Source organism: Trichosurus vulpecula, chromosome 4 (genome assembly GCF_011100635.1).
Source record: "Trichosurus vulpecula isolate mTriVul1 chromosome 4, mTriVul1.pri, whole genome shotgun sequence".
Lineage (NCBI taxonomy): Eukaryota > Metazoa > Chordata > Mammalia > Diprotodontia > Phalangeridae > Trichosurus > Trichosurus vulpecula.
In genome coordinates, this window is record NC_050576.1 from 339921279 (window position 1) to 340209636 (window position 288358).

At 38.0% G+C, this 288358-nt stretch overlaps 2 protein-coding genes and 2 pseudogenes across 7 annotated transcripts; all 4 read left to right on the forward strand.

Moving 5' to 3' along the window:
* Nucleotides 1-10497: 10497 nt before the first annotated feature.
* SCEL (sciellin) lies at nucleotides 10498-155653 on the forward strand. Its single transcript, XM_036755756.1, has 35 exons — nucleotides 10498-10534; nucleotides 13275-13392; nucleotides 18767-18826; nucleotides 29796-29864; nucleotides 41139-41207; nucleotides 41854-41892; nucleotides 43458-43565; nucleotides 46459-46524; nucleotides 63763-63843; nucleotides 65463-65516; nucleotides 70060-70107; nucleotides 71554-71613; nucleotides 72852-72911; nucleotides 73811-73870; nucleotides 74190-74249; nucleotides 74925-74984; nucleotides 77194-77253; nucleotides 79754-79813; nucleotides 81621-81680; nucleotides 84626-84685; nucleotides 85935-85994; nucleotides 86439-86498; nucleotides 89197-89256; nucleotides 90406-90465; nucleotides 93531-93590; nucleotides 93743-93805; nucleotides 94162-94221; nucleotides 103251-103313; nucleotides 105667-105720; nucleotides 111388-111483; nucleotides 113499-113570; nucleotides 116681-116755; nucleotides 118645-118753; nucleotides 123518-123620; nucleotides 155424-155653. Exons 1-35 carry the CDS (start codon nucleotides 10498-10500, stop codon nucleotides 155651-155653), a joined length of 2514 nt encoding a protein of 837 aa, XP_036611651.1.
* A 229-nt stretch (nucleotides 155654-155882) lies between these two features.
* SLAIN1 (SLAIN motif family member 1) lies at nucleotides 155883-231236 on the forward strand. Of its 6 annotated transcripts, XM_036753554.1 has the most exons (10): nucleotides 155919-156085; nucleotides 156173-156202; nucleotides 156254-156643; nucleotides 172327-172463; nucleotides 201068-201217; nucleotides 202446-202595; nucleotides 206097-206438; nucleotides 215566-215721; nucleotides 223412-223694; nucleotides 230070-231236. In XM_036753554.1, exons 1-10 carry the CDS (start codon nucleotides 155919-155921, stop codon nucleotides 230143-230145), a joined length of 1881 nt encoding a protein of 626 aa, XP_036609449.1. In that variant the 3' UTR covers nucleotides 230146-231236. The 6 variants fall into 6 exon arrangements, with proteins under 6 accessions (XP_036609448.1, XP_036609449.1, XP_036609451.1 ...); XM_036753556.1 differs by lacking the exon at nucleotides 201068-201217; XM_036753553.1 differs by having other exon boundaries at nucleotides 155883-156643.
* A 15564-nt stretch (nucleotides 231237-246800) lies between these two features.
* On the forward strand, nucleotides 246801-247508 carry LOC118847212 (annotated as a pseudogene).
* Nucleotides 247509-247596: 88 nt separating this feature from the next.
* LOC118847213 lies at nucleotides 247597-248959 on the forward strand (annotated as a pseudogene).
* Nucleotides 248960-288358: the final 39399 nt, after the last annotated feature.

Genomic DNA, 288358 nt, shown 5'->3' on the forward strand with positions numbered 1-288358 from the left:
TCATCATTTCTTATGGCACAATAGTATTCCATCACAACTTGTTTAGCTATCACCCTATGGATGGGCATCACCTCAATTTCTAATTCTTTGCCACCACAAAAAGACCTACTATAAAAATGTTTGTACAAATAGGTCATTTTTCCCTTTTCTTTCACCTTTTCCCTTCACCTACTAGTGATATTTCTGAATCAACTTTATAGCCCTTTGGGCATAGTTCCAAATTCTTCTCCAGAATGGTTGGATCACTTCACAACTCCACCAATAGTGCATGTGTCCCAATTTATCCACACCCCCTTCTAACATTTGTCATTTTCATTTTCTGTCATATTAGCTAATGTGATAGGTGTGAGGTGGTATCTCAGAATTGTTTTGATTTGCATTTTTTATGTGATTATAGATAGCTTTGATTTGTTCATCAGAAAACTTTCTTTTCATATCCTTTGTCCATTTATCAGCTGGGGAGTGGCTCTTATTTTAAAAAGTCTGGCTCTGTTCCCTATATATTTGAGAAATGAGACCTTTCTCAGAGAAACTTGATGTAAATTCCTCCCCCCCTCATTTTCCAATTTTCCTTCTCATTTTGATTATATTAGTTTTGTTTACGCAAAGGCTTTTTAATTCCATGTAATCAAAATGATCCATTTTACTTCCTGTGATCCCCTCTGTCACTCATTTGGTCATAACCTCTTCTCTTATGCATAGATCTGACAGCTAGATATCATTCTTTATGTCTAAATCACTTATCCTTTTTGACTATATCTTGGTATACAGTATGAGATGGTGGTTTATGCCTCGTTTCTTCCAAACTGCTTTCCAGTTTTCCCAGCAATTTTTGTCAAATGTTGAGCTCTTAGCCCAAAACCTGGATCTTTGGATTTATCAAACACTAGATTACTATGATCATTTATTACTGTGCATTGTGTACCTAATCTATTCCACTGACCCACTTTTCCATTTCTTAGACAGTACTAGATTGCTTTGTAATATAGTTTGAAATCTGGAATTGGTAGTCCACCTTCCTTAACATTTTTTCCCATTGATTCCCTTGATATTCTTGGTGTTTTGTTCTATCAGATGAATCTTGTTACTATTATTTTTTTCTAGCTCTCTAAAATTTCTCTAAAATAATTCTTTGGTAGTTTGGTTGGTATGACATTGAAAAAGTAAGTTAATTAGAAGTGTCATTTTTATTATATTGACTTGGTCTACCCATGAGCAATTAATGTTTCTCCAATTGTTTAGTTATGTGTTTATTTGTGTGAAAAGTATTTTGTAATTGCATTTATATAATCCCTGTGTTTGTCTTGGCAGTTAGACTCTCAAGTATTTTATATTGTCTGTAGTTATTTTAAATGGAATTTCTCTATCTCTTCCTGCTGAATCTTGTTGGTAGTATATAGAAATGTTGATGATTTATGTTGGTTTATTTTATATCCTGCAGCTTTGTTGAAGTTAATTGTTTTAAGTTGTTTTTTTTCAGTTGATTCTGTAGAGTTGTTTAAGTATACCATCATATCATCTGTAAAGAGTGATAGTTTTGTTTCCTCATTGCCTACTTTTATTACTTCAATTACTTTTTCTTTTCTTATTGACATAGCTAGCATTTCTAGTATAATATTGAATGATAGTGGTGATAATGGAAATCCTTGCTTCACTCCTGATCTTGGTGGGAAGGCTTCAAATTTATCACCATTACCGATAATGCTTGCTGATGGTTTTAGATAGATGCTACTTAACATTTCAAGAAAGGCTCCATTTATTCCTATGCTTTCAAGTGTTTTTTAATTGGAATGGGTTTGTCCCATTCCTATGTCCCATGTCCCAAATGTATTTTGTCAAAGGCTTTTTCTGTATCTGTTGTAGATAGTTTTCTCCATTCTCCTTCTTTCTTCTCTCTTCTCTCAGGGCATCCCTCTTTCTCACCTATCTATTTTTTTATGTCGTCCCTGTTGGGGACTAATTGACTCAATCCTGCACCCTCTTTTTTATTTAGAATATTTTAAAATGCCCAAACAATGATAAAGTTCTCAGATGATACATGTATCACTTTCCCTAATAAAAAGGTAAATAGTTTGATCTTATTGAGTACCTTATGATTTCTTTTTCATGTTTACCTCTTTATGTTTCTTTTAAGTCTTGTATTTCAAAGTTAAATTTTCTATTCAGCTCTGTTCTTTTCATCAGGAATGCTTGAAAGTTCTCTATTTCATTAAATATCAGTTTTTTCCCTTGAAGGATTATACTCAGTTTTGCTGGGTAGATTATTCTTAGTTGTAATCCTAAGAATTTTGCCTTCTAGAATATCATATTCTAAGCCCTCCACTCCTCTAATGTAGTAGCTACTAAATCTTGTGTGATCCCATGGTTCCACGGTGTTTGAATGGTTTTATCTGGCTTCTTGAAGTATTTTCTCTTTGATCTGGGTGTATGAGAATTTGGCTATAATATTTCTGGGAGTTTTCATTTTGGGATGTCTTTCAGGAGGTGATGGGTTAGATTCTTTTGACTTTTATTTAATTCTCTGGTTCTAAGATGTAGGGGCAGTTTTCCTTAATAATTTCTTGAAATATGATGTCGAGATTCTTTCCTTGATCATGGTTTTCAGGTAGTCCAATAGTCTTAAATAAGGGCTGTCCAAAATGTGGCCCACAGGTCATATTCCAGCCCACAGTGCAATTTATGTGGCCTCCCTACCAGCATAGAAATTTACATAAATGCTTTAGTAAATGACACCAAGCTATGGCAGAACTCTCACTAAAATGGAAAATCAAAATATATTGTGTATTGTTTCAATAAAAACCTAAGGTTGGAAAGCCCTGGTCTTAAATGATCTCTACTTGATCTATTTTCCAGGTCAGTAATTTTTCCTATGAGATTCTTCACAATTTCTTCTATTTTTTTAAATCATTCTTTTGACTTTGTTTTTTTTTTTGTTTTGTTTTGTTTCTTGATGTCTCATGGAGTCATCAGCTTCCACTTACATAATTCTAATTTTTAAGGAATCATTTTCTTCAGTGAACTTCTATGCCTCTTTTCCCCCCCATTTGACCAATTCTGTTTTTTAAGGTGTTATTTCTTCTGTATTTTTCTGCCTCTTTTATCAAGCTGTTAATTTTTTTTTCATAATTTTCTTCCTTTGCTTTCATTTCTTTACCTATTTTTCCTCTATCACTCTTATTTGATTTAGAAAATAATTTTCTAGCTCTTCTAGCAATTATTGTTAGGCTTGTCTTTAATTCACATTTTTCTTTGAAGCTTTGATTGTAACTGTTTTGACTTCATTGTCTTCTTCTGAGTTTGTGCCTTGATCTTCCTTGTCATCATAGTAGCTTTTTATGGCCAGGTTCTTTTTTCTTTTCTTTTGCTATTTGCTCATTTTCTCACCCTATTTCTTGATTTACTTTATGTTAACTTTATGTTAATGTTGGGTTCTGTTCCTGGCATGGGGGAAGGGAGGGCACTGTCTTGAGCTTTAGGCTTTTTCACACTGATGTTTTTAGAGCTAGTTCTGGGATTTGGGAAGTTTTTGCTGCCTCCAAAGTGGTGTGATCTGGGGAGAAGTGGGATCACTGCTGTCTTGCTTTCCACTCTGATTCTTACCCAGGAAGGGTTATTCATCCCTTGGGATTGAGATGAACACTGCTCCTCAGGTCCCTTTCTCCCTCGGGACCAGAAAAAATACCATTCTTCATGGTCTCTTATCCCTTGGGGTCCGAAAGGATACTGCCCTTCAGGGCTTCCACTCTCTCTTGACTGAAGGTCCTTCTCTTTGCCCTTGAACTCTGACCCAGAAATGGGTATAGGCAATGGAGTTACCAAACTGTTGCCCCTCAGGGCTCTGCTTCCCCCTTGAGCAAAAGCACTACTCCCTGTCCTTGAACTATGATGCAAAAGTTGGTGTAAGCAATGGAGTGGCCAAACAGCATCTGGTCCTGCATACAATGCTAGCACTGGGTTACTTTGTAATCTCTTTCTGACCAGTTGCCAGGTCCCCTTATCATCTCTGGATTGAGAGTTCCTAAAGCTGCTTCTGCTTCTGTCACCACCTCCTATTCTTACCACTGGTGTTTCATCCATGTGGGTTCTGGGTTAGCCTCTTCCCCTATGTCACTGATTTCTCTTTCTAACCTCTTACATTGTATTGGTTTGGAATAATGTCTCATTCTAAACATATGCTGGCCTTGCCACTCCAGAATTTTATTGGAGGTGTTATTTTAAAGTTGTTTGGAAGGGAATGTTGGGAGAACTCAGCTGAGTGTTCTCTCTATTCTGACATCTTGGCTCCTCCCCCAACACATATCTTTTTATTCAAAACCCAGTATTCTTTCCCTTTGAGTGGAGTTTGAATTTATTGTTGCCTCATATTTGGTTTTTTGACAAATAAGAATAGATAGAATATTAACTCAAATGATAGAAAGCATGTTACCCATTAGCTGACACATTTTTTTTTCTAGCATGATAAAATGTCTTCTTTTTTATTGTCAGGTAACTTTTCAGTATTCAGTACTCTGTGCACATATTTATGATTTGATTCACTTGATAGGATACCCTATTATGGTCCTAATTTCTTTGTCATCATTCTGGTTTCCTCTCTGTTCCTGCTCTTTTGAGCTTGCACTTGTGATCTGGATAAGAGTAAGCAGCTGCTTAGAGATTCTCAAGTGCCAGATATGGCATCTCATTTTTAGCATGCAGTATGGTGTTTTTCAATCAATGTCCTACATTTTTCTGAAGATATAGTTTAGCATCTTATACTGTACTATCTACTTAGTACTAGCTTGCTCTTCCCATCCAAGTGAGGGAAAGGGAGCAGCCAAGTTCAGCTGTCAATTGGAAGAAAAGCAAGAGAGTAGGTGTTCTACAGAAAGTGGGAAATGCATGAAACTTGGCAGCAAGGTTGGAGAGATGCCAGGATTGTAAGGCTTCTCCTTATCAAACATTGGGTCCACTTAATCCTGCTCCATAAGTGATAAGCTAGCTTTGATAAGAAGATATTGGAGGTCTCTACCAGCAACAGAACAGTTTGTGACTGAGAAAATTCTTGGCCATGAGAGTTTCTATTTTTTTTTTCTCTCAAGTTCACTGGTTCTTGAGTCTATGACCTTGTCCAGTGGGAAAGCTAGGAGTTCCAGGTTCAGAGTTTAGGTTTCTTCCCATAAGGACTGGCCCTACTGAAAGCGTGAGCCAAATGTGAAATGGAGAGTGTTGTCTACATTGTTTACACTCCTTTGCCTGTTCACAGGAGGAATTTGGTGATGAGCGAAACAAATTGTGTTTTCCCTAGAATTCTCAAGTTTGGAGTCATTTTTTATTGCTTGCAGACTGCCAAGGTCTGAGAGAGGCAGTGATTATGTAGCCATTAGGTAGATGTTTATTATTTAATGTACATTATTTTCATGGATTCTTCTTCAAGAATAAAAGTACTCCATGCAGTTAAGCATATTTGCTTCTGTGGTGAAAGACTCTTGCCCTCTTCCCTAGGAGACAGATGTCTAAAATTGCAATAGTTTTCCAGGTTTAAGGTTTCCACGCCTTCTGGCCCTTTAAAAGCAGTCCACTAATCACCTCTTATCACTCTTCAATTGGCCATGTTTTCTCTGGCTGACTTCCACTGGAGTCTGAAGCAAACAAGCCTGAGGAGGGAAATGGGGCACACTTAGGAAAATAAAAATAAACATGAAACACGGATAGAATACAAGGAGAGTATAATGAAGGAGAGATTAAATTGCAGAGAGTAAATGAATTGATGCAGCAAAACGAGGAGGGAAATTGCAGATTTTCAGGGAAGGCAAGCTGGTGTGGTAGGAAAAATGTTTGCCCTCAAGTCAAGAGACCAAGGTTCTGAGCTCTAATGCTAGCCCTGTGACTCTGTACAAGAAATTCTCAGTGGTCCTCATGTTCTTAGTTCCCCATCCTAGTGATGGGGAAGCAATTAGCCCATTCCAGAATACTGGAGTAGGGGGTCAGAAAGATTGGAGTTCTAATCCCACCTCAAACACTTACTAGCTATGTTGTCCTGGGAAATCCACTTAACTTTTCTGGGCCTCAATTTCCTCATCTGTAAAATTAGAGAGGTGTATTTAATAATCCACAGGGTTCCTTTCAACCTCAATCTATGATCCTATGATAATTCTACTTATCAGTAAGTTTTTCCTTATATCAGAAACAATCTGTCTCTCTTCAACTTCTAACTATTACTCTAAGTTCTGACCTCTGTGGCCTAAAAGTAGGATAAGTGGATGAAAGTCATTTCCCTCTTCCATTTGGCAGCCCTTCAGATACTTTGAAAGTAGCTATAATATTCAGACTAAATATCCTCAATTCTTTAAACCAGTCCTCAAATAACATGGTCTTCGATCTCTGGACCATGCTGGCCACTTCTCTAGACACTATCTACTTTGTTAATGTCCTTATTAGAAATGAAATTTGAATGTTAAAAAAATTAAAGCTTGAAAAATGCTGGCCTGACCAGGCAGCCAACAGAGGAATGATCTATCATGTTTTCCCCTTTTCTTATACTATCCTCCTCTCAAGAGAACCTTAGATCATGTTAGATTATTTGGTTATCATATACTGTTGACTCGTATTGACCCTTGCAGTCCAGACCTTTTTCATTTGAACTACTATCTAGCCACAGAATCTGCATTCTGTCTTACAAAGAGAAAAATTTGAACCCAACTGTAGAACTGTACTGAATGAGAGAAAAGTAACCGGGTAGCAGTTTACATAAAGAAGACCTAGGGTTTTGTTTTTTTAGACTGTGGATTCAATACGTGGTGATAGTGTGTATTATAACAAGAACGAGATGATCTAAGCTACAATAGTAGAAATAGAATGTCCAGAATAAAGATGGTTCTGTTGTCCTTGTGCTTTCCTCGGTTGGACTACATCTGGAATATTTCATTCCCTTCTGCACTTTAGGAGGGCACATTAACAAGCTAGTGAGCAACAAGAAGAGTAAGGGAGCTTATAACCATGTCACAATAGGACAGATTGAAGGAACTGGAACTGTTTAGCCTGGAGAAGACATGACTTATGCATCACACAATCACTTCAAATACATAAAGGAAGAAGATAGAAATAAAATTCGATTACAGTTATTCCTTCTACATCACAGGGGTTAGGGGCACAACACCCACATGATCTGGAAAATCCACGTAAAACTTTTTGGACCTCTCTTTGTATCAAAGGAGAAATCTAAATTATTATGGTATTAAAAGATAAAAATATATTGATATCATATAATGCTATACATATATTTTATGCATTTCTGCGTTTCTAAACTTTTTCTCTGTCATCCATGGCATTCACAGAACTCCCCCTAAGTTTCCATTTAATTTCTCATGCTGACCTGCAATATATCAAAACTGCAATGGGGAAAGTTGGGTGGGGAAGGGATAACTGTACTCTGCTTGTCCCTCAATGGCAGAAGAAAGATGAGGAGATGGAAGTTATAGGGAGACATGTTTCTGCTGAGAGTAAGGAAGCATTTCCTAGTTATTAGAACTCTTCCCAAATATGGAATATAGAATCTTGTTATTCCTGAGACTATACAAAATGAGTATGATCACTTGTTAATGGGGTCATTCATGCTTCAGAAAGGTTTTGGACTAGAGGGCTGGTAAGATCCCTTCTGACTCTATAATTCTATGAACTATTTATTTTTCTCTTCTAAATTTAATCTTACTAGATATGACCCATTATCCTAGCCTGCTGAGGTCTTTTTGGATACCTAATCTATTGTTCAATGTGTTGCATATCCAGGAATGTGCTGGTAGATGTTTAGCAACTGACTCAAAAAAAATTATTCTCCGTGATTAACATTTTCTCCCTCACTTTCTTAAGTCTAGATAATTACCAGAACAATAAATCAAATCCTGATCTGTAGCATTTGCTGATTTCTGAGATGTAAGATATGCTGAAAATTTAACCTTTGGCTTTCTCCAGTCGGCTCCAGCACATTCTTGTGATATCCCTTCCATTTTCATCTCTCTGAGCTTGGTTTTTCTCATCTACAAAATGGGAATACTGATCATAGGCTCATAGGATGATAGAGCTAAAACTAGAAAATAGCTCAGAGACCATCAACTTGAACCTGTTCATTTTACATATGAGGAAACTGAAACCCAGGGATATTAATCACCTTGCCAGTTACTACATTTTTCAGGGTCGCTGTGAGGAAAATACTTTGAAAGTCTGTTAGTACTATGTGGGTATGAGTTGGGGAAACAGGGACTGGTGTGGGAAAGGCAGCATAGTAACTACACTAGTCTCTATAAAACTTTTAGTCACTGTAACCTGAACACAGTTCTGTTGGACTATTTGGCAGTTGTTATTGGTCACTTCCTACAATTCCCCTAGCCCTCTTGGGGCTTGATTTCAAAGGTAGACGCCAATCCTAGCACGTCAATGTTTATAGTAGGACTTCACCATCTTGATTTGTGATATACTAAAGCCTGCCATACAAACTTCCCATCTTATATTGCAAATTATTCTCTCTAGTCTACTTACTTTCTGAGGGAGAAATCTTGGTTATGTTTCATCTAGTAAAGATGGCATGTGTTTGATAACTGTACCACTTCCTTGAGAACTAGCTTTTCTCTTTGGATTTAACTTTCAGCTTGATAGGCATCTTTTTATTAGTTGCATTGGCATGCACAGAGCATATCCTGGTTGAACATTCAAGGGTCAATGGGAATGTTCCTTCAGAGAGTGCAGACATTTATGTACTTTCTGGATTAGGCGGCAATTATCCCCCATCAAATATAAAGAAAGGCAGAATATTTGTCAATATTCTTAGTTAAAAGGATTATTTTTAACAGTTTTCTGATAGCTTGACTATTTAAAAGTTAACATTCCATGTATCCATTAATTGAGTTCAAATCCAGCCTCAGACACTTACTAGTTGTATGACCCTGGGCAAGTCACTTAACCCTGTTTGCCTCAGTTTCCTCATCTGTAAAATGAGCTGGAGAAGGAAATGGCAAAGCACACCAGTATCTTTGCCAAGAAAACCCCAAATGGAATGTCAACAACAGCAATTTCCATTCATCAGTCTTCTTGTAATAGAATAAGCTCCAGACCATAATTTCACTTGCAGAGGGAACTAGCTGGTGAGGAAACTCGCATTACCAGTGAAGGCTACCTGCTTTGCAATTTACAATCTTAGAAAGTTGCCTGGATAACGGAGAATTTATATGATTTGCCCAACATCGAACAGCCATCATGATGTTATTCAGGTTTTAGAAAGGAGTTGTACTAGATTGCTAAGTTAGAAGTGGTATCTGAACCCAGGTTTTCCTGGCTGCGAGAACAGGTCTCTACCTATTACGTTGCCTCTCCTTCTGGTCCTCTTTTAGATAAGAGGAAAACTTGGTGATTGCTGTAATTATCCAAGGAACCTCTTTAGCTTTTCTTCTTCTCAGTAATTTAGGTATGAGGTACAAATCAAGACTTAAAACCAGAAGATATACACCTTCCTGACTGGTGCAAGTTTTTGTACAGTTGAGTGAAGGGTGGGTGTATACATAGAATTCTTGACCTCAAGGAGATGACATTTCAATATAAGGTAGAGAATGATGAGGACAAAGGCAAGATCCAGACCTAGAAATATTCCAGGAAAAAAAGATGATTTTCCTCTGGGAAGATCAGGGGAGAGGTCTTATGGCAGAGGTGGCATTGGAGCTGAGTCTCAAAGAGGGAAGTTAAGGATTCATAAAGTCAGAAGTGCTTTCCAAGCATGGAATGTGAATGTTGTAGAGGAAGTGCTTGCAAAGTAAGTTGGGAGAAGAGCTTGTAGGCTAGTTCATCCAGAATAGAGAATGTTTAAGTGAATAATGGAGCAACGAGGTAGAGCAATGGATAGAGTACTAAGCCTGGAGTGAGGAAGACTCATCTTCCTGAGTTCAAATCTGGCCTCAGACACTCACTAGCTGTGTCACCCTGAGCAAGTCACTTAACCCTGTTTGCCTCAGTTTCCTCATCTGTCAAATGAGCTGGAGAAGGAAATGGCAAACCATTCTAGTATCTTTGTCCAAAAAACCCGAAAATGCCATCACAAAGAGTCGGACATGACTGAAAAGAAAAACAGCTGAACAACCACAGGGGAGTAATGGAAAGAAATATGACTGGTTGGGGCTGGACGGTAATGATATCAAAAATCGATCTAAAGATTTTGTATTTCATCCTAGAGGCAATGGGGAAAGAGGGAAATGGCAGGCTTTTCCTCTCTCTGAGCTTTTTCTCATCTGTAAAGTCAAAGTGTTAGACTAGGTACATTCCAAAGTACCTCTTAGGTCTTATACTCTCTGAAGCTAAATGTACTCATGCATTGCTTTCCAGTAGACTACAGTTTGTGTTTGACTTAAGATGTGTTGATGGAAATAAACACAAGGGCTTTAGGGAAGTGCTCAAATAGTCTGTAAATTAAATTCTTAGACTTAATGTTTGTTTGTTTGTTTTCTATTACTTTATTTCAGATCCTGACTGGACAACAACATGTCAAATATTGCCTTGAGAAAGTCTTCTGGAAATGGTAATATAGATGATTATCTTCCATAACTAGCATATTTATCCATTAGCAAACATATATCAAGTGCCTTCTGTGAGCCAGGCACTGTGCTAGGGCTGTGAATACAAGTACAAAAACTAAAATAATTCCTGTTCTCAAGGAGCTAATATTCTATTGGGGAAGAATATTTTATCCTTCGTTCTTTCTTTTGATCCTTAGATGACAAGTTTTGATCTTTAGATGACACAGTTTTGAGTTCTCTTGCTCCAGCTTGTTTGTATCAGTCATGAAATGTGGTAACCAGAAGTGAACAAAATACTCTAGATATAATCTGATTGGGGTAGAAAGTATAATGATACTTGGGCAGCTAGGTGGCACAATGGACAGAGTGCCAGGCCTGGAAGCCGGAAAACTCGTCTTCCTGAATTCAAACCTAGCCTCAGACCCTTACTAGCTATGTGACCCTGGGCAAATCACTTAACCCTGTTTGCTTCAGTTCCCTCATCTGTAAAATGAGCTGGAGAAGGAAATGGCAAACCACTCTAATATCTTTGCCAAGTAAACCTCAAATGGGGTCACAACGAATCAGACACAGCTGAAACAAATGAACAACAAAATAAGGACACTATCATTCCAATTATAGTGGTTATATAGAAATCATACCTAAGTATAATCGAATTTCATTCATTAGGAAATAAACAAACAAAAGGCAATGCAGTATAAGGAATGGCACTCCTACTTTTAAATCATACTCCCACATTTTAATAGGTACCAAACAATAAAATATTTAAATTGTTGTGAACTCTGGCTCCTGTGAAAACTGAGGATTTCAGGTATCTCGCAATAACAAAAATTTCTTAAATTAGGCAATGTAGTGGATAGAGTTTTGGATTTGGAATCAAAGGGACCTGAATTTAAATCCTGCCTCAGACATTTAGTAGCTGTATGGTAAAACCTCAGTTTCCTGACATCTGCAAAATAGGGGTAATGATAACACTTACTTTACAGGGATGTTTTAGGATAAAATGAGATACCTTTACAATCTTTAAAGCACTAGTTAGATATGCTAACTTTTATTAAGTCTTTTGCCAGGTACTATGTAAACTATTTTAAAAATAAATCCTGCATATACTTCCTTCCAAGTAATGAATTTAACATATAGAGCAGGAAAATGTGATGAGAGACAAAAACATGTTTTCCATAATGTAAGATATTGGTTTGGTAATTTAGTTAAAATAAATTCAAAAAGGATTTTTTAATATTCCTACTGTGTGCCAGACACTGGATTAGGCACTGGAGATACAAAAAACAAAAATGAAACTGGGCTCTCAAGGAACAAGAACTTTCTTACTAAGGAAATACATATGGGAGCTGGAGATGGGGAAGGAAATAAACATTTATATAGCACAAGGCACTATGCTAAGCACTTTATAATTATCACCTTATTTGACCCTTATAACAACCCTAGGAGGTCGGTGCTCTTTTTAATCTTCATTTTATGGTTGAGAAAACTGAGGCAAACAGAGGTTAAGTGACTTTCTCAGGATTATACAGCTACTAAGTGTCGATGGTCAAATTTGAACTCAGATCTTCCTGACTCTAGCTCCAGCACTCCATCCACTGTGCCACCTAGCAGCCTATAGATTCTCAGAGGAGCTGATTGGAACAGGAGCCAGGGGCTGTATTTGAACCAGCTCTAACTGGCTTGTGAGAGCCCATTGTTAAATCTTAAGTGTGGACATTAACACTTCTGAAATCAGCAAACGCTATACATCAAGGCTTAATTTATTGTTTTGTAGATTTCCTAGTAAACTGAGTGTTAAGAGAAAATGTTAAGAATGCAAATTAAACTTTGAAAGAGTGTGCTGTGTCCTTGCTCTAGTCTCAGGTCTGCTATTAATTAGTTGTATGACCTTAACTAAGTCCCTTAACCTCTCCTGAGCTAAGTTTTGTTTGTTTTGCAGTTCAACTTTTTCTTTTAATAAAATCAGGATGTGCTGATAAGCCCAAAGACCCCAGCTTCTGGGATAAGAACTCACTATTTGACAAAAACAGCTGGAAAAACTGGAAAACAGTATGGCAGAAAATAGGCATAGAACAACGTCTGACACCATATATACCAAAATAAAGTCCAAATGGGTACATGATTTAGACATAAAGTCTGATACTATAAACAAATTAGGGGAGCAAGGAACAGTTTATCTGTCAGATTTATGGAGGATGGAGGAATTTATGACCTAACAGGAGATAGAGAACATTTTGAAATAAAATCAGAATATGCACAGCACATACAGTGTAAACTAATACAATAAGCAGTTACTAAACCTACTGTGTACTGATCTACAAAGCAAAAGAGACAGACAGAGATCATTGCTAGGGCCATTCCAGGTCAAACTTTTATGACTCCTCCTGTGGGCTTTTAAAAGCCCAGCTTGGGGGAGAAAGGCAGAGTCAATAAACCATTGGTGTTTGTGCCAGGTTCACAGCTCTGTATTCCTGGCATTAGGATGATGCCTAGTGATTGGCATCTATAGTTTTAATTGGTATTTATGCAATATATTGTGTTATCTTTGATGATGGAGGTGTGGGATTTGTTCTTTCATGTCAGCATATCTTAAAGTTGGAACATTCTTGAGCTTGCCTGTCTCAGTATTTAACACTGGGAAATCTGATGCACCATTGCAAATTTGTCCATATTTTGAATCCTAGAACTCGATTTCAGTCCGTTGTCATGTAAAGCAAATTTTTATGTTTAAATGACTAGATGTGAAGAGTACTCCTCTGGGGACTGCATTGAGACAACAAGGTTTTCATGAAGTGAACAAGCGGAGGACCTTCTTACAGGATAGTAGCTGGATAAAGAAGCGCCCAGAAGAAGAAAAGTAAGGGGGAGGAACCAGGGGAGGGACGGGGATGGGGGGAAGAAACAGGATGTAAAGTCTTACAGATTATAGGATAACTTAAATAACTAGAATTTCTAGTCCAATACTTACATTTTAAGGGCAGCTAGGCGTCACAGTGGATACAGTGCCAAGCCTGGAGTCAGGAAGACTCATCTTCCTGAGTTCAAATCCATCCTCAGACACTTACTAGCTGTGTGACCCTGGGCAAGTCATTTAACCCCATAGGCCTCAATTTCCTCATCTATAAAATGAGCTGGAGAAGGAAGTGGCAAAACACTCCAGTACCTTAGCCAAGAAGACCCCACATGGGATCATGAAGAGTCAGATGCAACTGTAACAACTGAACAACAACAAATCTACATTTTAGAGATGAGGAAATTTCAGACGCATATACGTGAAGAGACGTGTCCAAGGCCATACAAGTTAAGTCAGGATATGAAATCATCTTCGAACTACAATTCCAGCGTTCTTTTTGTTGTATTGCACTGCCAGTGTGAATTGAGAAAAATGTGCCGTTTCTTTGTCATTGATTTTGTTATATATTCTATGCTTTGGTACAGTTTTGGAATTATCCTTGTGTACATATTCAGGTACATCAACTTTTTAAGGCAAATAGCAAGGAAATTTAAACCAAATTTTTAAAGCAAATACTTTTGAGGGTGGGCAATCCTTAGTTGTATGTGAATCATTAATCAGAAATAATAAGGTCCTGTTGTTATCTATTGGACAAAGCACTTAAATTTTCCTCACTAAGTTGAAATAAAAATTTTTTAAAAAAACCAACAACTTTATTTTCCAGATTCTAAACAAATAGCATGGTATTTAAACTAAGACAGTGCTTGGCATATAGTAGGAACTAATTAAATACTTGTTTGATTTAACCTGACTTGACAGGGAGCAAATGAACTACAATCTAAGGAAACTTCCACTGTTATATATTTACTTACCTAGAATAATTACCTAGAGTAATTTATCTAATACCGTTAAGTATCCAATCTGAACTGGTAAGGGCACATAGCTATTGTGCACTCTGTCTCAGAGTAACTATACAGAGTCTTCCACTGACTGGAGATACCCTTTTTTGGAATCCTCATTCTTTGATTTGTGAAAGAAATCAAGAATTATGGGAGTATCTGTAAACAGACTTCCTAAAGATGTGGTAGTATATTTCATAGAATTGCTAGAACATTCAAGCCGTTATAGCAGGGCTACTCTACTATGGGCCTTCCTTGGCTATACCCTAGAAGGGAGCCCTTTGGGGGAATTTTAATCTAACTTGACCCTAGTAGCCACAGGGTAGCAATGGAGGTAAAATTCCATGCCTTCCTTACCAAATAAGTGAGTAAGCAAGTAAGGCAGTTTAAATAGCTAGGGAATGAAGGAGATAAAGAGTCCTGAGCCTGCAATTGAGAAGACCTGAGTCTAAATCTGGCCTTGGACACTTATCAGCTGTGTGATCCTGGGCAAATCAATTAAACCTCTATTTGCCTCAGTTTCCTTAACTATACAATTATAAATTATTAGCACCTACCTCCCGGGGTTGTTGTGAGGGTCAAATGGGATAATATTTATAAAAAGCCCTTAGCACAATGCTTGGCACATAGCAGATGCTATATAAATGCCTAATCCCTTCTTTTTGCCTTTTTCAAGTATCCTCAACCCTTGCACTCTACAGCTCCCCATTTTATGGTCACTTCAGGCACCCCTGAGTGGTAGGTAGTTCTTTCCTCCAAGGCAATAGCTAGTGAGTAAATTCTCCCCTCACCCAACACCTCTCATTTTTCATTGGAAAAGAGTGAGTAACACAGAATGAACAAGCATGGATAGATTGACATTATATGATGTCCCTCCCCTGCCCCGCCCCGCCAAAACCTATCTTTTCTATTTCCATTTAGGGTACATCCAACCTTCTAACCTCCCAAGTTCTCAACTTCTTTGACATCCTTGACTCCTCACTCACCTAGAACTGATCTCTTTAAAGTTTCTAATCTCTTAATTGACAATTCTGATGGCCTTTTCCTCCTTGTTGACCTCTCTGAAGCATTTGAGGTTGTTAATCACTCTCTCCTCCTAAATATGTACTGTCTCCTCTCCAGGTTGTCATGATGATCCTTGGTTCTCCTCCTCTATATTGAACTATCCCCTCTCCTTCTCCTTTACTTCATCATCATCCGTATCCACAACCCCTGTTTTGGTCCCTCTTCTTTCTATACATTATTTTACTTAGTGACATTATTAATCTCCATGGGTTTAACTATCTATCATCTCGTAGATCTCTTCTGGATCTCTTTTAGGATCTCTATAATTTTTCTCCTGAGCTCCAGTCCCTTATCTCTAACTGACTATCGGACATGTTGACATTGATGCAGAATCAGCATCTCAGACTCAACCTGTACAAAACAGAATTCACTACCTGCCATCCCTCCTTGAACTTCCCGACTTCTGCTAAGGGCCCTACTGTCCTTCCAGTCATGCAAGGTCATAACTTTATTATCCTCAACTTCTTATTTTCTCTCATTGCACAGGTCAAAGCAATTACTAAGTCTTATCATTTCTGCCTCCATAACGTATCTCCCATTTTATTCACACACCACTTACCCCTAGTTTATTTTGTTATTATCTTTGGACTATTCAAATGGCTTTCTGGTTAATCTCCCTGCCTCAAATAGTATTTCCCTTCTCCAATCCATCCTACACACAGCTGCCAAAGGGATTTTCCTAAAGCATAGGCCTGGTTCTGTCACTTCCCTACTAAATAGACTACTAGCTCTCTGGGATCAAATACTATTTCATGTAATCTTATCCTTTAAGAATTTTTTTTTGTGTAAGCTTTAGCACATACATAATAACTAGCATAGTAATTCATATATATTATTTAGAAATTAGTAAATGATGTGTTGAGGGAGGTAAACACTCAAAGTATTTTTACTAACAGAGGTATGACATCAAAAAAGTTTGGAGACTCCTACTCAACCCCATATGGGGTTATGACCCACAATTTAAGAAGCACTGAAGGGCTTGTGAGTGGAAAAAGCTTAAGAAGCCTTGGTGTAGAGGATAGGCAACAGACCTCAGAGTTAGGAAAACCTAGGTTCCGATGTGATCTTAATTCTTACAGGCTATGTATCCTTTGGCAAACTCACTAAACCTCTTGGTGCACCAGGCAACTCTCTATGATTAAGTTTCAAAGCAGTGATTATCTACATGGTAAAAAAGGATTTCCTCATCAAGAGTTGGTCATATTAGTGAAATTACAAATTCTATTAAAAAAAAATTCAACCAACCAATCAATGAGCATTTGGTTACTGCCTACTCTGTGTTAGGTACCATGCCAGATGCTGGGGATAGAAAGTCAAAAATGAAATAATCCTTGCCCTCAAGCAGCTTTCAGTCTCTAAGAATGAAACCAAGCTTCTTCTTTCTCTTTAATCTTTCCATGAGTTTTCTGAATTTTCAGTTTTACTAATTACATACTTGGGAGCATGTATCAGTTTTGTTGTGGAACCATTGTTTTTCCCTATGGGACAATGATGAATAAGCACATGCTGGCCCAAAATTTACTGTATATTCTACATGCGTTGCTGAGATACCGATTCATGTGTTCATCAATACAATTGTACCTTAATTATTATCATTAAATCTTAGAATCATAGGGTCATCAACTTCTAGAAGAGACTTTAGAGATCATCTAGTCCCACCCCTCATTTTACAGGTGAGGAGTTAAGGCCCAGAGTAATTAAATGACTAATCCAGATTGTAAGTGACAGAGTCGGGATATCAACTGACTTCTTTGACTCTAAACCCAGAACTTTCTCATTGGTTAAAAGAAGTTAGGGACATGTGTGAAATATTTCTAATGCTTTAAGGTTAATGTCATGAGAGGGGGGCAACAACACCCAACTGAACACAACCCAGGATGGCACTGTAAAATCAAAATGTGAGATTATATGGACCATTGGTCTGATCTAATATGGCATTTTTAATGTTCTGACATAGTGGAATTTATGTAATATGTATCCACTCAGATGCCAATGATATTGAGGACCTTTATTCCGAGGCAATAGCAAGAGAGAATGGATGGTGGTTTTGTACCAAGTATACTTCCTTAACAAGGTACAGGACGGTAGACAGATATGGGCCACTGCAGGTCGAGGGGAAAATTGGTTTTGGCAACACCTTTCTTTTACTCCAGATGGCCAGCTTTTGGTCTGCTTGTGATTTTTCTCCTACAGGTGGAAGCCCTCCCTTCTTTCTGCTATTCCCTCTCAAATTCACGGCTTGGCATGGCATGGCACGAAAGACGAGTTAGGCATCAACAGGGCATGAGTCCAAGGTGACAAAGGCACAGAACCTCCAGAGTAGCTAGCAAGAGTAGCTATTCATATTATTTCAATCCCACTGCTCAGAATTTTTTTTAAAATGATAAATACAGTCCTTTTTCATGTTCATTAAATATAATTTCACAGAACTTTAGGGGAGCAAAGCTAGGAAAAAAATGTGGTATTTCAGGTTGGGTTGATATGATGCAGCTCCATGTACATACTTCCTGCCTTGGCTCATGTCCATAGACCGTACTACATGTCTTAACATTTCCTAAAATTGCCAAAGCTTTGTAGTTTCCTTTTCAGCTTATTGTACAAAGTAAAGCAGATACGGATTTTGGATAACAAACATGAGCGTCTATTCTAACTAGAGAGGCCAAAAATATACTTTCTGTTTTGAATGATTAGTCTTCTCTATTGCATTTATTGTTTATTTTTCCTAAGCTTTTTCCTGTTGTGGAAAAGAATGTTAGGCACATTGCTTACCCTCTCTGGGCCTCCTCTGCAAACTAAAGGGATTTGATTTGATAGCCTTTGAGGTCCTTTCTAGATCTACAATCCCATTATTCAATAATTTCAAATTAAAATGCCCAGATATCTGAAGTGAAATCTACCAGATTTTTCAAACAAGTACATACTAATCCTCATACAAGTTCAACTGTGTACCTAGATTGGGGAAGCCTTATGAATCTGTCTTTCTGCTTTAAAAAATGATTTAAAACACATTAAAAAGTAGGTGGTCCCATGTTCCCACACTCTGATGGCAAATTGACGCAATTGTTGAACTTCATGAAAATGTCATGGGGCACATTAGAAAAATTGCCCTTTGTACTGACAGACTATTTTCATGTCCTCATGAGCAGTCAAGTGGTGACTGGTTAAAATAAATAGATGCTTGTTTTCTTTTGCCTGCAGTGAAATGAAGGAACCTTTGCCAGAGAATTGTGAGCTCTTTTTTTCCCTTCTCCTTTGTTTTGTATTAACCAAATGCTGTAGTAACTATTTATATGAACTTTTTTTTTAATGTGCAGAGATGAAAACTATGGCAGAGTGGTGCTCAATCGACATGCTTCCCATGAGGACTTAGACAGGTGGGTATCTCAGTCAAGGGATATGAATGCTTTGGCAGAAATTTCAAATAATGAGAAACCAAGAGAAAGGTGCTGACTTGGTTAGAATTGCTCATCTAAGCACTGATTATTGGTGCCAAATGTAAGTAATTCCTTAACTCTTTGGGCATATAAGGCTTTAGGAGAGTCTTGCAACATAATTATGAATTTGGAAAGAGGAAGGAGGAGGGTAGTATAGTAGTCTTTCCAACTATAATTGCCCAGAGTACTCTGAAAAACAAAGTATGGGTAACAAGTAATTAACATGATGTATTGCTAGACCACCAGTTTGGGATGGATTACTTGGTGGGAGTAAAGGAAAACATTTGTTCTAAAAGATCAAAAAGTTATGTTGCTTTTTTTTAATCTCTTCTATAAAGAGGTCCTTTAGTCTCAGAGAAATGACCCCTGGAATATGGAAGGGACCATTCTTGGATCTTGTAAAATTGACCTTGGGTTCAATTGTAGCCCTGCCACTTACTAGCTGTATAACTTTGGGGAAGTCATTTAACTTTCCTTGGTCTTAGTTCCTTTATCTGTAAATTGAGGAGGTTGAACTAGATAGCCCCTAAAGTTGCTTCTAGTTCTCTGATATATAATTTAAGATCATAGTTTTTCTTACTCTTTGGAAAGATCCAACCTTGTCTTCTCTCCAGAAGCTGTTGTAAGTTTTTGTGAAAATATTTCAAATTATATGGAACTTCAAAGCAAATAAACATGACTGATAGATGTTAAATGACAGAATCAGAAGGAACTCAGAAGCTCCAAATGCCAACAAGAATCCAATACAGAAATCCAATAGAGAATTTATAGAAACTTTATATATATGATATATCTGTATCTGTATAGAATTTTATATTAATAATAACCTATACTTTAAGAGTTTTCCTCTCAACAAATAACCATGTGAAATAGGTAGTGAAAGTATGATTCCCAATTTATATGTGAAGAAACTGTGTTTCAGAGAAGTCTAATGATTTGGACAAGAGCTAGTAAGTTTCATCCAGGGAATGATGTCAGATCTGGGATTCTGAACATGTCCATCAGGAGAATATAATAATAAGGTTTTTTTTTAAATCAGAGAAATTCTCTAGCTATTCTATGAGAGGTCTCAATGGTAAGGCCAACCCTGGAAGGGGCCCTGTGAAAATATTAGCTTTTCCACCCTGAGATAGGTGAGGTAGCTGAAGTTGTAAAGCATGGTATAGAAAAAAAAACACAGAGGCCTAGGAGGAGGCTGAGCAGGTTCTTAATTGCAGTGAGAGTGAGAGATAAAGAAGTTCTAGCTTGGAGAGCTAAGTATTGCAATAGTCTGCATGCAGATGGGCAGGAGCTGAAAAGAAGACCAGTAAGGACAGGGAAGTTGTAAAGGCCAAATCCAAGACAAATGACCAAGAAATACACAGGTTTCTAATTCTAGGAAAGTTAGTCAGATTGGAAGGGTCAAGAATAGGCAGAGGGCACCTATGGAATCCCAGGTATCAGAGATGAAGCTTTGCTGGTTCTTTACCATATATACCCTAGGGTGGGATGATCACACCTTACTCCTTTTTCTTCCTGCTTAACCTGCTGTAGCTATATCCTGATCAAGCTCTGACAGCAACTTGCCCATTATTCTTTCTCTGACAGCGCCAAAGAGATATGTTGAGTAGGAGTAGATGTTTTCTTTTCAGGATATTAGTCTCAAAAGGTTAAGGAGGTGCTTCAAACACAACCTGGGAAGTTTTCTAAAACCTGATTTTTGATTTGATTTGAGCTGGTTTTTGTTTTCCCTTGGACCACCTCTTCAGATGGTGCTACCCTCTCTATAAAGTAGCATTTCTTTTATATATGTCCTGAAAACACTTCTTTACACATAAGTAACTATCCCAGTTTCTGCACTTCTAAGATTTGAAAACAAGTCAGTTTTTACTATATTCATAGACTTTATGATATGTGTCAAATGCAGCAGTCAAGAAGGACGAAGACTAAGAATTGATGATGAGGATTCTGTGAGTGCTGTATAAACTCTGGAAAGCATTACCAAGTTAGAAAGACAGTATAGATGGGCCTGACAAAGGATAGGGTAGTTGTTCTCCAAAAAACAACCTTGATAATGTTGGAGAAGCTCCTTGCCAACAATTGGCCAACAGGTGGTCAATTGATTTTTGTCCAAAAAGAGTTTGTAAAACCAACTATTAAAGTCATGGATTGGGAGAGGAGTGGGGAGAGCAAATTGCCAAACTGGTGCCATGGTTCATTTCACATCAATGAAATCACAGATCCTTAAAATATTGCTGTCATATTTTCTCTGCTTTTTGTGGGCTTCTGTGAATAGTTTATTATTATTCCTACATCAAAATCTCTCTCACAGAATTTGAGAATAATAAGGAACTTTCAGTGGCCATTAAGTCCAACCTAGATTCCTGAGTGGTAATTAACAGCCCAGAAGCTGTAATCCTCTAAACATAGTTGAGATCATTTTACACTCACCCACGTGAAATTTTAATTGTCACTTTTCTTCCCACTCAGGCAGGCTTTAGAGATTTTCTAGCAGCTTAGTTTTAACTTGACGTTTCCCTATCCAAAATAGTCCAGCCACCCCTTCGTAGCTGAAGAATTTATTGTGGACTTCTTCTTCCAGATCATTTATAAAACATGTAAGACTGGGAGACTCTAATATTAATGTTTTTATTCTTCACCCTCCTGCCTCTCTCCCCATGAGGATTTAATCCTTGTTTCCTGGATTTATTCAATCTCTATGGAACAATATTCCATGCTATTCTATGACAATCTTTATATGGGATTTTTAAAAATCAAAACTTCTCTCACAGAATCACAGAATTTGAGAGTTGGAAGAGAACTCAGAGATTATCTAGTTGAACTTATGAGAATTAATACTATAATATAATGGAGACAAGTGGTAAGCCAACTTCACTTGAAGACCTCCAAGGAGGAGGAAATCATTTGACTTTTGGCCAGCTCTAATCTTTAGGAAGTTTTTCCTGAAGTCAAGCCTAAATTTGCTTTGTAGCAATTTCCACCCACCTTGTTCTTGGTTCTGGCGTTGGTAGCCAAACAGAAGTTCAATTCCACTTTGATGTGACAACCTTTCACATATTTCCATATGTCTATCGTGTCCACCCTGGTTCTTTTCTCTAGACTGGACAAGTCTGTTTCCTTGGATCAGTCCTCATATACCATTAATTCAAGGCCCTTTACTGTCTTGGTTGACCTCCTTTGCATAGAGTAACAACACCAACAGCAACAACCACAACAACAACCACAATATAGTGCTTTATACATCATTTGTATAGTGCTTTAAGGTTTTCAAAGTGTTTTTTTTTTTAAATTAACTCATTTCGTCTTCACAACAACCCTAGAAGGTAGGTGCTATCATTATTCCCATTTTACAAATGAGGAAACTGAGGCTGAGAGGAAACCAAGAGAGATTAGGTCACAGAGTGACCAGAGTCACACAGCTATTGAGCATTTGTGGTGGAATTACTTAGTTCTTCCTGACTCCAGGTTCTGTACTTTCTCCACTTCACCACCTAACTGCCTGACCAGCTATTATTCAACTTTTTAATATTATTAAACTAGGCTGAATGCCATATTCTCCTTTGTCTATATGCTTACTCATCCCCACAAAGAATTCCTAGTGCCACATTGCTCTTTATAGTCTTTCCCAAAGTAGCTCTGTGCAGTGATCAGAGTGACTATTTGTAATGACAGGTCACACATTTTGGTTATCAGTCCCCCAATTTTACTCTCAATTATTTCAAAACTCTTGGAAAGGTGGAACATAATCAACAGCATTAATTTAAAGTTTTTCATTAGGTCTAGAACATCTTGTGTGCATACCTCATTTTCAGCTAATATCTTTAAGTAGCTTCTTCAAAAGGGGATTTGAAAAATAAGCTGATTACATTCTGAAATAATTTCCTAAATGGCTTTCTTTTCCTGTTACACTGAATTATCCATTAATTAAATGGATCTGTGATCTCATCTGTTGTGTACACCCACTACAAGTGCAAATATCAAAGCCACCATGCCTTCCCGTCCTTCTAGTGGAGTGTAAGATTCCTGAGGGCAGAGACTGTCTTGTTTTTGTCTTCCTGCTCTCAGCCCACAGCATAGTAGCTGGGCGAAAGGTTAGAGGCCTGTGATTTCATTAGAATAGAGAACTCCTATGTGATGTAATCCTCTCTGCCAATGCAAGTTAGCACCTTTTCCTCAACTTGTAGTCTTAAAGAGTTATCTAGAGAACTGAGAGGTTGAGTCACTTGTCCAGAGTAAAAAAATCCAAAATGTGTCAGATGCAGGATTTGAATTCGGGACTTCCTGGTTTCAGAGTCAGCTCTCCATCCATCTGTCTCTCATATTTGCAAATAGTGGATGCTTAATAAATGCTTATTGAATGAATGAAGATGCATTTTTCTGTCATATCCTCCTTTAAATCTTCCATAGAGGATTCATGCTTCTGACAAGGTGGAGGACTGACTTATAATACTTTTGCCACTTGGTGGACAACACTTGGACTATCTACTTATTGTCTGTTATTCTCACTACAGGATGACCCATCAACTTTCTGGTCATTCATATCTTGGATGATACCTTCTATGCCACTTCTCTTGCTCAAAGACTTCTTGATGGTAAAATGTTTCAGCCTGCTAACACCCACCATGCCTCTTTCCATTATCCACTAAGAACCACTAGTTATATACAATGAATTAATACTCAATCACCTATTATTTGCCATTTAGATTTTTCAGGCATACCAAGAGGCAATTATTTTGCCCTCAAACTATATTGTGATGTAGCTAAATGTCTTCCTGCACAAGATAGTTGATTACCAGGAAAAAAGATTTTATTACACAGTAATTAACGATACTGACAACAGTATATATTAGCTGTTGTCCAATTTACATATTGTGTTATATGATTTGCATATTCTGATTCCTAATGTGCACATGTCACGTTGTGGTTTGGATAATTGGGTACAGAAAGAATTCTTCTATTAGCATGGATAATTAGGTTGGCTGTCATTTTTTCTATTCTCAGATACTCAAATGGACTTATTATCTCACTGATATGGGTATTCCCTCCAGCAAGGCAGATAGAAATCTATCTATGTCTTCCTACTCTGTGTTGCTGTTGTTCTTGTCCTCTCAAAAGTTCAGCAAAGGAGGCCTACCCAAAATGCTGGGCATCTTCCTAACTTCTTCTTGACGTTATAAGGATATCACTGGAATGTGGGCTGCCTAACAATAATCACTTGCTCATGCCATATGACCAGTCACTCTTCTTTTTTGCCTGTCTATTTATTTTTTTACATTCTTTATACCCTTTCCTTTAAAATTTCTTATTTTTGATGTGTTGCAACCTACCCTAATCCACCATGCACCTTGACATAGCCCCTTCAGTGATCTTCAATTTCAATTCTTCGGATACTGTAGTATTCCATGACTTGCATCTGTACAACAACTCTCGTAAAATATTGGTATTAAAAATATGGATCTCTATTTTAGGGGGTATTATTTTCTTTTTTATTCTATTCAGTTAAACTTGACTCATTTAAATTCATTCATTTAATTAATTCTAATTCGTCAAATGGTAAACATTTATTAAGCACCTGCTATAAGCAGGGCCCCTTGCTAAATGCTGAGACATAGATTCTTGCCTTTAAAGAGTTGCCGATCTAGTATGGGAGGTAAGATATGTACAAAAATATCTATAACAGTAAGTAAAATGTGGGGGAAAAGCCACTGAAGAGGTTAAAAAAAAGACCAAAGTGCCAAGAGAGTTCAAAGGGAGAGATGCTTCTAGATATAGAAGTCAGAGGATTGAGGAAGGAAACAGTATTTGAGCTGGGCCTTAGAGGATGAGTAGGATGTTAAGAGGCAGACATGGAGACAAATAAATTTTCATGAATAAAAAACAGTAAAGGAAAAGGGATAGAAATAGGAATATGTGAACTGTGTTCAGAGAAAGATAAATAGTCCAACTTGGCTGAATTGTAGAATATGTAGAGAGAAGTGGAATGAGCTAAGTAAGGTTGGATAGGTGAGTTAATTGGGTAATAGAGTAAATTTGGACTTAATTCATTAGTCAATGAAAAGCCATTGAAAGACTTTAAGCAATGGAAAGAAAAGATTAGAACTATGATTTAGGAAGATTATTAATCTGGAAGTAGTAAGTAGGATGGTTTATGGGTAGAGAGAGAGACTAGAAGCAGAGAAACCAGTTAAGAAACTAATGAATTAGGCTAGGTGAGAAATAATGCATGCCTGAATTAAAGAAATTGCCGTGAGAACAGAATGAAAATCGGCATTGTACAGGGTGTTCCTAAAGTCTGGACACATAGGCAAAAATGCATATTTTCAAGAAATGAAATGAGTGAAATTTTCAGCAACTTTTTATTTAATTGGAATATTAACAAATAACATCTTCAATATGATTTCCATCATTTGTGATGCAAAGGTTGATGCGCTTTGCAAGATTCACGTAAACTCAATGCAGTAACTCCACATGGCCATCGGTTTTAGCACATTCACTCTTTATGCAGTCAATCAAGTGTGTTGCATCTGTGATTTTCATTTAATACACCTTCTCCTTTAGCATACCACAGAAAAAGAAGTCAAGGAGCGCTGAGGTCTGTTAATGTTCCAAATATTTTAAAATATGCATTTTTGCCTATGTGTCCAGACTTTAGGAACACCCTGTATAGTGGAATGTACATTGTATTGAGAATCATAAGAACTGGGATGGAATTCAGGCCCTGCCATTTACTGAGTCCCTTCAGATAAATCATTTGAACTTTCTGAACTAAGTTTTGTCACCTCTAAAATGGCAATGAGTTTACTATGGCTCCTGCTTCCAGAGCCAATCTGGCTACATTTCCTTTTGAGGGTTCAAGAGGACCCTGAGGAATTTGGACTTTCTTTTTTTTTCTATTGTCATCAGCTAAGTCCTTGCCAGCAGAGATCCCTCTGTTGTTAAGTGCCAATGACTAGTGCCTTAGTTCCGTTTTGAAAAGTTGTGTTTACTTTGAATACCTAGTATTCCAAGTATAAAGATTTCTTCCAGTACCTGGGGGAATACTCTCCTATACACCTTCCTTCTAGTAGGTTGAAGACTTAGCTCAGTCCTACATAGAATTAGTACCATCCATTTCAAGCCTAGATTTCATTGAGTTCTTATCTCCACTACTATTGACCTGAATCCAGAATATCACTCCCCACAGTTGCTCCTTGCTTCTTGGGACTTTGATGTTGGGTTGGCTGTACACCCATACATGCCAAGGTACTGTTGGACCTTTTAACATTCACAAGATTATGGAGATTATACTTCCTTCATCTAGAATAGAAAAGAACAAACAAAGAGGCCAAGGATCAAGGCCCTTTCATGGGACCCTATGGCCTCAGAGAGGTGAAAGCACTATGATATCTCTCCTTATAGTTATAATCTCTCATTGGATGCCTTGAGCAGAATCATTGAATGAGGCAAAGAGGTAGTAATTAAGCTGATAGGCCTTCTTGAATGCCTTCGTAGCCAACGAAGGAGCCACCTTTTCAACACATGGTTACCCATGGAACCAGTTATAGAATGTCTATGAATGTCCTCCATTCTCTCCAAGGCACTTGCATCCTATATTACAACGACTCTGTCAAGGGAGCAGGCTGTCAGCCTGTCCATATGGAGAATTACATCAGTCAATCAAACTGATGGGATCTGCACAAGTGTCAGTCCCTGGTTACCATGGAAATAATGATACTTATGCTACCTACCTGCCAGGGCTGTTGTGAAGAAAGCACTTTGTATACCTCAAACCATTATTAAGTGGGAATTACTGCTCTTAGAAAGGAGGGTATAAATGGAGATATTGAAGAGGTAAAACTGACAGGACTTGGCAAATGATTGAACTGAGGGATTAGTGAGAGGGAAGAGTCAAAAGTGACTCAAAGCTTTCAAGCCTGGGTGGCTGTGAAAATAATGGTATTATTCTTAGGGCTGGGGAAGTCAAGAGGAGAAACAGGTTTTGGGCAGGATGGTAGATGATGAGTTATGCTTTGGATATGCTGCATTTGAGGTGATTATGGGACATTCTGTTTAGAGTCATTTTTACAGGTGTTTGGAGGGATTTGGGGGAGAGCTTAAGCGAGTCCCTGTTTTCAAGCCGTCTTTCAATTACAGGACGTTCTGACTGAGGTATTTATTTGGTAAAGAGCTAGAAACATAGGTCTATGACTCAGGAGAGACTTCAGGACTGGAGATGCAGGTTTGATAGTTGTCTTCAGAGAGAGCATTATTAAAGTGATGGAAGTAGATCAGATTGCCAAGAAAGACAGCATAGAGAGAGGAGAGAAGAAGGCCAAGGAGAGAGCTTTGAGGAAGCTCCATCATGTAAGGGAATTGGAGGAAGAAGGTGAACTAATGAAAGAAAGAGAGAAGTGGTCAGAGAAGTAAGAGATTCAGGAGACTGCAGTGAAATGGAAACAAAAGAAAGAAGGAGTATGCAGAAAGATATAATAAACAGTGTCAGAAACTATAGAAATATCAAGGAAGATGAAGACTAAAGAGCCTAATTAATTTGGTGACCTTTGAGAAAACAATATCAAGTCCTGAAGCCTGGTTGCAAAGGGTTAGTGCGTAAGCAGATGGTTAGGAAGTATCAGTGCACATCTTAGAACATTCATCTTCGACCACTTCTGAAAGTTTGGCAATAAAGGGGATGAAAGAGATGGAGTGGTAGCTTGAAGGGATAATAACAAATAGAAGAAAGGTCAAATTTTTTTTTTCCTTTAGGAGGAAGAATTGAGTATAGTTTTATATGGATGAGGAGAAGCTAGAAGAAAGGGAGAATATGAGGATGCTAGAAAAAAAAGGGAATGCTTGATGAGTTGAGGCCTCAAAAGTGGTTGGAATCAAGGGTGCATGTGGAGAGGTTAACTTTGGGAAAGAGTCATGTTATCTTTTTATGGGAGAGAAAGAGAAAGGGATGGATAAAAATAGAGAAGTCCTGAGGCATGGAGAGAGAAGTTGAAAGTATTCATGCCTATGGAGACAGGAGAATATAGGAGAAAAACCTTTGGATTTGGACTAGAAGTTGAACCTACAGTTAACCATGTAACCACTCTGGAGCTCAGTTTCTTCATTTTTAAAGTAAGGAGTTTGGACTTGATTTCTTTCAATATCCCTTTCGCTCTCCTCAAAATCCTATCTGCCCTCCTACTACCCCAATAACCTTTTGTCCTACTTTGCCTAGACCATCATAGATCATAGAAGAGAGTTAAAAAATTTGGAACAGATATTATTTGTTAGAAAATGAGAGAGATAGAAGAATAGGAGATGGGATTGAGCTCAGGGGTGTGCTAGAGCCAGTTTGAAAGAATGGATAGATAGAATATGTGTATGATGATTTTTACACATATGTATGTATAGATGTATATATACACACACACACACACACACACTCACACACATATATAAACACACACACATTTGTGTCTAATGGTAGCCATCTCTAGGAGAGGAGGGAAGAAAAAAGGACAAAAAAGAAATTTACATGATAACTTTATTATATATTTACAAGGAATAGCAAGTTGTACATAATAGATTCTCAGTTTCATGTGCAAAAAAAAAAATTAAATTGCTAAATTTTAAGCGTGAGCATTTCCACCTCAGAAACCAGCAAGTGCTAGAAATCAGAGTTGATTTATTGCTTTGTTGATTGTTTAGACTTAAGAAAATGATGGAGAAAATATTAATAATGTAGATTAAATATAAAAGTATTTTTGGGGGGGAGAGCTGGTTATTAAACATTTACCAATATACTGCTGGTTCAGTCTTTTGAAGTTAGAACAGTTCTAAAGGATGATAAGATAGCATAAAGGATAGAACATTGAATTTGAATTTTGGTAAGTTGGAGATTTTCCAGAAGAGAGCAACAAAAAATGGTGACAGGCTTTGAATCCATGTCATAAGTTTGACTGAAGGCTCTGGGCATGTTTAGTTTGGAGAAGATTTGGGTGGGGAGGACATGATGGCTGTCTTCAAGTATTTGAAGGACTATTATGAAGGAGGGGTTAAATTTATTCTGATTGGCCTTACAGGTCGAACCAGGAGCAATCGGTAGAACTTTCAAAGAAGAAAATTTAGGCTTAACGTCAGGAAAAAACACTTAACAGAGTTGTCCAAAAGTGCAGTGGGCTGACTTGTGAGGATCCCACCCAGCAGAGGGTGAATGGACATTTGTCAAATATTTTATAGTGAAGTTTTCTTTTATAGCTAGGTTCCTTCCTACTCTCAAATTCTGAATCAGAGGATCTGGTTTGAAATTCCTACTGTCACTTCCCTAACTTTGTGTCTATGGACAAGTCAACCTCTATGAAACGCAGTTTCTTCATCTGTAAAATGGGTTACTAATACACCTATCTCATAGGATTATTGTGATGATCAAATGAGATAATCTACATAAAACACTTTGCAAACCTTTTAAGCATTATATAAACATGAACCAATATTGTTATTATTTGTTGATGGGTAGCTGAAATGGAAGTCTTTGGAGCTGAGGAGATAGACACTAAAGAGTTAAATGTGAGGAGGATTGTCAAAATGTAAATCAGTATGTATATTTCAATTCCTGAAAAATGAGGATGACAGCAAGGGAGCAACTGAAGGAAAAGAGGAGGAGCCAATTGCTAAAATTATCGAAGAAAAATTTGAATGTCTTTGAGGTCAGCATACAACAGTGAAAAGGATGAGGACAAAGTGATTTACAATTAATGGATGTTTGAGTTAACATCTAGGTAGGCTTGTGTGTCCCACGGCAGTTTTTGCGAAATCTAATTATGTTAATATGTGTATCTTTTTTCTCCCTTAATACAGCAGTTTTTTTCCCAAATGTATGACAGCTTTTGAATCGTTTTTGTTATTTTATCAATGTTTTTATGTACTCTTTTGGCAATAGGAGCAAAAATGAAAAGAATGAGGAGAAAGTCACAATTACTCGGTACAGATCTGATGATACCTTAGACAGGTAAGTTGCTTTACACCACATACGATATGTTTGAAATATAATACATTCTAGTTTTAGACTTGTAGTCAAGACCACCTGAGTTTAAAGTTTGCCTCAGACACTTTCTAGCTGTGGGATCCTGTGAAATCACTTAACCTCTCTCAGGCTCAGTTTTCTAATCTCTAAAATGGGGATAAAATAGTGCTTATAATAGATGGTTGTTGTGAACCTCAAATGGGATGATATATCTAAGGAAAGTGATTTTCCTGAATCACACTTCCTATCATGTCATCTCCCTGCTCTGCTCCAATAAACTCTAGGGGCTTCCTATTGCTTCTAGGAGCAAATGTATTTTAAAATTCTCTGGCATCCAAAGCCCTTTATATATCCTACCTTTTCAGTCTTCTTACACTCTACTTCCTGATACATACCCTTCAGTCTAATGACATTGGCCTCCTGGCTGTTCCATGAACAAGACTCTGGGCATTCTCTCTGTCTGTCTCCTGTGCCTGGAATGCTTTCTCTTCTCCATTCTGACCACTGACCTTCCTGGTTTCCTTTAAGTACCAACTAAAATCCCAACTACAAAAGAAAGCCTTTTTCAACCCCTCTTAATTCTAGTCTTTCTATTAATAATTTCCTATTTATCTTGCATATAGTTTGCTTTGTATATATTCATTTGCATATTGTTTCCCCTATTAGAATCTAAGCTCCTTGAGGGCAGGGACTATCTTTTGCTTCTTTTTGTATCTCTGGCCCTTAGCACAGTGCCTGGCACAGGAGAGGTGCTTAATAACTGATTATTGATGGATTGATTGCAGTGCTTAAAGTGCTATATCAATACTACTGATGTTGATGATTAAATTTATGGATTGCACATAAGCTATTGTTACATTTATTAATTTTATTTTTTCCTAAAGCTTTATTTCCAATAGTTAAAGTACACTGAACATGTGATGTTCTGTTTGAAAAAACTCATGATTTATCCATGAGACTGAATGTTACCTCTTATTTCATGCTGACATACATACAATTTGGAGGGAGAAAATGTAGCCTGAGTGTAGCTAGGGAAAACTACAGTGAGTCAGGAGTGATTAGTTCAGTTATAACTGATAAATTGTACATCTGAGAACTCCCTGTACCTCTTTCTCTATCTCTCCTTCCAGCTGCTCTTTCCTCTCCACCTATGTGGAGAGATATGCTTGTATCTCTCCTAACAACTTTACTGTTTCCATCTTGATTATGGGACAAACTGCAGTTTCTGCCCATCTATTTTATGGAGCCTCTACATTTAATAGTACAAAAGATCAATTCCATTCTGTAGGAAGGGTAAGAGATATTAATTTTAAAAATGCACCAACTCTCTTAACTATAAAGTTACCATGGAATTAAGGCATTAAAATAGTAGACATATGTTCTTTTTAAAGAACTTGGAGCAACAAGAATTAAAGGTGCAATGAAAGTTGTACAAATCCCAATTTAAAAAATAGGTTTAGGATGTAAATATATTTTGGATATTGCTTCTTCCTAAACAAGAAAGTTCACATTTTAATTGAAGTGTAGATATAGAGTCATTGTTTTTAAGTCATAAATGGAACTATGTAGGCTGATAACTGTCTTCGAACAAAAGGTCTACCAAGTTCTGTCACGTTAGCCCCAATTATAGATCGTACTGGCACCTGTCAGATTTTAATCTGGTCTTGCCTGTATTTGAAGTGTCCATTAGGTTCTGGGCTCAGCTTGCTTCATTTTTCAGGAAAATTTTAACAGCAACCATAAAGATGGCTATTGCTACGGCATTTCTATATTTTGAAGGCAATCTGGACTAAAAGAGGCAATGTATGCTACCGTCACTGCCAGGTCTGCCTCAATTGCTCATTTAAACTGACTTAAACAGTCAAGTGAATATGTAATCTTACTGATTAGGTATTCCCTCCAAAGATGCAGATTGCGGCCAATCCATGCTGGACCATTCTGTAAGAGTCTTGTCCATGTTCTCCCAAAAGTTTGACACGGAAGTTTCCCCAATATGCTGGAGGCTTTTCTTCCTCTCTCTTAACTTCACAAGATTACCAATGGAGCACTCTAGTTGTCCACCAGTCATCTCTTACTTTTGCCACTAATATTTGATGTAATTAAACATATGGAAGACAAAGTATGATGGAAATGACTGTTCATAGAAAAATGAGACTGATTTCTCCTATAGAAAGTTTCTTGTAGTAGGTCCAATTTAGGAGAGACTAGACCAACCTACTTACTCTTATCAATGAGGACTCTGAGGCTCAAACAGATTAATTAATTTCAGTTCCCTTCCCCAACATTTAAATGCCTTCTGTATGCTAGGCATTGTGATTTATCCAGGATCATTCAGCAAGTAAGTGGCAGAGCTGGGATAAGAACCCATCCCTCTTGGCTCCCAGTCCAGTGCTTTTTCCACTATACTATCCATTTGCCTTTACTTACCACCTGCCTTCCTACTTAAATGAAAGATGTCAGCATATTTCTAAGTAAGAAGGTTGAAGTAGGGTCTGGGACTAATGGTGAAAAGATTAGAGAGAGATTAAAATGTGCCTATGTTCTGGGCGACAGAGATCAATGAAATGCTGCCACATTTCACTATTTCAAGCTTTGACGTAAAAAGGACCTTAGATCTAATGATAAATGGAAATTGCTCTGGTGGTATATTCTGTGTTTTCAGTTATGAAACCCCAGTTGCTGACTTTTCAGTTTACATTGGTTTTTGTTTGTTTTTTGGTGAGGATGGTGGGGAGAGAGCAGTGGGAGAATGTAGTTTCATTGACGTAAGGAACCCCCAGTGAGGAAACCCTCTCTAGAAAAGCAGATTAGCAATTGTTCTTCTGCTTATGGTTGGAGAGAGTTGATCCAGACATGGGAAGGTTAAGTTAAAGGCAGGATGTGAACCTAGATGGTCCACACTTTTATGAAGAAACTCACTCTTGAGCTGTTATACCATACCACCTCTTCCATCCAACCGTTTGTAGCATTTGAACCTTAAAAGAGAAAAGCTTATTATTTATTGTTCTTCTGAAAAATTTTAAGAGCTGGACTCCTCGATCATTTCAAGAAATGGAGTCCTAGAATCACTGATTGGAATAGACCTCAGAGATCATGTACTTCAAACCCCATCATTTCATAGGAAAAAAAAAAAGAAGCTAGAGAGAGAGGATTAGTGGTTTGCCAAGGCTCACACAGCTAGTAAGGGTCACATTCAGTCTTAGAACCCAGGGACTTCTGGCTCTCGTTACAATGTTTCCCCACTATACTTCATTACAGTGTAAATAAAATGGGAATGAAGGGTAGGTAATACATGCTTGGGCCACATAGAACTGAAGTTGAGTAACTGTAACATAGGGCACAGAGACCCCTAGTGTTTGATAGAGAAAGTACAAGTAGCTCTTGATACTCCTTGTTCCTCTTTGGGGAGTCTTAGGACAAAGAAAGAAAGGTTAAGAGCCTGTGTACAGGTTATTTGTGATTATTTGTTGTAACTCCTATTCCAGACTATCAGTTCAAATTCCGAGAAAAGCTGGTTCTGCCATATTAGTGTTTAAATGCTTGAGGATGAAAAGTTCTTAACAATAATAATAAGGAACATTTATATAGCACTGTGTTAGGCATTATGCTAAGTGCTTCACAGTTATCTTATTTGATTCTGGCAACAACATTGTGAAGTAGGTTATTGTGAAGTAGGCTATTATTATCCCTATTTTACGGATAAGGAAACTGAGGCAAATAGAAGTTAAGTGACTTGCCTGACATCACACAACTAGTAAGTGTCCAAGGTCAGATTTGAACTGGGATCTTTCTAATTCCAGGGAGAGTGCTCTGTCCTCTGTACCCCCTAGCTTCAGAATAAAATTCCGAAGATAGAAATAAGCTAATTATGATGATAAAAAAGGAGTTGTTTAAAAAGTTTCATATGTTTGCTCAAGAAACTCATTGGCAAACTTAATTTTTTAAGAAGACATATATAAAAGGTGGAAGCAAGAGTGGTTAATGTTAATCTTTGAGCTGGGAAAAACTGGCTAACAGGGGTTTAAAACATAAAATGAGTAGGGAGTTCTGAGAGTACCTACATTCCTTTGGTGAATTCTAGTTATCAGGCCTAGATACATTATGTACCAGGGGAATATAAGAACTGGTAGATAAAGATTGTTGAGCCTTGGTCAGTGATCTTTGAAAGGTCATGGATGATTGGGTGGGGGGGGAGGATAGTGAGTAATCTATATTTAGAATTGAATGAGATTTAAAAGCAAAAAAACATCAACAAGACTTTTAAAAGTAAAAGAAAGTTCATAAAAAGTAGAAAAAGTGTCTTAGCACCAGAGAAAGGCAAATGTTCTAATTCTTTTTTTAAAAAAAGAAGAGATAGAAGCCTGGAAGCTATAGGGCAGTGAACTTGGATTACTGGCAGAATTCTAGAATTTATTATTTAAAGTTAATGATCTTACTGTTGCTACTGTTACTTGTCCTTTGTTCTTGAAGAAGACCATGACACCAGGAAGGTGATGGCATGACTTGCAAGTGAATTGGATTTAAGTGAGGGAGGGCTGTGCAAAGTCAACAGCCTCACTTTCTCCTCCGGAGCCATCTGGGTGCAGTGGCAAGACATAAATCAGGACAACTGGAGAAGGCCTCAAATGCAGTGGGAGACCTTGGCCTCTTTAAGCTAAAGTCTTTCCCGGGTCTCAGTTTCTCAGTTTGTCTGAGACAATGCCCATTCAGTGATTAAGGTTAGGTAGGAGATGAGGCAAAGAATGGCTTTTTACCCAGTCAAAAAAAAAAATCAATCTGGGAGAGGAAGACCTTCAGGGTTTCTGGCCAAAACAGAAATAATTGCCATTTACTCCGAGTAATCTGGGCCTAAACAAAGTTCCTGTGGGCTTCGGCTGGGACCTGTTGCTGGCTAATCAATGAGAGCCAGAGTGATTTGGGTTTAAGATGTGGTCCTTAAGAAAGAAATCTAGCTCCTAAACCTCAAGATACCTTAGAGGTTTCAGCGATTTACATTCTTTTGGGCAGGTAAGGTATGATACATTATGTGGACAGAGGGAGAAGAAGAAGGAAGTGGGAAAGGGAAGGGGGAAGCGGAAGGAGAATAACAAAAAAAAACCAACAAGGGACAATTAATACTTAAAGATACATACCAGGTGATGTGGACATAAATCTTCCTAAAGAGCTCTGTCTCTTAAATTATCTGGTAAATCCTGGAAGAATGGCCTAGAATTATTTTTCAAATAAAGGCTCAAAGATAACATAGAGGTACTAGTGGAGTTTTTTGGGGATTCTACAGGTGAAGTGCCAACTTAGATTTCAGAAGAGAGGGGAAATAAACTTCTAATGCACAAAAGATCCAACCAGAATTATTATAAGGGTCTTACTTAATATAGCTATGTGTGAATGTGTTCATTTACATATTTAAATATTCACTTATCTTCCTCCGAGTGAGGAAAGTCTTTTTAGTTGCAAAATTCTAACAATAATATTATGAAAAAAATTTTAATTTAAAGAAAGCAAAATATGACCTCATGCACATAACGAGAAGTGCGAATAGAAAACCAGCTGCAGAGCCAGGAAGACTTGTTTTCAAGTCCTGCCTCTGACACATACTGGCTGTGTGACCCTGGGCAAGTGCTAAAGAGTACAGAACTTCTTAGTGCTTTAGGAAACTCTCCAAGAGTATAAGTTGTGGAGAAGTTGCTAGCCTGCATTGGTAGAGGAAATTTCCCTACTAGGAGTACTCTATACCAATGAAATCATCATTCCAGTCCCTATTTCTATTCCTATACACATATTATGAAAGGTTCATAGAGACCACAAGTCAGACATTTTGAAATGAATCATGGTAGACACAGTGTGAGTAGACCCTATAGTGTACCCCCCAAAACATGTAAGTTCCGTGGAAGCAGGGACTATCTCATTTGTATTCGTATCCTTAGTATTAGCTCAGTGCTTGGCAGTAGATAGTGCTTAATATATGCTGATTAATTAATTGATTGATTTGGAACTTTATGATTGACTACACCTAATGAGTATCACAGAATGGCAGAATCACAGTATCTCGGATTTGGTAGCAACCTCAGATACCATTCAGTTCAACCCACAGAGGAACAAGAATTGTTCTCAACTTAAATGACAAATGACCTCTAGTGACCTTAAATGACAGATGACCTCTAGTGACTTTAAGTGACAGATGAGCTCTAGTAAGCATGAACCTATTGCTACTTAGGAAGGCATTTCAACTTTTGGGTATCTTTAATTGTTAAGGAGATTTTTTTTTATACTTTGAGCCAAAATCTGCATCTCTGCCACTTTCACTAATTATTCCTGCTTCTGCCGGGGGGCTGAACAGAACAATCTAAGCCCTCTTAGTAGTGCTTTGAAATTCTTGAAGATAGCTATCCTCTCCCACTCTTCACATCTATAGGATAAACATATATGCAGGGGCAGCTAGGGAGAGAGTGCTGGGTCTGGAGTCAGAAGATTCATCTTCCCAAGTTCCAATCTGGCCTCAGACACTTACTAGCTATCTGACCCTGGGCAAGTCACTTAATCCTGTTTGCCTCAGTTTCCTCATCTGTAAAATGAGCTGGAGGAGTAAATGGCAAACCACTCCAGCGTCTTTGCCAAGAAAACCCCAAATGGGGTCAGAAGAGTTGGACACAACTGAAAAAGACTCAACAACAACAATGACAAAAAACACATCCAATTAATTCTCATGCAACATTTTCTTTAGTCACTCTCCTCTGGGTAATCTCTACTTGACCTGATGTTCTTCCTAAAATTTGGTATCAAAATATGTCAGATGGAGTATGGTCAGGGCACAATACAGTGTGGCTTGCACTTCGTTAGTCCTGTACATTATGTATCCCTTAAGATAGTCTAAGATCACATTAGCCTTTCGGGGTTATACAATATGGCACTGTTGACTCACTGAACTTGTAGCACATTAAAACCTACAAATCTTTTGCATATTAATATGTCTCACTATGCCTCTGTCATCTTGTGGTTGCGAAAAGAATGTTCAAAATCTAAATTCAAAGCTTTTCATTTATCCTTATTAGGTTTCATTTTATTAGATTTGATCCAACATTCTAGCTGCAGTTAACCGGGCAGTGGTTCTCCTTGGAGAGTTGAATAAATGAGTTGGAGAAGTTGCCTTCATCATTTATCTGAAAACAAGAAAAAGTATTTGATGGGTCATTTGCTAATCTTGCCTTATAAGGCCCATGAACATGAGCAAACGGATCTTTACTAAGTAAGTTAGTCAAAGAAGATGGCCCCAGATTTCCCTTCCTACTCTAAATATGTGAAAACATCAGTTTTTTTTTTTTTTTTGCCAAAATGCCTTTGTAGGGGATGGTGATGGAGTTTATGGAGAACTTGAAAGGATACATTTAAACGGAGTCCTTACCCTTTTTGTTGCTAAGCAAATTTCTAATCATCCTGATTTCTAACTGGGCTGGCTTAGTCTCAGTTCTTCTACAAGAAACCTTACTTATTCACCCTTCATGCTAACGCCTTCTGTCTTTTAACTATCTCTAGTTTGTCCTGTGTATATTTGGTGTACACAATTGCTTTCATGTTGTCTTTCCCATTATACTGTGATCTCCATCATACTTGTGAGGGACAGTCTTTTGTCTTTATTTAAATCTCTAGTGCTTAGCATGGTGCTTGGTATACATTAGGCACTAGATAAGTGCTAATTAAGTGACTGAATGGTCTCAACGATAATTTTAATCACTCAAGCACCTATCAAGTGCTTACCATATATGAAACTTCTTTAGGTGCTGAGGATACAAAAATTAAATGTCATAATCTATGATCTCAAGGAATTTCCAGTCTCACAGGATAAAGATAAGAGGATACCATTATAATAAAGGAAAAATAATTAATGTCATATAAGAGTGAGAGTGTTCTTACCATTCAGAGGAGGAAGAGATTACTTCTGGTTGGGGAGATCAGAGAAAGCTTCATGAAGGCAATGACATGTGTTAATAAGACTCGTCTTTTTAAAAATCATATTTTCTACCAGAACTGTCCAAGATGCTCTTGTGAACATGAGCTTCTTTTAACCATGTTCCAAGTATTTCATGAACTTGTAATATTTTAGCTTGGCAGATCATACCCCATAATTTATATAATAATAGGTCATCCTTTGGAAGAAGGGAAACGAATGTATTAATATATAGAATGAAAACATGTTTTGATTACTTTGGGGGGAAAGTTTAGCTGAGGACAAATCTATAAATCATTGTCAATAGAAATGGGAATTAGCTCAATGAGATAATTACCTTGCATGAAGAAGTTAGCTTTACCAACTTCAAAAAGGCACACATGCCTTGGTCAAGAAGAGGAGGGAAAAGAAGAGGGCTTAAATTCATGAAAAGAAGAAAGCATATATACACATATAGAATATTAGGGACACAAGAAAAGGCTGCAATTTGTAGGGAAAGTATCTAGAGCAGATAGAACAAAACAATGTGACCTTGATCAGGGTCACATTGAACATTTTTTCTTTGCTTTTGGAAAATTTTATTGCAGTCATAGGATCATAGATTTAAAGGGGCTTCAGAGGTCATCTAGTCTAACCCTCTCATTTGACAGATGAGAAATTGAGGCACACATAAGTTAAGTGGCTTGCCCGTAGTCAAATAGGAATACTGGTAGATTTTGGTTTTTTATGCTATAGCAGAGATATTTTCCAATATGTACACTCATCCTCACTACCCTGCCTGACCCTTGCCATATAGAAACACTAAGAAAATCTTTTCTTGTAACAAAATAAAGTAAAAAATTAGCTGGCACAACAGCTAAGTCTAATAGTTCATGTAACATTCTACAGCAGCTAGGCGGCACATTGGATAGAGCGTAGGGCCTGGAGTCAGCAAGATGTGAGTTCAAATTCTGCCTCAGACACTTACTAGCTGTGTGACCCTGGGCAAATCACTTAACCCTGTTTACATCAGTAAAACAAGCCGGAGAAGGAAATGGCAAACCACTCCAGTAACTTTGCTGAGAAAACCCCAAATGGGGTCACAAAGAGTCAGATACGACTGAAATGACTGAACAAAAACTTTCTATACCTGGAGTCTCTCACCTCCCTACCAATAGGGGAGAGATGTGAAATCTATCCATTTGAGCCAATATTGGTCATTGATTTTAATCCTAGTTTGGTTGCCTGTTTCTAGTGTAATTTTCCTTGACATTATTGTGGTCATTTTGTATATTGTTTTCCTGGTTGTGCTTTCTTTGTTCTTTATCAGATTTTTCAGAATACTTCATGGTTGTTCTTTTTCGCTAAATAATGTTCCATTACATTAATATACTACAATTTGTTTAGTCATCCCCTAATCTATGGTCATCTACTATCTTTCCAGTTTAGTGCTACCACAAAAAGTATTGTGATGGATATTTTGGTTATATGTAGAACCAGTCTTTCTGTGTTTCACCTCCTTGGGGTATATGACCAATAGTGGTATTGCTGGGTCAAAGGATGTGATATGAAGAGCTTGGCAAATTTTCTTATTTAATTCCAAATTGTTTTCCATTGGATCAGTCTAACTGGAGTGCATGGATGTTTCTATTTAGGCAGATGGAGCAAGAGAGCCTTTTTAGATTGTAAGTCCTTAGAAATAATGAGAGCTCTGAGAAAAGAGATAACTTGCTCAGTTTCCCAATTTGTGAAATGGGGAAGTTAGTGCCCACAATACCTTCCTCGCAGGATTATTTTGAAGTTTAAATTAAAAAGTGTATTAAAGTGTTTTGCAAACTTTAAATCACTGTATAAATGTCAGTTATTATTATAATAGTCATTTCCATGATAAACTCAAACAGCATGAGCCCTGCTGAATCAACCTGAAATCCTGAAGTTAGAAAATCAGAGCATATGTATTCTGAATTTTGTAACTTTTCTCTCTAAGGGATAGGAGGGAAGGGAAGGGAATCAACCACAATGCCATCATTCTCCAAACAAGAAGAAAGAGGTAGAGTGCATAAGGGAGGGAAAAGATACACCTACATATACTGTTCAGTTTTATATATTTTTTCAAACTACAGAATACATAAATATCATTGTCCTCTGTTATTTTCTCATGATAGAAATGTATTAGAAGTATCCTGTGTTCTGTCACATTTATTCCTGTTTTAGCTTGGCTTTGGAAACATTTGTTTCTTTTCTACTTAGTACAAGTTAATTGCACAAAAGATCGTTATGGAACAAGTAGGTATGTTCTTTAAGGACCAGGAGACCTTACTTTAAGAGTGGAAGAGGGGCCCACTTTTTTGGGGATATTTTGTGGGATTGTGGTCTATCAGATACTGGTTCAGGAATTACAGACTGACCTTAAATTTTTTTTCTGGGCCTAGTTCCTTTTAATCCTGTTTTGGTCCGGGTAGAGTTTGGGTTTAGAATTATCCCTTACTGAAATATGTATTCATAAAATATGCAGGGTATAATGGGTAGGCATGTGGTCAGAAAGGTGGGGGCTGCTCCTTTTATGAGAGAACAATGGAAGAGTTCCATCACCACTTCCATGAAGCTACTTTTCCACGCATTGTCCCCACTATTACTGTTTTTATACCAGGACCTTTGTCACCAGTCAGATGTGACATTCAAGACACTTATGCTTTCATGCTGACTCTAGTATGTCATGGTAATGTATATAAATTGCACCTTAGAAAATATAAGGATTTCTACAAGTGAATAGAGGAGGAGGAGGGTGATTGTGCATTCCAGGCATGAAGGATGGCATTAGCAAAAGTGGGAAAACATTGAAGGTGTTCATTCAGCAGTGAATAGTTTAGATTGGCTGGTCCATAGATTACATGAAGGGAAATGGTGAGACATAAGTCTGAAAAGGCAAGTGGTAGTTAAGTTACAAACTAACCAACTAACTAAGGGTGCCTCCTCGGACCCCCTCGTACTCTGGGAAGAGGAAAGGCATTAGGTTCACAGCTTTGCTCAGTTCCTATAGAGCACAGTATCAAGTTTTTATGCAAGTCTAGAGAAAATGAAGGCCCGAGTTAGGTCCATGTCTCTGAAAGCAGAGAGGGATGTGAGTGAATCATCAGAGATAAAATTAAACCAGACCTGCAACTGGTTGGATGGGGCTGGGGGGAATAAAGGGAAAGGGACAGAGACTAAATTTTTAAAAATGATTCTCATTGGGGAAGAATTATGTTTTTAAGTGATTCTAGCTTAAAAGAGAATTTGAAAGGGGCACTGAAAACTGAATGCTTATCAAGACTTTTGTCTTATGTTTCTTCATAAAGGATTTCAGACAGAAATGATGCTGCTAAAACTTATAAGGCCAATACCTTGGATAACCGACTAACTAATAGGTACAAGTATTTACTAACTTTGGGAAAAGGTTCAAGTACATAACTCTTCTCAGACTCACCTATCAATTTGTAAAGCTTCATTCTCACTAAATGTATTTCATAAGCTCTCTTATATTCATGTTTCTGGTAGTAAGAAAATATGTAAAGGTTCAAGTGTGAATGGCCTTTATTTCAGGTCCATGACCAGAGAAAAATGAAAACTTTGTGGGGTTTTGGAAATCAAGCCCAGCTCTGGAGCTCATTACATTTACCACATGTATATTACTTTAGAAAACATTCTGGCAGCAAGAGTATTGACAAAAAATCATGTAAATGCAGATTTTACATTCTCATTACCAAGGAAAATGATTGAACACAGCTGCACAGCAAATAAAGACATTTGGTAAAAACAGAAGCAGCTTTTTTTGGGGAGTAAAAAAAAAAAAAGACCTCTTTGGAGATTCTCACAAGATGCAGCCAAGATAGGGAGGCCATCTATTGGTATTTATCTAAATACTTGTGCTTTCCTCTTTCCTCCACTCAAAGAATTTCTAACCTGTCATTATGTTGAACAATCAAAATATGAATGATTATAACACAGATGGCATTAATTATTCTTTGTTGCCACTTGTTTATTTCTCAAACTTTGATGTTTTTCCCCCATCAGAGGCTTGTCCACATTCAGAACACCAGAAGCAACAAAGCCGTATGTACATTTCTACTGAAACTATATTTTAGAGCACAATATCTTTGTTTCCTTGTATGTATATTCAAGGTACTGCCTATCTTCACCTTCTACATTAACTTCAGACTCACAGTATAATTTTTATATGCCTTTAAACAAACATGAAATCTGGGTTCTCTGTCTTCCTATTTGTTCTCTCTCTCTCTCTCTCTCTCTCTCTTTAAACTTATCATCTGTAAAAAGTAGTTAAGGAATAATATGAAAGTACATTTAACTAACTGTGTTCATATCTCTCTGTCTGTCTGTCTCTCCCCTCTCCCTCTTGTCCTTCTCTCTCTCCTCTCTCCCTCCCCTCCCTTTCCTTCTCCTCTTCTCCAATCTCCTCACCTTTCCTTCTCTGCCTTCTTCTCCTTTCTTTCCTTTCACTCTCCTCCCTAATTTTCTCCTTTTCTCCTTCCTCTCTCCTCCCGTCAAATCCTATGTCTAATACTTAACTACCTGTATGTTGGGCATGTTACTTAACCTCCCAGAAACCTCAGTTTCTTCACCTATAAGACTAGATCAGGGGTGGAGAACCTTCAGCCTCAAGGCCACATGTGGCCCTCTAAATCCTTAATAAAAGGATTTGTTCTGTAAAACTTGGACTCAGTCAAAAGATTGTACTCAAGGACTTAGAAGGCCATGTGTGGCCTCAAGGCCGCAGGTTCCCCACCCCGGAACTAGATGGTCTCTGAGGTCCTTTCCAATTCTCGATCTATGAGGCTATAAACTGATGATCCCTTCCCACTTCTTCTGTACCCTTTTCTACTGGTCGTTGACTGTTAATGTTTTTCAGTTTCATAGTGTTCCTGGCCACTACCACCTCCTTCCTGCTTGCCTTTACTTCCCTGTAATTCTTTTATTAATAGAAAGGGGACTCCAAAATCATGGTTCTCTATAAGACGTGCCCAAGATTGCATTTGGAAAAAATGGGTATTGCCCAGAATGTATGAATGGAAGATATGTAAGGATCTTGTCATGCCAAATTTTAATTCTCAGTATTAAATTTATTTTCCTTTTTTCCTTTAAAACAACAAAATTTTCAATGTTTAAAAAACATGAAGATTTTATAGGAAAATGTATACTTTTATGAATTTTACTTTTAAAGGAATTTTTATAATTAATGTATAAAAATTAACAACCTATTAAGATTATTTGGGTCTATCCCCTTGTTCACTACTTACTGTTTTTGTGCATTAATTTTTTGTTGTTGATGCTCATTTAGGGGGTCTTTCTACCACTATCCAATATCTTTTTCTCCCTGTCCCTCCCCAATCCACGACCTACCCTTGTGATGATTTCCAATCATATTTAATGTAAAAACAGAGTTTCTCAAGGAAGGTAGAGGCCAAGTGTAGGAGCTGGTGTTAATAGAGGTTGGGGGCATGGCATGGTGAGAGAGAGGGTGGGTTTAAAGACAAGAAATAAGGATGTCTTGCTTTATCTTGGCCTCCTCACTAACCCAATTGTTACCATCAGCCAAGACCTTTCTCTTGGAGTTCCTCAAAACAAACAAAAAAATGCAAGCCTTTTCTTTTTAAATACAGACCACCTGGAACTTCTTTGAAAACCAGCACCACTACAAGTACTGCTGCTGCTGCTGCCCCTCCCGCTGTGGCCGCCCCTCCCGTCCCAACTCCAGTAAAGAAAAAGAGGTATTCAGGGTTTGTTTATCATTGGGAAAATATTTTTCTGATAACTTAGTTTTACTTCTAAATCAGGTACTTCTCTACCTGGCTGTGTAAACTGGGTTTGTCTGGGATGGACGTTTAAAGTTTGTCTTTGCGTCTTCTCCCCTCCCTTTTTCATTCCCAATTTCTCTATTTTTGTAGTCTTCCATGTCTCCCAAATGCCCACCCATGCCCTGGTGATGACCCACCTATTGCCACCCTCCCCATGTCCTGCCCAATGGGAGAAAGTATGGTATCATTCGAGGAGTCCTATATTGTGAAGAAAAACCTGATTCTCCATCAGACTCTGTCTCTAGCTGTGTGAAATCGAAAGTTTCATTGAATCTTCTGGGCTTCGGTTTCCTCATTTGTAAAATCCAGAGTGTTGGACTTAGACTAGATCTCTGAAGAGCATGGTAAGGGGGATTGTAACAACAGGTGACTTGTGGCTACTGTGGCTGCGTAAGACCAACAGCAAAACAGCGGCTCCAGATTAGAATTCCTGGGGTTCAAAGCTTGCCTTTTATGTGCACCATATGAGTGACCTTAAGCAATCAGTAATTAATCAAGTCTTTATTGTCTATTAAGTGCTAGGAACTAAGGATATAAGTACCAAAGAATGAAAATATCTTTACTAGTATTCTCCCTATATTCTAATGGGACAATAAGTAAGTATAAAACTATGGACAGCATAATATAGAGTTAACATATGTATACATATAAATATATACACACAGAGTGATCAAACATAAGGTGGTTTGGGAGGGAGGACACTGGCAATTGTGGGAGATCAAGAAAGGCTACTATCAGAAAATAGTGCCTTAGATACATCTTAAAGGAAGAGAAAGACTTTATGAGACGCATGTAAGGAGAAGGGCATTTCAGGCCTGGAAAGAGACTGTCAGTGTAAAAGCACAGGGATGGGAGAGGGTCTGTGGGCATTGCATGACAAGTAGAGAAAAGGTCAGTTTTGAGGATAGTGGAATGTAAGTCACTTAACCTCCCCTAGTCTCAGTTTCATCATCTGTAAAATGTGGAAGAAGGTTGACCTAAATGGTCTCTGAGGTACCTGCTAGCTCTAGCTCTTTGATCTTATGATGCCTTCTATTCTGAGTTCAATTAAGTCTTTGATATGGCAAATTAATAGCTATGCTGGAACTAGAATCCACATCTTTTCTTTCCTAATGCATTGCTCTTTGCATTACAACATAAATCTTAGTAGGAACCTTCTAGAGACAGTGACCCAAACTTCAAAAATAACAGTGATAGTGGAAACATAGAGCATTATGTCATTCTAGGAGGACAGAAACTTTGGGTGCAAGTAAACCTTTTCCTCAGAGCCCTTAAATCATGCTGCCTAAGTAGCCCCCTTTTTTTTCCATGTATAGACTGGCTGGTTATAATTAAGGTACAATCAAAGGTTTTGATAACAACTAGATAGAGAGGAATCTTGGGCAAAAATGTCTATATGCCTGTGATCATTACCATTGTAATCTCTGACTAGGTCCTGCTTTTATGGTAAGATGAGGATAGGAGCTGGACCTGTAATTTCATTTTCATAAAAAATTTCCAGTGATGAACTCCCTCTAGCAATGCAGGTTTGAACCTTCTCTGTAACTGATAGTCTTAGAGAGTTGCCTAGGGGACCGAAAGGTCAATTGACTTGATGACGGTCATACAGCCAGTATGTGTCAGAAGTAAGAATTGAACATAGGTCTTCTTTACTATGATGTCAGCTCTCTATCCACATGCCTTTGCTACCTTTGATAAGACCCATTTATCTGACAGGTATAGAACAGTAAATAAACCTGTAATGCTAGAAAAGAAGAAAAGACTGAAGAATTCCATGCTATAAACACAGTATTAGTACAGTATTAGAGGGCCAGAAACCAAATGGTTTTAATAAAAGACACAATGCTGACTCATGCCTAGCTCCCATACTTGTGACTATTGTATTTCTTGGGGAGATTTTTTTCAAAAAACACTTTAGTCAGCCCAGCACCATAACTTAGTAACCTCTATCGTTTGACCCCTTAAGCTGAGAGTTACAAGGGCCTTAGAGGTCAATTAGTATAATCTGCCATCCATAGCAGGAGTCCCTTCAACAGTACCCCTCATATGCGGTCATCTAGCCTTTATTTCAACACTACCGTTGACTGGAAATTTACTACATTGTGAAGCATTACTGAATGGTTGAATGTTTAATATGTCAAAATATTGAGTTGAAATTTGAATCACTATAACTTTTTCACTATTTGTCCTACTCCTCTCCTTTGTTGTGATAAAAAATACATCTCCTACCACATGACAGCCTATCATATATTTGAAGATAGCTATTATGGTTGCCCCAATCTTCCTCTTCCACCAGATTAAACATCCTTAGTCCTTGCAATTGTTCTCCATATAGCATGTTTTCCAGACCCTTCATTTTCCTGTCTATCATCCTTTGGACACTCTTTATTGCTTTACCCTTTAATCTTTTTGCTGGACCTCTCAGATGCTCCTGTCAATCCAAACGGCAATTAAGTGAGGTTTAATTTTTTTTTATTGGCAAAAAGCTTTCTGCACTAAAGATGACACTATTTAGGTCTCTAAGTTTATTCTTTTTATTTTCACTCATTTTTTCGACACTATCATCACTACAATGTCTTATTATTTAGTGTCCAAAGGAAACTAGAAAACTTACTTCACTGTAGAAAGCATGAATGTATCATGGGTATCTTCCATTCTATTTACAAGAATTGGTACTAGTAAAAAAATAACATAAAATAATTTGTCTTGTTGGCTGCTGAACTTTGCAAGTTGATGCTAAAGAGACATAGCTTTAGGATTAGATCTTCTGAACATTCTGTTTATAACATGTGTTATTTCTTAACAGACAATCCTGGTTTCCTCCACCACCTCCAGGGTATAATGCCACCCAGAATGCAGTGGGAAGCAGAAGGTAAGGAAGAAAGGCAAAACTAATTTGTTGGGTAATTTTATAGGAGAATTGGTCCTGTTTTTTTTTAAAAAAAAAACCTGTTATTTGAGATACTTTGAAATATTATTGTTATTCAGTTGTTCAGTCATGTCCCCTTTGTGATCCCATTGATCATAGCTTGCCAGGCCCTTCTATCCTTCACTATCTCTTGAAGTCTGTCTGAGTTCACATTCTTTGTTTCCATGACACTATCTATCCATCTCATCTTCTGCCATCCCCTTTTTCCTTTTGCCTTCAATCTTTCCCAACATGATGGTCTTTTCCAAAAACTTCCAACTTTTCATTATGTGGCCAAAGTATTTAAGCTTTAGCTTCAGTATTTGACCTTCCAGTGAATAGCCTGATTTAATTTCTTTAAGTATCAACTGATTGATTTGACCTCCTTGCTGCCCAAGGGACTCTCAAAAGTCTTCTTTAGCACCATGATTTGAAGGTGTGGCACTCAGCTTTCCAACTCTCACAGCCATGCATTGCTATTGAAAAAACCATAGCTTTGACTATACAGATTTTTATCAGCAGGATAATGTCTCTGCTTTTTAGTACGTAATCCAGATTTGCCATAGCCTTCCTGACAAGGAGCAAGAGTCTTTTAATTCCATGGCTGCAGTTGCCATCTGCAGTGATCTTTGCACACAAGAATATAAAATCTGACACTGTTTCCATTTCTTCTCCCTCTAATTGCCAGGAAGTGATGGAACCAATTTCCAAGAACTTAGTTTTATTGATGCTGAGCTTCATGCCAGCTTTTACACACTCCTCTTTACTCTCATCAAGAGGCTTCTTAATTCTTTTTCAATTTATGCCATCAGAGTGATATCATCTGCATATCTGAGAGTATGAATATTTCTCTTGGCAATCTTAATTCTGGCTTTTGATTCATCCAGACTGGTATTCCATATGATGTACTCTGCATACAGATTAAATAAGGTGACAATACACAGTCTTATCTCATTCCTTTCCCAATCTTAAATCAATCAGTTGTTCCATGTTTGGTTTTAATTGTTGCTTTTTGACCTGCATACTGGTTCCTCAGACAAGTAAGATGATCTGATACTCCCATATCTTTGAGGACTTGACAGATTTTGTTGTGATCCACACAGTCAAAAGCTCTAGTGTAGTCAATGAAAAAGTAGATTGCTTTTTTTTTCTGGAACTCCGTTGCCTTCTCCATAATCCAGTAAATGTTGACAATTTGGTCTCTAGTTCCTCTGCCTCTTTGAAAATCAGCCTGTTCTGGTAATTCTCTGTTCACATATTGCTGAAGCCTAGCTTGCAGAATAGTAAGTATAATCTTGCTGGTGTGTGAGATGAGCACAACTTGTAAGATTGGTAATTTGAATATTCTTTGGCATTGGCCTTCTTTAGGGTTGGGATATAAACTGATCTTTTCCAATCCAATGGCCACAGTTGAGTTTTCCAAATTTGCTGGCATATTGAATGCAGCACTTTAACAGTACCATCTTTTTGGATTTTAAATAGCTCATCAGGATTTCTGTCACCTCCACTAGCCCTATAGTTAGCAATGCTTCCTAAGGCCCACGTGACATTGTTCTTCAGTATGTCTGGCTCTAGATTAGCAACCACATCATCATAGTTACCACTGATGTTAAGATCTTTCTTGTTTAGTTCTTCTTAATCTTTTCTACCTCTCTTAAGTCTCTGCCATTTTTTGTTTTTTATATCATGCCCATTTTTGCATGCAACATTAATTTGCTATCTCTAATTTTCTTTTTTCTTTTCTTTTTTTCAATTACATTTAAAAACAGTTTTTCCATTCATTTAAAAAAAAATTTGAGTTCCAAATTCTTTCCCTCCTTTCCCTTACTCCTCATTGAGAAGGCAAGCAGTTTGATGTAGATTATACATGTGCAGTCATGTAAAACATATTTTCATAGTAGTCATGTTGTGAAAGAAAACCTAGACAAAAAGAAAAAAAAAATAAGGAAAATAAAGAAAGTTTAGGGAAAAAATTATGCTTTAATCTGCATTCAGACCCTGTTGGTTCTTTCTTTGGAAGTAGATAGCATTTTTCTTCATAAGTCCTTCAGAATGATCTTAAATCATTGTATTACTGAGAATAGCTAAGTCAGGGGTAGGGCTTGAGGACCTAGAGGGCCCAGCCCCTGAGCTAAGTCATTCACTGTTGATCATTGTCCAATATTACTGTTACTATGTATAATGTGTGGTTCTGCTCACTTCATTTTGCATTAGTTCATGTAAGTCTTACCAGGCTTTCTGAAAGCATCCTACTCATCATTTTTTTAATTGTACAATCATTATCATATACCACAACTCATCCAGCCATTCACCAGATTATGAGTATCCTCTTGATTTCTAATTCTTTGCTACCAAAAAAAAAAAAGAGTCGCTATGAATATTTTTGTACACATAGGTCATTTTCCTTTTTAAAAAATTTCTTTGGAATACTGACCTGATGGTTGTATTTTCTGGGTCAAAGGGCATGCACAGTTTTATAGGCTTTTAGGCATAGTTTCAAATTCCTCTCCAGAATGGTTAGATCAGTTCACAACTGCACCAATAGTGTATTAGCGTCCCGGTTTTTCCATGTCCCCTCTAACATTTGGCATTTTTCTTTTCTGTTATATTAGCCAATATGATAGGTGTGAAGTGGTACCTCAGAGTTGTTTTAATTCATATTTCTCCAATCAATAGTGATTTAGAACATTTACTCAAAAGATTATGGATAAATTTGATTTCTTCAACTGAAAACTGCCTCTTTATATCCTTTGACCTTTTATCAATTGGGAAATGACACATATTATCATAAATTTGACTCAGCTCTCTATGTATTTGAGAAATGAGGCCTTTATCAGAGAAATTTGCTGTAAATCCCCCCTTCCCCAGTTTTCTACTTTCCTTCTTATCTTGGCTATGTTGGTTTTGTTTGTGCAAAATCTTTCTAACTTAATGTAATTAAAATTATCGATTTTACATCCCATAATACTTTCTCTTTTTTGTTTAGTCATAAATTCTTCCCTTATCCATAGATATGAAAGGTAAACTTTTTCATGTTTCCCTAATTTGCTTATGGCATCACCTTTTATGTCTAAATCATGTAATCCACTCTGCTGATTCCATTTTATGGGTGTTTATCCCATTCGCAGTTATGATTACTAACTATGTATTTCCCTCCATTCTACTATTTCCCCAATTTATCCATCTCTCTCTCTCTTCCCCCCTTTTGTCCCTTTCCCTTTTCAAAAGTGTTTTGCTTCTGACCACTTCTTCCACCAGTCCTCCCTCCCTTGTATCAGCCTGCCGCATTTTCTTATCGCCCTCCCCTCCTACTTCTCTGTAGGGTAAGATAGATTTCTATACCCAACTGATTGTGTATATTATTCTCTCTTTGAGCCAATTCCAATGAGAACAAGAGTCAAGCATTGCTCACCACTCCCACCCCACGCCCCATCTTTCCCTCTCTTGTAAAACCTCTTTTGCGCCCTTCTTATGTGAGATAATTTATCCCATTCTACTTCTCCCTTCTACCTTCTTCCACTACTTCCCCCTTTATCACTCCTTAATTTTAATTTTTGGATTCATCCCACCATAGTCAACTCATACGTGTGCCCTCTGTCTATCAATACTCCTTCTAACTGCCCTAATAATGGAAGCATTCTTAGGAGTTACAAGTATCATCTTCCCGTGTGGAAATGTAAACAGTATTGAATCCCTTAGGATTTCACTTTCCTGTTTATCTTCTTATACTTCTCTTAATTCTTGTATTTGAAAGTCAGATTTTCCATTCAGCTCTGGTCTTTTCATCAGGAATGCTTAAAAGTCCTCTATTTCATTGAATATCCATTTTTTCTCCTGAAGTATTATACTCAGCTTTGCTGGGTAGGTGATTCTTGGTTGTAATCCTACATTCATAAAGGATGTTATTTAGGTCATACCTATGTGGTCTGATGGTTTTCCCTACTTTTTCCAATTTAACTCTGAATTTAGTAATAAGAACCTCATGATCTGAGCCAGAGTCAGTTCCAGATCTTGTTTTAACTGACTATATAAGGTTTCTTTACCTTTGACTGCAAAGTATATAATCAGTCTGATTTTGATATTGATAATTTGGTGATGTCCATGTGTAGAGTTGCCTTTTGGGTTGTTGAAAAAGAGTATTTGTTATGACCACTGTGTTATCTTGACAAAACCTGCTTCATTTTATAGTTCAAGGCCAGACTTGCCTGTTATTCCAATTATCTTTTGATTTCCAACTTTAGTATTCCAATCTGCTATGATGGATGTGACATCTTTTTTTGGTGTTACTTCTAGGAGAAGCTGTAGGTCTTAAAAGAACTGATCAACTTTGGCCTCTTTGGCATCAGTAGTTGGATCACAGACTTGTATTACTGTGATGCCAAACACTTTACCTTGGATTCAAACAGATATAATTCTGTCATTTTTGAGATTATATTCTAGTACTACTTTTCTCACCCTTTTATTGACTATGAGGACTACTCCATTTCTTCTAAGGGATTCTTGACAACAGTAGTATATATAATGAATTATATTCACCCATTCCCATCTATATAAGTTCACTGACACCAATATGTTAGTGTTTAATCTTTCCATCTTTTATTTGACCATATTCAGCTTACCTTGGCTCATAGATGATACATTCTAGGTTCCTACACAGTATTGATCTTTACAGAATCATTCTTTCCTTTTGTCATCAGACTCATCTTCAGCTGAGCTTCCTTTCAGCTTTGGCCCAAGTGCTTCATTCTCTCTGAAGCTACTTGTAGTTGTCTCCACTCTTCCCCAGTAGTGTGTTGGATACCATCTGACCTGAGGGGTTCATCTTCCAGTGTCATCTCTTTTTTCATTTTAATACTGTCCATGGGGCTTTCTTGCAAAGACACTGGAATGGTTTGACATTTCCTTCTCCAGTAGATCACCTTTTTTCAGAACTCTGCTCTATGACCTGTCCATGTTGGGTATTACTCATAGTTTCATTGAACTATGCAAGTCTCTCTGCCACAATAAGGCAGTGATCCAAAAAGGGATTTTGGAATATATTGAAGGTAAAATACAAAATCCTAACTTGGCTAGTGTGTCATTCTTGGAAGTTGGGTGTGACATATGGTCATCCCAGTTACCCACTGACCTGGAAAAACACTGGGAAGCATATGGTAAAGACAGAAAGTGGAGTTCAACACCAGGCAGTGGTTAGATGCATCAAAAGTTTTGCAATTGCTCCTCTCATACAATGGGTAAAGCAGCATGAGCAATATGATATTATATAACAATTTAAAATATAAACCATGTAGAGGGCACTTTTGTTATGGAATTTCCATGACAATCATTTCAGCATCCATTCAACAAACATTTCTTAAATGCTATGGTCAAGACTATTTGTTAAATTGCCATTGTCAAGACACTGCATTGAACTTTGAAGTGATACAAATATAAAGAAGTCCTTTCCTTTAAGGAGTTTACAATCTGACTGGAAAGACACATACATACACATATACAACTTATATACAATTGAATAGGAAAAGTGAATTGCTGATCTATCAACAGATGTTATGAAAGTTTTTAGGAAGACAAGCTTACTTCTGGTTGGGGGGAACCAGGTAAGGTTGCAAGTAAGCTGGGCCTTCTTGAAAGGTGGGTCAAAATTTCAACAGTAGAGATGTGGAGAGGAGAGCATTTCAGATGTGTGCAAAGGCTCTTTGTTTGACTCTTCACCACCCCAGATACTCAGGTATTTTTATGTCCATTCTGTTTTCCTCCTTTCATCCTTATTACCACCATCCTAGTTTAGATTTTAATTATCTCACTCCTGGGCTACTTCAGTAGTTTTCTAATTGGTTCTATTATGTCTCATTCTTACTCAAAAGCCTTTCCTCTTATAATGTTGTTCAAAAACTAGTACTATCTTCTTAGCCTGCCTTTCAAGAACCTTTAGAATCTGGGCCCAACCTTCCTTCCTGGCTTTCTATCTTCCCCAACTTATTATATATACCATTGTCTTGCCAAATTGGGTCATTCCTTGTTGTCTAAATACAATTAATACTCTTTTGTCTCCTTTCTTTTGCTTTCCCTCTTCCATTCCTTTGTAATGTTCTTTTCCTCTGTCTCCATGTGTCGAAAAACTACCATCCTTCAAGACATCACTTGAACAAGAATTCAAGTGATTCTTGTCTGAACCATACTCCTCCCCTGCCATGTGATGAGATTATTTTCCCACCTCCTACAGTACCTTGTTCATTTGTTTGTTATGCCATGTATTACATTTTTACCTTATGTTACAGATGTGTGTAGATCATTTTCTCTATTAGCAAGATAGGGACTGTCTCCTGGTCATCTTTATCTTTCACAATGACTGGCATAGTGCCTTGCACACAATAGATACTCAGTAACCATTTGCTGAATGAGTGAATGGATGACTTCATTTGGGAGAAAAGGGAGAGCTGAGAGAGCAATTTCTGAGAAGTTGAGGGTGCAATGTCTAATATTGCCTTTGGAAAGGTCAATCTATTTCTTTTTTTATATGTAGTGTTTTGTCAATATGTTTTAAGATTGCCTAGATTATCTCCCCTGTAACTTTCTTCCAGTAGCCATTTCTTATAACATAGAATTTTTTTTTAAAGAAAAAAAGGAAGAACAGAAAAAAAGTTTAGCAACATCATTCCTCTCCTCTCCTTGCAAAGGAGTTGGGGGATATCTTTTCATACCTCTTCTTCAAGACCAAGCTTGTTCTTTATAATTTTTCAGTATTTTAAAATTGTTTTGTAGTTCTTTCCATTTACATCATTGTATTTATTGTATATAATGTTTTCCTAGCTCTGCTTAATTTACTTTGTGTCAGTTAATGTAAATCTTTCCACGCTTTTCCATCTTATTTATTCTTCTATGTGCAGTCAAATTTGTGTGGTATCAGTCACTGTTGTCCTTGACAACACAGATGCCATTTTTTCCTCATCTCATATACCCTTCCCTTTTGAAATGTTCTTAGAGTCAGTAGCAGCAGGTATCTGGGATGTTCAATGGTCACAATGAGAATTCCCATATTAATTATTTAACTACATAGGGCTTTAGTGGAAGAGATGAGATAAACCCTCCCCCTACCAGCTTACCCTGTGGAGCTCTTTGTTAATGCTATCTTTTTGGAGAAAGTGTGGAGTGGGAGTAGTAATGAGTACAAATAAACAATATTCTGATTTAAACATCTGATTGTTTAATGGGTTAGTAATTCCCAGCTTTATCTAACTGGGATAATTCCTAAATAAGTTAATATCTGCTATTATGATTTCAGTTGTCTGCATCATGGTATAAATATACAGTAGTCTATAAATGGAAAGAACTACACATCACAAATTTTTAAAAAATGTAACAAAATGACAAAGATCAAGCAGGACTCAAATGAAGAAATGTGAGGACAACTCCTTCCCATCCCCAACCCACCCCTCAATGGTGGCTATGTGAGTATAGAGAAGTGGATAAATGAGACATATTATAAAGGTAGAATTGACAAGACTTGGCAAGTGGTTGGATATAGGGAGGGCAAAGGAAGGAAGAGTCAAGAATGATGCTGAGGTTGCAAACCCAGATGACTGGAAGGATGATGGTACCCTCAACAGAAATAAAGAAGTTGGAAGGAGGAGCAGGTTGGAGCTAGGTAGGGAAGAATGATTTCTGTTTTGGACACATTTTGTCTGAGGTTATGGTGGGGTCTTTCTCAAGTGGAATAAAAAAAACATAAGGGAAGACAACCTAGGAATTCTGAGGTTCAGCTTTTTTTTTTATCCCGAGTATTTCTATATCCACCAAGTCTTAACCTGATAGAAAGAGCCAGCAATTATTATTCACAGTGTTATATTTCCAAAATCACTTCTTATTTTATTCCTCTATTCATTATTAATCTATAAATGCAAACCATTATAAGGAACTTATTTTATAACCTTACTGCATATGGAACTGAAGGGTTATTCACAAGCTCACTTCTCATGTTCCCAGTTCAATTGAGCTAGTTGAGATATGCCTGCAGAAAAAAGACATCATTTGGCTGTTTGCCCTGGCAATTTATGGTTTATTGGTTGTGATTCAACTGGGGAAAGGAGATGAATTGTAATCCTTCTTCTGCACACTGGCTGACATCCATAGCACTGAAGCTAAGGACAAAAGGTTACTATCAGAGCAGATCGATCAATTTAAACATTCATTCCTTTTTTAGAGTCATGGATGATACATTTAGTAGGTACTATAAACCATTTCTTTGTCAGGAGGGGCAACACTACTACAGACTTACCTGCTCGAAAGGAGAGAGTCATATTAATACAACAATAAAACTCTTGATTTTTAAAGTGCTTTTCCTTTGAGAAACTTGAAGCTACAACTTGTCTTTCTTACTTTTTAATGCTTCTTGTTATGTTGAAGGTTAAGAAATGGGTTTTTAGCAAACCCAACCAGATTTTTTAAATTAGTTTTCTGATTGACATAAAATTTTTTGTCTTCTCTGACTTCACACATGTGCAGGGTTTCACTATCTTTAAAAAACAAAAACCCAAACCTAGTACCTTCATATGGACCCCTGCTCTTTCTCACTATAATTCCATTTCCTTTCTTCTTTAGTATTAAGTCTTTAATAAGCAGTCTATAACTGCTACCTTTATTTCTTCTCTATCCAATTGTTCCTTCCTTTCTATTTCTGTCAATGGTCTAGCAATGGCCTACTTATTGATATTCATACTCTCCCCAATCAAATCCACTTTACAAACCATTGCCAGATTAATCTTCCTGAAAATTATGTCATGCATCATGTTACTCTCCTACTCAACAATCTTCAGTGCCTTTAGGAATTATCTCATGGTTCAAACTCTGTACCCTGGCATTTGAGATCCCAAATAACCATCCTTAGCTTTACATGCTATATATAAGCCCTCTAACCAGTAGTATACTGGTAAATGTTTAATAATTGTCTGGAGGGGGGGAAGGAAGTGCATGACACACTTTAAATTTAATTTGCATTATTAACATTTTCTCCATCACTTCCTTAAGTGGAAATCAACAAAATAATAAACCTATCCCTGATTTTTAGTGTCTGATATTTCTGATATGTGAATGCTTATGCTGAAAATTTAACAATTAGCTCCCAAGAACCATTATTAGGTGGCTCTAGCACATCCCAGCTTCTAACCTAGTCTAACTAGTCTACTTAAGTGATTGATATTCTTTTTCCCTCTTTAATTATGCTCCTTCTTTCTTTCCCACCTCTTCAAATCTTACCCATCCAAAGCTTTGGCTAATTTTCACTTTTTCTCCACATAGCTTTCCCAGCAAATTATAGTCTCTCCCTCTCCTGAAGTTACAGTGATTATTATCTCTATCATCTGTTTGGCAATCAATTTTCCTGAGGAGACTATACACCCTGTCTTCAGTCTTTCTTCCTTGGGTTGTGTGCTTAAGATATGATCCGTGATTATTGAGGCAGCTTTTTTTAAAATGCCTGCTTAGTCTCAATGTCCCTTTCTTTGCTGAGGTTCACTGGTGTTCATCTAACATTGTTGGCAATGGAACCATGGAGATGGGCTATTTCTAGCCTAATGCTATGAACGCTAAAACTCTTTATTGCAATACATTCTCTAGATAAACAAACATCCATGAGAGATTTAGATATTCTTTCAGGAAAATTCTCATTCTTATTTGAACAGGAGATAAGAATGCTAGAGCTAGAGTCAGGAAGATCTGGGTTCCATAAGTGGCTTCTGACAGTCATTAGTGTGACTATGTGTTGGAGCCACTCATTTTTCTGAGCCTCAGTCAATTCTCTAAGTCAGGGGTGGGGAAACCTGCAGCCTGGAGGCCACATGTGTCCCTTTGGGTCCTTTGGTCAAAGGGCTGCACTTGAGGACCTAGAGGGCCAGGCCGCAGGTTCCCCACCCCTGTTCTAGTTCTATCTACTGAGTCATAGACGCATTACAATGTACAATGCAGATATTTGGTTATTATCATTTAGAACTATAAATGAGTCAAAAAATAAAATCACCTAGTGTAATACATGAGTTAGTGAATGAAAAAGCAGTTATTAATTATTGTATCACCTAAACCTCCTTTGCACAAGGGACTGTTATTACATGCAGGGAATACAAACACAAAAAGCAAGCCTGCCCATGTTCTCATTCTAATTGAGAGAGATGATGTATAAGAAAATGAGAGCAAGGGAGGAGTGTTTTCATCTGAAAAATCACAGGGATAGTGGGTGAAGACACAAAGGAGCAGATTGATACATGTACCTTTTCTACTAGTAATGGCAGAATTGATCTGATTACGGTTCTAGAACTGTAGGAAGGGGGGACAATCAAGAGGGGTTGCCAGAGTATAAAGTGAAGTACATCTGGGGCCAGCTACATACAGCAGGACATATGAGGCATTTACCAACCAGGACAGTGCAGTCCAGTAAGGGAGTTCCAGAGCCCCAAGGGCGTGGTCTCTAGTCTCTGGTCCCTGGTCTGTCATCTCTAGGCTGGAGGATGCAAAAGCAGAACAGCAGGTAAGAATGTGTGTGGGGGTATATATGAGAAAGAAATATAGAACAGGAAAGAAATATAAAATTTGGTGAATAATGGAAATTATTGGATACTGCTGAAATTTACACTTAGGAAACATTCTCTTCATTCTCTCCTCCAACTCCCACTGTTTCCTCCACTCATATCTATTGCCTTTATGATACTTATGAGGAAGTTCTCCCTCCCTCCAGAGAAAATTTGCTGTCAGTAATCACTAGTGTACGTCTTTGTTTTTCTAGTTGTTCATCTCTTTTCAAACTTAGAGCCATTTTGGAAGATTAATAACATTCACTAGTCCTGAACTAAGAAAATATGAAATGTGTCTCAATGGCATAGAAAGTTTTTTTAAGGTTTTTTTTTTAGGAAGAATTATTTACTGATATAGTATAGGAAGAACAGTTGAAATTAAATGTTCTGCCCAAACATTCCCCACAAACTCTCCGCCATATTTTCCCCCAAGTATATAAAGAGTCCTGGAGCAAATGGATTCACATGCACACATGGCAAAAAAGGGTAACTCTTAGCTCCTAAAAGTCCTTTTACTTGATCTTCAAGATGTTCCTCTTAGAGGAAGGGATCCAGTTTCTTAGGAAGTTCAGAAAAACAAATGAAATATAGTTACTTTCTTTAGACAAGTTAATAATGTAGTCATTGTTTATATCAGAACATAGCATAAAGAAAGGCAGTGTAGCAAAATGGATAAGGAGCTGGCCTTGGAGACTAAAAGTTGGAGTCCTGGTCAGAAAGAAGTGTGTGGATGACCCTGGGCTAATCTCCTAAACTCCCAGTGCCCCAGGGAAATCTCTCAAGTACGCCCAGGTCAAGTCAACAAGCATTACCTAAGTACTATGTACCAGCCACTGTGTTAATTGCCAGAAATATAAATATAAGCAGAAAGAGACAGTCCCTGTCCTCAAGGGGCTTATGTTCTAGGCAATACATAAAAGTGGGGAATGAAGGTGCTTGGCATGGTAACAATTTTAGATCAAGTCCAGAAGGTGAGTCAGGATTATAGTCTGGACAGGAGTGAAGACATAAGTGTCTTCCTTAGATGTTCTAGGAGGGACCAGCCAATGGGGGTAGAGAGAGAAGTATTTCCAATGTGTTAAATACCCTTCCAGGGTGGAGGTAGAGAAAGTCTGAGAGGGAAACCAGGGGTACAACCTGGAGAGAGAGGTTGCCTGAGGGAACTTTCTAAAACTATAATTGCCAATTTTCATTCAAATCAACCTTGTCCCACTCTCCTGTACCTCCCCTCAAAAGCCCTGAGCACAAAAAAAAAAATGTTATGCAACCTTTTTTCTCCACACTCCTTCCTGTTAAATCAAAATAAGGCATATTACTCAGGCTTCTGACTGTGGATGGATGACTGATAACCAAAGGTCCTTTCAGAAATTTACTGAGAAGTGAATATACAGTACTTGTTTTCCAGTACATACTCAAAAAATGTTCTACTCTTCAATTAGTAACTAAAAAAAATAATAATAATAATAGGGGAAAGACATAGTGGTTTCTAGAATAATGGTAAAAATGCAAAGAAGAAATATTCCTGATAACCATGTTCACCCCAACATCCCAAGTATCTGACAACAAAATTACAATAATTCCTTAATTAAATTCTTTCTATACACCATCTTGTTTTTTTTCCTCACTTGTTTCCCATATTTTCCTCCTCCTTTCCTTTCCAGTTAGCTGATTGGTGGACAATTAAAAGAAAAATGCTTGATCGATTTATGAGTTGCCATGACAACCTTGCTCTGCAGCTATTTTTTGACTGTAAACCATAAATGATGCTTAAAAAACCCCACCACAAAACCAACTAACCATTTCCATATTACTTTAACGTTGTTAACCCTTCGAGTACAAGTACATTTACAAATTTAATAATATAAAAGTAAAAATACCTATATTTTATTTGTTCAATTGAAATCTGTTTTGCATTAACTTATAATGTTTTATGAATAAAAAGGTCCTGAGATAAAATCTGTTAGTAAAATTGGAGACTGTAATAGTGAATTTTGTATTCATGTTTTACTGTATTCATAGATTATTCATTAACTTTTGTAATAATTATTTTAGTGTTTATAAATATGTGTGCATTTTGGTTTTACATTTTAAAATAATTTTATGCATGGAAGATGACCCAGAATCATCAAATTAATATGCTAACACATGTTGGTATTGAGAACATCTCTCTTTAGTCCTGGAGGCATGATAAATTCAGTTCCCAGCTTACAAACAGAATCATTGAATTTAAGAGTTGGAAAGTATCTAGGGATGAACTACTTCATTTTTAGATTAGAAAAGTGAGAAGATAAGAGAAATAAGACAGCAAATTTGTTAAATAACTAAGTCTAAAACCCAGCTCTATTAACTATCAGTACTATTTTTGTTCAACTATACCATACTCTGATTTAAAAAAAAAAATCTGGTCTTTTTTTTTGTTTCCTTGAACTAAAATCTCTTGCAATACCTCAATAGCTCCTTCTTCATTTTTGTACACAAAAGCTGTCTCCTTCTGTGTACAGATGTATAGATCTTATATGTTTGAGCCCTCCATTATTTGACACTAGTGAGCAATGTCGATTTCTGATGTTTTGAACGTCAGTTTATTGGCCTTTCTGAGAGGAACTCAGGCAGATGGAAAGAGCTGAATTTCCCTGATTTTTGCGTGAACAAGGCAAAATAACAGTTGATCTGCATATTGAGAAAATTCTTAATATAGTTTTATTATAAAAAAAGAAATCCTGCCTCTGATGACAAGTGATTCTGCCTGATAGGTTTCCAAAAGGGCTTACAAGTATGAGATTGTTGAATAACAGATGACTTTTCTTGTTAACTTGTGAAAAAGCCTTAAAATAATTTAGCAGCCAATAACAATTTTTCCAATCTGAAAAGCCCCAAGTAATCCAACATGGAGTTTGGGAGTCCTTAATATTTACTATAAAGTCATTTTCTATTTAATGTCATTAACTGGTTCTGCAAAACCATGATGCCAATTGAAACATCATTATAGGGAATCCTATTTCCATGAGAATCAAATCATTATTAGGAGATAACATTGCTGGTTGGCCAAAAATCCTACTATAAAAGGTTAAATTAGTCATTTATGGAAAACTGAGAAAGGGTAATCTTTATTATGCCTTTCTTTAAAAACAATTTCTTCTTTCCTTATTCCAAGGACAGAGGTTTTTGGCCTAGCAGATGAGAGCAATGGAGATCCACTCTATACTTTCCCCTTCACATCTGGAGTTGGGGTGTGTGTGTGTGTGTGTGTGTGTGTGTGTGTGTGTGTGTGTGTATGTATGTGTGTGTGTGCGAGAGCTCCCTCTCTACTATGCTGATTTCCTCCCCCTATTCCTCATCCCAGATGCCAGGCAAAGAATTCAAGGAAAAGCAGTAGCTCATTGTTGTTAAGTTGTTTCAGTCATGTCTGATTCTCCGTGATGCCATTTGGGGTTTTCTTGGCAAAGATAGTAGAGTGGTTTGCCATTTCCTCCTGTAGCTCATTTTACAGATGAGGAAATTGAGACAAATAACATTAAGTAACTTGTCCAGAGTCACACAGCTAATAAATGTCTGAGGCAGGATTTGAACTCAGGACTTGACTCTAGGCCCAGGGCTCTATCCATTGCCTCACCTATCTGCCCTAGACATAGATGATGATCTATCAAAGGAGAACAAGGAGCATACCAATAGGTAGGAGGAAAACCAAGAGACAACACTGTCACAAAAACTCAGAAAAGGAAGGGTATCTAGGACAGAGTAGTCAATGCATATCAATCATTCCTTTGACTTCTATAGCATTTATATAACATTGGCACTTAGCTAGCTGGGCCTTATTATAGTTTATAATTATTTCTTGTACATTGTAATGTTTTGTCTCTCCAACCTTATTACAAACTCCTTGAAAGAACAAGACTATGCTTTTTTCTTCTTTTATATATCCCATAGTACTTGGTACAATGCTTGGATAATAGGTGCTATGCTCATTTTTTTTTTGTTATAAATAAATAGATTTTTAAAAAATATCCTGAAAATGTCTATTGACCAAACAAATGTTGCTAGGTACCTTATGTATTGATAGATAGGCAAACCTTTGAAATGATGTTAATCTGATGGGATTAGACATGAGTAGTTAGGTTGTGAAGTGGATAAAGCTCTAAATGGGGTCACGAAGAATTAGACATGACTGAACCAACTGAGCAACCACCTAAGAACTGAACACTGAAGGAGTAATTCATTAGTAGAGATCCAGTCATGTCTGGTTTAATCCAGCCCTCTGCTGTAGTAAATAGCAAAAGAAATTCCTTTATCAAATTCTCCATTTTTTATGGCCATACATCTCTTGACTTCATGGTCAAAGAAGTCACCAAGGCAAGGCAAGATCGTTCAGCGACTTAAGATAAATGAATAGGAAACATTTTCATCAAAACAGTCATGATTTTTGAGTTTATTTTCTGTCTGGTTTGAAAATCAAGCACAGCCTTCTGTTTCTGAACATTGTAAAAAGCTCAGGGTTAGACCGGTTCTCTTTATTTAGTTTTCTGCACAACTCTAGTCAACAAGCTGTAATTCTAGAGTACTCCCTGTGTCTGTCTTGGTGGGGAAGTTGATGTTCACAAAGGAGGCTTCCCAGAGTATTTGTCGGCAAGGAACCTTCTACATGAGTACCTCTCTCTTCCTGTCTCTCAAAAACATTCAGAGCGACAGCTTCCTCCTTTGCTTTTGCATTTAAATTGCCCGTGCTTGGCAGCATGTTGTGCTCTTGGCAGGGCATAAATGAGCCCTCGCCGTTGGCTCTGGACTTCCTCAGTTTTGTCATCTGTGCTTGTCAGCACATAGATGGAAATGAAGGCCCCTTTGAGGTGGGTTGAAATAAACCTGGCATTGACTGGCCTCTGTCCCAGCAGGGGTGAAAATGCATCCTAGTGCTGAATAAAATTTCACTTCTCCATCAGCCCTTCCTTTTCCCCCCTCTCAACTCTATATACCCGTTGTTTCTATCCTGGGCATTCTTGGATCCATCCCAGGGCCATTTTCCTAAGTCCCTCCCCATATTATCCTTTCCTCTGGGATTTTCTCTCTTCCTACATTTACCATCAGTGTTTAGATCACCTTGTGGATCACGTAGCCTGTTTAAAATGGTGAAAATTTAGCAGATGAAGATTTGGAATGAATCCTTTTCTATGTTGCATTAACTACACTGTGAAGGAGGCAAAGTAGGTCACCTTACTGTCTCCCCTTTGTGAACTCTTTTTGCCATGTTAGTTGCTCATCTTCTCCCCTTAGGAATTTGTGGCACTAGCAAATTACCCTTCCTACCCCCTACTCACCCTCCACATCCTCTTATCAGTTAGCTGAGAAACTCTGAACTTTTATTGATAAATTAATTCAATCAATAAATATGACTTTATTCCTATGTTCCAGACACACAGGGAATTGTTGAATTCACATCAAAGTGTTAAAGGTTGAAAATGGCTTTTTAAGTAAATACCCCTCTCCAAAGCACTTACATTTTTAAAAGAAGGTCAGGCTCTAACCCAAGGACATAAATCTTTAATGGTGGGATTTCAGATATTCTTCCCATGCCTGCTGGGAATGGTGATATGTAGGGGCAAGAAATCATCACCTAAGCACTTAAATACTATACAAGTCCTCAATAGGTAAAACCAACTTTATGTGTACAAATTTAAAAACTTCTAGTCTTTAGACTAATACCTGTGCCCTCTGTATCATATGTATTCATAGGCCCTTAATATGATCCAGTCTTCAATCACAGATAAAATATGCCCGTGACCATCTTCCGTAGTTATGTAACTATACTGTGCCAGTTCAGATAATAATAAGAATAGCTAATATATGGAACTTAATGTAGATGATCTCTTTTGATCCTCAGAACAGCCCTGTGTGAGGTAGGTATTATTTATTTTCCACATTTTCAGAGGAAGAAACTGATAGCACAGGGAAATTTGATGACTGGCCCAAAGTCACACAGTTAATATGTATCCAAGGAAGGCTTCAAACTCAAGGGTTTTCCTTATTCTACGGCTAGCGCTCTTATCCACTGCACCGTGCTAGTCTTAATACTATTCTAATACTTTATCCAAAGCTTCCACCTGGCAATATTTATTTGCATCCTGTATTGATAGTGTTTGGGCAGAAACTTAGTCAGGAATGTTAGTTCATCTTTACCTCGAGAGCCAGTGAATTGAGAACATTTGCTGCTGTTTTCCTAGCAGCCTGGAGGAGCTGACTTAATTACCAAAGAAGCTTATACATTGATGCCTGAGTGCTACTTATCATGCTCATGGGCTACTAGGCTGGTATGGCAAGGTTTTAGCAAAAAACCCTCATGAAATGTTAAGCTATTTAAAAGATGTGTTGTACCTCAAGTTGGAGTTGAAGTAGCTAAGAAGAAAAAGTCAAACGGCATTTTTTTTCACCTTCCATAATCTTAATATCTCATATCTTCCAAGCTCTGTCCATTATGGATTCTTATCTGTTTCCTCCTACACGTTATAATGGAATGATGTTCATATGTGCTGGTAAGCATCATTGGATTAGATTATGGGTTATATTTCTACCTAAGATTAAGTTTTATAGTTCATGGTCTTAGAAAATTATCATTTTTGCATAATGAAATGATTTTTTTTTGTTTGTCTTAAAGGGAACCAACTACTCTGCCCCTAACACTTCCAAGGCCTTATTCTCCAGTTCCATCACCTCCACAGGCACGACAGGATAACAGGTAAGCCAATGTGGACACCATACTAACTACGAAATACTACACTGCTTCATTCAAACCAGACTGTGATGTCTAGTGAAAGCATCCACTAATTTCCTACCAAAGCATATTCTGTTAGCTACTCTGCTGCCCCTAGAAACCCCACTTGGTAGCCTGGCATCCTGGGAATTTGGCCAGTCTATTTTGTAGGGAGTAACCTACTATATCCGTGGATCAGTGAATTTGCTTTCATATGGAAGGAATTACATTTCATATGACTTGTTCTGGCTTCATTGCCTATTTTAAGATATCCATTCCTAAACCAGTGTCCTTAAAATGAAATTAGAACAACTTGCATATTTGCAATTGCTTTAATCACAGCAAGATAATTTAAATGAAAGAACATGTAAAGGAAATGTTTCCTTTGTAATTAAGAAATGACCTCTGGAGCAAAAATAATTGTTGAAGATGGTTTCTGGAGAATCAATATGAAAGGATAAGGAGGCCGGGCAAACACGTAGGAAAAGACCAAAGATAATCTTTGATCATAAATTGTTAAGAGAAACCAGAAGTCTACATTTTAACTTTGCCAATTCCCATTTCATGCTTAATTTAGTAACTGTACTTGAAATATAAACCCATTTTGACTAAAACAAAACTTTTCTCAATGCTTTTCTGGTAGGATTTTATTGAATGATGATTGATACAGGTTCCTCCTTTTCCATTAGGAGACCCAGAAAGGCAAACGACACATTGTTTGTATATATAATTAAATGTTATTTAGCTCCAACATAAAATCCTGTGTCCACAATTCTATATTTGCTTGAACATGAAATCTGTTTTAATACCATTTTTTTTTTAATGTAAGTAATGTGAATAGTGGTGTTATTTCAGTGAGCACTAGGCGGCAATTCTAAAAACCTAGCTATAACTACTACTACAGGAGGTGTGGTATAGAATTCATAATTTGATGTTTCAAAAGAGCTATGATGTTATCAGTGATTTTCCTTCAAATGATATAAATTGCAACACCTTAATTCCTCCATACATACTCAAATATTCAAATGAATATAGGATTTCATCAATTTGAGAATTTCTTCCTGTTATATAGAATGCAGCCCATAAATGATTTTATGAATTACTGTGGCCAAAAGCACTTCCATTGACTTAAAATTAACATGCAAGGTAAGCAAAATTCAAGTCTCTTGGTAAGAGCTCTAAATGCTCATTTCAGTTGGCCCACCTCATGGCTTCTCTCTACTTCAGATGAAGTTGTTCCTCCATGATAAAACTTACCTTTTTCTGGTGGAGTTTTTAAGAACCTAAAGGTCACTGTGGGGCCACAGAGAAGCACCAGAGCTGCTCTTCATTGAAAGTATAGAATTGATGTGGTCATGGAATGTTAGACCTAAAAGGCACTTTTGAGATCATCTCACTCAATCCCCTTGTCATACAAAGACCCAGAAAATTGAAACTAAGATCCTAATAATTGAAATGATTTTCAATATAAGTAATTGTTTACTCTATTCACCTGAATCATTCATGAATTAAACCGTTTTAACTTGTTGAAAACAAATGAATGGTTTTAGTTCAATCATATGGTGACCTATTTCTGATCTATTCTGATTTTACATTATTTAAAGAAAACAAGATCTGGATGACATCAGCAGAGTGGATGCTGGGAAAAATGATAAAGGGTAAGATCCTCAGAATCCATTAGTTTTTTAATTTTCCCTAATGCTTAGTGAAAGCATGTTTAACCTGTTACTTTAAGAGTTTCTATTATGATCAAAATCCCAATGCTTCTCATTGTAATTTATTCTGAAGGAAAGCAATTCATCTCCCAATAAAAAGTCTCTATATTAGATGAAATTGGCATCTGACCTTAAATAGATGCTAATTATGCTTGTGTCACTTTCTCTAAACACTCTTTTTCATGTGACTTCAGACATTTCCACAGCTTCAACAATTTTTTGAAAGCCAATTCCACAACGTCAGATCCAAGCAGAAATCTCCATCTCTATATTCGACTTCAGTGTGTTGTCTCTGAACCAAGTTCCAAACAGAGTACAGAGATTGTACAAAGATCCAAAAAAGATTGGCCACTAACATAGAACTGAAATAAAATAAATGAAATGATCTGCTGAGACACAATATATGAATGGCCTATTCCTAAGACTTGGGTGACTCTCAAAACCCGCTTTTTGAATGTAAACTAAAGTGTAAATAATTTTATGAAAGGTGCAAATTATTTAATTTTATTGTATTTTTTCCCAGATAGTTTTGTCTTAATAGAAGGGTGATGGGTGGTTTGCATGGAATCTAGCAAAAGAAGAGCCAGAGGAAAAATTTGTTTTCAATGGCTACTCCAGTTTGGTCCCCTATCCAAAACTCTCATTGCCTGGCCTGCTGCAATCCACTTACAGATTACTTTCCCTAAAGTAAAACTTTAACCGCATCATTACCTTTCTTAGAATCCTTCCAAGGTCTCCATTGCCCATGGGAAAAAGTAGAGACTTATCGGCCAGGTCATCAACACTTCCCATGAGATAGGGCACTGGACTTGGAATAAGGAAGGTTTGGGGTCAAATCCTGTCCCAGACACTTATTTTCTGTGTGACCTGGGGCAAGTCACCTAACTTCTCTGTTTCGGTTTCCTCATCTATAAAATGAGGGCATTCTATGATTCTGTAATCTGGCCCCAACTTACCATTTAGGCCATAGGTCCAGCCACTCTGCTATATGTACTTTCTTTGCTTTCTTCTATTTCTTTACTCAGAGTACAATTAGCATTATGCTTAATTAACCACTAACGGCTCCATTATGATCTATGTTGTTCAGTTGTTTCAGTCGTGTCGTCCCATTTTTTTGTGATCCCATTTGGACTTTTCTTGGCAAAAATACTGGAGTGGTTTGCCATTTCCTTTTCCAGCTCATTTTACACATGAGGAAACTGAGACAAACCATGTTAAGTGACTTGTCCAGGGTCACATAGCTAGTATGTGTCTGAGACCAGATTTGAACTCAGGAAGATAAATTTTCTTGACTCTAGGACTGGCCCTTTATCCATCACACCACCTAGCTGCCCAATTTTATTTTGAGACAAAGAGAAAGAGAGAGAAAAAGATGGAGACAGAGACAGAGAGATGGAGAGAGAGCTCGTGGTAGTCTTGTCAGAATATATAGCAGCATAGTCATAAAGTACAAGGGGTATGATTCATAGAGCTTCTATGTTTCATCTTTCCCCAGCTGACACAGAAGGATTAAACAATTTAGAGGTTAGTGAGTAGAATTTAAAGTAAGAAATAACAATGGAGTAGTGTGTCAGGGGAATGGATATCATTTGTCCTGAACAAGCATACAGTGGCAATCAAATTTATGACAGGGCAGCAACTTTGTCTCTTCTTTTGTTTATTCTCAGTCATCAATCCCACCATTGAACAAATAATACACTTTAAAGAATTCAATTCTGTGGCAGTTTCTAAATTACCATATTGTCAAAGGCATGAAAGGATCTTGCTTAGACTGTTATACTATTGTACCAGGCACCTTTCTAGTGCAAGAACAATTGAGCAAGCATAGTGAAGGGGCTCAAGGAGCCCCTGGATATCTCCCCAGTCAAGGTCAACCCGGGGAGGCAGCTCTGATGAAACCTACTTCCCCCATTACATTTATATGCATCCAAATGGCAGTGCCTTGGTCTGAAAGAAAGACTTATGATAAGTGAATGCTACTTTATAAATATACATTTTTGTTACGTAAATGATCACCAGGGATTAGGAGGGATAAGGAAAAAGCAAACTAAAAAATGTGAGAGACAACTTGGTGTTGATATAGAGCTCTGGGGAATCAATTGTGAACCAAGGTTAGAGGATAGATGAGATGGGTGAGGAGAATAAGTATGAAGAGCCATAGAGGATGAGTTGTTGATAAAATAAAGGAAAAGGAAAAGAACACAAGTTTGCAGATTTTTTAACCTAGGCTGGATATCGAGTGAAAGGAAACTATTTCAAAACATTCTGGGTTTGGGATCCTACACAGTATAAAGCTATCTATTCCTGGTATCAAGAAGAAAGCAGCTTCAGCCTTAATTCAAGATTTACCTCTGGGGAAACGATCAGAAAGGATTTTATTTTCTATGAGAATTGGTTGCTCAGAGACAGAGTTTAAAGGGCTTGAAGTAGACCAGTAGAGAAGTCAAAGAGTGCTGGTAAATGTTTAACAACTGATTTTTCCCCTCCCCAGCCCCCATAATGTTCCCATAACACAGTTTCAGGTCTGCATTATTAAAATTTTCTCCATAACTTTTTAAAGTCTGGATGATCAACAAAACAATAAATCAAGCTCTGATTGTGCTGGCCTCTGAAGTGCTGGCCCGTTTCTGCATTGAAAATTTAACCATTGCCTTTTACAAGCAAGCTCAAGTTGGCTCCAGCACATCACTGGATGAAGCCACAGAGCAATCAAGAAATGTTCAAAATACTGCTCCCCATGAAAAAAGATGTTTCTCTATATAATTTGTCTATCTCAATGTAGCTTGTAGACAGGAAGTGTGACATAGTGGATAGAGGACTGGCCCAGGAGTCAGGATGACCTGGATTCGAGTCCTGTCTCTGAAATATGCCAGTGCTGTGATTCTGGACGAGTCACAACTAAATGCCCTAGGAAAATCTCTAAATCAAACAAGCAGTCAACAAGCATTTGTGAAGTGTGACAGGCACCTTACTAAAACTGCAAATGGCAGAATATTTGCCCATCTGAGTTAGTAAGGAGTCCACTACATGGATGAAACATCAGATTTAGTAAAAAAAAAAATGCAATTTGTTCCAAGATATCCTAATTTTTTATGTTTTAGTAAAGGAGTTTCTTGTGCTGTTACCTATAAATATAATGGTGATTCACTGAAGAGAAAAAGTATGAAACAGGAGTAAGGGGAAAAGCTTTGGGTCTAAAAGATCAAGGTTTAGAGGGAATAATCTGCTTTAGTCCCCTGAATGGTGACAGCAGACAAGAGCAGTGATGAAAATAAAAACCTACTGCTGCATTTTGCTATTGGATGTAATGGCCAGTGGTCATTCCCCATAGTTTAAATCATTTAGATCTCCCTTTCTTCTTCCCTCCCTCCTTCTTCTCTCCTTTTTTCCTCCCTTCCTCATTTTATCCCTTTTTCCTTCCTCCCTCTTCCCATCTTTCCTTTTCTCCTTCCTTTCTTCCCTCCTTTGTTCCTCCTTCCTTTTTTCTTCCTTCCTCTCTCTTTCCTTTCTTCCCTCTTTCCTCCATCCCTCCCTTCCTTTCTTCCTTCTTTCCTTCCTTCAACTTTGGAAGAGAGATTTAAGAAGGAGAGAGGAACAAAATGAGAAAAGGACAGAAAAGCAGGAAATTGAGGCAATTTTCTTTTTTAATACAGAAAAGAGAAAAGAAGGAAAGGCAGAAAGAAGTCTAGGCGAGCAGGACAGCTTTGAAAGCTACATATTGAACTTATATCCTTAAATAGAAAACCAAACTTGCATATGAGATGTGCAATTCCATGAACAAGTCTCGTTTTTTGTTTTGTTGTCTAAGAAAGTGATTGTTTTATTTAGTATTTGTCAAGTGTCAATTTATTGTCAAATAGTAATTTTTTAAAAAATAATTTAAATTCTTGGAGGTGCCCTTAAAATTAACTCATTGTTTCCTGCCTGAAGTTAGCTTGATTTCTGATTAGTCTTAATCACCTTGAATTGAATCTGTGACTCTCAGTTGAATTTTCTGGAGCCAATGCCAATTTTAAGAGAGATGACAGTGATTCAGCCTCCTTAGGCCAGAATTTTCCCAAGTACTTTTGGAAACTTCCTATAGTTAGTTCTCTAAAGTGTTCTCTATTAAAATGCTTTCCCAGTAAAGAAGTTAAAATATCAATTTACTTTCTCTCTGCTTCAGTTTACCTTCATAGAAAACCCTTAGGGGTGATGAGTGAAGGTAAAATAATCCTTCGTTGTTGTTACCTTATTATGAGAACCTTTCATATCCATAGAAAGAGGATCTTGATTTAGATAAGAGAGTGAAATACCACTGTTTACTTATTGTAATTATCTTTTCAAAGAGTCATCTGGAAAATCTAAAGCATTATGTTCTTTGTTGGAATTTTCCCTCTACAGATTATAAATTGATTGAATAGTTCCTACAAACTGAATTCACAATTAGACCTAGTTTGTTGTTGGGTAGATTTTCTCTGATGCTGGATTTCTTTTTTTTCCCAAGAAGTCAGGACCTGGATAATCTCATCAAAATGAACAAAAACATGAATAGGTAAGATTTAAAAGAGCTTCCTTTTAAAAAAGGAAACCTTTGTGGCTTTTTGTGAGATTTGTGTGTCAATATAATGGGAAATGCACTGAATCTGAGAAAAGCAACCTACAAGTATTTTAATAGAAGCCATGTATGTGAAAATCTAAAAGAACTATTGATTCTGAATATCAAAAGCATATGTAGCTTTAAAAATTCTAGGATTACTAAGTATGGATTTTTTTGTTTGTTATTGTGTCTGTTCATTTATTGTTATGGAGTTGAAAGTGAAGACTGAAAATATCTCTTCCCATTAACTTATATGTCCCATTAACTTGGTTTGGTAAATAGGCACTGTTGCCACCGTAGATCAGAGTCCGACAAAACATCACTCATTATTCCAAGTATAATCTGTCTGTTTTGTTTTTTAAATTTTAATTGAAGTTCAGTTTAAGCCATTTGCTTTTTATACCATGGGAATTTCCCATCATATGCTCTGCCTATGGAATCTTCCCTTATAACAAAGTAAAACAGGTAAGCAAATTGATCAACAAAACAGCTGAGATAGCATATGTAACATTCCGTACCTATGGTCTGCCAACCAACTCTGACATTTATCACCTTCGTGACCTTAGACAAATGATTTCCCCTTTTGGGGGCCCCTTTTCTTCATCTCTGTGATAAGAAGTTGAGCAAGATGATGTATAAGACCTTCAGGCACTAAATCTATCATCTGTGACCTAGTAATCTCCCTTCTAAGAAGAGGAAAATGGGTTTCCTCACCTGTCCACCGATATGAAGATTGGTTATTGCAATTAATCTGAGTTTAGCTGCCTTTTAGCTTATTATATTTATATTATTGCAACGATTTTGTGTATTATTTCTTGGTTCTGCATCTCTTACACTAAATGTTGTGTGACTTAAAAAGCTGATAAGAAGCAGTAGTGAATAATTTAACTTGTGTTCAATGTTAACGTACAAGTGTTTAGCACAAACAGACTAAAATAACTTTTAGGATACAGAATTAGAATGAATGAATGAAAAAAGTGCAAAGCAAACTTTAAAAATGTTAACCAAAACACAGAAGCAGTTATAGTAAAAGCAAAGCAAACAAATAAAGCATTGGGCTAGGGATTAACAATTAATTAATAGATTTGGATTCTAGTCTCAGTTCTGCTACTAATTAGCTATGGAACCTGGAATAAGTGACAACCTTCCTGGGCTTCAGTCTGAAACTCAATATATTCAAGGATTGCAGTACCATGGTCTTTAGAAATTGCCAGTTGGGCCATTTATTCCAAACTGGTTTTAATCTGTGTTCTTTTGAATTTAATGCTATTGCCAAATTAAGTGCCAAATTAAATACTACCATTGACTATAGTCTGATTTATTTTGTGTTTGTGTGTGTGTGTGTGTGTGTGTGTGTGTGTGTGTGCATGTGTCTTTATGTGGTTCTGCTTATGTTTAAAGGAACCAAGGCTTGGATGGCATTTTCAGAACAAATCCTAAGGCAGAACAAACTGATAAAAAGTAAGACTTGATTTATCTCTTAATTTGGATATATTGTTGTCCAGACAGGTTATTTCAGTCCTGTAGTCTTTAATTAAAGGGAAATTTTGTTTTCTGGCATTGATAACATAGATCTAAAAGAGTTATTAATTTATTTGATTTACTTACTGAATTATGTTTTTTTAGATACTTTCTTTCTCAGGTCTCATATGGCACTTTCTTTTTTTAACCCTCTTATGTGATAATGTTTATCATAAGCTATCTAGGTCAGTATTTTATCTCCTTAGACTACAAACTCCATGCAAACTAGGTATGTTATATATAACAAACACTAATGGGTCATTCCAGTGAACTAAATGTAGTTAGGACCCATTGGACATTTTTCTCTTGGGAACACCCCCTCCCCCCCAACACACACACTTACGCCACTTTTAATCACTCCTTTATTCTACATTCTATTTGTTGAATAATTTTTTTCTTGTATATTTGGATCCCTATGTATCATTTTTTTGGGTTATTTATGTTGTCTTTTGTTTATTTTTGAATCCCCAGCACTTAGCACAATGACTAGCACACAGTAGGTGCTTAACAAATGTTTATCAATTGATTGACTTTGTAATTGGTCCTTTCATTTCATATGTGTATCTTTTAGTTTTCCCAACCATATCTCTAAGCTCCTTAAGAGCAAAGAAAGAGAGGCAATGGGAAGAATACTACATTTGGGGTCTGAGGACCTGGGTTCAAATCTCATATTATTTATTTATTTATTTATTACCTATGTAGCCCTTGTGTAAGTCACTGGTTCTCAGGTGAAATGAAGTTTCATGTCTTTGGCCTGAAGTTTCTTATCTGAACAATTAAGGGGTTGAAGTATATAACCTCTGAGCTCTCTTCCAGCTCTAAATTGATGGTCTAATTAGCTCTGGGAAGGAGGTTAGGAAAGCTAGGCTCTATTCCTGGATCTCTAACATATTTGTAAGGCCTGAGGCATGCCACCCAACTTTCCAGGTTTCTGTTTTCTCATCCTTTAAGTGTCAAAGTTAGAAGAGATGTTCTTTAATTTAGAGTCCCTTCTAACTCTGAAGTTGCATATCTTTTTATCATTTTATACTCCCTGCCAGCCCGACCATAGCCCTGAATAAAGTGGTCAGTAAATGACTATTGCATAATCTGACATAATTTATATCCTAGACTGTTAATTGATACAATGGGCAGTGACCAGTAACATAATTTTTCATTAATTTTTTTCATGTTTAAAGAAATCAAGAGCTTGATAATCTCATTAAAGTGAATCCCAGAACTGACAAAAATGGCAAAGGGTAAGAATGGATGAGTTTTCTATTAATTTGGTTATAGCATTTTTCATATTGACTACTTATATTTTTACTGCTTACTAAGGAGTGGACAATTTTATCATCTTAGTTGTTGCTGTTATAACTATCTTTTAAAAACTCTTCTTAAGTGCCAACCTATGGATACCGCAATACTGTTTGTGTTCAAGTTGAGCATGCCAAACATAGCTTGTCTGCATCTCTAGGCGTTAAAGCCCTTAATGAGGATGTAGACAATGTGAAAACAAACAAACAAAAAAGCCCCATACAAACATGAATAAATGCATTTGTACAAAAGTAAAAAGGATCTATCACAATTACATTAAATAGAAGTACAAAGTGGGTTAAAGATAAAATTTGTCTGATGGAAAGAAAATAGACTGTTAAGGTAATTTTGTTTTCAGACAAGGTAGGGTTAACTTATTTTCTATTTACAATTCAGCAAAGTTTATGGGAGGGGTCAGATTGCAAGAATTCAAATGGCATAAATTCAAATGACATAAGGGAAAATATTTGGTGAGTTGAGAGAGGAAAGATATTGCTGGGATATGGTAAGAATAGAACAGGTACATAAAAAGGGAGATATATTAAATCTTAGGTGTAACGCAGTTGGTAGTATAGAGAGATGAGGGAAGTGAGGTAGTCTGAAATGACCTGATATTTAGTGGGACTTGAAATAGGAATTAGTCACTTTGGTAAGTTCCCATGTGACAACAAAAGACTTTATGAAGTTAAAAGAATGAAATATGACATGGACAAAGTAACAAGTGATAACTAATAGAAAATTTAATATATAGCTATTCATTAGTAAAGTTCCTCTTATATAGTTAATGCCTGATAAATGTTTGTTGAATGAATGAAATCACTTTTATTTTTTATATTTAAAGAAATGAAAATCTTGACGATATGATTAAAGTGAAGGCCAGGAATGATGAAAATGGAAAAGGGTAAAGATTAATCAATATTGGGACTTGGTGGGATTATCTTTCACATTGACTGTGTTTTTAAGCATTAGGCATATGAAGATTCTGTCATTTGGCATAAAAATGTACATGTAAATGTGATAGAGAAATATGAGGTTTTTTATTTATCAAAGTTCAGTCATGATGCACATAAAAACTTCAATTTCTATCTAGAGCCATTTAATATTGCTACACTTGAACTATTCATAAGAAATATCTTTCTGAATTTTTGAAAACATTAACTTAGAAAATCATAGATCTTTTCACATGCCATCGCTGATTTGAATTATTTTCATGTTTAAAGAAACCAAAACCTTGACACACTCATCAATGTGACCCCTCATAAGGACAAAGATGACAAAGGGTAAGGCTTGGTGGGGAGTTTGATTCTAAATTGATTCATTTGAATTGCTGGATATTAGTTGCTAGAGGAGATTTTCAGCACAGCACATTTAGACTGAAACCTGTTGCCAATTCTACACAGTGAACAGCAAAGACAATTCAATGAATTAATTATTTCAAAGGACAATAGGACTTTTTGGTTTTGGGAGCACTCATGGGCATTACCTGGTAATTCTGTCCACCAGAGCAACACTGCAGAAGAGGTTTAGGGAAAACAATGGGTGAGGGGTGGGGTAGAGAAAGCAAGGAGAAACCATAAAGTTGGAGAAAGACAGAGAATGCTGGACAGGGAGGGATATTGGCTTAAGGGTCAGTGACTAGTATACATGGAAGCCTCTGCTAGGGAGGCCCCTTCAGGACAGGGCCAAGGCAAGGATCATCTAGAGTATAGATACTGGGCAAAGTAAACATGTTATCTTGTTTGGTACTAAATTTAGTGGTTTCTACCAGCTAAAGGGTTACCGGTACTGTCACCACCCTGTAAATATTTACACCTCAAGGAAAAGTCCCAATTATCTCTGACTTATTGTGGCTCTGCAAACATCTGATCACTTAATGGGTCGAGATGCTACTGACAAAAGACAATAGATGTAACAACCCTAACTTGACTTATTTTTTTTTCTTCATATCTTTAAAGAAACCAAGGCCTTGAAAACCTAATTAAAGTGAATCACACAGCAGACAGAAATGGCCAAAAGTAAGATTCTTAATTTGTTGGGATTATTTCCTAGGTCAATTTTTTATTTTACTTTTTTTGCTTTATATCATCGTTGTGTGTCTTGGTTTTCTCAAACTAGTTACCTTACCTAATTGTTGTGGGGAAAGTGCTTATACCTGAAAGCATTATATCTGTCAATAAACCTTTATTAAGCACCTAATATGTGCCTAACACTGTGCTAAGCATGGGAGAAACAAAAAAAAAATCCTACTGTCAAGGAGCTCAAAAATCTAACAGGAGAGACAAGAAGCAAACACATATGTACAGATGAGCTATTTATAGTAAATAGGAAATAATTAAGAGAGGGAAGGCACCAGAATTAAAAGGGCTTGGGAAAAGCCTCCTATAGAAGATGGAATTTTAGTTGGGACTTGATGGAAGCCAGGGAAGCTACTAGGAAGAAATGAGGAAGGTAGAAATGGGCGTGGAGGACAGCTGAAAAAAATGTGCAGAGTCAAAAGATGGAGTGTAATCTTAAAGGAACAGCAAGGAGGCCAGTGTCACTAGATCTAAGAATTCATGATGAGGAATAAGATGTAAGAAAACTAGAGAAATAGGAGAGGGCTAAATACTTCATGTGAGTTATCATTTTATTGTTGTTTGCCCTACGTTCTCAAAGAGGACCATGACATCAGGAAGGAGATGTCATAACTTGCAAGTGAATTGGATTTAAGTGAGGGAAGGCTGTGTAAGGTCACCGACCTCCCTCTTTCCTCCAGAGCCATCTGGGTCCAGTGGCAAGATATAGATCAGGATGACTGGAGATAGACCTAGTTGTAATAGGAGGCCTTGACTATTTTGAGCTAAACTCTTTCCCAGATCTCAGTTTGTCTGAGGCAACACCCATTCAGTGATTAAGACTAGGTAAAAATGAGGCAAAAAATGGCCTCTTTTACTTAGTCAAAAAAATAAAATCAATCTGGGAGGGAAAGACCCTCAGGGTTTCTGGCCAAACCAGAAACAATTGCTATTTACATTCACTCTGAGCCATCAGAATCCAAACAAAGACCAAGTTGGCCAATCAATGAGAGCCAGAGTGATTTGGGTTTAAGGCATGGTCTATAAAAATAATCTAGCCCATAGACCCCAAGATATCTTGCTAGGTTTCATCAATCAAAATTTGTATTCCTTTGGGCAGAGCATCTGTAGGTAAAGGTATGTATAACTGTCCATGTGGACAGAGGGAGGGAGGAGGGAGAGAAAGGAAGAAAGGAAGGAAGGAAGGTAAGAAGGAAGGAAGAGAGGGAAGGAAGGAAGAGGAAGTATAATGGGGGAAAATCTGCCTCAGAGCAAGGAAAACTTGGGTTCAAGTCCCGCCAAATATTGAATGTATGACCCTTAAGGCACTTAACCCTTAAGGACCCCAGGCAAATTTTAAGACTCTTTAAGCAACAAAGAAAGGTGCCAACTTACATTGGTAGATGCACTTTTACTAATCAAGGAGTTCCTAATACTATTGATTTTCTTAGCCATGACTATTCTTTCTCCTGGTACATAAAGCTAGATAGACCTGCCAGGTATTGTACATATAATGTACATTAAATAACAGCAATTGAGGCAGTTAGGTGGCACAATGGATAGAGTGCCAGACCTGGAGACAGGAAGACCTGAGTTCAAATCTGGCCTCAGACACTTTCTGGCTGTGTGACCCTGGGCGAGTCACTTAATGCTGTTTGCCTCAGTTTCCTTATTTGTAAAATGGGCTGGAGAAGGAAATGGCAAACCATTCCAATATCTTTGCCAAAAAAACCCCAGATGAGGTCACAAAGAGTAGAACATGACTGAAACAACTGAACAACAAATTATTATGGTTATTATCGCTGTTGTTTAAAGATAGTATAGAAGATCTGGTTCTTGAAGCTTTTTAATAGCTTATGCTTAATAAAGAATCTAAGACCTTAGTAGTTTCATTTAGAGTAAGGCTTAATGGAAATTTTTTGTTTTTAAAGTGGATATCACCAAGTGTTAGTGTCAGACTGAGACTTATACAGTAGGAAGACTTTAACTGGATGTCATTATCGACAAAGGTTACCATAATCAAGTCAAAAGTCTTCACTGATCGTTTCTGTCCTAAGGACATCTAGTGTTACTACAGGGGTTGGGTTGATATTTGGAGTTAATGTTGATTTAAAAGGTTGTTATATGTAACATTACTAACATGAATTTTAAAAATAAATCTTTATTAAAGAAGCCAAGACTTTGACAGCATCATCAAAGTGAATGCCAAGATGGATAAAAATGGAAAAGGGTAAGAGCTGGTGGGATATAGCTTAACCTAGGGCAATTTTTCCCATATTTGTATGTGTCAGAATTTATCTTTTAATGGACCTTGGCTTTCCATGTCATATTCCTAAGAATTTTCATCCTCAATTTAATATCTGCAGTAGTCTATGGTCAATTTATGTACACCAAAGTTTTTGTTATAGAATCATTAGTTCTCATAGGTTCAACAATCATCTCTATGAAGATTTCCATATCCAGCCCTTACCTCTCTCTTGAGCTCCAGTCTTTTGTCACAACTGCCTTTTGGACATCTCTAGTTTGATGTTCCAAAGGCATCTCAAACTCAAAAAGTCCAATGTAGAACTCGTTCTCTTTCCCCCCAAAACCCTCCCTTCTGCCACACTTCCCTATTAATATCCAGGGTACCACCATTCTCCCAATCACTCAGACCTTCAGTGAGATAATATTTATAAAGCGCTTAGCAAAGTACCTGGCTCATACTAAAAGCTATATAAATACTAGCTCTTATTATACTTGTAATTATGATTGTCACTATTATGATCTTCATCCTAGACTCCTCACTTGCACTTACTGTACATACAGCATCTCTTGTACACATCCCATTCTCTCCACTCATACAGCCACTATCCTAATACAGGCCCTTGTCACTTCTCACCTGAGCTATTACAACAACATTCTTATTTGACTCCCTGCTCAAGCCTCTCCCCTCTTCAATCCATCTTTCATTTAGCCGCCAAATTGATTTTTCTAAAGTCTAGCTCTGATCATGTCACTTTCACTCACACACACACATGCACACACACATGCACATGTGCACGCAAGTGCACACACAATTCCATTGGCTCCTTATTGTTTAAATCCTCTGTTTACTTTGAAGCCTTTCAAAACTTGGCCCTTCTTATCTTTCCTTTTTTAAAATTTTTTTCTATTTTATTTTTAATTTATGGAATAAAACAAGCATTTCTATAACATAGTATAATAAAAAGATGATTACACATGATCTATTATGTACAACTTGCTATTCCTTTTAAATATATAATAATTATCATATCCATTTCTTTATTTTCCTTTCTCCCCCCTTTTTTCCTCTGCTTCCTGATGGCTAAACAGATTTATTTAATAGGATCCATCCTTCAGGCTTTTTCCTTTTTGTCAGCTTAGTATAAAGATAACTCTCTGAGTTCTAAAGAGTGTATAAGGGGGATTCCCTATCACCTACTAGGTTTCCAGCCATAAGCTCACGGTCTCCTAGGCAAGCCTGTATCTAGAATGGGCCACCTCCTGTTTGTGTTTTCTTTCTTTTTTGATACATGGCCTTTTAAAATTTTTCAAATTTTTAAAAATTTGTTTCATTTTTAATTTATGGAATAAAATAAGCATATCCATAACATAGTATGACAAAAATAATATTATTGCACAACAAACTGCAAATCTATTATGTACAACTTACTATTCCATTTAAATATATAATAAAATTATCATGTAAATTTCTTTTTTTCCTTCCCTGGGTCCCTCCCCTCCCCCATGGCTATCATTAGATACAATTAGGTGGGTGTGTGTATAGACACACATATATATGCACACCTATATATATGTAAAATTATTCTATACATATTTGTATTAATCATTTCTTTCTCTGGATACAGATAGCATCTTTCTCCATATGTCCTTTATTGTTAATTTGGGTATTTATAATAGTCAAAATGACTTATTCACTAAAAGTTGTTCTTAAAACAATATAGCTGTTACTATACACAGTGTTCCTTTGGTCTTTTGAGATCTTCAAAGGCAGCTCGAATCTTCCCCTTTCCTGGGCATTGGCCATAAGTAAATTAGATATAGACGTAAATATGTACATATATATGTGTGTGTGTGTGTGTGTATATATATATAACATATACATATAGTAAACATAAAATAATTTCTAGGGGTCGCTCCTAGGTGGGGGGCAGTGAGTCATGAAAGACATCATATAGGAAGTAGCACATATGAGGATCAGTTGAAGGACCTGAGAATGTGTAACCTAAAGAAGAGAAGGCTTTGGGATGATATGATGGCTGTATTCATGTATGTGAAGGGCTCTCACTCGAAAGAGGGATTTAGGCTTGTTGTACCTGGCCCCAGGAGGCAAAACTAAGAACAATGGAACAAAACTAAGAACAGCTAAGAAATTGAAAAAGAGGAAAATTTAGGTTCTTGGTAATGAAAAATTCCCTAACAGTTGGGACCATCTAAAGGGTGACAGACTGCTCTAGCAGGTAATGAGTTCCCCTTCACTACAGGTTTCACAACCAGGAAAGGCTAGTTGATCCCTTGCTGGGGATATCTTGCGTTCAGATCTGGTGGTTCTAGATGACTTCTGAATACGTTTCAATTTGGAGATTCTGTGATTATGAGTCCCAGGGTGATATTCCTTACACCATCTCTTTAAAAATAAAACAAAAAAACAAATACCAATTTAGTACTGGGTTGCTTAATTAAAATCATTTTTCTTTTTTTTAAAGAGATCAAGCTCTGGATAGTCTCATCAAAGTGAAACCCAATCAGAATGAAAATATCACTGGGTAAGACTTGCCTGTATAGGATGATCAAAGGAAAAATGAAATTGGCTTTTTAAGGGGCATTTCTGAACTTAAAAGCCTTATTTGTACTTATGGTTAATAGTATTAGCTGACTGTCTCTAACTGGAACCTAGTTTTGTCTAAGTGAGATAGAGTAACTCTAGGAGTCATAGTATCAGGTGAGATAATATTTGCAAAGCACTTCGTAAACCTTAAAGTATTATATAAATGTTAGCTATTAATATAAATCATGTGGCATATAATAACTGCCTTCTGTGAGTAGTATTGCTCAGATTTGGGAGCTGATTTCGTCTTCTCTAGAGGACTAGAGGCCAGACTTTTGATGCTCTTTTAGGGATGAGAATGGCCACTATAGTTAGGGTTTCATTTTCTAGGTAGCATAAATCTGGCTGTTATTCCAGAAAATCTACACTACCTATACCTTCTGCTGGTTTCTCTATTTATGCCTAGATTACATTCCTTATGGAGCTAAATAATACCTCTATGCATTGGGTTTCTGTGGCCTCCAGATACATGAGATGAATTAATTCTCTTACCTTCAGTGACAAATGAAATCATTTATCATATTGGCTTACTGTGTGCCGAATATGCTAAATGCTAGAAATAGAAACAAAACCTGAAAGAGCTCATATTCTAATGAGGGAAGACTCTGTCTGTCTGTCTATCTATCTATCTATCTATCTATCTATCTACACACAGATAGATGTATATGTATGTATATATGTATGTGTGTATATATACATATAGATATGGGTGTATATATACATATAGATATGGGTGTGTGTTTATATAGATATAGCTAGCTAACTAGATAGCAATGGTGGCCTGAGAAAGTTGGCTTAGAAAGCCATAGGGATGGTAAGTGGAGTCAGAGGGGAATTTTTGACATATCTTTTCCAGTAGAAATGGCAGATTTGATTAAAGTCCTAGAGCTAGAAAGTATGAGGGTAGGGTAAGGAAGGAGGAAGGAAGGTACCTGTGGTGATAGAACATATGGTAATAAGATATCTTGGAAGTGGAATACAATGCATTGTTGGAGCTGGCTAGATATAATGCACCTCATGAGCTCACCAATGAAGATCGTGCAGGACAGAACAGGACAGGGCAGGAATTCCAGAGATGACAGAGTTAAATCTCCCAAGGGAGACAGAGAGTGATCTTTGGAGGTTTTATGATCTGGGGAGTAATCCAGTAGGTTAGGACAGATGGCAAGAAGGTAATGGGGTACAATGTAAGTTCTCCTTTTCTTTTCCTTTGTCATTATAATAAGGACCTTGGCCCTATGGTGAATAGAATTGAGTGAGAATGAGGAGCATAACAAGACCAATCATCTTAAAAAAATCCTTCTTATTTAAAAATGGAATAGCTAATTGTATCTACTTTGTTGAATAGTGATTTGCTATATCTCCATACAGCAAAGAATGGTTATTTTTATGCCCATTTTGGACTCAGCAGAAGATATATATCTTTGAATAAGGTTGTTATAAGAAATTTTAAAATTGTTTAAGTAAATCATTACATAATAAACTAATAGGTAATTATCTTTATTTATCCTGAGGTTAAAACAGGAGATTATATTACTCATTTTTCTTAGGAGACAGTTTATTTGAAAAAGAATCCAGTTTTAGATGTTCTGGTATGATATTCCCTGACACTCAATATTTCCAAATTTATATAGTGTTTTAGAGAAAGTATATATTTACTAGTTCTTAAGTCAAGACATTGTTCATAGTTTTGAACAGTATTCCAGCTGACCATCACTAACTGGAACCTCTCTTTTTGTTTAAAGAAAACAAGATCTTGATAGTGTCATCAAAGTGAACACTGAAAGAAACCAAAATACCCAGAGGTAGGACATGTGGAGCTTTTTACTCTTTCTTGTACCTACATGAATGTATTAGAATTTGATTCTTTAATTTGGGAAGGTTGAAATAGAAGTGGGGAAGCTCAATCGCAAATTGAATACTTGCTTTTCAAAATGAAAACACACTGGAAATCTAAATGTGATCGATAAATTCAAATAGCATGGTGCAATTTGTGCTTTGGTGTGGCTTATGGCTATCTGGGATGGTGTTTGAGAAACACAAGTTAGTGGAGTGGAAAGAAGCCTGGCCTTGCAATCAGATGATATGAAGTTCAATTCTGTTTAACAAACTTATATTAAGTGTTTATGGGCAGCTAAGTGGTGCAGTGGATAGAGTGCTGGGACTACAGTCAGGAATACTCATCTTCTTGAGTTCAAATCTGGCCTCAAACACTTACTGGCTGTGTGACTCTGGGCAAGTCACTTAACCCTGTTTGCCTCAGTTTTCTCATCTGTAAAATGAGCTGGAGTAGGAAATAGCAAACCACTCCGATATCTTTGCCAAGAAAACTGCAAACGGGGTCATAAAGAATCTGACGCAGCTGAAACAATTGAACCAACAACAAAAAGCAAGTGTTTATTCAAGGCACTGTACTAAGAACTGGAAATACAAAAAAAACCAAAACACAAAAATGAGACAGTTCTCACTCTCAGGGACTTTATAATTCTACTCAGTTAGATCTACTTCCCACCATTAAATGGCTATTTTTGGTCAATTTCCTAACTCTCTCTAAGTTTAGATTCAGTTCCCTAATCAATAAAATAGTTGCATTACCCACCCCACAGGGTTGCACAGAGGGGAAAACACAACACAGCAACACAATACAACAACATTGTAAACAGAAAAGTGCAATACAAAGATGAGCTGTTATTTTTCTTACTATTTTGAAAAGTTAAGTAGGACTTTTGGTCTTAGTTGTTTGGTTTGTTTTTTTTTTTTGTCCAACTAAATGGAACATTTTATATATTTGTTTTTGAAGGACTTGAAGCTTTAACCCAAAGGTTTTCTTTCACGCTAGACAGGGGAATCCAACTTATTATCAGTCTTTAGTCTGGAGACTGTCAGAGTCAGAGCTGTGGATTGAGCACGATCTCTGAAATTTTGTTGCCACGTGATGCTGGGTAACTACTTAAACCCTCAGAGGCTTAGCTCCCTTATCTATAAGGTGGGTGAAATGACAGAAGCAGTAAAGGCAGCTCACATTTGTATAACGTTTGGAAGTTTGCAAAATGTTTACAGGTTAACAAAATATATACACTACCTCACTTGGACTTTGTAGTGTTTGCACAATTCTTGGAGCTGTTCCAAAGATCAAATGAAATTTATGTATCTGTGTATGTATGTACATATATATGTGTGAAGGTACATGTGTGTGTGTATTTATAAGGATATGTGCACATATCTATACACACATATACACAAATTTCGTATATACACATAGATACAAATTTCATTCATATGTACACACACACACATGTACATACGTACACACACACACATATATATGTACATACATACACATACAAAAATTGCATTTGATCTTTTTGAACAACCCGAAGAATTCTGCAAACATCACAAAGTCCAAATGAGGTAGCATATCTATTCTGTAAACTTTCTGTAAATCTTAACATTCTATGAATTTTAAAATAATATACGTATAGGGCAACTAGGTGGTATAATGGATAGAGTGCTGGGCCTGGAGGCAGGAAGACTCATTGTCCCGGGTTCAAATTTGGCCTCAGACGCTTAGTAGCTGTGTGACCCTGAGTAAGTCACTTAACCTGTTTGCCTCAGTTACCTCAAATATAAAATGAGCTGGAGAAGGAAATGGCAGACCACTCTAGTATCTTTGCCAAGAACGACAACACCAACAACAAAAATTAATGAAGGGCAGCATTTTGTTAGTATTTGGCAGTATTTGGAGCCCAGAAGACCTGGGTTCAAGTACCATTTCTGATATGTGCTTTCTGATTAATGTTAGGCAAGTCGCTTAACCTCTCTAAGCTCTAGGCAGCTCTCTAAGACTGTATTGCCAAGCAGGTGCTGGCCCCCTTTCACTGAGGAGGTTTCTTCCTCCAGAAGGTCCCTACATCAGTGAAGTTATAGCTCCAACCTCTATTCCTATCGCTAGCAGTGTGAACTGAAATGTTTCAGTGGAATGTTATGTCCAGAGCCACAGAGCCCTAGTCCCACAGTTATTCTGGTAAGCAAAGGAAACACATTTGTTCTTCAGGTGATTTTGGTAGAGTCTGTCTTTTCAATGATTCAAATATTTCTTAATCCACTGTTTTATTTTGGTTCAACAAGTGAACCCCACATATCTCTTCTCCAATTTTTATTAAGGTTTTTCTCAAAGTGTGAACTCTTACTCTTTGAAGGTTTTCATTAGAGGTGTTGTTTTGTTTTGTTTTTGAATGAAAGATAGTTGTACTTTATTCTGTCCACAAATATTTTTGCTTTGGTTGTAGATTCCTTGGTCTAGTAAGGATTTTTTAATATAATTTTTTTTGGAGGGGGGAGGGCAGGGCAATTGGAGTTAAGTGACTTGCCCAAGGTCACACAGCTAGTGTGTCAAGTGTCTGAGGCCAGATTTGAACTCCGGTCCTCCTGACTCCAAGGCCAATGCTCTATTCACTACGCCACCTAGCTGAACAAAAATCTATTTTCATGCACTTCTAACTTCTCCCGTGTCCACCGAGAAAGAAGAAAGAAAAAGAAAACCATTATAACAAACACATATTGTCAAAACAATTTCCTACATTAGTTTTGTCCAAAAGCTATGTCTCAATCTGCACCCTGAGAATTAAACTTTGAATGTAGCATGGGCAGCGAGTTCTCTTCAAGTTTACACACTGTTCATTTATTGATGCCATGAAGTATGTATTTGACATAAACTTGCTCTGATCAGAACTTCATTTTTCACTTGAAGGTGTCAAGAACTTGACAGTTACATCAAAGAGAATCCCTCAGCAAACAGAAATATTCCAGGGTAAGATTTATAGTTTCCTGCTTTATCCTTTTAAAATTCATGCTCAAAAACAAAAACTGAATTCAGTGAAAGTAGTAAAGCAACACTCAAATCCTATAGCTTTCAAAAAACAAAGAAACAAATGACATTCCATGCAGCACTACAGCTCAGGAACATGCCTGGCAAAGCAGAACAAATTTAGAGAGAGAGTGGGTGTTATGGTCTTTCCTGCCCCATTGGTTGTTCTCTTATTTCTTTGAGAAGGAAGAGTTGCAAATTTCCCTATATCAGGTCCAAAAGTGTTGTTTCTACTTTTAGGATATAGTTATACGCTTTTAGATATCCGTATGAGAACATAATGTCATTCAAAAACCTGAAGGTTTTCAAATATCTGGGTGTTCAATGTTTGGTAGTTACAGCCCCAGAGAGTCTTCAATCTAATCTTCACTAGGATCATAATGTGCAAAGAAGAGGGTATAAAAGGCAGGCCCACATATGGACTCATGTTCCACATCTGGGTGGCTCAGTACATCAGAGGAGGACTTGCTGATGCTGCAGTATGTGGGCAACATATGTAATTGTAATAAGAAACATAAAATTTCACTAAGATGGAAAGTAGGAGTGTGCCGAAGGCTGAATAGTGAAATAGTGATAGGTTTTTCAGTGATGTGATGTATTATTTTATATCACATTTAAAATTATTATTTGTCACATTTCTAGAGTCATAACTCCTTTTGCTCCTTCTGTTGTTTGTTGTTAACATAAGCAACCATTTGTAGCCTTAGCACAAAGTTATAAAACAACCAGAGGCAGAGGCTGAATAGATTAAAGCGAAATTGGTTATATATTTATGCAAGGAGCTCTGTGATTGATTAGCAAGCTTTTCATGGAACATTGCATGTTATAATTTCTCTGAAGTTGCTTTAAAGACACTTACTGTTTGCCCTTCCACATTGGGCTTGGTAGCAATAATTCCCCTTGGTATAGGATAGGTGGCAATGAATTTTGGTATTACCAAATAGATATTATGAGGAAAGCAGAGTTTCAGTATGGTATCTATGGTTGGGATTGGAATTCTGAAATTGAGTGCTTTTCTAGCTGACTTTCAGGTAAATTGAAAGCTCCTGCACACATATGAATATATTCATTGACAATGTTTGATCTTCCTGGGGTTATTTCTATGAACATTATGTATACTATTTCTCAGCTTTAGAAAATGTTTTATTTTCTTGATATGGGGTTGACTTGATGTCTTCTTCAATGTTTAAAGGGGCTCAAACCTGGACAATCTAATCAAAGTGAATCCTGCAACCCACAGTAATAACCAGGGGTAAGATTTATGGAAATCTTTTCTTTTGTAGTGGACAGTTTACTATGAAAAATAATTTGGTCCATCTGTTAGTGAAAAATGACATTATGACCAAGTATGCTTCAAGTTCAAATTTGACTTAATAAGGATTATTCAAATGGGTCAAGTGAGACTTTTTTGGCTGGCCACAACTATACTAATCAGTCAACTGATTTGTTTAATTTAAGCCTTAATTTTACAAAATTTAACTTCTGAGAATAAATGGGAATTCAAACAGGTATATCAATTTTAATGTTAGACATTTTGCTCTAATTAGGTCTAGACCATCAAATAAAAAGGGGTATTATATTAGTAATAAATTTCCTCCAAGCTTAAACTTCATATGAATTATTAATAATATCAATGTTAATGTTAAGCATTTATCATAATTTTACTTATTGTGAAATTGTTTTTAAATGTTTAAAGGACCCAAGATCTTGATAATCTCATCAAAGTAAATCCAAGAACAGGAAAAGGTGATCAGGGGTAAGATTTAATGAACTTCTCTAAATTTTATAAAATTTTGTGAAAATTAATAAAATGTCAATGACTTTATAATCCTGAGAAAATGTGAGCTTTCCTGTCAAATTATTACCAAAATATTGCTATTAGTTTTTGATTATATAGATAGATGATTGATTTTTCAAGGTTTACATCAATTTTTTTTATTTCTGCTTTGTTTTTTTAATAAGTAGAAGCAATGTGGTATAGTAGAATGAATAATGAAACAAGACCTAAGTGACCTGGGTTTTAACCCCGCATCTGCTGTTAATGAGCTGTGTAACTTTGGACAGGCCCTTTACCCTTTCTGTGACCTGGTTTTTCCATTTGTTAAATGATAAGGTTGGACAAGATAATCTCTAAATTCCCTTTTAGCTCTAAAATTGTATGATTCCATAATTGTCTTTTCCTGACCATTTATTTTGCCTTTTTTTACTCTGATGTTCCTTTGACTGTGCTTTTAGTCCATCGGAACATTGTACCTAAGAAATAAGACAAAGAGCTAACTTCACCTTCATTTGCTTGTATGAAGCACATGACCTAACCAGAGACTGGGGGGCCCTCCCTTCAATTCTCTATAGGTTTCTGAAAGGTACGTAAGTATATAGTCATGGGCAAGGTGAAGATTCGAAAGATGGGCCTCTAGGGTTCTGGAAGCTATAGAGAAGACCAAGCATATCGGTTAACTTCTTGAAAGAACTGGAGCAAGTTCAAGCAATCATTAGCAAGTGAGGGGCCATTTAATACCAGCCAGCACAGTCAAGAGACACTCTTCCTTAAACCACTATTCCTGCAAAGAATTAAGTTAAGTTTCTATGGACTTTAGTTTGAAGATTCTTCTCTCTTTTCTTTTATCATATTTGACTAACAATTTAGTCCCATGAAATCTCTCCTAATTTTTATGATATTTCAAATATCATTGATGGTAATGTTTATGACCTGTTCTTTTATGATACTGGGGTAGAGTTCATCTGGGTCTGTGGACTTAAACAAATTTAAGCAATCAATGCACTCTCTTTTACTATTGCTTTTTTTCTTTCTTTCCTTCCTTCTTCCCTCTCTCCCTTCCTTCCTTCTTTCCTTCCTTCCTTTTTTTTCTTTAGAAATTCTTGAATAGTAAATTATAAAGAGACTTCAATCCACACTGGTGGATGGAGAACCTACACCAACAAAATCATAAGCACTTCAAGTGATGAAATAAGATCACACAGAAATAAAATAAACTGCTGGGAAAGTCCAAAAGTGTAACGTTATTTTTCCTCATTCTGGTTCTTCTGTAACCATCATCATTTCAGAGCCACCTAGGATCATGGTTCAATGGATCTGTGATCTCATCGATGTGGCTACTCCCTCTAGTGGTACAGCTTATAACCCATCCATGTTTGCCCACCCTGTGTGGTTTTGTACACATCTGCTTATAAATTCTTCACAGTGGGATCTCCAAACTTCTTGTACCCTTCCTCTAGCCCTTCTTACATTATGTGGACACCAATGGAGCATGTGGGCTGTTCATTGGTTATTCCTACATTCTTAGCCCACCTCCATTTCTGATCATCTCTCTTTCTCATTGCATCCTTTATGCATTCCATCTACCCAATTTTCCATTGATACTTTCTTGCAGCCTGCTCACCCTTATACCATGCATCTATCCTTGGTCCTTTGAGTTCTTACCAGCTTTAATACTTTGGGGCTCATGGCATTCCAAGACCGGCAACCATACTGCATCACTAGAAGTGTATCATTAAATCGATGGGTCTTTGTTTCAGAGAGAGGCTTGGCTTACTCAAAAATACAATGTAATTGCCCAAAGGCAATCCAGACTGCTTCCATTCTCCCGTCTAACTCTGGACCCAGCTCCTTATTGATCTGTAGTATCTGTACAAGATTAATGGACCATCTTTCTATTAAAAAAAATCAAGAGCCATTTTTATGTTTTGGCAGCACAGTGTGGGGATGAGAGAACAGTATAAAATAAAAATTATCATGAAAGGAGGTGAATGTGACAGATGAAGTATGAGTTTAAAGCAATGAATGAAATAAATTTCGCTTGTGTGTTCAATTTCATTATCTTATAATATTTATATATAAATGTGTATATACTATATACACATATCACTATGTGCATAATATACCACTACATGCATTTACATAGATATATCATATATGAATAATTGTAAACATGCATATACATGTACACATACGTGTATCTGTTTATACACATACGTATACACATATATATGATATAGAATCAGAACATATTCATTTTATTTCCATAGCAAATCCCTAGATGCAACAAAAATGTTATATGTCATAATATCTTTTTTATCCTTTGCTGATACATGATATAATTTCCTAATATATTCTAGATGCCTTTTCCATCCTTACTCTTTGTGTAAATTTGGTAGAAGAGAGTATATAAGGAGAAATATTGCTCTGCAAGTAAGAGGCAGACTTACTGAGTTAACACCTCCTAAAATGCAATCGTTATATGTATTAAGAGTCAATAAAATCTTAATAGCTTTCTGTTTTTACATAGGGCTAAAGAGTGTCATTAAAGGCTAAAATGTCTAACAGCAAGCATTTAACCAAATCAGTGGTAAAGAGGTTGTGTTCAAGAGTTAAAATTTATTTTATGCCCTTCTGTGTGATTAATCTGGGCTTTTTTTTTTTTTAATGTTTTAAGAAACCAAGACTTGGATAATCTTATCAAGGTGAACCGAACTACAAACAAACCTACCCCAGGGTAAGAAAAGCACAGATTCCTGATCTGGTTTTCTCTAACATATGCTCAAAAATGGACCAAATTGGGTACAGTGATTCCTGCTTTACAAATCCACTTCAACAGTTACATCATAGCTCGGCCACAACTGTAAAAAGAGCACAGATATAGTCATTCGGTGAGCTCAAACAAACTGAAAGGAACTTTGGTCAGCAAACAGTTTAGGAAAGCTGATAAAGGAGTTGTAGGCTGATGACATTTTCATGCCTGCTTAGTGTATTTGAACACGAGACTATGTTTGCTTTCTCCTTTCTTAAATGTTAAGGCGGAGGTGGTTATATTAATTATTATCCAGAGAAAAATGGAGTAGAGAAACCACTACAGATGAACTCCTCTTGCTTGCCTCAAAAGATTCTCATCAGCATAAAGTTAATAGATGTGAAAGCATTTTAGAAAAGTGGAAAATATTATTGTCGCTGTTGTTTTCAATTCCCTTTTAATTTAGTGAGCCCTGGGATTGAAGAGGTTAAAGGTTGAGAGGTGCTGGACACCCCAAAATATTGACCCACTGGGTCCTGCCGAAAGAATTCAACTCAAGCCTTCTCAGCCAAGGGAAAAGACAAAGTTTATTAGGGATTCACCACAATGGGCTGTCTTCAGAAATCTCCCCCTCCCCCTTTGTGACACCTGTTACCACAAGTGGGCCAGATTCAACCTACTGAATTAGATTGAATCTGAGCACCTTCATGGAGGCAAGATGGAGATTATATACACAAAGATTGTAGGAGGGATTGAGGGGTGGTCAGGGGTGACTAGAGGAGGGCTTTAGGGAGGGTCTTGAGGAGGAGTCTAAGGAGGACGAGATGAGGTCAGACTCTAGGAACCAAGAGAATGGGATTAAGGGTAGGAAGTAGCTGGACAATGAAGGGCAAGGCTAGGTAGAGATTTGGGCCTAATGATAATGTGAGGCTTGTGGCCTTAGGGGAAGGCCAGATCCAGTTGGAAGATTCAAGGACAGTTCAAGGGGGCTCCCAGAGACTGTATTCCAGATTCAAGGGGGTTCCCAGAGACTGTGCCCTCATCAGGATCCAGGACAGCCCTGAATTTATTCAGGTGTTCACTGAATTTTTGTCCTTGATTCACTGATCTAATCATTATCTGTTGTGCTTTTAGGGGAGAAGGTCTTGATGATTTCATCAGTGTGAATCCCAAAGCTATCAAGAGGACCACAGGGTAAAAGATAGAGGCTTTCCTTTCTCTCCCTCCGTAATCTCATGTTTAGATAACAAAGAAACCTGAATCAGTTGGGAAAAGAATCCAATAATTGATTGGGTGGACTGGGTGTTTGCTCAGCAAAATTTTCGTATATCCATTCATTTATTAACCAAGCATTTATTCAAGTACCTAATATGTGTCAGGTACCGTTCTAGGAGCTAGGAATTAAAAAGCAAAACAAAAAACAAAAAACAAAGATCTGCCCTGAAGGAATTTATATTCCACTGGCTGGAAATAACAAGTACAGAGATAAGCAAATGCAAAATAAGTACAAAGTGATTTCCAGGTGGGGAGGGCACTAGCAATGGAGGAGATCAGCTGAAGCCTTGTGAAGGAGGCAGTTCTTGAACAGAACATTGAAGGAATAAGATGTCAGATGACATTCTAGGCATACGGCAAAGGCATGGAGACTAGAAATGGAATATTGAGTATAAGGAAAGTAGGCCAGTTTGGCTGGAACACAATGTGTGTGAAGTGGCATAATGTGCAATTAATATGTAAGGGTAGGCTGGAGCCAAATTATGAAGAGCTTTAAAGGCCAAGCAGAGATTATATTTTACCTTAAAGCTTATTGATGATAGCGGGGATGTTGTTAGACTTATTCTTTTGGAATATTGCTTTGGAAGCTATGTGGAGAATGGATTGAACACAGGAGAAGCTTGGGGCAGGGCAGCCTTTCCCTGTCTTCCTTAGTTGGGAAACCACTTATTTTCAATAATAAAGGTCTGGACTAGGGTGACAGTTATGTGGCTGGAAAGGAGAGGATGAATAAGGGAGACATTTGCAGATAGACTCAGTAAGGTCATTCCTTGGGTTTTCATGATATTATTCTATCCTGGTATACTCCTATATTATTAAGTTCAGGTTCAGATGTATAGGGTGTCCCTAAAGTCTGGACACATGAGAAAATTGATGGCAATGTGGAGTCATTGCATCGAGTTTACGTGAATCTTGCAAAGAGCATCAACTTTTGCATCACAAATGATGGAAATCATATTGAAGATGTTATGTATTAATATTCCAATTAAATAAAATGTGGTTGAAATTTCATTCATTTCATTTCTTGAAAATACACATTTTTGCCTATGTGTCCAGACTTTAGGAACAACACCCTGTATATAGTCGATGCTTAGATTATGGCCTCATCTCTTCTTTACTTGGTGAATCTTTATCCATTCTTTAAAGTTCAACTCAAGGACCACATCTTTCATCAAGTCTTCTACGACACCCCTGTTACTAATAGCCTTCTGCTTTGGGCCCCTCTTTATACTTTATTCACACTATTTTAGCATAATTACAGGTACCATAGCATAGTGTATTGAGAACCAGTTGCAGTATCAGGAAGACCTGAATTCATGCCCTGCTGGTGTGATTCTGGGCAAGTCCCTTAAACCCTCCGTGCCCTGGGCAAGCGTCTAAGATTAAGTTTTGAGGTATCGATCTGCATTGATAGAGGTAGTTTCCTAGCCACGAATTCCCTATGTCAACAAATTCATAGGTCTGATTTTTAAAAAATGCTTATATAATTGTATAGTTATCTGTGTTTGTTCCTTCTTTTCCTACTAGGCTAAAAATTCTGAGTAGAAGCTGAGTGATCTAAAATTTATGACTCCCCCAGCACCCAGTTGTTATTGTTGTTGAGTCATTTTCAGTTGTGTCAGATTCTTCATGTCTCCATTTGGGTTTGTTTTTTCAGTTTTTTGTTTTTGGCAAAGATATTGGAGTGGTTTGCCATTTCCTTCTTAGCTCATTTTACAGATGAGGAACTGAAACAAACAGGACTTGCCCAGGGTCACACAGCTAGTAAATATCTGAAACGGAATTTGAACTCAGAAAGATGAGTCTTCCTGACTCCAGGCCTGGCACTCTATCTACTGCGCCACCAGACTGCCCTCAAGCACTTAGTAGGTGTTTAATAAATGCCTGTTGAATTGAATTCTGTTGATCTTGGGTTTTCTCAGCCTTAGATAATGCAGGTAAATTAGAAAGTGAGAGACTATATTTTATTTGGAGTAGATCTGTGATTCTCACTGGATCTATCTTGGAATCTTTGCAATTCTAAAACTTTTATCTCTGATCTCTACCTTGCAACTTTATTTGTATATCAGTTAGTCTGTGAAGAACTGTGACACAGATACTGGGTTCCTGGTTCTGCACTAGGAACATATCATTCGTTACATATTCTGCCTTTTATGTGTCATTGTAGCCTCTGAGCACCAAACGGAGAAGCCAATAGACATATTCATTCTTTGTAACAGCTGGTAATTACCATACATTAAAGCTAATTAAGTGTTGAAAGTAGAAAGATATTATTCTGAGAAAATAGGCAGTACATATCATTTTAACAGCTTATACTTAAGAAAATACACAAAATACTTATTTCTTGAAGTACATTCTGGTTTAACTGAGTTTAGAATATATCTTTACTTGTACTTTAAAAAAATATGGAAGAAACAAAGACTTTAACTCAATGAAGAGAGAAATATAATAAATAAATATGACAAGCTACGAGATATACTATAAATTTCTAATCCATCCTTTAAATCTTATCCTTGAAGAAGGAGCATAGGCTAGAAGGTTGAGCAATAGGCCCTCTTAACAGAATTAACATCTTACAGGGTTGTTTTGAGGATTAACTAATATCTATAGAGCATCTGTGTAAATGTATGCAAAGCATTTTAAAGATCTGAAGCCACAGAGTGGTAAATATTCCTAAATATTCTGTTTGGGAGTTGTTTACAGACATAGACACACTTGACATTTTACTAATAGCAGAAGGATACTGGAAATAAAATATATGAAATCAGAGTTGTTTTCTATTCAAACAAGATAATTTAATCCTCATTCTGAGTGGCTAGGCAACTGTTTCCAAGACTTCTAATCAACTAATTTTTAAGAAAATAAGTCTTAGTGTAGTGATATCTAGATCCCTTTTGTTCCCCTGCCCTCCCCGCAAATATATTCTTTGCATTAAATCTTTGCCTATCACTAATCCAAACTGTTTTTATTTGTCCTCTTTAAAGAGACCAAGATCTTGACAATTTCATCAAAGTTAATCCTGAAACCCTCAAAAACAATCAGAGGTAAGAGGAAAGAATATTCATCATTCTCCCATCTGTTTCCAAGGCATTTGACAGACTTTCAGAAAATTGTTTGAACCACTCGTAACTTTAGCGTACTTACCTCCCCAACCATATCATTAATCTGTACTGTTTTTATTTTTTGCTATTTAAAGAAACCAAGATGATCTTGATAAATTCATCAAAGTGACTCCTGAAGTTCTCAGAAACAGTCAGAGGTAAATGAATAAAAAATATGCATACTTTCAACAAAATGGAAGGCAATGTGATTCAGTGAAAAGAACATTGTCTCTGGAATTAAGAGGACTTGGTTCAAGTCCCACATCCGACGTTGATTACTTACGTACCTTTGGGCAAGTCCCTTAAGTTCAGTATGCTTCTATTCCCTCATCTTTGTGGTAAATTAGGGGAGTTAGGCTCTGTGGCCTTGAAAATCACTTCCTGTTCTAGATCTATGATACTGTAACTTTCCTGAGTTTCATAGGCAGACACTTAAATGAAAAAAGATTTATAATAGGAATAATTTTTAAGTCTTATCAATGATCCAAACCATTTTTGTTTTCTACTACTAAAGGAGCCAAGACCTGGATAGATTTATTAAAGTGAATCCAACAACTTTCAGAAACAGCAAGAGGTAAGAAGAACATTTAATCTTGCTGCCCTCTCTGAATGATTTCCGAAGAACTGAGTAAGAATTTTTAAAGCTGCTGATGTATATTTTTTGTCAAGCTAGTAGTGCGTTCTTTTATTGGTGAGTGTTTTTTCTTAGTTGAGTTTATTTTTCTTTCAAATCAGTATATGGTTATAACACTAAATATTCCAAGGGCATACATTTGGCTTTTTAAGATAGTAATGGGGTTCTCCTTTTAAAATTATGGGCCTGCTACTGCTGGGTTTTTTTTAAATGGTCATGCATCATTTTCTTATTTGCTTATGTTTAATACCATCTAGGGTTTGTGCCCTTGTCACCAAGACAACATGCTGTCCCATTATGGGCTCAGCTTAGCTAGCCTTCCTCCCATTAGGGAGCCATTTTCAAAGTTGGGCTATATAGGAGGCGGTTATCAAGGCTGAAAAGCAAAATTAATTAAGACTCATTTGAAGAAAAGATTTTTGGAAGATGTTGCATCTAATCATGAGATAATTCAGAGCCCAGGGGTGCTACTGAAATAAATGATCTAAGCAAAAATTGTACATTTCATACAGTTGTCTGCCCTTTGTTGCTTTTCTGTGGTAGACTTCACTCCAAAGTGCTTTATTAACACAAGTAAAATGCATTAACATGAACTCTATAGCATTTCAAAATTGCTTTGTGGTAGTGGAAATGCTGTTATAACAAATCTCTTGCTGGAAATTGCATTCCCTGGATCAAGGGATGACACAAAATTGGCTGATGAGCAGTGATTTAGCGTTGAGTATCACATGTTCATAAAGCTAGAGCTAGAAGGGACCCTAAAGGGTTTCTACAACTCCCTTTTTTTATAGATAAGGAAACCAAGATTTAAAGGTTAAGTGACTTCCCAAAGGTGATGCAGGTAGTAAGGAGCAGAACCAGGATTTGAATACAGATCATTTGACTCCAAAGTCAGGCTTTGAACCCAGTTGGGGTTGGAAGGGGAAATCATAGATGTGCTGCCTGATCATAGAATATCAGATCTGGAAGAGATCTTAGAAAACAGCCAGTCCAACCTGCTTAAATTACAATTGGGGAATCTGAGGTCACACTGGTAATATGGGGCTTGACTGGACTTCAGTACAGGTCTAGGAAAGACCTTAGATTTAGAAAGGCCAAGGTTGTCCACTGCATCCCAGACCATCACCAATTACATTGACTTTTGTCTTGCTACTGGACCTCTGATGACTCTGGAGGAGAGAGGGAGGCTGACGACTTTGTGCAGCTCTGCCTCCTTAAATCCAGTTTACTGGCAAATCAAGACATCACCCTGGGATGTCATTCTCTTTGAGAATGAAGGACAAACAACAACAGCGACAGGCCTTGGATTCTGTCTTCAAGTCTGGTACTGTTTTTATTGTGAGACCAGCGAATATTAGAATGGTAATTGATCAATCAATCCATCAGTCAACATGTGCCTTTTAAGTGTCTGTTATGCAGCAGGCACAGTGCTAGGCACTGGGGATACAGGGAAAGAAATGAAATACAAATATTGAAGTTATCAAGGATGGTGGCAGGATATGAGATGGAATGGAAGAGTGTGACAAAAAAGGCAGAAGAAAAGTGAAAATGTTATCAGGGAAGGTGGACAAATGTTCTGGAGGCCTGTGTACGACAGCAGCAGTTAATCAGGAGAGGGTGATATAATCAGGGCATAAACTACAAAGGAGGAAATATAGCTGAGTGACAGGACAGAATAAATTTCTAGAAGTGGCTAAGGACGTGTGAAGAAAGATGTGATCTGCATCCAGAGAAAGAACTGATTAATAGAAATATGTATAGAATGATTATACGTATCTACATATATATTTTCATGTACATGTGTATATGTGTTTATTTGTGTGTATGTATGTGTTTATTTGTGTCTAATGGTAGCCATCTCTAGGGCGGGGAAGGGGGAAGGAAGAAAAAAGAGGGAAAAAAAGTAGAAATGGCAATTGAAAGAAAAGCGAATGCCAGTTCTTTGCTCTGTTTATCGGAGGGCGTGAAAGGAATGGCCAGCATTGTAGAGGGTGGGGAGGGATGTTCAGTTAGTATGAAAAGTAGAAAATGCAAAAGAAGTAGAAATTGAAGATTGGGAATGGCAGCAGGGCAGGGAGTTTGGTCACTAAACATGGGTTCTAAAGGCAGAATGGAAGAGTCTAATAGAAAAAGGCACTGTAGATTGACTCCTAGAAATTGAACTGAGTTGGATGTGGATGAAAGTAATAATTAATAGCAATAACTAACATTTATATAATACTTTTAGATTAGCAAAGCACTTTACAAACATCTCATTTTATCCTCATAATAACTACTCTGGGAGGTAGGTGCTATTATCATCATCATTTACAGATAAGGAAACTGAGGCAGACAGTGGTTAAGTGACTTGCCCAGGATCACACAGCTAGTGAGTATCTGAGGCTGAATTTGAATTCAGGTCTTTTTGACTCCAGATACAGTATTCTATCCAGTATTCCACCTAGCAACCTAAGAAAGATAACAGGAGGGAGGAAAGCATCTTTACCTGGGCTAGGAGTTCTGGATGACAGGAAGAGGAACTGAGACACATTTCCCAAAGATGGAGTTATGTATTGGAGAAACTTTTAAAATTAACTAGTCCAAAGTATCAAATTAGAATGTTGTGTTAATGGAGTGCTTTTAAAAACTCTATTCTCAGATACATCTCCTTCTGTTTGATGCAAGTCAAGCTCTCCCACTGAATTTCTTTAGTAAAGAATAATGCATTACTTTTTCAATATATAGTGGATTTCAGCAGTGCATTGTAAGATTTCTATAACAAGAAATGTTTTTTTGTATGAAGACGGCAGGATAAATGGCAGCTGTCAGCGCTGTAATTGAGTTATGTTTATTCGAAAGTTGGTGATTTTGTTTCAGAATGGTCCCAATTAAGCCTTATATCTGAATACCTTCAATAGTGTACCACATTCAGATAGAAACCAGTCAATTTCTTCAATAAATAATCACGGAATAAGTAGAAAAAAAAACATGAATTTTAGAGTGATTTATTTGGAAGAGAGATCGCTTCACTTTATTCTATTACTATTATTATTTAAAGTGGAGGTGCAGGAAAGGACAATATTGAAGAGTCATAGTCAGCTTAGTGACAATAGCATCCCCTTACAATCCTATTTAATGCGATGCATGGATTGATGACTGCATAGGAGTACTGCAGCAAAGCTGAGTTCTCTTGAGGAAACTGGTGACATTTTCGGCTGTAGTTCACTTAGGGACTGAATAAAATTCCAGTTGTCACTCTGCCTACAAGCAGACATTCCTGCACTCCTTCTAGGAACTCAGCAACCTGAACAAATGCATATTTATGGGGAAATTTCACTTATACAGTGAGAAAATGCTTCACTCTTAACAGGCATATTTTCCAATTTCCGTGAACCAACACTAAAAGGAGAAAGTCAATTACTGGTAGTTCATAAGCTATTGTTAGCCAGACTGTAGAAGCTATGTCTGAATCAAGACTTTAATTCCTCTGTTGACATTTTTACCTTTAGAATGATAAAAGATAACATTTGTCAGGAACAGAAAATGATGTCCTTGCCCAATTATAACATCATGTTTGTGTGATGAAAGACTGTACCCCAGCCCCCAACTACTTTAATCGTTAAAAAATGTTAAATGGATGTTATAATCATAGGAATATTGATTTAGAGCCAAAAGGAACAGTGGGACCATCCAGTTATCCCACTTTGTTTTCTAAGTAAGGAAATGAAGTCCAAGGAGGTTTTATGATGAGTGAGGCTATGACTTTGCACAGCACTGCCTCATTTAAATCCAATTCATGCGCAAATTAAGATATCATCTTCATGATTTCATTGGTCCCCTACAAGAGCAAATGACCAACACCAACAACAGTAACATGGCAGAGCAAGGATTTGAACATGCTAAATGCCCTCTGATCTGTTAGCATAGCCACCACCTTTATCCCAGCCCTCATTGCCTCTGGTCTCAATGAAATGTCCTCCCACCCTTCTGAAACCCTTTCCTCAACACAAACACATAAAAGAAACACTTTCCTTCTGAACCTACTGACACCAAAATATAGGGTTCTGCACTGGACCTTTGATTTCACTGATACAGGGAACTCCCAAATGAGGAAACATCCTTTACCAATCCACATCACACCTTTTCTGAAACTTATAGTCATAGAGAATTGCCTAGAGTACTTAAAATTCAATTACTTGCCCAGAGTCATGTAGCTAGAGTGTGTAAGAGGTGGGACTGTGAACCCAGGTTTTCCTGGTTTGAATGCCATACTGAGTAGAATTCTGGGAAAGCAAAACTTAGTATGAATATGTAGGTTCATAGATTTAGGTGCAGAAGGAGCCTTAGAGACCATCTAGTCTAACCCTATCATTTTATCCATAAGAGAACTGAGTTTGAGAAAATTAAAGATGGCTTGCCCAAGGTGACACAGGGAACAAGTGAAGAATGGGGATTTTAACCCAGATCCTCTGACTGTAAATCTGGCCCTCTTTCTACTATACCATGCTGCTTTCAAGTGTCATCAAGTCCTACCGTCTCATTTTACAAATGAGGAAACTGAGGCCCAATGGACCACAATGAATTGCTTAAGGTCATATAGGTATTAGGTGGAAGAGAGAGTTTGAACTAAGTCTTCTGATGTCCAGAACATGTAAAACTGAAATAAGTGTAACTATAAGAAGCTTTGGATTTGGTTTCCTGTGACAATTCTTCATGATTCTGCAAGCAGCAGCAACAATGAAAACCTGTTGCACCTGAGTTGGATTGAAATCTGAGGACTCAACATTGATAAAGTTGACTTGTTGTATCTTCTGTCCTCTGTGCTTGCCTAGGCCTATATCAATATGGAACACTAATTTCCTTAATGTCAAAGCCTTAATTCTCTCATGTTTTAAAAAGAAATGCCCTGAAAAATTAACATAAATGTTCCCCCTTTCTCACAACATAGCTGGAACAATTATACAAATGATCTCACTGTAGTTTCTATACCACTTTCAGAGTGACAAAGACTCCCATTCAATCAAAAGCTTCATGCCCAAGATTTTATTTTTGACATAAATTGAGGATGCATAGTAAATCCTTTGTACTGTCACTCTGTAATTTGGTAAATGTATTCCATGCTGAACAATGAGCAGTTAAAGTAAGTTATGTTGAGGCAAATATATTGCTGCTTTATAAATGTATTATGTCCCACACACGAAAACAAAGACAGAATATATGAGGTGCAGTATAGTGTAATGGAATCCTTAGCTCTGGACCGAAGGATTTGAGTTTGAATATAGGCTCTGCTCTCTTTCTACCCATGTGACCTTGGAAAAAAAGTCAATTAATTTCTCTGGCCTTCAATTTGTATTTCTATAAAATGAGGCAGGTTATGCTATGCTTTCTCTTTCTCCCTCCCTTTCCCTATCCCTCTCTCCTTTTCTTTCTCTCTCCCTCTCTCTTCTTCCCCTGGGATTCTATATTTCAACCAGGTAGAAATACAGCAGCCTCTCATGGAGCATCGTTCCTTACTGATTTGCTTCAGAGTTTAACTTGCTTTGTTTTTGCTTTTTGGTCCAGTGCTGGATTTAATGCAGCTACCTGATTGGCTTAGCCTACTGCCATTCAGAACTCCAGATCTAACGCAACCTAGTAATAGGGAGTATAGGTCTGTACCACCACACTTAGCTCTTTTCTCTATTTTTGGAAATTCCTTTTTCCAGCTGAAATATGTAGTGCTTATTTTTTCCAAAGTGTTTCTCATGATCTACAGAGGCCAAGGATGTGGCCATATCACTGAAATAAATTCCAAATGATTACAAGAAAAAGAAACAGTCAGTTCTACTGTAATCCTTCTTCTGTTATACAGCTTTACACACATGCTCTTGTTTGCTAGGCAACATTTGGATGGGCTTTTCTAAAAATCTATTTTGAGTGCTTTAAATCACAGCTCTTCCCATCTTATACCTTGGTGCAAAAGACATGATGTAAATTATGTAGACTTAATTAGACAAGGAAAATTTATTTTTACACCCCAAGTAACTTGGGAAGTTTCTGAGCAGTCTGGGCTGCCTGGGTTGGGTTGTCAAAGCTAGTTGTTGACATCAATCAGGCTGAAAAACAATAACGTCCTTGATTTGTTTTTTTCACTCGTGTCTTTTCTCCTTTGCTCTTACACTAGTCACACAGTTTTGTTTTGTTTCCTTTAGATTCAGGTCATAAAGTCCATTCTACTTGTTTGATGAGCTCCAAGTTTGGATAAAGCAAATGAAGTTCTATTAGACCACTGGTAAAAGGGTCTATTGACCCCTTTTAATGATTCCCAGTGCTATTTTTGTGATAATCTATTGGGAAGAAAAGGTATAATCCCATTTTCGTGTAGCTCCCTCTCGATTACTAAGGGATAGGTTGTCTCCATGTCTCTGGTAGGTTTCTCTTCCTTCTCACTCCAGTCCCTTTTGATGATTTATTTCACTATCTGTCAACATCTCTAATGGAGAGTGAGAAGGGAAAGAGAACAGAAAGGAAGGCTTGATTGTTTCATTGGAGAAACGTATGGCACTAAACTGTTCAGGCATTTTCCAAACTATTTAGAGGAACCTGAAGAGCGTCATTGTTTCATTGATTATGTTTTTTTCCTCTGGCACACTGCCTTAAAGATCACTTATAATGGTTTCTGTATATTCAAATGTATACAATTCAACTAAAAAGAGCACTGGATTTTGAGTCAAAAAAACAATTTTTATAATAGCTTTGATCCTTCGGGGGGGGGGGGCTGTGATTTTGGGCAATTCACCTCAACTCTCTGAACTTCAGTTTCCTCATCTGTAAGATGGGGTAATACATTAACTGCCTATGCCAATGGGTTGTTGTAAGCAAAACACTATAAAACTCGCAAAGTTATAGAACTGTGAATTGTTGTTATAACTCCTATGAATGGAAGCTTAATTTGGATGTTGGAGGCTTAAAATTAATACTACCAGATTTTTCCCTGATAAAAATTGAGATCCTAATTTTTCATTGTTTTTGTGTATGTGCATGTACATGTTAACTCCTATCAGCATAAGGAAAATTTCAGTAAAAACTCCCAATAGTGTTTAATAAAATAAATATACATAATTAATTAATCAATGCAACCTATATCAAGCATATCTAAACAAAGGATTCAAGCCTAGGACCATTAGAAGAAAGATAGTAGCCTTGGAAGAAATGGAATTTCTAAGGACTAAAGATAATTCCACAGATATTAGAGAATTCAGAGACAACAGTAGAGACTGGTCCTCCTGCACATGAGGATTTATTGTAGTCCTATAGCCTTGGATTCCTAGGATACATAAATTAATATTAATGATAGCTAAAATTGTACAGGACTTTAAGATCTGCAATATATTTTGCCTATATTTTCTAACTACAGATATATGAGGTGCTTATTAATGCAGCAGTTTATCTTGGTGCCTCATAGACTTTGTTTTTGCCCATCAAGATTGGTGTTAATAGTTGTCTGTCTATAGAATCATCCAATATTTTATGTAGAACAGTTGTTCAGTTTCTCCATTTATTCTCCATCAGACTTTGATTCAAATCTTAAATGGATTCTTCATGTTTCAGGTAATATGAATTCTGATGGAAACTTCTGATCTGATCCTTGAATATTGCTTTACCTGGCTATTTCCTTTATGCCCAGTTCCTCCTGATTAAATTGCAGTCTCTCCCTCTTCCCCAAATCATCATTATCCTCATGTCTGGTAATCTGAATTTTAAGGCCACATATATGTTATTTATTTTACTGCGAACTCTTATCTTTTGCCTCATAGAAAGTATCAGATGTACTCTACCTCCATCCCAACCCTGAATTGAACCTTCCCTTGTAACAAAGAAAAACAGTTAAGCAAAACCAACCAATTTCATGACCATTTCTGGCATTATATCTAACATCATCCACATGGTCTCTTGTCTTCATATGCAGAAGAGGGATATATATTGTATTATTGGTTCTTTAGTCATTATAATTACTCAGTGTTTGGTGTTCCTTTAATATTATTTTCAGTTACATTTTTGGTTTTTTTCCTATTTTTAATTTATGAAATAAAAGAAGCATTTCCATAACATACTATGTACAACTTGTTATTCCCTTCAAATGTACAACAAAATTACCATGTAAATTTCTTGATTTCTCCTCCCCTACCCTAGAGATGCCTACCATTAGACACAAATAGGCATATGTGTGTATGTATGTAAAATTATTCTATAAATACTTCTATTTGTCTGTTCTTTCTCTGGAGGCAGATAGCATCTTTCTTTATATGTCCTTTATAGTTAATTTGGGTATTTATAATAGACAAAACAACTTACTCAAAGTCATTCTTAAAACAATATTGCTGTTACTGTATACGGTGTTTGTCTTGCTCTGCTAAGTTCACTGTGAATTGATTCACGCAAATCTTCCCAAGTTTCTCTGAATTTCTCACATGCATAGTTTGTTTCAGTGCAATAATAGTCCATTATATCCATATATGAAAAGATCATTGTTGTGTAGTGGATAGAGAGCTGGCTACAAGTCCCTCATCTGACGCATTCTGGCAATGAAACCCTGGGCAGATCAGTTGTCCCCTGAATACTCTAGACAACTCTCTAAGGCTATAAGTGGCAGAGATGTTGACTTGTATTGATAGGAGAAGTTACCTCACCCAGGAATTTTTGATGAAAACAGAGTCCAGGTGCTAACCCTATATCTACATTCATAAAGAGTTTGTCCAATTACTCTTGCACTGGGGTGGAGGAAGGGATGGGGAGGAAAGGGTTAAAGAAGTTGGGAAGACATACGTATTTATGTGAAATAATCATTTAAAGCTAATTCTAACATTACATACTGTTTTATAAAGCTTTTTTTTTCTTCAGATCAGAGTAACAGTGCCAGTTACTCCCTGTGTGACCTTTGGTTCAAAAGACCATTTTCTTGTAATTCAAAGGTGAATCTAATATAGTGTGAACTTTTTTTTTTCCCATAGAGACCAGGACCTTGACAATCACATTGAAGTAAATTCTGATGGATATAACAAGAAGACTCAAGGGTAAGTATAATTTCTCCCTATTCTTTATAAATTCCACGTTTGAGTGTATTAAATCAAATTTATTTTGCTTTCCCTTTTATAAGAATTTCAGGAGATTTGAATTGGTATCATAGATTTAACGGTGGAAGGGATTTTATTCTAAGGATGAGAAAACTGAGTCTCAGAGGGGTTCAGTGCCCAACGTCATATAGTTCTGACATATAAGTTATCAGTTGGAATTTTAGACTTCAAGTTCAGTACTCTTTCAACTGTGCTGGGCTACAGCCAAGGTAACAAGAGTTAGAATTGGGTGTTTATGAAGGGATACTTCAAATTAGATCTTGAAGGAATGAAAAAAATATTATTATTAAGTGCCCAGTATGTGCCAAGCATTGTGCTAAGTGTGGGGGACGCAAGTAGAAAAAGCCCAGATAATTCCTGCTTTCAAGAAGTTCATACTCTAATTGGAGGAGATAGAACATAAATCATTCATCTAAGAGTTTGGAGAGGGAAGGGTAGATGGGATGGGAGGAAGCGATCCTTAATGGTTTGGAAACAGCTTAAAATAAAATTCCAATTTTGGTTGAATTTGTGACTCAGGACCCTTCTGCTTACTGTAAAAGGCATCATGCAAATTGAGTGTATTTGGGATACTAAACTCTTAGGCTGTGAAGGTTTATTTTTACATACTGCAGCTTGATGGGTTTGTAACAGTGGCAGAAAGCACTATAGGATCCACCTCTCAGATTCCTCACCCTAGTAAATGGCATGAATCCCTAACAGCAACAAAACAAGACACAGTTTCAGGTATTCTTTATGCCTCTGGGATATTGTTATTTTAAAATTCCTGCACCTTGTTTACCTCCACATGAAGGATTAGTGTAGATTATATAGTTGGTGGGTTCAACAGACAGTTTAAATTAGACAGGAATTAATTACTTGTCAGTGCCATAGCAACTGTGAGTGCCACCTGGTACTAAAAAAAAATAAAATAAGACATCCCAAAAAAACCCAACAACCTTCTAGCCCTCCCCCCACTCAATCTTCTTCCTAGTCTTTGAAATGATGTTTAGGCAAAGGATTTGTACAGTAGGGAACATGTATATATAACAAAAGAATGAAGAAAGGAGTAGAAACCTCTGTCTTCTAATGTTTACAAAACCTTCCTGGGCCCAATAGTCCTCCCCATCACCACAGTGCAGTGGGAAAAAACACACTGAACTTGAGGTCATGGAAGCTGAATTAAAATCCTGACCTCTGGCAAGTCATATAACCATTCTAGAACTCAGTTTCTTCATTTGTAAAATGAAGGAACTGTAGCTGATGACCTCTAAGGTATCTTACAGTTCCAGATTTATGATCGTATGTTTCTTCTTTTTCTGATTTCTGATTCCTTTTCCCCCAGACCCTCAGGAAGAACGTTCACTTAGTAGGAATTTTTTTTTTTATGACTGGAAGAGGAAAAACACGGTTTTATGAGTGCTTCCTCAGTAAGCTCTGTCTTGGGGACTCAGTAGAGGGATTGATAACAGGGGCAGCTTTACACATAGGTGGAACATATCTGTTTATATATTGCAATTTTTAATGGATTCTAGGATGACCCTTGCAGCTCCCAGCTTCCTTATTGGCTTGTCAGAGTGCCTGACATTTCACCATTGCAGGTTATTTCCTTTTGATGAAGCTTTGGGGTCTGAAAATTCACATGTTAAAATACAAATACCTAAAGAAGGATAACACAAGAACCCTTATTAGCCATTAACACCCCAATCTGTGGATTATTTTTTCATATCAATTTCTAATCAAAGCTAGACAGTAAAATATTTTGGGTATGAGACATGTTAACTTTAAGAGGACATTGGGCCCCAGGGTAGAGAAAGAAGTCCAAGACATAGAACCCAGTCTAGGAAAAACACATCAAGGTGGGGTACAGCTTTGAGTTAGCCTTGCATCAAAGGTTTACTCATTTCCACCTCTCCTTTTCCCCCTGTTTTAGTTTCTATCCCTGTGAAAAAGAATAACTATAGTTTATGTATATAGTGTGCTTTAGAGTTTGTAAAATATTATATATATATATATATATATAAACTCATTTGATCTAAATAAATGTCTATAAATAGTAGAATCACTATTCTTTACATTTTATAAATGAGGAAAGATGCTCAGAAATGGTAAGAGGTTTGTCCAAAGTCACACAGAAAGTCATAAGAAGCGGCAGGGCTGGAATATGAAACTACATCTTTTGACTCCAAATTCAGAGGTTCTACCTACCATAGCATCCAATGCTTTAAACAAAGAAATGAAAGGTAGATGGTTGAAAGGGATGAGATCACTTATGCATGGATGTTTCCCATTTAGTAATTTCTCATTCTTACAGAGACCTTACCGATCTCATAGATGTAAACCCCAACACATGCAATAGTGCAGAGTTGTGAGTTTTAAGGCAACCTTTGATTCCTCGTGCAAAAGAGAAAATTAAAAGATATGGATGCTTATCTATTGAACTTGCACTAGAGATTTCCTTCCAGTAAATAAGTGATCAGGAAATAAGCTAAGAGGATATGTCTTCAGTACTTCAGAAAAGCTATATGTATGTGTAGGCATATATGAGTACTATCTTCATTAATACAGATCACAACCTCTCCATGCCTTGGTAGATGGTCCACATGAGTCACTGTTTGAAAAAATTATCACTTTTGTGGCTAGCCAATAAGTAATTAGACTGGTCTTTGGACCATAGTCATAGAGACCACTGCCATGGCCATTTCTGAAGCCCTTCCAGCTTATAGCTGGGTCTGTTGGCCCAGTCTTTGACATGCTCATTGTCATGCCATTGTGAGTCATTGGAGTGGGACTTGAGTATATGAAATAAAAATGATTGTTGTTGTTCAGTCATTTCAGACATGTCTGACTCTTTGTGACCCCATTTGGGGTTTTCTTGGCAACGATACTGGAGTGGTTTGCCATTTCTTTCTCCAGCCCATTTTGTAGATGAGGACAACTGCAGCCAACAGGGTTAAGTGACCTGCCTAGGGTCACACAGCTACTAAGTGTATGAGGACAGATTCGAATTCAGGAAGACAAGTCTTCCAGGCACAACACACTATCCACTGTGCCACCTAGCTGCCCAAAATAGAAATAATAATATTTGTTTTACTTTAAGGGTATGAAGTGCTTTCCTCAGAACAACCCTCTGAGGTTGATAATGAATGTATCATTGTCCCCATTTTAAGGATTAAGAAACTGAGTCTTAACTGGTTAAATGACTTTCCTACAGTCACATAGCTACTAAATAGCAGAGGCTGATCCAAAGTCCAAGTCTTCTGGCTCTACTGCACCAAAATAAATCAAGCAGCTGCTTTAGACTAGGCTACTAAACTGAAATATTAATCTATGCTATAGGAGACAGTGCATTGTATTAGAAAGTGAATTCCAAATTAAAGTCAGTCTCTGATGCTCACTCACTATGGTGCTGTGAGCAAATCATTCGACCTCACTGTATCCAATTTTCCTCATCTCTAGAACAGAAACAATAATGTGCTCTCCATGTTGTATTTTGTATGCATGTGTATGTGTGATTGCTACAGGGATAGCTTTTTGTAACCTGGAGAAGTGCAATAACCCATGAAATGTTCTTAGATCGCGAATAATTATGTAATCTATCCGTAAGTCTGCTAGCACATATTAAGTGCCTTCTAGGTACAAAGCACTATGCTAAGAGCTGGGGATAAAAGAAAGTGGGGGGAAAAATCCCTGCTTTTAAGGAATCTAATGGGGGAGACAGTATGCAAATTATATACAACCATGTGCAAACAAGATATAACATGGCGGTGGAAGGGTGGGGAATGGTTGTCTCAAAAAGAAGGCACTAATATTAAGAGGTCTGGGAAAGGCTTCTGACAGAAGGTGAGATATGAAGGAAGCTAGAGAACCTCAGAGGCAGAGATGAGGAGGGAAACATTCCAGGCATGGAGGGCAACCAAGGAAAAGTTTCAGAGTTGGAAGATGGAGTATTGTGCTTGAGGAACAGCAAGGAGGCAAGTGTCTCTGGATCACAGACTAAGGGGAGCTGGTGTGAGAAGACTGGAAAGGTAGGAAGGGACCTGGTTCAAAAGTATGTACGACTGAATATCTGTCTTCAAATCTGATACATTAGGAATTATTTTAAGTCTACTTTCAGAAATAAAGAACCTCTTCTAAAGTGATATGATCACTGACCTATTTTGAATGATTAGAGAGAAAATATTCTATAGAGACATCAGCTTTAAAGGCTGAGGAAAGTAGTTCAGCCATATAAGGATTTCATTACAGTACAACTATGATGGAAACCTCTTACTTTTTGCAAAATTAATGAGATATATATTGTGGGAGATAAGGGAATCATTTTGACAACTCTTTCAGGGCCTGCCTGTATAATTTTCAAAGAGCGTTTACTTTGCCTAGGGACCACAGGGTATGACCACCCACCATGCATTCAAAGGCTTAATATTCAATAGAGTTCTGGAGATTTAAGGTACCATATTTGGATTTAAGCCACATAGGGTTACTATTTATGAAATCCAAATAACACCATTTAGTGGAATTTATAAAGAGGCAGGTTTTAGCTCAACCTAGCAAAGAAGGGAGGGAGGCACCATGTGAAAAGAGGGCTGGATTGAAGTCAGAGATATGGGATCTACCCTGACTCTGTCTCATTACTTGATTGACCTTGGACAAGTCTCTTAACCCCCTTGGAGCTCAACCCCTCATTGGCAAACTGAAGGGTTAGATTACATGGTTTCTAAATTCCATTTCAACTCCAAATACATCAACCTATAAGTCTATGAACTGAGTTCAAATCTCATCTCTGCTACTTACTACCTGGGTCACCTTGCCAAGCCACTTAAAGTTTTCAGTTTTCTCATATGCAAAAGGAATGGCTTTAACTTTTGTTTAGTTGTTTTTCATTTGTGTCTGACTCTTCATGACCCTATTTGGGGTTTTCTTGGCAAAGATATTGGAGTGGTTTGCCATTTCTTTCTCCAGCTCATTTTACAGATGAAGAAACTGAGGCAAAGTTAAGTGACTTGTCCAGGGTCACACAGCTAGGAAGTATCTAAGATCAGATTTGAACCCAGGAAGATAAATCTTCCTGATTCCACGCCCAGTGCTCTATCCACTGCACTGCCTAGCCACCATTATGGGTTGAACAAGACAACCTCCAGGGTCCCTTCTAACTCTAAATCTGTGACCCTGTGATTCCATGAATCTCCAACAAATAGAGCTTTCCAATAATGGAGTGGTCTAGTTCCCAGTCCCTAGAGGGATTCAAGTACATATTGGGTTATCACCCTTTAAAGATAGTGGTAGAGAATCTTATAACCTGGGGCAAATTAGACTAAATGAGGAACCGCTTCCCTTTTCTGATTCTCCTTTAATGCTGGTGCCTTCCCTTTGCTGATCATCTCCAGTACATCCTCTATTGTAGCTTGTTGGTATTTGTTGTTTAAGTTGCTTAATCCTGTTTGCCTCGGTTTCCTCATCTGTAAAATGAGCTGGAGAAGGAAATGGCAAACCACTCCAGTATCGTTGGCACAAAATCTCCAGAATGGGGTTGTGAAGAGTCAGACATGACTGAAATGACTGACATTAGTTTTTTTACATATTGTCTCTGCCTTTAGACTGAGTTCCTTGAGAGCACGGACTGTCTTTTGCCTTTCTACATATCCCCAGTGCTTAACACAGTGCCTAGGGCAGAGTAGATGCTTAATAAATGTTCGTTGACTGCCTGGTTCCCTCTCCATCATCTACACAGTTGCCAGATTGACATTCTTAAAACAGTGATTTGACCATGAGCTCCCACTATAACATAAACACATACCAAAAAAAAAATCTTCCATGTCTCCCCAGTACCACTAGGATAAAATGCAAAATCCTCAGCCTGGAATTTAAAGCCTCTTGCCATCTGGTTCCCACCCACTTTCACAGGCTTCTTATTTCATATTGCTACCCTTCAAACACTCCATTCCATTCAAATGGGTGTGCTGACTCTCCTCGAAGCAATTTTTCTGTGTCTATACAAGTAGTCCTCGGTGTCTGGAATCTGCTCCTTCCTCTCCACTGCTCTATAGAATTCCTACAGATCAGGCACATGATCTACATAAGCCCTTTCCTAGTCCACCCAGTTGTTATCACCCTCTCCCTCTTGAAATGATTTTGTATTATGTTGTATCTCTCCCTTTGTGTACTTTTTGTCTCCATTGAGTAGAAGATAAACTCCTTGAGGACAGAGAATGTGTTGATTTTTTTTTTTTGCCTGAAATTCATATCCATAGTGTCTTGCCAATAGTAAGGACTTAATAAATATCTGTGAAATTGAATTGAAAGAATACAATTATGCTTGTGTCCTCTGTCACACTCAAAACACATTGGGTGTTGGGGTTTGGGTAGAGAGGCCCATACAGAGGTTGTCCTTTCGTAGATTTAAAATTTAAAAAAAAAGATTGACTAGCATAGATTTTTAAAAATTGTTATGGAAATCACAATTTTTGTCACGCTATTGTAGGAAATCCCATTGTAGACATGACATTTAAATGATGTGGTTTAAAATAGGTTTCCCTGCTTTGAAATGTAATTCAAGACAGATTTAATAATTGGGTAATCTTTAGCAAAAAGCCAAATGTATCTTTAGACTGTGTTCTTTAAAGTGCTCTTTTAGGTTATAACTTATTTGGTATATATTTATTTAATAGTGGCAAGTATTCAGCCATTTATGGAAAATTCCTAACACTGTTGGATGAGTGAAATTCAATTTCCTGAAATGGAATGGATCTTGCAACTCTCTTAGACTAGTTTTATAAGCCCACTAATTTTACTTTTTTGGTCAGCTAGGTTGCACAGTGGTTAGAGAGTCAGGGAGAATCATCTTCCTGGGTTCAAATCTGGTCTCAGATACTTACTAGCTGTGTGACTCTGGGCAAGTCACTTAACCCTCTTTGCTTCTGTTTTCTCTTCTGTAAAATGGGCTGGAAAAAGAAATGGCAACCACGAAGAGTCAGATATGACTGAAAAATGCCTGAACAACAATTTTATTTTCTCATAATTTAAAGGTCATTCTTGGTTTGTTTGGTTGGTTTTTTTTTCCTTTGGAATGAGGAAATTGAGGCAAACAGGGTTAAGTGACTTGCTCAGGGTCATGCAGCTAGTCTGAGGCAGGATTTGAACATGGGAAGATAAATCTTTCTGACATCTGGCCTGGCACTCTATGCACAATGCCACCTAGCTGCCCCTAAAGGTCATTCTTATAGAGGTACATGCATATGTTTGTGTAGTAACTTTCTTAAGACAAAAAAAAACCCCACCTTAATTTCAGAGAAATCTTGACTATGGACAAGTATTTCTCTTCTTTTGGAGCCACACAGGAATTAAAGGAAAAGTCAATCTGGGAATGATAAATGCTGATAAAAATCTAAACTCTTTTCTGTGTTTTCTCCAATCTTATTTTATCAGAGTTTAGCTAGCCTTGAGAAGGAAGAGGAGCTAAGACTTTGAACTTTTCATAGGTTAATAATTTTCTGAGATACCCAGAAATAAAACTAAATGTTCCTAAACCCCCACTAAGCCTGCTGGTATTTTTAGAGAGATAAAAAATATAGGTCTGAGTTCTGCAGGCATAAAAATGTTGACCTTAATTTATAACAAGACAGAAGATAAAAATTCTCAAAAGAAGTCTTTGGATCATTTTCTTGAAACTGATTGACTGTTGTGAGACATCATACATTGGCAGCTTTCTAAAATGTCACAACTTGGGGGGTGAAGCAATCACAGAAACCAACCTCAGACTTTCCAACCTTGATAAAAGATAGAGTTATAGAATATAGTTAACACTTTCAGAATAGCCTATCTGGAAAGATAATGGTTATATCCAAGTACAGTAATATGTAACAAGGAGAAAAGAGTGCATGGTTTCTAGGAGTGTCTATCTGTGGTTACACAGCCAAGTCTAGCAAAGTTTCATTGTTTTGCTAATAACATTTTTGTTTGTATGATTAAGAAAAAAAAAACTAACCTTCAAGTGTGTTTGGTTTTTAAATGTGTCTTTGTGTCTGCTTTTTTTTAGGCTAGAGGAACATACCAATGTATCTACCAATGCCCAAAACAACCAGTCCAGCATAATAAACACAGCCTATTCTCATGAAACCAGGACATCTTCCAGGTACGCTAGGATTTTAAGTCAATAAATTAAACAGCTTCCCTCTCTTTTTTAAACCAACCTGAACATAGCTTTTTCCCTTCAGAAATTTCCTACTTTATCAGGTAATTCTAATGTGAGGGTTTTTTTGTGCATAAAATCTTTCAGAAAAGTAATAGGATTAATGGTTTGGATATTGCTGTGATGAGTCATAGTGGATAGAGGCCTCAGAATACAAAAGACCTGCCTCTGACATAGAGTAGATATATGTGACCATGAATAGGCCACTTACCTTCTCAATGTCCTAGTCAACTCTAAGACTTATAAGTTGCAAGTCAAGTGCTGATCTGCTGTGGTGGACAGAGTTTCTATACTGAAAGTTCTCTTTCTGGATGAAATTACCAACTGGTAAAAATCCTGTGCTATTATAATAGGAAAGTGTAAAAAGTTTCTGTGTTGCTATAAAAAGGTCATAATTATTTGATAATTGAAATATGAATATTTTGTTTGCATTACCTTGTCTAATATGAAAAGATAAAAGACAAAAGAAGAAAGGCAACTTTAGTGGATAAAGAGCTAGCCTTGAAGTCAGGAGGACCTTATTTCAAGTCTTGCCTCTTACATGTACTGGCTCTCTGCTGCTGTTGTTCAGTTGTGTCTAATTCTTTGTCGCCCCATTTGGGGTTTTTTTTGGCAAACATACTGGAGTGGTTTGCCATTTCCTTCTCCAGCCCATTTTACAGATGAGAAAACTGAGGCAAACAGGGTTAAGTGACTTGCTCAGAGTCACATAACTAGTAAGTGTCTAAAGCCAGATTTGAACTCAGGAAGATGACTCTTCCTGACTCCAGGCCTGGCACTCTATCTACTTCATCACCTAGCTGTGCTCTGTGGCCCTGAGCAAATCATTTAGCCTTTAAGTATCCTCCATACAACTGTTTAAGACTATTAGCTACAGAATAGTTGCTGATCTGTATTGGTGGAGGGAATTTCCTTATGGGAGGCTCACTACATTTTTGAAATCATAGATCCAGACCAAAACAAAAACAAACAAATAAAACACAAAAGAAACACAGAGAAGAAAGCTGAGCCCTCCAGTGTATGATCTTTCCATTTAACAAGAAAGACAGGGGTGATTATTCCTAATACTTTTATTATAAAAGCCAAGTTAATAATAGCTCAATTTTAAATAAAACTTTAAAATCTGTAAAGACCTTTTCTCATAACAGCTCTTGTGGTAGATAGAAACCGTGTCATTAGAGTACTTAAAAAATTAGGAACCCGAATTTAATATTTTATATAAAGTATGATTGTGATATTTATTCATTCAATCAACAGATTTAATGGAACACCTATAATAATGATAATAATAATGATAATAACTAGCTTTTACATGGTTCTTTAAGGTTTACCAAGTATTTTATATATATTATCACATTTGATTTGTAATAGATAAAGAACTGTGCTATGTGAACCATGAGAGTTACAAAGAAAAATGAGACAGAATTTTCTGTCTTCAAAGAGCTCACAGTCTAGTAAATGATAAAAATCTTCTTTTAATTATTCATAAAATCCCAGTAAATAGTACAATTTCATGTGAATTTAATTAGTATTTTCCTTTAGATTTAAAAATCTGTGGGGGGAAATATGATTAGGACAATAGAATAAAAAGGAATTTAAGAAGTAAAAGTAACTATTAATCAGATTCTCAGCATGTTTATTCACATGCGAGACAAAATATTCTTGAGAATAATGTAAATAATGCATAATTTTAAATGTGATATTTTAGAAATAGAACATACTGGGGGAAGTATAGAGTATCAGGAATAAAAATACTGATAATGAATTTTGGGAGTGGTCACTTAATATAACCTTTACATTTAAATTAAAAATAGTTTAGAAGAAGCAATACCTATAAATAAATTATATTTTGTATTAAATTTTACTAAATAATAACTCTAGTTATTCATTAGCCTATAATTATTACTTTTCTTGTAAATAAACTTTTAAAAATGAAGTTAAAAATGTTTGTATTTCAGCTATAATACTCGAACCAGGTACTCAAGTCCAAAGGACAGTGTTGTGTACACAAGGACATATGTGGATAATAGGTATTGGAAAGTCATCTCAAATATTTCCCTATTTTTAAAATAAATTTGAAATCATCTATGGTTAAGAGTAGAAGCTGTAATCTTCAGGTATGGTGCTCCTAGTATGAAAAATATTTACTGATATTTTGAATGCTGGATGCATAACTATATTTGATATTCCAAATGTTGAATTATCCTGGGAAAGGCTAATCTAGTTGAATTTTAATATCAGTACACACACACACACACACACACACACACACACACACACATATACACACACACACACAAGAAGGGCAACGTGACAACATTACATAGTAGCCAACCTTAGAGTCAGGAAGTCCTGGCTTCAGTTTTGACCTCTGACACATATAAGCTGTGTAACCGTGGGTGGTTCACCTAAAATTTTCTACAATTATGTAAATTACAAAAATGGGCAGTTCTCTGAAGTTTTTATATATATATATATATGTATATATGTATATATATGTATACATGCATATACATATTTTATGCGCACACACACACACACACACACACAGGTATATATTACAGCAAGCTGTTGATCTGCTTTGGTAGAGGAAGTTTCCACAACAAGAAGCTTTGTGCATCAATGAAATAACAGAACCAGAATGGAAAACAATTTAAAAAACCCTATCATATATATGTTTATTGCTTAAATATGTATTTAAATCTGTTTGTATGTATATGCATGTATACACATGCACATACCAGTTGTATATACACCTATATGGGGTAATAATTTTCATATATTTATTGGTAGTATAATATATTTTTGAAATTCTGAAGTCCCCAAGTATCCCTCTAAGAATAATTACACTTGGATTAAGAGTTTCCAGATGCTGTTAATTGCCTGCTGTGTTGGGTGCAACGGAAACTGCTTCCAACAGTTTCACCATTAAAGCTCCAGAGATTACTGGATGATGTAATGAGATGACAAATTGAAGAGACATATGTAGTACACATATTGATTACAGCCTGCTGTTTAAAAATAGTTTCAAAGAGGAAATTCTCTCTTTTTGGCTCTTGGCTGTGGATCACAAGAAAGACTGTGCTGTAAGGATGATCTAGGGTGACGCCCAGGAGGGCCAAAGGTCAGTGAAGTATGCCACAGGAAGATTTTCTAGTCAGTACTTTTTTCATATGTGACTATACTTAGTATATGCGCATATGCACATATACATACATATACATGTATGTATAAATATACACATATACATATATATGTGTATATATGTATACCCACATACATATAAAACAAGCTCACCTAAATGGTTACCTGAGTGATTCCAGCTACCTTTAATTGAAAAGATAAAAAATTCCAAGAGTAAATTTCAAAATAACAAGTAGCTAACTGTGCAAGAAATTAAAGGGCAGTTAAATAGGTGTACAGTAACCATGAAAAGCAAGCAAAAGGTCAAATAGCAGCAAAAAGAATAAAAACCTAATTTTGACATTTTCTGGTTAATCACACAATAATCTTACATGTAAGCTACATTCCAGTAGTCTCTCATGGTAAAACAGATGCTGGTTTAAAAGCATTTCTTATGAAATTCCATGTCAAACAAAATTAAGTTTGAGTTAAGTAAAAAGCTTTTATTTAGGATTCAGGAGTAGACCAATAAATAGGACACTGACAGATAATTGAAAAAAAAAAGTGTCAGCACGATTAGTACCTGAATGAGGTGAGTCTGGTGAATCTTTCATTTTACAAATACAGTCATCACCCTATGGAAAAGAACATATCATTGAAAAACTGAAAAGATCCAGCGTCCACACCCTTCCCCATCCCTGGCCCCCCCCGCCCCCGAAAGTTGAACTAAAGGAAGTTTTGTGAAGCAGCAGTTTGCCCTTCATTATGTTCATTCCAGCAAGTTACAGACACACTTCACACATCTTCAAATGTTGTAGTACATTATAGTGGCAAAAGCAAAGAATTGGTTAGAAAGGACTTGGCTTCAGCAACAGTTTTGTTTCTAACTAGATTTGTGATGAGGGAGGAGGGGGAATGAACTATTTCTAAAGGACTAGGATGCTGGTAGTCTATTATAAACTTGTCACTCATGAATATATCAGAAATTATCTTGAATCCTCTATTTTAGCCTGGGTTAACTATGGAGAGAGAGGTAATAAATTCCCATGAGTTTAGTTCTATTTCTAATAGCAGCCTTCTCATGGACAATTTAGGTGGTGGCAAAGAGGGGAATACTGTCCAATACCATCAAGGCATAAAATTGTACTGTGGCTTTACGGCCACTCTGAATTAACAAGTATTGCAAAGGTGTCACTGAATAAGAATGAAACTATTAGGTTTCTGTAATCGAATCTTCCTGAGTAAATTGGATATTTGGGAAGTAACTATAATCACAACTCACATTTATACAGAGATTAAGGTTCAAAAAACATGCCTCACAATAACCCTCTGAAGTAAGTAGTCTGGGTATTAGTGTGCCCATTTTATGGGTGGGAAAAATGTTCATAGATGTTGTGTGATTTGCCCGTGGTTACACAACTAGCAAATATCAAAGCTGGGATTGGATTGAAGGCGTCCTGATTCAAAGCCCAGTGATCTTCTTACTACAACATGACTGGGCAGAATATTTTGAATCTCTCTCATCTCCCAGTATTAAACGGATGTTCAAAAGTCAGTCAACAACCATTTATTAAGTAGTTATTAAGTGCCAGTCACTGTGCCAAGTGCTTGGGCTACAAAGAAAAGCAAATAATTAAAAGATCATCTTGATATAGCAATACATTTTTAAAAAGCACTAAAAGACTTCAAACATGATTCATTATTTCATTTTGTATCTATTTTAATTTTTTTCCTCAGGTGTTTGGCAAAAAATCCCAAAACATTGCTTATTGTTTTGTAACTTGGCTTTTGAACTCCAAATTGATTCTTCATCTCTGTCTCTTTACCTCTCTGTCTCTCTACCTCTTTGTCTCTGTCTGTCTCTGTCTCTCAATCCCTCACTGTGTGTGTGTGTGTGTGTGTGTGTGTGTGTGTGTGTAGATGTACAGACCATACTAGAGGTTCATGTACTTTCAATATTGCAGGATGCTTTGAAGGGTGAACATGTTTAATAGATCTATATTATGTTTGTTTATAGCAAATACCCAAAGGATGGCTATGAAGAAAGCGTCACTGGAAAATATATACAAACAGTTTATTCAACCTCTGATAGGTAAGCATGTATTATACTACACTATATCCATGTGCATCATGGCAAATCACAAGCAGTCAGACAAGTGACTAGCATTTATTTAGTGCCTACTATGTGCCAGGCACTGTAGTAAGCAGTGGGGATACCAAGAAAGGAGAGAAAAAAGTTCTTGTTCTCAAGGAATTCACAGTCTAATGGATAGCTAATAGTCCAGTTAGGTAAAAGCACAGAGTATGTGAAGAAGAGTATATAATAAGTCTAGAAAGGCAAGTTAGAAGAAGGTTGCAAGGGGCCTTTAACATCTAACTATAATTTTTTTCACTGAAGATTCTTGGTTCATGTAGGAGTCAGCAACTTTTGGCAAGGATGACCAAGGGCCAATCAATTTTCAGTGCCACACAGGCTGTATAGAACACACATTTCCCCTTCTCACCATTTTTATGAGTCTAATACTGCCCTACCGCTAAAAATTACCTTCTCTCATCATGGCACCATTTGAACAAATGAACGTCATCGTCGTCTCTGTCCTGAGAGACAGGGTGGTATAGAGAGCTAGTTTCCATACTTGGAATACCTGGGTTCAAATCTTTCTTCTGGCACATACTGTTTGGTTCTGGCTGAGTCATTTAACTTCTCACCACACTAACAAAATATCTAAGAATATAACTTTTAGGGGAAGGTGCTAACATTCATTAGTAGAGGGAATTTCTTCGGTCAGGTTCCATCCTCATCCCTCTCCCTTGCTGGCATGATATAAGGAGCCACTAATCATTTAATGAATCAAGTAATTACTATGCTCCAAATATTGTGTTAAAGACTCCTGGTTTATAGTGTGATACTGGTATTGGAGAAATTCCCAAATTAATGTCTCTTCCATGGTAGTATGCCTATTACTGACCTGGCTGAATATAGCCTCTGCCCATAAGAGTGTTCATATTAATATGCTAAGTAGCTTTCTCTTAATCCTACAGAGTAGTTGGTGATTCTCTTTATTTACCTATGCCCCGTGTGGATCTTTGACCTTTTGATCATTGAAGAATATGAGTGCTCACTCACTATGTGTCATAGATACTATGGAGGATTAAAAAAGAAATAATAAACCTGTTTCCCTACCTTTAAGTGCTTACAGTCTATTGGGGGATGACTGCATACATAAAACCAGAAAAATACATAAGTACACATACAAAATTAATATAGAGTTTCTGGCTGTGTGCCTGTATGCATAGAAGAATTGTATTCTCTCTGGGTGCATGAAAAGTGATTACCTGCCATGTTCATTCAGAAAAACAGTTCAGCCATTCCAGTATTCTTATTTGTATCATCAAAGAAAGTATATTGATAAGTCCTTGTTTCCCTCCCTGCCATATTCCTCAAAACTAAGAATTTCCCCCAAATCTCTGGTTTTCCTTTAAAATAGTCAATTAAGGACTTCGAGCCTTTTTATTTAAATCAAAATCCTCTTGAAAGTGTTTCTCTTTTTTGATTTGCTCCGTATCTCGAGAGTTACAGGTTTCCTAGTAATGTAGTATGTAGCCATTTGATTCGCTCCATACTAGCCCCCTTCAAGTAATTTCTCCTGGTGTTACTATCAAAAGGTGAACCTCTTGTTTCCTGTTCTAGGTGCCCTCTTCACCACTCATGAATTCTTAAGTTGTGTTTTCCTTCATGTTATTCCATTGCCATCATCTTTAAGTAATTAGCAAGTCAATGAGATAATATAATGGTAGCAGGTGGTCTGGAGCATTCATATTGGCAAATTCTGGACTGCAAAGTTTCTCAAAATAACATGGCTAACATTTCATTACATCATTACCATATATTTTTTAAAGGTGACTGTCAGTGCAATGTATGAATCTCTCATTTAAGAGATGGAGATACTCACATTTATGTAATTGTTTGTGTTTGCACAGGTCTATTATTGAAAAGGATATGTGTACCTATTGCCGAAAGCCCCTGGGCTCAAATACCAAAATGATCTTGGATGAGTTACAGATTTGCTGTCATTCTACTTGTTTCAAAGTAAGAAGAGGTTCATTTTTTTTTTTTTTTAGAATATGAGCTTACATAGCAATTTATAATCAAGGAGTGAATGAAAAAGCGCATGTTAAGTGATTACTGTATAAAATGACCAATGGGAATACCAATATAAAAATTAAACAATCCCTGCCTTCACAGAGCTTCTATTCTATGGCTGGTTGGGTGGGTGTGGAGAGAGACAACACATATAGATGAAGGGTAGTGAGGGAGAGTTTGCTCTGGGGAGTCGTGGGGATAGCATGTTGATCCATTGGGCAGCTGGTTGACATGGCTTTTCCAGAAAGCAATGTTAGTATTGATTTGATGACTGTGCCTAGAGCAGGAAATTGAACATGGAGAGAGGAGATAGATGGGTTTTTAGTAGTAGAGCAGATGGCAAGATGACCCAGGTGGTTGACTAGATGGGGTATAAAGAATGGAATGATCTAGGACTGGCTGGATATAGTTGAGTTGGCACTCATTTACTCATCAACACCTCACTAAGGAGAAATTCTTCATTGTGTCCTTGGGCAGGAATTTTAAAGCTGAATGGATTAGCTGCCCCAGGCCTTATAATATAAATTAAGTTGGGACTTTTTTTTACTGTTTTAGAATGACAAATTAATTAAGTGTCTTTGATCGAGCCTTACTAGGTGCAAAGCCCCAGGCCCAAACCCCTATCTACTAGGTGCTAAGCCTATGTGGGCAGGGTCCTAAGGGGAGTTGCTAAGACCAGAGCCAATAGTAAGAGCTATTTGCTTAGGGCTCTCACTCTTGTTGGAGTGCTGATGTGGAGACCCTGGGCAGCTGTAGTTAAGAGCCCTCCAGCTTGTAAACCCAAATATTCAGACTTTGTTAAACTCTGGTAACTATGCATTAAGATTTGAGTCAGACAAGGTCTGTCTGTTGATTTTGGAATTTGTTTGTATTTGCTCTGAAGCTCAGGGCACTGGCTTTTTCCCCTGAGCTGAGTGAACGATATTTGTATGTTGGATTAAAGTAAGATTGTTAACCCCTTAATGTTGCTTTCCTTAGTAAAGCAGATCAAAAGAACCTCTGTTGGCAGCTTTCTGTGTGCTGGTTGTTGGTGGGTCTTACACCCCTACAGCAACTGCTAGCAGATTGTTGCAACAGGCCTGGGGGTATGATTTCTACAATTTGGGTCTAGAGGGTGCAATTTTAAATGGCAAGAAGCATAACAACAACAGAACTCACGAAAAAATGGGCCCAGGTAGATAACTGGATGGCTAGATGAGATATAAAGCGTGGTCTGGTTGGATATATAACATAAAAATAAGTGCTTTTTTGAACACATGTAAAGGAAGTAATACCTTAGAAACCCCCACTATTGTCTTCATTAATAATACATTGTTTAAATACACTCTTCAGTGCTCTCAAAGATTTGTACGTATTGGCTTTGCAATGTCCTTGGAAACAATTAATAATGTATATTTGACATTTGACAGTTCCTGGCTCTTTTCAATTCTGCGGAAGTGTGGTCAATGTATAACTTTTGAATTTACAAAAATGACTCCAATGTTTTAAAGAATCATAATAATTGCAATATTAAAAATGACAAAACTATAGAAAAGAAAAGGAACTACATACAAATTCAAAATTTCATATTCAGCAGTGTGACCATAAAATGTCATTGGGGCTCTTGGAAAAACAGTCAGTGGATCCTTAACCTCAGATATTATTACAGAAGATCCTCTCACAGCAGCCTGATTCCAACAGCACAATTAATTATAATTAGTTGCCTAACTCAAGGCATCCATGCAGGGGTGGTACTCAATGACCTGGCACCTAATTACCTCCTGATGCACTGGGATTTCATATGTCCCATAAGCAAAGACTGTCAGATAAGTTTCTCTTCCTGCAACAGGCAGAAATAGAGAAGCTGACTAGGAGCCAAGATACTGGGTAGACCATGTGGCTTAGAAACACAGCCATGGATAGCAACAAACCATACACTTAGTAGCTAGGGCTACAAATCAAAGGGTGATCTTGACATGTTTATAGTGTGGAAAGGCCCGCTGGTCTTCCATTAGTCTTTCAAGATGTACCCACATAAATGGATAGCACTATACTCAGCCTCATTTCCAAACATGAGAGACATTGATATACTATATATACATGATATTATGTTAACATTAGGGAAAAGCTTTCCCCTGGCAGTTTGTACAATGGAATGTGAAAACTACATAGTTGGTATAATTAGAAAAGTCCCCCACAAAATTGCTACGTTTAATTGAAAGGATAATACTTCCCCTGGTACCGTATTTACTCTATACCTGTCCATATGGAAGTATCATGTACAAATTATCTCTTTTATGCTGCCATGCTCCCTATAGGAGCTGTTTCAAACCTTTCCTTCTTTCCTTGAGCCTCAATCTTAACCTCCAACCTCTTCTCTCTCTACTTTCCTGAGATTGAGTCTATCTCTTGTGAGCTTCCTTATCTCTCTTCCACAACTTAGAATCTCTCTATGTCCTTGAGTATGTTGCCATTCCTACAGTCTCAGAGAACAGTGACCTTCCTTTTTGCAAGGTTGACCTCTGCTTTTAATACTCATAATCTCATCCCCTCCCAACTCTTATAGGATGTAGCTTCATTTCTCCCTCCTTTGCTTTCCCATTTCTCTCTCCTTTCTTCTTTTCCTCTTTCCTCCTCTCTCTTATTCACTCTTCTTTCTACCCTGTCTTCTCTTGCTTCCTTTCCCTATTCTCTTCTCCCTTTCCCTCCCTGTTTCTTTTCCTCCCTTCTCCTTCCCTCTTTCTCTTCTCTTTCTTTCATTTGCTTTCTTTCTCCCTCTTTCCCTTTTTTCTCTCCCTCCCTTGTTTCTTCTTTTTCTATCTCTTCTCTCTTTTGTTCTTGCATTCTATTTCTCTCTCTCCTTCCCTCTTCTTCTCTGTTTCCCTCTTTATTATCTTTTCCTGCTTCCCTCATCCTCCATCTCTCTCCTTCTCTTTTCCATCTTTAATTTTTTCTTCTCTTCCACCCCCTAACATGCTTAGATCTTCCCTATTATAAAAAAGCAAAGATACCTTCCCTTGACCCTCCACAAGCTCCTGTCTGATTTTTCATTTTTACCCTCACTATGGAAATGGTAGTTTATATTTGCTGTCTTCATTTTCTCAATATCTATTCTCTCCTCAATTTCCTGAAAATGACTTTGGTCCCTACCATTCTACTTTAAAAAGTCAGCAATCTCCAAAGTCACCAATTGTTTCTAATTCCCATAGCCTTTCTTCAGTCTTCATCTCCCTTGACCCTTCTATAGCATTTGATACTGTTGGTTCCATCACCTTTTTTCATATTTATCCTCATTTTTCTTCCAGGACATTTATTTTTCCTGATTCTTCCCCTACCCTACCTATCTTTTGTTGCCCATTCTTTGCTGATTGGTATTCTTTCTCCTATCCACTGGATATTTTCCAGGCCACATTCTTGACTCTCTTTTCTTCTTTCTATATTCTTTCTGTGTTAGAGATTTCACCTTTTCCCATGATTTCATTTATTTATCAATCTGTCTTTGTAGGTGGCTTGATACAGATAGATGTAGATAGATAGATATCTAGCCCCATCCTTTCTCTGAGCTATAGTAATGTGTATCCAACTACCTACTGGACCATTTTTGTCTGGGTGTCTTGTTGGTACATCAAGCTCAACATGTCTTAAATGAACTCATCATTTCCCCCCCTCAAACTTGCCCTTCCTCCCAAGTTTCTTATTTTTGTTGACAGCACAACCATTCCACCAATCACCCAGGTTCAAAATACCAAAGTTATTTTTGACACTCACATCTAATCAGTTGTTATGTCTTATGCTGTCAGGGTCATAAATATCTCTTACGTTTCTCTTAGCGTCTCCATTCGCTTTGCTACCACCCAAGTTAAGGCCGTTGCCTCTTGCCTGGATAACTGCAATAGTGTCTTAGCTACTCTTTGTTCCTCTACTTTCCAGTTTTCCCTGCTTTTTAAGCCATTCTCCATACAACTGTCCAAACAATCTTCGTAAATCATAACTCTCATCATATCACTGCCCTGTTCTCTATTGCCTATTAGACGAATGGCAACTTTTCAGTCTGGCATTCAAGACCCACCACAATCTAGTTCCAGTCTATCTTTCTAGCTTCATTTCATGCTTCTTCTCTTTGTGTACTCTACATTGTCACCAAACTACACTACATTACATTACACTACACTGTACTGTTTCAGAATCTCATTTTACCTGCACTTGAGTAGGAGAAAAAGGTCTGACATGTATTTCTTCCACATACCTACTTGTTGAAACTCTTCTTTCAGACAGGCTAAGTCCCTGCTCAGGCACTACTTTCTCCATGAGGTTTTCCCTGATTTTCCTCTAGCTAGAAGTGGTTATTCTTTCCATATATTTTTCTAGAAAACTTTGTCTGAATCTCTCCTTTACTGTATGTATGTGTCCATTTTATATTAGATTGTAAGATCTTTGAAGGCAGAAACTATCTTCTGCTATTTTTGTATACCCATGATTGAGCCCAGTGTCTTGCACATAGGAGGTGATAATAATTGTATTGTTTTGGTAAATTCAATCCATTAATTTTAAGTGATTCTTTTCAATTTTCATGGCTAACAAAGTAGTAACAAATTCTGCTTTTATGTCTTCCTGTCTATGAACTAAATAAGAACTCCAAATGGCTATGTAGGTCTTGTTATGGGAGATAGAAATTGATTTTCTTATTCAATAGGAACTTTTGCATTTTTAATTTTCTTTGTTTTTCTTTAGTGTGAAATTTGTAAAAAGCCTTTGGAAAACCTGGAAGCTGGTGATAGTATTTGGATCTATAAACATACTGTACACTGTGAGCCTTGCTACTCCAAGGTTGTAGGTATGTGACAAGCTTTGTAATGCACTGACATTTTTGTAAATGTTGGTAGATCTTTGAGGGTGGGGTGTTTATAATGACATCAATTAAGTTGTTATGATAATATTCCATATTATTTTTTTGCTAAATATTATTAGTATGGATATTTAGGCAAAATTATTCTAGGGATCATCTCATACCCTAAGTAGATAGCTTTAGTACTCTAGCTTATACTGTAAAAAATAGTTAAAATGCTTACTAGTTTTCAATATCAAGCATTGTAAAACATGCAATTTATTACCTATAATAGCTACTCCGTTCATTAGCTAGTTATCACAGAAATGGAAGTTCCACCCTCAAATTATTCTTTGCATCATTCATTGACTCTACAGTCAAAGGCCATAGCAGGAAATGACCTCTTGTGTCTGCATTTCTGTGGACTTCTGGTATAGGACAATTATTGATTCATTCATTGAAGCTAAGCTTCCTATCTCACCTGGGCTGGAACCATAGCAACCACTCAGGGGACTGAGCCCACTCCTCCTTCACAACGGAAATTTGGCATGCTCATTTCAACATGAGCTAGTTCATCCCTCCAGAAGGCTCACTGTATTGTTGCCAAGACTTAGTGCAGACACCTTATTGTCTTAGTTCATTGTAGCTTAAACTCCTGTGTTCAAATGCTCTGCCAGCTGCAGCCTCTCCAAAAGCAGGAGGAATAGGTGTGTACCATCATTCCAGGCATAGTTCAATTATTACTAAAGTGCTTTTTAACATTATTAAAAAGATCATGAAATTAATGCAATAATAAATTATTATTATAATTTCTGCCTTTTCATATATGATCTCTGTAGTCAATCATTCAAAGGATTGTCATATGGAAGAAGGATCATACTTGTTCTATTTGGCCCCAGAGGTCAGATCTAGGACCAGTGAGTAGCATTTACAAGGAGAAAGGTACACCTCAATGTATGGAAGAAGATTCCTAAGACTGTAGAACTGTCCAAAAAATGCAATAAACTGAACTGGAAGGTGATAAGTTCACTATAACTGGAGGTCTTCAAGAAGAGGCTGAATGAACACTTGTTAGCCAGATGTGGTGGCACAAACCTGTAATCCCTACTACTGAGGGAGGCTGAGGCTAGTGGATATCTTGAGTTTGGGAATTCTGAAATACAGTGGGTCTAAAGCACATCAAGTGTCCACACTGTGCCCAGTACCAATATGGCCCAGTACCTCTAGGAGTGAGGGATCCCCAGGCTGCCTAAGGAGGAGCAAACTAGCCCATGTCAGAAAGAGAAAGGGTCAAAGCTTCTTTCTTGATCAGCAGTGGTGTCAAGCCCATCAGTAGAAGCTGTACTGTCAACTTGGGCAAAATAAAGGTGACCCAGTCTCAAAAACAAACAAAACACAAGTCAAAGAAAGGAGGGAGTTTTCAACAAGTCAATAACTGAACTATGCTAGAAATATATACAAGTGCAAATATAAAAGGCTATTTTCTGCTATTATTTTCTGGGCATCCATTGGTTTCTTGTCTCTGATGTTGCTCGGACTAGAGGAACTCTGAGAAGCCTTCCAGACATAAAAATCTGTGTTTCATAAGTTCAAACCCCCATGGTACTACAACTTTAACTGAGAGTGTCAGCCTCAGAGGAGGCAGACCAGGATCTAAATCCCGCCTCTGACAAGTATTGGCTGTGTGACCTTGGGTAAGCAGCTTAACCTCCCGGTCCTTTACACAACCCTCAAAGACTATAAATTAGAGAGAAGGTGCAGACAAGCATTGGTAGAGGGAGTTTCCTCACTTGGGAGTTCCCTATGTTGTTCACCCTTTGTTTTTGAAGAAGACCAATGACATCACAATGTCCTGCCTTGCATATGAATTGGATTTATGTGAGGCAGAGTTGGTTTGGATGGTTTGATGGTGTTGTGGTTTCATGATGTGTTGTGGTGGAACCATCTCAAAGAATTCAGGGTCAGACCACCTCTAATCCAAATATAGACATCAATTGAGATTGCCACCTCTCATGAAGTGGGCTAAGTTCCAAGAGGACCCAGCAACTTCAGAGAAGGCAAGATGGATTTTTATAGGATAAAGATGTAATTGCATAACAGAAATTATGAATATTAAAAAGGCAGGAGGGGTTTGTTAAGGGATTAGGTAATAGGGGAGGGGTCCCAGCCATGGGAACTGTGCATGTGATTACCCACAATGCATACAGAAAAACCCATTTGGGGAGGTATGTATGTATGATAATGATATTATAATAAGCCCCTCTATGTCATAGGTTCACTCTAGGTCAGTTCTTTACTATTACTGCACAGGTGCCTACTTAGGGAAAGTCCCTTCTATTGTTTTGGGGTCCACATCCTGCTTGGGACTAGATGGATGTGGTTATGGTTGAGTGCATGGACACACCTGCTGTTTCTGTGGGGAATATGAGGAATGGGTCTGGGGGCAGTGCCTAGCTAGAGGCAGTGGCTGGGATCCCATCACATGGATAAGCCTGCTGTTCTGTGAGAAATATGAGTTCATGGACACATCTGTTGTTCTAGTGAACAGTGAAGCATATATGAAGAAGTTAGGATATTGAGTATATGGGGGTGGTGAGTGGTTAGGTAGGTGCAGTGGGCCTGCTGTTCAGTGGAGCCTATAAGGAAGTTAGAATATTGGGGCTGGGGGCAGCTTTAGTAGGATTCCATCAATGGGACCTATATTCTTGCCTTCTGGGAGTTTCCCCTACCAATGTAAACACAGGTCCAATCCCTATCCCAATCCCTATCACCATGTACATAAGTTATGTGAAAGGGTCCCCTATTTTTTGTACTATATAAATCATGAAGAATTGACAAGCAGTTTTAAAGATATTTGCTATGCAGAAATATTATTCTAATAAAATTCTGTGAGATGAGATGCATCTTTAAAATTCAGTATCAGATTTCTATTTTTATATTCAGTTAATAAGGGAGAGGTACAAAGGAGTTAGAAACCAGATAACAATGCAATGTAAAAGACATTTTCTTCTATGGAGTTTCTCTCTTTCTTTGCTGATGGCATGTCAAACAGTAATTCATTTGATTACTACAGAAAATCCAAAGTAGGGAACCTAACTTTATCCAAAGGACCATAGGTCACAGAGCAGGTAGGATATTAACATCTAGAGTAACCTAGGTTTGAGAGGCCTGGATTGAGTTTGTAGAAAATTTAGAACTCCGTTTAGCAGGCTGTCAAAATTTATCTCAAGAAAGGAACAAATCTTGCTCAAATTTTCCTCTATTTCACGTGCTTTTCCCAGCCATATTTAATTTTCTTCCTAATGTTGGCCCCTGGATGCTTTCTAAGATATGGCAAGCTAACTAAATTTCTGTTTTCCCAATAAGCATATATCCTATTGGTCCAGAACCTGTAAGTTCTTCGAAGGAAGGAAACAAGCATTTATTAAGTACCTATGTGTCATGCACTATGCTAAATGCCTTATGTTATTTCATTTGCTCCTCACAACAACCCTAGTAGTAGGTGTTATTACTATTCACATTTTAAATCTGAAGAAACTAAGGTAAAGTTTAAGTGCCTTGCCCAGGGTCATACAGCTAATAAATATTTGAGGCAGGATTTGAACTCAGGTCTTCCTGACTCCAGGCCTTCCTCAGAGAGCCAGAAGTGCTCATTTTTTTCATTCCCTCCCCTTCCAAACTCAGAATTATATGTTCAGAAGATTGACTGTACACAGCATTAAAAACCATATGGTAGAAGATGTGTTTCTAGTCTCGATATGTTCCCATAATGCATTAATGTGTTTGCCTTTTAATTATAGGCACATAGAGAATTATAATGAATTCAATATATCTAATCATTGTTTTCTTTTTACTTTTAGCCAAGTGGATTCTGTGATTCTGACACATGGAAACCAAGATGAATGCCATTTATTGAGAACATTTAGTTCTTTAAGGAAAGCTTTTTGGTTAACAATATTCAGTTTTAAGCTTTCTTACTGAAGATTAAAAGAATCTTATGTAAAATTGCTAATTCTGCTATGAATCAAATAGTCAATGCATATGCTAATGTTAGTCACAGGAAGGGAACTATTCCATAGAAAGCAGATTTAGACATCAAAAATTGAACCAGTCACCGCCATTTTCTCCAGCCTTGCCCAAAATGGCCAGTGCCATAGCGATGATGGCTCTGGTGGCAATGACCATTGACAGAGTTTAAGGAGGGCACTTTCCTTTCAGGCTGAGTCAAAGTTCGTATTTTAACATTTTTTGTGGGAGCCTATTGCTTGGTTCTTTAATTTGCCCATCTTCATTTTCTCAGCCCTTCAGTGAATGTATCATCCTCTTAGTTTATATAATTGAATTAAAGGACATTTTAATAAATCTCCCATGAAAGAAAGACATCTGCCTAGCCACGTGTCCAGATGACATCCACAAAAAAGATTTTTGAAGGCTAATTTTTGACAGTAACATGGCATCAAGTTTAACATAATGGGCAAATTTCTACTTTAAAGTTAAAAAGGACCTATGATTTTATATTTATCAAAAATCTAAAGAAAAATCCCAGTTGTCTATTTTATCAAGGATATTATTTTTATAGACTGTTTTAAGAACCTAAGGGAATAGATTTGTGGGTGAGTGATAAAATCATATTAATATGTACTTCGTAGGTAGTACTTTTGTTATATTTTTCTTTGCATGCTTTGCAAAATCTAGTTAAGCAGGCATTCATTGATGAGGGTTATGGACTACAAAAACACTTTCTTTGGTGTGCACTTATATTCATATTGCATAGCACTTTGTATCTGCAAATGGTTTATAAAAATAAATTGAAATGCCTGTTAACAATAAATCTTTTTGTTGAGTGTGATAATCAGCTTCATTTACCAATGGAGTAATTTACTGATTTTGTGAGTGAGTCAATCAGTAAATATTGATTAAGCTTCTACTATGTGCCAGGCTCTATGCTAAGTTCCAAGGATACAAAGAAAGGCAAAAGATAGTTCCTGCTCTCAAGAAGCTCACTATCTAATGAGGGAGGCAATATACAATTATGTATAAACACAATATGTGCAAGATAAATTAGAGAAAATCAATAGAAGGAAGGTACTAGCGTTAAGGGAGATGAAGAAAGACTTCCTGTAGAAAGTGGATTTTAGCTGTGACTTGAAGGAAACAGGGACACCAGGAGGCAGAGATGAAGAGGGAGAGAATTATAGTGATCAAGGTGTGTTGTCTTATGTGGTATGGCCAATGTTTTACTTACTGGTTTTTTCAGTGTGTGGAGGCTCTAGTTTTTATTTGCAATGAAACTATTTCATAAGCATTCAGAAGTGCTCAAGCTGAAATCCAAAAAGAGAACATTAAAAAATTTGTTTTTACACTTACAATGAATAATCCTTAAAACTTTTAGGTAATTTTAAGGAAAGGCCAAGTTAGCTGTGGAGAGCTGAGCTAGAGAAACTCAAAAACTATCTTAGAATACTGTCATGATTGACCACTTCAATAATAACTCATCTTTCTGGGTTACGGAGAGGTATTGTCACATTTACTCTACACAGGAGACTGGCCTCAAAAGAGTTAAATCCAAAGTGACTAACAAAATACAGTAATGCCATAATAGCTGTCCTGTGGAAGGAGGAGGAGCCTGAGAAGAGAATAAATAATAATTCTGTGTTCATTAATTCACACTCCATGAGAAGCCATAGTAATTGAGCCATGTGTTTTATTGTTCTTTTATTATATGGTATCTGAGTGGATCAAAAGAAATAATTTTGTCAGACTCATTGTACGAAAGGACTGGATACAGCAGACTCCCTGCTTTGAAAAAAAATAACAAATTATATTAACATGTAAATACTTTTGTAGTAAAAACTCATCTTTTTGATATTCCTTTTGTATATCATTGAAATATTTTATTTCCCTTTAGTTTTTGGTGAAACAATTAAAAGAAATACTTTTTTGCAGCTGCTAAATGAACCTTTTATCTTCCTCCAATAATATATTAAAGATGGCTATAACAATGCTATGAAAATGAAATAAATTGAGGGTGGAGGAAAGGAGTTGAATTTACCAAGACCACTTCACTATAACTGAGCCTACAAATACCATACATACAATAGACTAAATATGCCAAAACATATTTTTTTTAGATTTGCCACAACCATTTGTCTGTCTTTGTGAGCAAATAGCAGTATCACACCTATCCTAGACTTATTTGTTCGAAATTAGACCAAACACGCCTGATCTTGATTTCTCCAGCTAAGATCACATTTATAATAGATATGCAATGGATCAAAAGGGCAAGTGCTTCAAATTGGATTATATCATAGAATTGTAGTTTTCTACAGAGGAATGGGATTTTGGAGGTCATCTAGAACAAACCTCTCATTTTACCGGGGTGGGGGAGGGGGAGGAAGAAAGCCCAGAGGGGTAGAATGATGTAGGAGCAAGAAGAGTGCTAGACTCTGAGTCAGAAAACCTGTCTTAAATCTTGGCTCCTTCATGTGCAAATTCTGGACCCCAGCTTCCTCATCTGCAAAATGGGAAGGTTGGACCAAGTCTCTTTCAGCTCTAAAAACCTATGATCTTCTTACACAGTTAATAAATGGTAGAGCCAGAGTTTGATCTCAAGTTTTCTGAGTCCAAGTTCAGTGTGCCCTTTCCACTGTGCCTTGATTCTCACTAGCAACAGGGAGCAAAAAGAAAGCAATCTATTCCAGAAACAATTTATTGAGTTATCCCCTATTAATAAAGCTGAGTAATGGGAATTGTCTCAGTAAATAATCTAAAATGTGCATCCCTAATCATTTGACCACAGTAATTTATATTATTAAATAGGATTAGTAAGATGTACCAACTGTTACTGATTTGCATCTCTCTGGAAAAATTCTGGCTTATGTTTAATATGGTAGAAAACTGATAACATTTGGATCATTTTCATATACAGGATAAATCTGGAACACTATTAAAACCATTGATTCAATAGTGAAAAATTCACCTAGTTGATTATTTTATCTGTTGCTTGCTAACAGTATAGTCTGATTTTTTTTCTCCACTAATCTAAATAGTTGCTTTGGTATCGTGTGAACATACATAAATTTAAATAAATATAATTTCGTTTCCAAGAAACCCAATATTAATACTCTGCTAATTAGTAACTGCATATGAAATTAAGGAAATCCTTTAATTTAACTTCCTTACACCTTAATTTACTCCTTAAAAATAAAGGGTTGGAATAGACAGTCCCCTTTGGCTTTAACACTGATTATCTGATCATCTTATTTAGTACATAAGTAACTAAAGGTAAAATTAGATATTATAGTCCTTTATATGTAACAATTTGAAAACATTTTTTTTAAAAAATGGATTGATTTTTTCTTCAATAAATATTTCTTTAAGTCATTTCCAAGAAACAGTTAATATGAATTTTGCATCAAATATCCAAGGCCCTCAAATTCCACTTGTAACTTTTTCTTGAGAAAAATGCATCCACAAATGTTAGTTTTTCAGTGCTACTGACCTAATTTCTTATACCCTGATTTTGAAGAGTATGCACAATATTGACAAGACTTGTTCATATTTGTACTCTGGATATTAACTTGATGTCATAACATTATTGATCTTTTTTTCTAATATAAAATCTACCTAGCAAGCAAAACAAAGATGTGGAAACTTCCTGCATCATTTGCTACCCATTGATAATTTCTTCATACTTAATGCTGTTCTGACCTTTGGTTTCTCTGACACTTCCCTATCGTATTCTCCTCTTCTTACCTCTGAGCAATCCAGTCTTATTCACCATTCATCTTCCTTCAATTACTATAGTCAGTCTCTCCTTCCCCTTCCACAAAGCTCTATCCTTGGATTTCTCTTCTCTGGCCACACCTTCTCCCTTGACTTCATCCACTTCCAGTGCTTCAGTTATCAACTCTATACAGATTGCTTTCAACACTACATCTTTACTGCTGACTATTGATAATGATAAAGACCCTGAATTTCCATTTCCAGCTGCCTCCTGGAAAGCTACACCTGGATTCCTTATTGACATCTGAAACTCAACGTGTCTACAACAGAATTCATTATCTCTTTTCCTCTTCTTTACTTCTTTCCTCCCAGTGTTCTAGATTTGAAATCTCAAAGTCTGCCTTATTGCTATCATTTTCCTCACCCTCCACATTCTGTCACCATGTCCTATTGCAATATCCGTTATCCTCATCCCTCCATTTGTATCCCAACTACCTTAGTTCAAGCATTCATTACTTCTTGATACAAAAAGTCTTTGGTCTTTTTCCTTTCAGTCTCTCAAAGATGTTCCAAATTTACCTGCTTTATTACTTGCTACCCTACTCAAAAACTGTCTTTGGCTCCCCACTATTTTTGAATAAAATGAATTCTCCCAAGTATAACCTTCCAAGCATTACACAATCTGACTTCAACCTACTTTTTCAGGCTTTATTTCATGGTACTCCTCAGTGAATATTCTCCAGATAAATGGACTGATTGCGATTTTTTTTCTCTCATCCTCTCCTTGTATGACATCTACTCATCCAGGAATAGATGCCCTCCAACTCCATCTATTGAAATAATTTCCTTTCAAGGCCCATCTTAGATGCTGCCTCCTTCAGGGCACTTTCTGATCTCCTCTACCTCCTTATAGGCCATGCCACTTTTACCCATTCTATAGTTATTCAAATACCTGGGTCACTCCACAGCTCCCTACTTTATTGTAAGTTCCTTGAGGACAAAGGTTGTTTCACTTTTCATCTTTAATTCCTTAGTACCTTCCAGGGTACCTTGTTCACTATAACATTCTATAAAATTTTACATAAATAAAGGATCCATTTGATTACTTTGCATTTTCTAGTTATCTTTACAGTCATAATTTCTTATGATAATTGATCCTTAGTCATCTTAGTCCTATCCCTCCTCAGTTCAAATCCTCTTTTGCCTCCTTACTCTCTGTGAGCAGGACAATTAGAACTCAGGTTATAACACGTCAGTTATAGCTTCACAGCCCAAAGAAGGGTCAGAGAAAGACTATGCTAATTACTATAATTCAAGAGAAAACATAAGCGCATGAGAGATGCAAAGCTCTATGTGAGGGCTATTACTGACTTAGAAGAGATGGCATTTTAGTTGGGCGTAAAAAGATGTGCAGGATTTCAACAGATGGAGTGAATAAATATACAAATATAACATTATACAAATTTAACATATGATTTTAGGGCAAGGGATTAATGACAGATGGACAGCCAGAACGCTGTATTAGTATCCTTAAATATCAAGAGAAAGCAAGGGAGGTCTCCAATACATTGGACTGACTACCTATGATGAATTTATGGGAGGATATAGACAGTCCCTGACCACAAGGAGGCTACATAATGGAAGAAGATGACACAAAAGGGAGCTGAAGAGTGTGGGACTTGGTATGAATAACCTGAGTCGGAAACAGAGACAAGATAGAAATAAAGGATGGCTGGCTTGGGCTATTCCTCAAAATGGAGGTTGTGGGAGAATTTGCCAATGGGAGGAGATGGTCACAGGGTCAGAGGGATATGCCAGGGGGAGAAGGCATGCTGAAGCATGCCTAAAACGTTTTGCTTTCATTCTAGTAGCTTCCTGGCTTGTGCTTCATAATATATTGACTACAATCACACATATTCCAGATACATGTAAAATTGGGGCATTATTCTTTTCAAAAAGATTTTTGGCTTTGCCTTTTGCAAGCTGCAGTGTCAAGAAAGATAGTTGCCTTCTTCACTTGTGCATTAGAAGGAATGAATTGATTTCCAAGTATCTGACAAGACTGGAAAACTACAGGGAGTGGAGACCAGAGCCAAGAAAGTAGCTATAGACTTCAACTGTTGGCTTCCGAGCAGCAAGAACACCCACCATAGGGTCTCCCAATTCCTATTCCATTCATTTCCAATGACCTCACTGTTCCCCCCAGTCCACTAAACACAAGAACATGTCCAGACCTTTTAGGAGAAATTCTGTGTTCCATACCCTGGACTTTTCAAATAATGGTCCTAAGGAAGAGAAGGTGGCTAGATAGAAAATCAGAGAGGGGGCTGATGGTCCTAGGGCCTGGGGCAAGATTGGGGAAGGAATGGTATCTTCCAGGATTTTCTTCATTCCAGACAGATCTCATTTAGATGAGAGAATATCATGGGTGGGAGAGAATGGTTCCCCAACCTTATCATTTGTCCTCTCCTGTTTAAAACCATCTTATATTATTTTCCCTACTCTCCTACAGTTCCACAGATCATAGGGCCAGGATAAGGAACATCTCTTTTCACTTCCTAGTTCCCAAGGATATTTTGAAAGCCCCAAAAGGAGCCTAGGCAAAAGATTCTGTCTCCTTAATTAGCTCAAATGATAAAGACCTGGGAATCCAGGTCAAGGAGAATTATTTGGAACCTGCTTCCTTCTGTGGAGGGGGCGGAAGGAGGGGTCAGGTAAGCCCTGAGCCCAAGAAAGGATGCATCTCCAACCTCCCTTCTGTCAAAGGGCCAGAAGGGCAAAATGCCAGAGCCAGAACCAAGATAAAGATAAGATTCAAGTTCAAGGCCAAAGGTGAGTCTTCAGTCTCTTACTCTTTTCCCTCAGAGCAGGCCAAAAAGAAGGAGGCCAAGAACCAGGCCCTGAGTATCTCTCAGCAGCTTCAGGACCAGAGAATGCCAAGTACCAAGGGCCCAAGTTTTGGCATAGATCATCTCTGATCATCATTATAGTGATAAAGTAGTAATACTAGTAGTAGAAATGACAACCATAAGGCAGAGCTATCTAGATATACAAATACAAGTCTAAGAATAAGCAACTTTGATAAAATTTACTCTGAAGAAGGACTAAAATGTATGTATAGAATATACATGAGAATTTTTCCCATGCTAAAAATAATGTGTTGCCTCTTAAATCAGCAAGATGACAAAAGACTGAAATAGTCAATGTTGGAGTAGTTGTGAGTAGTTAGGTATCCTAATGTATACTGTCAATAGAGCTATTAATTTATCCAACCATCCTGGTTGGACCAATTTGGAAGAAACAATTTGGAATTATACGAGATGATTTTCCAAACTGTTCATACACTGCAATTCAAAAATTCCACCATATGGAAGATATCCCAAGGAAGTCAATGAAAGAAACAAAAGATGAGCAGACATCAAAATATTCATAGCAGCTTTTCTTCATGGTAGTAAAACCCGGGCTTGTGTTTGTCCATTTTCAAAGAGGGCCATGACATCAGGGAAATGATGACATGACTTGTAGTTGACTTTGATTTGAGTGAGAGAGAGCTGTGTAAGGTCACCAGCCTTTCTCCTCCAGAGCCATCTGGATCCAGTGACCAGATATTTATCAGGATGACTGGAGATGATCCAGGATGCAATGGGAGACCTTGGCCCTTTTAGGCCTTTTCACGTACTCACTTAGAGTGAGGTGACGCCCATTCAGTGAATAGACCTCTTTAAGAAATGAGTCAAGGGATGGCCCCTTTGATTGGGAAAAAATCAAGCTGGGAGGGGAAGACCCTCAGGGTTACTGTTTCAAAGAGACACAAGTTACCATTGACATTCACTCTGAGCCAGGAGGGCCCAAAATGCAACCATTAAGTGGAACTTGGGCAGGGACCTAATTCATGAGCTTCAGAGTGAACTGGGTTTAAGGTTTTGTGGAAGGAAGAAAGGAAAGAAGAAAGGGAGGAAGGAAGGAAGGGAGGGAGGGAGGAGAAATCTAGCCAGTAAACGCCAAGTTAAGTGCGCAGCTTCTGGCCATCAAAATTTACCTTCCTTTGTAGAGGAGAAGGAGAGAGAGAGGGGAGAGGGAGAGGAAGAGCTGAGTCACCCAACTAGCTGGGTCCCCTTTCAGGCAGCTCAGTCTACTCACTGGTTGTGTTTGTCCTTCATTTTTGAAGAAGACCATGACATCAGGGAAATGATGGGTCTGGAGGAGAAAGTGAGGCTGGTGACCTTGCACAGTCCTCCCTCACTCAAATCAAAGTTAAGTGCAAGTCATGTTAAAACCCTGGCAACAAGGTGGGTGCCCATCAACTGGGGTGTGATTTAACCAATTGTGGCATGTAAGCATAATGGAATGTTATTGTACCTTAAGAAAGAGTGAATATGAAGAATTCAGAGAAACTTGGGAAGACCAGTACTAACTGATGCTGAATAAATTAAGCAAAGCTTGGAGAACAATGTACATAATGACCATAACAATGGAATGAAAGCTATGCTAAAATGCAAACTCTGATTAATTGTAATCATCAGTCTTGATCCTGTAGAACTGATTAGGAAACATACCACCATCCTTTCAGTAGAGAGATGGCAGACTAGGTATGTTGAACATGATTATGACAAAAATGGTGTTTGTTTATTATTACTCTTGCTGAAATGCTTTTCTTTTTTGCAAAAAAAAATTGGGGCTGATGTTAAAGGGAAATGATTTTGGTGGAAAAACAGAAGGCATTAATAATATTCTAAAATAAAATTCATGTGCTGAGTATACAGATGAGACAGTTTGTGGACTACTTTTTAAAAATTATTTTGACTTCATATATAGATTGGACTTACAGAATTAAGCTTCAAATCATTTCAAAGATTCTACCTTGCAGTTTCTCAGATAGTTTAACAAATGTAGAAAGCCAATCCATCATTTTTCTGAAAAGAATTTTAGCTCTTTCAGCTCCAATATTTTATGATTCTCAATGGTCAACATTCATTTAGTCATTCAATTCAACAAACAATTATTAAGCTCCTACTATGTGCAAGGCACACAATTAGCATAGATTAATGATACCCCATTATATAACAAACTATGCTGGCGCCAGATAAAACTGATATATGACTTTTGGATCAAAAAGAATTTGGGCAAAGTGAACTTACTGAGTGACAGGCTATGATAGAGTCAGAGCACTGGTTAGAATATTGAAAGGTCCTCTAGGCCATTCTATTAACTCCAGGCAAAGTAGCATTTAAGAAAGACAGTCATCTACCCTTAAAAAATATCCAGAGAGAATAATTCCACAGCCTCTCTTAGTAATTCATGCCCTTGTTATGAATATGGGTTCTTCCAAATTTATTATCTGTGCATACTGTTTGCTGCAGCATGTAAAACATAATTTCTTAATTAAGAAGAAAAATAAGTTGTTATTCCATTCCTCCCCTCCCCCACCCTTAAGCTCTCCTAATAGTTCTGTTCTGAACCATAGAATTTTAGAGCTGCAAGGCAGGCTGGAGATCATCCTAGTCCAACCCCCTTATTTTAAACATCGGAAAATCCCAGACCCAGAAGGAGTAAGGGGCTGGACCAAAATTACAAAGATAGGGGCAGTTTGGGGAGGAGACTCCAGGCTGGACTCTTAGTCCAGTCCTCCACATGTAGAACTCCAAGCTGAACACAGGACTCTTTTAAAAGCCTAACCAAGGTTGGATACATGAGGCAAATGGTTTGCATATGTTACTCTATTTTGGGGCATTAATATCATGTTAACTTTTAAAATTACAACGACCCATGGCTAGTTCATACTTAGCTTACAGCAGGAAGTTCATGAACTCAGATAATTTTCTGACATTCACAAAATCATTTTGCCTTGTCTTGCATTTGTGCAGTTTCTTTCTCTTAGATGGGTTATTTCAGATATCATATATCCTTATTAACTATCATATTTGAAGCTCTAAACACTCTACCTTGTCTGTTTCACTTCATATTTGCTAAGAAAGCTCTTCAAAATACAAATTCATTTTTCGTTTCTGCAGCCTTACAGACCAATTGAGTTGTGTCTGTCATCTGAAGGCTCAAGGTATGGGGTGACTCATTAACCAGAAAGTTTACTAGTGTATAATTAAGTTTTCTATTTACATTAATTCATGAATACTAGGACATGAATGGGCTACTACTTGCAGGAGTAAAGAGAATGCCTGTACTGAAGGATGGGTCTACAGATCTTTTGAAAGGGACATTTAAGAATTTAGTTTTTGAAAAAGTTTGTCATGGGGAAAAACAGTAAATCTGCTAAAGTCCAAATTGAAAATGAATAGAAAGCTAGAAAATCATTAGGAATTATTGTTGTGGGGGGCAGCTAGGTGGTGCAGTGAATAGAGCACCAGTTCTGGAGTCAGGAGGACCTGAGTTCAAATCCGGCCTCAGACACTTGACATGTACTAGCTGTGTGACCTTGGGCAAGTCACTTAACCCCAATTGCCTTGTCTTCCTCCCTACCCCCCAAAAGAATTATTATTATGGGGAGGAAATTTCAGAGGAGGAGCATTTTCCCTCCTGTTAGTGTGAAGCTGATCACTACTGAGGGGCATCTTTGTCTTTTCAATTGCCTTTGGAAGGTGGGATTTTGGGATTTGTCAGAGGTTTGAGGAAAAGCACAGTCACATTGTGGGCTTCCCAGGAGACTTTTCTCATAGGTGTGTCTTCCCTAGTGAAATCAACCTCGGATTAGGTTTTCCTAGTGGTTGTAGAGTTTCAGTGTTTTCCTTAACATACACCCCTTGGGTCTGATGTGCCATGGCTATACTTGGTATAACCCAACTGGTTGAGCTCAGTCTTCTAGTATTTGACAAAATTAAGCCTTTCTGAGGTAGCCATGGGTTTGACATTTGAGTCTGACAAGACACTATTTTGAGACTGAAGGACTGAGAATCTAGAAACTAACAATTATGTGTCGATATTAGTGTTAGTGGTGAGTAGCAAACTTTGAATCTTAGAGCTAAAACTTAGAAGTCATCTGACCAATCTCCACTGTTATGTAGGAATGCATATTAGCCATCTAGGAATGTGAGAGAAATGACTATGCCTAACATTTCTTCAATATTTTAAGGATCCATGTTTAATTAACATGGGACCTACCTAATGGGACCTACCAATTTGCCTAATGCAAATTGAAACACCACTGTACCTTCACAGAAAGCCTCCATGAATACACCTATGTTCTAGGGGACATGCTCACATTCATAATTCTTGAAAATTAAGTGATATATAGTATCTTTGCCTTTTAAAGATATCATCATCTGAGTAATTTTTCAGCCATTAATAAAATTTGCTGTTCCAGTCATGGACCTCTTGAATAACATTATTTTTATTTTAAAATTCTAGTTGACCTTGACACAAAATAGGAAAATATACACAGAGAAAGCAAAATCAAAGTAGAAAAAACATTTTTATATATATGTATATACATATATGTATATATATATATTTAAAACCTCCTTAATCTTTTGTTAATTCATTGGATTTTCTGTTCAGCTTCTGTTCAATTAAGGTGCCACTTCTGCTAAAGAGCCTTCCCCGATCACCCTATTGCTCATTCTCTCTTCAACTTATCAACTTATCTTTCATCTACTTATCGTGTATACTCTATTACTTCCCCTCCCCACCCATGTAAGAATAAATGTAAGAATAATGATTGCAGGGACTGTTTCGTTTTTACCTTTGTATCTGCATTGTCAAACTTGGAATTCACTAAAGTACTACTATTGTGGAGGTGACCTTGGGTTCTCACACGCTATGCTAATAGAGCATAAACTTTGGCAACTTTGGCAGGTACTACCAAATCTTCAAATACAGCCTGAACAACCAAGGTCTTCCAAGGACCTACCAAGCTAAATTTGGAGAGCCTTGTCACCTGATGGGTTTGGTGATGAATTTTTTTCAGCTTCAGCAGCTCATGAAGACTGTCTGACTAGGGCAACGAGAAGGTAAAAGGGGTGTGCCACTATGGATCAGGATCCTTGAAGCATTGAAAAACTTTTGGATGTTGTCCTTTCTGTCACAGTGTTAGCTGCCTGAGAGGAGGTGTGTTGTAGTGCATTAAAGAGCTGTACTTGGCATTAGGAAGAATCTAGTCAAGTTAACAGAGATTTACTAAGGACATACTATGTGCTAGCCACTGCACTAAATGCTGAGCATATAAGAAAGGCAAAAGACTGCCCCTGCTCTCCAGGAATTCACAGTCTACAGGGGGCGTGGGGGGGTGGGAGGAGACAACATGAAAATAACTATGTACCAATTACAAATTACACACACACACACACACACACACACACACACGATAAATTGGAAATAATCATGAAAGGGAATGCACTGAATTAAAGATTAGGAAAGGTAGAAAGTATAGAAGGTAGGATTTTAGATGAGGCTTGAAGTAAGCCAGAGAAACAAGGACTTGGAGATGAGAAGGGAAAGCATTCCAAGCATGGGGGATAACCACTTAAAATGCCTAAAGTCAGGAAATGGAGTGTATTGTTCGGGGAATAGCGAGAAAGCAAATGTTAGTCAAGTCTGACTCTCCATGACCCCATTTGGAGTTTTCTTGGCAAGAGATACTGGAGTGGTTTGCCATTTCCTTCTCTAGCCCATTTTACCGATGAGGGAATTGAGGCAAACATGGTTAAGTGACTTGCCTAGGGTCACACAACTAGTAAGTGTCTGGACCAGATTTGAACTCAGGAAGAGGAGTCTTCCTGACTCCAGGACTGGCACTTGATCCACTGTGCCATGTAGCAGTCCAGTGACATAAATCTTTAAAAGGTCAATTTAACAGCTAAGGGAAGACAGACTAAAGAGGGGAGAAGTTTGCACCAGGAAGATTCACCAGCAGGTTGTTTGCAATAGCCCTCGGATGAGGTGATGAGGGCCTGTACTATCAGAGGACAGAAAGGGGAATATGGGAGAAACATTATAAAGGTAGAATTGATAGGCTGGCTTCAACTACTGAAGGTGTGGAAGGCTTCCTTGAGATTGACAGGGGTGAAGAGGACAAATAATGCTAGAGCTGTATTTTCATTTCCCAACACATCTACGTAATGTTTCCTGCAGCAAGTATCTCTGAGCCTTATCTCCAACTGTTGCCCAGGCTTAAAATGCTCTCCTTGTCTCCTGTGCTTCTTGAAATCCCTAGCCCCCTTTAAGGTTCAGCTGAAATGTCATCTAGAAAAGGCTTTTCATGATTTTCCCCAAGTGGCTAGTTCCTACTCTCTCAATCTCAATATATTTATATTGTTTTGTCCAGTAGAATGTAACCTCCCTGAGGTCAGGGGAGGGCCATGCTGGAGTCAGCTCCTACTAGCTCTAGAAAGCTGATTATTAAATTTAAAGGGTCAGTCAGTCAATAAAGCACCTACTATGCAGCAGGCACTTTGAATATTTATTCCTTGGAAATTGGCAAAAGCTACAGATCAGAACTTGATTTATTGTTTTGTCAATTGTCTAGACTTAAGAGAGTGATATGTTGGGGCAGCTAGGTGGCTCAGTGAATAGAGCACCAGCTCTGGAATCAGGGGGACATGAGTTCAAATGTGGCCTCAGACACTTGACACACTTACTAGCTGTGTGACTTTGGGCAAGTCACTTAACCCCAATTGCCTTCCCTTCTCCCCTCCAAAAAAAAAAGTGGTATCTTAGTAATGCAGATTTTACCTAAAAGTGTGTAAGGTACATTCCCGCCACCCTTCCCTACCCCCAATAATTTATCAGTACACCCTCTGGGGCAGAAGACATTCGTTTTTGTCTTTTTAACCCTAGTGACTAGCATAGTGCTGGGCCCATAACAGACACCTAATAAGTGGCTGTTGGATTGAATATCTAGTCACTATCGTCCCTTAAGTATAGAATTGCATTAATTTTTATGATAACAGAAATAAAAACATAGTTACTAAACTTGCTTGAGAATTTCCAAAAAAGAAATCAGATATGCCCATTCCAGTTCACAAAGAGAGAAGAAATGTACTTGCTGATTTGCTGAGCAGGGTACCTCTCCATGGAAGTCGGTGAACATTTGTATGGCAGATATGTTATTGAAATACTAATAATCCTCTTCTGAACTGAGTCCCTTCACCCTCTCTGTACTGTATTTAAAACTGCGGTTTTGAAAAAAGACTGCTGATCATCTTCCCTTAAATAAAGCCAATGTGTGTGACTTGGGAAGACAGGGGGAGGGGAGACACGTGGGGTTCTAGAAGAAATCCGAGATTTGTACAAATAATACGAAAAGGCTACCGTGCGTGTGATAGCCCATCAGAAATTTATCACTGATTGTGAGACCCAGAAAAATGGTAGAATTTTCTTCTCAGAATCACAACCCTATAATTCAAATGACTTGCAGGAATGTCTGTAAGTAATTATTACCTCTGCTGTGCATTAACAAGCAGGCTAAGGAATTTGTGAAGAAGCTGTCATACGATGTGCTATGTGACAAGATTCACAATGGCTTGGTCTAGTTCCATCAAAAAAGTCACCATGAGGTCTTCAACCATTCCGGATTATGTCATGGCTCTGGGTAGCATCCCAGGATGGTTGGCATAGCTGTTTGCAAGTTGTAAAATAACAGCTGGCACTTTTAAAAGGACATATTTTTTGATTTTAGGAATGATACGCATATGTAAACCTCAAGCCTATTCTTCCCCCTCCCATTACCTGCCAGAAAAGAGCAAAGCATGATTAATATGACATTGAACTCTTTCTTTAAAAAAAAAAAAATTATAATTTCTCCTAGATTGCAAATTCATATGATTCACACAAAACTTAAAGGTTGTAGTTGATGGTGCTTTTTTCTTTCTGTTTTTGTCAAGCCAATGTTTCATTCTAAAAAAGCTTCCCAGGTTAATCATTGATGAGCAAACAAGAGGTTGTATTCATGACTAACACCTCTATGGAACAAATTGGACAAATAGACTTCCATATACTCAGACTTCACTAATACAGTAAATGTTATTTAATTCAATTCAAGGAGCATTTCTTAAGTAGTTAGTATGTGGCAGGAACTCTTCTATTTGTTGCACATACAGACACAATCAAAATGGTTCCCACTGTCAAGGAACTTCCATTCTACTCTGGTGAAGCAACATATATATAGATAAGCAAATTCCAAATATCTAAGTAATTTCTGCCAGGCAGGGGTGGGATGGGGGGAAGAGGAGTTCTAAGAACCCTGGGGAAATTCAGAAGGCTCCCATGTAGGGCATGGTGTTTGATCTGAGCCTCAAAGTTAGCCGGAAATTTCAGCAAAGAGGTGAGGAGCAAGAGCATGTTGGAACCAGCTCTAAGCAGCTCACAAGACCCAGTTGTGAAATTTTCAGTGTGGGCATTTACACCACATGGCAAGTTACCAGTCATGGCTGATTTATTGTTTTGCTGGTTTCTAGACTTAAGTGATGGAGAAAATATTAATAATGCAAATTAAACTCAAAAGTGTGTCCTGCCCTACATCTTCCCCTTCTCCCCCTAAGCATTTAACAGCACATCCTTGGTGAGGAGGGATAGCATCGTAGGCCTGTCTAGAGGCACAAAAACCAAATAGGCTGGTTTGTCTGAAACCTTGTGTGACACAGCAGTGTGGAAGCAGTCTGGAAAGCTAGTATGGAGTCTGAAGGGCTTTAAATGCCAGACAGGTTTTTGTATTTTATGCCTGATAGGGAAGCACTGAAACTTTTTGAGAAATGAGAGAAGGGACATGGTCACAAAACTGGGAGAGGTATAGTCTAAAATATTTGCAAATTAAAGAATAATTATAACTTATGACAATCTGATTACAAAATTATAGAAAAATGTTGAAAAAAAAACAAATCAAAACCAAAACTACTTAGGAGGATAGCTTGTTTCTTAATGCACTAAAGTATTTTTAGGATCAAACATGCAAACATGTATATATATGTATATATGTATATATATATGTATATATATACACGTATATACACACATATATAAGCTATTGATGTGCTAATTATATTTTCTTTATCTATGTTTAATGCTTCCATTAGCAAATAACCTAAGGACTTCTACTTGTCAGCACAGTTCTGCCCTTGCTATGATGTACACTTGAAAAACATAAAACCATTTATTTTAAAATATTTTATAACTCAGAATTTTCACTGATTTCCATAGGTTGAACTGTCCTGCATACAGATCTGTTTAAATTGGTAATATGTTACTGAGGCTTACCTCAATCTATAAAAAAGATACATTCACGTAGAAGCTATATTTAAATGACATTTAAAAAAATGAAACCATATTTTCCCAAAGACTTATGTTGTAATTTCAGAAATGCAAGAAGAGATTGTGGCCACAAAGTAATATTTAAAAATCACACTGCTAAAAATTATAGATTTCATAGAAAATAATTTTATACTAACACATTATTAATAATATTTCATAAGTCAATATTGTACTAGGAACACAATTTCCCCAACTGCAAAAGGGCCATTTTTTCACTCCATCTTAACATATATGAAACTGGACTTGCCTCATTTAAATTTTTATTACTTTTCCCTTCCATGAGAACCAAGATGCTCCCTGGCAAATACTTTCTTATTTTCAAACAAAGAAGTTCAAATCTACTCTTGTTCTTGCTTGATTGTCAGTTGCGTCTGATTCTTTGTGACTCCATATGGGGTTTTCTTGGCAAAGATACTGGGGTGGCTTGCCATGTCTTTTTCCAGCACATTAAGGCAAACAGAGGTTAAGTGAGTTGCCCAGGGTCACAGAGCTAGTGATTAGTCAGTCAAGTCTTCCTGCCTCCAGGGCCAGTGCTCTAACTATTGAGTCACCTAGCTACCTCTCAAGTCTCTTCTAGTCTCCACCTATAGACCGCTTGGAATTATACTGTCTAAATATTGAACTATGCCTGGCACATAGTAAACACTTAATAAATGTTTGTTGACTGGCTGATTGTGCACAAAGGATAGGGATTCGAGCTCTGCTGTAAGAAATAACCAATTTAGACTGGAAATTCAAAGACCTACCTGAATCAAATAATTTTACACCTAGAAAATGATACAACATGAAAATTTTGAATAAAATGTTAGCAAATTGACCACAGTAACATATTAAGAAAGATATATACTATATCCAGGTTGGATTTATACCACAAAGGCAGGTTTAGATAGGTATTAGGAGAATGATAAACATAATAGACTATATTAATAACAAAAAAATGTATCACATGATTTTATCAATAGATTAAGAAAAAACTTTTAATAAAATACTACACACATTTCTGTTTAAAAAAATCCAAAGGTCATGAATACTGAGAAAACCGTGATAGTCATGGGAAAAGGGAAAGGGTAGGAAATAGAAAGCCTACGGAAATAGTGTGACTAGTAGTTCTCTGCTCTCAGCCTTCCATTCAACATTCAATAAATATTTATCAAGAATGTTCTTATTACATGGAAAACACTGAGTCTATCTTTCTGAATACTACTTCCCTCTCTTCAGTCTTCCCATTCTTCATGAAAACCCATATAATCCATTATAATCCATTTAAGTTGGAGGTGGTAACCTCTTAAAAGAGAGGAGCTCCTCTGTGTTACATTCTTAGAATATAACTTTCTGAAGAGTTGTGTGTGTGTGTGTGTGTGTGTGTGTGTGTGTGTGTGTGTGTGACGCCAGAGATATTTTTTACATCAACCTGATTTAGCCTGGCTTACACGATGATATTATTTAGATAATACACATTGACGTATTACAATAGACAATACTGGCACGAATATAAACTCCTTCGTTTACTTTGACCAAGAATCACTTTCAATTTAGTTGCTGCTGGCTGCTGACCTCTATTATAAGTCTAAGTATAAAATTCCTGCCACATCTCAAGTATGGTTTATTTGCCTCTTAAAGGAGCAGGAACACATCATGGTCTTCAGACAGAAGGTTGGGAGGAGAGAAATTGACATTTCCTTATGAATCCAGCATCATTCTTTACTGACCTTCTATTTTGAGAAATAGTCTCATTCTAAGCAAAGCTCAATTAGTTTGGTGCAGACACAAACAAAAGTTAACCAAGATTTTGAGGTTTTTACCACCCCAAATACTCATTCATTGGAATTATAGGGTTCCATAAGGAATTATAGGGCAGCAGTGTATCTCATTAGTGTAACCATCTGTTTGGCCAAGAATTTTCTTTCACTAGACTTTTATTCTGTATCCATGATTCCATATTTACCTTCTCTGAAGTATCACAGCCCACACCCTGAGTCATTAAGATGACAACTCCCATTGATTGACTGATAGCATCAGATGATTGTTGCCTTGATGATAACTCAACAGTTAGCATAAATAATTATAAATATAATAAATAATAGATACAGAGAACTAAGGCAGCCAGAAGTCCACTGATAATTGTTTTATCCTTTTTTGTTATCTTTCCCTCCAGTTATCCAGGCCACACAGTTCTCCTGAATCACCATTCTCTTTGGCTTGATCTATGCATCCAACTCCTCACATAAAATTAGGCACTTTTCAGAGAATTTCTTCCAGCAACACTTCCCTTCCAATCTCTATTCATTGGATGGCATTCCCATTTATAAGTACCCACCCGACTAGTTACTTCCTACCAGCTGAATTATTTTTACATTTTTTCTCTCTTGAACTCCGTTTGCCATCTGTTGGCCTAATCACCTAATGAGCCCAATTCTCTAAAATCATGTTTCATTGTTATTTGTTGTTTTCTCTGCCTCCAATTTTTTAGTAGCATCTGGAAGCTTTCAGACACTGTTTTCAATTCACTAATTAAAATTACTTATAAGTAGTATAATCAACTAAATCTGAAAACAGAGTCTTTATGCTAAAAACATTTCTACTAGTTATTACCCATTCTCCTAGCCCACCTACTGGGCTGTTTTTGATGATTCCTTAGTTATCAGTTACCTTAATACAGCAGATCCCCTCAGGAAATACTAAAGCATATTAACCTCTACATTTTGGTTAAGGTAGTCAAATCTCCAAGGAATACTTTGCAGGTAAGATGTACACTTCAGCTTTCAAAAACATGAAATAAATTCACAGTTATTTTTTAAAATGTGGAATAGATTTGTACTCAACATGATTTCAGACAAGATCTCCATGAATTATGTGGAACCACCCAATGTAACTAAAAGACAGATTGCTTTCTTTCTTCTTGAAATTGAACTTTTGGGAACTTGTGGCCAGATTTGCTTAGAATAGCTTTGTAAACATCAGTCTTTTATGTTCAACCAGATTCTGGGTTTTGCCGTGTTCTGTGTGCTATTATAGATGCATCAACCTCCCACTACCAATTACTAGCATTCCAAATATTTTTTCTTGCAGCTAAGTAAGTCCCCTGAAGGAGAATGAAGTATGGTAGCCTGTTTATTATTGGATAATCTGTCCTGTAACATAAGCATTTAGACCAATGATTCCAAGCTCTGGTTTTGTGACACACTAGTACTAGAACACCTCATTGAGCTCCATAAGTGCTATAAAAATTGTTCAAAAGCTAAGATAAAATCAACTGGTTTTCTCTCTTTAATTAAGAAAAATCATTATATCATACAGCACTGGAAAAGATGAGGAAAATGCTGGAAAAAACAAAGAATGATAGAGCACTGCAACTCCACACTAGTTGGTAGTCAAGGGAATAGCCATTTAATTAGTAAAATGTGCTGACAATGGCAAAATATATCTGCTAAAAGTCCACCTCTGTTGCCCAATCCTGGAGTAGAGGTGAATCTGGGGTCTTAAGGGTTATGCCAGTGGGGCATGACCTCCAGCACATTCTGTCAGTCAGCAAACATTTATTGAATGCTTATTACTTGCCATGAACTATGCTAAAGTGCTGGGGATATAAGAAAAGTAAAAAAAAAAACACATGGTCCCAGACCTCAAGGAGGTCACATTCTAATAGAGGACACAACTATGTACATACTTTCAAGAAGCTTATAGTATAAATAGAAAGTAATCTCAGAGAGAAGACACCAGTAGACAGGTGGGCTGGAAAGGCCTTTTGAAGACAATGTGATTTGAGCTGATAATTGAAGAAAACCAGGGAAGCCGAAGATGAGAAAATAGAGAATACATTGAGCCTAAGGAAGAGGAACAGGAAATGGTCAGTGCTATTGGCTATGCTGGAAAGGGTGTGAGTATAGCCACAGTGAAAGACTGGACATCTGCTGCCCAAAGACTAACATGGTAAGTGTGGAGAGGCTCATCCCATAGAATCATGTATCTTTGGAAATCCTGAAGAAGAGTGGCGAAATAAAAAATAATTGCCAATGAGAGTAGTATGGTTCCAGATCTATTTCTATCTTCCAAGCTAACCACATGTTGAAGAATATTTTCTTTCTAAAAGTCAGAAGTCTCTATCATTCAAGTGCTTTGCTTTAAACCAAACTGTAAGGTTTTGGTCAGATATTTGTGAATTTTTTATAAAAATGCTAAATTAGAGGAAAAAATACAGTGGAAGTTTCAATCAGGGAGTATAGGAGGGTGAGGGGGAAGGAGCCTGGCATAGAGATACATGATTTAATGAAAAACAAAAGGCATCAGGAGAACTTCTTTTAAAGATAAAAAGTAAAGCAATTTTTAAAAAAATGTCAAATTACTTTGAAAAAGTGCTGTGTCTTATCCTTGAAATTCAGTATCACTGAGAATCAAGTATCATGTCTGTTTGGGCTAGCCATATGTTTCAAAAACCATCCCATTTGGTTTTTACCAGAGTAGTAACTATGCCTACAAGAGTTTAGGCCACTGAAAGTGAAACACAGCCATATCATGAAGCACACAGTGACCATTTATGTTGGTTTTGTCCTCTGTGCATAAATAAGCAGGCAATGAATGGCCATTGTGCTTCTGAAAATGTTATGCCAGCACCGGCAACTTTTTTAATTTTGGAAACTCATTGTTTCTCACTCCATGCTCGTGACTTAAATGTTCCAGGCATCTATTCAGTGATGAATTGGACTCTGAATTCAGTGTCCGTAGATACTTGCAGTGGGGAATACACAAAGGTATAATACATCAGTCAACAAAATGTACCAACTAGTATTCATGTCTAGAATCTAGAACTGCATTAGGTCCTTTTTGGTGTTAGCACAAATGGTAAGGCTTCCTGAACCGTGGGAGTGATGAAGCAGTGGAACAGGTATTACATCATGCATTTCTGGCTGCACTGGGGCTGTATGCAGCTGGTGTAAAGTTTAGTGAAAGAGTCAACACAATCACTCTAGGTGTGTATGAAATGGGGACTTAACAATTTTGCACATTCAGGTGGGAGAAGAGAAAGGAAAGATATCAAGGAAGCCCTGAGAATAGTGATACAACATAGAGATTTTGATGACTTCTCCCAAGGGAGAATTTCCACTTGTAGGTATAGACACGTGTATTCCTGTGCTCTTCTAGGACTTCGGCCATTCAGAAAGGGACAACAACAGGACAGCCTGCCTCAGTAATTTTCCTGAATCTACCACTACATGGCTATATGGTTTTGAGGCCTGTTGTCTCGACAGAGGTAGCCCCCTAACAACCTGTGATGAGTTTATTCAATAAGATGGAGCACCTGTTCACTGCTTGATGACACTACTGCCCTTATCGGAAGGTTGCCAGTAAGAAGGGTCTTGTGTGTGACATTCAGAAATAAAAAGCAAATTATAAATAATTTATTTTTTCCCCTAGAAGGGTTAACAATTTAACAGGAGGACAGGACACATGCTTGTGATTCTATCTTCCCCAGCTTCCACCACCAGGAAACCAGGAGCTGTTGAGGCATCTTGCCATCTTCTCTGCTGTGCCCTTCTTCCTCCTCTTGATTTCCAAGTCTTGTTCTGGAACCAGTAATCAAATCAATTCTACCACTGCTTCTGGAAAGGGAGCCACAATCAACAGCACTATGGTTCCAAGCACAATCTCCATGACTCTCCAGATCAATATTCCCTTCCCTGGCCACCAGTTCTCTCTCTGTTGTCTCCCCCCTATTAAAATGTGTAACTCGAGGTCCAAAGCCCATTATTCTGGGTATGGTGTTTGTATGTAGCCCACATGCTACATGTGGGGGACAGTTATTGCTACAAACATAAGCTCTTTGAGATTAAGGACTGTTTCTCTTTTGTATTTGGATCACTATTGGTTAGCCAGTGTTTGGCACATGGCAAGCACTTAATAAATGCTCACTCATTCATTGAGGAACTCATATAAAAACAGAAATAGAAACATATCATACATAATAGGAATAACACTGTACTAGAAGTCAGGGCATCTGGGTTCTATTTCCAATTTTGTTAGGAGACTTTCAGTAAAGCATTTAATATTTCTTCGTCTCAGTTCCTGTTCTGTATATTGGGAGATAATTATTCCTACCCTATTTGCCACACAGAGTTGTTGTGAAAACCAAATAAATGATTGTGTAAGCCATTTGAAATGTACAATATGCTACTGAAGTGCAAGGTGTTATTATTATAATAACTAATTATAGCTATATGAAAGCATAGTTATAGGGGATGTTGGAATGGCTAGGATTGCTAGGTAGGGCTGGGTGGGGTTAAAATGAGAAAACTTCATGGGTCATTTAGATAAATTTTTACATCTTATCTCTTTGTCATGTCTCAGAAAAAAACAAAAACAACAATAACCTTTTGTTATACTCTACTTTTAGGATGATTATATCAAATACCAAAGGAATTTTACCAGCTTTCAACTGGGTTGTGGTCAGAGGTAAGCAAATTATCATTATCTTGTCTGAAGAAAGCCTGCCTGTCATCACATTTCTGCTACATAATAGGAAATAGTTTAAAGCCCAGCAACATAGGGACTGCTAACGAAAAGCTGGTCAAGCTTATCAATGAGTTCTCTTGCCACTGGGTGGTAGACACGAATAGAGACTGATGATTGAAGTAGGAGTCAAATTTAGAGTGGCTTCTGAATCAACCAGAAGCTCAGGGATGCTCAGGAGGTCTTGTCCCTGGTTCTGTTTAGCAGCAGAGATTGTTTGCCTCTTGGAGGAGGTCAGATCTACTGACCTGAATGTGGTGTCATTTGTAGGTATCTGTACCATATGCGTAAGTTTAGAGGGCAGTGATAAAAGCCTGTCCCTCAGATTTCAGTGACATAGGGAACTCTCTTTACCAATGCAGGTGGATACTTTCTCTGAAACTTCTAGAGTTGCCTAAAACATTGAGAGGTTATATTAGGACTTGCCAAGGCTTACCTAACCAACATATTTAAGAGACAGGACTTCAACTCAGAACTTCCACTCCATCATGCTGCCACTCTGGAGGGGACTAAGTTTGGAAGCTTGAACTCCCGTGCTTTAAGGGAGCTTAATGCAAGGCAGAAAGTAGACCATTGGTCAGACCAACTGGAACTTTCCAAGAGCTAGGCAACTGGCTTAACTTGAGTTAGCTAATGTGTGATACTGAGTTGATAATAATAGATCTCTGTTGGAGAAAGATTATTTGTAAATACAAGGGATGATTGTAGTACATTTATAAATCATCAGCTAAATGAATATGATTCATCTAAATGGCTTTAAAAATTCATGTGAACATACAGACACTATTACTATATGGATAATTTACTTTCTAAATCAAAAGCTTAAATGGGCATACTATCATTCTTTGAAGTAAAGAAAGGAACTATAGGTGAATTTTTCATTTTTAAAAGATATTTATGAGCTAAATGAGAGGACGTATGGCATAGCGGACAGGCCCTAGAGTCAGGAAGGCCTATGCTGAAGTCCAGCCATACACATACCATTTGACCATGGGTAGTCTTTTAACTTAGTTGTTTCTACTGTAGCCCCAACAAATCTATAAGATTATACATGATAGAAGCAGTGTTTCTATAACCAGATTTCTCTAATCAACAGGACTGATCCGAAAACCTCCAAAGAGCACATTAACAAAAAGATATTAAGTACAGATAATTCAGAACACAATTTGTATTGTTATAAAGTGTGCAAAATTTAAGAGTCAAAGGGCTTTCTGGATTGAATCCAGGCTTTATCACTTACTCTCTGTATGATTTTAGGCTAGTCATTCATGCTCTTTAGATCTGACTTCTTCACTTGAACTAAATGACCTCTAAGCTTTCTTCCATAATTCACAATACAAATCCCTATCACTTTTATGAGTTTATATTGTATGGATTGAATCAGGTTACAATACTCTTTTTTAAAATTTTGTTAAAGAACTAGGCAACTATACAGTTAATTTTGTTCAAAATAAAAAGCTTACAAATTTGCATCAAAATTAAGACTGCTTAATTACAACCCTGACACCAGCAACCTCTTTAATTATATGTGTTAAAGAGACTGACATCCTGGGGGGATAACCAACTCAAAATTAGTCTGATTTTTTGAGTGCCTCTATATGGAAGTGTGTGTGTGTGTGTGTGTGTGTGTGTGTGTGTGTGTGTGCACGCACCCGTGTGCATGTATCAGTGTATAGTTCATAGGGAATTTAAAAGTATTTTAATACAAAGGAGTGAAAGGGTTCAATTATTCTCCAGGAATTTGCCATTTTTCCACTTTAGAATTTCTAGGAGGGGGTATTATTTTGTTAGAAGATGGATGCAGAATTCTGCAAATTTTTAAGAACAGATTAGCTTCCCATACTTTCCCTGTCTAAATGGCAAGCTATAGGTTTGGTTTTTTTTTCAGAGCTGGAAAGAACTTTAGAATCCAACCTTTGATTACTGCCTTATTATTGATATGTTGAAAACAATATATGATCCTAGAGCTCCTCAGTTACAAGTACATTACTAAAAACCAGTCCTTAGAAGACACAATAGAAAATATTGACTACTGGTTGCTTTGCTGTATCCTATGTGGCACAATCAGAAAAATGGGGGAGGGGCCTATTCATCTTTATTTCATCCCTTGGAGTGTTAATTCTGGTGTAAGATGGCTGCATTTCTTTATCACATCACTCTTATTCTTTGCATTAGGATGTGCCTTTTCTTTATTTCTTTTGCTAATGTGGAGCCCGGTATTTCTTTGTTCCCATTGTGCCCGTCTCTTTCCTTCTTTGTGTAACAGGAATACTGCTTACCCGCATCTGCTACTGAGCATGCGAAAAATCCTTCCATAGACCCCTTTACTTAGGACTTTCATTCGAAGGACTCCACTTTTCCAGGTTTTAGTGACATCCAGAAGAGACTGGAGATAGATTGAAACTCAAAAAAAGGGGAGTGCAGGATTAGGTCTTAGTTTCTAAGAGAGGTGAAGGTAGACAGATGGGGTTGGTCAAGGGCAGATATCGCAAGAGGGTCATACTTTTGTTTATATCAAAGATTTCCCTTGTTTGTTTATTTGCTTATGGATACACGTCCAATACTCATTGCATTGGAGACTGGGATGTTGATCAACAACATAAGAAAACATATATACATGCAAACATACATATATATACATATATACACATGTGTATACAGTATACATGTATGTATACATGCATAAATATATTTATTTATTTAGCACTTACTAACTACCAAGTACTGTGCTAGTTACTGGAGTTACAGTCCAAAGAATAAAATAATCCCTATTCACAAGATTACATTCTAAAGTCTTAGTGCAGTCTTAAACGCTTTAAGGTTAGCACCCTATTTAACAACAAAAAAAAGTAATTAAATAGGAGAGAGCTTGGGAAAGAGAGTACCAACAGTTGGGGTAATCAGGTGTACATTTGTGCCAAACATTGTCCTTAAGCTGAGTCTTGAAGAGAGAAGGACCCAATGAAGTGGAGGCAAGAAACCTGTGGAATATAGCCAGTAGAAGTTGAAGTAAATATGGTGTGAGGAACAGAGATGAGGCCAGTTCATGTATTTGAGTTTGAAAAGATGATTCGGGGCTACGTTGTGAAGGACTTCAAAATTTAAACAGAATTTCCAGTTCATCCTACAGGAAAATAGCAAAGTACTGGAGGTGATTGCGTAGCAGAGTTACATGCTCAAATTTTCAGTAAGTCCCTAAAAATTACTTTAGCATTTCTGTACAAGATAGACTGGAGTGGTGAGAAACCAGTTAGGAGACTGTTGTAATAATCTAAGTGAGAGGTAAAGAGGGCCAGAACTAAGGTGGTAGCTGTGTGAATAGAGGGAAGTGTTTGGATTCAAGAGATATGGCTGTAGAAGGCACAAGATTTGGCTACTGATTTGGGTGAAGGAAAGTGAGCAAGCAGTCTAGGATAATGTGGAAGTTACAAGACCTGGGACCCCTGAAGCATGATACCTTCAACAGAAATAAGGAAATTTGTTAGAGGGGAGGGTGAGAGGGAAAGAGTTCAGTTTTGGACAAATCTAGGTAGTAGAAATTTAAGACTAGATTCCAGAATTTGGAATGTGGGCAGTGCCAGTATTTTATTCTGCTGCTGCAGCCTAGTGGTTCCGGGACAAAGCCACTTGCCAGTCATTTGCCATCCAAGTCCATATGGTTTACTGTGGTACTTGAGGTTACAAGCCCAAGTATCTTTTGCTGAAGAAGAAGCTAGAGGAGAAATTCCCTCGGCCTCCTGAACATCAATGGCGAGGGGACCCTCAAGGTCACCTGCTTATTTGAGGTAATGTTGTTGGGAAGCTCGTGTATTCCAAGAAGGCTGGACATGGCTTTGTGGATTCTCCAAATACCTGCATGTTGTGGCAAGTTCAAGGCCACCTTGGACTAGTGGGGCCTGAAGAAAGAATTCAGGAAATTTGTCTCCATCCCTACCCACTGATGCTCTATGATAGGAAGGATTAAAATATCCTCTGGATTCCTGGTTCTTCCCTGAAATCTTTGCACCTGTTGGGCTAGAGCTAAGAATGATACCTCTTGATCCTGGGGGGGGGGGTGGATGTGGGGGTGTGTGTGTATCCCCTATCCTATAGGTCTGTTAGACTCCTCTTAGATTCCTACTTCTTCCTGCCCCAACTCAACCCAAATGCTGTCTCCCCCACTAAAATCTCCCTTCATTATCCACTCCTGGGTCTATCAGGCCTTCTCTCTTCTCTGCTCAGGTGTTATCTCCTATTCTGCCTCCTGTGTCCTCAGATATCTCCTAGGTAAAATTGGAAGGTGAGGACCTCAAAGTTGCCTTGTACTTTGTAGAGAGGCCTTTTCTACCTTTGCGGAAGGTGGAGGGAGGCTCCCATCTGGCCTGGTGTGGCCCAAGAAAGCCCATGGGAACCTATGAAACAGAATTTGCCACAGGGGCTAATAAATAGAAAAAAAATAAGTTAAAAAAAGGAAAAAGAAAAGCTAGGGCTAGGTTCCAGAACTTCCCTCTGTCATCTTCCCATGAAAAAAGTCAATGGAAAAACTAGTGGAAACGATCCATTGAAGGAAGTCAGGATGTTTAGCTTGGGGAAGAGAAGGCTGGGAAAGAGAGGAAGGTGCTAACTAATCCGATTCAAGTATTTGAAGGGTTATCATGTGTAAGAGATATTTAGACTTGCTTTGTTTGGTTCCAGTGGGCAGAATCCGAGCAATGTGTAGAAGCTGCAAAGGAGACAAATTTAAGATTGACTGCAGGAGAGATTCTCTCAGAACTACCCCAAAGCACAATGGTAGTTTCCCCCTCCACGGGCATATTCACGCTGATTTGTTAACTCATTGTTGGTTGTATTGCAGTGTGTAACAGTGGCGATTCCTTTCCTGTATGACCTTTGAGCATCCCTTCCAACGAGCAAATTTTGCTTCTGAGAAAAGCTTCTCAAACCACTGTTGTTCTTGTTCAGCCTTCGTTTTCGAAGAGGACCGATGACATCATGGGGTGATGTCTTGCCTTGTGTCAATAGGATTTAAGTCCTACCTTTTGTGTATCTGTGTTGCAGTGCCTGATTACTTTTCGAATCAGTATAGTGTGTGCACCCTAACAGCTATGAATTAGCACTGGTATTCACAACTGTAGATTTTTTCTTAGCAATAGGTGGTGAATAAAGCCCACAGCTCACCTCCAGCCTGGGTGCTTGGTCTCCCGGTACATAAGCTTTCTAAGAGCAGGCACCGTATGCCTCTTAAGGTACTTTCACTTCTCCTCCCCTAGCACTTAGAGTCAATGGTTAGGGATGAATGAGAGGAAGGGAAACTTTTCACACTCTGCAAAAAACCGCTCCCTTAATTAGGCACCTGGGCAGAGGTTCTCGCGTGCTCGTTTCCGTTCTCGCCACCTAGACCCCTAGCTGGGGATCCGGCGCCGCCCTTTCACAGTTCACAGTTCCCTCTCATCAAAGCGCATCCCCCAACCGCTCCCACGCCACGCCACGCCCCCCACCCCCACCCGGCCCCCGCAAAAACCCGGAGCCGCGGAGCCCTGCTCTTGAAAGCCCTGTGGGACTGGAGGGGGCTCCAGTGAGCATGTGCAGAAGAACTTGGTGGCTGCCGGCCGCTCGTTCTCTGGCTCGCGCTCGCTCGGCCGGACGAGGCCGGGGCAGGTGGCTGATGCTCTCAGGCGGCTCGTTCTCTGCACCCGCAGTGCTGGCCCCTGGGCTCGGGCAGGCGGGAGGAAGGGAGGAGCGGCAGCGGCAGCCCCAGCTCGCGGGGACGGTGGCCTCGGCCTCGGCTTCAGGGTCCGGGAGCGGAGGATGGAGGCAGCTTTGCTGAAGCCGCCCGCGCCGCAGATGATGGCGGAGCAGGTGAAGTGCTCCCCCGGCGGGGGCGGCCCCGGAGCCGGCTCCGGGAGCGTGGTGAACGCGGAGCTAGAGGTGAAGAAGCTGCAGGAGCTGGTGCGCAAGCTGGAGAAGCAGAACGAGCAGCTGCGGAGCCGGGCGGCCAGCGCTGCCGCGGCCGCCGCCGCCTCCTCCTCCTCCTGCTCAGCCTCAGCCTCCTCCTTGACCTCCTCCGCCCACCCCGCAGCGGCCACCGCCTCCTCCGGCTCTCACCTGCTGCTGCTCCCGCCGCCGCTGTCCCCTCCAGCCGTAGCTATGACAGTGACCGTCCCGCCCGCCGCTGGAAGCCCCTTGAGTTCCCCGGCCGCGGGCGCCGCGGGGGGATTGGCGCTGGCCCTGAGCAGCGGGGGCAGCGGCAGCAGCGGTAGCAGTGGCAGCGGCAGCCCGGCTTTCCCCGGGACCTACTGCCTGCCCAGCCCGGCCCCGACCCTCCTGTGCAGCCTGGGCCAGCCCGAACCCCCCTTCGTTTATTTCAAACCATCCCCCTCCGGCTTCCCGGGGCCGGGAGAAGGCGGAGGGGGAGGGGGAGGTGGAGGTGGTGGGGGGCAGGAGCCTGGGGGCTCGTCTCCGCTGGGGTCGCCGGCCCCGGCCTCCCCTGCTCCAACCCTGCTGGATGAAGTGGAGTTGCTGGACCTGGAGAATGGATTCTGCAGCCAGCTGGAGGACGAGTATACATGGTATTGTCGAACCTTTCCCAGTCTTTCTCCCTCCTTTTATTATTCCAGCCCTTGTGCTCATCTCATAGCCCTGATCCCTGGAGCGTGTCCAGTTGCCCTGGCCTCGCGGGAAAGGAGTGTATGTAAGGATCCTGGTCCCTGGGGTTCTAGATGCCCTGTGGGAGGCAGAGGGTTTGAAAGGTCCCCCCTCTGGGCTCTTACGGCCTTGCCCGGCCTTTTTGGCTCCATCCTCCCTCCCTTCCTCTGAGACCCTGAAGGCAACTTTGTCGCCTCCTTCCCTCGGATACAGGAAATGGTGGTAGTGACAGGTGCAAACAGCTTGTGTCACTCCGGGGCTCCTGGCTCTCCTTGAGCGGGGGCGATTAGCTTTCACTCCCTGGAGGGACCAAAGGAGGCTCTTTTCCTGAATAGCTGGAACGCCCCCACCCCTTTTTTCTGCTATACCTTCTGCCGAAGAGTCTAAGCGATGAGCTGGCTAGCTACACCGGCTTGCCTTTTAATCCTCCTTTTGATACAGTTGCTGGATCCCAGACTCCTTATTAGCATTAACTGGAAAATCCATATGATCTTGTTTTGCTGCTGTTTAAATCTGCTTTTCCGTCACTATTACCTTTCCACATTAGAGAAACGGAGTCATCCTATTATCTGGATTCTCTGCCGGCCTCCACTCCCATGTATTATTTGCCTGCTAATATTCCTTTTTTGCTTTTTTGAAGGGAACGATTTTTCCTATATGGAACAGTTTTATCTATTTTGCCTCGATCTGGGAGACCTGAGTTGGTGCAGTCATACATTTTCAGTTGCTGCATTTCCACTGATATTTTATTCTTGCAGATCTCCTTTTGAAATTCTGACTTGCCTTGCAAAATGTGCTGACTTCACTGGCTTTTTTTTTCAGTTATGGATGTCAGAAATGTGGACTTAACTAGGGAGTCCTAAGCATGTGTGTGCTAGGCGGATATTTGATCAAGGAGCTGTGCACTTTGCTTTTTACTTTTAAATTCAATTGAAAACTCTTTACCTCTTTGCCATGTCCATTGCCTTTTGCAAAAGGCTTTGAATTGAAGTTCTGAGGATTTCTAATTAGTAGATTCTCAACTGATGACCAAAGTCAGACATGGCTTAAATAGGGTCCTGGTTCAAGAGCTGAAAGGGACCTCAGATCACATCTAGTTCAACCCCCTTATTTTCCTCATCAGTAAAATGTGACTCGGGGAGATTGTGACATATTCACCTAGGAAAATTAACATCACTAACACCTAAATAACAGGGAAATGAAAACTTATTTTGGTCACCGGTTATACTTTCAGATTTGTTAACCTCGTGTTTTTCAAGATAAGTCTTGGTTCTTTTCCTGTTTTCACAGGTTTATTGCATACATTGTGTTTTTAAAATCCAGTGAAAGAGGAAATAATAATAAGAAAGCTCACCAGCTCTGATCTAGGCAAAGAGATTAAGTAGGGCACAGCCTGCATTGACAAAGCATTTGTCTGCCCTAGGCAAGGTTTAAAATCGTAACACCTGGTGTGTTAACTGTTCCCTAAAATGTGTTTTCTCTGAAACTCACAACTGACAGGATACCTTCCTTTTTCTCTCCCCTCCCTGCCCCCAGCAATTGCACATTCTACCGGGGACAGAATTTGTGGCACTCAAAATGTGCATTTTTAGAAAGGGACACTTTTAACATTTTCTCTTTTATTGTACTTTAAGCAGCTGCCTCCGTTGCCTGCCCCTAAAAGACACTCAAGTGATTTCCCTTTTCTTTTTTTTGCTACCTTTTAGGCTTCTTTCTTTCTGTCCTTTTGTGTGATAGCCCCAGATAATATAAAGAAAGAAAAATCACTTTGGTACTCTTAAGTGTACGAAAGCTTAAAATATTCACAAGTGTCCATCTGAACTTCTCTATTTGATACCTGTGCAGGTGGTTAATCTCATAAAACACCAAATGTACTCTAAGCATTCTCCAGTTTAAGTCTTTTGTCCCCCGAAGATTAAAGAGTTATCTAGCTTGTAAGTTCTAAATCAGTGACATCCTTTTGTTTTTAAAGGTCCTTAGCTAATTTTTAGTGATTTTGATTGCATTAAGTAAACTATTACATACTATATTATGAGGTAATGAGAATATAGATGTTTATATTAGAGACCTTTTTTTTCCTTTAAAAAAAGATAATTAGCTAATTTTTAGTGATTTTGATTTCTTAAAGTAACTTGTGTACAGAACACTATGCTAGATGGAGTAATGGGAATTTGAATAATACTTAGAGACCCTGCCCTCATGGAGCTTATATAATAAGAGGATTATTACATATATACAAAGAACTGTTCACAAGAAGAAAGTCTCTATGAAAGTTGGAGTTCTTAACTTTTTTGGAGGGTTGCGGACCCTTTTGGCAGTCTGGGAAATCCTATGAATTCTTTTAAATGCATAAAACACAAAAGGTTACAAAGAAAACCAATTATATTGAAGTATAGTTGTCAAATTAAAAAAAAAAAGATCTCTGCAAGTTCAGGGACACCAGGTTAAACACCTTTGCCAGGGGAAGCATCAAAGGCTTTATTGGAGAGGTGGTATGTGAGTTGGGCTTTAAAGGGTGGGTAGAAATTCCACAGCTGTAGGTGGAAAGGCCTGGTAAAGACGGCATGCATAATGAGCAAAAGCATGGAGACAGCAAAGCAACAGGGAGTGTACAGGCAACTAGTCCAGTTTAAAGCAGAGATTACATGGAGGGGAGTAGTGTGAAAGAGCTGTGGAAGGATAGCATAGTACCAGATTGTGGAGGGCCTGGATGACAGACTCCCAGACATCTTATTAGCATTAATTGGGAAATCCATTTGGTCTTGTTTTGCTTCTAAGTCAGATTTTTCCCTGCTTATGACCTTTTCCAATTTTATTCTAGTGGTGAATGTCTCAAATCTCCCCACCCAAATACAGTACTTACCTGCTAATATTTCCTTTATGTATTTTGAAGCTACTGATTTTTCCTCTTTAGAGAAGAGTTTATCTACTCTGGCCTGGTCTTGCAGACCAGGAGTTGTGCATTCAGTCATATACTCTGAGGGTTTTGAGGAGGGCAGTTAGATAATAGGATCCATGTACAAGAAAGACTACTTTGGAAGTGAAGGCTATATTGGGAGGTGGCTGAATGTAGGTGGGAATATAATTTAGGCAGCTATTGCATTAGTTTAGGTAATTAGGGATAATCTATTAGGGTGTGTGAGGTTGGAAATAGAGGGAGAGAATATGAGATGTTGCAAAGATAGAGTGATACTGTTATCTGAAAGATGAGGTAAATAGAAGAGTCAAAGATAACACTGACTTTTGACCATGGAAGACTGAGTGAATGGTAGTGCCACTGATAGAAATAGTGAAGTCATTAGGTCCATGCTTTTTTGGGAATAGACAATAACCTTGGTCAGTTGTGTGGCCCTCTAGGTTCAAAGCCCTTTGACTCAGCCGTACTTGAGGGCCTAAAGGGCCTCATGTGGCCTTGAAGCCATAGGTTACCCACCCCTGACTAGGTTTTTAACATGCTGAGTTTAAGGTGTTGGCAGGACATGCAGGTAGAGATGTCTGGCACACATTTGGGGTCACAGTTCTAGAGGCTGAGAGAGAGAGCAAGGCTGCAGATAAAAATCCGGAAGTAATCTTAGAGCCAGAGGAATGAATGAGATTGGCAAGAGGGAGAATGTAGGGAAGAAAATGAAATGAGGAAAGAATCTTGTGGGATGTGCATCTTAAAGGTGTTAGGAAGAAGACGAGTAGCCAGCGCAGGACACAGCAAAGTTAGAAAGAGAGAGCTTCAATAGACTGATGTCTCTTAAGCCAAGAGGGAAAGAGTATCCAAAAGTGGATGACCTTGGATGAGGAAAAAAAAATACATCTTTATTTCATTAGAGTTGATTTCCTTTGTGATTCTCTATATTTTGTTTTTTGATGTTTGTTCATTTCAGTTGTGTCTGACTCTTCATGACGCCATTGGGGGTTTTCTTGGCAAAGATAATGGAATGGTTTGCCGTTTCCTTCTCCAGCTCATTTTGCAGATGAAGAGCCTGAAGCAAACAGGTTTAAGTGGCTTGTCCAGGGTCACAGAGCTAGTAAGTGTCTGAGGCTGATTTTGACCTCAGATCTTCCTGACTCCAGGTCCAGTACCTTGAGAAGCAATCCATAGGCTTCACTGACTGCTAACAGTATCAATGACACAAAGTTAAGAGCCCTTTAAGCAGGTGGTCATCTAATGTTATATAGAGGTGAAGCTGGTTAACATCACAGAATGGAAGGGGCATTTGATTTAATAATTAAGATGTCACTGGAGACATTAAAGTTTCAGTAGTGTGGTGGAGAAGGAAATAAGGCTACAAGGAGTTGGATTGAAATTGGGTATTGAGGAAGTTGAGGTATTGGGCATGGACAACTTTTGGGAGAAGTTTGATTGTAAAGAAAGAAACAGGACATTAGAAGAGGTAGAAAGGTCAAAGGCAGATTGGGAAGGACTGCTGAGCATGTTGGTAGGCAGTTGGGAAGAGAGGCTGAATAAAGCTTTTTGGAGTACCTTTCATATTACAATTCTATTGAGAACAAGCTGACTTGAATAACATCTGTCACTTATCTGAGAGGTTTTTTTTTTTTTTTGAGGGAGGGCAGAGGGTGGGCTGCCTATTTGATGTTAACATACTACCAGCAAGAAAATTTCATTTTTCTTCCAACGACGAAGAAATGTTTTCCAAGCATTTTGAGATTGTCTTCTCTTTATCATCCTGACAGATACCGAAGAAATTGTTTCTAGAATTTTATATCATTATTTGAAAGGCTAATGTCCTTAAGACGTTCTGTTTAGCTTTTGTATTTTGTTTAAAAATGATATGGCATTAATTTATATGAATGTGTGTATATATTTACCATTCACAATTTTAGCTTAATGAATTGAACTGTATTGCTCTTTGATGTTTTAGGAAATGATGGTGACATTTAATAAAATACTTTTTGGTAGTTGAACTTAACATTTGAATGGAATGTTTAGTATTTATTTTAGAAACACCACAAAAGACTAAAGAATAAATACCTTGAACGGCATTAGCTTTTAATTTTGGAATAATGATAGAGGGTAAGAAAAGAGCAAGTATATGTCCACAAATCTAACATGTGGTATTTTACTAGTCATTTACTAGTATCTTTTTTTTTTTAACTTAGGAAGGACCTTAAAGCAACAATGATAGACATAGTTGATAATGATAGTCCTTTATAGATTTTAGTTCCAGAAAATTATGTAGTCTTCTGGTGGAACTTCAGATAGTGATGTAAAGTTTCAAATTGTGGGTCAACACAAATTAGTCATTCTTAGCTAAATATATATGAAATAAAAAATATTTAGTACTTTGTAATCCTTTAGACTTTAAGTTCCACAAGTGTCTTGTTGACGTTTTGAATCTTCATCAGTAGCTTTGCACAGTCGCCCTTTGTATGGAATAGGTACTCAGAAATACCTCCTGTATTGGGTTACATCCATTATCTCATCTGTTTGGGTACTCCTTCCATTAGTGAAAATTGTAACCTTTCAATACCTTCTTATCCTGATGAGTTCTCCTAGTGATGAAATTACTAGGGAGAGGATAGAGCCCAAAGGCACATTACTGTCTGCCTGGCTTGTCTCTGCTTGGCTGCCTATCCCATCTCTCTTCCTATCTAGCCCAGGCTAGAAGTGTTGGGACTACTTACAGCCCAGGCTCACTTTGATTGTCATGGGAGCTTTGATCTCTTTCATTTTCTGATCTGGACTAGTTCACCCCTCCTTAAACAGCCTGGTGTCCCTTGTTTTCAGGGGCTTACCATATTAACACAGTTACTGTAAGTAACCTATTGCCTTAGCCCCTGTAGCTCAGAAATCCTTAGCTCAGGAGATCCTTTAGTCTCAACCTCTCCAGTAGCAAGGATTATTGGTGTGTGTCCTATGGTCAGTCAGCCAGTAAACATTTATTAAGTGTCTACTATGTACCAGGCTAACCTCTAACAATACAAATATGAAAAAAAAAACAGTTCCTGCCCTCAAGGAACTTAAAATATTACAGGGGAAGAAAGTACATAAAAGGAAGCTGAAAGGGCTGGTGGGCATGATGGAGGAGTTCAAAGAAGTACAAAAGGAGTACAGCTGGGTGGAACGAAGAGTTGGTAGTCCTGAGGTTTTGGGTCTCACAGCTCTGCCTTCAATCAGAGACAAAGGGTACTGATGAAGTATGAGTATCAAGGCTGATGTGATCTTTCAGTATGATGAGCTTTCCTAATGATGAGGTTGTTGTGTTTGTCCTTTGTTTTCGAAGAGGACATCAGGGAAATGACATGACTTGCAGTTGACTTTGATTTGGGTGAGGGAGGGCTATGCAAGGTCACTAGCCTCACTTTCTCCTCCAGAGCCATCATGATCCAGTGACCAGATATTCATCATGATGACTGGAGATGGCCCAGCATGCAATGGGAGACCCTGACCCTCTTAGGCCAAAGCCTTTTCAGGTACTCTCATAAAGTGAGGTAACGCCCATTAAGTGAATAGGCCTTTTTAAGAAGTGAATCAAGGGATGGCCCCTTTAATTAGAAAAAGAAAAAGGAAAAAAAAATCAAGCTGGGAGGGGAAGATCCTCAGGGTTGCTGTTCGAAAGAGAAACAGTTACCATAGACATTCACTCCAAGGTTGGAGGGCCCAAAATACTGGCATTTAGTGGAGCTTGGTCAGGGACCTATTGTGGTCCAGTCTGTGAGCTGCAGAGTGAACTGGGTGAAAGAAAGAAAGAGAGAGAGAGAAAAGAAAAGAAAGTTCTAGCCAATAAACCCCAAGTTAAGTGGACAGCTTCTGGCCATCAAAATTTACCTTCCTCTGGAGAGGAGAAGGGGAGGGAGAGGTCTAGCTGAGTTACCCAACTGTTCAGGCATCTCTGTATAATCATAGGTTATGTTTGTCCTTTGTTCTCAAAGAGGACCATGGCATCAGGGAAATGGTGACATGACTTGCAGTTGACTTTGATTTGAGTGAGGGAGGGCTGTGCAAGGTCACCAGCCTTACTTTCTCCTCCAGAGCCATCTGGATCCAGTGACCAGACATTCATCAGGATGACTGGAGATGATCCAGGATGCAATAGGGACCTGGCCCTTCTAGGCTCGGGCCTTTTCAGGTACTCTCATAGAGTGATGTAATGCCCATGAGGTTATTAGGGGATGATAAGATTCTGAAGGTGTCCAAAGGAGTTGTGAAGATAGTTTCTCTAATGCTGTTCAGCCCATTCTAGCACTCTCTAGGTCTATCTTTAATCGGCTGAAATACTTGCTCCTTATTTTATGTATGGGTATGTATATGAATTTATACCTCCTTTTCCAGTAATACACATCCTGGTGTGTATATATACATAGAACTATATCTACATGTATATATACCTACACTGATGGAATAACTAATGGTCTGTCTGCTCAATTGTATATCTTAATTTGGAATAAATGTGTATATTCCAATGTATATTCTTATGGATAGATATATACATATATACACTCTGGTTTTTCCACTGTAAATGGTTAGTATCTCTTTGGCCATAAATTTCATTGAAGATGACCCGTAGTGTTCTGAGGCTAAATGTAGTGATGACAATGTCATGCATATACATGAACCCTTGAAAGAATCCTTCTTTATTCATGGAACTCCTCTTTGATTCACTCTTTACTTAGGACTTCCTCTGTATGCTAATGCTTTAGGTGAGCATATGTCCTCTGTTTTATGGGATTTGATTTTTTGATACTCATAGGATTCTTGAAAAGAAGTTATTTCTGGTCACATGTCATAGTCTTATGTACTTTTAACTTGTAAAACAATATAGCTTGTTGGAGAGGAGGCTTTCAAATTATTCATTTTTTTTGTATTGAGTAAAAGTAATTTTAATTATAATATTTTCTTAGAAATTTAAGATTGAATATCAGTGCAAATAACTGCACTGTCCTAGTAACTTTATATTTTAATTAATTTCAATTTATGAAGTAGCAACGTTATTTCAGTTATTTCCTCTAAGTCTTCCTTAGGATTCTTTGCCCATTCTTTCTCATTTGTTTTTACTCACATGTTCATAGTTCGAAGGCTCTACCCTTCTAGTTATACTTTTTAAACTTTTCATTGTTTCATAAAGGTCTACCCAGATGTCCTTGGATATTTGTTTTTATTACAAAATATATTCCACTAAATTAGTATATTATAATTTAACAATTTCTATATTGTTTCAAAAAAACTGAAAGTAAAATTATGTTGTGAAACCCAAAAACAATGGGAATAATGGATTTTATATTCTCTCTACTTTTGTCACTTATTTTTTGCTTTAAGATGTGGCTTGCTATGTAAAATAAATCTTCAGAAGTGTCTGTACACCCCTCTTGTTTTCATTCATAGACCACTCAGAAAAGTTTTATAGAAATGTGAAAGACATGAGTACATAGTTGCTGATTTTTTTCATCTTAAAAATCAAAAGCAGGCTTATTTTGTCCGTTCTTTTGAAATCTTCCCCACTTTCCTACGTCTTGAAAAATTGATCCATGGGTGCTTTTTAAAATTATTTTGATCACAGATTTCTTCACTATGTTTTGTTATAGGTCCAAGAGTTCTTCCCCACTTTCATCTTTTTAGATATCATTCCAATTTTCTAACATAGTATATTCGCTACTGTGAAGAAGAGTGGCATAGTGAATATATACTGAACTTGGAACCAAAAAGACTTGTTTTCAAATTCTGACTAACATTTTTACAAAAGCTCACTTTTCTCATCTGTGAAATGGGGATAACAATACATGCAGTACCAATTTTATAGGACTGTTATATGGCTTAAATGAAATAATGTATTTGTACTACATATGTTCATATTTTATTCACAACTACATATTTGCGAAGCACTATATAAATGTCCATCATTTAAAGGCTTGTAGTTTTTAATCTAAAAATGATGGTTCCACTGTCAGATCACTTGGAGAAAACGAGGAAGTGAATTCAGAGCATATTAAAAGCCTAGCACAGAGGTATATTGTTATTCATCAAGTGAGTAAACATTTATTAAATGCCTGTGTGCCAGGAGCTGTGCTGATTGTTGGGGATACAAATATGTAAAAAGAAAGAGGAGCCTGTTCTCAAGGAGCTTACAATCTAATGAAGGAAGACAACACACAAAAGGAAAGTGAAAGGGAAGAGGGCTAAGTACCCAGTGTGCAGGGATAGTGGAGAAGTCAGAAAATTTCCACAGTAGTGTAGCTGGGTGAGAAATGAGGTTATCAGAACTGATCTCCCTCCTTAAATGGAGATTTTAGAGTTAATGGCTCTGCCCTCCAAATGGTGGGGCAGAGGTTAGTGATGAAGTGGAGTCCTGAGGCTAATGGGATCTTGCAAGATGATGACGTTTTCCTAATAATGAGCTTCCTCGGGCATGGTGGAGAAATGGTGTTATATTGTTATGATAATAAAAATAGGAGACTTCAATTATCCAGACATATTTGGCTGCATTCATTTTACCAAAAACAAAACACCTAATAACTTCACTTGCCTTAAAGAAAATTCCATACTTCAAAAAGTGTAGGAATCAATTCTAACTGGCTGTTGGTGTGGAAATGATAGAAACCTTCCAGGGGTAGTTAATATTTCCTCTTGGAATTTTTGATGTAGCATAAAAGCCAGGCATAGACTGACATCTGTATATATCTATACACACACCCTTATTTTGCAGGGGGAGAAGACTTCAAAGGTTTCAGAGGAAAGCTCTGAAGGATCTCACTGGGAAATTAGCCCAACAACAATGGGAATTACTCTAGAATTAAATTAGGAAGCCATGGGGGAAACAATTCTGATGAGGAAGAAAGACCAGAATTCTTTAAATAATAGAAAATTTTTTAAGTAATAGAAATTCACCAACGCGTGTGTGCACGTGTGTGTGTGTGTGCGCATATAATTTGTACAGAAGATTATTATAAAAGTGTGGCATGAAACCCTTCATTTTAAAAATGAGTATGGTGAAGCAAACAGTTCAACACATTGGCTACGTCAAAAAAATGTTTCCCTCATTCCAAAATTACCCACCATATCTACCCATTGCTTTGCTGTGAGTTTCTTTCCAGTCAAGATCATTTGTTGCTATTGTTAGATTTCTAAAGTATTTCAGTGTCATCTTCCTTTACATTATCATGGTCATTGTATAGAAATGGTTTTCTTAGTTGTGTTTACTTTGCTGTGTATCAGTTCCTACAAGTCCCCACAAGTTTCTCTGAATTCTTCATAGTCATCATTTCTCATGGCACAGTATTATTCCATTATCTTCATTCAATTTGATTAGCCATTCATACAGTTGATGGACACCTGCTTTCCCTTCTATTCATTACTATTACAAAAAAATGCCACTATAAATATCTTTGTATAAAACATTTCCTACTGTCTTTGACCTCCTTGGGGTACATGCCCAGAAATGGTATTTCTTGGTCAAAGGGAAAATATTGTTTAGTGACTTTTTTTCTCCAATTTCAAATTGTTTTCCAGATTACAACTCCACTGATAGTTCATTAGTGTGGCTATCTTCCCACATCCTTATCAACATTTATGATTTTTGTCTTTATATGTCTTCCTTGCCCATCTGATAGTATAAGGTAAAGCATCATAATTGTTTAAATTTGCATGTATTTTATTAATGATTTGAAGTTTTTGATTGTTTGAATTTCTTCTTTTGAAAGCTTACAGGTCATAGTCTACCATTTATCCATTAGGAGAATGGCTCTTGTTCTTATATATTTGTATCAGTTCCCCCATATATCTTGAATATCAGGCCTCTAGCAAAGATATTTGCTGCAAAAGTTACCCAATTAACTCTTTTACTTCTAATTCTAGCTGCATTGACTTTGTTCTTTCAAAAGCCTTTCAATTATATGTATTGAAAAATGTCTATTTTATCTCATAAAATTATTTCTGTCTCTGGTTAATTAAGAATTCTCCTTGCCACAAGTGTGCAAAGTACCTCTTTTCATTTTTTTATGATATGACCACTTATATTTATTATATTTAGGTCATGTATCCATTTTTAGTTTGTTGTGGTATGTGGGCTAAAGTGTTGATGTAAACCTAATTTCTGCCAGATTTTTTTTTTCTAATCATCCCAGTACTTTTTTTTAATAGGGAGAACTTACTCCAATAAGCTGGTGTTATTGCGTTTATTGACTATTAGATTACTATGTTTGCTTCTGGGTTTTGCTTACTAGTCTATCCTAATGATAGACTTTTCTGTTTTTTAATCTGTATCAAATGGTTTTGATCATTACTATGTTAGAGTCTGGTGTGAGGTCTGGTAATCTGAGATTAGTTTATTCTTACTTTTTTTCTTCAATTTTTCCCTCCTGAGATTCTTGAATTGTTTTTTCTTCTTCCTATTGAATGTTACTGTTTTGTCTAGTTCTATAAAGTAACACTAGATAATTTGGTATGGTACTTATTTTATTATATTTTTATATCCACTGAATATCCTTCTGAATGTCTGACTTTATGTCTACCAAGAATATTTTGTAATTTTGTTCAGGTAAATTCTGATTGTTTCATGATAAGTTGTCTTAGGAAGGACATATGATAAGCTTGAGAGGAAGGAGCTGGTTCATGGAGGGCTTTGAATGTATCTTGGATACATTGGATAAAGATCAGTTGAAGGAACTAGGTATGTGTAGCCTGAAGAAGAAGAGGCTCAGGGGCAATAAGATACTTATGTTTCATATTTGAAGGCCTGACACGTGAAAGAGGGATTAGATTTGGTCATAACTAGGAACAATGGTTAGAAATTGTAAAGAGGCAGATTTAAGCTCAACATCAGGAAAACCTTTCCTAAATAATTAGAGCTATGCACAACTGAACTGGGCTGTATTAAGAGTCTGTGAGGGGTTCCTCCCCGCCCTCCCCCCCGCTGGATATCTTCAAGTAGAGGCTGGATGCCCACTTGTGGGGTGTGTTGTAGCAGGAATTTTTTTGTTCAGGTAATGATAAGGTGCCATCCAATTCTTAAAATCTGTGATTTGTCAATGTCTAGTAAAGACGGCTCTAGAAACACTGGCAGATGCGTTCTGTTTCACGTCTATTAGTTATTCTCCTTTCTGCTTTCTCTACAAATGTCCTAGGAAGATCTGGCTTAGGTGAGTCTCATGCCAACCTTTCTGCAATTCAGTTTTCTCCTCACCTATTTTGTGAGGTGGTACTGCTCATCTTCCAAAAGGTTTTGCCAGTGAGTTTGTATTCTAAACTAGTGTTACATTTGGCTACAACATCTTCTGACTTGGCAAAGAAGTTGGGTTTGCTAGCTTAGCTGGTTTCTGGATTCTTTGAGTCTTTCTTGTTTTGTAGTAAACTTCTCTAAGAAATTGGGATAATCATAGGTTTTTTTTTTCCTCTTTCCTAGTGTTTTGTAGTCAGTAGCCATGACTTTAAATAGGTCTGGTTGGAGCTAATTGCATGTGGTGTCTTTTCATCTTTATCCAGTCTTTTAATTTCAATCAATAAACATTTATTAGGTGCCTACTGTATGCCAGGCATTGTGCTAGTCAGGTATGAGAAAAGGGGCAAACATTATTCCCTGCCCTCAAGGAGTTTATAGTCTGATGGGATTACAATCTTTTTGTTTGCTTTGCTCTAACCAACCTGTGATCTGTCAGAAGATAGCTGATTCTTAAGTGATTTTCATGTTAGTATCCAGTTATTTCTTGCTTTATCAGATGTAGTCAATTTCTCTTTTTGTTATTGTTTCTATTTATCACATCACAGTACCCTCTGACCCTATTCTTGGAAAAAAAAAACTATGATATATAGCTATGAGGTTTCTGAGTAGTCTACAAACTTGGTCTTTCAGTTTTTGATCTAGCACTGTATTTTTCAAACAGTTTTCTCTATTCTGCCCTCTGCCCCACCTTTCCATTGAAGATACAGAGTATCGAGTTTGTATATAATTTAGTTTGGAGGATCATGCCAGTTTTTTCCTGTGCAATCTGCTCATCTGTAACAGTTGTTGGCCTAACTGCAGTGAAAGGGAAAATGCCCTGGTTTTTTAGTTAGAGGACATTGGTTCAAGTCCTGCTTTTCATTTTTGTTATCTGTATGACCTTTGGAAGGAAATAAGCATTTATTAATTGCCCACTGTTTGCCAGGTGTTATGGCAAGTTGTTTAATCTCCATGGGCCTCATAAATGAGGGAATTGGTGTAAATGGCTTCTGAGGTCACTTCTAACTCTGTTATCCTATGATACTATTTTCATAGTATTTTGTTTCCTTGCTTTCTTTTGGGTATCAAGGTGAGATGACAGTAGCCATGAAATGTTTCTCATTGCTTCTAGGCAATGGATGAAAACTATTCTGCTAATTCACCTTTCCTAGGAGAATTTTAAAGCTTTTGGTTATGCCATTTAGTTGCAACTTCTTAATGTATTCTTTTGCTTTCACTTGTGGTAAGACATAGTATGGGAATAGTTAATTTATTTAGTTCTTCCTGGAAACTTCCATTGACTCTACATAAATGCTACAAATTGCTAAATGGATACTTGTGGATGGTCTGAGAATTGTGTTACTCTAAACAGCCTCTGTCCTCTTATTTGCCACTGTGGAGGGAGGGAGAAGGTTGCAACAGGATTAAGAGCTATGTTGTCTTTCATGGTTTCGCCCAGTAATCTCATGAATAAGCTTGCAGTTTGTGAGCCTCTCCCATGCTTCCCACCTTCTGCCTCCTTCTATTCCTACTCATGTTGTTGAAAAGAGCTGGAGGAAGTCACTCCCTTGCTTAAGAAGATCCTGTAGCTCCTTGTTGCCTCTAGCCTCTAACCTTAAAGAGGTTAAGTAACAGGAGTGTCAGAGAGGTAAAAGAACCAGGTGAATGCTCTTATCATAGAAGCCACAGGAGGCATTTAAGTATCAAGAAAGTGTCGACAGGGTCAGCTGCCATAGAAATGTCCAAGAGGGCTCCTTCCTTATAGTCATTTGTATACTTTTGTCCCTAACATGACCGAGTTCTGTGAGAGCAAGCAGCCTGGTAAGCCTGTCTTATTCACCTTTGTAGCTCAGCCTCTCCTTCACATCCTGTTAGCCTTTTTAGTGCAACTGAGATGGAAGAGTGGTGTGAGGTTGACAAGGAGGTATGGTTTTGTTGGTGATGCATAAATAAAATAGATGTCTTGATAACTTTTGACAGGTCACAAGACATTGGTAATAGCTGTCAGTGAAATGATAACTTTCTGGAGAGTGAGGAAAAAACTGCAGGGAAAGGCTGTTTTGGTTATGAATTTGTTCTTTTATTTTGGAAAATCATAACCATGATATAGCTTCATAAACCCTAGGCAGGGGTGGGGAACCTGCAGCTTTGAGGTCTTTGGATTCAGTCAAAAGACCACACTTGAGGACCTTGAGAACCACATGTAGGCCCTTGAGGCCTCAGGTTCCTCACCCTTGTGGGTGATATAAATATATATATCCTTGAATTGTTCTTTATGAGAGAGTGACAAAACAAAAAGTAACATGGTAGACCTTTTCAGAAAGAAAATTCCAACATAGCTATTGAAAGCAATACCCCTTCAGCCCTTTGCCTCATGCTTTCTGGTTCTGTAGCTGTATTACATAGTATGAGAAAGCTGGTTTCTTGAGTCCTCAAGAAAAGGTTGATTATTTTATTCATGTTTTATATGCTGTTTACTAAGATTGGTATATGTAATCATTACCCAAGGGGTGCTGGTGGAGCGTTGTGACGTGACAGATTTTCATAAATTCCAGCATTAGAGTTTTTATTATTAATATTAATAAAATGGCTAAAATATGAAAATATTTTCCTTGACCTTCGTTTTCAATTCAAGACTGTCATATCCCCAAGCTATTCCAGAAAACTAGTGTTAGTATATTCAAATGGAAAACCAATCTGTATTGCTGGAAACTCTTAATTGTAGAGGATTTTTTTCTTTTTTAAAGAAATGTTATTTTGAGAACATAGAGTAACTGGAACTAAGAGGCCCTTAGAGGAAATAGTTTCAATGACTATGATTTGTAATTAGAATAAAAACTGCTATTTTAACCAACGCCACAATTAACCTGATTTCAGTTACCTGGAATCTGGGAATGGTGTGGTCTGATTAATTGAATTTGATTAATTCTCTGAGGAACACTCATTTGTTGAATACTTTTTGTTGATAGTCTTTCTAAAATACACAAGGTTAACATTTTGAGCCTATCAGTTGCTATTGTACGGTATAGTGGTTATACTGGGAATATTAGGAATCTTCCCTTGATAGGTACCATCTTTTGATGTTGCTTATTTGTTTGGTATAAGAGAGAAATAAATGACAAATAGAATATAGGATCTAATAAGTGCTTATAAAATCAAGGCTTGGATTCTAGAGTGAAAGAACATCATGGAATGGAAATGGAATTACCCCACTGGTGGCCTAAAGCACCTACCCACACAGAGCTGCAGAGACCAATAAGTTGGAAGTTTGCTTTCTCCTTGGAAATATTTATCTGGTTTGGGGAAACACCCTATTTATAGAACTGTTGGAAAAATATTTCTAGCTAATTGGAAGTAAAAATTAAGCTTTTTTTTCTATTTATACATTGTTCATTGCATGCTGTTATTATCTAGAGAAAAGGCAACATAAGCATATTAAATACTATATATTTTTTCATTTAAAGGTTGTACACATCTTCTAAAGCATGCAATCTACCAGAGAATTCAATGAGCCCTCTGCAGTGGTGTCGACGGGTCCTGGATAATCCAACACCTGAAATGGAAGCTGCAAAACGTTCACTTTGCTTCAGATTGGAACAAGGTAAGTTTGGACTTGTTTATATTTTTTTAGTAATTGCAACTAATAATCACTGCCTTGTTTGATTTAAAGTTTTGTACTTTTATTATTGTAATTGATGCATGTAGATCTTGAATTTTATTTACCATTTGTATATTTTATGCCATAAAGGTTTTTCTATATGGCCTTGTGAATCTCTGCGCTTATAACATAAAGTTTCCAGGACCACAGCCATCAAAATTGCCAAGAGTCTGAAGAAAGGCATTGCAAAGTCAGTGTAAGATGGTCTGAAGCCCATGGGAGGAAACTGGGGACCAGATAAAGAATTTCCTTCCTCAAGCCACCCCATATGTATGGAATTCCCTGCATTTGTTTGCCAACGGTCCCTTTTTGTCACTTTTAATGACAGTGACAAATAATAAATTCTTGTTCTAATTTTCTGCATCTCTTTTGGAAAAGAGGTAATACTCTTGTATCATAAAAATACTAGTAAATAAATGTTTCAGTCAGTTGAGGTTTGCCAAAAATATGTGGTTAAGCTCTAAGGTACCAATTACGATACCTATTTGTTAGCCCCCTTCCCTTGCATCTCTGGGGACTGGTCTTGATCTTCAATTTCTGATGGGTTTATGAGGCATAAAGGGGGTGTGAGAACATTGAAGCAATCCTCCAGTTATGCTGAGGCGTCTGCTCTATTCTCATTATCCCCAGCAAATACTAGGGTTTCATTCTTAAATTCCTCTAGTTGGTAATTATTATAATAACCCCTTCTTTCACATGGGTTCTTCTCTTTCCTCCTGATCTGCTGTTTCTAAAGTCAATATACAACTCTTCTTTGGACTTTTCCAAGGGTTCTACTAATTAATTTCTCTGTTTAGATTTCCTAGTTCTTTCACCATAGTGGGGAAAATGGGCCTTAAACAAAAGAAAAAGAGGGCAAAAGACTCAAAAACTAACTTGATCTTACAAGTAAATGTGGGAATTAGGTCTTGATCTTCTTTAGTGTCCCCACCCCTTCTCTGCCTATGCCCTGTTCATGATCTTTCTTGGAATTAGCCACTCAAAGCTTTTCTGAGTCAGTTGTGAATTTGAGTTCTTTCATTTCTACTAGAGACAGGTTCAGTTTAGCAAGGATAAGGATGCTCAACCCTTTTTGGAAAATGTTTCTTAGTCTACTCTCTAGGTATGGAATGGTTTTGGGAAGGAAATTCTTTATGTGGTTCCCAGGTTCCTCCCATGGGCTTCAGGCCATCGTACACTGACTTTGCAATGCCTTTCTTCAGCCTCCTGGCAAATTTGATGACTGTGGTCCTGGAAACCTTTATTTTCCCTTTAACTATTTTTTTGTTGTTGCTAGTAACAAATATTTTATTGACACATTTCTTTATTTCTTACATTCTGTTATTTCCCAGTGACTTCCTTCCTTGTCCTTCTGCCCTGCCTTTGCCCCACACCCTAGCCTAGAACCTTCTAAAAGTAGTGTGAGTAGACAAAAGAAACCAACACTGCTCTTGTCCAATGTTGTTGCTGTAGTCTCCCACTTTTTATTTATTTTTTATCAAGAAGGAGGCATGCTTAACCCTCAGTCTTCTGTTGTCAAGATTAGTCACTGCATTGATGAGACCTTTGATGTCTTTCATTGTTGTTTTTTTTTACATTATTGTGGCCATTGTGTATGTTGTTTCTCTGGTTCTACTTACTTTGCTCTGCATCATTTTATGCAAATCTTCTCATGCTTCTCTGAATTATTTGTATTACTTTTAATCCATTCTTCTCTGTCTTCAATGGTTTGTATGATGCTGGTTTCTGCATGATGTAGGCTAAGTCTGATTTTATATTTTAAATAAAGATTGGTTGCTCTATATATTTCTCCAGAGTGGCATGTAGGCAGGGATGTGCTGGTAAATGTTTTAACAAACAGCTGTCCAGGGGGAGAAATGTAATGGGACACGTTTTTAACTTTAATCTGTATTATTGTCTAGACAACCAACACAACAATAAGTCAGGTTTTGTACATTTCAGTTGACAATTGACTGGTCCCAGTGCAAACTCTTGATTCCAGGCCTTTGTTTGACTTAGAGGCCATAAGGACTAAGAAATCATTAACATCATTATGATTCTTTCCTTTGCTGTTTTCTGAAAGAATCACTGAAGACTAAGATCTTTTTCCCTGTTCAAAGCCAGAGATTATTGTTCAACTATTGTTTAACTTTTAAGAAAATTCATTTGTGGGAGTAGATGAAACAAAATTACTTCCTAAGGAAATGGCCCTTTCTAGAATCCAAAATCATAGTAGAGAAATACTTGAAACTTACAATAATTAGACAATTCCTATTAATAGAAAGAAAGAGCACATTTCACAAACACTTTGCATTGGTTGAAACTTTAAGAAACGTGTCTATTTTGAAGCACATAAATAAGAATTTGGAAGAGCTACAAAGGAAGGAACTCAAAATTAAATAAGATTTTGGAAAAAGGTGGGTAGAGACCTTGTATTCTGTCCTCATTTTAAGTGGAATTTTAAGAGTCCTGTCATCACTGGGGATTTGGGCTAGCTACTTAACCTCTCTCTATTTCCTCATCTGATATATAAGGAAGAACAGTAGCACTTTTTTCTCATTCTGGGAATAATGATGTATTTATAAAAAATGTTTTGAGAGCTTAGAAAATACAGGGAGAGCACAATAATATAATAAATATCACATGCAAATATTAAAGAATGAAATAATTTAAACATGCTACTACATTCTATAAACTTTAAAAAAATCCTTTTTATGAACTTAACAATCAACATGAATATTTCCCTTTATATAAAAAAAAAGAAAACAGAAAAAGAGGACTGCATATGAAACCTCAAATCTCCACTATATTTAGCTTGTTGACTATAAATTCTTAAGGAATTATTACCAAATCTGTGGAAGAATGTCTTGGGAATGAAATCTTTTATAGATAACTTGAAAATCGCTAGTCTTCATATTCAGATTGTATGTCTGGAGCCAGTCATCTTTTCAAGTTCATACTGCCAATACACCACTTTAAAATACCTCCCATCAATTAGGTTACCCAATGTTATCTGAGTGTCATCATCTTAGAAACAAGTTGCATGTCCTGCCCTGCCCCCCTCCCCCCCAGTCCAAACTTTGTACCAAGCTCTTATCTCTATTCAGATCAGATCAAGTCTTCCCTAAGACCACTCTAACACATTTGGTCCTTCTTTTAGCCCATTCTACTGTGCCCTTAGGAATCTCCTCTCTATTAGTGGATTCACATGCATCCTCAAACTTTTCCTCCAATATTCTCTCCATCTTTATGATTTAACTAAAATCATATTGTTCTCTCCGAATACCCCACTCCTCATAACTCTTGAGTTTCAAAGCCACTCCTTTTGTGACCCTTTCCAAATCCGTGAGATCAGGAGGAAAAGTTTATTTACTCCCAGTATTCTACTGCTGCTTATAGAGCATTTCTCTACTCTCTATCCTTAATAATCTTTCCTCTGAAGTCTATATAATTCATTTATACCTCCCATCTTCATACAAAGGAAAGAGCACTGAATCTGGGGTCAGAGGACCTGGGTTCACATCCTCTGTTACTTATTATTGATATTACTGTAGACAAATTATTTCCTCTCCCTGGGCTTCAATGAAATGAGGGATATTGGACTAGATAGTCTCAGAGTTCCTTCTTTTTAGCTCTGTTTTATATCCATTCATTTAGACACCGACTAGCCTGTTTCAGTGACTACTGACACTCCCCTCAAATTTCTCTCTTCAGTACCACCATTTGCCTGCTCTACTACGTTCAAAACTTGTGTGTGTTCATTATCGCTAACCTAGACTCTTGTCTATAGAAATAGCTTCCTACAGAGTCTTCTTTCCTCCCTTCTCTTGCTTTCCTTTCTCACTTTATTCATGGATCTAGCCATGTTACTTTTCTACTGGGAACTCTACTTTGGCTCTGTTTCCTAGCACTTCTTTGCCAGGCATTTAAGGCCCTCCACAACTTGAAACCTCTTTGTCTTTCCAGCCTTATCTCATACTGCTCCCTCTCACGTGTTCTTGGTTGCAACTAAACAGAACTGATCCTATCACCTGTATAGTCTCTGTTTTATGCCTCCTATGCCTTTGCTTGCAATCTTTCCTATCACTAGAATCAGTCTCTTGTCCTTCCTTGATCCTGCCTTTTGTTGAATTTCTGAAATTTATGAAAGCCCAACTTAAATATCATTTCTTCTGTGAAGGCTTCCTGATTTCCTTTAATCAGTAATGCCCTTATTGTCATTGGGCTGCACAGTACTTTTCTTTCTCGTCTTATGCATGTATCGTGCTTTATTTTGGTGTAAGTGTCATATTGTTTGAACAATCTGGCTAGCAGCTGTTGTGGGGGTGAAAGACCAACACAACCCCAACAACAAGAATGCTACCAGCAAGCTGCAAAAGCCCAGGTTCTTTTGATCTGCTTTAGTAAGGAAAGCAACGTTAAGGGGTTGACAAGCTTACTTTAATTCAGCATACAAATACCATTCGCTTAGTTCAGGGGAAAAAGCCAGCATCCTGAACTTCAGAGCAAAATACAAACAAATTACAAACATCGACAGACAGACCAAATACAATTCATAGTTACCAACATCTAGGTTCAGCAATGGAGCTCATAACAAGGGTAGGCCCAGACTCATTCGAGCCACCACTGCTGTGGGTAAGAGCTCGGAAAAAGAAAAAGCCAGCCCCTGGTTTTATATCTATTTCAGGGCCAAGGGTGAGTCACACATGCGACTCACCCACGTGACCTAGAATCGTCACAAAGAGGTGACTTAAACTCACATGGTCTGAAAGCCTCTGATGTCCCAAACATGTCACTCAAACTCACGTGTAAACTAGGCCCTCCCCTGAGGCAAGGAGGTCATCAAGGACTCCCAGATCTAATCAAGGAAACAAAGGCCAGACTCTCCAAGGGCACTTGGTTGAACTGAGTGCTAAGAGCCCATTTTGTTTACCAACACACTCCACCCATTGTTCCAGGATACATAATCTAATCAGCCATGGATCCTGGAACAAAATTGACCCATTATACATTGTGATCCAATTACTGCAGGAAACTAAAACATATCATTCACAACAAAGCAAAACATAACATTCAATGACATTCCCAAATTCTGGTTTACAATTCAAATGTCCACCCCTAGGTCAAAGCAAGTTAATCTCTTTAGCTCATAGAGTACTTCTTGAGCCTCACCCTGCCATTGCAGGCTTTTTCCCAGTACCCTGAGGCACGGGCATGCTGTAGTTAGTAATGTCCTAAAGCAAACAAACAATCAAATAGAGTTCTCTTGGGGATGTCTCCTCCTCCCCAAACTGCCGTTGCAGGCTTCCACTTGGTACCCAAAGTCCAAACAAAGTTCTGTTGAGGTCAGTTCTCCCCATTTTGTTCCAGTCCCTGGTTCCAAGTCCTGAGGGTCCACTGGGCAATAAAAACAACAGGGTGGGGTCCCTGGGGGTCCAAGGCACTTCCCCCACTCCAACAAAAACAAATCCACCCCTCCCTCCTGGATCCCAAGCAGCCCAAGGGGGAAGCAGCAGAAAGGCACCCTTAGCCCTTTGCTACAAAGGTTCCATTTTACCCCAGGGCTGAATTCCAAGTCCTGGGTTCCTGGTTGTCTAGCTCTGGCTGGCCTCTCCTGGCTTTTGCCAGAATCTTGATTGAGATGTAGGTGACATATCCCCTTTATGTTGTAAACTGCGTGAATATAGTAGTTATAAACAGTAGACATTTACTATAATGCTAATATGATTCATTTATTCACACATTTATCTAAAAAGTTTTGGGCTAAGGATCTGACTCACTCTCTTTCAAAATAAGATGTTACATAGAATACCTATTCAGCTACTTGTAGGATACAATAAAAATATGTTACATTTTCAAAACTTTAAAAAATTAAATGTAAATCATCTAATTTGAAGTTGTGCTTGATATCATAGACTTGGTATGTGTTATTATCAGATTGATTTCATTAGCAAAGGATGAAAAATTAACAGTGTAAGCAGAATAAATTGCATAAAACACATGTAATGTTCGAAAATGGATTATTTTGTAATAGTTTGCACTTTTAACTGTTCCATGTGAATCTATTTCCTTTAAATTGGTTTTGGTATAAGAGCCACTTTTTTGAAAGTAAGATAAATGCGCATAGTTCTAAAACTTCATTTAACTCTCATTATGACTCCTGTGCAGGGGAAGTAATATTTCCCTCTTCAGTGTTCCATTATGGGATAGTAATCCTGGGAACAGGATGTGAATACAGTTATTTGATTAGAAGTAACCAATTAAGACAGGCTTCTCTTTGGATAGGAATGCTTAAATGTAGTTTTGTCTGTAAATAGAAGTTAATGAATCTCAGGTGTTCCTTATGTCACTTTGACAGTAGTATAGAAAATTGGGTCTAGGCTAGGAGATTGGGGGAAGAACTTTTTTTTTTAATTAAACTCTGAAGTTCATCTACTTTCTCCATATGGAGAACAAGTAACATATTTTTGTGTGTGTGTGTGTGTGTGTGTTCTCTCCTTCCCTGAGAGTCATACCCTAAGAGAACTGCTCTGGGAGTCAATTTCCTAATCTTTAAAATGAGAGTTGGATTAGATCATATTTACTTCTAATAAGAGCTAGCATTTATATAGCACTTTGAGGTTTGTAAAGCATTTTACATACCTTATTTGATCTTCATAACAACCGTGGAAGGTAGCTGCTTGTGGCAGGCAAAGGACGAAATGACCAAGGAAACAAAGGTATGATCTACCAAGCATATCGATTTATTAAGCAGTGCATGCCAGTTGTCTAACAAAAGGGGAACCAGACCTCCTCAATTAGACCTGGACCCTGAATACAGGGGGAGACAGATTTTTTTATATGTTGAAAGCAATCGGATAAGGCCGGTTAATTAAAAGGAAACAATACAACATTAGGTGATCTGATTTCTAATTGTATTATAAAGATTAGGTACTTTCCAAGTTGGGAGGCAGAAAGTGAACAGGTGTAATTTCTTAAACAGAAAAAGAGGTTCCGCCCCCCCCCCCCCCCCCCCCCCCCCCCCCCCCCCCCCCCCCCCCCCCCGCGTTCCCAAGTGTCTCTGAATGATCAAAGGAACATGAAAACAATAACTGGTCAGTGTGGAATCAGTTTTCAGATAAGACATGGGTGGCTTAAGGTATACAATTGTGAATCAATCTTTGGATCTGACCCCATTTCTGGTCAACATAACCTAGATCCTTGGCTAAGGGTCTCTAAGCAGAAGGTAGAGGTGGTCCAGCTTCCCAGCCATGCAGGACTGGGTTCAAACGATATAATAAGGTTTTCTCCTAATTTCCACAATTGAAGAAAGTTTTGTCACAAGACAAAAGTTGTACTAGACCCATAATGGAATAGAAAGGAAACTGAATTGAGTCACAAGATGGAGTCAGTAGCGTTTACTCAGTTCCCACAATTAACTGCTTGCTATTGTAATACCCTTAATTTCCTCATGCTTTTATTATTCTGGTTTTACTGATGAGGAAACTGAGGCTGATATGTGTTAAGTACCTTGTCCAGGGTTACATAGTTAGAGAGTGACTGAGGAAAGATTTGAACCTGGGTCTTCATGACTCCAAGTTCAGTGGTCTATCCATTTTGCAACCTGGTCTTTTCCACATGACCTAATGATTTCAGACTTCCTGTAGAGTTGCCTCGACAAACCTCTTGACTTCCAGTGCATGGCTCTTTCTACTATACCATACTGATTCTTTGTCATAAACATTTGGTAGTAATGAAGATCCTTAAATGATAGGTATTATGAATGCAACTCGTTGTTTAACAATAAATGGCAAATTCAGACTACCTTCCTGATCTTTTCTTTTTTCTACTTTGTCTACTTAACAGACATTCAGTTTCTAAAATATCTGCTTCTGGTTTTGCTCATCCCTCTCTAGACTCAATAACTGAAGTCCTAGATTTTTTCATGGTGGAGACCGTACTATAATTCTAAAATGTCCCATAGCAAAGTGGAAATACTTATAAGGTAAATTCATAAGGACTTTTTTGTCTTCAGTCCTAAATATCCAACAAGTATCCAACAATATCAGTTTATATCACTGATGTGCAATTGAGAATTTTAAGTACTTGGACATTTGGATCATTAGAAGCTCGCTGTGTACGGTTCAGTTAATCGTAAATTATTTAATATGGTTGTATAGCTTTTCAATACAGTTGAATGTTCTTACTAGATGAATCAAAGCAGGTCACATTTTACTGTATTATGTGGTAGTTTCCTTGACTATGGCCATGCACATTTAGGTCCTATTTCTCATCATCTATCACTACTGGGACCTTATCCCAACTAAATGAGGACAACTCTCACCCTTTGCTTTGAGGCTTTTCTGAAAGCTTTATACATAATGCTGAGTTACCCTTCTGTCTTGGTTAGCTTGATAACTGAAGCATTGCCCTCTAATCCTAACCAGTGAAAGAAAATAATTCAGATAACCCAGAATGTTGACTGTATAGCCTTCTATAGGTTCTAAGGTGGCTATTTAATTTTAAAAAGCCACACTGATTCAGCCAAGAAGAAGTTAAGAGGCTTATCAAGCATCTGTCTCCTGGAGCACAGCCAGTGCCTTCTTTTGCTTGGCCCAAGATGCTATCTCCTTCAGCTCAGATTTCTAGACATTAGTTACTCTGCCATTTTCTAAGCAGTTCATTTTAGGAAACTTTTATAAAAATTCTGTCCTTTGAGAAGTGCAATCCAAAGATCTTCAGAAAGAGAAATCCCAGAAAAATTGCTGGTTTTTACTTTCTGGCATGCAATTTTAATTTTAGATTTAGAGCTGGGGGTGGGGCTGTCTTTATGAAATCCCTATTGTCTATTATACCTGCTCCTTAGCCTTAGAGATTAGAGTAACACTGGGTGAATTTGACAGAAGGCCCATGTTCCCAAGGGATTGGCTTAGGTGGGTTGTCCCTGATGTCTGTTTTACCACTGGTGGCTTTTGGGCACACACACACAAGAGATATATGGATATATACACGTATCTGTATGTATGTGTACGTATATCTGTGTATGTATGTGTGTATACATAGTATTTATGGCGTTCTTTATTCTAGTTCTCTATTGTGCTTGACTTCTTTTCTCAGTTTGATTAGAGAGGTGTTTCTTAAGAAAACATGAAGTTACTTACACATTAGTTATTGTGAACTACTGCTTGCTCTGATGCCCACAGGTTTAACAGCTTGCTGGGAACTGACTCTGATCTTTTCTTAAGTATGTAAATTTTCTTAGTTTGGATTAGGGTTTAGGCCTTGTGGGAAGGTGTAGTCTCAGTTGAAATATTAAGATGAGCAAGTACGCATCTTTTCATGAGTATCTTAGAATACTGAAAGGACTATCTTGTATTTCTCAGTCCTACTCTTAATGACCTTCAATTCAGTTTAACAAACATCTACCAAGCTTCTATGTGCAAGGTACCATGGCTACAAAGATGGGAGCAGAACTGTTCTTACCCTTATGAAGCACCACATGTATACCGCAAGGAAAATTGAAGAGGGAGAGAGATTAAGAACTGCAAGAATAGGGAGGAAGGAACAGTGTCAGCAGAGGATAATCCTCAAGCCTAGTCTTAGTGGAGGACAAGGATTCTGAGAAGTAAAATGGAAAAGGGAGTACATTCCAGGCATGGGGGGGAGGGGAGAGGCTTTATGCAAAGGTGCAGAGGCAAGCCATAGCATGTTGTTTGGGAAGGAGCTAATAGTCCAGATTATCAAGAATGTGGTCTGTGAAACAAGACTAGAAAGGTAGGTGGGAGCCAGATTATGGGGGTCTTAAATGGCAGGTAAGGTTTTATCTTATAGGCAGTGGGAGCTGCTGGATGTCCTGGTCAGATTTATACATAAAGAATATTATTTTGGCAGTTCTATGGAGGGGATGAATTAGAGAGGAGAATGACTGGAAGCATGGAAACCAATTAGTAGACTGTTATAGATGTCCAGGCAAAGTGGTGATGTGGACTGAATTAGGGTGGTAGCCATATGAATGGAGAGAAAGGCACAGATTTGAGAGAGTATGGAGGCAGGATTGAAGAGGTATTACAGCTGATAGAATATGTAGTGGGAGACAGTGGAAGTATCAAGAATGTTCAAGACTTCTGGTTCTTGGCACCAGCAAGAAGGTGGATTTTCTCCAGTCCTCAGAAATTCTCCAAAAGAGTAATTATGTATCTGATATAGAAAAATTACAGCTGTATCCATGGGGAAAAGAAAAAGAGAATCTGATCAAGGTGGAATCCTTATAAATTAACACCAGACAATGCTAATCTTTAGTATTCACTAAGCACTCCTCCCCTACCTTCATGATCTCTGCATGGAAGAGCAAATGGACCCTGTGAAATTGTTCTTTGGGTTCACATTTGGATCCTCTCATTCCTGTGAGGACTTTGTATGTATATCTCATTCTCTGTCTACTACCTTAAGGCAACAAGGGGGCAGGAGGAGAGGTGGGGAGGGAAGCATGCTATCTCTTACTTGGAGCTGCCCATTAGTTAGGGATGCCCCAGGGCAGGAGGAAGGGGGAACCTGTGGCTTCGAGGCTACACATGGCCCTCTAGGTCCTCAAGTGTGGCCCTTTGACTGAATCCAAACTTCACAGAACAAATCCTTGGATTCCCCACTGTAGCCCTAAGGGTATCTGTAGAGACTCTGCCTAGAACATGCTTCTGGTCCTCCTCCCAGCTTGGAAGAAGTAGCCATGAGCCATTTAACCCAGTCACAGAAGGGAAGGAAGGGATTCAAGCCAATACTGGGGCAAGGAACTGAGCCAGTGTGCATGACTGCACTGAACTTGAAGGAAAGGGAATTGAAACCTACCTGAGTGTGTGTGTGTGTGTGTGTGTGTGTGTGTGTGTGTGGCCATGTGTCCATGTCCCCTCCCTTCTTAGGAGGCTAAGGGCAGGAATCTAACCCAGTAAACACTAAATCTCAATATGGAAGGAGGCTTTGCAGTCCAGCCCAATAAAAGAGGGAAGGAGTAAGAAAGTAACAGGAGAATGTAGAGGGAGGGCAAAGGCTGAAATACTAGAGATATTAATAGGAAGAAAACTCAACAAAAACCCTGTGCCTAAATAGATACATCAACAGAGAGAATCCTAGAAAATAGAAGCAAAGTGAGTACTAAATCCATGGAAAGATTACAAAATTTGTAACAAATTTTACAAGATAAGAGAAAATTAAGTAATTTCTAACAAAGTAGTTTTGTGGAGTTCCAGAATGGTTCATAAGCTAGTACCTGTAAGAGAGAAAAATGAGAAATGATTATCAGAATTTATAACTCTCAGTACAAAAATAGGGCAGCTAGGTCGCTCAGTGGATAGAGTACCAGGCCTGGTATCAGGAAGACTCATCTTCCTGAGTTCAAATTTGGCCTCAGACACTTTCTAGCTGTGTGAACCTGGGCAAGTGTCTTAACCTTGTATGTGTCAGTTTCCTCATCTGTAAAATGAGCTGGAGAAGAAAATAGCAAACCATTCCACTATCTTTGCCAAGAAAACCTCAAATGGGGTAACAAGAGTTGGACATGACTGAAAAATGACTAAACAACACAGTAATTTTAAAAAGCTGAAATAGAACATGAGAAAAAATTGAATCCATATTGGAGAGTCTCTTCAAAGAAGCAAAAAGAAAGATGAATAAATTTGGAACGCAAAAATAAACAGAGGAAAATCAGCAGAAGAGAAGCAGAAGGCGACAGTATTAAAAGAACATGTGATTTCTATATTAGCTAAAGTGATTAGACTTTAAGACAGGCTATCTAGAGACAATTTAAGCATCGCAGAAGAGCATGACATATAAAAAAATCTGAACACCCTAATTCAAAAAACACAAGATAACTACTTCTGGATATAGAAAATAAAGGACCTCAGATCATCTCTAGAAAACAAGATACTCTATTTCATACTGCAGGACATCATGGTGATGATTCAGGGAAACCATATACACCATGACTAAAATGGTATGAATGGCAGAATGACAACAATATAGCTTCTAAGAACTGGATGCTATCAAACTATAATCAACAAGCTTGGCACCAAAAAGATATGAAAAGACTCTCTCTCCTTCTCTACCACTTTTTTGCCTAGATAGAGTTGGAGTGGGGTGGGCAGCATGGGTACTGAACACTGAATATGTCAGTTTTTTTAATGATAAGTTTTGCGTAAATTTTTTTCTTCCTCTTTCAAACCCTTTGAGAGGGTTTAGGGGAAAGGGATGCAACAGGAAATATAAGTGATATAAAGCAGAAAGAGACACATATCAATGATTCAAAAGTTAGGAGCCTACAGATATTATACCCTTAGAAGAAAAAGGCAAGTTTGAAGGAATAGGTTTAAGGGGGATTCTTGGTGCTTCTGCCTGGTTGTGATAGAAGGAGACGGAAGACAGAGTTTCTCGAGTTTGCTTGACCCAAGGTACTGGGATCTTGAACAGCATGAACTAGGACTTTTTAAATTGATACTCATTAGAACCTGAAAGCTACAATGTGCCTGTCCAACAGTACAGATAGTGTAGGGAAGCAGTTTTAGATTGGAAGGGCATGGAGATACTGAATCATTGTAGTATGATGACCACTTCCTAGAGAGAGTATTTCTAGAATGGGCAGTTGTACTTTGGGGGTAGGTTTAATGGCAAGGAAAACATTACTGGATAACTTGGCCAGTGTCTCACGTTAATTTGCACTTGGGTAAATCTCGTAACATTTTTTTTTAGCTGATTCTCTCATATTTACTGTATGATTTCATGCACTATTTCCTTCTACTGAGATTTTTCAGATGGATTATATTCTGAACACTTGTCAAACTGATGGTTGTTTAAAATATAACAGAACTCCTCATGTCACTCATATTTTCAAAAGCAAAGCAGACTTTGATCTGTTCAGTCTCAAAATTATATATTTATAACACTTGATAACAGCAGAACATTGAAGACTATAAAATAGTATTGAAAAGCCTCTTCTGAATACATTTGAAATTTAAAAATATGTGATTTAGGGGATATAGACAGTTTTGATTTATGTTGGGTTTAATTGGTTCTCTAAGCTATCAGGTCATAATGGTATCACTTTGGACATAGGACATAATAAGTGTTCTCATTCCAGAATGTTCACTGTGGGGCTCAGGGAGGATGGATTCAGAAATGGAAAGGCCCTAGTCCCTAATTGCCTCCTATATTAGGTCTGGGTTTTTTCTACCTGTTGATGGCCTCAAAAAATGATACCAATAAACCTTATTTTCCATCATTTTTCTAACAGAAAATTTTCCTTTTCCATCAGATGAGACCCTTTGTGCATATTCAGTCTCTTTTCCTTTCTTCGTGCCTTTTTTTATAGTTTAAATACCTAAATCACACTCCCACTTATCCAAATTATTTAGTACAACTCATTTCATTTATGTGAGGAACTCCTAGCATGAAAATACACTCTACCCATGCTGTACAGTTCAGCAACTCTTCTTTCATTTAAAGACTCAGTTGCCTGGGTTCCTGAGAAGTTATGTGATGTGCTCACAGTCACCCAGTAGTTTGTGTCAGAATATAATTTTGGTTTTCCTGATTCTAAGACTGGCCCTTTAGCTATTGTGTCGACTACCTCTCAGTCAAATCTTACCTATTCTTAAATTCTCCATTTGAAGCCTCCCCCTGCTCTGTTCCAGCCCACATTAATATCCCTCTTCTCTGAAATATTGTAATACTTACAGTCTGTATCACACTGTGAGAAATTTGATTGGAAATTTTTGTGGTGAGTCAAATCTTGGGATTTATAGTGCAAGCATTTCATAGGATCATAGATTTAGAGGTGTAAGGAACTTTGAAACCATTTAGTTCAGGCACATATGTAATTTGCAGTGCTAGGATTTGATCTCGTGTTCTCTGACTCTAAATTTTACTAAATATCCCAGTAATCATGTCTAAGCATCGTTATTTTTGCTAATAATTTAACACTTGATTGCATACTGTTTTGTTTGCTAATGCCACAGCATCTGTCCATTTAAATGAAGGTTATTCCTTCTGTAGCTCAACAATGGTGTGAACCAGAGGTTGCTATAACAACAATGCCATTTCCTGCTACTGGGGATGTGTAAGACCAATAATATCAGCACACAGGAAGACTGCTAGCACAGGTTCTTTGATCTGCTTTTCTAAGGAAAGCAACTTTAAGGGGTTTACAGCCTCACTTTAATTAAACATACATATACCATTCACTTAGTTTAGGGGAAAAAGTCAGCACTCTGAACTTCAGAGGAAATACAATCAGAAATTACAAACCGAAAAAATATAAACAGAACTAATAACCCAGATCAACAGACAGGCTTCTAGCTGTCTGACCAAAGCTATACATCCGTAGTTACCTGAGAGAGAAGCACCAACATCTGAGTTTTCAAAGCTGGTGGGCTGGGTGGGGGGGGGGGAGGAATGGACACGACTCCTTAACAGCTACTCAGAGTCTCCACACTAACATTCTTCCAATGAGTGAGCCCCAAACAAAATGTTAACCTCAGAGTATATATATACACTTCTTAAGGGTCAGAGTGTTTCACACCTCTCAAGGGCTTCACACCTCTTGTGACCTAATTAGCAAAAAGGTATGGGCCTTTCTACAAACAAAGGCAAGACTCAGTCGAAAGCACTTGATTGTCTTAGTGCTGAGAAGAACTCCAAAACAACAGACAAAAAGGTCCCACTCTGATTACCATTTCAGTTGCCTACAGAGTGACAGAGAGCCCCAGTAATGTGGGTAATATGTTATTAGGATAATTAGATTGTTCCAGCTAAGTGTGCTGTTGGTGATGAAATAGGAATTGGTGTACTAGGTAACCTCTGAGTCCTTTGTTCCCTTTGAAACAGTTGTTTCTTGGAAAGTCAAGAACTCTTGGTCTCAACTAATCCTTGAAGGTCAAATATTCAAGTGGTCCAGTGCCAGTAGTTTCCTGGAGGGTCAAAAGGTGATGAACTGGTAGTAAGGAGAATTAATCAAAGCTGAGTCTGGAGATTTCTAGAGGAAAAATTCAAAAGAACACTCTTATCATTCATCATACTTTGGTAAAAAAAAAAACAAAAGACAAAACTGTTCAGTCATGTCCCACCCTTTGTGACTGCATTTGAGGTTTTCTTGACAGAGATCCTGGAGTGTTTTGCCATTTCCTTCTCCATCTCATTTTGTAGATGAGGGAACTGAGGCAAACAGGGTTAGGTGATTTGCTGAGGGTCACACAGCTACTTAGCATCTGAGGCTAGATTTAAAGTCAGGAAGATGAATCTTCCTGATACCAGGCCTGGCACTCTATCCACCATGCCACCTAGCTGCCTCTCTGGGTAAAAAGTACTAAGCATAAAAGCTCTTTCTCAAATCTCAGCAGTTCTGAAAAGGGACTTTTTGTTCTCTGGACCTCTTTACATTCTTCAACATTATTGAAGATGCCTCCCCAAGAACTTTTGCTTGTGTTGGTTATAACTATTGTTATATGTCATTAGAAATCAAAAATCTTAGTATTACAAAAATAGTTTTGACCTTATCAGCTTCCTGAATGACTCTCAGGCCATTTTGAGAGCCTCAGCTTTAGAGAGAAGAGACTCCTTGAAACCAACTGCTTTCCATTGGTGGCAGAGCAGACTTATGAAAAACTTGGTATTTCCCTTTCTAATTGATGTAACCATTAAGCCCCATGGCACAGTAGATGATGTGCTGGACTTGAAGTCAAGAAGAACTCATTTACAGTACTCTCTCTTTCACTTGCTGGCTGTGGGACTGTGTGACATATTGCCTCTCTGTGCCTTAGTTTCCTTATCTGTAAATGTCAGGAGGACGAATTCACTGACCTGAGGTCCCTTCCAGATCAAAATCTATGTTGCTCTGGTCCTCTTTATCTTTAGTTTGAGATAGGAGGATGCTGTGGAATACCCATTTAGCTGTGGAAAACATTTAGTCAACTAATAAAGATGGGTTTAGGGAATCACTTGTGTAGTTTAGAAGACAAAGACAGACAATTGACTTACAAATATCTACTTGTCCAGGGTGTGTGTGTGTGTGTGTGTGTGTGTGTGGTTGATGATGATGATGATGATGATGATGATGACTTACATTTATGTAGGTTTTTTCTGCCCTGATAAGTAGGTAATCAGGGAGCTCCTGATAAAAAAAAAATCCTTCTATCAGTTGTTCTGTGATTTGATCTAAAGAGAATTGTTAAGAGTCAGTGAAGAAGTTAAGGGACTAGCCTAGGGTCACACTGTTAGTAGGTTACACAAGTAGGCTTTGAATGAAAGTCTTCCCAACTAACTGTCTAATATGTGAAACAGCTATTATGCTTTAATGTTTACCAAATGCTTTCTTCACAAAACTTGAAGTATAATTCTCATATCATTTTAAGGGACCAGAAGATCCTGGTTCATGTTTTGGCTCTGCCACTAGCTATGTAACTTAGAATGGATAAGCCAGTATGCCTGTTTCCTCATCTGTAAGATGGATATGATGAAATAATACTTCTGTTATTTATCTAGCAAGGTCAGAGGATAAATGAACTCATGCATTAGAAAAGCACTTTGTAACTGCATAGTGCTACGCCAGTGTGAACCACGTTGATTATAAAAGTTACATCTGAAGAATTGGCAGCAGAATTATAGGAAAGGAATTGAGAGTTTGAGAAATTTCCCATGTATTATTTGAGGGAATTTCATGGAAAGACCAACAAAATCTTTTTGGTTCTCAGTCTAATATCTAATTCCAGCAACCCATTAAGAAGAGGGAAGAAGAAAATGGGGGGGAAAAAAGAAATTTACCTGATTTTGTTGTTTGTGTGAAAGATACAGCAAGTTATGCGTAGTGAGGGAAAAAAAGAGAGGGAGAAAGAAGAACATGTAAAGTTTAGTACTAACGTGTATCAGCTGGCTTTGCCTAGCTGCATACTGTGCTTACCCTTTGGGCTACTATCCGGTATTGACAGTGTAAGGTAATGAAGAAAGAAAGCCAGTCCAGCTCTGAAAGTGACTTCTTTTCACTGTTTCATTTGACATGTTCAATTTTTGGAGCTGTAGCATATCTTGTAGATTTTGGGGGGGCAGCGTTGGGGAAGGGTCAAAGTCAGAAAGAGCCTCCAGAGCACTCTGTATCTGACCATAAGTGAGGGAGTATTATTAAAGCCACCAGGAAGAATTAGAAAGTGTTCCTTCTGCTCAGCCTTACATTTTGGACAGTAGAGTTTATAGAAATAAACCCTGAATGTAAATAATTTGTGAGCGAAGCCACATATTTGCCTTGAAGAATGAAGTTTATATAAACTGGGAGGGCCCTGCTGCTGCCTTGATAACTAGCTTACTGCTAACTGGAGTGTGCAGTGCTTTCCTGCAGTTCCTGCCTAGCAACTCAACAATGGCTAGCCCTCTGCAAGGGTCAACTCTTCTGTAATGTGTGTTAACCCCAGCCACTGCTGAAGAACAACATGCAGTTAGAAACTGGAGTAGTGGTTGGGTTGAGCTAACACAGGCACAGCCTACGTATTACCATTCTGATCTTCTTGGAATATTAGGTGTTGCATGAGTGTCCTGACTGCCTTGTCTTTACTAAATAGTGAGTCATGACCCTTTTATTAAGCATTTACCAAGTGCCAGGCACTGTGCCAAGCTCGGGGAAGAAAAAGACAAAAGTAATTCCCTGCCTTAGAGTAGATTATATTCTAAATAATATTTCTAATTCTATCAATTATATTCTATAAATTATGCTCAACATGAACATATGTACATGTATCCTCTGGGTGTCTCTAAAGTCTGTGCATCTTTAAATTTAAAACCGCGCCAAGACTTTACTTTGCGGTTGGTGTGTGTGTGTGTGTGTGTGTGTGTGTGTGTGTGTGTGTGTACACGTGTATGTACACACTTATACACACACACGGACCTCCAAATCATGCTGTATACACATACACATATATACCTGTGTATTTCTACACACACACACACACACACACACACAACCTACCCATACATGTGTGTGCATATATGTACTTACATATTCTAAGTATGTGCATATATATATGTAGAGTATATATCCATGTATACATATGTGTATGTATTTATGTGTGATATATATAGTATGTCTAATAATATATAACAATATAAGATAATATATAATAATATATAACAGTGTATAACAATGTAACAATAATATATAACAATATGAAGTATATATATGTATATGTCTATGTATATATCCAACTGGATACAAGGTAGTTTGGGGAGGGAGTGATACTGAGAATTAGCAATAAGATCATCGATTTAGAGCTGGAAGGCATCTTTGAGGTTGGCTAGTTAAATCTCCTAATGTTATAGACAAGGAAGATGAGACCCAGGAAAGGGAAGAGATTTGCTTAAGGTCATACAGGTGGTAAGTAGAAAAGCTTGTTTCTCTCCACAGCTTTTTGACATTTTCTTCTGCCTTCCAAGGGCACTGTGATAAATTGTATGGCTATAATTCATTAAGACATCTGGAAAAGAAGACAGCAAACTGAGATGGTGGGGGAAGGGACGAGAAGTAAAAGAATTACCTTGAAGATGAAAGTATTAAAGTAATTCGATGTTGTTGGAAAAACTTAAATTTCTAAAGGACTTAGGATTTGCTGTTTCTGTGTCTAGGAGGCAGATGAGCCCACATCAAGCTTCTTGTAACATTTTAATTTTGCTACTTATTTTGAATACAATGTAGTAATAAAGTGAATATTTTGGGCATTGTGATATGTTATCAGGATGATATAGTTTTTCCTTTGTGTGAATTTTTTTCAACATTTTTATTTTGTAAATATTTCCATATTACATGTAGATTTTTAGAAACATTCTTATAAAAAAATTTTGATTTCCAAATTCTTTCCTCTCTCATTTATCCCCTATCCTTGAGAAGGCAAGGAATTTGATATTAATTATACGTATGAAGTCATACAAAACACATTTCCATATTGTCTGGTTGCAGAAAAAAGCAGACCAAAAACTCTAAGAAAAATGAAGAAAGTAAAAAAAAATTTGTTTTAATCTGCGTTCAGACCAAAAACTGTAAGAAAAGTGAAGAAAGTAAAAAAAAATTTGTTTTAATCTGCATTCAAAGTTTAATCGCTCTGGAGGTGGATAACATTTTTCATCATGGGTCCTTTGGAATTTTCTACCATCATTGTCTTGATCACGGTAGCTAAGTCTTTCACAGTTAGCATTCCTACAACATTGCTGTTACTGTGTACAGTGTTCTTCTGGTTCTGATCACTTCACTTTGAATGAGTTCATATAAGTTTTTACAGGTTTTTCTGAAATCATCATTTCTTATAGCACAATCATATACCACAATTTGTTCAGCCATTCCTCAAATGATGGGCAACTCCTCAATTTCCAATTCTTTGCCACCACAAAGAGAGGTGCTATAAAATTTTCGTACGTATAAGTCCTTCTGCTTTTTTATAAAAAATCTCTTTGGAGTATAGATCTAGTAGTAGTATTGCTGGGTCAAAGGGTACACACAGTTTTATAGCCATTTGGGCATAGTTCCAAATTGTTCTCCAGAATGGTTGGGCTCATTCACAACTCTACCAACATTTTACCTATTTTTCCACATTTCTCCAGTATTTGAGTATTTGTCATTTTCCTTTTGCGTCATGTTAGCTAGTCTGGTAAGTGTGAGGTAGTACCTCAGAGTTGTTTTAATTTGCATTTCTGTAATCAATTGTGGTTTAGAGCATTTTTTTCTTCTGACTATTGAGTGATTTATTCTTCCAAAAACTGCTTGTTCATATCCTTTGACCATTGGTCAACTGGGGTATGACTCTTATTTTTATAAATCTTGTTCAGTTCCGTATATATTTGAGAAATGAGGCCTTTATCAGAGAAATTTGCTTTAAAATTTTTTCCCCAATTTCATGTTTTTATTCTAATTTTGACTTAGTTTTGTTTATGTAAAAGCTTTTTAATTCCATGCAATCAAAATTATCCATTTTACTTCCTGTGATGTTCTCCATCTCTTGTTTGGTCATAAACTCTATAGATCAACAGGTACATTTTCCATTCTCCCCTAATTTACTTATTACCCTTTATGTCTAAATCTTTTATCCATGTATACAGTGTGAGATGTTAGTCTATGCCTAGTTTCTTCCCAACTGATTCCCAATTTTCCCAACAGTTTTTGTCAAATATTGAATTCTTACCCCAAAGGTTGGGTCTTTGGCTTTATCAAACTTTAGAATTACTATGGTCATTTATTGTGTACTGTGTGCCTAATCTATTCCAGTGATGCAACACTCTATCTCTTAGCCAGTACCAGGTTATTTTGATGATTATTACTTTGTAACATAGTGTGAAATCTGGAACTGCTAGACTACCTTCTTTCACATTTTTTTTCATTGATTCCCTTGTTATTCTTAACCTTTTATTCTTCTAGATGAATTTTGTTTCAACTAGTTTTTTAGTTGATTCTGTAGGGTTGTCTAAGTATGCCTTCATATCATCGGCACGGAGTGATGGTTTTGTTTCCTCGTTGCCTGTTCTAATTCCTTCAATCTTTTTCTTTTCTTATTGCTATAACTAGCATTTCTAGTTCAATATTTAGTAAGAATGGTGATAGTGGACATCCTTCCTTCACCTCTGATCTTACTGGGAAGGTTTCAAGATTGTCCTTATTATAGATAATGCTTGCTCTTAGTTTTAGATACATACTGCTTAAAATTTTAAGAGTCTCCATTGATTCTTATGGTTTCTAGTTTCTTTAATAGAAATGAGGGTTGTGTCTTATCAAAAGCTTTTTTTCTGCATATATTGATGGAATCGTATTATTTTTGTTGTTAATGTTATTGATATGGTCAGTTATGCTTGCAGTTTTCCTATTATTGAACGAACCTTGCATTCCTGGTAGAAATCCAGCCTTGTTGTAGAGTATGTGATCTTTGTGAAATATGGCTAAAATCTCCTTCCTTTATTTGGTTTAAAATTTTTATATCAATATTCATTATGGAAATTAGTCTGTAGTTTTCTTTCCCTGTTTTGGCTCTCCTCTAGTTTAGGCATCAGAACCATGTTTGTGTCATGGAAGGATGCCGGACTTCATTTTTTAATGTATTCTTCCAAACTGTTTATATAATATTAGAACTCCCAGGGAAAATATTTTTTAAGAAACTAATTTCTTCCCCACAAAAGATAATTTTGTGCATCTGTTGTAGGTTAAAGCATTTTGAATTCATACACCCAAAGATCTTCATTGGTAGGAAAGTTAAAGCCATCTATCTGGCTCAACTGCTAATTTTACAGACAAGGAAGCTTAGGCCCAAGAATTTCAAGTGACAGGAGACCAGATTTGAACTCATGTTCTACACACACAAACACACACACATATCTGTACATAATTCTCATAATGAATTCTGCTTACCATTCTTTTAGTGCTAACATATTTGTTCTTTTATGTATATGTATATATATGCATGTATACACAGACATATGTACACACATATATGTATGTATTTGTATGTATTTGACTTGAAAGTCATATACTATATAGAACTGTATCAGTAAGGCAAGATTCATGATATTGATGGTGACCATGAATATGCCCGTATAGTTTGGAATCACAAAGTATAAGAGAATCTCTGAATAGAAGGCAGAAGAAGTAAAACATTTATTCGGATACCAGAGGATCAAATCCCAAAACCAGTAACCCCAATTCGACACAGCAGTAATTGTATCTCAAAACCAGTAAGTCCACCTCAATATAACGGCAAGGAGATTAAAACACAGTATCACAGCAAAGAGCCAAGCCATCCTGTAACCTTCCCTTCTGCTAGAGCCTTCCCATAAATACTCACCTATGAATCCTGTCAGCTTGCTTGTGTCCTCTCTTCCCACAATTCTGAGAGCTTGCAGTTCTCAGAGCCCTTCCAGTTCTCTCTCTGTCTCTTTGTCTCTTCCAGTTCTCCATCTCTCTCACAGTTGTCTTCTCTGTACCTCTCTCTACTCTGAGCTTAATGGCTACCCACAGGGCATATATACCTTGTATACCTATATATATATGGCCTTGGAGCTTAGCACCTACTTAGCAAAGGATGCAGGCCTGGAACTTAGCACCTAGTAGCAAAAGGGTGTGGGCCTACCTACAAACGTGGCTCACCTAATCAAGCTTTTCTTAACTAGCTCCACCTGAGGCCTATTAAAATTATGGGGAAGATCTTTAATCAAGATTAGCACCACAGGGTGGGGGCCAAGATGGTGGCTGGAAAGCAGGTACTTGCTTAAGCTCCCCACCAGGTTCCTCCAAACACCTATAAAAATGGCTCTGAACAAATTCTAGAGCTGCAGAACCCATGAAACAACAAAGAGAAGCAGGGCTCCAGCCCAGGATAGCCTGGATGGTTGCTGGGAATGGTCTATTGCTGGGAGCAGAGCAGAGCCCAGCGTGGGCCGCACCAGGACCAACCAGATGGGGAGCTGGGTGGAACAGGTGTAGCACCCTGAATCAGTAAGCTGTGGCAGTTACCAGACTTCTCAACCCACAAACACCAAAGACAACAGAGAAGGTTAGTGAGAAAAGCTACGGGGGACAGAGGGAAGGGAGTTTGTGGTTTGGCCACTGCCCTGGGGGCAGTGGAGGTAGTGCAGCTCTGAGGCTGCTTCCAGAGCTACAACTGCAGTTACTTCCTGCCCCAGGCCCACCTGGTGGGAGGAATTAAGCAGCAGATTAGAGCGGGAGTGCAGAGCCTGCTTGGATCTGAGTCACGATCTGGGTTGGCAGTTCTTGGGGGAGGAGGAACACTGGTGTGGGAGAGCTTGCTGTGTAGAAGTAGCTCTGAAAATAGCAGTGCAGCCCCTCAAGCTTGGGACAAAGGACTCTCTACAAGCAGTCATACCCTGATGAAAAACTTAAGGGACAAGTAGATGGCTGGGAACATGGCTAGGCAGTGAAAATGGACTCAGATTCAGACTCAGACTTTGGAAGCTTTCTTTGGTGACAAAGAAGACCAAAACATACAGCCAGAAGAAGTCAACAAAGTCAAAGAGCCTACATCAAAAGCCTCCAGGAAAAACATGAACTGGTCTCAGGCCATGGAAGAGCTCAAAAAGGATTTGGAAAAGCAAGTTAGAGAAGTAGAGGAAAAATTGGGAAGAGAAATGAGAATGATGCAAGAAAACCATGAAAAACAAGTCAATGATTTGCTAAAGGAGACCCAAAAAAATACTGAAGAAAATAACACCTTAAAAAATAGACTAACTCAGATGGCAAAAGAGCTCCAAAAAGCCAATGAGAAGAAGAATGCCTTGAAATGCAGAATTAACCAAATGGAAAAGGAGGTCCAAAAGACCACTGAAGAAAATACTACCTTAAAAATTAGATTGGAGCAAGTGGAAGCTAGTGACTTTATGAGAAATCAAGATATTATAAAACAGAACCAAAGGAATGAAAAAATGGAAGACAATGTGAACTATCTCATTGGAACAACCACTGATCTGGAAAATAGATCCAGGAGAGATAATTTAAAAATTGTTGGACTACCTGAAAGCCATGATCAGAAAAGAGCCTAGATGTCATCTTTCAAGAAATTATCAAGGAGAACTGCCCTGATATTCTAGAGCCAGAGGTTAAAATAGAAATTGAAAGAATCCACCAATCACCTCCTAAAAAAGATCCCAAAAAGATAACTCCTAGGAATATTGTTGCCAAATTCCAGAGCTCCCAGATCAAGGAGAAAATACTGCAAGCAGCCAGAAAGAAACAATTTGAGTATTGTGGAAACACAATCAGGATAATACAAGATCTAGCAGCTTCTACATTAAGGGATCGAAAAAGACTTGGAGTATGATATTCTGGAGGTCAATGGAGCTAGGATTAAAAGCAAGAATCACCTACCCAGCAAAACTGAGTTTCATGCCCCAAGGCATAATATGGATTGTCAATGAAATAGAGGACTTCCAAACTTTCTCAGTGAAAAGACCAGGACTGAATAGAAAATCTGACTTTCAAATACAAGAATCGAGAGAAGCATGAAAAGGTAAACAAGAGAGAAATCATAAGGGACTTACTGAAGTTGAACTGTTTTGTTTACATTCCTACATGGAAAGATGATGTGTGTAATTCATGAGACCTCAGCATTAGGGTAGCTGAAGGGAATACACACACACACACACACAGAGGGCATAGGGTGAAAAAAACATCAAATTAAGGGATGAGAGAGGAATATATTGAGAGAGGGAGAAAGGCAGAGATAGAATGGGGTAAATTATCTCACCTAAAATTGTCAAGTAAAAGCAGCTCATTGGAAGGTAAGAGGGGGTAGATGAGGGGGAATGAGTGAATCTTGCTCTCATTGGATTTGACTTGAGGAGAGAGTAACACACTCAATTGGTTATCTTACCCCACAGGAAAGAAGGAAGAAGGGGAACAAAAGGGGGTACAATAGAAGGGAGGGCAGATAGGGGGAGGAGGTAATCAGAAGCAAGTACTTTCAAAAGGGGAAGGGTCAAGAGAGAAAACTGAATAAAGTGGGACTGGATAGGAGGGAGCAAAATATAGTTAGTCTTTCACAACATGAGTATTGTGGAAGGGTTTTACCTAATGATACACGTGTGACCTGTGTTGAATTGCTTGACTTCTTAGGCAGGGTGGGTGGGGAGGGAAGAGGGGAGAAAATTTGGAACTGAAAGTTTTAAAAGCAGATGTTAAAAAAAGTTGTTTTCACATGCACCTGGGAAATAAGATACTTAGGCAATAGGGAATAGAAATCTATTTTGCCTCACAAGAAAGTAAGGTAAAAGGGGATGGGGGGGAGTGGGGTGACAGAAGCGGGGGCTGACTGGGGAACAGGGCAATCAGAATATCTGGGGGGAGGGTAGAAATGGGGAGAAAAATTTGTAATTCAAAATCTTGTGGAAATCAATGCTGAAAACTAAAATTATTAAATAAATAATAATAATTTAAAATAAAAAACAGAATGCTTAAAAAAAAAGATTAACACCACAGGAACAAAGCAACCATACTAAGAAAAAACCCTGGTGGAACAAAGCAGAGTGACATTAGTATTTTATGACTAGGTTTCAGACTGTGCTCTATGTAACTCCAGGCTTCCGTGAGGCACTTTTAGCAGCTGCTCAGAAGGAAAACTTGTCAGGGTGGAGTTTAGTATGTATTGCATTGTCTTCTTCTCGTTGTATTTATAAATGTGAAAACAAGAACACACATAAGGTCTGTTCAAGCTCAGCAAGTTTGAAAATCATTCTTCCAAGAAATCAGTCTTGGTCTTCAGTGATGACGATTTCGGTGACTTTGCGTGTGGTTCTGCCACTGAGAGGAAACCCACACACTTCCTGTTCTCTCTGGACAATACTCAGATTTTGATGATTGCTATTTACCTGTCTCCCAGGACTCTTTTGAGATCTAAGGATATAATGCTTGTCACGAAAGTATTATAGTTATAAGTCAGGTGACCCAGGCTCACATCCTGGAAACGCTTTTTATTTACTTGTATAATCTGAGGCAGCTAAGGGATATAGTATTTAGAATGCTTAACCTGAGTCGGTTAGACTTGAGTTCAAATCTAGTTTCAGACACTTAGTAGCTGTGTCATCCTGGATAAGTCATTTAAACTGTTTCTGCCTCAGATTCCTCGTCTGTAAAGTGGGGATAATAATAACACCTACCTCCCAGGATTGTTAGGAAAAAATGAGATAATATATTTTAAAATGCTACATAAACGGTAGCTGTTATCTGCAGCAAGTTGCTGTTTCTGGTCTTCAGATTCTGCATTCATAAAATGAGGGGACTGATCTATATCATCTTCTGTTTCTAATCTTTGGCCTCTATGTGCTATAAGGCAGAAAAAAAAAACATCAAAATATAATTTCCCTAGATTAAGACAATCCCCTCTCCCTCTTTTAAAATAGCTGTGTTTATCCTTGATAAAAATAATTCTCTAATGTTTTAAAACAATGGTCTTTTAAGTGAAAAAGACAGCTAGGATATAATCATTTCCCTTTAGTTTTTTATCTTCTTTCCTCCGATTCAGACTTGGGTACCAATATAAAATCACTGCTTTGTCAACCTGCGGCAAGAATAATTTCTCCTCTCTCTTTTTAAAAGTATGTCCTGAAAGAATAATGTAGCACATTCTTACTTGCTATAGATACTAATTGTGTTCCCAGCTTGGGATCTTGCTGTCATAGCCACGATAACTGTTGCTTTGTGCTCAGTAGGCCTGTTCACAGTAGTTATTGTGCAACGTAAATGAATGCTGTTGACTAGTGGTGCATCTGTGGCTGAGAACATGTAGTCAGCTTAATTTGCATGGCAAGTGATCCAACCATTACCAAATTACATCTTGTGTTAAGAAAATATATAGTCACAAAGACCTATTAATAGGGTTTTTTTTTGGGGGGGGGAATTGGAAGGATTCCTAATAATTATTGTGATAATAAACCCAAGCATTTAAGATATGTGAACGACTCCCTGATGTTTTCTATATTAAAACCTTGCTTTGTTGTCATTTTTGGACCACGAGTGTATTTGGAAGGAAGGAATCTTGTGGTAATGTTATGCAAAGAGTAACCAGGTCTTTGCAGTTATCAGATCAAATTGTACCAGTGGCGTCTTGGTTATATTTGCCAGTTGTGATTGGGGAACTTTGCCAGTAGCACAAAATTGCATGTTGGATCACTGATGCGAACTAATGTTCATTACAAGCTAGGCTTAGATTCAAATTCCTTCCTGTCCTGAAACCTGTAGGCTTTGAAGGTGTGACCATAGCAAATACAATATTGTCATTAACTTAGTTACCTCACTTACATTGAAAAAAAAATATGTTCATAATCCATGTGATTTGATGGTAACAGGAGAACAATAAACTCTCAAAGCCTTTCTTTCGTAGAGGTCTCAGAACTTTCCAAGTAATTCTCCATTTTCTACTAGTGGCTCTATTTTATAAAAAAACAAAACAAAACAACCACATCCTATCCCTTGGTGCCCCGCCCCCAACTTTGAGCTTTCTTATGTGTATTCTCTTCTGCCATTAGATTGTAAGATCCTTGAGAGCAGGAACTGTTTTTTGTTTTTCTTATTTGTATCCACAGAGCCTAGGTAAATTGTCTTAGCAGGAATGAAAAGAAAGCTTTTATTCTTGGTATGCCATTTATAAGTCTATGTTATGTTTTCTTGACCTTGGAAATACAGAGTTTTAACAGTTCGGGGGAGGAGGGAATAGTTGTTTGTTGGAAGAGTTGAAAAAAATCTTGTACACATGAAAATGTGCACAGGAAAACCAGGCAATCAGATTGATTTCTGCATTTAAAGTAAAAATATATGTTGCACTTAATATCGATTTAGTATGTGTATATGTATAGATATGATACATAAATATAATATATAGTATATATAATATATATGCCTATATAATGTATAGCATATATATTATATATAGTATATGTAATTGTCTATACCATAGACAGCTCAATTTCTGGTACCATTATAATGGATTGACAACATCCTCTATAGTAACCCTAGTTGACAATTTTTTTCTGCTTTTATTGTTCTTCTACTGTTTTGCCCTTTTGTACCCCCAGCATTCAGCACAGTACCTTGAAGTTAGCAGGTGCTTCATAAGTGCTTGGTGAATGAATTGAATAAAAATTATAAATATTTTTTGTTATTTAACTTTTCTGTGATAAGTTACCTTTATTGTAATGGGATTTCTGAATGGTTAACTTTTAATAATTTTTATATCAGTACTAATAACTGAATTTACTGCTTTAGAGTTTTCAGTTCTTTATATCAGTCATCACATTTGAACTTCACAACAACTTTGTGAGGGCATCTCGCCTGTTTTACAGGTGGAAAACAAACTCAGAGAGCAATGACTTGCCCCAATCACACAACTTTTAAATGTTTGTTAGAATTTGAACTCAGTGCCTGGCAACATAGTAGGTGCTTTATAAATTTTTTTTAGATTGGATTGGTCTTCCTGACTCCCAGTCCCTCCATTGTGCCTTGCTGATTTTGAAGATAATCTGAGAGTGAATGAGTAGAAAATGATTTTTTAGAAACTAAATAGCTGTCAGCATTTAATACAAAGAACGTTTTCCAAGATAATAAATATTATAAATATCTTTATGATTGAATACACATCTCCAAAGTTATTTATGAAATAGATATTCTGTGTCAACTAAGAGAAACAATTAGCAAATTGATGTGCTCTTCTGATGTGCAAGGTCTTATGCTTTTAGGCTTATCTATGTTAACTGAGCCTAGACCACTGCATGTAATTATTAAAAACATGTGAAAATTCATATGTTTTGATTTGTTGAGAGGCACTCATATCTTGAATCACACAGAATAACTTAATTATTTTTTCTAAAAGATGTGCAAACAGAACCCTAATTCACAAATCAGCCAATTGTTCTATTTCAACATGTATGTAAATATGATTTTCTTATTAAATGAAAAGATGGCAGTTCACATTCTAACTAACTTGACTTTTTTTTAACTCATTCTTTTCCTTCTTTTGCTTCTGTAGACCATCATCAGTCTGCACTTAATTTGTACACTAACACCATTTGTGTTTTTGCTTCCATGACAGCTCTCCGGTGGCGCAGTCTCTTCACCCCACCCACCTCCTTGGCCTTTCCTTATAGCCCTGTTGCAAGACTCAGTCCATATAGCAATGGTTTTAATACTCCCAGCTTCTCTAAAACCTCCAGTAAAGCAATACTAACACCTGAAAAAACAGGTAATATTTTAACTTTTTACCTACTAACATGCTTTAAAAAAATCATGCCACTAAAGCACTTGGATGAATGTCTCATAGAAAAATAGAGATAAAGGGTAATCCTATTATAATCGTGATATTACTTTGCATTTTATTTTGGGGTTCAAAATGAAAATCATTACTTTGACTCTAGGAATCATTAATTTACTGTCTGTTGTACAGATGAAGCAGTGTTGTCTGCTTATTAGTATTTATGTACGTAGTGAGAGGCAGCATGGTACCATGGATAGAGTGCAAGACTCTGGGAAGAACTGAGTTCAAATCCTTTCTTTGACTGTTTACTAGCTCTATGATCGTGGGCAAGCCACTTAAAATAGCTGAGCTTCAGGCAACTTTCTAAGACTTCTCTACCAAGTTCTAGACAGATTGTAATGTTTGTTAGTCAAGAAAGTTCCCTGCATTGATTAAATCAAGCTCTTTGATGTGTATGTACATAATAGTATGTTGTTGAATAGCACATATGCCTTTTATATCAAACATCAAAGCACGATCTAATTAAAGCTGTAACCTTTGATTGTGTTATTCTTTTGTCTCTCTCACCTATATTTATCAAGCCAGGTATAAGAAAATCAGACAGCTTTCTTAAGTAGAACTGGGATGACTTACATACAATCATTAGTCTCAGAATTTCTGTCCTTCTAATCTCACCACTTTTCTGCTTTCCTAGTTGTAGTTTCTTAGTCTCTACTGTCATTTGGACACCCCCTCCCTTCTTTCTCCTTACTTTGATGCTTTTTATTTAGTTAAAACAAGGAAGTTTTAGGAAGTCATATTTCTACATGACCATTATTTTAGAGACAGAATATTATTACTGTTGTCTAATAAGTGGGTCAAATGAAGTTTCAGTTTAATATCATGATATGAATTATTCATCACAGCTAACTATCTATGGTCTTCAATGGAAAATGGGAACCACCCTAGAGCACAATATATTTTTATGCCAACCCTTTAGAGGGAGATAATTAGGTACTTGCTTAACCAGAAGCCAAGTTTTGGCTTTGTTTTTTAAGTGTTTAAGTTGGCTTGAGGAACCAGAAAAATAATGAATAGCTTTTTGTACATTTACTGAATTGCATGCTTTATGTCTGAGAGTTGAATGCTGGAATAGCAGTTGTTCTAGCTTTGGGAATAGTGGGGAGTATATGAAGAGTTATTGATATAAAGCCTGAATTATGTTTACTTTTCTTAGGTTATACTTCCAGGGGCTCCCCACTTAGCCCTCAGTCATCCATAGACAGTGAATTGAGTACATCAGAATTGGAGGATGACTCTATCTCCATGGGATATAAACTACAGGACCTCACTGATGTTCAGATCATGGCTCGCCTGCAAGAAGAAAGTATGTTTCTCTTTTCCATGGGGCTATTTGGCTTGGCAAGCTTGAGCTAGAAATGTGAAGATTGTGCCTAAAATATAAAAAAAGGTGAATGAGGCTCTTCTTCCTGGGTAATAGGCAAGGAACTTAATCCAAGCTCTTTGTGTCTCATTGTTCTAACTAAAGAAAAGTGATAAAGGTCAGATTTAAAGGTTTCTAGTTATCCAAGGTCATCCACTGTTTTAAATTATGGGCATTTCCTTTATACAAACATTGTTAAGAAAACTACCTATGGTTAACCATTGAATATACAAATATAGAAAAACTACATTTTAAGGTGTAATGCTGTAATATCCTTAAAATACTTTGACTTTTTGCTGAAAGTCTTTGGGCAAAAAGGAGGGAGTAGGATCGTAGAAATTAGAGCCAGAGGCCACCTATGACCATCTAATCAAGCCTCTCATTTTATAGATAAGTAAATGATGTGCAATGTTTATCCTAAATGAAGGATAGTATATATATGTATATGTATATATAGTTTTCAAATGCAAATTCTCTGCTGAGATAGTCACAGAAGATACCCTCTTTTTGTTTGTTTTTGTTTTTTTTTTACAAGTTCTGTACTTTCTTAGATTCTATGAATGCAGAGAGTCAGTCCTTAAGGATTTGATGAAGTACCATCTATGTGCCAGGCACTGTGCTAAGCACCTTTGCTTCAGGAAAATTTCACCTTAGGAAATGAATGGAGGATAGATTAGTTTGCAGAGAGACTTGTGGCGGGCAGAAATAATCCAGGTTTGAGATGATGAGGGCTTATATTAGGTTGATGACAGTATCAGAGGAGAGAAGGGGGAATATTTGAGAGATGTTGCAAAGGTGAAATTGATATGCCTTGGCAATAGATTGACTAAGGGGAGTGAAGATAATGAGGAATTGAGAATGACGTCTATGTTACGAGTCCAGGAAATGGTGGTGTCCTTGAAAGTAATAGGGAAATTTGGAAGAAAGGTTTGGGGGAAAGATAATGAATTCAGTTTTGGACATGTTGAGTGTAAGATGTCTACTGGACATATAGCTGGAGATGTTAGAAAGGCAGTTATAGATGTGAGACTGAAGGTCAGCAGAGAAGTTAGGGCTGAATAAGTAGATTTAAGAATCATCAGCATAGAGATGATAATTAAATTCATAGGAGCTATTGAGATTGCCAAGTAAAGTAGTATAGAAGGAGAAGAGAAAAGGGCCCAGAACAGAATCCTGTGGACACTCACAGTTGGTAGGCATGACCTACTGAGAAGTGGTCATTAGGCAGGAGGAGAAGCAGGAGAGCGTTGTATCTTGAAAATTTAGAAGAGATTTATTAAGAAGAGGGTGATTGATAGTGTTAAAGACTGCAAGGAAGTCAAGAAGAATGAGGATTGAGAAAAAGGTCATTGAATTGGGCAATTAGAAGATCATTGGTAATATTGGAGAGAACAGTTTCTGTTGAATGAGGAGGATGAAGCTGGATTTAAGAAGAGAGTAAAAGGAGAGGAAATGGAGACATCTATCATGAATGGCCTTCTTGAGGAGTTTGGCCACAAAGGGCATAAAAGCTATAGATAATACTGGGGATGGAAGGATCAAGTGAGGGTTTCTTGAAGATGGGGAAGACATAATTATGTTTGTAGGCAGTGGGGAGGAGTCAGTAAGTAGGGAGTGATTGAGGGAGCTGGGAGGGAGAAGAAACCTCAAGTGAATGACTTCAGTGAAATATGGAGGGTGCGGGGAACGGAAGCCATGGGAGATTCAAGGAGGGATGCAAAGGTTTGGAAGAGTCTCTATAGACAGTTGGATAGTGAGTGATAAAGGAGGTGTAGAAATGATTGCCTAGCAGCAATGAGGGCCAAGTTGAGGTTGTGTAACATAAATTTATAGTGAACATGGTGAGAATGGTTGCATGATTTTCTCTACCTTCATTCAGTTGCATCAGCATAGGTGCAAAGTTAGTGTATGGTGGGAGTGTTCCAAGGCTGAAGCTTGCCAGAAGGGCATGTTGGATATAAGGAGGGAAAACTAGAGTCCTATTTATTTTGCTAAAACTTTTTAAAAATGGTGATCTGAAAATAATATAATTTGAAATTATTATATTTTTATTATTGTTAAAAATTAAGCGTATGATTTTCTATATGGAATGATTCAGATAAATGAAATCCCTCTGCATTTTGGGACCTTACAGATTAAGTGATATGGGCATGTAACACCTGGTATACTTATTATATATTTCTATCTTGGAAATCAGCAAGGCATGGGATTGGCAATGAAGCAGCATATCACTAGTAATTCACAAAAGCACTTGACAATGGGTCTATACCATCAGGTATAACAGACTTAAATCATAGAGTCCTTCAAGTGCCTTCTTTTGTGGGAGCTGTGGACCAATATTAAAAGTATTCAAATGTATCTATCTGGTCAAGTTCCTGCTTTGGGAGGCAGTCAAGGCTGTCGGAAGGAGAAACAATGTTAAGTAATGTGTCCCTGGGGTGTTGCACAGAGATATATTTGGACATAGAAAATGAATTACTTTATATTAGCTACTAGCAAACAAAGTTAAACATATTTCAAACTGGGACAAAAGAGTGGATGTCAGTGTCAGAAGTAGAAGTTTCAGGGGTTGTGAAAAGATGGCCACTGTCAGTTTGGCAAAGGGAAGGATTTAAGCACATAATATCATGCATCTAGAGCAGAAAAGGGACCTTTGAGTTCACTGAATGCAACCCCCTCATTTTATAGATGAGGAAACAGAACCTCTAAGCAGTGAAAGTGACTTAAGTAAGGTCACAGTAAGTGGCAGACGTGGGGTTTGAGCCCAGGCCTCTGATACCAAACCCACCAGAAGGGGCTTATTTGCAGGTGGGTGACTGTTATCTGCTATTCAGAGCTACTTAAAAAGAACGAAAAAATGTTAAGATGCTTTAAAAGAGCTTTCTTAGTAATGCATAGTTACCATGGACTTTTGTTTAAGTAGACCAAACAAAACCAAGTACAGAACAAAAATACAGTTATTATTCATCATGTAGGCTTACAATGAGAGAGAGAGAGAGAGAGAGAGAGAGGGAGGGAAGGAGGGAGGGAGAGGGAATACAGGCCATTGATTTTATTTAGCTCAATGCAGAGAATGATCTCAATGGTTTTTGCATAATATGAAGTTTTCTGAATTTGAGAAAGGCCAACCTGGGAAGATGGACAGGTCTCTCTATATGGGGAATCATACAGTGCCCTCATTTAATAAGGATTTATTATATCTGTAACTCATCGGGAAAATCTGGAAAAAATATCATTTTACAAAAGGCTTTATATTTGAGAATTATAGCCAACAAACAGGTGGCAGGTAGCTAAAAGCAGTGCCCTTGTAACTTAAGAACCAAAAAAAAAACCCTCCAGGTGACTTAATATTTATTCAGTATATGCTTAACTCAAATGGTCATTTTAAATTTGACTTGACTGAAGGACCTCACTCAAGAAGGCATCTCTTTTTCATTTTCTTAGGTCTCCGACAAGATTATGCTTCCACTTCAGCATCAGTTTCAAGACATACTTCTGGCATATCATTGAGTTCAGGAAAGAAAGGGACATTCAGTGATCAAGAATATGATCGATACAGTTTGGAGGATGATGAAGAGTTTGATCATCTGCCACCTCCCCAGCCTCGTCTTCCTCGATGTTCACCTTTCCAAAGAGGAATTCCACACTCACAGACTTTCTCTAGCATTCGGGAATGTAGAAGGAGTACAAGCTCCCAATATTTTCCTTCAAATAATTACCAGCAGCAACAGTATTATTCACCTCAAGCCCAAACTCCAGATCAGCAACCAAATAGGACAAGTGGAGGTAGGTCACATGTCTTTCTAAAACTTCTGATTTTAGAATCTTAGAATGTTAGAGTTAAAATAAGCACCTTAGAGGTCACCTAATTAAACCTACTTTTTTTTTAAATAAAAAGCTGAGCTCTAAGAGGGCTGAATTCTCTAGTCTAAGTTGGTAGCTAATTACCTATGACACTTCGCATCATAATGAAGGCTGCTAGGTAGCACAGTAGATTGGAAGATCTGTGACCTGGGCTAGTCATTTAATTTGTCTGACTTCATTTCCTTATCTGTAAAATGGGGATGATAGGAGCACCTATCTCATAGGGTTGTTGTGAGGATTAAATGAGATCATATTTGTAAAGCATTTTGTCAGTCTTAAGTACTATATAAATGCTAGCTATAGAGATTATTGCCAGGAGGACTGTAGCTTAAATTCTAGGCATTCGACTGGTAGACTGCTTATTTGGCTTATCTTTTGTTGTGGTTGTTCAGTTGGCATCCAGTGATCACTAGCCATATATCCTATAGTTACAGAAACTCAACTGGCTGTCACTTAAACTTATCCTATTCTTATCTACTCTGAGCCTTTCCGGTATCATCGCTTCCATCTGGAAAGCCATTCTTCTCCTAACCCCTTCCCTAGTCTCTGATTATCGAAATCCTGTAATACCCAAACCAAATGCTTCTTTTTTAATGAAACATTCTATAACCAGATAAGATTTCTCTTCTTTGAACATCCTGCCCCTGTCTCCTTCAACAATCTTATTCTTCCTTAGACTAATGGACTTCTCTTACAAGGGCAGAAATTATGTTCCATTCACTTTTACATCTATAGCATCACAGCATTTCAGATTTAGAAAAGACCTCAGTACCTTTCTAATACTATAGTTTAAAAAAGAATCCCTCTAAAAAAGCCTTTTTTTTTTGTATCATGGACCCCCTTTGTTATTCCGATGGAGCAGATGGGTACCTTGTCAGAATTTTTGCTGTTTTGTCATTTTTCAGTTGTCTATTTATGACCCCTTTTGGGGTTTTATTGGTAAAGATACTGGAATGGTTTGCCATTTTCTTCTCCAGCTCATTTTGTAGATGAGGAAACTGAGGCAAGCAGGGTTAAGTAACTTGCCCAGAGTCACACAGCTAGTAAATGTCTGAAGTCTAATTTGAACTCAGAAAGAGGAGCCTTCCAGATTCCAGGCCCAGTGTTCTATCCACTGTACCACCCAGCTAGATGCCCATTCTCAGAATAACTTTTTCAAGTGCATAAAATTAAAACATATAATATTCTAAAAAAGACCAATTATATTGTAATAAAGTTATCAAAAACTTTCTTTAAAAAGTTTGTGCTAGGTGTGGTGGGCTCATACACTGTCATCCCTGTTAGTGGAAAACCTGAGGCTAATGAATTGTGTGAGTTCAGGAGTTATAAGCTACAGTAGAACTAAAGCCAAGTGTCCACACTAAGTCTGGCACCATTATGGTGAGCCGTTGGTGGGGTGGGGTGGCACAAGAGGCTGCCTAATGAAGAGAAAACTGAACCAGGTTGGAAACAGAGCAGGTCAAAGCTTGTGTGCTGAACAGTGGTGGGGCAGAGCCCATGATTGGCTGCCACCCTTCCAGCCTTGGCAAAATAGGGAAACCCAATCTTAAAAAACAAAACCAAACCAAGTTCATTAACCCCCATGTTACAAACCCCTGCTGTCAACATGCTGAACAAGTGGTCATCTCAGCATTTGCTGAAATGCCTCTTGTGAGGGGATTAGAGCCCAAGGCAGATAATTCCATTTCAGGGTAGTTCAGATTTTTACGAAGTTCTTCTTTGAATGGCTTATTATATTTGGCCTCTTTGCAATTTCCACCATTGCTCCTACTCTGCCGTCTGGAGCCAAGTATAAAAGGCAGTTACCACTTCCACATGACAGCCCTTCAAAAAGACAGCTATCTCCACATCTTTTCTACAAGAAAAACATTCCCTTTATTGCCTAGATTGGTGCTTTCTACCTAGTAAGCATTCAGCAAATGTTCAGCAAATATTCAAATATTTTGAATCACAATTCTCTTTTCCTTGTAGGCACTCCTCTGTTTACTTGCTTCCTTTATTTCTTGATACCATCCTTGTATTTTCACCAGTTTAACCTCCACTAGTTAGTCTCACCAACTTTCTTTGGTTCATTAAAGCATTCCTTTATTTTCTCTTGTTCAGACTTGATCTTCAGAATCTTTCTACATCCCTCCCATAAGGAGGGATCAAACCCTGCATTTTATTCAGCCAACTAGAATATCCTTCTTAAAAGGAAGAGAAAGCCTGATTTCTTGAACAACTTTCTTATCTACTTGAATTCACTAAGATTCAGGTGGAAAAATGATAATGATAATGCTAGGTAGTAATGGTTGACTTTTTGTCTTGCTCTCTTCCTGCATCTCTAACCACTCATTCACTTTCCTTAGTTGGATTTTCATCCATGACTTGTCCTTAACTGTGGGTAATGCCAAACCTCTATCCTGCTCCCTCTCTTCTCTTCTCTGTTCCTTTACTCTCTCCTGTGGTGACCTTGTTAACTCCTGTAGGCTCAGTCATCATGCCATCATGGATGACTCCCAGATCTAAATATTGAGCTCCAGTTCCACATCACCAGCTACTTCTTGGACTTGATGTTCACATTTAGGCATAATGGGCATCTCAAATAGGCATCTCAAATTTAAGATGTCTACAACAGAACATGCCATCTTTTTTTTTGATAACCCTCAAACCGCTCTTCTTCCAGTATGGCCAAACCAGCCTTGTTACTATTTCTCACACATGATAATCCATTTCTTGCTTTGGTGCCTTTGCACTGGCTTTCTCCAACACCTAAAAGGGACTTCTTCCTGTCCTCCACACCTTGGAATTCCTGGTTCCCTAAAAGATTCAGTTTAACTACTGTCTTCTTCATGATTTCTTTTAAATTCTGTGACTCACCCCCTGCTTCTCCCAGCCCCCCAAGGTTACCTTGTGTTTGTTTTGTATATGTTGTGTATGTAGATAGTGTGTATATATATGTATATGTATATATACACACACATAAATACAAAATATGTAAATATATAACAATAACTTATATAACAATCAATCTCTCTCTCTCTCTCTCTCTCTCTCTCTCTCTCTCTCCCTCCCTCTCCCTCTCCCTCTCTCTCTCTCTCCCTCCTTCCCCCTGCCCCCAACATTTACTAAGCATTTACTATGTACCAGGCATTGTTAAGCACTGTGGATACAAATATATGCAAGTAAGAAATCCCTGCCCTCAAGAAGTTTATATTCTAATGGGGAAAGATTTCCAAAAAAGGGGGAAGTGAGGTAGTGGCCTGGTTCTGGGCAAGCTAAGGTAAAATCTGACCTATTAGAGTCTAAGGTGGTTCCAGGGTCAGACTATAAGATTTCTGTGGGCAAGACATGTAGATGTTCATCTGAGAGGAGGCAATATAGCATGATGTGAGGTGTTGTGGGGAGTTTTGATTATGGGATTAGATGAAAGGAGAGCTATTTGAGCCTCCATGTGCAGTGTTTGTCCAATTAGAAGAGTGGATAAGATGAGGAATGATTGAATTTTTGTCTTTGTACTCCCAGCACAGTACACACAGTGTCTGGCACATAGTAAGTTATTAACAAATGCTAGTCTGTTAATGGAAGAGAAATCTTTCCCATTGTTTGTAGATCATTTTAACTTTTTCATTTTTTTTAAATTGTGAAGGAGTGTGTGATTAGAAAACTTGACTCACTTTGGATTGTATTGTGTAGTAATGGAGGTAAAAGGCACCTGTGTATTGTTCTTGTGGTTATTTTTGATAATATCTAAAGTGGGGGCTTTGAGTAAGTAGGAAAGTGAAAAAAGGAACAGCAAATCAGACCTGGGTAATAGCCAAACTGCCTTTTCTTTTTCTTTTTTTTTCTTTTTAAATGTTTTGAGACCAAAGAGTCTTTCTCATTAGGCACCCATGCTACCAATGGAGTTAATCAGTCAGACACTGGTTTCCTAATCTGGAGCTTAGAAAGGATGCTGACAGGACACATCGAAAGGATTTGTTTTATTTTTATCTTGGGCCTATGTCAAGAATAGAAAAAAAATGTGTTTCTATAAATTGAAAGCCAGATGAAGTCAAAGCAACTTAATTTCATCTGTTTTGAGAGAACTGTGTAAAAGCTTAGCCTCAGTTTTTAAATTAAGAACTAGGAATGATGTTACCTATTGCATATATGGTGAGTGAAAGAAGTAGGACAGGGAACAAAGAATAAAAGCATCCACACCTTATCTATTGCCTTTTGAAATACTAATTAGCTGATTAACCAACATTCCCAGCCCTTCAATTGCAGGTTTGTTTTTGTTTTTTTTTTTAAGAAGGGGAAACTCAGCTTCAAACTAAAACCTCTAGTAGTCAAAACCTGTGGTGGGGGGAGGAATCAAGAGCAGAGGACCCAGAAAATATCCTCTGGGCTTACAGTGATAACAAATAGCCTAAACAAAGGGGTCTTGGCAATAAGGGGCTCTGTCTAGTTACAGATCACAATTTTGAGGCCCACCTGAAGTACCAATTTTTGTGAGTGATGACTAGTACGGTCACTTAAAATTGTTTTGGTTTTCCAGTTTTGAATCTTTTAAAAATTTATGAGGGCAGTGAGCTCTTCTGTCTTCTAAAATTATCAGACAGATACCTTAAAAATGGGGAAAAAATTTCACTTTATTTACCACTGTCAATACAATTTATGTGTAAAATCCTTATTCCAATTTTGAGAACTTATTACAAAACATACATGAAGCCTGAGTTTTCATGATAGATAAAATTGGAAGCCAATCCTATGCACATGTATATAGTTCTTAGAGAAAACAATCTAATCCTGTTGCTTTCTCAAAATTTACTATTCCATTTAATTAGAAGACTTTTATATTACAGCTTTGTCTTATTACTTTGTCTAATCATTTCCCCCTTAGGAGGAATTTGACCATTAATGTTGTAAGATGTTCATACTTGTATCCTATTACAGTAACTCAGAGATATTCCCGTATCAATCTATTATTTAGTAGATTCAGTATTATACTTATAAAACTTCTTGATTATAGAGATTTGCTATAAAATGAAAAGGAAGGACTTAGTTATACCAATGTTATATATCATAACTGGGAGAAAAACTCTCTTACCTCTGTTTGATTCCAGGTATGAGTCATATCTGACAGCCAATTATCTAGTCACAGGATGTTAAAAGCAAGCCTCAAGAATACTCATGTAGGGAATTTTCATTTTCAGAAAGGAAATAGCACAATGAGGAAATAGAGTCAGGAGGATCCTACCAAGAGCATGCCAAAGTCATCCTCAAAACTTTTCCCAGACACAGACTTCAGCATCTTCAGGAATTCCCAGACTGCAGCACATGCCATTTTCTACTATAGGCTTCATGACAATTCAGACAACCATCCCTGTAATCAAAACTCAAAACAATAGTAAATTATAGTCCCAAGAATTTTTACCTCAAATGGCAAAATTTTACTAACTATAACTTAGGGCTTGAATATCTTTCCTGATGTTTCCCTAACAGTTAACAGTTCATTAAATCTTTATTTATAAATTAAAATTAACCCTATTCTGGGGCTTCAGACATACAGCAAATACCTGATAGTTGACTCATTATTAATATGTTGAAGCTACATCTTTAAATCACCACATACACTTTCATAATAGCCAAGAATTTTCAAATGAAAATTTGCTATTTTAGTGAACTTATTATTATTAGTTTTATAACAAAATATAATTCATTAAATATGTAACAGTTTAAAAATATCTATTTTTATCACATCCTTTTAAAAGCCCACCTAAGAGTATCCAGATTAAAGGGGAGGTTTTGTCTAACAGCATTTCTAAAACATTGGTCTCTCTAATTTTCACAATATAAGAGAATTTAGAAATACAAGTAATAACACAAATAATATCATGTATTTAAAACATGAAACAAAATTTCAGATGACATCCATTCAGTCAATTGCATTTGCAAATTATCTCATATACAAATGGTTAATCCTATTACCTTTGGCATTTTAAACCCATTTTAGATTTATAACAGTTATATTCAATTAAAGACTTTATTTCTGTAATTCCAATGTGTCCAAAGCTGAAATGACAGAAAAATAATGTTTTGCAGATTTTTCCCTCTTTTTTTTATAGCCTAATCTCTCTGGGAAAGCCTAAAGTAGGAGTTCATCTTGCTTACTGAGATAATTGTTTCAAGTATGAGAGTTCATTAATCTTTTCCAGTCTTCTAAACTCTGTGGCTATACCCTTAGCAGTTCTTTTTGGCTAGCTGGATTTTAAATCTTTCAAGGTAACAGAATCTACACTAACACAGACAGGACACAGACATTTTAAATTTTTACAAAGACATAAACAGGCAAAATGATAAGACAGACATATAGGATAATTCTATCTATACTTTTCTTAAAGGAATCTAAGTTATAAAAGGTTTCTCACTTGGTGGTTTGAGTATCCGTTTATTAAAAACATCCTATTTGGGGTATTTAATTTTATTGCTGGCTTCATCAAGATATTTCTTAAGGTACTTTATTTTATCCCAGTCAAAAGACCCTAAGCTGGCCAATGGTGATAGTAGTCTTGGGTCAGTTTCTGCAAATTCATTACATACCTGCAGGTTTTGGGCCCATGATATAAACTTTAGGCTGCCGTTTTCTGAAGTGGATTGTCATCTGCAGCTTGTTTATAGGTCCTAGAGAAAGCAGTACCCATTTTTAAAGATCTTAAGACATGTTGAAATAAAGTCCCTATAAAAGACTGAAACCCAAAACCTCTTCTAGGGAGGGGCCAAACAAAACCTCTCTGAAGGGAGGGCCAACAAAACCTGTCTTCAGTCCCAACAGCCAAATTGTCAATCCTCCAAGGGCACAGAGCTTGACCAAATGTGGGAGCTTGAGAATTGGAGAAAGAAAATCACTCACTGCCACTCTCCAGGTGCAAGTTGAGTGGAGCTCAAAGGGCTCTAGGTTCTATACTTAGGTTTGCACTGGGAACTGCCATCAAACTGTCAACTCTGGTAACAAATGTCCAAAGAATCAGAGGTTTTGCAATAACTTAACTCCAAAAATACCAAAGGGTTCATACAGGTTAAAAGAAAAGGCTGTCTTTGTTCCATTGGGGGAGAGAAATTAGACGCGTGTCCAGTCCTCTAGTAGGAGACTTGAGGCAGTGGAACTAAACCTTGATTTATATATTTGTGGCTTGATAAAGAATCAAACAGTGGTGAGGCACAACAGTCACAATGAGGCAAGGTGGTCTAGTTGACAAAAAGTCCTATCATAGCAGGGCTTCATGTCTGAGCCTGTTGTTGCTTACCTAAGCTCCAAGACCATCAGTTCTGTGATTTAGTTGCAGCAAAGTTCATCCACAGCCCAAAGGATTGTTGTTATGCCAAGCTCAGGGCGCAGCTTGCTTGCTGGGCTTTAGCTCTGGAAAACAGGGTGTCTAAAAAGAGAGAGGTGGTCTTGGATCCTGACAATAGAATAAAAAGATGAAAATTACCAAGCAAAATAAATGTTTTGGCTTCTGGTTTTCTTTTTTTTTTTTTTCTGTGGCTCTAACTCACTTTTCCAACTTTCTCATATTACTCCCCTTCACATTTTCTGCATTCCAAACAAACTGGAGTACTCTCCAGTCACATTCTTATTGTAACCTTTTCTACGAGCCTTTGTTCAGATTTCGCATACTATGACTGGAATGGCCTGAAGTTTCCTGCTTCAAGGCTCAACTTAGGTGTTACTTCTGCCCATGAAGCCTTCTCAGGTCTCCTTGGCTGAAATGATCTCTTCAGATTTCTCAAAACAACTTGGACCTCACTTTTAACTTGTTTCCTTCCTACCCTCTGTATTAGAGTTGAGCAACTATTTAGTCTAACTCTCCGGATAGGATTCAGAGGGTCTGTGACCTTGAATGGGAAAAGAATTAATCCTTATTTTCATTAGCCTTTGGTTTCATTTGTAATCCTTTGTATTTTATTTTACACATTTAAAAACAATTTTTTTGAAAAGTGCTTCACAGATCTTTCCAGACTTTCAAAGGGGTCCATGGTGTTAAAAAAAAAAAAAAGATACAGAAGTTCTGGATTAGATGATGAGCTAAAATAGTGAAAATGTCATCAAGGCAGTAGATAAGGCAAAGCTACTTTGTAATAATTTTGATAAAGAACAACCTACTTTTTATAGCCTATGTTTCTGACTTATTTCATAGGTCCGAGGCACATTCTGGGATCTGAGTATAACTCTGCTGCCCTCTGGTGTTCAAAAGCATACATTACATGGAGAAACCAACTTGTTTTATTTTCTCTTTCCAACCTCTAACAGCCTCTAATGTCTGGTGTTTGTGCTATAGCTATGACCGTTCTAAAGTGTTGTGCTCAAACAGTGCACACTGTGCACTGGGAGGTTTGATGAATTAATCTCACTTTAACAAGTCATGAGGCGTATTGTCATAGCATCACAGATTTGGAGCTGGAAGGGACTTTAGATAATTTTTTAGTACCATTCCTTTATTTTACTGATTAGGAAGCTGAGGCCCAATGAATTAAACTTGCCCAAGGCCACACAGATAGTAAATAGAAGAACCAGGATTTGAACCCAGATCTACTGACCATACATCCCCTTCTCAACCTACTATACATGTTTATATTGACCTCATTACTAGTTTTTGGTACACATTCATTGGCATGCTCTATATATTCCATTTATAGTGCCTATAGAGCAGTCAAAATCGCACCTTCTATTTAAAACCTCATTTTGAGGTATTTTCTAGCGAATGGAGAGTAAATCGTTTCTTTCCCTCATTGTCAGCAGCCTTACCAAAGGCAGCCCCCTCTGTGTGGCACCCCCCCCCCCCACAGAGTTCTTTAGAATTAATTACTTTGGAGCTACCCTATGTATGTTCAGATGTGGCTGAATATTGCTTTGTCTATTATGTTTCATGACTCATAAATGTGTCAATTTTGAATAAATATGGAAGACATTAAGTTTGCTTACTTGCTTTTAACAGCTACTGTTTTGGTGCTTTGTGTTTTGTTTTGTTTTTTTTTTTTGCTTGAAAACTTGTTGCTTTTGACCTCCTGAAATGTTTTTGTCCTTCAGATAAACTCCGAAGAAGTATGCCTAACCTAGCACGAATGCCAAGTACAACAGCTGTCAGTAGCAATGTTAGTTCCCCAGTCACTGTGAGAAACAGCCAGAGCTTTGACTCGAGCCTGCATGGGGCTGGTAATGGAATGTCAAGGATACAGTCATGTAGTAAGTGATGCTTCTTAATATTTTTTTTTAAATTGCTGCAGTGTTACAAAGCTATAAAAGTTTTATTGTTGAATGTGATCTCCGTTTACCGAAGAACTGAAAGAAGTCCAGTCTTCCTCTGCTTTACAGATTTTATTATTTACTCTGCTTACAGACTGTGCTAACTCATTACTAATAATTAATTTACTTTGTTACTAAAGATGGCATTTTAGGCCAGAGTTGACATTTTCCTAGTGAGTAGAACCAAAAAAGATCTATCCATCCCCTCTGTACACAGACTGACTGTCTTTGGATTCTGGGGTGTTGGACTCAAACCAAAGAACTTTAGAAATGGAAGGGACCTTAGAAATCATCTAATTCAACACCCTCATTTTACACATGGGGAAACCAAGACCAGAAAGATTAGAGACTTGCCTAAGGTATGTTGGTTAAACCACTAGTTCGTGGCAAAGCTGGGACTAGAACCTATATTTAGTGGCACCTAGATGGTGCCATAGTGCGTGGAGCTCTGGGCCTAGAGTCAGAAGGACCTGAGGTCAACTCCAGCCTCAGACACTTACTAGCTGTGGCTGTGTGACCCTGGGAAAGTCACTTAACCTCTGTTTGTCTCAGCCTTTTAGTTGTAGAATGGGGGTAATGATAGCTCCTACCTTTCAGGGTAATTGTGAGGATCATTTAAGATATTTGTGAAGGACAAACAACCTTGTTGTCGCCTTGGGGACCCAACTGGAACTGGCCTGTTGCTTCCCTCCCCTTCTGCCTTCCTCTCTTCTCCCCTCCTTTTCCCTCTGTCCACATAGGGTATCATACCTTTAACTGCAGGTGGTCTGCCCAAAGGAATGTAAATTTTGATTGCTGAAACCTTGAAAGGTATCTTGGGGTTTATGGATAGATTTCTTTCTTAAGGACCCTGCCTTAAACCCAAATCACTCTGACTCTTGTTGATTGGCCAACAGTAGGTCCCAGGACAAGCTTGGTCATTGTTTGGGCCCTGAATGTAAAAAGCAATTGTTTTTGTTTTGTCTTACCCTCCCAGACTGGTTTTTTTTTTTTTTTTGACTAGGTAAAAGAGGTCATTCTCTGCCTCATTTCTTACCTAGCCTTAATCACTGATTGAGCATTGCCTCAGTCAAACTGAGAGCTGGGAAAGATCTTAGCTTAAAAAGGCCAAGGTCTCCCACTGCATCCGGGGCCATCTCCAGTTGTACTGATCTATGTCTTGCCTTTGGACCCAGATGGCTCTAGAGGAGAAAGTGAGACTGGTGACTTTGCACAACCCTTCTTTACATAAGTCCAGTTAACTGGCATGTCATGGCATCATCTCTCTGATGTCATTGGTCCTCTTAGAGAACAAAGGACAAACAACAACAGCCGCCTGGTGTCTGGCACATAATGTGCACTATGTGAAATGCTTATTCCCTTCCCTTTCTCCATATATCTTATAACTTTGTCCCAGACTCTTTCTATTCTACCACCCTCTACTCAGCTGTTAAAGAAACCTTCCTAAACTCCAGTAGTTCCCTGTCACCTCCAAGATCAAATATAAAATTCTCTGTTTGGCATTCAAAAGCCCTTCATAACCTGCCCCTCCATCTTTCCTACCTTCTCACACCTTACTTCCCATCTCCTCTGTGGTCCAGTGACACTGGCCTCCTTGCTGTTCCTCAGACAAATCTCTTCATCTCCAGACTGGGAATTTTCACTGGATTTTTCCCATGCCTGGAATGCTTTTCCTCCTTATCTCCTGGCATCCTTCAGGCCCTAGCTAAAACCCCACTTTCTACAGGAAACCTTTCCCAATCCTCTTTAATGGAAGTACCTTCCTCCTGGTAGTTATCTTCAGTTTATCCTGTATATAACTTGTTCGTTTCCATGATTAGACTGAGAGCAGGGACTGCCTTTTGTCTTTATATATATATATATATGTAAATCCTCATTGCTTAGCACAGTTCTTAGCATGTGGTAGGCTCCTAATAAATAATAGTTGACTGACTATGTGTGCAAGACATTAATCAGCATGGCATATTGGGTGGAGTACCAGCACCGAAGCCAGGGAGAACCTGGATTAATGTCCTCTCTTGTCAGTAAATAACTGACAAGTAACCTGGAGTCCAAACTCTAGGTTACTAAAAACTTAAACAGTCTGAATTATATATGAGTTGCTGCTTTGTATTGGTTGAGGGATTTTCCATACCAGAAGTTCTCTATCCTAAAGAAATCATTGATTTTCTTTTTCCATCCTTCCCAACTGTATATGTCATTGTGCCTTGTGTTCAGAATAGAGAGTTTAAAAGTTAGATAATCTCTTGAGAAGATTTTCAACTCGGGGTGGTGTTTTGTTGTTGTTCAATCATATTTCAGTCATATCTGAGTCTTCATGACCTCATTTGTAGTTTTCTTGGCAGAGAAATCTGAGTGGTTTGCCATTTCTTTCTTCAGTTCATTTTACAGATGAGGAAACCAACGCAGACAGGATTAAGTGACTTGCCCAGGGTCATGTAGCTACTTAGTTTTGGAGGATAGGTTTGAACTCAGGAATATGAGTCTTCCTGACTCTGCACCAGGCACTGTATCCACTGTGCCACCTAGCTGCCCCCAAGTGATGCGGGTGTGTGTGTGTGTGTGTGTGTGTGTGTGTGTTAGGGGAGGAGCAAAGGAGAAAGCCCCAAGTTCTCCAAGAGTATTTGAGGAAGGAAAGAACCCTGAACATTTCATTTTCCGTTGTCCTATTTTCTGGCTAGGAATTGAATAGCTTATGTTTTTCCTCTTTGCTTCTTTCTCTGCTGTGTTTTGGTTAAAAAACAAAAGCAAAGCTGCTCGTGATGGATTGTTATCAGTGCAGAGTTAGGGGAGGGCTGTCTGATATAATTTACTGTACATTTAAAGTATTTTTTCATATTGTGTACTGGAGTTTGAATAATCCTTGCTCTTGGGGAATATGAGTTATGATGACCTAAATGTCATAACAAAATAAGATGGTTACAGAAAGAAATCCCAAGACAGGAAAATTTAGCCATTCTTCCTTGGCCCAAGGTTAAATCTGTTATTTAGGCTCTGCCAGTCATCTGGGAGCTGACAAGTTCTGGAGACAGGATTTTGATGGAAGATCCATCAGGAGCCCCAGGTAATCTACTGAGGAGCTGGCTTATCCTGGGATATAGCCTAGATTCCTAGAAGTATGAGGGTCACAGGACAGGAGCCAGGTTGAAAGGCTAGGGCTGGAGTGCCCTACCTGTTTTTTGTTCTGTCTCTGAGCTTAAGAATGTTTTTTACACCCTAAATAAAATTTTCTTGCATTTAAAAATGTAAAGTCCGTTCTTAGCCAGCAGGTTGTAGTTTGCCAACCCTGGTGTAGGGCATTAAGTGAAAAAGGCAGCTGTCCAACAAATGGTGGGGTGCTGTTATGTCCATCTAGTGGATATGCTGCAGGCTCAATAATTAGTAACATAGAAGATGTGCCAAAGAGGGAAGGGATTGAAGTGAGAGTCAATTCCACAAATGTTTATTAAACACCTACTGTATGATAGATGCTGAGGATTCAAACATAAAAAGAAATATAGGCCCTGATCTCAAAGGGACTTGCTGACTGGGAGGTTATGACATGTGTATGAATAACTCTGATATAAGCCACAGGGTAATAGATGCAAAGGGGAGAAGTCTGAAAGTACTATAAGTAATTTTTGAGGAAAGAGATGACTTTCTGCTGCAGGGATCAGAGAAAGCTTTATGGAGAAGGCAGAAGCCAACTTGGGCCTTGGAGGAAGTGAAAGATTCTTGCAGGTAGAGGTGAGCGTATGCTGTCCATTTTAGGTGAAGGGATTCGCATGAGAAAAGGTACGGAGATCAAAGAGAAGCTCACAGGAACGCTGGGATGGTGGTTTTTAAAGTGCCTCAAGCTTTGTAAAAGTACTTTATGGTATTTCATTTTATCCTCACAGTTACCCTGGGAAATAGGTACTGTTATGATCATTACCCTTTTACAGATGAGTAAACTGAAGCAGGCAAAGGTTCAGTGACTTGCCCAGGGTCATACAGCTAGTAAGTGTCTGAGGTCAAATTTGAAGTCAGAACTTCCTGAATCTAGGTCTGAGCCCCATCCACTGTGCCACCTAGCTGTCTGGAGTAGTTGGCAGTGGAATGCCATGGAAGATTTTTTTTTTTTCACTACAAGAGTGATATAATCCTATTGTACTGCTCTCCATAGTGGGCAGCTGTGTAAAAGGATAGATTGGAGGCCTGAAGACTATATAGGAGACTCTAAAAATAGTCTAGGTTTTCTACTATGAGCTCAGAATTAAGGTGGTTGTATTAGGAAGAGAAAAGCCAGCATATTTGCAAAATGATGATGGGTGTCTAACTACCACCTTCTTGTTGCCTGAAGAGGTAGGCTAGGGATGAGGTGGGACACTAGACTGGACTTTTTCTCTAACAAGCTAGGGGATAAGGATGTGACTGTTGTACCAGAAGCGAGTGAGACACGCCACAGAGTATAAGTTTTAAATGGAGAATTTATTAGCCGGCGGCCATCGGGGCTGCAACCTAAATCAATGGCCCCGTGTTGGGGTGCAGGTGTGACTTATATAGGACATGTGGGGGTACAGTGGTTAATTATCTCCTGGAACCCACAGGCCAGGTCACAGGGTGGGGGAACAGGAACAAAGGTCCTGGCAGATCAAAAGATTCAGTCAGGTTATCGTTAGGTGGGATAATCTTATTGACATTCCTTGGTGGAGTCATGGAACCCCAGGGATATCTGCTACACAGAAAGGGTCTGCCAGGTTATCCTTCAGTGGGATGGTCCTATCTATTGACATTCCTTGGAGGAGTCACAGAGCCCCAGGGATATCTGCTAAATGCCAAAGAGATCTGAGTCCATTCTTTCTGGGGGTGCTTGTCAGTAGCTAGGGGTTTCTCAGGGGTTCCTAATTTTTCCAGTATTACATGACCTACCTTGGCTTATAGCCAGAAATTCTCTTTAAGTTTTTTTGATGTTCTGAAACTCAGGGGAAGACTCACATAAGCGTCAGGGAATGGGACGTTATCTGCTGTAAGTATTGGGTCTCTCACACTAGGGCTGGGAAACATGCCCTCGAAGAATGTATGCAGAGGAGTGAGCAAAATTAAGAATAATAGGTGGAAACTACAGAGAGGCAGATTTCAGCCCCACTCTACGGAGAAACTTCAAACAGCTCTTTAGTGGTAGTGCTTTGAAAAGGAATCCTTTAGCAACTATTTATTAAGTACTTACATGCCAGCCACTGTGCTAAGCACTGGAGATACAAAGAGAGAGATGAAACTATCCGTGCCTCCAAGGAGCTTACATTCTATTGAGGGGAGATAGATACATAAGTATGTATATAAGGTATAAAAAAGAAAAAAGCATACAAGGTAGATTTGGGAAGGAGGACACTAGTATCAGAGAGGATCGGGAAAGGCTTCATGTAGAGGGTGGTCCTCCAAGGGTCTTGAAGGAAAACAGATTCCAAGGGTTGCCATGGAGACAGCTAGTATAAAGGCACAGATGGATGTAGTGTGTATGGGATGCCTAGTAACACTGCATGGCAGGATTTCAGATTGTGAGGAAGAAATGAGGAAATATATTTGAGGGATATTGTAGAAGTAGAAATGAGAAGATTGGGCAAATGACTGAGTATTTGGATGTGTGAGGAGTCTTAAGGATAACACCAAGCTGCTCAGGTGGTGAGCTCCTTCACCCACAGGCTCCTGCACCCACCCTCTCTAACACCCAGGGGTGTTATAAAGGAATTTGTGTTTTAGGTAAAGAGTCTGACTGACTGTCAAAAGTCTCTTCCAACTCTGGAATTCTGTGCCCCTAGAACGTAGAGCTTGATGTAGAAGCAGCCCAAACATAACTGGACTATTGACAGACAAGATCCCAAAACAGGAGAGATGTCAGAAATTTTTATAAATTATTATAATATTATAAATATTATAGTGGAAAAAATCCTACTTTTAGCTTCAAAAGATCAGCTCTACAAGTACAAGATGGAAGAGTTGTGGCTGGATATAAGTTTGTATGAAAAAGATTTAGGGAGCTTACTAGTGATCTACAAGCTCCATTTTAATTATAGTCAGCCAATAAGTATTTACTAAGAACCTATTATGTGATGAGCACTGTTCTAAATACTAGGGATACAAATAAAGGTAAAAGACAGTCTCTACCTTTGAGGGACTCACAATCTGTTGGGGGCAGGGGAAGGCAACACAAAGCAAACAACTATGTACAAACAAAATATATACAGGATAAATTAGAAATATTCAACAAAGGAAAAGCACTAAAATTAAAAGGAATTGAGAAGACTCCCTATAGAAGGTGGGATTTTAACTGGAACTTGAAGGAAGCCAAAGAAGCTATGAGTTATAGATGAAGAGGGAGAGCTTTACATGGGGGACAGCCAGAGAAAATGCTCAGAGCTAAGTGCTGAAGTGTCTTACGTGAAATTGAAAAGCTCCTGCACAAAATGAATGCATTTAGAATAAGAAGAGAAGGGGTCAGAAGTAACCACAAATTTAAATCTAATTTCTCAGGTAAGGGTTTGATACCTGAGATAGACAACTAACAGAAATATACAAGATCAAAAACTATTTCCCAAAAGAAAAGTGGTTAAAAGACACGAACGACCAATTCTCAAAAGAAGAATCACAAACTCTTAACAGCCATGTGAAAGAATGCTCTAGATCAAATAAAATCCTTTAATGATAAGAGAAATACAAACCTAGCATATACAAAAAGATGGCCAAAGTGAGAATAATCATTGTTGGAGAGAGTTGTAAAAAGATAGATGCACTAATGTTGGTGGTCTGCCTTTGAATGAGCAGACCCATTCTGTAAAGTGATCTGTAATTACCCAGCTAAAGTAACTATTACATCCATTGCTCTTGACCCAGGGATTCCACTAAGCATACACTCCAAGGAAGTAACTTATTAAAAGAAATCAGGGAACACACCAAAATATTTATAGAAGCACATTTTGTGGCAGCAAAGAGCTAGAAACAAAGTAGATACTCATTGATTGGGAAATAGCTTAAAAAAAAGTGCAATGTGACACATCAATGTAATGGAATATTAATGTGCTATAAGAGATGACAAATACAGAGAGGCATGGAATGATGTGTATGAAGTAAGGCAAACCAAGGTAACCAGAGCCAAGAAAATAAGCAACATAATAATGTAAATGAAAAGAACAAGCACTACAAAACAATTGAAAATGGCTATTTCCAAATTACAAAAAAGTATCTAGAGGAGTACAACCAGGATTGTGAAGAACTTCAAAATCATGACATAGGAAGACTGGTTGAAGGAACTGGGGATGTTTACTGTGAAGAGGAGAAGACTTAGATGATAGCTGTGTTTCAAGTATTTGAATAGATGTCATGTAAAAGAAGCCTTTGACTTGTTTAGCCTGGCCCCAGAGGGTAGAAGTAGGAGCAATTGATACATGTTGTAGAAAGGCAGATTTAGAGAAACTTCCTGAAAGTTAACTCTCTAAAAGTTTAACGGGCTGCCATTTGTGGATTCAGTTCCATTTGCGCTATGTGTATTATGCGCTAACTTGGTTCAGATTTGTTATTACCATTTGGGACTGATGTGTAATGTGATTTATAAGATTTCCTCAATCGAAGCATCCTTAAAATTTCTTCTCATACGAAGATTTTTGTTTTCTTCTAGTTCCATCACCAGGACAGCTTCAGCATCGAGTTCACAGTGTGGGTCATTTTCCAGTGTCCATAAGGCAACCTCTTAAAGCCACAGCCTACGTGAGTCCGACTGTTCAAGGCAGCAGCAATATTCCTTTATCCAACAGCTTACAGGCATATTCCAACACAGGAATTCCTGCACCAAACAAAACTACTGCTTCTGGGATGATAGGGCGGAGTGGGCTTCCAAGACCATCTTTGGCAATAAATGGGAGTAACTTGCCCAGGAGCAAAATTGCACAGCCTGTGCGAAGGTGAGACTGTTTTTTCTATCCCTTCTTTAAGACTTCTTGTATTCTGTTGAATATGTTAAGTTGCTCCAGGAACCATCGCAATCTTTTCACTTATTTAGCTACTTCTTGCACCTTACTGTCTGTTGCTTTTTTGTGTGAAATTAAGATGAGATTATCAATCAGCTTTGCATGAAAGTTGATGATTGATAAGGAACAAAGTCATTTGTTCATGAATCCAACAAATATTCATTTACTAGACACCTGCTACATGCTAGACCAAGAGGAAGGTCTCTGGTGTGCTGGGTGGCTCCTCTATCTCAGATTTGTGGGAGCCTAGAGACAGAAGTTGCTGAGGCTGAAAAAGTGCTCATGTTCATGGGAGCACAACTCCACTGAATGTTGTTCAAAACACTTCTTTTCATGACATCCATTCAAATATTGGAATACATCTATCATCTGAGTCTCTTCTTCATAGTAAACATCTTCAGTTCCTTCAGCTAGTCAGTATGTCAGAATCTTGAGGCTCTTCACAATCCTGGTTGCCCTCCTCTAGATAATTTAAAACATGAATACGTGTATACATACACACACATACATACAAACATACATATATGTGTGTATGTATTACACGCAAACTTGTATGTGTGATTTTTTTAACATCATCTATGGGCCAAGTACTACAGTATGAATGGTACAAGAATGACTAAGCTCGGTAAGAGGGTTTACCATCTGTTAAGGGAGATAATTTGTTCACACAAGTAATTGCATTATAATTCAATCCCGCCTACATTGGTTAAGTGCCTGTTATGCGCTAACGACCAAAGAAACAAAGATAAAAATGAAAAATGGCTCCTGAATTTAAAGAATTTACTTTCTGTTGAAATATACCAGCTAGTGTGCGATGAGTACCATAAGGGATGTACTAACAAAGTGTCTATTCAAAGTAAAAATTTAGTTGGAAAACAGTGAAATCTCTTCTAGATATTTACACCGTTTTATTCTCATTATTATCTTTAATCATATATAAATAAAATATGTATTCTATCTAATAAGACATAATTATATATAACGTGTTTTCTGATCAGAGGCAGAAGGAAGAAGGCATAAGTTCAAGGGCCACCTTTGACACATGAGATGTGTGACCTAGAGCACTTGCTTAGTGCCCTAGGTGATTCTCTGACTATAGCTTTCAGAACATTTGTTGATCTATTCTGGTAGGAGTTGCCTTACCAGTGAACTTCAAGGTGCCAACCCACAAAGTTATAACTGATAACAGTAACTGACCAAAAAAAAGTGCCTTCTACATCACAAGCTTTTAAAGTTCAGGTGGTACAAATATTGTCTTTTTTTACATAGTAAGAAACCGAGGCACAGACAAGTTAAATGATCTATTTCAAATTCTGCAGTTAGAAAATAACAAAACTGGCACTAGACTCTATGGCTTTAGACTTCAAATCAAGTTCTCTGAATATATAAAAATGTTCATATTTTATGGTAAACAATAAATAAATGATACCAATTAATTTACATTCCTCAGAGTTAGGAAGGAGAACACTTGAAGTTACAAAATTTTAAGAAGAAAACTGTATCCTTTTATACATAATGAGGAATATAGAACTAGAGACCAAACATTATGGAGAACATTGCAGGATTTATTGGTTTGGTGACTTTTTTCCCCCTCTGCTACACAACCTTTGGCTTAATGTTAAATTGAGTTTCTTCAGAATGCTAAAAGTGTTTTAATATTTATTATTGGTCAAAGGCATGTTATGACTATTGATTTGAATTGTTAGGTGCTAGGATAACTGGTGTCAGGAGTGGGGTCTAACAGAATAATGTCCTGAGAATTTGGGGAGCCTGGGTCCGAGGTGTGGTTCACCCGGAAACTACATGAGAAAAAAGTACAAGAACAGTTTAATTTGAGAGTTCTGAAGGGAAAAACAGTCATTATATATTATAGGAGACAGTGTGGTTCAATGGAAGGAGCATTGATTCAGAGTTAAAGGATGTCGATTAAATCTTGCCTCAGCCATTTCATTGTGTAGCTGTGAGCAAGTCACTTAACCTTTGTGGCAGAAAATGATAGCAGCAGACACTCAATAACATTGTTCAGCTTAGCATATCTTTATATCAAATGTCAGTTAACAACATTTATTAAATGTTTCCTGTGTGCCAGACACTGTGCTAAATGCTGGAGATAAAAAGAAAGGCAAAAACATGGTCCTTAGCCTCAAGGAATTCACATTCTAACAGAGGAGACAACATATAATTAAGTATGTACGTATAAGCCCCAAATACAGTGGAAATGGAAGATTATCTCAGAGGGAAAGCCCTAGCTCTGTAATCGGTTGGGGTTAGGGGGTTAGGCTGGAAAGTTCTCCTGAAGATGGTATAATTTAAGCTGAGTCTTGAAAGAAGTTAGGGAAGCTAAGAGGCCTAGGTGGGGAGGGAAGAGCCTCCCGGGTATGTGGATAGATGGCCAGTGAAAAGGCAGGAAGTCAGGAGACTGAGCATCTGCTGTAAGGCACATCAGCTAGACCAGTGAAAATTGGTGTGTGTGTGTGTGTGTGTGTGTGTGTGTGTGTGTGTGTGTGTGTAAACTGTAAGAAGACTGGAAAAGTAGGAAGGGACCCAGTTGCGAAGGACTTTAAATGTCATAGGATTTTCTCTTTGACAGTACATTTGAATGGGCAGATGGTGTGGTCAGATTTGTACTTTAGGAAAATCCCTTTGGCAACTAAGTGGAGGGTGGATTGAAGTGGGTAAAATTTGAGGTGGGGAGACAAGCCAGAAAGAAGGCTTTTTTAAAAAAAAATAGTTTACAACATTCATTTCCTCAAGTTTTTGAGTTTCAAATTTTCTCCCCCTCCCTCTAAAGAAGGCTTTTACAATAGTTCAAGGGTGAGGTGGTGAGGACTTGTATGATCCTGACACCTGTGTGACTGGAGAAAAGGGGACTTATACAAGAGTTAGAGGAAATGGAGAAGTGATAAGATGGCACAGCATATTGACTATATGGGCTGAGTGGTGGGTGAGGAGTCAAGGGTGACACTGAGGTTGTGGGAGCCTGATGGTACCCTCTGCAGTGATAGGAAAGTTGGGAAGAGGGTGAGCATGGGGGAAAAGCTAACGAGTTCTCTCTTGGACATAATGAATCTCAGATGCCTATGGAACATTCAGTTCAAGATTCCAAAAAAGCAGTTGGTGATGTGGTACTGGAACTCACGAGAGAGATTAGGGCTGGATATTTTGATCATGTTTGGGCAGCTTCCATCAGAAACATGCCTAGGCCACATGACTATATTTTTCAAATGGCATTTCCTCTTCAGTTATTTTGAGAGCAGATGTGCTAGAAATTTACAAAATATATGCCATTTATGTAACCTTAAAATAAGCTCTGGCGGAAGCTACTGGAAGGAAATCTATTATATTGTCTGTTCAAGTATTTGAGAATCTTAAGATGTAAGAAATGAGTACTTGTATTTCCTCTTTATAAAATGAAGAATGGGCAAAAATAGATAGTTTAAAAGTGAGTCTAGTCTGCTTTCATTTGAATAAGCCTAAGTCCCCTGACAACTTTTGGTGGGGCAGTGAAGTCAGGCCCAGTTAGAAAACCATAGTAGAAGCTGGCTGGGTCAAACTGTGTATGTTCCTAGACAAATACATTCCCTTCAAGTTCAGCTCTTTGTCTCTTGGCAGGCTCACAAAATCACCTTCTACCAAAATATGGATTCTGTTGGAGGAACTCTGGTATCCTAGTCTGGAGACTCCTTTTTCTGTCTTTCCTGTCCTTTGGCTAGAATTTTGTAGGTATGGCCCAGGTCAATTATTTTACCTGATCTTGGCTTCCATAGGTCTCTCCTAGCAGAGGTTTCTTTAGGGAAACTTGATAACCTCAGATAAGCTGTAGTACATGTACATTATGTTTGTCAGATTGCTGAGACAGTGCCTTTAGAAGACGTTCTTGTTTCACTGACATGTTTACCTTTCTCTTAGCTGTGCAGACATCTTTAATATGGGTCCCATTTGGGGTCCAGAATTCATTTTCTTGCTTAAAGTGTATTCAATAGATTTCCCAACATAAGATACTTAATAGTTATAGCAATGTTAGTGTCCTAGTGATTTGGAGTTGGACTTGGCTCAAAGATCATCCCCACAGTGGATAACATCACACAACGCATGGAAGACAAGTCAACAAACATTTAACAAGCTCCTGCTGTACTCCAGTGTAGTGTGCTGAATACTGGGGATATTGGGTGCTAGGGAGAAAAAGAAAGGCAAAAAACCAGTCCTTACTCTCAAGGAGCTTACAGTCTAATGGGGGAGACTGCATGCAAACATCTGTTTACAAGGCGTGTGTGTGTGTGTGTGTGTATGTACATATATATATATATATATATATATATGCATATATATGTGTAGATGTAAATAGGTAGAGATATAGAGATGTATATCTATATTTCTTATATCTATATACACACATATTTATATATCCTGTCTGGTGTTTTAGCTTTCATTTTGATTTGGAGTAAAATGTAAGGCATGTATTTTGCTTTTTAAGACCTTAAAGAATATGTAATGCATTAGGTCCATGCTGCTTCTGTGTACTCTTCATGTATATCTCAGTAATAAAGCATATTTGGCATTCTCTTATCTGTAACTGCCCACCCCCCTACTCAAATCAGAGTCCACTGCAAGTCTTTTCCCTGATGTCATGGTTCTCTTCAAAAAGGAAAGACAAACACAACAACTAAAAGTCTTCTTTGGGAATTAGTGAGTGAATGAATGAATGAATGAATAAATGAATGAAAAAAATATCAAGCACTTTTTCTGTATTAAGCAGTAGGGATACAAATGCAAAAAGCAACACAGTCCCTATCCTCAGGGAGTTTATATTTGAATAGAAGGCTACACTTATAGTGGATGGGGTGAGAAGTTACAGAAATGGTGAATAGAATCATAGGCAATGGCCTTTCCTGCAATGGTAGTATTGATGGAGAAAGCTGTGGGTATGGGGTAGAGATTTAGTGCTTAATGTTGATGGGGTGATGGGACCTGGACTCCTAAAAGCTAAAAAGGCCATGTCTTTGAAAGCAACCCAGTCCCTGAATTTTCCCACACACTTCAGCCATCCTTATCACTGGCTTCTCACCCAAGGCATCTGGCCCACCTAGATACTTGACAGTCTTTTCATAGTCACCTTTGTCTCACCCCAGACTATTTAATACTCCTTTCACTATTGCACCTGACCCACCCCAGGCCACTCCTTAATCCCATCTAGATTTTTTCACTGTCCCTTTTTTTGTATGTAAGCATCAGTCTCACCCCCATTAAGTTGCAGATTCCCTAAGAATCTCAGCTATTGGCTTTACAATAAACCTTGCTACTTTGATTGGAAGATGGTTTGAGTGCGTGAATTTTTTCTAGGCAGACACCACCTTGCGCTATGACATTTCTGGGTTCCCAGCAACCCCAAACCACATCAGTGTCATGGCAGGAAGGTAGCCAGAGTGCATTGTGGTTGGGTATGGGAGGAAGAGAGGATTGGATAGGATGGACTCACCAATTTATAAACACAGGAACCCCAGGGTGGGAAATAGAGTGCCTGGTTAGAGGTGAAGAAGGAACATAATAGGTAAGTAGTGTGTGTTGGGGTGGGTTTGGGAACACTCAGATATGATGAATTTGCACCAAGATCTGGGAGGGCCTGTTAGGAGCCTAAAAGGAAAGCATTGATAGCATAGCAGGAAGAGTTCAGAGTGGTGTCTCTGAGATATAAGGCATTATAGAGAGGACTTTCAACTTCGTAATACTTTTCGTGTAGGTATAGTAGGGTCATATTCGGTTGTCAATCATAATAGTTTTATATTTGTACTGGACTTTAACTTTTTAAAGTGCTTTGACATCTGTTGTGTCATTTAAACATCAGTTGTAAGAGTAAGTAAATCCCTGTTTGCCAAATGGTAAATGTAAACATGGAAATGTCAGTGATTCTTCCTCCACTGAGAAATTCCAAAGAAGTAATTGATTTTTTTAGTCAAGTCATTTGATAATTTTGAATATTTCCTGAAGACTCTAGATGGTTTTAGTAAAGATATTTAGGGTGATTCCGTACTTTGATAACAAAGTTCTTCAGAAGGTAGCACTAGTTTGATTTCAAGTAAATTAAGACTTTTAATCAGCTATAATTGGATACACTGTACCTTGACCTCAACACAGTGATGTCATTTTGGTCCTCTTTCAGAATAAAAGACAACAACCAACCAGCCAAGAATTAAGACTTCACCATAAAAGATGCAACACAGTTGGACCTTTAGGATTAAAAGTAAAAAGTGATGATGCCTATGTTACTTATTAATCATGTGCCACTTTTTTTTTTTTTTTTTTGCTTTACAGTTTTCTTCAGCCCCCAAAGCCTCTGTCTTCACTTAGCACTCTGAGAGATGGAAATTGGCGAGATGGCTGCTATTGATGTGGCATTTTGTACTCTAGAAGACTGGGAAAGAAGTGGAAAATGAGGGTTGTGTTGCCCAGCTGGCTGGGTGACGGTACAATGGGCGTTAATGTCTTTCCCTCCGTACGTTTTAATGGATTCACCACACTATTGTTTTTCAGTGGACCTATTATCAGAGACTAAATTTTGCACTTCAATATTTGCCTGGGATACTGCAATGTTCTCAAACCCACAGTTGCAGTATTGTGACCTTTAGAACTAGATCTTTTTTTTAATAGAACTGCTATGTACCTGAACTACTTTTTGAGAGAGTTAAGATGTATCAATATTAAATACTGCTTTGCCATATCTGTTTTTTTAAGGTTACCTGTTCAATGTACTTACACGTTCTAAACACCTTTGTCCATTACATGTTCTGTATTTTAATACATTGCCTACGACTGGGTCTTATAACATATACTTTGAACTTTAATTTTTATAGTTTACAGGAATCCTATTTTTTTGCACTTGTTTCTTTTTACACCTATTTGAACCACTAGGGAACAATTTAAATTTTTGTGCCATAAAAAGTATTTTTGTGGTAAGGTACTATTTTTTTAGCGCTGGGGAGAGATCAACAGAAACATACCATACAGCTTGAGAGACCTTTAATCTTGTTTTGGTTGTTGTAGAATGAGCACAAAACAATCGGAAGAGTTCAGGGGAGGTGGCTGAGACAGCAAGGGAGTCCAGTGGTTTTGGCTTGTTATTTTTTCCTTAAATGTTAATTTATTATCACATCATGTTTGGTATTTGTGGATCGCATCACAGAATCTCAGAGGCGGAAATGCGCATTGCATTTACCACGTGCAATGGTCTCTACACTAACTATGGGATTTCAATACTTTGTTACAAAGGATGAAACTGTAATGTTTTACTAACATTTGCTTCTGGAAAAAAATGAATGCATTTTAATGCAAATAAATCTTTTTGATAGACCTTTTACAGAATCCAATTGCACTAATGAATGCTTTCTTATGGCATATGACCTAATATTTGTTACTGTGTATACTGCTGTTTTGGAATGTTTCAGAAATAAAGAATCTATTTCAGCAATATCAAGTCACACATGACTGTGCAACGTAATGTGAACAGATATGTTTTCCTATAGCCGAGCTTTATTCCAATTTTGAAGAGAGTTGGATTGTTGCTATTTTCTTACACAGGGATTAACATTGCGTGAGCATCTTCATACTTATACTGTAGAGGGCCTTGGAGAGCCTAAAACATTTATTCATTGGAGACATGAAAAATATCTGGCTTCAAAACATTTCTACCAGGGAGTTATATTTAATTTTCACCATAAAGTGTGGACTTCAGATATTTATCCCAGAGGGGAATAGTGGGACTTCAGTAGTAATGGGACAGCTTGAAACATATTTAGGATAAACCAACTCATTGAAGATGTCAGCACATTTTGCAAATGGAATTTAGTTAATTTCTGAGACATTAAAAAAATGTAAAAGTAATCCCCTCTCTTCATTTCAGAGTTGATGATGTTCTGAAAAAATTTTTAGGACAGAATATGGTTGAATGATTTAGGAAGATATTTGTATTCAAGTTGTTGGAGTTAAACATTTGACCAAGGTTAGGGAAAAAACCATTTTAAAAATATCTTTTTTTCATTTAGGAATAGGGTGCTCACCTTATATTATAATGTACTTAAATCATTAGAAATGCAACAGAAAACACATTACACACATGTAAACAGGTAAATGAGTCGTTCACTTAGGGAAAGAGGTGGAAGGGAAAAAACATTTATGTACTACCTACTATATGTCAGGCACTGTGCTAAGAGCTTTACAAATATTTCATTTGATCCTCACAATAATCCTGCAAGACAGTTGAGACAATTATTTGACAGTTTAAGAAACTGAGTCAAGTAGAAACGAAGTGATTTGTCACCAGGTTCACAGAGGATAAGTGTCTGAGGTCAGATTTGAACTTGTCTTCCTGATTCCTGGCCCGGTGCTCTCTCCATTGTTCATAGAGTTGCTCAATATTGACTCAGCAGTAGAACACAAATTGTCATTTTATATCAGACTGATTTTTTTCAAGCGTTTATTAAGCAATTATGTGTCAAGCATCATATTAAGATCCATCATTTCATCATAGATCATTCTCTGCTAATGCTTGTTTCTTAAATGTTTAAGAATAGTCATATAAGGAATACATCTAACCAATAATACAAACTAGTATTTAGGAGATACAGTAGCTATGTATAGCTTATGTGTGTATTACTCTTAAAAGCAATGGGCCAAGTATTTAGATTCATGTTTTACTATCAGTCACTGAGCATTTATTAAGTGTTTATTACATGCTAAGCCCTGGGGATACAGAAAAAGGTAAAAACAGCCCTTATCCTCAAGGAACTTGTATTCTAATGGGGAAAATAATATGTAAATAACTAGATACATGCAAGATACATAGAGTAGATGAAACGTGATCTCAGAAGGGAGGACAACAGCAGTTGGGGTAAGGGGTGGGAGCTAGAAAAGTGCTACTACAAAAAGGTGGCATTTGAGCAGAATTCAAGAAAGAGGGAAGCCAAAAGCTGGAAGTGAAAGGAGGGAGAACATTCTAGGTAGTTTGGAGTGTACAAGAATAGAAAGTCCAGTGTGGCTGGGTTAACTGCATCATGTAGTTTGTAAACAAGAGCACAGTGTAAGAGGACTGGAAAGGTAAGAGGGAGCCAGGTTATATAAATATCAACAAAGGACTTGATATTTGATCCTAGAGGAAATAGCACTGAAGTTGTAGGTGTGGTGGGGGACAAATGTGAATTTTAGAAAACAATTATTTCTGAAATTTTAAAAGAATTTTTTGACATGATGTGGTGAGGCCCTATGTGTAGCAAGGGTTATCCATCTGAAGAGAGGGCTGTCCCCTGCAGGTAGCATGGGGTTGTCTGTGTGGCTCAGAGGGAAGCAGAATAAAGATCTCTAGCCTCTTCTCCTTGCAACTTTCTCCAAGGGGCACTTCAATTCCTACTAGGAGGGGAAGTAGGAAGGGACTGGAGGATGCCCTGCTCTTCCCAGAGAGAGGGCATATAGACTAGAATTATAGCTGCTCCCTTAAATATTGTTAGTTTACATGATACAACTTCTGATTTTTGTCATTCTTGGAGGAGGGGAAGGAGGACCCCAAGCCTTATAGCTAGGGCTTGACCCTTTTTCTGCCAAATACCAGTTCCACAATGAACACACCTAGGAAATAACAAATCCCTTTATCTAAATCATAGCAAAACAGAAATCATAGAAGGTATACATAGGAGAATATATACCAGGCAACACAGTAGAAGGAGCTTTTTCTCAGAGAGTGAGATGATAACCAAGAGAGAGTCCTACATCTTACACTAAGGCAAGTCCCTTGAAGTCTTTTGGCTAGTACACTGGGGATAGGGACATTACGGAGACTGCCAATCTTTTTGTGTCTTCCCAGAGTCTTCCTTTGGAGGAAAAAGTGAGGCCTGGTGAGTGTACAGCCCTTCCTCAACTTAAATCCAATTCACTTGCATGTAATGGCATCACCTCCCCCATATGATCTTCTTTGAGAACAAATGAAAACAACAACAACCTTTAACAATGCGAGGTAGAGTTGGCCTCTTTCATCTTTCCCTTGAAGCTGGAAGTCAGAAGAGCCCAAAGGGACAAAAGCTTGAAGAGAACTCAAAGATGATTTGAAAAAAATTGAAGAGTTCTCTCTCTGGCTTTCTCTAATTCCTCCCCACCTTCAGGCAGGCAGGGTATTAATCTCCACCAATGAGAAGAGAATCCCATGCTAGTGGACTTTGGGATTGGGGTTACAACAGTAGTTTTGATTAAAAAATAAACACTTGATATTGATACAGAGAACTTTGGGGTTTACAGAGATGAATGATAGATGTAATGAAAATTTTTTCTCAACTTAATATTTCTCTGGTTGGGTTTATTTTACTTTGACACCCTACTCAATCCTGCTCTCCATATATCTACTTCTAATTACTTGCCTTTTGCAACAATTCTTTTGTATCTTGAACAACTAACTCTTAATATTTGACATTTTTAATTGACTTTCATCACTTACTATATGAACAATCCTCATAAAACTCAGCACCATAGAATAGAAGAAAAGCATGATTTAGTTTTGTTTGAGGACCATATTGCTAGAAATCTACCCTACCATAGAGGAGAAAATAACTTTGAAAGGAAGATATTTGGATTTGTTTATCCTGTCCCACTTGGTATATTACCACAATTCAGAGCGGTTACCAAGTAAATATGAAAATCTTTTTAAAAAAGTAAATCAGTTTTCTGTCTATGTTTAATAGAGAACAAACTTTATCAGATCAACACAATCAGAATCTTCATTTTAAAAATATTTGAATTTCTAGGTTTTTCTTACCTTAAAGTGTGAAAGTTACAGTTGAAGTGAATAATTAGTTTTTCATGGGAATAATACTTCCTAGAGATTGTGTCTCCTCTTGTGGTTGTGGTTATTCAGTCTTGTCTGAGTCTTCATCACCCCATTTGGGGTTTTCTTGGTGAAGATATTGTATATCCTAATATTGTGTATCATATTAGGTTAAATTAAACTCTTCTAGAAGGTATGTAACAATATTGGCTAAGTATCAACTTCTGCTCTCATTGACAGATATTCTGCCAGAGATTATTTTTAAAATTGGCAATAATTCAGGATCATAGACAATCAGAGTTGAGACTGGAGAGGTTACTAGTACAAACCACACTTAAAAAAAATGATTGTAGTCTACAGTGTCCCCATCAAGCAATCATTTAGGCTGTTCTTAAGTGGTTATGATGGAGAAAGACTTGAGATCAAATTTTTCAGAAACTAGTTATGTGAACTCTGGACAAGTCACTTATCCTCTCTGCCTCAGTTTCCTCCCAGGATTGTGGTAAGGATAAAATAATATTTGTAAAACACTTTGCAAATCTTAATGTTCTTTATAAATGCCAGCCACTACTGCTGCCACCATCATTGCTGCCACCACTGCTGCTCCTGCTGCTGCTGCTACTACTCCAAGTACTACTATTTCTATGCCTCCTCCCCATGGTTTTAACTCTCCAAGATATGAAGTAATGAATGATCTATTTTATTTGAGTATGTCAAATTATTAAGAAATCCTAAATTGCCATTTTTGAGAGGTAACTTTCTTTTTTTTCCTTTTCTTTAAAATTGAGTGCATTGTGAAGTAAAGGAATCTTAAATACTCAGAATATAAGAAGGAGTTTTAGTATTGGTAGAATTTTAGCGTATTGTCTTTGTGGCATATTTCTTCAGTATCTGTTTTGGATTGTCTGAAGCAAACTTAACCAGAAGCTGGCTTTCCCTTAATCACCAGCCCATTTCTGAGTTGCATCCCATAACCCAATTTATCTCACCAGCCACCATGCCAGACCAAAAACTAAGCCTTGGATAACTTAACCTTTTCATGCCCCAAACTCTTACCCAGAGGAGGGATTGCTAATTTGTCTCAGTCACCTGTTATGGACATGCTCCAGCCATACTTGACTCCACTCACCTTCCAACTCACAAATTGACATCTGTTCCCTATATGTACCTCTCTGTTTTGTTCCTGGAACCATAATCAAGTCAACTCTTTCATCAGTGCCAGGAAAAGACATGTCAATCTGTCCCCTCTTTAATTCCACTCACCATTTTTGTAACTTTTCATACAATATCTCTCCATGGCCACCACTCACTACATATATGTTGTATTGTCTCCTCCCCACCCCCATTAGAATGTCAGTTCCTTGAGGTCATGAACTGTCTTTAATTTTGTATTTCCATCTCCAGCAGTTAGCACAATGCTTGGCACATCTGGCGTGTAGCTTATCCTCAAAGCCCATTGGTATGGGTCTCTCTCCTCATTGGTGCAAATGAATACCCTGCTGGCCTGAGGGTTGGAGGAACTGGAGAAATCCAGACAGAGGAGAGCTCTTCCATCTTTTTCAAGTCATTTTTTGCGTTCTTTTCAAACTTCAAGTCACTTTGGGCACTTCTGGCTTCAAGGGGAAGATGGAAGAGGCCAATTCCACTTCAGGTCACTGAAGTAAGACTGGGAAGACATGAAAGGAACTGGCAGTCTCCATCATGTCTTTATAAGCATGTATAAATGTTTTCATTCATTCAATTCAATTCATTCATTCATTGGTTGGTGTGTTTACAGAGAAGCCAATCCTATATGAGCAGAACATATATAAGAAAACAAATCTGTAAAAAATATCTTGGAAATCTGTTGTGACAATTTATAACCTGAATTTGAATAAATTACAGGTCAAATTATGTTCCCCAAACAGTACTGTACAAAAAACCTGATATGACATATCCTTTCCTTCCTTCATGAAAGTCCTACTCTGATGCCACATCTTGGTGCCGTAGTAACCTTGAATGTATAAAAGCTGTTAGCAGAACATGGATTTGATTAGATCTTCTTAAGCTGGAGAAGTTTTGTGCCTGGGTCTGGAGATGGACTATGTCCTTCCAAGAACCAACCTGCATATGGAGCTATAAGAAAATTGGTGACCACATTACAAATTATTGGCCATGATGACCCATGATAATTAAAAAACTTGAGTATCTTTAATCTCATTGATATGAATGATCCCTTCAGTGATGTAGATCACAACCTATCTGCCTTCTTATCCAATAAATCAATCAACAGTAGGAACCTGCCATGTGCCGGGTACTGTGCTAATCATTGACTGACACTTGTCTGAGTCCTCCTGAAAAGTCTAGATCTCTGGCCTTTGGATTGGTGCTCAGGGAGTGCCTGCATTGTCCTTTGGTTATCCTTCCTTCACTAATCCATCTCTTTTGGTCATACATCTTTGATGATAGCTTTTACACTTCTCCAGAACACTTCCCCATTGGCAATGTGAAACAACCTATTCATACCCATCCTACACCTTTCCATTGCCCTTTGGGTAAATTCAACTTTAATTCTTCATAGTTTTTGCTATCCCATGACTCTCAGCAATGGGCCTGGAGTTGAGAAAATCTGAGTTCATATGTTAGCACTCAAGTTTTTTCTCTCTGTTGAGTTACAGTATTTTTTCTTTGAACTGGAAGTTATGGATTTTGACTATGATGGTTTTTGTTTTGGGGTTTCTTTCGGGAGGTGACTGACAGATCAGTAAAGTCTTCCTGTTTTCATTTTGTCCTTTGGTTCTAAGAGATCTGGGCAGATTTCTTGAAATGTGATGTCTAAGTTCTTTTTTTGGTCATGACTTTCAGGTGTCCAATATTTATAAATTATCTTCCTTGATCTGTGTTCTAGGGTTGGTTTTTTTTTTTCAAAATAGAAAACACCTTACACTTTCTTTTATTTTTTTGGACTTTTTACTTTGTTTTAATATTTCTTGTTATCTTAGGGAGTCATTAACATATTACCATGACAGCTCTTTAAGGTGATATTTTTATTTTTTTGTTCATTCTTCCAGCCTTACTTCCTGACTTCAGACTTCATGTTAAGGCCAGGCTTGGCATACTTCTGTACATGTTGTATTATTCCAGGATCTCAAGAAATCTCAGGCCAGGGAACTGTAAACTTTCAGCCTGCTCAAAGCAGTCATAACCAAGGTGAAGTCTGAAGTCAGGAAGTAAAGTTAGGAGAAAAAATTGGAAAATAAATAACAGCTATTAAAGAATGGCAACCAGATGGCACAGTGAATAGAACACTGGATTTGGAATCAGGAAGACGCATCTTCATGAATCCAAATACAGCTTGAGAAACTTACTAGCTGTGTGACCCTGGGCAAGTCACTTAGCCCTGTTTGCCTCAGTTTGTCATCTGTAAAATGAGCTGGAGAAGGAAATGGCAAACTACTCCAGTATCCTTGCTAACCCCAAATGGGTCACAAAGAGTTGGGCATGACTAAAATGACCCAACAACAACAAACAAAAGAAAGAGTTGGAAAGAGAATTAACAACAGAATTAACAAAACCTCACCTAAGACACAGACTCCTTGAAAATTAGAATGGACAAATAGAAGTGGATAGCTCCATAAGACAGCAAGAAATAAAAAAAAAAGTCAAAAGTCAAATTGTTTCCTTTTGTACTCTAATTTCATTTATAAAATCAATTTGACTTGAAAAAAACCTCTTGATTCATCTCTTACAGAGATTCTAATTGAATTTTTGCCCAAACTGTGTTTTCCTTTGAGGCTTTGCTTATAGATGTTTGGGAGTCATTGTCTTCTTTGCTGTTTGTACCTTACATGTCAATGTCACCATAATAGCTCTTTAAAGTGAGATCTTACTATCTTCAGGATTAAATATGAAATCTTTTGGTACTTAAAGCCTTTTACAACCTGGGATATTTTTGCCTTTCTATACTTCTTTCTTATATTTCTATACTTATAATTTCTTATACTTCTACATATTTTACAATTTTTACTATTCCTGGCTTCCCTAGTTTCCTTCAAGAAGCACTTCCAATTATACCTTGCTCAGTTGTCCCCCTCATACTCCCTTCAGTACCTTTCCTCTAAGATTACCTTCCATTTACACTGTATTGCTTTTATATGTACATATTCATTTGCACATCATCTCCTCCATTAGAATGTGAGCTCCTTGAGGCTAAGGCCTATATATTTGCCTTTCTTTGTGTTGTCAGAACTTAGGACAATTACTGATAACATAGTAAGTGTTTAATAAATGCTTGTTTTTTTTTTTTTTGGCAGGACAATTGGGATTAAGTGACTTACCCAAGTCACACAGCTGGTACACGTGTCAAGTGTCTGAAGCTGGATTTGAACTCAGGTCCTCCTGACTCCAGGGCCAGTGCTCTACTCGCTGCGCCACCTAGCCACCCCATAAATGCTTGTTAATTAGGTGTTATAATTATTTTGGCATTTCTTCTTCACATCGATATTGTCATCCTTGGGGTATACATATATACCTAGCTGTAGAAACTGATACCCATGAAATGTTAAAATAATTTCCTAGGATGAGAAGGCATGGAAAAATTGCGATCTACATGGGTGCATGATTGTTGTCCTTCATTCTCAAAGATGACCATAAGTCAGGCACAAATAATTCACGCAAACATTGGGAGTGGAGATGTGTCTAAATTTGTACATCTCATGTATATGGATAGCAAAACCACTTAAAGGGCCATCATAGATCCATCGAAGTATTCAAAATAAATTCTTTTTTAGGACACCATCTTTATAAAGGAATTGTACTGTAGCATTTTTCAAAAACAAAACAAAACAAAAAACCAACCCATATGTGTTTGCTTTGTTTGGCCTGTTCTACATTATCATGAACAGTTGAGAGTATTTATAAAAAGCTTTTCTTTCTTTTGACTAGACATAGCCACCAGGTTGTTTCATGCTGAGTGAAGATAATGTGGGACTCCGGACTGTTTATTTTAGAATGATTCTGTAAAACCACCACCAGAAAGCATTTTCCACCTCAGGCATGCTTCCAACATGCGTAAAATCAGTCTGGACCCAAGATTATAAACTTCACTCTTTGTTTGCATGGCATGTTGCCTTGGCGATACAGGACACTCTTTTACCCGCCTACTTGACAAATGTGCAGAGACGATCATTGTTTGCCTCCAATGAGGAAGGAACGCAATAGCCAGAGCTCTGTCTTGCTGCTGCTGGGCTTCTCAAATTGTTTCTTCATCAGCTTCAGTGAAAGATCTGCACTGTCTCCCTAAGGGTATAAGCAAATATACTTTTACTCAGAAACACAGTGTTTTATGTAAGAAAATAGATTTTATTTGTCAGTGTTCACGTTTTTATTCTGCTTTATTGAAGCCCCAGTTTTAGGGATTTAAAACTTTTCAATTTATAACTGAATTCAGGAGGAGTGAGGTTACCCAGATAATTAGGATCTGAGTGAGAAAACGCTTTTGCATGTTTCTAAGTTCTCTTTAAAATATTGACATGAAAAGGACATACGGTAAAATACCAATATATCTCTACAACTCAACTTTAGAGACCTTCAAATAATGACACATTAATATAGTGTATTAAGGTTTACAAAGCACTTTCCTTACACTAACTCTAGGAGGTAAGCAGTGTTAGTAAAAACATTAAAAGATACAAAAAGAAATTTAGGAGACAGAAACATTTTGTTACTAATTTGATAAATTTAATATACATTTTAAAACAAACTATACTGTTTTGTATACAGCCTTCTTTTATGTTCTGTTTATGTTTGAATGTTTGCTTTGATGATTCTTAATAATGTTTTAAAAAAATCTGAGCAATGAAAAGCAATGACCACAAAAAGAGGCCAAAGGATCTCAGAAGCTAGCAGCCTGTGATAACCAAGGTCAAGACAAACATTCAAATGTACCTCTGATCTCATCCATATGGGTATTTTCTTCAGTGATTCTTCAGCCCATCTCCTATGTGACTTTTATCTATATTTTATTGTGTTTTCCACGAGTGTCTACCAAATATGTTTGGGTATTTCTCACTTTCTTCTAATATCATGAGATTACACAGATTGTCCATAATTTATCCCTCACTCTTTCTATGTGACCATCCCTTGCTTATAAATCTCTTTGAAGACATTTTATATACCCTTTTTTCTTCCTAATTCCTTTTTTTTTGTAATATGTTGTGGTTTTCTCGTACCTATCATATGTCTCTACATTTCTCTTTGGGTAAACCTTAATTTCAATTAACTGAAACAACAGTTTTTCATGGCTCATAGCTATAAAATAAAAGTAGGAAGATGTTAGTATGAAAATGGTGGGTGTTTGTTTCTAGGAGAAGCTTGAGATCATTAAAAGAAATTTGCCATTTCCTCTCGTGTTAAATTCTGGGCTCAATTAGATTGCTATTTGCAATTTCTGTCATTCATATACAGTAGAACTGTATATCATAACCTAGACAATAGGCATTCTTCATCCACTTGGTTTTTCCTATGTGAATGGTTGGGCCAAAATCTTTAGAGTAATGATGACGCTTACTTAGGAGGCTTCACAGTGTTTTAGGGCTCAATGTATTCAGTAAAATATCATTCACAAACAGGAATATTTAAAGAACCTAGCCATTTGTGGAAACCATCTCCTATGTGAGAATCTTTGCTAAATGTCTCTCACAGTAGTGGCCATCACATTTGGCAAGCTTGTATATCCCTGCTTTATGCCTAGGTTGATATTAATGGTCAGAAAGTTGTTGGACAAAGTTATCTCTGCTATTGAATCTTTCAAGGAGTTTTGTATAATTTTGACAGATATATAGGAGACATCTCATTGGAAGAAAGCCTTTAATGTGGTATTATGCTCTGTTGCAGTGGTATCAGACTCAAATAGAAATGAGAATCACTGATCCATACATAAGGATCCCCATAGGCAACATATTGACTTAGTTTTAAACTGCATTGTTATCTATATTTTATTATATTTTTATTTATTTTGTTAAATATTCCCAATTACTTTTTAATTTGGTTTAGCTTCCTCTCAGGAGACCTGCAGGCCATGTGTTTAACACCTTTTCTCTACTGGATCAAATACTATTTTACAGTCAACAACCAAAAAAGGTAGTGAGATCTTATAATCTCTATATCTTTCAGACAATTGTGTAATGGTAAAGAGGTGGTTGGGCACAACGGTAGATTGTGCATAGATGGCACAACGGACTGGAGTGCTGGGCCTGGAGTCAAGAAGACTCATCTTTCTGAGGTCAAATCTGGCTTCAGACACTTGCTAGTTGTGTGACTCTGGGCAAGTGACTTAACCCTGTTTGCCTCACTTTCCTCATCTGTAAATTAAGTTGGAGAAGAAAATGGCCATCACTCCAGTATTTTTGCCAAGATAGCCCTAAATGGGGAAACAAAGAGTCGGACACAACTAACAACAACAAAGACTTGATTTACTGTGGAGTACTGCTTATGAAAACCTGCTTGTTTTATGTTAATTATCTCTTATGAGATGCCCTTAATAGAGGTGAATTATCCTCATAATAAAAAAAAAAGTAGGAAAGTAGGCACTGATGTTCTCTGGGTTAGCTTTTTTGTTAATTAAGTCTTAGATTTTTTTTTTGTACATACCTTTGGTATCTTCTATTCCTTCAGGTATTTTATGAATTGATCCCTTAATACCTCACTTCCAGCATGGCCAAACTCTGTGTATATATGACTTGTTACAGCTTCCCTCCATCTCCTATTGCTATTTTCTTTAGCGTTTTTACACTTTGTCTACAAGCATATCCAGGTGAAAATAATTGTAGCTCATCCTTCTGTAGCTTTTTCAGGGGATGAAGATAGAGAAATTAGACAAAAAATTAATTAATATCTTCCGAATTAAACAAGTCTTTGTATAAGGGGTTGGTGCCAACCCTGGGGCTGTTAGGACCCTAGCAGTTGGCCTGTTTCCTGGGTAAACCAGACAGGCTTAGTAGGAATGGAATGGCAGGCACCCAGAGGAAGGGCCTCCGCCCTTGGGAAGCCCCAGTAGTCATCCTACACATGCAGGCAGAGCCTGTCCACGAGGGACACACAAGCCCAGAAGGAGGGACCCAGTTGGCTATTACCTAATGCTCTTGAACCGTTGCCTAACGCAGTGCTTTGTTACTTTACTTACCGGAACATCTTTGATGCTTTACGGGGACATCCTGCCTTGTGTCTCGCGTAGCCCATGTAGCTCTGATACCATATTGCAACATGCCCGATCCTTCCCATATCCTTGTAGATACTATAGTGCAACATACGTTGCAACAAGCCAGATCCTTCCCATGCCCATGCTGATACCCATACTGAAACAAAGTGCAATAGTATGCCCATACTGCAACATCGCTATCCTTTCCCACTTCAACATTTCTGCTCTTTCCCATGATGTCATCCTCTTACCCATTGGCCACTTGCTTATGCTCACATAGTGCAAACCCTATAAAACTGGATGATTTCTCCCAATAGGAGTCCTTTCCATCTTGACTCCCGCTTCATCATTGTGTACCGAGACAGGTCCCTGCTGGTCAAGGACCACCAGGGGTGAGAGGACCCCAACACCTTTGCATAGGCTTTTCCTCATGCCTGGAATGCTCTACCTCACCATCTCTGCTTTTTGGAATCCCCAGTGTACATCAAAATTCAGATCAAGTGGCCCCTCCTACATGAGGACTTTTTTTCACCTTGAAATTACTTCGTATTTACTTTGAATACATTTTATGTCTACTACTCTGTATACCTCATTTCTCCTAAATAGATGTATTGGTAATGTATTTTTGCTTAATTTGAAGATCTTCCCATCCATTAATAGGCCCATGTGATCTGCTTACATTACAGGAATCCTAAGTCTCATGTGGTGGGAGGAGCTTGCTGAACAGGTGGAACAGGAAGGGTGACGCAGGAAATGCTCAGAGCAGTTAGAAAGGTGGGAGAGAGCAGATGCAGGCAAGGAGTCAGCTAGGATTTGTAAGTGTTTGTGGGAAGGCCTGAGGTGGGGGGGAAGGCTCTGGAATGGAGTTGCTCTCTGTAGTGATAATGTGTATTAACGTTTTTGTTGCTATGATGGATTCGGTTTACTGGTGTTGGGATTTGTTTTTCTGGTGTCTGAATAAATGTTTTGCTTCTATCTTCTATATGGAGAGTCTGTTATATTTTGTGATTCAGAACCACACCGGCATATTCATAGTAATAGCAACCACTGTGAATATTGCCTTGGTGATACAATAGACTCTAAGCTCCTTGAGAGCAAGAATCATTTTGTTTTTGTATTCCCAGCATCTAGCACAGAGCCTGGCACAGTTTTTGTTATTCTTAAGTCGTTTCAATTGCAAGTGACTCTCTGTGATCCCATGTAAGTAAGGTGGATTTTAGTGTAAGGTAGATTTTAGTGTGTATAAAATGGATTTTTGTTATTATTTCTTAGAGTTCAGTTTCCCAGGATCCATAGCCATTAACAGTCTCTTGTTCCCAGGTATTAGATATGAGTTCCCAGACTCATGGTTCAAAACATCTCTACCACGCTTGTGCAGCATTATATAAGGATAAATAATATGAATGTGTGCTGAAACTGTAATCATCCACTGCGACTGCGCAGTGAGATATGAGAATGAGGTGATGTAAACTTGTGAGACTATTGCTGGCAATATGCCTTCTTTGTCTGATGCCCTACAAAACAGGTGGTCAGTGGTCAGTGAGTTGGGGAACCTTTATGGTTGAATGCACAAGCTGGAATGCTGTGTGCCTTGATCGGCCCCCATCAAGGCTTGGGAGTGGGGGGATCTGTGTTTGCCTCAGCCAGCCCCCATTGAGGCTTGAGGGGATTTAGGGGGACCCTTTAGGGTTGAATGCACAAGTTATGTCCATCTTGACTGGCCCCATTGAGACATAGGGGTAGTTGCTCCCCCTTTCTTGCTGGCCCCTGTGAGAAGGGTGATTAGGGAATGCTGTAGGAGTTTATAGTGCTTCCTTTATCAGCAATACTCTGTTAGAGAAGACTAGACTAGAATAAAGCTTATTATCAACCCCTTTAAAGCTGTGTTTCCTGTCTGACCACATCAAGAGTAAACTAACATGTTAGAGGCTGGAGTCCAAAACCTCCAGTGCCTCCCGTGTATTATCTGTCTAACACCCCATTCGGAGTTTTCTTGACAAAAGTACTGGAGTAGTTTGCCATTTCCTTCTCTAGCTCATTTAACAAATGAGGAACTGAGGCAAATTGAGTGACTTGTCCAGGGTCCTATAGCTAGTAAGTATCTGAAGCCAAATTTGAACTCAGGTCCTCCTGATGCCAGGGTGGGTGCTGCCTCCTGGCACATAATAAATGCTAGTTGAATTGAATTGTATTGAATTAATCTGGTAGCAGTGTAGAGGGAGAAGGGGAGAGAAAGGTATTTAAAGCAGGGAGACCAGTTAGGAAACTCCTAGGTTAGGCAAGAGGAAATGAGGGCCTGAACTATGGTTCTATAGAGGAGAAAATAAATATGGGATATCTTTTGAAGGTAGAATTTAGAAGACTGAATACAGAAAGAGGAATAAAGAGGAGCCACAGATTCTTCAATGGTTTTGAGTGCCATTAAGTAGGAAGATGGCCCTGCCATTAACAGAAATAAAGATGTCAGGAGGAGGAAGCAGGTCTGGAGGAGAAAGATGAAGAATTCACTTTCAAAAATACTGATATTGAGGTACTGATGTAACATTGACCTTTTTGAGGTATTGCTAGTGAGATATTTCATGTTCTCTTCTATTTTTTCATTCTTTTGGTTCTGTTTTATAATTTCTTGATTTCTCATAAGGTCATTAGCTTCCATTTGCTCCATTCTAATTTTTAAGGAATTATTTTCTTCAGTGATCTTTTGCACCTCCTTTTCCATTCGGCCAATTCTGCTTTTTAAGGCATTCTTCTCCTCATTGGCTTTTTGGACCTCTTTTGCCATTTGGGTTAGTCTATTTTTAAGGTGTTATTTTCTTCAGCATTTTTTGGGTATCCTTTAGCAAGCTGTTCATTCATTTCTCATGATTTTTCTTGCATCACTCTCATTTCTCTTCTCAATTTTTCCTCTACTTCTCTTACTTGATTTTCCAAATCCTTTTTGAGCTCTTCCATGGCCTGAGACTAATTCATATTTTTCTTGGAGGCTTTTGATGTAATATCTTTGACTTTGTTGTCTTCTTCTGGCTGTATGCTTCGATCTTCTTTGTCACCAAAGTAAGATTCCATAGTCTGAGTTTTTTATGCTGTCTACTCATTTTTGAGCTCTTTGTCAAGGTATGACTGCTTCCGGAGTGGAGAGTGCTCTGTCCCAAACTTCAGGGGTTTTGCTCTGCTGTTTGCAGAGCTACTTCTAGGCACCTGTAAATTTTCAGTTCTTCTGAGGTGGTATAATCCAATGAGAGATGTTTACTCCTCTCCTGGCCTCTACTCTGGTCTGTGAGTGATCTCAAGCACTCTTTTCTGCCCTGTAATTGCCAAGAGGACTCTCTCTCCACAGCCACCACAAGCTCTGCCACACCAGCACTCCTCTTCACCAACCCAGATCCAAGAAGGGCAAAGCAAGAGTATTCTGCCTCTGGGCCAGCAAAGAGATCCCTGCACTTCCACTCTGATCAGCCACTGGATTCCCCCCACCGTCTGTGGGCTTGGAGCTCTGGAAGCAGCTGCCATTGCTGCTGCAGCAGCCACCTCCACTTCCCAGGGGCTGGGGCCGGCACTTCTCTCACCCAGGGCCAACAGAGTTTTTCCACTGACCTGCTAAGTTGTCTTTGGCATTTGTGGGTTGAGAAGTCTGGAAACCACCACAGCTCAGTGATTCAGTGCCCTGAGGCCTGCTCTGCCCAGTCTGCTCTGGCCTGGTCTGTTCCAATGCACCCAAACTGGCTGTGCTCTGCTCCCAGCCCGGTGTGATAGACCTTTCCTGGCAACCATCCAGGCCATCTTGGGCTGGAGACTTGCTTCACTCTGTCATTTCATGGGTTCTGTAGCTCTAGAATTTGTTTAGAGTAATTTTTTACAGGTGTTTGGAAGGATTTGGGAGAGAGCTCAAGCAAGTCCCTGCTTTCACCCCACCATCTTGGCTCTACCCCGCCTTTTTAAGGTATTCCCCATGAAATGAAACAGAATCCTTTATTTCCTGAAGAAGGTGAAATATGGGTATTTGTTAATTTTTATGATTTTACAGAAAAAAGGGAATCAATTTTTAAAAATTCTATAGAATATATCAATGTATTTTTTTGGAGATACTATTCCTGCTGAGGTCATTCAGTTTTTTGTGACTCTTTGTTCTTGAGCTTCCACCATATAACGGAACAGTTTTGCATGACACTGAAACCCCAGAGGAACTACATGATGGGGAATTGAGTTTGGTGTTACTGAAGTTACTGAACAAGATGAATCTTTACTGAGTAACACTGACTACAGTATTTCAAGCACGCTGAATCCTCAGGCTCCAGAATTTATTCTTGGTTACACAACTTCCAGAAAGAACCATGATGACATAAGACAATGAAAGAACTCCATCGACTGCCAGTTCACAGGCCCTATGCTTGCTTTGGTAAATGGTTCTAATGCCAAAGAGGAAAATATAGAAAATGACAGTCTTTCTTGAGGCCTTGGACAAAAGGAATGTAAAAAGAAGGAAAAAGGCCACATGGATACTACAGCTATTTTGAGAGATGTCAATGACCATATCCCTACAGAAGCCCTTGTAAATGGTCATGTAAATTCATCAGTACTGAGCAATATAAGTACAGAGGAAATAGAATTTATGAGAAATATATCACCATCACCAAGGACTCATAATGGCCCTGAAAATTCTATGAACTTCATCAGTGCCACTGTGATTGGTGATTCTTTTCCTAGATCACTAGACAACATCAGGACTGCAGGGCAGCCTGAGGTATGCCATGTTACTAATTTTGAACAGTCTTGAATCCCTTTGGAGGCTGGCAGGGGTAGCCCATTAAGGACAGTTGTTACACAGCTTTGTACTGGTACTACTGAAAGTCTTGGAGTTGCTAATGGGCAAGCACTTGAATCCTCTGTCACAACCCCTGTTACAGAATTAATTTCTGTTAATCAGCTTGCTAAATCCTAGGCTAGCCTTTCTTACAAAAGCTTCCACACCTGTGGCATATATTGAAACTAAATATTCCTCTCCTGACACATCTGCTCTGGGCCCTGAAAAACAGGTTAAAATAAAAAATTCTCCTTCTAGTTTCAGAGGATCATGTAGCAATAAAATTACTAGAAAATGTAATGCTAGTACATAAACCAGTATCTTTGCAACCCCGGGAGCTGATCAATAAAGGAAACCAGTGCTATATCAGTGCTATCTGCAGGCATTGGTTGCATGCCCCCCAATATATCATCTAATGAAGTTCAGTCCAGTGTATTCCAAAGTGCAGTGGTCATGCACATCGACATCCATGATAAACAGTTTTGTTGGCTAATGAATGAGTTCACCAATATGCCAATACCTCCAAAAGCCAAACAAGCTCTTGGTGACAAGATAGTGAGGGATATCCACCCTGGAGCCATCTTTAAACACACTTATATATACATATATAGAATGCTGCCAGTTATCAAGTCAAGCCTCTCTGAAAAGGGTCAACAGGAAGACACTGAAGAATGTCTAGGGTTTATTCTAAATTGACTACACAAGGAAATGTTGAACTTAAACTTCTTTTTACCAAATAATGAAAAATTTTCAGTTTCCAGTGGACCTGAAACACAGTCTGTACTTGAAGATAAAAAGAGACAAGGAGAAGGTAGTGAATCTGAGTGAGAACAAGTGACCCCCGGAACAAAACATCAGTCACTTGGGAGGCCTACTTCAGTTGGACTCTAATTACCAACATCTTTGGGGGACACATAAGATCAGTAGTTGACCAGCAGAATTTCAAAGGAATCTGCTACTTTGAAACCATTATTTTTACACACAGTCCAGAATGCAATGAAAAGTCGGGTGGCAAGAATGTCTTTCTGAGGATATACCACAAAAACTAAGCAAAAGATTGAGATTTGTCAGAGAGTGACCCTGGAAAAGCTCCCTCCTGAGAAGACTGGCGGATATCAAAAGCTTATTAAGAATATTGAGTGTACTGTGGACTTGGAAATTAGCAGAGATTGCTGCTTTCTCCAAGTGTAAAAAATAAAAATTTTAAAGGTCACAGAAACTATTGACTTTTTGTAGTGGTCTATCATAATGGAAACGGTGCAGTTGGTGGTCATTATACTATGCGTGTCTTCTAAATTGGTCTGAATGGCTGGTTATGTATTGATGGCCAGACAATCAAAGTGATATACCAGTATCAGGTGGTGAAGCTTTCTGCTGAATGCATTGCCGACCTCCTGTACTATCTCCAAGTTGACCTACTCTAAAACTTCTTTCTCTGTGCTGTGTGTGCAAGATACCTGCTTTCTAGAACACCAACTCTTCCTAACTTCTTTTCTTCTCTCTAATGGCTCTATTGCATGAAACTTTATTTCTCCTTTGCAACTATGGGATAGGATGGAAAAGAAGTTAACTCCCTTGGAATTTGTGCACAGCATAGTTTCTGTTGATTTTCAACTTCCAAATCAAAATCATTTTGTTGAAAGATAATTGCTCAGTTTAAAAAATACACAAGCTCCGTTATTTTTTAATAATACAGATTCCTGTGATGATAAAGGGGGGATTTGCATCTGATTCCCAATTTACTTACCTAGTATAAGAAATTCTGCACCAGCAACACAACTTGTGAAGTTCTGTGAGAATGAATTTTATCTTTCCTTATAAAAGTAAAAAACTTTTAAAAATGCAATACCTGCTCCTCCCTACCCCCTTTAATTTTTGATAAAGGATAAAAATATGAGCCAGTTCTTAGAGAAGAAAGAGATCCTACTTTAAAAGAAAATGTACAGAAAGAAAAAAAAATGCTGCTTCTAAACAGGAATTTTTAAAAAATAATTATGTGATGGGAAACTGCTCAAGTGTACATTGCAGATCAAATATTTGGAATTAAGATGTTAGGCTAAATAGAGGGGTGATTGTAACTTTATTGCTATTAAAGATTTCGAATGGCAATTATGCTTCTGTGTACGCAAGATCTTAAAATGGGCAAAATAATGAAGGTTGATATTTGTTGGTTTTGTTTAATTTTGCTGACTGCTCTTCTCTAATGCTGAGTTTCTAATTGTAAACAGTTTAGTGATATCTAGGAATATAAAGTTGTGGCCCATCAACAAAAACCACTAAGTTGGTTTAAAAATATTTCTATAGAATTCTTCATAGTTTTTCTTGTAATTTTTTCCATAATGTTATTTTTTCTCTTTTTCATTAACTTATTATTATATTATTATTATTAATATAATACATTATTATTATTAATTTTTTATTAACCCATTAACTTAAATAAATGCTTAAAGTAACAGCCCAGCATTACTCCTAAATTTGTTCTTTTAGAAAATAAGTGTATATGGATTAACTAACGATTCAAATTGTCAAAATTCCCTCATAGTTTTCAGAGGCTTATGGTCTTTACTTGGCAAGTAGCAATACTCCTCTGGTACTCAGGAGGGCAGCATCTGCTCTGAATATATTTTGTCCTTAACAATCTTAGCTTTCTTGTGATGGGGATTTTTCATAAGCAAGCCTTTGATTGTTATTTATAGCACTTCCTATGGCCAACATATGACTTGTGGTTAATAATTAAATAACAAGTCCTGTCAAAACTCAAACTTTTAAGAGTATTTTTCTTGGCTGATTAATTGGAGTGGTTATTTGAAAACCTCCTGCATTTTACTCCTTTCCTTTTCTTCCTTTTTTTCTCCTCCCTTTCTCTTGCCTTTCTTCTCTCCCTTTGCCTTTTTGTCCTTTTCCCATTCTTCTTTTGGTTGCCTCAAGTAGAGGTTATGTATTATGAGAGAAATCCCCGTGATTATCGTGCTGGTTGTGAATAATTTCCACTATATCGTTCCCTTGACAGTTGTGAACTGCCTAGAACTCTAAAATAAGAGTAATTTACTGCTGCCTCAGTTTCATGGAGCATGATTTCTATTTGGCCCATAGCTTGGACTTTCACCTTTGCCATGCACTTTGCAAAGCATGATGCTGTGACGAGAGCTTTGATACAACTCTTAATTGAGATTTTATTAATATCCTGCTTGGTGTGGAAAGGTCTGAACTTGACATAACACACCTGTTTTTTCTTCAAGCTTGCAGTTGGATATAAATTGAAAAAGGCTCCCTAAACTTCACCGAATGTTTGATTTAATAAACATTTATTAAGTACCTCCTCCACGTAAGGCAGTTGGTTAGGCACAAGATTCCTTTTCTTAAGGAGCTTACAAAAATCTAGTGGTGTTGGTGGTAGTGGGAACTGTGACTTAATTAGTATAGGATAGGGAACCCTCAGGAGAAGAAATTCCCTTCACCAATGTAAGTTGGAATTGTTTCTGCAACATATAGTCTTAGAGATTTGCTTAGAGCAGTTAGAGTTTAAATGCCTTCCCCAGGCTCGCACAATCAATGTATATCAGAGACAGTGGAAATTAAATCCAGTTCTTCTCAGCTTCAAGACCTTCTCTCTATCAATAATATAACACAGGATGTAAAAATTCAAAAGAGAGGTCTAAACAAATTACTATGATAAATTGGAGAAGGGACAAATTACTTTAAGATGGGATGTTTAGGGTAGTCTTCATAGAGGAAATGTCACCTGAGTAAGATCTTAAAGGAAGGGAAGAATTTCAACAGAGGTAGGAGGAAGAGCTGGGACAACTGTATAGAAATGAAAAAAGAGATGGATGGAAAAAAAAGATTGTGGGTAGTCTAGTTTTGCAGAAGAAGAAAAAATATTTCAAGGGAAATAGCAGGCGGTAAAGCTGGAAAGTTTGGGTGGTACCATTTTGTGGAGGGCCTTGATTTAATGAATGTCATGACCTGCAGAAATGGCAGAAACTGATGGAGCATGTGGCAAGATGAGAGTTAATGGTGAAAGATGGAGCAGCAAAGGAGAAATGAAGAGGTAAGGAGCAGGGAAGTTAGGTTTCTACCTAACAACCCCCAGATACGAGACCATTTTAATTTGTTTTTAGAAAGAACCTACTGAGTATAGATCAGAGGCATTGGAGCAATCAAAAATTTCTCTTTGAAAAGTTGGGGTCCTCATCCACAAAAGGGGACATCAATTATAGTTGAACCCCAGGCTATCATGATGAAAATTTTATTATTCTCTAGTCTGTACTTCAAATCAATTAGGATATTAGATACTTTATTTTTTGCTGCCACTAGTCCCTACATGGCTTTTGGGACACTATTGTCCTCTCCTTTCTGTTCTCAGCTTCTAGACTTCAAAACCAGGCTCTCCTCTACTGCTGGCTAATATATCACATTTTTTCTTCACTTTGGCCCAGCCATCTCCCCCTCCCCTTCCCTATACATTTTCAATGTAGTATCACTCCGCAAAGCCCACCCCCTTTCTCCAATGGGTAAATTCCTCCTGGACCCTTCATTTTATGGAGACTGAGGCTGACCTGCTATCATCGTCTTCCCAGTGCATTTCCTGACTGCCTCTGAACCATGCCTGGACCAGGTAACTTCATTTGCCCACCTCTTCTTTTCAGTTTACTTCTGTGTCTTGACTTTTCTCTTTAGAGTGTTAAGTGCCTTGAGGGCAGGGACTGTTTCTGCTTGTATTTGTATCTCCAACACAGTCCTGGCACATAGTTACACTTAATAAAAGCACTTTTCTTTCCTTTGCTCTCTTCATTTCCTTCTCTCCTTCCCCTGTGCCACATAGCTGGGGAACATCCAGGAGATGCATGAACCCTTTTGATATGTGTTGTGAAATGCAGTTCTGAGCAGGAAGAAGACCCAAACTGTAAATACGGAGCAAAGCAAATAACTTGTATCAACACACAGCTCCATGGAAAAGAACTGAAGCTTTAAGTCAGCAAATAAGAGTAATTAGCTAATATGGGATGAATCTTTGGTGGCTCATCCCCTGGAATACACTTTTATTGCATTGTAAAGGCTCCAAATAGTGCATGAGACATTATTGTAGTCATTCAGCACTGCCCGCCTCCCTCAAAACCTGGGTGCTCTTTTAACCTTATAAGGCTACTGCTGCCTTTTGGTTCCAGTCAGTGGCTTATCCTAAACAGCTGTTCAGAAACAGAGTTCACAGAACTAACTCAGTTCAACTGTAGCTTTGTTAATTTATACCTATTCCTTTCTAACCACAGAGAAATGCCAATAGTGTAAGTGCAGTTTGGAAAAGATGCAGATTCCTATCAAGCTGCTGGAACTCTATCACATTGGATCCAATTCACTTTTGTAAGATCATAGAATCTTAAGGGCTGCTAGGTGCAGTGGATGGATCACTGCATCAAGACTCAGTTCAAACATGGCCTCAGACACTATGTGACCCTGGGCAAGTCACGTAACCTCTGTCTGCCTTGTGCTTCTTTATCCTCATCTATAAAGTGAAGATACCCTAAGTTCCAGGATTGTTGTGAGGATCAAGTGAGATAATATTTGTAAAAGGCTTTGCAAAGATTAACGTGTTATATAAATACTAGCCATTAAATAGAGTTGGAAGGAACTTTAGAGAATAGCTTAATTGTCTTGTTTTATAGATGAGAACACTTGAATCCAAGAAAAGATGCATGATGTGTCTGAGGTCACAAACCTAATAAGTGCTTGAGGCAGGATTTGAACCCAGGTCTTCTCATTCTACCAAGCTGTCTCTCATCATATCAGAACAGTTGGAGCTTTCCATTAAACTGGGAGTTCCTTCCACTCCTTGCATAATGACAAAATGATAGTACAGAGAGTGCTTTCCAAGGGAATAAATATTTATAAAGCAATTGTTGCAACGAACAATTCAAACATTCTAGTTAATCACAGATATTAATAGCATCACAAGTTTGGGACATTTAAAAAAAACCCAGCCCGAAAATCTGGCAGGTACTCTCCCTCCCCCTTTTTAGTATCTGTGGCGGATGTAGAGATACCAAATTTTCTTGGCACATGATTCTTCTACCCCTATTGTGCCCAGCTCCCTGATCTTAACCTCACATAGGACTGACTAAATTCACGAGGTGAATTTTACAGATGAGGCTCAGAAGCGAAACAAAAGACTTCCGGGCTTGGAACTTTTGTCATACCAGGCTGGGAGAAAAGGGTGCTGGAGCTGAAGCCAGCATCTCTAGGGAGGAGATGAATCAATACTCTCATCACAGCTCAGAGAATGAAGAAAACAAGGTCGCAAACACTCTCTCAGCTAAAAGCTTATAAACAAAGAAATGGGGCTGAAATCAAAAGTCATGGGAACTTCCTTCTTCCCCAGTCAGTTCCATCCATTTTCATTCCCATCAACTTGGGTACCTCACTTTCCAAGGCTGCTTTGAATAAACCAAAGTGTGGCATATAATAATGTGCATTGTCAGAACCATGTAACTCACATTTTCATAGCATTTTTTTTGTTTGTTTTAGGAGGGGGAAAGGCAGGACAAATGGGGTTAAGTGACTTGCCCGAGGTCACACAGCTAGTAAGTGTATCAAGTGTCTGAGGCCAGATTTGAACTCAGGTCCGCCTGACTCCAGGGCTGGTGCCCTGGGAGGTAGGTAATACAAATATTATTTTCTCCATTTTCAGACAAGGAAACTGAATCTCTAATAGGGTAAATGACCTATTAACAGCTACTCAGCTGGAAAATGTCTAAGGAGGCATACAATTCCATATCTCCTCCCTATACTCCACACTCTATTGTCTATGCCCCTCAAAAGAAAATGATAGTGAAAGTGACAAAGTGAAACAAAATGAGATTCTTTCCAGATCTCCATCTATGATCTTAAAATCTTTGTTTTTACCAAAAAAGTAAGAAAACTTTCATAGTAAACAATTTTAACATGACAATTTCGTGCAATGATTTTTAGCATGTATCTTATTGTTTGTTGATTATGAATAATCATTTAGTTTGATAGAACAAAATGCTGGCTTCCAGACTGTTTTACAAAAAAAGGTGTCTTCCATACATACATAAAAATAATTCAAGATTCCTTGGAAGAGTTGACAACAGAAATAACCTTGTTCAGCAATCCTCTGATGATAAACAATAGATGAGGCACAAAACAGGGAGATATAATCTTACCAAAGGTATTCACCCCTGTGATGGAGGAGTCTAGCACATGGAAGGTTGAAGAGTGAGCTCTTATGGACAGTGACACCCTCCAGATGTTCCTGTTTGTGGATGATATGCCGATTACATTAATTCCCAGAAAACTTCAGAGCCTCTTGAAAGAGATCTGTAATTACTCAAAAGGAGTTTGTCATTCACACGACAGATACCAAATGGATGAAAAATGTCTATTGCCCCAATTTAAAGATGCATTTGGATGAAAAACTAATACAGCTTGTTCACAAATACTTTTATCTATGATAGAGGATAGAAAGGACAATGAGTTGGGTCCAGTGTTAAACGGTAGGTTGGGACATTTTGTGGGGCATGTGTCATACAATATAGGAAGGTATGGATGGGTTGAGATCTGTATTCTTGAAGGGGGCTTTTGAATTTGTGACATCAGATTATTTACTCGAATACTGAGTATATTTATTCTCCTTCTCAAAGACATATAACAGGGATGTATTATATTTAAAGCCTTCTTGGAGTTTCCCTGGAAACAAATAGAATTTAAAATGAGACAGGACTTGGAGGAATGCAGTTCTTGAACCGCCTACTTTTAGTAATATTTAAATAATGTAACCATATGATCAGACATCACAAGGAAAGTCTTTACCTTTCCTTGTCAGAGATCCTACAAGTTGTTTCTCACAGTTGAAATACATTCAGCATAGAAACTGGTTTATGTATAAAAGATTAATAAATCTGTAAATAACAAGAGAGCCAGTATAGTGTTTCAACAATCCAGCTAGCAGCTTCTGTGGGGGTGTAAGATCCACCCACAGCCAGCACCCAGAAAGCTGCCGGCACGTCGGGAAAGCACAGGTTCTTTTGATCTGCTTTAATAAGGAAAGCAAGGTGAAGGGGTTGACAAGTTTACTTTAATCCAGTATACAGACAACATTCACTTAGTTCAGGGGAAAAATCCAGCACCCTGAACTTCAGAATAAAATACAAACAAAGTACAAACATCAACAGACAGACCCAATACAGATTCATAGTTACCAACATCTAGGTTCAGCCCGGGAGCTTGGAACAAGGGCTGACCCAGAATCATGCGCCACCATGGCTGTAAGGAGGAGCTCCAAGGAACAGACAGCTAACCCCTGGTTTTTATATCTTTTTCAGCGTCAGGAGTGAGTCACACATGCGACTCACCCACGTGACCTAGAATCGTCACAAAGAGGCGGACTTAAACCCACGTAGTCTAAAAGCCTCTGATCTCCTAGACATGTAAACTAGGCCCTCCCTGGAGTTAGCCCCACCTTGGGCCCCACCTTAGTTGCTAACCCACACCCACTAAGGGTTTACACCTAATAGGGGTTTGGGCCTGGGGCTTAGCACCTAGTAAGGCTCAATGATTACTGAAAGAGAACAAAAGCCAAACTATTCAAGGGCACTTGTTGAACTAAGTGCTAAGGAGCCCATTTTTGGTTACCAACACATATAGTAAAGTGGAAAGAGTCCTGAGAGATATTGGTACAGATCCTGGCTCTCATACTTGTTGTAAAGAGAGCCAATTCATCTCTCTGATCTTAGTTTCATTATAGGAAGAATACACTATCTACTTCATATGGTTGTTGGGAGGGATATGAGCTTTTATCATTGTACACAGGTCTCAACCCTACTACTTGTTACATGAGTCACCATGGGCAAGTTACTTCTTTAACCTTCAATATCTCTTAAATGAGGGAGTTACTAGAGGACCTCTAAAGGCCCTTCCAGCTCTAAATCTACAATCTCCTTATACCTTTGAAAGCTGCTAGCCATGACCTTCCTTCTCCTATTTTTCTCCCAGAATATCAAATGTTCACATCTAATGATATGTAATGAGGTTGGCCTCATTCTTAAGTTTATCTCATTGGCAGGGTTTAAAAGTCCTTTTTAAAAATCCTTGTTTGATAAGTTATGACCAATGCTATTTGGTTGAACTTTGGTATTCCATCAAAAAAATTCCTGGCTTATCACTAATTCACTAAATCATAGCCACTCCCTCAAGTCAAGGGAAGACAAGGAGAAAATCACTTGTCCATATCTATTAATCAACCAAGTTAAAAATTTGATTTCTCATTAGCATAATATCAATTTAATCTGCAACCCATTTTTACCTCTCGATTCACTAGAGGGTTTAATTCTTCATGGCTTAACCAAATGCTATAAATATAAAACAGCTTAATAATAATTGAACATCCTATAACATATATTCTTTTTTAAAAATATATTTTATTTTCCCCCTGTTACGTGTAAAGTCAGTTTTTAATGTTCATTTAAATTTTTTTTTTGAGTTCCAAATTTCCCTCTCCCTCCTTTACCTCCTGCTCTCCTTTAATATAGTAAGCAATTTGATGTGGGTTATATGCATATGACATATTTTCTGATAAACTTAAAACAGTTTCACAAAGGTCATAATTTTTAGTCTCAGAGCTCCACAGAGATTATTGTAGACCAGTCATATTATCTCCATTTTGCCTATTAGCACTTGCATACTGCACATTTTCAATGTTGTATTGTATGTAACTATTAGGCAAATGTCTTAGGCTAACACATTGACACAAGGTATATGAATTGTACCTGGATCATTGTCGACTCAATCAATGTTGAAAATTTTTTGTTTTTGTGCAGTAATTTTTCAGTCATGTCTAACTCTTCATGACCCAATTTGGGATTTTCTTGGCAAGGGTATTGGAGTGGTTTTTTAAAATTCCTTCTCCAGCTCATTTCACAGATGAGGAAGTCAGGCAAATAGGGTTAAGTGAGTTGTACAGAGTCAGTAAGTGTGTGAAGCCACATTTGAACTCAGGTCCTCTGGACTCCAGTTCTGGCACTGTATCCACTGTGCCAACTGGCTTCCCTAATATTGAAAAGAGGAGAAATGTAATTTGGTACAAGTTTTCACTATATGGAGATATTCTTATGTCTTTTTTAATGCCATGGCAGCAATTTAGGTTCAGAAGAGCTCAGGAGAGGAAACTCCCAGGTTCACATATAATTGTGAAGTAAGAGAATTTTATATGCATGAAAAACTAACACTTTGCTCAGAATAATTCAGAGAAACATCTTCTAAAGCAGAAGAGACTTTTTTTTCTTTTCCATTCTTTTGAATGTGCTTTCAGACATTCCATGGGATCACAGGATCATAGATTTAGAAATAGAAGGGCTCTGGGCTTTATCTTTATTTAGACCCACTATAACTCAGAACTTCTGAGCCCAAGCCAGGAACCAGTCTCCAGCTCCCCAATAGCAGGGATTTCAGGCATGTGCCACCATGCCTGGCACAAGACTTCCACTTTAATCAGGCAGTATATGATTCTATTGTATCTGTCCAATGAGTAAAGTCCTGTAGGAATAGAAAGAGAACTTGCCTTGGAGGTAGAATGCCTGGTTTCAAATATTGGCTCCATTACCCATGAGACTTTGCATGAGCAACTTCTATCTCTCTGAGCTTTGGTTTCCTTATCTGTAAAATAAGGATACACTTGTACTACCTGTTTCCCAGAGTTGTTGTCAGGATCAAATGAAATAATGGATGTAAAGCGCTTAGGTAAACCTTAAGGTGTTGGATAAATGTAAGTTATTATTAGGACTCCTCAAAACATTTAGTCACCAATCAACAGTGAGCCAGTGAGGAATCCTTTTCTCTAGAGCGGGGGTTACCAGTCTGCACTAAATTATCCCTATGGGGGTATGAGAAACTTGTCAAGAGAGGATAATAAATAATTGTCAAATAACTATATCATTCCATTGAAATTTATTTCATTTCATATTTACATATTCATGATAAACTCTAAAATTTATTTCCTTTCCTATTGAATCAAGGTATAGGAATGTTTGCTGAAAGCTGATGAAGTATGGGAACCAAAAACGATTGGATATACCTGTTATAGCGAATGTGAGAGCCATTAAAGATGACAGTTTATGTGCACAGACCAGTAGAAATCCTTAGAAGCATATGTGAGCCTATGAAGAAACCCCTCCCTCTATTCTCCTGCAAACAGATAACATTTTGAAGCTCTGGTACAAAGTCAAAATCAATGAGTAAAACCTTCTTATCATGAAATGCTGTAAAGAACTTCATTGTCATTCACTGTCATGTGTAAGCTTGAGTAATCATTAGGTCTCTGTGAATCTTGGGAGAAATATCATTCAAGGCAGTGCTGTCATCACAGGAAGGGAAGGTGGGGTGGTGGTGGGATGTATTTCATTAACCATATACTAAAGGAAAAGCTATTTTCACTGGTCAGCATTCCTTATAGGGCAAGGCCTCTGTAAAGGCAAGGCTCAGCAGGGTTTTTTAATGAATTCACTTAACATTTAGCAAACATTTGTTACAATACTATTATGTCTGGTTACTGCTGCTGATTAAGGGTTGGGTAGGTACTCTTGAGTGTGAGTCTTGGTGTGACCAAGAGATTGCCCACAAAGGCAGTAGGGTGGGGAAAATAGGTGAAAGCTGTTGTGGAGGGAGCAGAATCAGGATACAATAAAGTCCAAGCCAGGGTCTTTCACCAGGTTGCTATGTAGAGCCAGGAAAAGGATATTTAGGTGCAGTGTGCTAGATGAAATAATCTATACACCAATTTGCTAAATTCATGTAAAGCAGAGGTACCATACTCACAAAATGTGAGGAACTAGGTTAAAATATAATTGGGACATGTTTAGCAAAATAAATAAAAATCAACACAATACAACACAACACATCACAACACAACACAGATGATATTAATTTATGGTTTTCTAAGTCAATATGTGGCCTGCAAGGATCTGTTTCTATTTGAGGGTATAAAGGACCTGAAGGGAAATAGCAGAGTCAGAGCAGTCTCTACAGACATGCTAAAGATTTCTGGGAGGGATCTACTTCTCAAGACTATTTAACTCATACATAACTAATGGATTTCAGTCAAGCATAGTATCATACAGATGTTATGGGGGATACAAGAGGAATTAAGGAACTTCACATATGGGGAACTCCCTACTTCTTGAGCCATCTAACTCCACTTTTGGACAGCACTGTTTATCCTTATATTAAGCTGAAGTCTGTCTATTTACCCATAAAAAGCTTATAAAGCAGTTATGATGTAGGAATGGGAAAAAAAAACAATTAGAAAACAAAACCAAGTGAATAGAGTTTACCACGGAATAGAAATTATGTAACATGTACTGAGGAAGTGAAAACATTCAGGGTATTGGTCCATAAAGTTCATGTTATCATTTGCCTGTCTGAGCAATCTATTGAATACTGATCCTCTCCCTGTTCAGAGGAAAAGGCTTCCAAGGGCTAAGCCCTTGTCTTTGGCCTGAGAAGTACAGTACGTGAACCATCTGATGATAAGAAGGCTTTAAAAAAAAGAGCCCAAAAGGAGTAAACACCCCTTTAATAATCAGAGTCCTATTGGGGAGGCAGAACTAAATTAATAGATGTAGAACACTAAAGAGCTGCAACAAGCAAAACAAAACAAAAACCAAAAACAAACACCTCTGAGTTGTTAAGAGTATCTACAGTTGTTTGGAACTATCCAGGGTACTGAAATGCATTTGCCTAAAAATATTTCTGACTCAGTGGATCAGGGTTCTGACCTTGCTTTTGCTTGCTTTGACTTTACTATTTTGACATTTTTTTGAGTCTAAGATCTCATCGATTTTTTTGGCTTCCAAGTCATGCATGAGTGAAATTGAACGTGCAATTTTTTAAAAACCATAGATCTTTCACATGACTGTTGTTTGGTCTTATCTTTCTATACTGTAATTGTACATTTAGGGCAACTAAATCTAACACCTAGTCTTAATTCATAAAATTTGAAATCAATCCTTGTATAAGTGACAGTGTATAGGGTAGTATATTCCCCAAATAACATCAGGAGTTTCAATCTGAATCCAATGGAAACTGCTCAGCTGATCCATTGTCTTTTAGCTCAAAGGTCACAGGAGTCATCTGCTTCTGAGCTCAGTGCCCTGCAGTAGTAAAAAGGACTCTCTTTTGTAAACTTTAGGGATGGACTGAGTGACAGGTTGAATTATTCCATGCCACAGGCACAACAGCAATATTATGTTTTATGAGAGATTTTTCTCCTTCCCCCTTTTAGAAGGTTAAAGAGGTAGTTGTTTAATGACTAGATACATGTCACCCCTCACTAAATCTTCAATGAATTCTATTGCCTCAAGGATCAAATACAAAAGTCTTCAGCCTGAAACTTAAGGGCTTTCACAATCTGATTCCCATCTATATTTCCAGTCTTATTTCTTATTACTTTCCTTCACACACCCTCCATTCCAGTCCAACTGGCCTTCTACTTGTTTTCTGTGTATTAAATTTCTTCTCCCACTTCTGAATCTTTGTATAGGTCAGTCTCCATATCCATAATGTACTCCCTTTTTACTTCTACCTTATGGAATCACTAGCTTTCTTTAAGCCACCACTCAAGTACCATAATTGTTTGTTTCTTTCCTCCACCATTAGAATGTAAGCTCTTTGAGGGCAGGGACTATCTTTTACTTCTTTGTGTATCCCCAGCACCTAGGACAGTGCCTGACACATGGTAGGCACTTATTAAATATTTCTTGATTGGCTTCCTAATTTCTCTAGATGTTAACATGCTCTCTTTCTTGCACTTACTTTTGTCTTTTTTTGCACGTTTTAATTTATTTTTAGTGTATGTTTTGTGTCCCTCTAGTAGTTGAGGGCTACAATCATTTTTTTCTTTGTATTCCAAATGCCCAAACAGTAATCTGTATACAGTAGGTGATTAAGTGTTTACTGAATTTAGATGAACTCTTCAGTTGATTATGGATGGATCACCGAACACTTTTTAACAATTTGGAAGCTTCCTAATTTTCGGAAAGAGTTTAGCATTGTAAATTCAAAAATAAGCTCCACACAGAATGTCTAGGTAGTCTAATTTCAAAGTGCAACTGTCTGTTCTGGAACTAGAAATGTCTTTCCTGTTTATGTGCAGCCTTACGTGGATCACAGCCACAAAGTACAGAGAGACTTGGGGGCAGGGAACTGACTTCAAAGAAGGGAGGTTGCCCAAGCTTCCAAGGTTAGCGTGATCCTGACCTTTTGAAAGGAGATTAGTCAGAAGGAGAAACAGGAAACCAGGCAAATAAGATAGAAGCAGGAAGCTCTTGCAAGTGGAGATATATACCTGTGAGATACCATTGGTAACAGTTGCTGAAAGATAAGCCATGAGGACTTTCAAATTGTTTGAACCAGCATGAGGATAAATAACGATATGGAGGAGAAGAAGGTATCTAGATCAGAAACTGTCGTAACTGGGTCCCAACAAGAGTAGTTAGCCAGTGATCGGTAGCCCTGGGGGTGTAGTGAGAGATATATTCACTTAGGTTAATGACACTAGGTGTACCTCTTCCCTGTTTTCTCCACTCTCCTCAAAATCCATTTTCCTAGGTACCAATTAATGCTTTCATCACCCAGCAAAGCCATTTGTTTTGTTTCTTATCTAGAAGTATACTTTTAATTTACATTTTATTTACCTCCCAATGTTTAAACACAGTGCTTGGCTATTGAGTCCCCAAATCATTTTACTGGAAGGACTGAGGAACTGATCCACCATCTATTCAAAAGGATTTGCAATATGATTTGCCAAGGAAAATAATGAGTAGGTATGATTTTACCGTGACTATAGAGGTTTAGACAACAGAAGGGCTGCCTTTTGTCCTTGATCCTGACCTGATTAGCCAACTGTCAAAAGAAATAATATTTACAAAACTGTACTTTTAGAGACACATACAATCTAATGCAGGTGTAGGACTTGGTATTACCTGTTTGAGTGCTGGATTTTACTATTCAGGTTTTGCTGTTTCCCTACAGTTTTTTCAGAGGTTTGTGTTTTTTTTTAAATCAGGATCTGCTGAACTAAGGGGGTATTGGGTTCCTTTAATAACATGCTCATCTACTCCCAGGGCCATGGCCAATATAATTTATTTAGTTTTGTTGGAATTTTCCCCTTTTAAAAATTGTTTCAAAAGATTGCTTCCTGGGAGGAAGAGGAAGTATGTGAACATTGGAATATGTTGCTAGCATATGGAAAGATAGGAGATAGAGTATTCATTAAGTATCTATTATGTGCCAGGCACTATTCTAAGCACTAAAAAGAAAGCCATTCCTTGCTCTCAACAACCGTACATTCTAATGGGGAAAGACCATGTATAAAAAGGAGCTGGAAAGGGGGAAGAAATCAGAGTCAGAGTTTTAGCCAGGTTGGAAGCGAGCATGACTTGGTGAGCACTTCCTTAAATGTAGATTCCAGCTATAACCTCACTAATTGGAGGAAGACAGAACAGGCCACAAATGTGGATATGTTGTTGAGAAGCAGACAGAGTAGGCACTGGGGAAAAGCAGGGACATAGTCTGAGGAATCTGAGGCTGAGAAGGGTTGGTCGAGACTCAGAACAAGATGGAACGCTTACCCCACAGCATTGTACCTTCCCCTGCCATTGAAGTGACCTATTGCCCAACAAGAAATTCTGTTTTTAAAAAAGTCGTCTAATCAAGACTCTATCTTCTATCTTGTCTACTATTGTTTTTCTTGCGATACTGCTTACCATTGTCCCAACTGTTGATTACTGCCTGCTTACTTCAAGGCTGTCCAGTGTGACATACAGTATATTCCATGGGCAGCTAATTCAGTGCATAAATGGATTGCTCATTGCTATTCTCAGGGAGCCTTTCAGTACAGAGAATCAGGTCTCACATCCTTCCCCCAAACTGTAAACCAACAAACCTTTCCTGAGTTGGAGGAGGTGAGAGGCAATAATCTCCTTCTCTATCATACAGACAAGCATGATTATACATCCCTCTTGTATTTCACCAGTCTTCATTGTGATAGACACAACTCAAAATCAAGCTACATCAAGAAATTTGTGTTGAATTCCAGTGATCTTGGATGAATGAGTAGAAGATGGGGTCCAGGAGATTTTGCTTATGAGGACAGTCCTTCTTTCTCCAGGACACCAGGATGCTCCCACTACTGAGTAACCTGGCAGTCTACAGGCCAGAGGAAAGATCATGGGAGTAAGTATTCAATGTGTCTGCTCCAGAGTTAGTGAAGGCCTTCTACCAATGCCACATTACTAAGTCATGTTCTAGAGTTCTAGGGAGGCATTCTAAGGGGAATAATGATATCTGGGTCCACAACAAAAAGGTCAAAGTCAAGGAAAAACAATAAGGGAAGAAAATAGTCCTGGTCAATACTACAACTACCTTTTCATAAGCTTAGATGTCATCATAGGAGATTCTAAATATACCTATAACTTTGCTGAAGAAGAAAAGGATCTCTCTTGGACTACAGATGCACAATATAAGGAGTATGGTGTAGGAAAGCAAGACCCTCCTGCGTCATATGCCAACCCAAGACAGAGAAGCCATCTGTAAGCAAAGTCTGTGACTCTTGATGACTAGTTATCTCAGAGGATTACACACAGCCACATAACAATCATATGACATGAGAGTAATGAAGAGACACTCAGAACTGGCTCCAATTGGAGAGAGAAAGATCTGAGTTCCACAAGCTATCAGTAAGATGTTTTTTTTCCATCTGGAGAAGAGTTGGCAATCATATTGGAGCTAAAGCTGGAGGTCCGATTAAAATCCATGAGTGACTGTTGACTTAGTGAAAAATATATGGGTGTATAAAGGTGGTACTCTATTTAGACAAGGACAGTCAGAAGTATTTTAGCAGTGGACAAAAAAGATGAAAAATGTTATGGACACATGGGGCAGCTAGGTGGTGCAGTGAGTAGAGCACTGGCCCTGGAGTCAGGAGGAGCTGAGTACAAATGCGGCCTCAGACACTTGACACACGAACTAGCTCTGTGACTTTGGGCAAGTCACTTAACCCCAATTGCCTTCCCTTCTCTCCTCCAAAAAAATGTGATGGACACAATGACAGTGAGATGTTTGAATTCTGGGAAGAATCTCAAGAGAATGTCCATTTGAAGCACCCACTGCATGCAAGAACTATACTAAATGCTGGGAAAAAATAAGTACTTCTTTTATGCATAGTGGGCCACTTGTACAGAGTCAATCTGAGTGACCCCATATTTAAAATCTTGTTTAAACTTTGGGTACATGCACAAGGCAGTCTTCAGAAAACAGAGTTCTGAAAATACCCTTGCACATGTGAACTTAGACACGGAAGAAGCTGAGGCAACACATAACCTATCTCTTCACCCTGTATGTACCAATCAACATACTTTTGCCCTTATATGGAAGTTATTTACTCCAGTCTATAAAATCATCATGCAGTTTGAAATCTTCATTGGCCACACCCAACTGCTTGCTGCCTTTGCGTGCTAAGAAAATGTTCTTACCTTTCTTTTCCTGAGTTTGCCTTATTGGCCAGGAGAAAGCTGCGTTTAACACCATAATGAATAGCATTACTATTTTCCTCACTTTATAGATGAAGAAATTGAGGCTGAGAAAAGTTGCGACTTGGCAAAGTCACCTGTCATACTTCTAGTGAGGTGTCTGGGGTGGGATTTGAACTCAAATCTTCCTGACTTAAGGTCTGCTACCGTATTCACTATGCCACCTAGCTATGAATGATACTATATACATATTGCTTTAAATATTTCAATTACTTGCCATTTGCATGATTTTAAGTTTCCATGAACTATGGCTCCCAACTGCAATGATACAGAACAAAAGAATGGGATGTTTAATCTCTTTTATCCAATGGGCTTTCAAAGTCCTTTTTGAATTTTTTATTAATTAGCAACACACTTTCATCCTTATTCTGGGCAAGGAGGTTTCATATTGTTCTCCTGGGATAAGGTAGCCTTAAAAGAATCTGTAGAGTGCCCTTTTGAAATCAGTTTGTGAAATTAAATCCTTTGGGCGCCTAACCTTTTCCCAGTACAGGATGACTCCTCTTGGCATTTCCCCACTCTGCCTCTGCTGCTTTGCTATTATAATCATCTCTACCTGCTTGAATTGGAAAGTGATGCTAGAGAAAAAAATTTTGATGTTTATAAGTAAAAATTAAAAATAGGTTTTAATTTAGTAAGTGTGATTTTCAGTTTCAGAAACTGGGCAATTGGGAACAATCTATTCTTATTTTTCTCCATCTGAGAATTTTCCCCTTTTTTTCATTGTTTAACAAAGCTCACAGCTGCCACTGTTTCATAAAATTATCAAAGTTATAGGCATGTTCCTCCTTAAGAAAATCTGATTTATTTCAAGAGTGGAAATTTCTATAGTGCTTTGCCGTGATCTCATCTGATCTTTATAGAAGTCTTGGGAGGGAAGCTGAACAGGGTAGTAATAATTATTCTGATTTTACCAACAAGAAAACAGAGGCTTAGAAAGGTTGAGTGACTTGCCTCAATTCATATAGCTAGCAAAGTACCCAAGCTTGGTTGGGGAGGGTGTTATTGTCTTCGTCTTAAAATCTGTATTTTTAGGACATAGCACGTAAAATTAAAATACACAAAAAAATTAAAATGATTGTATGTGAAACTGTAAATTCCATTATTTACGGATCATTCAAAGAGTGTACATTACCTTGAAGATCATAACAAAAATATTCTGTTTGTTTCTGTTCCCTCTTTTATTCTGTGTGTGTGTGTGTGTGTGTGTGTGTGTGTGTGTTAGAGTGTTGTAGTAGATAGAGGGCTAGCCTTGGAGTCAGGAAGGCCTGAATTCACATCTTGCCTCTCACACATACTAGATGTATGATGATGGACAAGTCACTTGACCTCTCACTTCCCCCAACCAATTCTAAGACTATATGTTACAAACAAATTGCTGATCTGCATTGGTATAGGGAGTTTCTACACAAATTGTCCACACTAAAGAAATCACAGGTCTATGTGCTATTTATGTATGTATATGTGCATAACACGCACATGTACAGATACGTGTACATACATGCAATATACACATTATACATTCATATTTATATAAATGTACATATACATGTATATGTGCCTTTAGTGTGTATGTATATCACATATTTCATAGTAATTATTAGTTGTAGTCTATATATATTCTGGTTCTCTGCTTTTTTCTTTTTTCCCCTTTTATTCAACATAACTTCCTAAAAAGTAGAAGTTTCCCTTTCACCAGAAATCTTCAAACAATGGCCTCTGAGATCTGAGATCCTATGATTAGTTGTATTTTTCATATTTGTCATTTCCTAAGAGGCAATAGTAGTTCATTACATCTTTTACCAATGTTTGGTCAGCCATTCCCCCGACATCAGAGATACGGCTTGTTCCCCCCATGCCTTTTTTTCCTATTAAAATAACTAGACCTAGGATCCGAACCTAGGTCTTCTAAGTTCAAGGCATTTTTTATTTATACTATACCATAATCTTTGAATTTAAAAAACAGATAAATTAATGGGTTGTTAACCAAAAAATTTGGCACTTTAGTAAAGCATGAGTTAATTTTAATTGTGTGTTGACTATACTTTTGTTACACCATTCTGGACAAAGAGTTAGAGTAGATATCAGAGAAGAACATTGCTTATGCTTGCAAGCAGCCTGAGAAGAGAGACCCTAAAAGGGGATTTTCCCATTTCAAGAGATGGCAGCAACTAGGACATTGATAGAGTTCTTGCAGAAGCACATGGCAGATAAGGACAGGCATATGCCCAGTAAGTTTGAGAGGGTAGTGGACAATGTTCATTAGCCCCTAACTCCTTTGTGGGAGGGGGAGAGTTCAGTCGTGTAGCTGTCATGATCCCAGAATGTAGCCTTCTAACTAGAAAAGGAAATCATCTTCATCAGTGCCAACCCTAATATTGCTGTCTGGGGAACCTCAAGTTTGAGAGTTCAGGGATAAGACGTGTTAGGCAGAGACTCAAATTTCCTGTTGTAGGGTGCTTCCTGAAACAGAAGACGTTCTTTCATTTTGTTCTTGAGCAATATCCTAGGAGGAGATCAAAATCAATGAGTTATTCACATAGTGCAGGTCTGAGGGAAAAGGGGATTGCTTATTCAGCAGCCCTAAAGTATGTTTGCCTTCTGGTGGGGAGCCAAACCACAGAGTGACATTACAAGTCTGGGAGCGACCATTTAGGGACCTTGAGGAAGGGTTAGTGCTCCACCAGTAGGTCAAAGGACTCCCTCAGTGAAAACCCCAATTTAACCCTATCCCCAGGGGAACTAATGGACTTCATGTTTGTTTACATATTGGCTTCTGTGATGCCTTTTGTGTTTTCCATATCTCTTTATGGACTCCTCCAGTTTTTGGGTTTCTTTGCATCTTCATTTTCTGTGGAATTAAATTAAAGCTGTCTCATAGCTGAAAAACATACTAGTAACTTGAATGCATGTACAAGAACTAGAGGATCCCTTTCAGCAACATTTGGGGAAATCTGTAAAATATAAAACCTAGCATTTACACGGTGCTTTAAGGTTTACAAAGTATTTTACAAAGGCTATCTCATTTGACCCTCACAATCATCATTTGAAGTATCTACTAGTATTACCCTCATCTCCCCAGGTAGGGAAACCGAGGCAGGTTAAATCACTTGATCAGGGTCACAAAGCTATTAATGGTCTGAGGAAGCAATTAAACTCAGGTCTTTGTGACTTTAAGTCCAACACTATCCACTTTGACACCTCACTTTATGAAGCTATATTCTGAAATTTTCCTGGAGTAATTCCAAGTAGGAACAGTGATCCAAGAAAGGAAGTGACCTCTTTTAAGGAAGCCCCACAGAACTGAACTTGGGCCGTGTGAACCAGAGGACATGAAAAGGGCATGGGGATTGCTGGGTCGTGGTTTACACTAGTAAGTGGCAAAGTCAGTTTCTGAATCTTGTCATTTTAAGCTGAGTGCTATTTTCACAATATGATATAGATTTAAGAGAGGTGTATTATAGAATATTAATTTTTATATGCTTAACCAAGCTATTTTAAAAATCCCACCACAATGGTATTGCACCAGTTAGGTGAATAGATAGGATTGAATCATTTGACAATTGAATAAACATTAACTGTTCTGGAGACAGAAAGGGTTCTTTTAATATCCAACAATATGCATTTTGTTCCTGACTATGTATAAAAGAAGTTAAAATAGTTCATGTTGTGACAATTTCAGGGTCTTTGTTGGGTCACATAAAACTGTATTTCATAAAAATGAGTTATAAGCCCACTAGAAAGGCTATTTAGCTATGTGCACAATATAGTCTTTTGGAAAAAGATGGATATAAATTCCATCACAGCATTGGAAGATAAAGGTCAAGTCAGAGCAAGGAACCCTACTGGGGCTTCTTCTTGAATTTCCTTTCTGGTATCCAACTCTTAGAGGTACTTTAGAAGTCAGCTTGCCCACCCTTGATGCGAAAATACCTTCTGCAACACCTCTGACCTTTTGCTGTCATAAATATTTTGCCTACAGAATATTTCTAATTTCTCTCCCGCATGAAGAACATTGAAATACATTAAGACAATTATCATATCTTTCCTTAGACTTATGTTTTCCTAGCAAAAGATCCCCAGTTCCTTCAATAATTCCTCAAAAGACATGGTTTTGAGTTCCCTTGCCATTCTCATTTCTTCCCCTTGGATGACTTCCACCTTGTCAATACCCTCTTTTTTAAATTAAAATTTTATTTTTTAGTGATAAGTAGTCTCTTAAAATATAAAATCCATAACTATATATATATATGTCAGTAAGTCAAGTCAAGTCAAAAAGTTTATCAAGTACTTACTATGTGCAGGGTATTGTGCTGACCACTGGAAAAACAAATACAAGCAGAAAGACAGTTCCTGCCATTAAGGAACTTACATTATAGAGGAGAAAGATAATTCATAAAAGGAAGCTAAAAATGGGAATGGGAGGTGGGCATAGGGGCATGGTAGGAAGTCCAAAGATTTAAGAGTGAAGTCTGGAAATGAATGAAAACATGGTTGGTTTGGGCATTCTTCTTAAAATAGAAGTTCTAGGAGAAACCAACCAATTGGAGGAAGATGCTACAGGGGTAGAGAGTACTTCTAATGTAAGATGTAGTCCCAGGAGTGGACTGAGCTTTTCAGGGTAAAGAGGTTTCTCTGGCAGGATGAAGAAAGTCTGGTAGAGAGTCAGGAATACAGTCTGGAGAGGAATGAAGATATGGTTGGCTTGGATGTACTCTAGTCTCACCAGGGTAGAGTATACTATTCTTTTTTCTATTCTCTGTGCTTCTACAAAGGCATTGTAAGTACTCATTAAAAGGCAATGAGGGATTGTTGATAAAAGAGTTGGTTTTGCACTCAGGAGGACCTGCATTAATTTCCTACCTCTTTCACCTACTAGTTACATGAGCATGGGCAACCAGGGGTGAGGGACCTGCAGCCTTGAGGCCACATGTGGCCTTGTAGGTCCTTGGGTGGGGCCTTTGGACTGAGTCTAAGTCTTACAGAACAAATCCTTTTATTAAGGGGATTTGTTCTGTGAAGTTTGGATTCAGTCAAAGGGCTGCACTTGAGGACCTAGAGGGCCACACATAGCCTCATGGCTACAGATTCCCCACCCCTGGGCCACAAGTCAATTAATTCTTTAATGTCACAGGCAATTCTTTAATCATATAAAGTATAGTTGAATTCCTGATCCTCATCCATAGAAGGTGTTTTGACTCTAGAAACTGCCTGTGCATATGAAATAACAGGCTTATCTTTTTTGTGGTGGCAAAAAATTGGAAATTGAAAGGATGCCTATCAATTGTGGAGTGGCTGAACAAGATGTGGTATATGAATTAATGGAACACTACTGTGCAATAAGAAATGATGAACAGGAGGATTTCAGGAAAGTCTTGGAAAGACTTGTATGAATTGATGCAAAGTGAAATGAGCAGAACCAGGAGAACATTGCACACAGTAACAGTAACATTGTGTGATGATAGCTTTTTTCAGAGATGCAATGATCCAAGACAATTCCAAAGACTCATGATGGAAAATGCTATCCACATCCAGAGAAAGAACTGATTGACTCTGAATGCAGATCAAAGCATACTATTTTTACTTTCTTTATTTTTTTGTTTTTGCTTTTTCTTTTGGTCAATTTCTTCTTTCATAACTGTGAATAATATGGAAATATGTTTTACATGATTGCACATATATAACCTATATCAGATTGCTTACCATTGAGGTGAGGGGATGAAGGGGAGGGAGAGAGAAAAATTTGGAACTCAAAATTGTGTAAAAATGAATGCTAAAACTGTCTTTACATAGAATTGGAAAAAAATAAAATACTATTGAGGAATAACAGGCTTAGACCCAGCATTTATTAAGCACCTATGATATTCTAGGTACTAAAGATACTAAGACACAAATGAAATAGTCTCTGACCTCAAGGAGCTTATATTTTAGTGAGGGAAAACATATCCTGTAACATGTCATTAGATACTTTCATCTAAGTTGACAATAGCCCATTAACCAACTCTTGGGGTTACAGTGTTCAACCAATTACAAATCCACCAATTGTACCATTATTCAGCTACATTTTTTATATCATGTCTATAATGATGGAATAATAGAGAACAATTCAAATAAAATATTTCCATTCCCACAGAAATCATATTCAGCCTTATTACCCTGAGAGGGCCTGTTTAGAAATTTGAAGGGATAGGCCAAATTGACTAATGGAAACAGTAGATAATTTTTTTCCTGCAAATTTCCTTTTTAAAGTAATGATAATAACTACTATTTATATAGAGCTTTAAGGTTTGCAAAATGTTTTTCATATGTTATTTGAGCATTTCAACAATCTTGTTGGGTAGGTACTATTATTATTTCCATTTTATAGATGGGGAAACTGAGGCTGAGAGGTTAAATAGCTTGCCTAGCTCTTTCTAAGTCAAACACTTTATTGTGCACACACAGTGAATAGAGCAGTGGCCTTGAAGTTAGGAGGAATTCAAATCCGGCCTCAGACAGCCACTAGCTTTGTGACCCTGGGCAAGCCACTTAGCCCCAGTTGCAAGGAGGAAGAGGAAGAAGAAGAAGAAGAAGAAGAAGAAGAAGAAGAAGAAGAAGAAGAAGAAGAAGAAGAAGAAGAAGGAGGAGGAGGAGGAGGAGGAGGAGGAGGAGGAGGAGGAGGAGGAGGAGGAGGAGGAGGAGGAGGAGGAGGAGGAGGAGAAGGAGAAGGAGAAGGAGGAGAAGGAGAAGGAGAAGAAGGAGGAGAAGGAGGAGAAGAAGGAGAAGAAGGAGAAGAAGGAGAAGAAGAAGGAGAAGAAGAAGAAAGAAGGAGAAGAAGGGAGAAGGAAGAAGAAGAAGGAGGAGAAGAAGAAGAAGGGAGAAGGAAGAAGAAGGAAGAAGAGGAAGAAGAAGAGGAAGAAGAAGAAGAAGAAGAAGACGATGCAGTGGTTGAAGTACTGATTAAAGTACTGACTAAAGAAATTCAACTCCTCCTCCTCCTCTTCCTTCTCCTCCTCCTCCTCCTCCTCCTCCTCCTCCTCCTCCTCCTTCTTGCAATTGGGGCTAAGTAACTTGCCCAGGGTCACACACCTAGTGGGTCTTGGAGTCTGGATTTGAATTCAGGTCGTCCTGACTTCAGGGCCAGTGCTCTATTCACTGTGCCACCTAGCTGCACCCACCCCACTTCCCCGCCCCCCCCCCCCCCCCATCATATAGGACTTATTGGCCAGGGCCATTTGAGTCCATGACCAAGGAACCGAGTTTTCCCGATTTACCTAGAGAACTTCTTTCGTTGATTTTTCTTGTCCTTTCTGTGTCCCATGAGACACTTTCCCAGTAATCAGCATGTGGTCAGCAGCATTGTGGTTTCTGCAGAGTTATTGCTCAAGAAACTGAAAGACTTGGTCACTGGTGACAAATGGTGACATGTCAGGAAACTGATTCCCAGAGCCCTTGTGGAAGTAATTACTCTTTGAGAGGATTTTGGGGTTGGACAGTACACAGCTTTGTTTATTGTTCATTGAAGAGAACAGACATAGAGACAAGATGTTTATGGAGTCATCCTCTAAAGAGATTTATTTTTTCCCCCAGAAGCTACTCTTGTTTCACTGCATGTCATCCTTCTGTGAAGAAGAAAGGCTCATAGGAGATAGGATCCACCCAGATCTGGCCAAGGGATGCAGGACAAAATGAAAACTTACCCTGCTGGACATTTCCTGCATTTTGGGCACCTTCTTAAGCCAGGCTTCCTATCTCCATCTGTGCTTTGGAAGGGCTTCAGGTGATTACATAAACCTGACATGCACCTCTGATTTGTAGTCTGAACTTTGCCCAAGTTTGTGCAGCAAAATTTTTGGTTTAGTCTGTGAGATTTTGAGTTTTTCTAAAGAAGGTTGTTTGAAAAAAAAAAGAATACTCTAGCTCTGTGTGCATGTCTCACTTGTTTTTTGGCCTGAAACAAGGGTGGAGTGTTAGGAACATTTGCACAGAGACAGCATATATTAGTTGTACCAGAAAAGAGTATATATAAGGAGGGATAAAATCTACTGGCTTTGCAAAGTCTCTTCCTCCTTTGCTGCTATTATTCATAGAGAAACATCTGATATTAACCATTTGGACTCACCTGAAGGACTGCCAGCAGCCCAGATGGCCTCTTGAATGTACTGTTGTGATTTGCAATGGAAAATTACTAAGTTTTCAGGACCAAATATTATCCAACTGGCAGGTGCAAGTTTAATTCATTTCAAGCAGGCTTCCAGAGAAGATTCCTCTGAAGGAAGCAAGCAGTATTAGCAAGAAATACTTCCTCAACTTTTTTTCTTTTCTTTAATAACAGATTGTGGCCAAAAGGAAATATTTTGAATTTCTAGAGTGGCAGCCTTTTTTTCCGGCAGTAAACTCCCAGGGATATGAGTTTTTTTTTCTTTTTCAGTTTTTATTTAAGAGCCAAATATGGAAGGAGTACTGACTCTGGAATCAGAGAATCAAGGTTTGAATTCTGCCTGTGGCTATTACTATTTGTGATCTTGGCCACATCACTTAAAACTCTCTGCTTCATTTTCCTCCATTATAAAATGAGAATGTTGGACTACATGGTTACCAAGGTTCCTTATAGTTCTGTAACTATGATCCTATAAGCATTTTTAGTTTTCAATTTATCCCTAACTCACATGAAATACTGAGAATAGGTTTGTTGTACGTACGTCTCTACCAAAGGTTGGAAGATGAACCTTCTCGGTTTGGTCACAGACTGAGTGTGAACTTCTGAGTTGACTTGACTTGGGGAGGTTTAATGCCCAGGTTCTGCATATAGTGGGATAGGAAGGGCTAAGGTTTTAAAAGGAATATGTCAAAAGAATCTGTCCTAAAGGTCACTCTGGCCACTATTTTACCCAATGAAAACTAATGACAAACAAAGCATAAAATATCTAAACCAAGCAGTTGATAGTTATGTTTATCTCATTGAAGCTTTCCCAAGTATCAAGAGGGAACAGCAGCCTCTAGGCCTGGTAACTTTTGTACTGATCCCCTATCTTGACTGTTCCTCATCTTGAGCTCTATATATTTTCTCTAAAGTAGGAAATAAATGAGACTCATTGCTTCTATACCAGGTTCTATTTTCAGAATTTAGTGAAGGAAAACAGCACCTTTTTCTCATGAGCATATAAAATGGGAAGGCTGATGAAAGGAGCTCCATTGCTCAGGCATCCAATAATACAATATATCACCAGGCCATAATCTCTTTGTTCTGCTTTGGCCTTCAGAATACTTCTGATGAAACTATTTGAGCCACACTTTGCTTTGTACTTTCCTCTGTTGTTCTGTAACTGGCATTAGAGGAAAAAAAATGAGAGCGTAGTTCTTGCCTGTCCTTTCCATGCTATGGTCAAAAACCTTCTGTCCTTCCAGTGCTGGGAATATTCTGCCTTCCTATGGAATAGTAAGCCCCAGATGGGATGGTTCTCAACCAAGCAGGAGGCAAAGTACAATTCTGGAATACACTAAAAACAGCATGTTCGTACACAGAATGATGAGCTCCAGGGCCATAACAAAGATGGGGGACAAGTGAAGCAGAACATTTCTTGGGATGGTATGGGTGGGTATGGTTTTCACCTACAGCCATGTAGAGATTGCTGACCGATAATGTGTGTTTCACTCCCTCATCTGATCCTTGGCCAACACACCCAAGGTCCAGTCACTCTTGCTACCTGTTTCTAGATATTCTTGTTTCTTACTAATTTTCACAATAGCACACCATATGGGGATAGGGTACTGTAGCAACAATCTGCTAGCAGCTGCTGTAGGGGTGTAAGACTCGCCAACAACCAGAACACAGAAAGCTGCCAACACAGGTTTTTTGATCTGCTTTACCAAGGAAAGTAACTTTAAGGGGTTAACAATCTCAGTTTAATTAAACATACATATACCTATCACTTAGTTCAGGGTGTGAGAAACGTGGTTTTGGGGATCACTGGACTTTCCCAAATCGTGAGAAAACATGGTTTTGGGGATCACTGGGCTTCCTAGGCAGGGCCAAAGTCCTGAGGAAGAACCCTGTGATAATTCCTAGGGAAGGCTGTACAGACCACAGGACTTCCAGAGGAAGACCAAGTGGTAGCCCCCCCTTAATCTGTGGGGCTCACAGGGCCCCCGAGGGGTCAGACCCTAAGAAGGACCTGAGTGATGGCCCCTTAGAACAGTTGTGGGGAAATCACAGGACCTCTTAGGGTTGGACCCCAGGAAAGATCCACGTGATGATTTTTAAGGAAGGCTGTGCAGACCACAGGACTCCCAGAGGAAGACCAAGTGTTAGCCCCCCTTAATCTGTGGGGATCACAGGGCCTCCTAGGGGTCAGACCCTAAGGAGAACCTAAGTAATGGCCCCTTAGGACAGTGGTAAGATCACAAGGCTCCTGAGACAGGGCCAGAAAACTCAAGTGATGTCCCCTTAAGAAGGCTGTGCAGACCACAGGGTTCCCTGGGGAAATCCTGAGTGGTAGCCCTCCAAGGCAGGATCAAGAAGTAAGCCCGAGATGAGCTTCCACTGCTCATTGCTTTCCTTTTCTTAACCTTAGGAAAATCCATGTGATTTGCCCATTCTCACCCAAAGAACTCAGGACCAGAGTGGGCAAAGGAAGGCATTTATTACGCTCCTGGAGAGAGTGGGTGTAGTGTTCGCTAGAACACTCACACTGATACAGCTGCAGGAGCAGGGGTAACCATTCCCTCCACTCCTGCTAGAGTTATGGTTAGTTTACAATCTTTATTTTTTACATAGTCTTCCTAGGTTATACAGTTTATATAGGTAGGATAATAAGGATACAGAAGCAAAAGTGAAGTTAATTAGATTTTCCTTGTCTTAGTTTAGGATTAAACTACATTCTTTTATTTCCCCTTCTTTCCCTCTTTAACATATGCAAATTATGCAAATCAGTAGGCCTGGATTCTTGACCAAGACCAGACCCTAGATAAGCTTGAACTGGTTCAAGAAGTTTGGCCTCTCTAATTCCCCTGACTGCCTTCTCAAAAAGCATGCGGATGCATACAAGCCTCTGACCTCTCACCTGACCGACCTTGAGGCCTGGTTTCTGCTAAAGCTGGGGTGGGGGAAGGGGGGAAGTACACCTTTAGTTCTGTGGAAACAAAACTCCTCCTCCCATTTCTTACAAGGGGGAAAAGATCAGCCCCCTGAACTTCAAGGCAAATACAAACAGAAATTACAAACATCAACTGACAGACCTTGTCTGATTCAAATCACAATTCATAGTTACCAGAGAATCACCAACATTTATCTGGATTACAAAGCCAGGGGTCAGTTGAGGCTTGCTCAGAGTCTCAACATTCCTTCCATTAATGTGCCCCAAAAGTCAAACACCAAACTCCCCTCAATTATATTCTGTTCGGTGCCCTGAGGACTCTGACCTCACCCAGGCTGGGTGTGTGAAAGTTCCCCATCCCCAGAATCACATCATATACAAGTCAGTGACTGCTGATTTTCTTAATGCTGAGAAATAGCTATGAAATATTCCAAAACAAAGACAGCAAAAGGTTTCCCACCAATTCAAACAAAGGAGAGACTTGATAGTCTTAGCATCCCAAAAGGGAAGAACAGGGAAAAGTCTGATTGCCATAACAGGCACTACATCCCCCTTCATGATCATGGCTACATCCATGGTTGGACTGTTCTCTGGGCCACAGTCTCCCCTCCCCTCAACTGTTTTCCCCAGGGAAAGAGTTCCTGGTTATGGCCTCCATAAGTATAGCCAGAGGAAGTCCTTCACTTTACATGTGCCAGTATTGGGAGGCCGTTAAGTTAAAAAAAACGGTCAGATATAGTTTTCATGGTTAAAAAGAATTACAAAAAAAAAAATAGAATGCCCTGGTTAAATTGACTTTAAAAACTTTTAGTAATATGAGGGATGTAATACTGTTTGAGGTAGGTGGAGACAAGGTTATGCTGTGTACAGTTGAAAGAGTACTCCACCTGAAGTCAGAAAGATTCATCCTTCTGAGTTCAAATCTGGCCTCAGACACTTACTAGCTGTGTGACCCTGTGTGACCAAGTCACTTAACCCTATTTGCCTCAGTTTCTTTTTCTGTAAAATGAGCTAAAGAAGGAAATGGCTAAGCACTCCAGTATTTTTGCCAAGAAAGCCCAAAACAGTGTCAAAAAGAGACAGACAAAACTGAACAACAACAATAAATCAGGATATGAATTATTGTTTTGTTTATTGTTCACTTCAGAGGTATCAAACTCATAGCCAGAATCAGATTCAAATGTAATTGGGAAGTGTTTTATAGCATAGATAATGATAACCAAGACAAGTCAATATCTGGTTGATCAGATTCAAATGTAATTGGGAAATATTTCACAAAATAAATCAAAATATGATACAATATAGATAATTTTAGCCAAGTCAATATGTTGCTGACAGGGATCCATTTCACTCTGAGTTTGATACCACTGGTCCAGACTTAAGACATTGTTGGAAAAAAGTGTTAATGACACAGATTAAAGCTAAAAGTTTGTTGTGGACACATATTTTTTTTGAAGACCTAATAGTTAAACATGGACCAGTACCCCATACCCCACCTGCATGAAAGTATAGGGTAAATAAAACAAAATTCCTACTCTCAAGAAGTTTGCAAGTTAGTACGACAGCTGAGACACAAAGACAAATAGTAAGTATATAAAATAGACACGAAAGTGTTCAGAGGAGGGCATGATGGAGAGGAGGTTTTATGCATAAGGTGGCTTTTAAGAAGAACCTTAAAGAATAAGTAGGACTTCATTAGGCAGAGATAAGGCTGAAGGAATAACAGGGATAGGGGATAACCAAAGGAAAGGCCCAGAGATAGGAAAGCGTTGGGTGATTTTTGGTGGATGGCATAAATGTAACAAACTTTCCCAATCTGCTTGTTTCCTTTCAAGACCTATGAAAGATAGTCTAATAGGTCTCATTCAGCCATAGAATATTTAGACCACTCTTTCCTAGAAGGATGATTTAGTCCCACCCTCTTCTTTTTTAGAGGAGAAAACTGGGACCCAGACAACTGAAATGATCTGCTCAAGGCCACATGGGTAAGTAAAGAGGTAAGCTGGAATTAGAACCCAGGTCCTCTCTCTTGTCATATAGTCCTTTCCCCATCTGTACCACACTGCCACTCACAACACTGCAATTTGAAGCATATGTTTCCATTGCCCTGTGATTGCTTCTTATTTCTTTTGTAATGTGTTTCATCTTTCCATTTAAACTATAAACTCCTGGAGGGAAGGAGCTGCATCAGGAATCTTTTCTTCTCTACCATGCAGCACATCCAGCCAATACTTACTGATTCACTTATTGAAACCACTTAATTTCAGTCTTAGCTCTAAGTTCCTTTGGAGGTTGGCTCAAGAGATTCATTGACCCTCTTTGAGTGTGGGATTTGGAAGTGGGTAGCAATTCATAAAAAATAGGAGATATTGTCATATCCCTTTCAAAGAATAGGCAACCTTTATCTCTTTGGGGTGCTAACATATTTCTTTTTCCATCAACTTTATTCCTTCATGTTTCCTTCTTTCTGCTATATTTCTTATCACACATCAGAACTAAATGGTGCATGTTTTCACCATCGCTGGCAAAATCTACCTTGGGTAATCTCTCTTTGTTCTCCATTGCTCACTTAAATAAGGTGAAAGGACCTTACCCTTCAATAGTCATTTGAAATGCTTTTCATCTCAGAAAGTCCGGAATACCAAATAAGAAAGTGGAGAGCTTGAAAGAAATGAAAAATAATAGCCGGGGCACAGGAGAGGTAAAATCCACAGGCTCCCCAAATTGCCTCGTTACTGTGGAATTTTGTTATAATAAATCTATTTCTAGAAATCACATTCTTAGTCTACAGGAGCTGGAGATGAAACAGCGTAGGTGCCTAGCCTTTCTGCAGAGAATCAGAAAGTGAAAAGAAGTCCTTTAAAAAGAAAAGAAAAGCAATGCTTTGAACACAGGAGGAGAAGGGAAGTGTCACGCATACATCTTTACCCCTGTCCTTTTCTTCTTACAAGTTGCTCAATATTTTTATGTGCTGTGTTATATTTGGGTAGGTTCTTTGGGAGTTTGTGTGTTTTCTGGATCAAGTGTTTTTTTTTTTTCCTTTTAAAAGATCTGAAGTATATATAAGGAAGTATTTGAATCTGGAAGGGAAACTAGAGATTCTCTCACTTGAAAACTGAGGGCTAGAGAGAGGAGACTGACCTGACCAAAGTTACATAGGCAGTATACAAGAGGGCTAGATGAAGCAAAATACATGCCAACAGCTTTTCATGAACTGCTGTGCAAAAGCTTAATGAAAGAATCTTTTATTATTGTATGTAATTACCAAAAATTGCACTGTCTTTTCCAAAGACCAACCTAACTAACAATGGAAAGAAAAATCTCCAGCGGCTTGGCCATCTGATGATTATTTTAACTAGTATTTTAGCACTGTAATCCATGAAATAAAGGAAAATGTTAAAAATGATCTTCAATCCTTGTGTGTCCCCATTCCATTTCTGAAGTAGCAGTAGCAGAGTGAGGGTAGGGGGGCCACAAAGTGCTTAGAATCGGTTTTTAGACCATCAATGATCTTTAACATAACAACAGAACTTCTGCAGCTTCTGGGCCCAGGACATCAAGTGTACCCTCTTTTTCCCTCTAAGCTCTGGACACCAATACGTGTGGACTAGGGTCAGTCCTGGAGGAGCCTGGCCTATGATGAAAGGAATTCAGCCCCTTTTCTTATACTTCTTGGCTCTTTAAATTCTAACCCTATGTTTGTTGTACATTTGAAAGAAACGGCAAGTAGTGTATAGTAGATTTGCAGCTTCATGTGCAATCATCTTTTTATTGTATTGTTATGGGAAAAATCCTATGAAGGACATATGAAGAAAAAACATATCCAAAGAACTGATAAATAGAAGTATGTAAAGAATAATTTTACATATATGTATGTGTGTGTGTGTGTGTGTGTGTGTGTGTGTATACCTGTTTATATCAAATGATAGCTGTCTCTGGAGGGGAGGGGGGTGAGGGAAGAAAAAAAAGAAATTCACATGATAATTTTGTTGTATATTTGAATGCAATAGCAAGTTGTGTGTAGTAGATTTGCAGCCTCATGTACAATCATTTTTTCTTGTACTATGCTATGGAAATGCTTGTTTTATTCCATAAATTAAAAATTAAATTTAAAAAAAAATGTGAAAGAAAAATTTCAACCCTAGAGCCATGGGGAAAAATGACTTAAGCCTCAAGCTTGTTTCAGGTCTAGGGTCTCCCCTAAATGTTGTGGAGTGGATAACATGGTAAATGGAAAATATAAATCATGTTCAAAGGATAACTACTTCCTTCATACAAAAGATATTAAACACAAAAACTCACAAACACTCATAGAAAAAAGATTGAAAGCAAGATGCAATAATTTACAAGTATTGTCTTACTCCTCTGGAAGGTCAGTACTTAAAACGTGAAGCTGTGATGCAGTTTTTCAATGCTGCTGACACACATTTTACAATTCATTCTGCTATGTATTATCCAAATAATTCTCTTCTAGTCTGTGTCTTATGGCAAGTCTAGCCTGGTTTGAGCTCTTCCTCCTGCGGCTGGTCATACTCTCTAATACAGAAACGCCCCTGCTACCAGTTAGCTCTAGCCAAGGGACTTATGATCTCAAAACCTCTCATATTTAACAAGGTTGCCCACAAAGCTGGAAATGTTAATCTTGAGATTTATGTTTTAATACCTCTGCTTAGGAAAGAAATAAGATAAAAGTAGCAGCCAGGGGCCCAATGTTTATCTAAGCCTACCAATGTCCTTTAGCTTCCATGTGCTGGCATTTCACTCTTTCTACTCCAGAGAGTCTCTAAAACTCCTGCTCTGCTTGACATGGGAAGAGAAGAGAGGTAGAGGGTGTAGTATCTCCCTTTTTAAAGTCCACTGAGTCAGTGCTCTTTGTGCTCAGAGGCCAGTATTGTAGTACAGGGGTAGGGAACTTGTGGCCTTGAGGCCACATGTGACCTTCTAGGTCCTTGGGTGTGGCTTTTTCACTGAGACCAACTTTTACAGAACAAATCCTCTCATTAAGGGGATTTGTTCTATGAAGTTTGGAGTTAAAGGGCTGTACTTGAGGACCTAGAGGGCCACATGTGTCCTTGAGGCTGCGGGTTCTTCACCCTTGCTCTAGAATTACTCCCAAAATGCTCAAGTCCTTGGAAGAAAGGAAACTAATGTGAAATCAGTCTGGGGGAAAAGGAGGCAGTTTTTTGTTTAAGGCAATGGCAGATTGTGGGGGACCTGAGGAGAGAGGGGAAGAGAAGAGCAGATGATGATAGCACTAGAACCTTGGAAGCCAGGAACAAGGGAACCCCGCCCCCGGAATCTTGAAAGGTGACCTCTTCATGAACAAGCAGAGAGATTTGTGACTGGGGAGAGGGAGTGCTTTGGATGAGTACTTATTCCAGTAGCTGGTGTGCAAAGGAAAACCTAATGGGGAAAATGGTCCATACCTGGTCTCTGCCTTACTTCTACTTAACTGTCCATGTGTGTTTTTCAAGTTAAAATATTACATTTACTGGATTTTCAATATTAATTGTATAAACCCCTGTGACTGATCCTTGCCTTTAAGTTGCCTGATGTCTGTCATTTGTAACAGGAAGGTGTGGGAAGCAATGGGAGCTGCTTAATTAATTGACACAACAAAGAAACCAGAGTAACCCAGAACATGCTTAGACAACAAACAGCTCACTCACATGTCGAATAGTGAGAGATGGCAGCCAAAAGCAACACCAGAATATAATTTTATTTGTAAAGTCTTATAAAAAAAGATGTTGGTCTTTTATGAGTAGTATCATTTCATAAAGCAACAGGAAACAATTCACAGTATTTTTTTTTACAATAAATCAAAACACCATGCTATATACTTTCATCACTTAAAATAAGATTATAGACTTTTGCACAGACAATTACAGTAATTTACAACAGCGCTTCGATAGAAATCTGAATAACAATATCCAAAATAAAATAATTTTTTAAAATAACCAAGCAGTATGAACATTAGAGGGGTTAGGTCTCAGCACAGGGCCACCACATGCATAGGAAAGTGATCTCTCATTCTGTTGGCTGATCACACTCATAGCAGTAGATGACCTGGAAGCTCCTAGTAGTGGACCAATTTGTCTAATAGTAGACCTCATTCATCTGGAGACTGCAGGTGCATTTAGGTAGCCCATATGGTAATGGTAATTCATTAGTTGTTCTGTGAGTTTTATACCAACTCTTGGCTTCATGGCTTTAAGGATTTTCAATAAAGCCAAGTTCTCTCTGTCCTTTGCTGTTCCTTCTGTCCCTTGAGAGCATTGTGGTACAACTTCGGCAGTGGAACAACAGATTTCCTAGGAATGCTACGCTTAGCTCTTGGTTTTTCAGCCTGTTTGGATAGTTCTTTTAACAATCTTTGGTTTTCCTGATCAAACTGTCTTACCTCCTCTTTTGTAAAAGAATAGTTATTCTTAGGTTCTGGAGAAGGTTGATCAACACTGGTATCCTTACAACATCAAAGGAAGGCCTCCAGCATGTTGGGTGGATGCCCTATAGTAAAACAACTTTGTCAAGGATATGGACAAAAATTGCATAAGATGGATAGGCAAAGACAGGTGATCTACATTACTTTCAGGAACTCCTGAATTGATAGGATCACAGATTGCTGATACTTGAATAGAAAATATTCTTACCTCATATATTTGTACATTCAATAATGGTGATAATACTATGTTTTCTATGTACAGTGCTTTATAAGTTACAAAGCAATTACAAATACATTATCTCCTTTTATCCTCATAAGAACCTTGTGGGAATGATATATCAAGTTTTAAAATCCCCATTTAATAGAATAAGAATTAGTGGTTCAGAGTTGTATAGGACCTCAGAGGTCACTTAGGCTAACTTGAGTCTGATACAGAATCTTCATTACAACATACATAGCAAATGCAGTTATCCCTTCCACATTCTGACTTTCCCCATAGCAGTTTTTATATGTTGTAGAAATTAAATGGGAATATTTGGGGAGTTTTGTGGAAGCTGCAGGTGATACACAAAGGTCAGCAGATGACACAGAAAAAAAGTTTAGAAACTCAGAAATGCATAAAATATATGTATAGTGAAATATATTTTATCTTTTAATGCTATAATAATTCAGACTTCTTCTCTGGTATGAAGGGAGAGCCAAACAATTTTATGAGGATATTCCAGATCGCGGGGATGCTGCGTCCTTAACCCCAGGGATGTGGAAGGGGTAACTATAGTCATTCAGACTTTTAAGACGTCTACTGAAGAAAAATCTCCTACCTCCTGAGGCAGCCCACTCCACTTTTGAAGAGCTCTACTTGTTAAATATTTCCTTATGTCGTGTTTTAATTTATCTCTTTGCTATTATCATAATTTGGTCCTAATTCTACCCTCTGGGGACAGCCAACATAAGCATAATCTCATTTCTGGTTCATTTCTAAGCAGTTGAAGACAGTTATTGTGTTCATTGACTTCTCTTCTTTAGGCTAAATAGCCCTAGTTCCTCAAATGAAACTCATATAATACAGAATCAAGGTCTTCAATTGGCGATTCTCTGGACACTCTTAAGGTAATGAATGTCCTTCCTCAAATGCAATGCCCCCAAATGAATATACTACCCCAAATCTGATCTGACCAAGTCAGAATAAGCAGGACTAGAATTTTCTAAATCCCAAATACTACCTTTTTAAATACAGTCTCATTTTACATTAGCTTTCTTTATTACTATTTTGTGCTATTGACTCATATTGAGTTTGTAGGCCACTAAAACACTCAAGTCTTTTTTTTTAAAGGGCAAACTGCCATCCAGTCATGTTTCCCCTATCTTGAAGGTATGAAGTTAATTTTTTTTGATACCAAGCACATTTAGCCCTATTAAATTTATTTATTTTAGATTTGGCCCAGTATTTTTGCTTGTCAAGATTGTTTTGAATCCTCTGCCAATTAGTGTGTTTGCGATTTCAGCCAGTTTGTAGAATGTGCAAACTTGATAAGCATGTCATCTACACCTTTATCCAAATTATTTATAAAAATGTTAACAACCTCGGGCCAAGGTAGAGCCCAGAGGCATTCTACTATGTCTCCTTCCAAGCTAATATTAAGCCATTAGTGATTTTGTTTTGATTCCAGTTCCAAAAAGATACTTTGGTCATTAACGTCTTGATTCCTATGGAACAGCCAAGGGACCAACTAAAGAAGGGACTAGGAACTTATTCCTCTGTTAAGGACTACTGAACCACAGGAGTGGGGGTTGTGGAAGGGAAATCAAACAAGGCCTACACAAACAAAAAAAAAAACAACTTACATTTTCAAAATAAAGATACATCATTTTGATTACTTTTAAAAAGAATACAGTATGCAAAACACTATTCAATAAATACAATAGTCAATAAATTGAACAAACAATACAAATATATTTCAGTTCTGTATTATGCCCAGTTAAGGAAAAAGCAGAAAGGAAGAAAAAAAAATGAAGGCTAGGGAAATGAAAAAGGACAGAGAGACTGAGGAGGAAAAAGCCAGCAGGAGAAAAAGATATGAATTAATGAGAAATAAAGAAACATTTATGCCAGGGTTGGGGAACCTGCGGCTTTGAGGCCACATGTGGCCTTCTAGGTCCTCAGGTGTAGCCTTTTGACTGAATCCAAGTTTTATACAACAAATTCTTTTATTTTTTTTTTGTTTTGTTTTTGTAGGGTGGAAGGGCAGGGTAATAGGGGTTAAGTGACTTGCCCAAGGTCACACAGCTAGTAAATGTGTCAAGTGTCTGAGGTCACTTTTGAACTCAGGTCCTCCTGACTCCAGGGCCAGTGCTCTACCCACTGTACCACCTAGCTGCCCCAACAAATTTTTTTACTAAGGGCATTTGTTCTGTGAAATTTGGAGGCAGTCAAAGGGCTGCACTTGAGGACCTAGAGGGCCACGTATGGACTTGAGGCCACAGTTTCCTCTCCCCCTGATTACACTGTGAATGAGAGAGAAACATAAACTGAAAATAGAAACCCATACAGCCTTACTCACAGTAACATCACCTGTCTTCTTACCATTTAGGTCATTTTTTCAAGAGATTTTTACAGTGGTTGTGTTTTTGCAACTATAGGCATGTGGAGGAATATTACCTCTTGGTATTTGTCTCATCTGAATGTAATTATAGCAGGGGGCTGGATCCTGAAGCCCAGAGGTTCACTATAACTGAACCAAAGAAATATTCATATTGCATAATTACTTGATTTAGAAAAGCAGATTTATAGCTCTGTGTATAATCTTTCATCCTCATGGTATTCCTTATAATAAAAATGAAACCTCGAATAAGAATATGAGAGATATCTGTTTCCAGAAATGTGCAACTTCCCTCTATAGGAAGTTAATTTTCTGATGGGTTTCCAGCTAGGTCATTAGATTTTGTTAGATCAGGGGAAGTAAAATGGTATAAGGATCAATGGTTTGGAAATTGGGAATCTGCGTTTCAGTCTTGGCTTTGTGACTGTGTGATCTAGGGGAAATAATTTTGCTTTTTTAGGTCTCCAGGCTGTTTTGTTTTAATCTGAAATGTAATGTAATTTAATAAAAATTTAAAATGAAATGAAGGGGTTGGCCCAGAGGAGCTCCAAGGTCTCTCCTAACTCTAATAGTTTCTGATTTTGCAGTCATCATACATCTATTAAGTATACATTATGTGAATATAACTTGCACTAGACTCTTGAAAAACTGGGAATACTATTATTTGGATTTTATCTTTTGTCTTTGACACAGGTATGGAGAAACAGCATAGAAAAGGGACAAAAAAATTGGCATCAAATTAGCCTCCACATTTTATGGAAATTCTTCTGTATGAGGGAATTTCTTCCTAACCCATTTATACCCTTTCCATTTGAATCTGTGTATGTAAGAATGATAGATTGTGATATCCATTTTACTGATGTGGAAACTGAGTCAGAGGTTGAATAATTGACTAGGCTATATGCTTCATGAGAAGATTATCTAAATTATATGCCACCACTTGACCACTGTCAAGTGGTCACTTTGATTTCCATGGCTGCACAAGTATTATTGTGTATATTTTATAGATGATGACACTAAGGCCCAGAGAGGTCAAGTGACTTGTTCCAGCTATACAGCTAGTAAATGTCATACAGTTAGGTTTGGTACCAGATTACCTGACTCAAGGCTTATGAGGATCAAAAAAGCCTATTAATCTAACACTAATTGATATGATATTGGAAAGAGATTATTTTATTTTTGAGCAGATCTTTATTTTGCCTTCTCTTCACCCTGAGGACAGAAGGAGAGTGGTTAGTTACCTCTTGACACCCTACTTCTGAAAGTTAGTCTAACTTCTGTCCTAGGATATGGAAGAAGAAAAGGTGCCTCTCAGACCTGGGCTGACTCTCCCTTCTGTCTTCATTCTATGATCCTTTTTCATCAATGTTCTTTGATAAACCCCAACACTTAATAGTCAGTAAACATTTATTAAGTGTCTACTATGTTCCAGAAAATGTACCAAGTACTGGGGATGTGAATACAGAAAAGGAAAGAGTCCCTGCCCTAAAGGAGCTTACAATCTAGTGGGGGAAGACAAAACACAAAGGGAAGCTGAGAAGCGAGGTATGGGAGGAGGTGGAAAAGACAGATACGTGTTGTGAAAACATGGTGGAGAATTCAGTCAGAGAAGGCCCAAAGTATTATTGCTAGGTTAGAAATGAGAAGATGTAAGAGCAGAGCTCTCTTCTTCAATGGAGTTTGGAGTTCATGGCCCCATCCTCCAATCATAGAGGCAGAGGGTAATGATGAGGTGGCGCCCCAAGTCTGATGAAATTTTACAGGATGATGAGGTTATTCCTATAATGAGCTTGACAGGAGAAGTCATTATAGAAGGCTCAGTGTAGTGCAATCAGGTTAAGAAATGAGGCCACTCAAACCGTTTTTAGGCCACTGAATGTATTAATAACCTGCTAAAACATTTCTCCAGAGAAGCAACAACCGTTTAAAATAGGATGAATTACATAAGAAGGGATAACCTTTGGTGTATATTTTTGGGGGTACGATTGCTTGGGAAATGTCAATGAAATACTAGTTAATTTAAAAACTGAACAACATCAGCCTCAAGTCTACTGAGCTATTCAGACTGGGCTTCCTCAGTGGAGGGAATGTGGTCTATTTAAACTAGGAATAGAGTGGATTTCATCAGATAAACTGTCAAATGGTTCATAGAACATGCCTTGCAGTATTAAGCTTCCACTGTTCATACTATTTTATCAGACACTAGGAGAGTAGATTTTCCAGTAAAACAGGAAATTGCCCTAAGGGCATGCTTTTGAACATTTATCCAAGATGTGCTTTAAATGCTGTTTCAGCTGTCAGTTTTAGCTATCGGCAGGAATGGCTGGGCCTTTGTTGTAGATGAACAGTTCTGTCTAATCAAGAAAATCAACAAATTCTGTAGTGTCATAATGAGGCAAGAATGAGGGAATTTTTACCAGAGAAGGACATATGAACTGATTTGAAATTGCCATCCAATCCTGCATTAACTATATATTTATACAGACACACACACACATACACATATGTATACAAATAGATACCAGAGTAAAGTTTTAAATGCAATATATATATGTGTGTGTGTAAATATATATATAATACATAATCACTGAATTGATCCGATTTCTCCTATCTCTCAATGCTATTTCTCTTTGGTACTATCGTTTTCTGATCAAATTATATTTATTGTGCGAATTATGCTCTTGATTTTATTTCATTCTGCATCAATTCCCAGAAGTCTTCCCAAATCTTCTCTGAATTCTTTGTATTTGTTCTTCCTAAAAACACAATGATGTTCCTGGAAAATTGACAGATGTAGGAAGTGGTTTGTGATGTTTCACCACATTGATTATTTCAAGAGTGGCCTTTCAAAACATGGCATCAACATAGAACAAATTGTACTTCTTGAAAAAATGGACTAGTTGAATGACTGAATTTGAAACTCAGAATATCAGAACTTAACAAGGCCTAGATCTCGTCTAGTTTCATTCCCTCATTTTATAAATGAAAACTTTGAAACTTTTGAAATTCTCCAACTTTTAATAAATAAAAATTAGCAAAATTTTGTATTACCATATTTCAGTAGAAAATAGTTTAAATGCAGATGATAAATATAGATAGGCTATATTAG

Excerpts from the sequence above, each read along its gene's own strand:
- SCEL (XM_036755756.1), top strand. The coding sequence starts at position 10,498 with ATGTCAAATATTGCCTTGAGAAAGTCTTCTGGAAATG. Across the intron at positions 29,865-41,138 it reads TCTGATGATACCTTAGACAG|GATTTCAGACAGAAATGATG; the intron begins GTAAGTTGCTTT and ends TTCTTCATAAAG. Across the intron at positions 65,517-70,059 it reads GCTGGGAAAAATGATAAAGG|AAGTCAGGACCTGGATAATC; the intron begins GTAAGATCCTCA and ends TTTTTTCCCAAG.
- SLAIN1 (XM_036753553.1), top strand. The coding sequence starts at position 155,883 with ATGGAGGCAGCTTTGCTGAAGCCGCCCGCGCCGCAGATGATGGCGGAG. Across the intron at positions 172,464-201,067 it reads TTGCTTCAGATTGGAACAAG|CTCTCCGGTGGCGCAGTCTC; the intron begins GTAAGTTTGGAC and ends CTTCCATGACAG. Across the intron at positions 201,218-202,445 it reads ACTAACACCTGAAAAAACAG|GTTATACTTCCAGGGGCTCC; the intron begins GTAATATTTTAA and ends TACTTTTCTTAG.